This window comes from Mustela lutreola, chromosome 1 (assembly GCF_030435805.1).
Source record: "Mustela lutreola isolate mMusLut2 chromosome 1, mMusLut2.pri, whole genome shotgun sequence".
Classification (NCBI taxonomy): Eukaryota; Metazoa; Chordata; class Mammalia; order Carnivora; family Mustelidae; genus Mustela; species Mustela lutreola.
Window position 1 is genome coordinate 230418788 of NC_081290.1, and position 288358 is coordinate 230707145.

General features: G+C 43.5%; 6 protein-coding genes, 1 long non-coding RNA gene and 1 other non-coding gene across 29 annotated transcripts in view; 4 read left to right on the forward strand and 4 right to left on the reverse strand.

Annotated features, from left to right (window-relative positions):
- The window catches only part of NEU3 (neuraminidase 3), a 15833-nt gene extending 6955 nt beyond the window's left edge, over positions 1-8878 (reverse strand). The window contains exons 1-2 of one of the 4 annotated variants that reach the window (XM_059132462.1): positions 8320-8878; positions 3716-3921 (exon numbers count right to left, since the gene is read on the reverse strand). In XM_059132462.1, the coding sequence (XP_058988445.1) occupies positions 3716-3921; positions 8320-8344 (231 nt within the window). In that variant the 5' untranslated portion in view covers positions 8345-8878. The other 3 variants (XM_059132452.1, XM_059132471.1, XM_059132479.1) reach the window with 3 other exon arrangements.
- A 7638-nt stretch (positions 8879-16516) lies between these two features.
- Positions 16517-40539, reverse strand: SPCS2 (signal peptidase complex subunit 2). The gene is made up of 5 exons (XM_059132493.1): positions 40382-40539; positions 28003-28086; positions 25937-26097; positions 24214-24348; positions 16517-17288 (listed from the first exon to the last, which is right to left on the reverse strand). The coding sequence occupies exons 1-5, from the start codon at positions 40493-40495 to the stop codon at positions 17102-17104; spliced, it is 681 nt and encodes a 226-aa protein (XP_058988476.1). The 5' UTR covers positions 40496-40539; the 3' UTR covers positions 16517-17101.
- Positions 40540-40628: 89 nt separating this feature from the next.
- On the forward strand, positions 40629-113040 carry XRRA1 (X-ray radiation resistance associated 1). 19 transcript variants are annotated; one of them, XM_059132553.1, is made up of 19 exons: positions 40666-40855; positions 43269-43324; positions 46116-46213; positions 51207-51391; positions 55171-55242; positions 56379-56451; positions 59723-59820; positions 67096-67229; positions 79768-79896; positions 80559-80776; positions 84996-85036; positions 88560-88685; positions 98507-98600; positions 99392-99507; positions 101144-101488; positions 104159-104357; positions 105085-105200; positions 105370-105475; positions 105891-106378. In XM_059132553.1, exons 3-19 carry the CDS (start codon positions 46120-46122, stop codon positions 106142-106144), a joined length of 2400 nt encoding a protein of 799 aa, XP_058988536.1. In that variant the 5' UTR covers positions 40666-40855; positions 43269-43324; positions 46116-46119; the 3' UTR covers positions 106145-106378. The 19 variants fall into 19 exon arrangements, with proteins under 19 accessions (XP_058988546.1, XP_058988536.1, XP_058988588.1 ...); XM_059132524.1 differs by lacking the exon at positions 105891-106378 and adding an exon at positions 112859-113040 and having other exon boundaries at positions 40730-40855; XM_059132507.1 differs by lacking the exon at positions 43269-43324 and having other exon boundaries at positions 40728-40855.
- RNF169 (ring finger protein 169) lies at positions 112016-195653 on the reverse strand. Its single transcript, XM_059132657.1, has 6 exons — positions 195122-195653; positions 163622-163695; positions 139051-139197; positions 134792-134910; positions 117216-117315; positions 112016-116614 (listed from the first exon to the last, which is right to left on the reverse strand). Exons 1-6 carry the CDS (start codon positions 195621-195623, stop codon positions 115445-115447), a joined length of 2112 nt encoding a protein of 703 aa, XP_058988640.1. The 5' UTR covers positions 195624-195653; the 3' UTR covers positions 112016-115444.
- On the forward strand, positions 173020-173519 carry LOC131807384 (large ribosomal subunit protein eL30-like). Its single transcript, XM_059132669.1, has one exon. The coding sequence runs from the start codon at positions 173103-173105 to the stop codon at positions 173448-173450; it is 348 nt and encodes a 115-aa protein (XP_058988652.1). The 5' UTR covers positions 173020-173102; the 3' UTR covers positions 173451-173519.
- A 14764-nt stretch (positions 195654-210417) lies between the features above and the next one.
- Positions 210418-239942, forward strand: CHRDL2 (chordin like 2). Its single transcript, XM_059132682.1, has 11 exons — positions 210418-210525; positions 222606-222718; positions 226043-226136; positions 228069-228211; positions 230122-230215; positions 231157-231212; positions 233139-233307; positions 234189-234383; positions 234726-234899; positions 239034-239126; positions 239783-239942. Exons 1-11 carry the CDS (start codon positions 210444-210446, stop codon positions 239860-239862), a joined length of 1293 nt encoding a protein of 430 aa, XP_058988665.1. The 5' UTR covers positions 210418-210443; the 3' UTR covers positions 239863-239942.
- LOC131807404 (uncharacterized) lies at positions 211873-230914 on the reverse strand. The gene is made up of 6 exons (XR_009344438.1): positions 229567-230914; positions 228978-229198; positions 228421-228558; positions 216218-216284; positions 215295-215466; positions 211873-212727 (listed from the first exon to the last, which is right to left on the reverse strand). It is a non-coding gene; the product is annotated as an uncharacterized LOC131807404 (long non-coding RNA).
- Positions 239943-263545: 23603 nt separating the features above from the next.
- Positions 263546-263653, forward strand: LOC131822918 (U6 spliceosomal RNA). The gene has a single exon (XR_009350394.1). It is a non-coding gene; the product is annotated as a U6 spliceosomal RNA (small nuclear RNA).
- The last annotated feature ends 24705 nt before the right edge of the window (positions 263654-288358 follow it).

Genomic DNA, 288358 nt, shown 5'->3' on the forward strand with positions numbered 1-288358 from the left:
TGAAAAGTTATAGGCCAAGAACAGAGAGAAGTTCATTCAGACATATTGGCCTGATATTTCAAGTCCCTTTTCCTTTCAGCGTGTCTCTGCTGATTCTCAAAGAGAGAACTGAAAAGCTGAGAAGCTGAACAATTTGTTTGACAGCCATATGGGGCTAGGAGAACAAAAATTTGGGGACCCTGGTAAACCCCCATGCTTTATGACGGAACTTTAAAGAGCTAAATGCACAGAGTAAGGGTGAAACTGATGTAGACCAGTTCTCACGACCACCACTCTAGAAAACTAGATGGCATTATCTACTGAAGTGGAACATACACCTACCCTATGATCCAGTAACACCATTTCTAGACAGAAACCCAACAAAAATGCACATATGCCATAGCAAAAACACGTACAAGAATATTCAGAGCAGCCTGTACGCAACAGTTCAGATAAATCTCAAAAATACTGAACAAAAGAAGACAAACATAAAGAATATAGATTAAAAACAGGCAAAACTGGGGGACCCGGCTGGCTCAGTCAGTAGAGCAAGTGACTGTTGATAGGGTCATGAGTTCAAGCCCCACGTTGAGTGTAACGTCTACTTTAAAAAGCAACAACAAAGACAATCAAAACTAAGCTCTAGAGCTATAAATCAGGATAGTAATTACCTTTGAGAAAGAGAGGGAGGATAAGAAAAGTTTCTGAGGCGCTGGTAATATTCTATGTCTTGAGCTTAAGTGATGAGTCCACAAGTGTTGGCTTTCTCAATTCACAGGGATAACATTCATGTATTGTGCATGGACATTTATGTTTTATGTTTTCTATCTATGTGTTATCACTTCATGTTAAAAAGTTTCAAAGGGGAGCGTTAAGAATATATACTCGTATTTCTTTGTTTCTGTAAGAAGCAGCACTAGAAGGGTAGATAAGAAACAATCGTTGACAACCTATAGGAAGTAGGGCAGCAAGAATGGGATATATACCTTTTTATAGCATTTTATATCATATATGCCACATGAATGTATGTGAAATAAAACATTAATTTGTGCATAAGTAAATAAAATCTTTAAAAAAAATGAACAGCAAACATAATGGCCAACAAGCATAATGAAAAGATAGATACTCAGTATCACTAATAATTAGGGAAATGGAAATCAAAACCACGATGAGATATCACCTCATATCTACTAGGATGACTACTATCAAAAATAAATAATGGGGAGCCTAGGTTGCTCAGTGGGCTAAGCCTCTGCCTTTGGCTCAGGTCATGATCCCAGAGTCCTGGGTTCAAGCCCTGCATCAGGCTCTCTGCTCAGCACGGGAGCCTGTTTCCTCCTCTCTCTCTCTGCCTCCTGCTCTGCCTACTTGTGATCCCACTCTCTCTCTGTCAAGTAAATAAATAAAATCTTAAATAGAATAAAAAATAAATAATAATAAGTACTGGCAAGAATATGGAGAAATTGGCACCCTGTACAGCCTTGGTGGGAATATAATGTGGTCAAGTCATTGTGGCAAACAGCATGGAGGGTCCTCAAAATATTAAAAATGGAATCACCACACGACCCAATAATTCCACTTCTAGATATCTACCCAAAAGAATTAAAAGCAGGAGATATGTGCATTCCCACGTTCATAGCAGCATTACTCACAATAACTAAAAGGTGGGGAACACAAATGTCCATCAACAGATGAGTGGGTAAACAAAATTCAGTATACACACACAAGGGAATATTATTCGCCTTAAAAAAGAAAAAAATCCTGTCACATGCTACCACACAAATGAACTTTCAGGACATTATGCTAAGTGAAATAAACTGATCACTGGATGAGTCTACTTAAATGTGTTATCTAAAAACTCATAATAGCAAAGAAGAAAGGTGGTCATTAGGGGCTGGGGGAAGGGGAAATGAGGAGTTGTCCAAAGTGTATAAAGTAGCGGTCATGCATGATGGAAAAGCTCTAGAGATCTGGTGCATGACAGCGTGCCTCTAGTTAGCAATACTGCAACGAACACTTAAAATGGTTAAGATAGAAAATTTTATGTTAGGTGTATTTTACTATAATTAAAAATTGTTTTTAAAAAACAGCAAATGTGAAATGGATTCAGAGGTTTTAGCTGACCGTCTACTTGATGTTAGTCACCCTGTGTTGACTAAAGCAGATGCTTCTTTATATTAAAATTGCTTTAAAGAAAGGATACAAAATGGGATAGCAGCCTCACTGCTGAGCTGGTCAGGCTATCCTTGGAGCCCTAAATTCAGAGTACCATTCTTTGAAAAAGGACACCGACATCCCAGATCAAATCCCAAAGTCAATAATCATGGCTTTCATGGGACAAGAAACCAAATCAAGACTGTGGCCCAACAAGCCACTAAAATGACTAAAGCTGGTGAGCCCCCAAATCAGAAGACCCAGAGGGTATGAACATCAAAGAGCATTCTCTGGAAAAGAAATCTCAGGTTATATATAGATGAGATGTCCCAGAAGACCAATGGGTGATTTGAGAGAAGTATAGTTTGTCTCTCTCCCAAAACAAAAGTTAACAGTTGCCACAGGATCAAGTTCCTCACTTGAGGAGTTGTGTAAGCAGATCCTTTATGGAAGATGACTAATGTTGAGTTCCAACTATGTAACTGCTATTATTAATTACATTTTACAGATGATGAAACAGAGAAGAGTCAAATCCAAGGTCAAACGGCCATTAAATGGTTAGGTCTTGTCTGACTTCAAAGCCAGGGGCTTAACCCCTAACTAAGCTCTAATGTACAGGTCTGTGAATGCGAGACAGCTGGGCAGTGAGGTGATGGGACAGGCATGGTCTGGTAAGAAGTGCTCATATTTCTGTGGGTAGAAAATCAGGGCAGGTTAGGGGGATGAGAGGGCCTATTACAAAGACATCTATGTCTGTTTGTTTGTTTACAAAAGACTCTCAAATTCATTGTCTCATTGATCCACACTTGAGCCAGCTCTGCAGGAGAAAAGACAAATGGGAGTCCTAGAGTCCCAGAGGCAGCAATCACTCTCCTCTAAAAAATTCAGTGAAGATGAGCCCCTTAGAGGTGAGAACTCCAACACCAGCTCTGTTGCTTGGGATGCCTGTGCCTGAGGCAAACCACTTTAATCCCATTTCCGCCTGTACTATGGGGCTGCTGTGCGCCTCACATAGAACATGCAGGAAGATGAGGATCATTTTTTTCCTTACCCCGACCATCTTGCTAGCTGTGGTCTTGAACAAGCTACCTACCTCCTGGAGGACCAGGATCCCTCACCAGAAAACTGGACTAACAGTGCTTACTTCCCCGGGTGACTTATAAGAACAAAAGAGAATGTGAACGAAAAGCATACCGCGTGCCAGTTGCATCTGAATGAACCCTGGAGGCCTCTGGAATCTGGGATGGAGTTTAAAGCCTGCTTCTGCTGCTTCGTTATAGTTGTGTGACCTTGAACATGTGGGAATGTCTCTGTGCCTCAGTTTCCTTATCTGTAAAATGGGACTGACAACCGTTCCTATGTCACAGAGTAGCTACTGAGGATCCAAAATGGGTCTGGCACACAGATGTACTCAGCAAGTCAGAGCCATTGCTTTTACTGTTTTGGGGGGTTTGTTTTTCCTTCCTTCCACACAGGGCTTTTCCAGAGTGGACAAGAAAGGGCAGAGACCCTCAAGCAGTCTAAGCAATGTGGAGAGAGACTGAGGCTCAGAGCCAGATCTGGGATGAGGAGTCACCTGTACCGAGTGCCCAGTCCTCAACCCTCGCCTCAGCACCAGGTGGAGAGCATCCTCGTCCCTGCTCGTGGAGCGCTTCTCTGCAAAGGCCAGGAAGGTGTGGGTGGGGGGGATGTAGAGCAGGGCTGGGATCCGGTAGGTGACCCCTCTCTTGTCTTCCTGCTGGAACAGAGGGCTGTTGGAGGAGCACGATGTCACTTCTTCCATGACCTCTGTAAGGATAGGAGGCAGCTAAATGTGTGTCCGTCCCCCAAATGCTGCCCTGCATACAAGTTCCGCTCCATCACCCCATTTCTGGAGATCACATACAGGGAGGGAGAGACTTACTCAGATGTTTATTTTTGAATCCAAAGTCACATTCATGGTCTCAAAAGCATACAGCATGGAACAAATCTCCATGGAACATGCTCATGGAACAAATCTATCCTCCAGACTCTACGGAAATCCTACACAGCCTGTGCCCAGTATGTTTCTCCAGAGATTCATGCATATACTTCTGCCAGGCATCCAGGGGTAACACGGGCCTTGACTGTTTCTAATGTCAATTTCTTTGGAGTTCTTAGGCCATTTGGGTAATGTAAATATAAATCCAAATCCACATGTGGAAATGGCTGTGGTTAAGGATTCTCTGGGGAAACTTCCTCCCTCTACTAGAGCCTAGGACATGAGGCAATCTTCTTTATCATCTCTCCATGTCAGCAGTGAGAATCCTTTTTGCCTAGTCCACCCCATCAAAGGATGTGGACTTGCAAAGGACCTAGCCTCATGCAGGGATCTCAGTTCCTGAGAGCCTAACCCATGTCGGCTCATCGTAGCAATCACTGCAACAGCAGGTCTGTTCAAGCCCAAACTACTAGGTAGGGGAGACTAGCAAACATCCAGGGCAGCTGAGCTCGGGTTAAAGAGCTAATTACTCTGGTTTTCAGTTCACTCTTGGTTTCTAGCCCCCTGGGAATTTCTCTTTCCTTGCAATTTCAGCTGTAAGGGACTTTGTTATATTTTATCCACCATGGTACAGGTTAGCTAGCCAATAATGCTGAAATGGAAGTCTCCACGCACACTTCTCAAAGAAAATCAGGTACTCTACTTCTCAGAGGCCCAGAACAGGAGTTAAGCCAGACAAAACCAGGCTTAGAATTCTTTTTTCTTTTTCCCCCTCTCTCATCATCTGTCATCCCAGCCTTCTTTTTATAAATCACTTGTAAAAATGGTCAGGCTATAAAAACAAGGCTTTATTCATTTATTTAATAAATATTTTGGGGTGCCCACTCCAAGTCAGGCCATAAGGTAGGTGCTGAGGCGACAGAAAGAAATCAGAAGTCCCTGCTTTCAAGAAATCCGCATCCAAGTGAGGGAAAGAGACATAAATGACAATTACAACGTCATGCGGTGTGTGCCACATGAGAGGTAAACATGAGAGTATGCAAGAAAACGGAAAAAGAGCATTTGTCCAGATCAGGGCAGCCAAGTGAGCTCCCGTCTCATATCCTACACTCTGTGCCTTTCTGGTACATTCTCCTTTCAGATAACCTAGAGCTCACTCCCTCAACTCCTTCAGCTTTGTTCAAATGTCATCTAATGGAGGTGGCTTTCCCTGACAACTGCCATGCTCCTCCCTCTCCCCTCTCTCTGCTCTCTTGGCCATGCCACTAAACCTCCAGATCATACCTGTTTAATACAAACTACAGAAGCCCCATGAAGGGCAGGGATTGGTCTGTTCTATTCTCCGCTACATCTTTATACCCAGGACCATACCTGGTAATTGATAGGCACTTGATGAATATCTGTTGAATGACTGAATGAATGGGCAAGCTGGCTCCTAAAGGGTGGTCAGCCAGTTGGAGGGGGTGAAAAGGCAGAGGGAGTAGATGTAAAAAGCCTATAAAGGACAGAAAACAGAGTGAACTCTGGGGACTATCGGTCATGCGGTAGGACTAGAGTGGAGTGCAAAGGTGGGACTGATCAGGAGAGGCTGGATATCTTATTAAGGTGTTTATCCCACAGAGAGGGGGTCACTCGAGAGTTTTTGGCAGAGGAATGGCATGATCAATTATGCGTTTTAGACCAATCTCCCATATAGCCTGTAGGTAATAAACGGAAAGAAAAAGTTGTACTGCTTTTGGCTACAGCTGCCTAGTGTCAATCAAGACAAACTTACCCACAGCATAGGAATGATTCATGTGTTCACTTGTTCCTAACTTAAAAGAAAGAAGAACCATGGCTCATTATCATGAGGGGGACTGGTCTGGGGGCTGGCCTCCAAGGTCCAGAAGAAAAGCCTTTCCTCACTCCAATTCTAGGCACTCAGTAGCAGAATTGAAAAGCAAGTGAGAACTGTCTTCTTCCCACGGTGCTAGAGCACACCCCTTTCTCCTCAATTCAGGCTCTCCTCCACAGAGGATCCGGCTTTTTCTGAGTAAACATCTATCTTGGAGCCAAGCTGTTTTAATGATTAAGAACACAGGATTTGGGGGCACCTGGGTGGCTCAGTGGGTTGAGCCTCTGCCTTCAGCTTGGGTCATGATCCCATGGGATCCCTGGGATGGAGCCCCGAATTGGGCTCTCTGCTCAGAGGGGATCCTGCCTCCCCCTCCCTCTCTGCCTGCCTCTCTGCCTACTTGTGATCTCTGTCTGTCAAATAAATAAATAAATAATCTTTTAAAAAATCATATTAAGAACACAGGATTTGGGCAACACTAGGGACTACATGACCTTGGATCTGTTATTTAACTTTCCTAAGGCTTCAGGATCTTCATGTATAAAATTCAGTAAAGCTGCTGAGAGAATTAAATTAATAAGTTAAAGTGGCTGTTACAGAGCCCATGACATAGTATGAACTCAATATATGGTGGTTATTATTTTCAGACTGTCAAGCAATACACATTCTACACTTGACCTTTCAACAACACAGCGACCAGGGGTGCTGACCACCCCCACCCTGGCAGTCATAAATTCATGTATAACTTTTGACTCCCCCAAAACTTAACTATGAATATACTACGCTTGACTGGAAGCCTTACCAATAACATAAAGTCAATTAATACATAATTTATATGTTATATGTAATATATACTGTATTCTTATCATGTTAGAGGAAAAAAATCTTAAAATCACAAGTCAGAGAAAATGCATTTATAGTACTCTACTATATCTATGAAAAGAAATGCTTATATAAGTGAGACCATGAAGTTCAAACCTGTGTTGTTCAAGGGTCAACTGCAGTTTTATTCCTTGAAATCCGTGGGTGATGATGATGATAATAGTTAACAACTCTCCTTCTTAAAATCATTGAAATCCCTCTATGTCTCTGGGAAAGATCATAGTTTGAATTCTCATGAGCCAACTCTCTAATTATGAGTTACTACCAACACTGTTCATCGTCAATCAACACATGATTATTAGTTAACATGGAAAGAGAAATTCTCTGGGCGATAAGCATGGAGTGAGGAGATGGGACTAGGATAAAGGAAAGGGAGAGGAAGGGGGAGAGCACCAAAGCAGAAGCACAGCTTGTCAAAGAGGACCTCATTGGCGTCCCAGCTACACTTCTGTGTGACCTTGCTTGAGTCACTTAATCTCTCCCGGTCCTGGACTCCTTGTTTGTAAAATGCGGGTAATAGCTACCTAAGATGACCAATATGAAGAACCACTCAAAAGTGCCTTATCAACTTTAAAGCACTACATAAGTAAAAGTATTATAAATTTTGAGGTCTTCACAATTTCACTTATGGCTTTGCTATCCCTATAACAACTGGAATCACTATCATTACTTCTTATTATTTATTAATTTTATGAATTATGATTATGCTGAACATGATGATAGTGGCTCACACAAACTATATGCTGGAAACGAAGGATAGAGAAGAATCAGATAGAGTTCTGCTTTGGAGTTGGTCATTTTAGCCAAGAACACAAGTTATTAATTGCTGCTCCATATGATCACCTATCAATCAAGTCTGCCCTGCTCTCTTAATGGGAAAGAGTACAGTGGGGCCAGGACTTTGAAGTCTGACTTACTTCTGTACCTCTGTTTCCTCACTTGTAAAGGGGACAATGCCACCTATTTCTCGGCACTATAATGAACGATGTAATTCCAAAGACTCCAGTTAATTCAGTGCACCAGGCAGCTTCCAGTGAACCCCAGGAGGAGGACTTCCTAACTCATTTATTTACTCTTCACAGCTCACATTTAAACAGCACCCATCCTTTGTCAGGCCTTTGGAGATCTAGTACTCCAAACCCCTCTCACTGTACACATGGGAAAACTCAGGCCTGCAGTGGGGAACAGCAAACCTGGACCAAGATTCAGGTCCCTTAAGTTCCAGCTGGGGACTCTCCATGATCCCCACACCCCTCTCTAGAAAGAAGGGTTGCCCCAAGCTCAGTTCCCTTTCATCTCTAAATGGTAACTCTAAGGTTTAGGTCTGGCTTCACTGGAAGGAAAACAAAAATAGACCAACCAAGAATACTCTGGCTACGTCTGAGATCCTAGTCGATTGCATGACTCTGACTCAATATTCTCCCCCAGACTGGATTTCCTAAGCCCAGACGGTGCTGCCGAACCTGTCCCCACTTTTGGGGAATCTCTGCAGTGTCGCCGCCCAGCTCACCTTCGCGGGACCCCGGCTCCTCCATCTCTCCGGGCAGAGCTGGGCGCCGGGCAGCCCTCAGGTCTCGGACACCGAAGCACGGGAGAATGACCCAGGCTAGGGAGACGGAGGTGGGGGGTGGGAGAGGAGAGAGCGAGACTGCGGAGGACTCGGAAGCAAGCCACGAAAACTAAAGAAACAGGGCGACAAAACCCACGGGGAGGCGGGGAGACCGACAGACCCCAGACGCCCCGAAGAGCAGGCCGGGAAGCGGGGGCGGGAACCCGCGGAGGCCGCAGACAGCCGGCCGTTGGACCTGCCGTTGGCTCCTCCCCAGACTCAGCCCCGCCCCGTAGGACGGACGCCTCCTCGAGGCCCCGCCCCCTCCCCTCCCCCTCTCTGACCATCCGCGGCCGCGCTTTCCGTCTCTCGCCTCTAGCTGAAGCGATATAGAACCTGCCTCTATCTCTCCGGCCACCACCCGCTCCGGCATAGCCCTGAGTTGGTCCAGGCCCTGGGCCTATCGCGGGTCCCACAGGCCGCGGAGCTCCCTGGCTCCGCCCCGCACCCTTCTATTTCCTCCCCCTCCTTCCCTCCCTCCCATCAATCCCCTAGCCCCACGCTCTTATCTATTTGGTCGCCTGTCAGTTGATAGGTATCACCGCCTAAAATTTCCCCGGACAGCCTGAGAGCCAAAAAAAGGTTCCGGCCGCCAAGCGAGGACTCCGCAAAAAGGACGGGAGATCTAGAGCAATGGACACCCGCCCTTAAAAAAATAAAAATTATATAATTTTAAATGTGTGTGCATGATTATATATTGAGTGCGAAAAAAGTATTACAAGCCACTGAATAAAAACCCATGAGTTCATATTGATGTAATTGAATAAATGGAGGAGAGAGGACAGCCCTTTCTACACTAGAATTCCAATTAATCAGTGTAGACTGTGCACAGACTGAATACGATTTATTGTCTGTGCACAGACAATACGATTTATTCTGAACACCTGCTTTTCTTCTGGGAGTCTGGAATTTTGGTACATGCTAGGAGAGGGTGTCCACACACCAGCCCTCAATAAATCTGTGAGTACTGAGTCTCTAACAGATTCCCTAGACAAAAACAAGGTACACAAGCTGCATTTTCCTTGCTGGGGGGAAAGTGCGCTTAGTGCAACCCCTCAATAAGAGGGAGAAGCATAAGAAATACTACACATGGATTCTTTCAGACTCCGCTTGTGTATTTTTCTCTTATGATCCCATGTGTCCTTACTACATTGCTGTAATAAATCTTAGCTGTGAGTCCAACAATAATGCTGAGTCCTGTGAGTCCTTCTAGCAGGTCTGTGAACCTAGGGCTACTCTTGGGAATCCTTAACCAAATACCATGTATAGTTTTAAAACATATAAAACAATAACATATATTAATGGATGGGCATGAAGAAATTGCATAGGAATAATAAATAGCAAATTCAGGGTAGTAGTTACTTCTGGGAGTGCAGGGAGTAGGACCTCATGAAGGATAAGGACCTGATAAGGATAAGAAGTCCTGATTAAGGGGCACCTGGGTGGCTCAGCGGGTTAAAGCCTCTGCCTTCAGCTCAGGTCATGATCCCAGGGTCCTGGGATCGAGCCCCGCATCGGGGTCTCTGCTCAGCTGGGAGCCTGCTTCCCTCTCTCTCTCTGCCTGCTTCTCTGCCTACTTGTGATCTCTGTCAAATAAATAAAAATAAAATCTTTTAAAAAAAAAAAAAGTCCTGATTAAGGACTTCAATTGTATTGGTAATTTATCTTAAGGTGGTTCGCTTTATTCTTCTTTAAATCTTATTGTTGAAAATATTTAAGTTTTACTTAAAAATTTTTTTTCTAAATATCTTCGTTTTCAAAGATTGGCTCATAGGAAGTCCTAGGGTTCTTCACCCAGACTTCAAACTCACAATCACTAACTCTGTAAATCACTCAACTAGTCAATTTAAGAAAAATATCTAAAGCTAATGCCAAATTTTTCTCAATTCTTCTTTGACTGGTGGTCTCAGTCTTATGCCTGAAACAGTGAGTAGCAATCGCTATATCTGGAGGGGAAGAGATTTAAACCTTGACTTCCCACTCCTAAACTCAGTAACATTGGCAACTTATTTAACTTCTGTGCCTTAGGTTCCACATCTGTAAAATGGACACATGTGGCACTAGTTCTCATTCATGGCTCAGATCAAACAGGTTTCATTCCCTATATGAGAACCTCTCAGGCTTCCATTTAAGTTAACTCCTCTTCCAGCCCCCACAGCAACTTGTACAGATGACTTCTGATGAATTTTCTACTGGCCGCTGATTAATCTGACAGAAATGGGACCAAATCCCTTCTAATGGTTTCATACAGAATTTATTTAGCATTCTATCAACAGAACTTCAAGCAACAGGATGAGACCAATCTGCAGAATTGGTCAGAACTCGATCAAGGGCCAGAACTCAAATAGCTAGAAAAACGACATCCAAAAAAACCCCAACCATAAGCCATCAAGGTCTGCCTTAGAAATCCGGTGGCATTCTCTAATTCCTGTATTGGCTCTATACCGAGCCTGAGGGATTAATTCAGGTACAGCAGGATATACTTGTGATGGAGACCTACCTTGGCCCACAGAGAAGTTGAGGGCCATTCTATCATCCATAACCACATTGGCCAATGAGCTGAGGTTCCCCTGAATGTCTTCCAGGGCTGAGATGGTATCATTGATGGCTTCAGCTAAAGTCAGGGGCAAATTTCGTATCAACATTTCAGATAAGATGACTCTCAAGACAGGGATAACTTCTTGCAGAATGTGTATATATAAGCCACCCATCCAGAAAGCTCTTCCATATAACCAAAGGTAGCCTAATTTTGGCGCAATCTCCACAGTCATCTCAGGGATACGTGATCCAATGGTGGTGCTAATGGTCCTCCCTATGGTGCAAGGCACGTTTTCAGGGAGGGGGGCAAGCTAATGCCTGGCTTCCACACAGAAGGTATAGTCCTGAGGGCATATGTGCTACCTGTTTACAGCTGTTGGGGCCCCCCAAGGAGGACTTATATTATTCAGGGAACAGGTTGACAGTGTTACTAATGAGGCCACCGGGGCACCTGGAAGGCTTCAGAGTTCCCCTTAATTTAGAATAATTGAAACCAGTCCTTATTTTTGGAAAGACTGCCTGATGGCAGTTGGCCCAAACTCTCCCACAGGTCCACAGCACCAGCTGTGTGGCATTAGTCCACCCCACAGGAAAACAGAGGAACAACTACTAGAATGGGGATTAGGGAGACATCTACAGGTTGTGACGTGTTTTGCAGGAGAGGTATGGGAGCGGAAACGGCACCTGAAGCTTCTGATAGACTTCTCAGTAGGTTAAATACTAAATTATGGTGAGAGCCATCTAGGAGCAGATGTCAAAGCCAGCAGTCACTCAAGTTTAAGGAGTCTGTGATAGTTTGTGAGAGTTGTACTTGCCCATTTTCCTTTGAGACAAAGGCTCCAAGGGTGACTCTTTTTCCAAATGTCATGATATAGGATCATGTCAAACCAACATGAGAATCCACGTGCCTGAACCAGAACTGAATGAGAATATTCTAGCCTCCTTTGGCCAGACTGCCACCTCGAAGTCACAGCAACAAGGCAGGCCTGTGAATGTTGTTACGGCAAAGATAACATCACACCTAGCAATAGTCGGGGCAGAATACTGAATTTTCGGAATACATCTACACAATACTCTCCAGCCCTTCTCATTCTGATCACTGCACCATTGGCAGCTATGATAGTTAATTTTACATGTCAATATGACTGGGGCACAAGGTCCCCAGATACTTGGTTAAACATCATTTTGGGTCCATCGGAGGGTGTTCCTTGATGAGATTACTATTTGACTGAGTAGACTCAGTTAAGTAAACTGCCCTGTCCAATGTTGGAGACCCGAATAGAACAAAAGTTGGTTAAGGGAGAATTCATTCTGTCTGCCTGTCTTCAAGCTAGAACATGAGTCCTTGTTTCTGGACTGGAACTTATACCATCAGTTCCCTTGGTTCTTGGGACTTCGGATTTAGACTGGAATTAGACCACTGGCTCTCCTGGGTCTCCACCTTGCAAATGGCAGATTAGGGGACCTTCCAGCCTCCATATTCATGTGAGTCATTTTCTTATAATACATCTGTTTATATACACAGGAACTATTGGTTCTTCTTTTCTGGAGAATTCTAGTATGTAACGAGGAAGTGACTGCTTTCTGGGGACAGCCATATTCAGTGGCCAAACTGTCTTACAAAGGTTTATTGATCAGGATGAGATAGTAGAAATCTTTTAAGTACATTTTTTGAGTAGGCAGTCCCAACATACAACGACAGTCGATGCTTGTGGATGGAGAAGTGTAGGGTCCATCAAATACCTTAACTATCTGCCCTCTTTTGAGTGATTTTTGCAGTAAAAGATTCACCATTGTCAGGTTGTATGTAGTCAGGAAAAACATAAACATGAGGCAGATTAGGTTCAAAATCAAAACAGTGTGGTTGGAGTTGGCTGATTGACTAGAACAGCAACACTGTAAACTCTAACCTGAAAAAGTGTCAAATAACCCCAAGAGGGAACCAAATGTCTGACAGAGCAGTCAGTCAGGAGTGGGTGAAGGCCATGCCTGTGCTATGTGGTTTCACTCATGGTCAGACAAAGACTTTTAATAGGAGTCACAAGCCTGATCTGTAGTGGTGACTTCTGCATCAGAAGCATAAATATTTTACTCTGTGCCCAGGCTATGATGGTACATGTAAGGGCGTATCTGGTATGATGATGAATCCAGGCACTGATGGTGGCAATCAGGCTCCATCAGCAGCTTGATTCCCAGTTGGTCTCATCAAGAATGAACCCCCATGATGGGTATCTACATGTGGCCCACACAGTTCAATGACTGCAATTCATTTTTAGTTTGTGGCCCCCAAGAAGAGTATCTTGATTTAATCTGACAGTCTTCCAAGTGAAAGAGCAGATAGGCCATTGGCAATAGCCCGAGTTAGTAAAAATGTAACATGTCTGGTCCCTAGGGAATGTCTAGGACATGGTAAATTTTCAATTCAGCCCATTGTGCTTATCAGCCTTCACTGCAGTTTCCAGAATGATCACTTGACACCATCAGCTCTTAACTTAGCTGGACCATCAATGAACTGGGCCCAGGCATTTGATTAGGAAAGTCTCTGTGAATCCAGTGTCCTATTGAGCCAGTGGCTTTGCTTCAGGCAGCTGAGTGGGAAAAGAGTTCTTCCAAAGGAGTGACTATCACTTCTTCATGTGAAATTAAGATGGACAGCTGACTGTATCCCCAGAACACATAATTTCCATTTGACAAGGGAAGGCTGTTGCAATTTTTGTTAGTTTCACATCTAAGTTCACATAACCCCAAATGGGGGTGTAGGCCACTTACCAGGCTTCCACGGGTCGGATATTATTTCAGCAATAGCTCAGTAGTAGTCTTCTCCCGGCTGTCCAACTTTTGTTTTTGTTTTTTTGAGAGGGAATCTTAAGTAGGCTTCATGTCTCAGGTCATGATCTCAGGGTCCTGGGATTGAGTCCTGAGTCAGGATCTTTGCTCAGCAGGGAGCCTGCTTCCTCCTCTGTCTCTGCCTGCCTCTCTGCCTACTTGTGATCTTTCTCTGTGTATTAAATAAATAAATCCTTAAAAAAAAAAAAAAGAATATTCTACTAAATAAGAGGCTTCCAGTGGGGACACCGATACATTCTAGAAAATATATTGTGATTTAGCAGTTTTCTCAGATGATTTCCATCGGGGAGACAAAGTTTGGGGTAGGGAGAGGGGTGTCTAGCCAGGGGTGGACGAGAAGTAAACAGAGAGAGGGTTCTCAATGAAGGAGGAACCTAGGCCCAGAGAAAAATAAAACTGGTGTGTGTTCAAAGGAACTTTGCATTTTCGGCCATTCCCTTAGGCTGTTTTGAAGCAAAAAGACAGTTTCTAAAAATATATAAAAGCACCAAACATCAATACACATTAGCAACTGAAATTTGCAAATAGTGAACATTAGACATCTTTTCCCAGTTTCCTCTTAGTCTTAACTATTTTGGAAGACCCAAATCCATTCTAGGCAGGTGTGAAGAGCTGAGAGCCAGGAGGAGAATGTGCTGGATGTCAGGGTGTGCTAGTGGAGGGGTGCTGCAGACCTAACAGAGGGAAAGGAGCAGCCCCGGGGCACTAAATGGGGCTGGAATGACCACTGACCAATGGAGGTGCTGAGACCCAGCAGCGGTGCTCTGCAGCTCCACAAACCCACAAGCCCACAAACCGATGCTGAGGCTTGAGCCTGCTCAAGTGAAAGGAGTCCTAAAATACCACAAACGTGGCAGTGAGGTGGGTGACCAAGTGCAACACATGGCTGGGCTGCTAACCCAATTCTTTATTTAGAATATCATATTGCCTCAAATGGTTTCTGGAGTCAGGGAAAAACCTTAAGAGATCCATGCAGCCTAGGAAATCTCGAAGCAGAGTTTATGGGCAGACTAAAGGGATTACAGCACTCTTATCTTTATGCTCCTAAGAAGTATTTTCCATGTGGGCATTTCTGGGAGGTAAAGAGCTTTAATCATCTCAAAACATACATGATCTAAAACCTCTTGACATGTTCAGACACATTCCTGAGAAGGAATAAGATTTACCAGAGGTCTCTAGAATAAAGATGGAAACAACCCAGGTTTCTTGTGTCTGTCACCCTGAGGAGCTATTTTTTTCCCCTCTCTCTCCCAAAGCCACACCTCCCTTGGGATAGTGAAAAACTAGAAAGTAAATGTTATCTTTCAATAGGGAAATAGTTAAATTTAAAACGTTTATACTGATATGGTATATTATGCAGCTATTAAAAATGAGTTTGCTATATATACACTGACAGGGAAAGTACCTAAGAATATTAAGTTAGGGGCACCTGGGTGGCTCAGCTATGCCTTCAGCTCAGGGTCCTGGAATTGAGTCCTACACTGGAGTTCCTGGTCGGTAGGGAGCTACTTCTCCTTCCTCCTGCTCTTGTGTTCTCACTCACTCACTCTCTCCCTCTCAAATAATAAAATCTCACACAAACACACACAAAAGATAGAAACATTAAGTTTAAAATACAAATTACAGATGGTGGAAAGGAGCAAGAAAAAACAAAAACTACAAGACATATTTCAACATACCTGAGTTTTTGTAAACAAAACCAAAACCAAAAAACAGACTTGTGTTTGTGATGTAAAGAAAAAGGAACACCTGGTATGACAGAACTCAAAAGAATCATGGAGAGGGTTAGTCCCTACACCCACAAGCCCTGGGACTCCCCTGCCTAACAGTAACTCCTTCATTATAAAAATATGATTATCCAACTATATACTTTCGAAAGCTCCAAGCAGCTGACAGAACAGGATTATCACCTTTAAAAAAAAGGAAACTAGGAGCTCAAAGAATTACGTGACTTACCCAAGGTTTTTAAGAGTAAAGAGTAAATGGACTCCAAGGCTTCAACTCCCCATCCAGAGATGTTTCATAATCCCCCACTGTGTGGTACTAGATAGGGCAACATTCCCACAGGAAAATGTGATAAGCATTTATTTCTTATAAACTGAATATAGTTTTAGGTACTGGGCTCAGCTGGAATTGTACTTCTGTAAGCTAGAGGGCCAATATTTCCGAAGATTAGAGGATTTAGGCAAGTGCCCAGTCCTCCTCTGCTACAGTGGGAAAGTACTAAAAAAGATACCAACTCACAATCTGGAGCCAGACAAACCAAGGTTAAATCCAAATTCCAACACCAGCTGTGTGACAAATTATTCAACTTTTGTGCCTCACTTTCCTCATCTATAAAATGGGGATAATAACAGCACCTGCTTCTTGGGCTGTTATGAGCATCAGTGAGTTAAAATACCACAAACACATCAAGCACTCGGCACACTGGCTGGCACCAAGTACTGAGTGTCATAATTATTATCCCTGGAAAGCTAGCGGTTCCTCACCTATAGGTATGCACAGGTTTCTGACCAGTAAAACAGCCTTAAAAACAAAAGAAACCTATCATAGTAAGACTGTTAACACTTGCTGCTCTGTTTCTTCCATCAAGACTATGACTCCATTTTTTCACATCTTCTTTCCTTTTATTGAAAAAAATTTTAGAAAATGGCAGTTAATAAAGGGCACAAACAAATCAACAGGGATATACTAGTGGAAAACATAGACGATATAAAATTAAAAATGCCATTGGCTTCTTTAATTGGTTAAGAGCACAAAATGTAACAGAAGGTCTGTTTTAAACAAATTAAAAAGCTGTGTTTTTTTCCCAATTCCCCCCAAGTCAGATATATACACACCCACAAAAATGGTGTGTGAAGGAAAACTGTCATACACAAGAAGTTGTATCCTGAATTATGGGAAATAGCTGTTGAAATAGGAATTAACACAATAAAGTCAGCAACAGGTTAACAATTTTAAAAACTGAGTCTTTAAATGCTGCATGGCACAAAGCTATACAATATAAAGGACTACTAGGTATGAAGGACAAAGTCTGTATGGCTGCTAGCAAAAGTGCTTTTCCAGAAAAGCAAATCAAAACAATGCAATTAGCAGACCAAGGCTAAAGGCAGATATCAGAGCTACAACTTCTCATATCTGGACTAGAAAATCCCATTTATCCGGAATGGACTAAAATTTCAGGACAAAATAGGGACATTTTAAACATATCTTACTTTATCCATTTTAAGTTCTGTTTCCTTCTCCCTCACCATGAAATTCAGCATGATCCAGCAAAGATGGTTGCTTTTAGACCTGGCTATTTTATTTTTCTTTCTGTTGCAAGGCTGTCATGAAGCCTGGATATTTCCGGCTCGTATGCATCCATGACCAGTGTCCCACTGTGGTCAAAAAACTTAGCAATGGACTTGGTGAACTCGGCCTCTCGCTGCTGCTTTGTTCTTCCACTGATAAAGGTCAACTTCAAAGTGTATTTGTCATCGAACCTAAGCAAAGATAATAAATCAAAAACCAAACATAGAGATTCAACAAGTAACACTAGAGCATCAAGTGTTTTTGAAGAACAGAGCTGAGGTGGCTACTGGTGATAGAGGTAACATGCAGATTGATCCTTTAAAAAAAAAAAAAAATCCAGGGTTCCTAATTGCCTTCAAGATATTAGTTCTGGGGGCACCTGGGTGGCTCAGTGGGTTAAAGCCTGTCTTCAGCTCAGCTTCAGCCTAGAACCCTAGGATCGAGCCCCACATTGTGCTCAGGAGAGAGCCTGCTTCCTGCCCCCCCCCCCCACCTGCCTCTCTGCCTACTTGTGATCTCTGTCAAATAAGTAAGTAAAATCTTAAAAAAAAAAAGACATGAGTTCTGATTCATAGGTATTGCCATGTCTGCCTTACTTACTGTGTACCTCCTTTACCTTGTCATAGACCGTTAAATTATATGGCCCACCTCCTACCTCTGAACCTTAAACTTGTTATGCTAGAAGGGTCTTCCTAGTAGACACTTCTCTCTAATCTCACCTGACTAGTTCCCATTTGTTAATATTAAGGCATAAACTTTTCTGGGATACCTTTCCAAAAATGGGTCAGATGTCTCTCCTTTGTCATACACCATCAATTGTCACCATACCATCAACTGTCAACTCAGATACTGAACACCTAGCATATGCCAGGTCTAATGCTAGGCTTCCATGCTGTCAATCAAATTATCTACTGGAAGATGTTTAAGCATCTGTGTTCTTCATTAAATTCAGAGATTCTTAAGGATAAGAATTCCGTCTTATTTATTTTTCTATTCCTAGCGTGGCACTTGGCACCAAATCTTATGAAAAAATGAAGAACCTTTGTTTTCCAGAGATGTTCACCAATTCCAGGATGCTCAGTCCATGTTCCCTGTAATCAATTGAGTTTCAGGTTCTACCCATATTTCAGGCCGGAAATATCTTTTACTACATGAATTCCCGAGATTCCTTACCTATACCTTAAGGTATTTTCAAGGCCTTCGCTATCTCCACACATTCAAAAGGGTTTATAAAAATCAACCTCTGGCAGGATGACGTTCCTCCCCCTGACTGTGACCTGTTTGTTTCTGTCTCCATTTAATTAGGGCACATTCAGTGGACTGTCAAGCTGTTACTACCTTTAGAGAAAGCAACTGCTGAAGCCTCTGTTTCTGCATGTTTAAAACAGGAAAACTACCACCCAGTTTTCAGTATCACCGTCAATGTTAAAACAGTGCCTATTATTAACCAGCGCTCAAAAAATCATAGCTCAATAAATTATTGTCTAAGAAATAAAAGGTGTTGGTAAGGATGTGGAGCAAAAGAACACTTTGGATTGTTGGTAGGAATGTAAATTGGTGCAGCTAATTATAATGGAAAACAATATGGACGGTCCTCAAAAAATTAAAAATAGAAATACCATATGATCTAATAATTCCACTACTTGGTATTTACCCAAAGAAAATGAAAACACTAATTTGAAGATACATACACCCCTGTATTTACTGCAGCATTATTTACAACAGCCAAGATATGGAAGCAGTGTCAACTCAGATACTGTGTCCATCAATAAATGCATAAAGAAGGTGTGGTGTATATACACAATGGAATATTACACAGTCCCAAAGGACAAGATCTTGTCATTTGTGACAGAGAACATGGATGGACCTAGAAAGTATTATGCTAAATTAAATAAGCCAGAGAAAGAGAAATATAACATCATTTCACTTATATGTGGAATCAAAAAAAAAAAGGAATTAACAAACAAAAAGCAGAATCAGACCTGTAAATACATAGAACAAACTGACTGTTGCCTGAGGGAGGGTGGCTGGGGAGACGGGCAAAGTGGGTAAAGGGGAGTGGGAGATACAGGCTTCCAGGTATGGAATGAGTAAGTCACTCAGTGATAAAAAGTGATAAAAAGCACTGCATGGGGAGTATAGTCACTGTACTGTAACAGCACTACATTGCATAGTGTAGACAGTAGCTACACTAACGGTGAGCTAACTACAGAGCTGCTAAATCACTATGTTGTACAACTGAAATTACTGTAACATTGTGTGAACCATACTAAAAAACAACAACAACAACAAAACTGTTATCTAGCCAGTTATTCCCAACCTGGAAAGCTATGAGTGGAAGTCCTTAAACTATTTTCAACACCTCAAAATTTTTCTCAAACTCCAGCCAGCAGCTATTAATTGATTTTACAGTAATCTCAGAACTTTTAGGCCAAGTTCCACTGGCCGTTCCATGGCTTTGATGGTAGGACATGATCTGATGAGTTGTGATCTGATGCACTTTAGTTAGTATTTATTTTATATTATGTAGTACACAACTCACTATACAATTACACAACATATAATTACATCTAAAATATTCTCAGAAAAATCTAACAATATATTATAGAATAATTATATATTCATTCAGTCCTAACTTTACATGTCAGGTAGTTTCATATGCTAAGGCTATACAGCAGTGAACAAAGAGGCAAGACTCTGCCTTTTGGGACTTTTACTTTAGTGTATATGAAGAATCAGCAATAAAATAAAAAATATGATATTTTAAATATAGTAGGCAGGAAAGGCTTCACTAAGCAGTTATTTGAGCAGAGCCCTAAAGCAGAGAAGAACAAGCTATCTGAAAAAAGAATAATCCAAGTAGAGTTCACAGCAAATGCAATGGCCTAGGGCAAGAACATGCTTGGAACGTCTAAAGAACAGAATGAAATTAGAGAGGAGGAAGCCACGGAGATAAGGAAGGTATGTGCACTATGTGTGGGGGTTGCAGAGGAAAAGATGAGTATGGACTTCTAAGACAGGCTTAGGATTTAGATTTTTCTGAGTGACATGGTTTGGAGCAGAGGATATGCCTTCCATTCTAAAAAGTAAATAGACTATGAGCAGAGAGAGCAGCTGTGGAGGTCCATGAAGACATTGTTATAGTAACCTAATTGAGAGATGAGGTAGCAGAAGAAATGGAAGTGGTCAGACTGATACATTTAGAAAGCAGAGCTGATGGGATTTGCTGAAAGACTACTGGAAAGACTGAGAGAGAGAGAGCAGTCAAAATGACTGAGTTCTGGCCTGAGTAACTAGAAGGATGGAAGTACCATTTATTGAGATGGGGAAACCTGGGGGGAATGCAGGTTTGGATGAGGGATAGCAGAGTTAGATTTTTGAGTGTGTGGATTTTGAAATGCTTATTAGGATCCGACATCAAACAGGAAACTGGAATGTAGCTGGGAGTTGAGGACAGAGGTCTAGGATGAAAATACAAATTCAGAGATCTTCATCATATAGATGGTATTTTAAAGTCTTGAAATTCTTGAAATTCTAGATAAGATTACACCTAGCGAGTGTAATAGAGAAGAGGCACTAGTAACAAGCACTAGTGGCATTTCAAATTTAGAGGCGTCACAAAGAAGACTAAAAAGCAGACATTAAAAAGAAAATTAGAAGATTATGGTATCCTAGAAACCTAGTTTAAAAAAAAGACAAGTATAACAAGGAGAAAGTAATCCACTATCAAATGCTTGTTGAATAAGATGAGAAAAGAGAAATAAAGATAAGCAAATCCAAGAGATAGTGACAGGAGAAAAAAGGGATAGAGAAATAAGACCATCCGGGGCGCCTGGGTGGCTCAGTGGGTTAAAGCCTCTGCCTTCGGCTCAGGTCATGATCCCAGGGTCCTGGGATCGAGCCCCGCATCGGGATCTCTGCTCAGTGGGGAGCCTGCTTCCTCCTCTCTCTCCTGCCTCTCTGCCTACTTGTGATCTGTCAAATAAATAAAATCTTTAAAAAAAAGAAAGAAAGAAGACCATCTGAGGAGAAAAAGAGGAACAAAACGGATTTTCTTTAGTTGGGAGAAATGACAGCATGTTTGCATGCCGCAAGGAATGATCCAGCAGAAAGGCAAACATCAAGTAAATGAGAAGAGAGAGAATCTAGTAGACAAATCGACAAAAGGCAGCAGACAGAAATTCAGGAAGAAACAGACTCTGAAGAGCACTGCAAGCAGGTAATGACGGGAGATTTCTGACTGCTTCGATCTCAGCAACAAAAAGAGGCTGAGAGTAAAGACGGGAGAGGAGGGTAGGTTTGAGGACAGAGGAGAAGGTATCAAAGATGCTCTAGGACAGTGAGAGTAACTAAACTACAGAAATGTCATGGAATATAAATTGGGTAAGGGAGAACTGAGACAATGAAGGAGAAAAGGGACAATGAAAAAGTTGGGACTCTCAATGAATCAAGGATGGCACTGGGGCTGAAGAACCAATGGGACAAGAGAACCAGAAAAAGAGGAATCAGAAAGCGGGATACTCAAAACTGAAATTATTGAAGGTAATTAGTTATCAGCCAAGTCTAGGATATGTCCAGGAAATAAGTGTTAAAGACATCGTAGAAAACAAAACGATCAGAAGAGAAGCCAGAGAACTGGAACTCATCATCTATTTGGATAATAAAGTCACCAAGACTTCCAAAAGGAGCTCTGCTAGAGAGAGTGCCAAATGAGCCAGGAGCTATCTTCAAGGAAAGGGAAGTGAACCCGTATTTAACTGCAATGAGAAGGAACAGGGGTGGCATATTTCCTCACTACAGGAAATAACAACATGGCAGCTGGTAAAAAATCAGCAAGAATGAGGAAAAATCAGAATCCTTGTACACTGCTAGGGGACTGAAAATGGTGCAGCTGTTTTGGAAAACAGTCTGGCAATTCCTGAAACAATTAAAAAGAGTTACCATATGCGACGCTGAGATGGCTGAGTCAGTTAAGCAGCCAACTCTTGATCTGGGCTCAGATCGATCATGATCTCAGGGTCGTGAGACAGAACCCTGTGTCAGGCTCTACACTTGGCTCAGAGTCTGTCTGACATTCTCTCTCCCTCTCCCTCTGTCCCTGCCCCTCTCCCCCTGCTTGTGTGCATGCATGCTCTCTCCCTTTCTCAAATAAATAAATCTAAGGAAAAAACCAAGGGGGTTACCATATGACCCCCAATTCTTCTCCTAGGACATTACCTGAGAAATGAAAACATATGTCCACACAAAAACTTGTATGTGATTATTTATAGCAACATTATTCACAATAGCCAAAAGTGGAAATGACTCAAATGTCCATCAACTAATAAATGGCTAAACAAAATGTGGTATAGCCATGTAATGGAATATTTGGCATAAATACTGATACATGCCATAACGTGAATGAAACTTGGAAACATTATGTTAAGCCAAGGAAGCCAATCACAAAAGACCATATAGTCCAGGATTCCACTCACATGAAATGTCCAGAACAGAGAATCTATAGAGATGGAAAGCAGAACAATGGCGACTTTAAGACTAAAGGAATGGGGTGGGAGACCATGGATAGGGAGAAGATAGCTAAAGAATACAAGGTTTCTTTTTGAGATGATGAAAATCTTCTATGTTGGCTGTTGTGATGTCTGCATTATCTGTAAACACACTAGATTACTGACCTGTATACTTTAAGTGTATGTATAGTATGTGACTTGTATCTCAATAAGGCTGTTAAAAAATAATACACTGTGTAAGGGTGCCTCAGTGGCTCAGCCGGTTGAATGTTTGCCTTTGGCTCAGTTTGCAATCCCAGGGTCCTGGGATTAAGCCCATGTTGGGCTCCATGCTCAGTGGGGAGTTGCTTTTCCCTCTTCCTCTGCCTCTTCTCCCAGCTCATGCTCTCTCTCAAATGAATAAATAAAAATCTTTTAAAAAATACACTGTGTGTTTGAATGCACATATGAATGAAATGGAATGTATGAATGAAAATAAAGAAATCAAGATGTTGCTAGGGTCTAGAATTCTGCAACTCTATTTTTAGGAGCCTGGCACAAGGTATAGATTTATGACCTCTGAGGTCAAAAGGCAGGTGGGAGCCCTGCCAGAACTCAGCTGGAAGGACATTTTGCTCCTCCTCAAAGGCATCTCCACAAGCTGGTAATGAGAGAAGTTCTTTGGTGTTGATGCTATGCTTACCTTTGTATATGCATTAACTATACTTATAATTTAAGAGCCTACTATGTGCTAGGACCTATCCCATGTGTTTTCAGGATAGGAATGAAGAGTATGACGTCTGAACTCAGATGTGGGCTGGGACACCTACTAGATTTCCCTTTTGGGGTCTAGGACCCTGGAAGAATTAAGTAAACCTTTTGGGTCTGTGTTCTTATCTACAAAATGGGGTGTTCTAATGTTGAACGAGATAATGCACTTGGCATAATACCCAGTATATGGTTAATGCTCCACAGACATTTGCTATTTTTACACTTGGTATATATAAAAGCTGGCATCTTCCCAAAAACCCTCGGAGTCATTCTTGACCCAGTTTTGACTGAAGCTCAAACAGTTTCCATGATATACAGGAAGTCATACAGCTAGAGATAAGCTGAAAGATAAACCCAGCTCTGGATACCTAAAAAGACCTCAGGTGTCACCTGCATGAAGTTATACTCACAGCTGGTCAGAAACACTGAAATGTGCTCCTCTGAGTTGCCAAGTGCATTGCTGCAAATATTCCTGATTGCAGAGACTGCAGTCAAGATCACAGAAGACATAGAAGCAATAGGGTTCTTCAATGACAACTCACTTCACAACTTTGGCCTTCATAGTTCTGTATTCTAATTGGGTCCGTTTATTGGCCAGAGGGAAAGAGACCTATTCTTCTTCGTTCCACCAAAGTTCTTTCTCCCACAGTTTATCTTGAGGGCACTTCCGTGATAATACAATCTCAGAAGTATAATGCTAGGAAAAACATTCTGGACCATTCATACCCCTTAGTTAGTTTGACATGACTGGCACTATGATCTGCATGGAGTAAGCATAAAATTGTCTGTTGCTGAAAATGACTCGACTCTGAAAGAAAATCCAACAGTAGGATTTAAGGATCTATGAAGATAGTCATACCTCTTGAGACTGGAGGACAGTTGCCAAATATCATCAGGATCCATTCCTGTAGGATCTTTCCTGTGGGCCACAAGAAAGATGCTCTTCTCCTTATATGAGGTATAAATCGTCAGGATCCCCATCATCACAAAATAGGTTCAGATAAAGTTAAGGAGAAAACACATACACACACAAAAGAAATAACACAAACTGACAAGGGCTATGAAAACTTACATAATGATAATCCTGGAGAAGACAGTTTCATCTTGCTATAAAAACATGAAAATTTAGCTATTTCATTTTTCATCCTTAAGTGTGTGTGTGTATCTTTAGTGTCTAGCACAGAAGAGTCATTACCATTATATGTAAAACTAAGATGATTATAAAAATAGCAAGATCATGCATGTTTTGCTTTAAACACCAAACAAATGAAGTTTCATCATGGTAGTTCTCTTAGAAGCCATATATTTGTAATAATGTTGCCCTCACAGTTTAAACTTTTTGGAACTCCTTTGGTAACTGCCTCTAAAACCTACAGCATAGTCTTTGGAACTGCCTTAATGGTGAAAAAATTCATACTGGGATGATTTATCTGATTACCAAAGGGAGTGAAGGTGCCAATTCTGGGGCTATGATTTGGGATCAATTTGGATAATACCATTTTTAATCAGGACCTGCTTTATTAAATGGCTTGATAGAAGAAAAATCCCCAAAGCACATTTCTTAGAAATATTTCAGGTAGTGGCAGCATTGTTAAGAAAAGTAAACTGCCTACCAAAATGATTTGTTTTAAATTAGTACAGTGCTGGCACATAGCAGACACTCAAAAATACTGTGTGGATATTAATAAGGCAGCCCTATATATTCCAACATGAAAAGACATCCAATATATTTTAAGTTACAAAGAAAAATTCAGTATGTCCAGATTGACTTAGGGAGGAGGTGGTAGGCACCACAAGAAAACTGTTACTATGAACAAGTGGAATTTTTATAATTACGGTGACAGTGTAAGAAGTTCTTTGCATTTAGCTTTTTGAGAAATAATCAAGGTGGATAGGTAACAAACATGATTCTACTAATATTGTAAAAGGAGAGGGGAAAGGAAAGAATCTGACAGATTACAAAACCAAACATTATGAAATGTCTCATTTAATATTTTTAATTCTGAATGTGCATTGCCCCTATTTGTAACAGAGCAGCATTCAGTCTCCAGTAAGTTAAGTTATTATCATAAGATCACAAAAACAGCTTGGATTTCAAACCCAGAGCTCCAGAATAGGATTTAATTCCATGCTACACAAACCACACCTCTATCTCATACTCAGTAATTCTCAGTCTAGCCCTTCAGCTTCAGGGAACCCTGAATCTCCAAAATCTGATCCTTCCCTACTATCCTGCAATGAGTTTCTTGAAGCAGTAGGTCTAATGGGAATGTGGTAGGCTAGAAATGAGAACTGGGTCTCACTATAATGGGTGTTTTGCTCTTAGGCACTCACACTTGGATTATAATCATCTCTACAATAACTAAACAGAATTAAAGATAAAATAACCACATTAAATCTCAAATATCAATGATAATCACTAACTAAAGTTACAGAGGCTCATAGCTCATAATGTTAAATTCTAACACTAGCGGGCCCTAGAATCAAAGTTTATTTTTTTTTGTAGGGAGTGGGGAGAATTATCAGTAGAGATTTTAGTAAACAGTCACTAGAAAACAAACCTGAGCATAAATAAAGGATATGATATGACACACAAAGCCAAAACAGGCTTAGATTCTGGAAAGGGGTGCATATAATCCCAAATCAAAGCCACTATGGCAAAGAAACAGGAGATGGTACAGATGGTGAGGCGACCGTCAATCAGACCAAAATTCTCCACATACTTGTACTTTTCCAGAAGTACCTAGTAAAAAGAACAAGGAATCAAGCTCACAGGACTTCTTCCTTCCTAGTATGTGCTTTTATTCTTAACTTCCATGATAAAAGTTGTATTATCATACAATTACCAACAGCTCTCTCCAATCAGGATTTTACCACTTCAAGCAAAAGAAGACTCAAGCTATTCTCAGTGACCCCAGAGAAAAAGTTCATCAACTTCTCATCATTTTTTTAATCCTCAACTTTTTCCCTGGGAGGAAGCTAAAAGTTCCCCCTGCATTTTTCTTTTAAAGAGAGAAGGGGGGACGCCTGAGTGGCTCAGTGGTTAAGTGTCTGCCTTCGGCTCAGTTCATGATCCCAGGTCCTAGGATCATGTCCCGGGCTCCCTGCTTCTCCCTCTCCCTCTGCTTGTGCACTCTTTCTGTGAAATAAATAAAATTTTAAAAATAAATAAATTATATCAATTTGGTTTTAATTTGAATCTCCCTGATGGCTACTGATGATGAACATTTTTTTCATGTGTCTGAGAGCCATTTGTATGCCTTCATTGGAGAAGTGTCTGTTCATATCTTCGGCCCATTTTTTTTATATGATTGTCTGTTTTGTGTGTGTTGAGTTTGAGGAGTTCATCATCACTAGCCATCAGGGAGATTCAAATTAAAACCACATAGAGATACCACCTTACACAAGTCAGAATGGCCAAAATTAGCAAGACAGGAAACATGTGTTGGAGGGGATGTGGAGAAAGGGGAACCCTCTTACACTGTTGGTGGGAATGCAAGTTGGTGCAGCCACTTTGGAGAACAGTGTGGAGATTCCTCAAGAAATTAAAAATTGAGCTTCCCTATGACCCTGCAATTGCACTACTGGGTATTTACCCCAAAGATACAGATGTCGTGAAAAGATGGGCCATCTGTACCCCAATGTTTATAGCAGCAATGGCCACAGTCGCCAAACTGTGGAAAGAACCAAGATGCCCTTCAACGGACGAATGGATAAGGAAGATGTGGTCCATATACACTATGGAGTATTATGCCTCCATCAGAAAGGATGAATACCCAACTTTTGTAGCAACATGGACGGGACTAGAAGAGATTATGCTGAGTGAAATATGTCAAGCAGAGAGAGTCTATTATCATATGGTTTCACTTATTTGTGAAGCATAACAAATAGCATGGAGGACAAGGGGAGATGGAGAGGAGAAAGGAGTTGAGGGAAATTGGAAGGGGAGGTGAACCATGAGAGACTATGGACTCTGAAAAACAATCTAAGGGTTTTGAAGGGGTGGGGGTGGGAGGTTGGGGGAACCAGGTGGTGGGTATTGGAGAGGGCGCGGATTGCATGGAGCACTGGGTGTGGTGCAAAAACAATGAATACTGTTACGCTGAAAATAAATTTTTAAAATTTTAAATAAATAAATAAATAAATAAATAAATAAAATATAGAGAGAAAGGGGATGGGGCAGAGAGAAAGAGAGAATCTTAAGTAGGCTCAATGCCCAGTGTAGAGCCTGACCTGAGGCTCAATCTCACAATCCTGAGATCACAACCTAAGCCAAAATGAAGAGTCAGATGTTTAACAGAGTGAGCCACCCAGGTTCCCCTCTTCCCTTTTTAAATAGAGAGATGTCCAATCATGAATGAATTTCCTATATTCCCTCAACCCTCTTAGCTCTAGGCCAAGTAACCTTAAAAAACAATTTATTACCAGCTTTCTGGAATTCAAAAATTAAATTTGACAGAAGCTTGAGGTAGCTAATATTTTAACACATGTTCCTCACATTTACTGACTGTAAGGATTTCAGAAACTGCTTTATGGCTCAATTCCTTAAACTAACAACTACAGCCATTCCAAGTCTCAGAAAAAAAGATCTTGCAGACATGTCATAAGCTATATATACGCTAACAGACTCCCAACCTCAATAAAATACCTTTTTGGCAGAATCATCCAAAGAATTCTTCACAGCTGATCCATCCCACTTGTCAATTTTTACAGGTTTATCATCAATCTTCCACTGTAAAATAGAAAAGTTGTGAATCAAGAGGCATAGGAGCTTACTGAAAGTAAAACGAACTACTTCCTTAAGAGTGTTTAAATGCTTCCCCCCCATCCCAGGCACAAAATGGTGTCACTTAGGTTAAGACCTCACGTCAGTAAACTACGACCTAGTACCTAACCTAAGGGCAGTTTTAACCCCCAAGAAATATGCCTTTTAACCAGTCAACAGAAGAAATTCCTGGTCAGCACTAGGAAACCAATAGGCTCCTTCACCTTAAAACAATGGCTTCTTCACTAATAATTTCCTTTTTTCCACTCCCTCTCCAGCTTTAAAAATCTTTCCATTTCTGTAGCCTTTTGGAGCTTCCCTCTACCTGCTAGATGGGATGCTGCCCGATTCAGGAATCTATTATTAAAGCCAATTAGATTTTTTTTTTTTTTAAGATTTTATTTATTTATTTGACAGAGATCACAAGTAGGCAGAGAGGCAGGCAGAGAGACAGAGGAAGCAAGCTCCCCGCAGAGCAGAGAGCCCGATGCGGAGCTCGATCCCAGGACCACTGAGCCACCCAGGCGCCCCAAGCCAATTAGATCTTTAAAAACTACTTAGTTGGGGCACCTGGGTGGCTCAGTGGGTTAAAGCCTTCTGCCTTCAACTCAGGTCATGGTCCCAGGGTCCTGGGATCGAGCCCTGCATGGGGCTCTCTGCTCGGCGGGGGGCCTGCTTCCTCCTCTCTCTGCCTGCCTCTCTGCCTACTTGTGATCTCTTTCTCTGTCAAATAAATAAATAAAATCTTTAAAAAAAAAACTACTTGGTTGAATTTTTACTTAACAGAGTATCTTCAAGTATATGTACATTTACTCCTTGTCCTCTGATGCTAGACAGCTAAAAGACAAACACTTAAAAATGAAGTTGAAGGAGACTAAGTCACTAGAATCAGGTGGTACTCATATGATTTTGCCAGTATCCATGCCGGAAAGTTAAATCTACAAGCTCCAAACCAAACATTTACCTAGGCTACAGAGACGACAGTGTGAACTCACATATTCCATTCTCATTTTACCCAAATGTGGGAACAAGGAAAAAAGCTCCACTTGTTCATCCTTTCATTCTATGACCACAAAACTTAAGACAATTTACATCCATGAACTTTCAGACACTAACAAAATGTCAGCTAACAACTTTTGTATTTCACCAGCGTGTCTTAACCATAGGAAAACAGCAAATCCAGTGTAGTCTGTTGGAAAGAATATTCTGAATTAAAAATCAAGCCCCAGTCAGTTATATGACTTTGGACAAATCCCTTTCCAATTTCCATCATCTACAGAGGTACAGAATCAAGTGATTGTCTCACATATTGTTGGTAGAAATTCAAAATGGTACAACACATACGAAGACAATTCAGCACCTTGGATTCCACTTCTGGGAATTTTTCCATATCTGCATGCACACTGACTAATATACAAGCCTACTCACAACAGCAGTGCTTTTAATAGTAAAAAAGTAACTCAAATACTCAACTACAGAGGAATGGTTAAACAAACTGGTGCACCCAGGTATCCTGAGATGGTCCAGGTACATGGGTGGGACTGACTTATCAATGTATGGCTTTTTGGATTTTTATTTTCTTCAAACCACTTTCAATTTTATTTGATTAAAAAGAATGCCTTTTAAATTTTTAAACACGTGAATATTTTATACAGTAAAAATGTTCTCAAATGCAAATTACATGAACATAGTTTAAGTGACAGGGTACTACAAATACTCTAATAAACCTATCTTTTATAGATCATAATGCTCAACTCTTAATTTTTTATATCAAGTAAACAAATACCATATTTGATAAAAATTTCAAACCAGTAGGCAATCCATTTTGGGTGCGTGAAAAAACCTTTAGCCTATTTTAGAGGAAACAGCATCTCTGCTGTAGTATAGAGACTTCTGGAAAAGAGCAGGAGGGTGGACATCAGGCACTTATTTTTCTGATTTACTTTCTGTAATTCTTAAAACTGCTCATCAACTAAAATGTATGCTACTCTTCTATTTTCTCTCTACTGCTATTTGGGGCATTTCAGAAACTTTTTTCTCCCACTCTTAACTTCTTCAACCATAAGTGCAAATTGCTTTCCCTTAGTAATAAAAAGGCACAGCCAAGGTTGGCTTCTTTCATGTGGGACCTCACAGGATAAATTACGAAGAAAGGTTCTGTGCAAAAAAGAGGTAATTTAGGCATGAGACTACCATCCCTCCCGAGAGTTAGAAAGGCTGGTGAACAGTCTCCTACGATGATAAAAAAAACTTTCCCTAAGTGATCTAAACCGTTTGTATAAATAAAGTGGTTTATGCTAAACACCAGTTTTTTTTTTCTCTCTAGGAGTCTGGCATTTGGGCACAGGTTAGGCAGAAGGTGCATACTAAACCAGCTCCCAGTAAAAAAATCTGGGCACTGGGTTTCTAATGAGCTTCTTTGGCAGACAACACTCCACATGTACTGTCAGAGCACTGCTGCCAGAGGAATTAAGCACAACTTATGGGACTCCACTGGGAGAAGACTCTTGGAATCTTGCACTTGGTTTCTTCCAGACTTCCATCCTATGCATCTTTTTCCTTTGCTGAAATAAACCTTGTCCATGAGTACAACTATACACTGAGTCCTGTTGAGTCCTTCTAGTGAATCACTGAACATAGTCTTGGGGATCCCTGATACAGGCATATTGCCAATTAAGACAGAGCAGATGCTGTAACTTCACACAGTTCCTCTTTCCCACATTCCCGCCTGCATATTACAGATACGTGTATACTGGGCCTAATTAACAATCACAGATACTGACTTTAAGACCACTGCTATTGTCAATCCCATTCCCCAAAAGAGACACTACTTTTATCTCCTTCTGATTTTTTAAAATATATTCATCTTTATTAAAAAATGTTTACATTGCTATTTCTTAATTTTTCAGTTTTTGACATTAAATCTATGGACTTCTCACCATAAAAAAGGAAATGTATCCATTTCATCCCTGCCACACTCACATTAATTTTTCCTGTTCCTCCTCCACCACATTTTTAATACAGTCATAGCAGATCACTGGTGATTGTGTCTTCTATAATAGCTTAATTTTGGCTAGATCGTTATTCAAACGGTACATTGTGATTATAAATGCTATTCACAAATGAATCATGTAGTATACTTGGATTACTTTTTCTTTCCTGATAGCTTTTGTTTTCCTTGAAGCTACTGTTGTTTTGGTGGTTGTTTTTAATCAATGTATTTGTCACCAGTATAGTTTTGAATTCTCTTGCAATTGTTTAATTGCAATTAATTGAATTCTCTTGCAATTGTTTAATTGTTTAATCTCCTCTTAATATGTGCAAAAGTATTCAGCATTCTGTGATTTTCATCTTTTTAGAGAGATTGGTCTTGGAGCCTCCTGACCTGCTCTGACCTGCGTGGACTGCTTTCCAGGCCTGCTATACAGTTGTCACCCTGGAATTTCCCTTTACTATTAACTATTTACTATTTCCCTTTACCTTCTCGTGAGCTGGACCTACTTTTCTTAGACGCCATGTTTTACTCTTTTCTTGGTTTACTATTCCCTTGATCTTGTGAGCACATCCTCTAGGAGGTTCCTTGAAGAATGCACTTGGGAAATAAATTTTGGGACTGCACATCTGAGAATGTCTTTTTATTCTACCCTCACACTTAAATAAGAGAAGTAAGTTCTCTTCAAAAATTTTAAAGTTGTATTCCATTGTCTCAACAGTTTGTGGGATTCCTAAAGCCATTCTGATTCCTGATCCTTCATTCAATGCTTTTTCCCTTCTGGAAGAACTCACACGAAGTTCTTTATGTCATGTATCTAAAATTTCAAGATGCTGTCCCTTCTGCAGGTCAATTCTCATTCACTATTAAACTGCCACTATTACTGCTAGGCTGTAAGCAGATCCTCAATCTGGAAACCAATGTCTTTCAAATTAGAAAACTAGCATTCAGGGATATTAAGTGTCACACAGCCAGTTAGAGAAAGCAACAAAATTACTTAGGGCTAAGTTACAAATACAGGGCTCACCATAAAACTGTCCCTTCTTCAATGATAGAAATTTATTTTTAACTTGTCTTCATTTCTGAACTCAATCCCAAAGAAGATGGCTGACCAATTCATAGAACATACACATTTGATAGCTTTGACAGAACATGACAAAGACTCATTTCAGTTAAAGACTCATTTCAGTTACAAGTCTCTGCTGCAGATATGAATAGTAAGTTCTACGAAGACATTTCACTGCAGATGTGGTAGTAAGAACTCTATCTTCTAAGGACTTTGGAAGAATATTAAACACAACCCAGGTCTTGAGCTTATGTAAATAGTGCAGGAAGACATTTTCTGAGTTAAATGATTTGAAGATTACAGGCTTTTCCTGTTCCCCATGCATCTTCTGGCCTTAACGGCCAAAAAGGACAAAATACTTGGTCATTAAAGGCATGTCCAGTAATACAAAACTGCCCTGGGTATGAAATAACAGGATGAACACTTCTATTTTGTTATCTTTTTTTTAAAGATTTTATTTATTAATTTGACAGAGAGAAATCACAAGTAGACGGAGAGGCAGCCAGAGAGAAAGAGGGAAGCAGGCTCCCTGCTGTGCAGAGAGCCCGATGCGGGACTCGATCCCAGGACCCTGAGATCATGACCTGAGCCGAAGGCAGTGGCTTAACCCACTGAGCCATCCAGGCGCCCCTATTTTGTTATTTTAATGAATGTGAAAACAGAAGTTATGCAGTGATAAAGACTTCAATGAATTGCTTCATAAAGTTTCTTTGCTGACAAAGGGCAGTAAGACTCAAAAGATTCAATTTGAAACTGAAGAGATGAGCAGTGCCACCGGGACCCTGCTCTGACTCAGAAAGAGCCTTAAGTATAGCTCTAAGAAAAACTAACACACTTTCTCTCTCCCTTCTTTGAAAGGTCTCTCCTAGTTTAGAAAGGGGATATAAGCTGCAAAGAGGAAAAGTAATAAGAGATGAGGCACTTGACAGAGGAATATATCCTAGATAATCTTACTATGTTAAGGGGCTTGGACTTTATTCTGAGACAAGCAATAGAGAATATTTTAAGCTGACAGAAAAACAACACAATCAAATTTATGTTTTGTTTTTTAAAGTCATTTTTAGTGGCAACTTGGTAGATGGTCTAGAGGAGAGTAATGATGGAGAGAAATACATCGGATAGGGACCGATTTAGATGCACGGGCTGAATAAGAGCAGCAGCAAAGGGATAAAAAAAAATTCAGGCTTAGACAGCTGAGCCATCATGTCATTTTCCAAGAAAAGCCACATAGATGCACAAAGGAGAAATACACATTTGTATATGCTGAGTCTGAGACGTTTAAACTCTGTAGTTTTGAGATATTTCAGAATTTTCTAAACCAAAATAAGAATATAAAAACTGATGTTAGGGGCGCCTGGGTGGCTCAGTGGGTTAAGCCGCTGCCTTCGGCTCAGGTCATGATCTCAGGGTGCTGGGATCGAGTCCCACATCAGGCTCTCTGCTCAGCAGGGAGCCTGCTTCCTCCTCTCTCTGTCTGCCTCTCTGCCTACTTGTGATCTCTCTCTGTCAAATAAATAAAATCTTTTAAAAAAAAATAAAATAAAAAAATAAAAAATAAAAAATAAAAACTGATGTTAGACTCAAAAGGTAAGATTACTATTTGAGTTGGAAATATGGATCCCTAAAGCCATATGCACACATTCAAAATAAGAAAAAAATGTTCGACCTGGAGAGAAAATAGTATCTGTCTTAAGAATGGACACTATCACCAAATTTAGATCCCAACTCAGAAACACCACAATATCTCAAAAAGAGATTATATCTCTTGGTAACATACTTCATTTTCAATCTTTTTTTAAATTTATTTTTTATTTTTTTAAAGATTTTATTTAATTGGGGGAGAGAGAGTGAGAGAGAGCATGAGAGCAGAAAAGGTCAGGAGAAGCAGACTCCCCACAGAGTTGGGAGCCTGATGCAGGACTCGATCCCGGGATTCCGGGATCATGACCTGAGCTAAAGGAAGTCACCCAACCAACTGAGCCACCCAGGTTCCCCTCAACCTATTTTTTTAATAAAAATGACCAAGAAATACTGCAAAGAAAATTACTTACTAGTGGCTTATTAACAGCTTCATTTATCACTGGAGTTAAGCTGGAGGTTAATAATTACCATGTGTTAATTATAAGCATGAACATTAGTGGCAACACCAGAGAAACGAGGTTAAGTAGACTGGTTCTGGCTATTTAAGTCTAATATACCTACTATTAGATATCCATGTGGACATGGCAAGTAGGTGGTTGGACATATAAGTCTGAGGTTCAAAGGACAGAACCAGGTTGAAAGTTCAAGTATGGAAATCATCAATTTACAGATGATATTTAAGCCAGGACACTGGTATTTCCTAGGGATGAGTATAGAGGAAAGGGGCTTACCAGTATTTACAGGTCGTGAGAAAACAAAATAGTGACAGTAAAGGCAGAGGCCAATGAAGGAGGAAGAAAGCCAGAAGCAAATGATCTTCTTAGAAGACACACACACACACACACACACACACACACAAATTCAAGAAAGAAGTGATCAATGAGTCAAATACTACTGAAAGTTCAAGTAATACAAAAAACTATTACTGAAATTTGACAAAACAGAGATCAGAGCAGAGAAATGGAGCAGGAAACAGCTAAAAAGAGATGTGGCAGATGGACTGTTAACATCTGTGATATCACTGTTACATAATTGTGAATGACTGGTTAAGAAAATAGTAATAATAGTTTGAAACTTTAGAGGTTACTCCATAAACATAAGGAGTATGTTTAACTCATAAAGGAATGAGTTAAAACTGAGATGTAATTCACACACCATAAAATTTACCATTTAAAAATGTGTAACTCAGTGGTTTTTATTATGCTCACAAGGTGGTAAAACCATCACCATTAATTCTAGAATATTTTCATCACCCTAAAAACAAACCCCATAACCATAAGCAGTCATTCCCAATCCCCCTGGTTGCCCCAGCAACCACTAATTTACTTTGTGGGCACCTGGGCTGCTTCTACCTTTTGGTTATTGTGAATGATGTTGCTATGATCATTTGTGTACAAGTTTTTATGTATAGACATACACTTTCAATTCTCTTGTGTTTATATCCAAGAGTGAAATATACTAAGTCATATGGTAATTTTATGTTTAACCTTCCGAGGAACTAATAAACTATTTTTCCAAGGGGGCTGCATCATTTTACATTCCCACCAGAAATGCAGGAGGGTTCCAATATCTCTATTTCTCTACTTCCTCACCAACAATGGTTATTTCTCTTTTCTTTTTAAAATTATTATTATAGCCATCCCAGCGGTATCTCACTGTGGTTTTGATTTACATTTTTCCAATGACAAATGATGCTGATCATCTTTTCATGGGTCTATTGGTCATTTGTTTATCTTCGTATGGAAAAATGTCATTCAAATCCTTTATTCTTTTAAAAATTAGTTTGTCTTGGGGTACCTGGGTGACTCAATCGATTAAGCATCTGACTCTTGATCTCAACTCAGGTCTTGATCTTAGGGTTCTGAATTCAAGCCCCTGCACTGGGAGCTTTATGCTAAGCATAAAGCCTATTTAAAAAAAAAATTTTTTTTTTAGTTAGTCTTTTTATTATGGTTGTTAAGATTCTCTATATAGTCTAGAAATTAGACATTGATCAGAAATATGTTTTCAAATATTTTCTCAGTCTATGGACTATCTTTTCACTTTCTTAATAGTGTCCTTTGATATAAGAGTTTTTAATTTTGATGTAGCAAAACATGAGTTTTGAGATGTTATTAAAGTTTCGTTTGCAAAACAATGTTTAAAAGCAAGCACCTTGTTTCCTTAAACATGTACACACACACAAACCACAGCAATGCCATAAAACTGTTCATCTTTGGTCAAGGGTGGGTAAGGGTTCAGGCATATCATATCAGAAATCTGGCAAGCTAAATTACCACTGAAGAAGCCAAAAGGAGATACATGACTTGTCTAAGGACACATGGTTGATGGGTGATAAACCCAAGACTTGAATCTAGGTTTTCCAACCTCAAAACAGATGGTCTTTCCACTACTGCAGTATTTAGCACAGGGCCTGCTCCAGTATGAGAGGCAAGAGCACTGGATTAAAAACTGGGAAACCAGGTTCTGGAACTGCAACTAACTCAATGTCTCATCTTGAACAAGTTGCTTCGTCTTCCCCTCTTCAACTGTGTCATGTCTATAAAATGAGGAGGCTGGAACAGATCAATTTCAAAATCTCATTATAAACATTTTAGAGAAACCACTATTGATTAAGCAGAACAGTTATAAACCAAGTAAAAATAAACAAAAAACTCTTACTGTATTAGAACCAGAAGGGAGTGCTCACTTCGGCAGCACATATACTAGAAGCAGAAGGGATTTAAAAAGTAATCTAAGATAATTCTCAACCTGGAAGTAACTGTCAAAATGTAGAGGAAAGAAATAAATAAATAGCTATGTGTAAAAACATACACCTGTCCATGTCCCACCTCCAGAGAATTTGATTCAGGTCTGGGATGAGGTCCAGAAATCTGCATTTTTAACTAAAACCCCAACAGAGTCTGATATCTTTAAATGATGTCAGGAAAAAATATGTATCTAAGGAAGCTGAAGACCAGAGTAACCGGCTAGTTAGTAGTAGCTACATATATTTTTTGTTAAGTGCTTACTATGTGCTACTCATAGTGCTAGACACATTTTAAGGTAAATAATCCCACTTACAGATGAGGAAATCGAGACACAAAAAATTTATTAAATTGTCTAAGAATACATATCTGCTAAGTGGCACAGCCAGGATTCAAAGCCAAGCAGATAGGCTGGCTCCAGAGCCTGTGTCCTCAACTATTAAAATAAAAAACCTGTTTTACCATCAGGATGACAGTCCAGCCAGGAGACAGAAATGAAGTTAAACAGGTATGAAGTTAAAAGGGTCTGAATACAGCTTCTAAAAACACAGTTTAACACTGCATTTTCATAGCCAAACAATTTTAGTAGCCTAAACTAATCCAGCCAGGGGACAGAAATCCATGTACAAGGTTAAAAAGACTTGGATATAGTTCTGGAAAGCATGGTTTAATACCACCTGTCAATTATAATAGCTAAAACAATTAAGCAAGCAATTTTCTTTATAGCCTGTTAGGTAAAAGAAAATGCTTTGATGTATTCTGGGCAGAATAACTTACTGCAATGATCTAAGTTATTCTGTGATGGAGGTTGGAAGATTGCATTTGCATACCTATTTTTAAGATCAGGAAACTAGAACTGCTTTGTTCTCAAAGTCAGTTTCACAGGAGCAGAAATTCACATCTGCTTAGGGAAAGCTAGAAGCACAGTGAAGCACATTTACATCTTGTTATTACATTTCTTATGGCAAGTGAAATTACAGCTGCAGGAAACAAAGACCCTCCAAAAAATCAAGACAAATAAAATTAAAGAGATTATAAGGTAACAGGCTCTCAGTCCTGCAAAGCAAAAAAGCTTCTCTATTCATTCAGATCCTGCTCCCCTGAGAATAATATTTTCTCCATCTTCTCTTCCACCGTACCTTCCTTCAGTTTTCAGACAATTAAAAGCATCATTCTCTAAGGCAATTTCTGAAGACTGAGGAGGCAGATCTGAGGGGTTTTTTTGTCTGCTAAATTTAATGAAGCAAGTACTTATTCTGTGTTGTTTGTCTCAGAGAACTATAAGGACCTTTCAGGGGAAACTGGACAAATACAAATTGGTAGGAAAATATAAGACAGTATGTCATATTAAGTGACAGCTTAATTCCCACGTGCAATAAATGCTAGAGAATTCAGAGGAGGAACAACTTTATGTAAAGCTGAAATGAAATTTCCTGAGAAAAATAACCTAACAAGATCTTATTTTCTATCCTCTATGACCCTCACTTCTTGGTTAACTCTGTCAAGTGCTCTTTTTTAAGGCCTTTTATCTATTGCTGCTACTCAAATTAGGGTTCTCATGGCCTGGCCATTCTATTTTTATAGCAAAGAATGCTTACCCGATACTGTACAATGTTTACAACAAGTCCACAATACATACAGGAACCCACATTATTTACATAAGGAAATTTAAGTTCAGTAGTATCATGTAACCTATCCAAGGCCATGTGGATTTTAACAAGCTATATTAGAATTCAAACTTGTCTTTTTTTTTTTTTATAATAAATGCTACACACTAGTACGGTATAAGGTCTTATTCGAAAGCTTTTAATTTCTAGCTCTCCAAACTAATTTTCTGAAAACCACTTCATATAGCCTCAACAGCTTCCTACTCCAAGCAATCCATGCCCTCTTCAATCTGATTCCACTGTCATGTCACTACAGGTCTCTTACAGAGCAATCCAGTCAACTCACTACCTGAAACATCAAGCACCATCTGCTCAAGGACATTCTCAGCTAGTATACCATCCTTCTCTCCCAAAATAAGGTCCCAGGTCCACCCTCAGATGTGAGGTCTTCCCCTGGGCCCTCACCTCCTTATCAATTAGTTCTGAGGAATCACTCTCTTTCTCCTTTTTGTAAAAAGCACACATCTGAATACACCAAATACTTTTAATATTTGGGGTTCCTCTTCCTAGTCAGCTATACTGAGTACTTTCGGACAGTAGGATTATTGACTTTTTTCCTCTGCCATTGCGCATGTGTATGCAACATGTGTTACAGAGATCATTCTTGTATATAACCCCATTTGGTTCTCCCCAAAACCATACGATTTCAGATGGAAGGTAAGCTTAACTGACTTGCCAGTCTTCATACAGTTTGAAAGTAGCAAACCCTGCATCTTATGATCCTCAGATCCAAGTTCTTTCAATAATGTAATGATACCATATACTCTTCAGTAAAAAATGCCCCCGATAAATGTTTGCTGGTAATGATCCAAACGGAGAGAACAGCGAGAAGAGCCAATGGGACAGGATGAGCAAAGGCTGTGAGATGCTCACCAGCAGAAAGGCTGGGTTTTTGTATGAAAATAAACATCAGTTCCCAAAACTCTCACATGTCTTGGAGCAACTTAACCATTCCAATCCCCAGAACTCGTTCCTCTTAAAAATGGTTAGAGTGTGAGAACCATATGATTCAAAACCAGTGACACCTGAAAACAGAAGCACAAAGACCTGGATCTGAACCCCTCAATATGATCACATATTTGTTTCTTAGACCCTATCATGCGTTAGGCACAGGGTGTCTGAAAGCTGCTTTCCATTACAGCAAAAAATCCTACTTACTATATTAATGGTCCCATGCTTAACATTTCTCATGAAACTGGCCCAGAACCCTACAATGAGAGAACTGGAAGGGACTAAGTGTACTTTAGGCTAAGCCCCTCATTCACAGAAGAGCCCATAGACACAGGGAGAACAAGCATATTTCAAGGTCACACAGCTAATTAAAGGAAGAACCAGTACTAGGACCTACATCTCCATGCAACTGTTTCTTCCAAGATCCTCTGCAAAGGACAAGAAGGGCCAACCGAGGAGCACGGTTCCCCTTTTTGCCCTGTTACTAGGGTCACAGTTAAAAAAAAAAAAAAAATGAATGGGCAGAGAGGGAAACAGGGTACCCAGAGCAGGCAGCAAGCTCAGAATCCGAGTCACTTACTGCACTTGGTTGCAGGCAGAGAAGTAAAATGGGGGGGGGGGTGAAGAAGGAGAAAGAAATAAAGAAATCTTAAGAGGGTTCCTGTCAGCTCAGTAAGGTAAGTAAATACTCAGTAAACTTAGTATTCGGACTCTCGTGATAAAACGCCTAGAAACTTCCATAAGCAAAAGGTCAAGGAACACTTAGAATCTGTAGCAGCACCCACTGTGGTGGTCGTGGTGGAGAGTTTGGGGACTGCTGACTTCGAATAGCTGCGTTCATGCCTTCGGGCTTGGGCTTGTTTTCCCCGTGGGTGAAATGGGCACATTCACTGTGGCTCCAATCACCTCCGAGGAAGTGTCGGCTGCATTGAAATTGGGGATAAATTATCCTAAGTGTGGTGGCTAGCGTTAAGGACCATACACACTACCAAGGAAAAAAGAAGGCCTGAAGAGGAGATCTGGGGTGCGAGGTATGGAGACACCCGCCTACAAGCGCCGGTAGGGTTCCGAGGGTGGGCCAGATGAGGACTACCCGCTGAGAAGCCACAGAAGAAAAGGGGGGCGGGGATGGGAAGGTGGGCTGGCCGCCTCCCGGGCCTCCCAAGTTCTCGTCCGTCCCCAAGAACCGGCTCCTCACCTTGTCCAACAAGCCGCTGCGGCCACTGCCCGTCCCGCAGTTGGGACCACCGCCGGCCCCACTACTGCCTCCGCCACCACCACTCCTCCCGCCCTGTGCAGACGCCGCGGCCATCTTGTCTGCCTCTGTGTCTCCCTCCTTCCTACTTGTCCGAAGCCAATTGGCTGAAGCTGACGGCGTGACGCGCCCCCCGGAGTCCGTCGGGATCCGTAGTCCGGAGCTGGATGACGCGAGGCGGCCAGCGGAAGTGGCCGCGGGGCTTGCCGGGACTTATAGTAGTTAGAAGCTGCGTTCACCGGTTGCCGCCTACACGGTCAGCTGCCGCGTCGCGGTTACCAAGGGGTACAGAAGGTTGTGGTAGGCGCCACCGTGGAGCGGCTCCGAGGTCCCCGGGAGTCTCGCAGGCGCGCCTCCCGCGTTGCCGGGACGCAGCCCCTGCAGACGCCTCGGAGGCGGAAGCGACGACGGAGGCAGGTGAGGCTGGAAACTTAGTTTGCGTGAGGGATTAGAGTCTCCTTTGCCCTAGAAGAGTTTCCAAAGGGGCGACCAGAGCTCGTTCCTCATCCTTTTACAGCACTTACCGGTTATTCTCTCTGGTGACTGTCAACTAAGGTCTTAGTAGTGTTTTCGTGTTCTAGAGAACTCACATTTGCTGAGTGTCTTCCTCTGGAAGCTGTGTACCATGGGCGTTTATAGTCATCCTTTCAGGAGTCCCTTAACACCCCAGTCAGATGAGGAAACTAAGAAACTTACCCAAGGCCGAACAGCATGTCTCGGGACCTCGTTTAGAAGCCAGGGGGGTTTAGCCCCCTGGTATGTTCCCTTTGCCACTCTGCTTTTAATCGTTTTAGAATGTAATAGTAGGGGCTCCTGGCTGGCTCAGTTGGTGAGCGTGCAACTCTTGATCTCAGGGTTGTGAGTTCGAGCCCCACGTTGGGTATAAAGATTGCCTAAAAATAGAATGTAATAGTATTCTAGATTCTTATTAATTCATTTTTCCATTTTTTTTTTTTTTTTTTTTTGAGAGAGAGAGAGAGTACCCTGGGGAGCGGGGTGAGGGGCAGAGAAGAGGGAAAGGGAGAGAAATCTTGAGAAGGCTCCACACCCAGAGCCGAACCCAACTGGGGCCTCCCTCTCACGCGGGACTTGAACTTGGGGGCGTGATCTCACCACCCTGAGATCATGACCTGAGCTAAAATCAAGAGTCAACTGCTCAACCAACTGAGCCACTCAGGCACCCCTTTTCCATAGTATTTATTGAGCACCAACCAACATTGCTCCGAAGTGTACTAAGGGATACTGAAAGATCAAAGCAGACCTGTTCACTACTCTTTTGGAACATCTACTTTAGTGACCTAGAGTTACCACATAACGGGATTATATTATACTATGATTGTATTATACTATGATTTCTTACATTGCATCACTTGTTGGTGGTTTTTTTTTTTTTTAATCACCTCCTAAGTGTCAAAATGTTGAACAAATACTTATTGAGTGCTACTATATAGCAGTCGCTGTTCTGGTCACTGGGGATACATTCCTAAATAACGTAAAATATAGGCAAAATACGTCTTGGTGAAGCTACCATTCATGGGATAATAATTATCAGTAACTACTGTTCGTTGGGATTTCTTCACTTCTGTGAAGCAATCCAGTCAGATGCTCCTATAGCTTTTTGCTGTTTATCTTCTGTACTATCCTTCTCATTTTTCAAGACCCAGCTCTAATGTCACCTGCTCTGTGAAACCTTTCCTGATCCTTATTTTTTCCTTCTTTGCAGACAGACTGAAGAACTCCATAGCATTGTGTTTATGGTTCAGTTTAGTTCAGTAAACACTCATTGAACCTCTTCAATGGGCCAGACCCTGTATTGAAGTGCTGGGGATAAAGATATAGGTAGGCCTGGCCTTTGAGGGGCTCACAGCCTGGGATTGGGGGTGTGGGGAGTGGGGAACAGACAGGTAAACAGACCATTGTACTACAGCGTGTGGTAGAGTGTTTCCATTAAGAGGTGGGCTGAGATGGTAGCACAAAGAAAGGTCAACCTGAGGAGGGAAAGATATAGGAAAGCTGTCTGTATAAGCCAGGTAAAGAAATGGAGCAGCACTTATATGCAAATGAGCACCATTACTGTGTGTGTGTGTGTGTGTGTGTGTGTGTGTGTGTGTGTGTGTGTTTTGCAGCTGGGAGACATTACAATTAGACTGAGATTAGCTGCTTCAAGTTTGAGACAGAGACCTGAGATAGCTGAGGTTAACTAGGCAGGCAGCCTCTGAGTCCGGAACTTGGACTTTCTCTTTTCCACCATCCAGGTAAAGTTCATATTTTCCTTAGGGTTACTTTCTAGACAATGTAACATCAGGATTATGTGCCCTTCCTAGCCCATTAGTTGTATAGCCACACTTTCTCATCTGGTGTTCTTTGGGAACTGGAAGTTACCAGTGGATTAGTTGTGTCCAGATCTGTATGCCCTCCCCAAGTCTGAGTCTGATTGAGCCTTATATATGTATAGCAAATATCTTTTCCCAGATTGTGTCTTATCTTTCAACTCTGTCTTTGCTGTTTTTATTATTACATATTTATTTTGTATTAATGATTATATAAAATATTCTTCCTTCCTGATTTGTGATTTGTACATCATATTTAAGCACTCTAGCTCCACCCCATCATCACAAAATTACCCCCTTGTTTTACCTTCCTCCCATCCATGTTTCTGTCTCTATCTCTACATCTCTAGTTATCTGTTTCTGGGAGCTTTAATTTTGTGGGGTTTTTTTAGGCCCTAGCTGAGACAAATTTTAGAGGCAAGGGTCACAATAGGATGCAATAAGAAAGTTCAAGAGCTCTGAATGACAGGCTAAGAAGGAGTATAATATCTGTTTTACAGGTGAAGAAACACAAAAAAAAGCAAGTCAAGGGGTCTTTCCCAAGGTCAAAGATCAAGTAAGTACTATGCAGATCAGAAGCAAGGTCCTCATAGTCTGTAAGTTATTTCTCCCAACAGCCACCATCTCTAACATTTCCCAGCCAGCAATTTACTCATTCATTCATTCACCTGTGTAGCAGATAGGTGTGGTTGGTCACAAGATAGGTTTCCTGAAAGACAGATTAACTGAGTGACTGTTGATCTTTCCCCATCCATCCATCCTTCTGTTCATTCATCTTCTTTACACATTTTTAGTGAATTCTAGGTTCAATGCTAGGCTCTGGAATTACATACATGAACAAAGTATCATAGGACCTATGGCAGGTGAGAAGTTGATGAAGGGGAACAATTACCATAAAGTGATAAGCACTGTACTAGGAGAAGTACACTGTATTGTGGGAACACACCAGAAGGGCATTAACCCTTCTTGGGATGATAACAGATTAGGAAATTCATAGTGCCCTGTGTTGAACCAAAGGAGATACCAACATCACTCATTTATTCCACGGATAATTGTGCATCTGTTATGTGCTAGGTGCTGTGTTAGGTACTATGAATAAAGAAATGAACACCATAGCGTAGCATAGCATAGCGTAGCATAGGTGCTCTCCCTCCTTTAAAGGAGTTTAGAGTTTCATTAGGGAGATCAGAAATATATCCTTGGGCTCTGGGAATACATCATATCCTTCATTTGGCTCACACATGTTTAAGGGTTATTTCCTGTGAGCATTCCAGAGGTGGGAGAGAGATGGTGAATTGGATATGTTTCCAGACTTGGAGGTTCACAGACCACTGAAGGAGCCCCTTCACGATTATTAGTAATCTTATGAAGTAGAAAGGACTGCAGCCATGAAAGAGAGAAGAAATACTCTGGTATTTAGCCAAAGTAGCACTTATTTCCTTCTGGAAGTTTCAGTGAAAGCATTGAAGAGAGCGTGACATCTGGATTTTTTTTTTAATATTTTATTTATTTATTGGGGGGGTAGAGCGCAGCGGGGGAGTGCAGCAGGGTGGTGGTGGGACAGGCAGAGGGAGAAGGAGAAGCAGACTCTTGAACCCAGGACTCCAGGATCATGACCTAAGTTGAAGGCAGACACTTAACTGACTGAGCCAACCGGGCACCTCCTGGCTGGATCTCTTTATTTTATTTTTTTAATTTATTTTTATTTATTTGACAGATAAAGATCACAAGTAGGCAGAGACAAGCAGAGAGAGAGGAGGAAGCAGGCTCCTGTTGAGCAGAGAGCCTGATGTGGGGCTCGATTCCAGGATCCCGGGATCATGACCTGAGCCGAAGACAGAGGCTTTAATCCACTGAGACACCCAGGCACCCCTAGCTGGATCTCTTTAAAGAAAAATCTCAAATCCTTAAGAGCTCAAGTTTTAAGAAATTTAGATCTTTGATTTATTCCTAACAACAGTAACATTTGAATTGAAAAAAAAAAAAATTTTTTTTTTTAAAGAGAGGGAGAAGGTGGGGGGAGGGGCAGAGGGAGAGGGAAAGAAAGAGTCTTAAGTAGGCTCCATGCCCACATGGAGCCCAATGCAGGGCTCTGTCTCACAGCCTGAGATCATGACCTGAGCCAAAATCAAAGAGTTGGTTGCTTAACCAACTGACCTACCCAGATGCCCCTGAACTGAATCTTAAAGCATGAAATTAACCAGGTAGTGGTGGAGAAAACTATTTTAGGCCAAAGGAACAAAGGCAGGGAAGACTGAATATGTTTGGAGACTAGAAAATGATTGTGTGCGACTGATGGGCAGGGCTGACTAGAGCTAGAAAAGTTAGAACATGGGACTCCAAGAGCTCAGTGGGAAATCTGATCAGAAGGCCGTTGCAGTATTCTAGGTGAGAGATGGTAAAAGATTTAATGAAAACAGAGAGAGACAGAGAAAATTACATTGGAACAGTTTTCCTGAGCAGGAATTTTCTTGACTCAGTGACCAGTTGATGAAATCCCATTTCACCTAGCATTATTTTTGTCAGAGCTCTCTTTATAAAGCACAGCTGGGGTCATGGCTTTCACCAACTCAGATATAGTTCGTGGCTCTCAGTTACCTACAAGGGGAAGACTGAGCTCCTAGCCTGGCACTGAAAGCCTTCAAGAGCAGGCACCATCCTTTCTGTCCCGAATTAATTGTCCCAAACACAGATCCTTCTTCCTGGATCTGGTTGTTTCTTTACTACGCCAGATGTGCCCCCTACTATGCCCTTAGTCCTGTGGCCCTTTTTGTTTAGAATGCTTATCCTTTTCTCTATTAGCAAACTCAGTTCATCTCTCAAATTCTATTTATGCAGTTCTAATATTATTTTCACAACATCTTGCCTAAAATGTGAGCCCCCTCTTCCCTGAACTCTGTTAAAACAATGAACATTTCTAGTGAGCACTTAATATGTACTAGGCACTACCTTTCTAACTTGATCCTCTCATCTGTCTATTAAGGTAGGTGTTATTAATCCTGATTTGCAGATGAAGAAACTGAGGTTCAGAGTAGAGGAACACTACCAGTCATAGAGTGAGGAGAGACAATCAAAATTCAAATCAGGTCTTTCTGGATCCAAAGGTATTCTGTATAGTGTTACACTGAGTTAGGGTTGATTTGAACCAAAAAACCCAGGGTCTTGATCTCCCTCTTCATTCAAAGGGCCAGCCCATTTCTGAAACAGGGGAGGGCCTCCTAGGCCCCAGAGACAGGGTGGATTTAGGGTATGGTGGTACTGGTGGGCTCACAAGCCACATTGTGTGAGAGACTATGCTGCCCCTTCTCAGTGCTTCTACTTCCTCACTTTCCTTGCTTGACTCTCAGGGAGATGGCCTCTTCAGGAATATACAAGCTGGATAATGGGAAGTCTTACCTGAACAACTGCTTTCCAGCCAAAAATCTCCTTCGGATGCCAGACGAAGGTCAGCTGACTTCTCAAATTGATACCTTTGCTTCACACTCAGCTCCTACATCCATTTTTTCCCTTTCCAGCCCATTTATTACAGGTCCCTGCACTACCCAACCCCATCCCTTCCCATCCATCTTCCCTCAGCAGTCTTAGGGAGCTTTCAAAAGTGCATGTTGAACCATAGTGTTCCATTCTGTTCTGTGACTTCTCATTGCTGACTTCCTTACATGATATTTTGTGTCCACAGTCTGACCTCCATTTGTCCTTTGCTACACCCCCATTCCTTTACGTATGCCTTGTTCCATTGTACTCTCTTTTCACATAACTTGTTTTATTTGCCAGAATATTACAGCTGTCATTCCAGTTATCCAAACTCTTTCCATCCCACAAAGCCCAGCTCTTTTTCCAATAAGCCCTGTCTAGCTACTCCAGCCCTTAGTGACCATACTCTTGTGAGCTGTCTTCCTCTCTGTGTTTATTAGTTGTTGAAGAATCATATTCTGCCAGGCTCCTAAATAAAATGACTCTGCTAAGTAGTTTTTCAAACATTCATCTAGTTAAAAGCTCCCATGGGGCAGGGACTCCTCATAACTCTGAGCAGAGCCATACAGATAGAACACTGCTGAGAAGTATGAGTTCACTGGATTGGATTTGTTGATTTGAAAGGGTAGAACAAGAGGGAAGTACCCCTTGTTTACTCTATATGAAATGGCTTGCTGGTTACTCTGTATGTGGAATATTGAAAGAACTTTCTCCTTCAGTCCATTCTCCCCATTTCTCTAGAGCAATTTCTTTTTTTTTCATGCAGAGACCTCTGGCCACCTACCTATTTTAAACCCTCCCATGGAGCTCTCAGTATGAACTCATGATTTCATCCCTACACCCCAATACACATATACATGGACAATAGAGAAATAAATGCAGCCAGGTGCATCTGCATGTGTTAGTACAGATATGTATCTTTCCTAGTCCACTGAGAGCAATGACACCTCACTCACAAAGAGCATTCTTGGGCCCTAGATCTCGGTTTCTGGATACGATTCTCCAATAAAAAGAGCCAGGACTTCTCAGAGAAAAAGTTGTTTCCAGGGCTGGGGCCAGAAAAATAAAAATTGCACCTAGAATGTCGTATAGTGATAGGAAGTACAAAAGTGCTCAGAAAAATGATGAGTGCATATCAGAAGGACATAAGGGCTAACCTGAAGGAGCTCCCAAAGGTCAAAGCTGGGACCTAAACAACAAAAAAATTAAAGTAGAATTGGGTTGTAAACTATACAGTAAATATCCATGAGCCCATACTGATACAAATAAATATTTGAATATATAAAAAAGTGTAGGCGAAGGAGCAGCTCTTCCTACAGTAGAAGTTCAGTTAATAAATGTATAAGGAATGAAGGAAATAGAAAATCACTGCTAAAGCATCACAATAATAATTTTTACAGGTAAGAAGTTTCTTTTTTTTTTTTTTTTTTTTTTTAAATTTTATTTATTTATCAGAGAGAGAGGGGGAGAAAGCAAGCACAGGCAGACAGAGTGGCAGGCAGAGGCAGAGGGAGAAGCAGGCTCCCTGCCGAGCAAGGAGCCCGATGTGGGACTTGATCCCAGGACGCTGGGATCATGACCTGAGCCGAAGGCAGCTGCTTAACCAACTGAGCCACCCAGGCGTCCCAAGAAGTTTCTATAGATGTTGTATTAGGATTCTCCAGCAAAATAAAACCAATAGGATATGTATTTATATTCTATTTGTTCTGTTTCCATAGTCATATGTGTGAATTATCTGTTTTAAGGAATTGGCCTATGGAATGATGGGAGCTGGCAAGACTGAAATCTGTAGGGCAAGCAGGCTAAAAACTCAGGAGAGAAGAGCTGATGTTGTGGTCTTATAGCAAAATTTTTCCTCCTTTGGGAAGCATCAGTTTTTGCTTTTTTTTCAGCTGATTGTGAGGCCCATACACATTATAGGGGATAGTCTCCTTTACCTAAAATCAACTGATTACAGATGTTAGCCACATCCATAAAATACCTGCACAGCAACACCTAGATTAGTATCTGAGTAACTCCTTACCACAGCCTAGCCAAGTTGACACCTAAAATTAACCATCACAGATGCTAGAATTAGTGCATCAAAGTATGATGAAAATCAGATTGTTAGCATAGTCTCAAGGTATCTTTATCAATTACAAAGAGAAAAATCATGACTTCTCTGTAGGGAAAGTAGGCTGACACCACCTTAACCAGGTGATCAAAGTTAGCATCACCAGTCATCAGACATACGGACATCACCTGCCATCTGATTAGATGCACCGAGAAGGGCACCACAGACTTTTGTGGTAGTTTAGGCAAAGCACAGAGCCTTATTTTAATTATGGGAAAGCATCAAACAAATTCAAATTGAGGGACTTTCAATAAAGTAATTGACCAGTACTCTTCAAAAGTGCTAAGATCACACAAGAAAAAAGAAAGACTGAAGAGCTGTCACAGCTTGGGGGATTCTAAGAAGACATGATAACTAAAATATGAGATTCCCTTGGAACAGAAAGGAGACATTAGTGAAAAAGCTAGCAAAATTTAAAGAAGGGCTATGGATTAGTTACTGATATTGTACCAGTATTAACCTACTGCCTTCAATCATTCTATTATGATTCCATAAGATATTAATATTAGGAGAGGGAGGTAAGGGGATAAGGTAACTGGGTGATATACTATATGTTAATAAATAGAATTTAAATTTAACAAATTTTATAACAAAAATGTTAGCATTAGGGGAACTGGGTGAAAGCTGTACAGAAATTCAGTATTATTTTCATAACTTTTATGGAAGTCTTAACTTATCTCAAAATGAAAGTTATGGGGGCGGGGGAGAGGATGTTCCCATGGATACTTTTTGTGCTGAAAGCCTCCCCCAATAAACCCAGTACTGTTCTGTGTACTACCCAACCTCATCACTTCCCATCCATCTTCCCTCAGCAGCCTCACGGAGATTTCTTTCTTTTTTAAAGATTTTTTTTATTCATTTGACAGAGAGAGATCACAGTCAGACAGAGAGGGAGAATCAGGCTTCCCGCTGAGCAGAGAGCCCAACGTGGGACTTGATCCCAGGACCCTGAGATCATGACCTGAGCCGAAAGCAGGGGCTTAACCCACTGAGCCACCCAGGTGCCCCCTCACAGAGCTTTCTAAAGGACACATTGAACCACAGTGTTCCATTCTGTTCTGTGACTTCTCATTGCTGGCTTCTTTACATGATATTCTGTGTCCACAGTCTGACCTCCCTTTATCCTCTGCTATACCCCCATTCTTTTACCTTTGCCATATTCCATAGTACTCTCTTTTCATATAGCTTGTTTTATTTGCCAGAATAATCCAGCTATCATTCCAGTTATTCAAACAATCTCCATCACACAAAGCCCAGCTCTTTTCCTTTTCTTGTTCTGGTCCTCTAGACTTTTTCTGATCTGACTCTGCTGACCTCCCCAGGCTCATCTCTTTTGTCTCCTATTCAACTCTGGACACAGTCTGGGCCTTCCTTGCTCACTTTGTTGGGAGTTTGGACACCAGCGCACACTGGAATCTCTAGGAGTCAGAGCTTTTGGAATGACAAAGTTCCATGACCCAATTGGGGGCAACCCTGGAAAGTAGAATCCTGGCCACTCAGCCCCAGAGTGGGAATGGGAAATAACTCATGGCAGACATAGGATAGGAGTTGCATTCAGGAGTCAGGATTGGCAGCTGTAGTTAGGTGAGCCAGGGCAAGCCCCCAAAGCAGAGGCTGTGAGGGCAAGGAGCCAGTGATCAGAAGCACTGAGCTGGTTCCCGCAACTCTTTGCTGGTCTGTATTTTTCTGATCTTTAATGGGGCCCAGATACTTTTGGGGCCCTTCCTCTGCCCAGGCTGCCTGTTTTCTCCATCTCCATCTAGTCAATCTTAAACTTACTAGATCTAGCTCATGAACCTAGACTGGTAGCTCCCCTTTCTGTGCTTTCATAGCACCTCTTCTACTAGGCTTCTTTGTGTCAGGACCTCCATCTTAATTCATCTCTACAGCCCTAGTTCCTAGCACAATGTAGATGCTTAGAAAAGCTCTGTTTGGGCGATTGTGGCTAGGGGCTGTGGCTCAGCATTCATTCAGCTGTTCATTCAGTCATGCTTACAATATGGTAAGCTCTGTGAATATTCTTGGGAATACTGAGCTGGATCAGACAGACAAAATCTGTCTGGGGGACAAGGCAGACAATAAACAAGTGAACAACAACAACAACAAAAATTACAGATTGCAATGAATGCCTTGGAGTAAATAAACTGTTGTAAGAGCAAACAGATTCTAGAATGTTGTCATGATTTTTGTTAGGTGAGCTTACTAGTAAACCTCATATTCTTTTTTGCTTACATAAATTTTCAAGTTCTTTCTACAGTGAACATTATTGGATTTTTAAAAAAAGTTTCAACTGTCATATCATTTTCGTATTGAGCTCCTAATATAATCTTTACACTATAGTGATGGTATCCAGGGTAAGGTTTCTCAAGATGGAGCCCATTGAGTTGATGCCACTCATTTATTTTTACCCAAGAGATGACAAATGGGAGAGCTGGCATAGGAAAGAATAATCAGTTCTGCTTAGGAGAGTCAGAAAAGGCTTTGGAGAATAGGAAATACTTGGTCAAGGGTCTTGAAGGAAAATTAACATTTGGAGACAAAAGCGTCGAGGAGAGAACTGGGCAAGTCATTCCACATCTTTGAGTCTTAGCCTTTTCATCTGTAAAATGGGGACAGTAACGTGTCCTTCATTGGGGTTTGGGACCAGTTAAATGAGATAGCTATGCAGACATCCCCATCACCAGCTACCATCACCATTCCCAGCAACAGCAACAGCACAACAGTATCTGGTGCATATCAGGTCCTGAGGAGCTAGTTTTGGTTTTGGTATTATATGTAAATATTCTGTAAGCACACTAGTTGTGGCTTTAGAGGAGTTTGCTCCTCCTCACTGTTCTGATCTTCTCAACAGGCCGAGGACACTGGTTAGTGGCTCGGAAATGTAACCTCAAGAAGAAGCCCAAGAGTGTGCTTGAGGCACCCGCTGAAGTTCAGGAAAGCCAGAAGAAATTTTCTTCTGAGGTCAGGGGAAATAAAGGGTTTCAGCAGGAAAACCAAGCGGACGTTCTTGGACATGTGCTGGACCGGGCTTTTCTGGTGAGAGTAAATGTATCCTGGAATGACTGGCAGCATTAGCTGACGACAGTCTTGGTGGGAGACAAGGATTTGCTCTGTTCCACTCTGGTACCATGACCCCCAACCCACCCCAAACTATTAAAGTGATCTTGACTAACTGAGCACAGTCAAATTGATGAAGGGACCCAAAGCTTTCTTTACATTCTTTACATGTTTAGCTTTCTTTACATCCACCTTGTGAGATAGGTATTATGGTCCCTATTATGTTGTGCCATTGTGAAGATGGGAGAACTGAGGTCCCAAAGAGGTCATTTGCCTTGGCCATGGTCTCACAGCTAATAATTAGAACTTTGTCTATTCAGGATTAGAACTACTCAGGATGAGAGCTCTGGTCTACTAACTCCAAAGCCTGTGCCTTTTAGTATATTAGGTAAAAAAAACTTTCAATTGAGTTGAAGAGACAAAGGAGTACGGGAAGAGGAGTACAGGGAACAGTAAAGTGAAAATTCCATTCCTGCACCTGGTAGGGGTAGAGATTCCTGTTCTCTGGGGAGACTTTTCCAGGAATGGGGGAACTGGAGAGAGTCCACACTCCATAACTTTTGTCCTTTGGTTTTAGTATCTGGCTAAAGTCTGGGGGAGCCAATCAGATAGTACCCACTGTCTGGGGCAGGCTTTATGAAGAAGACTGGGGTGTCTGTATTGGAAACCAGCCAGTTAATTTCACATCTGCTCTTTGCAGTGCCTCAGTGGCTTGGCAAAGAGAGACATATTTTGTAAACCAATATTAATGTCCAGACCAGTTCTCACAGCTCCCTATGATGTATTCTCTGGCATCCTGCTTTGTTCCCAGATTCTGCTTATGGTTTCCAAGAGGTCACTTTCTACACAGGTCAGATGTTGAAAGAGAGCTTTGAGAAGATGGCTTTGAGGTTGCAACTTACCTCAAGTGGGTAGTGTAAGCTTTTTGTAGAGTCCCATGGTATATCCTTTGTTGTAATGTCCGCTTCTCACTGGGGATGCAGAGGACTGAAAGAGCAGTATTGAGGAAGGGCAGAAAGCACGTACCATAGTAGTCTTCTTTTGTTTTGTTTTCTACAACATACATTCCCACTTTAATGGAGATGGCTATTTACCCATGCTACGGCTTTGTATAGCAGAAGCAATGTTGTTTCTTACAGTAATGGGATACCTATTTACCTGATGGATAGTTCCACTTGAATGTTCATTGACACCTCCTATTGAACTACTGCACCAATCCCCTTACTCCAAATCCCAAGACATACCTCTTTTCTAGTGTTTACTATACTGCCTCAGTGATGGTGCTATATCCAGTCACCAAGCCAGTAATCTGGGGTTATCCTTAACACTTGCCTCTCCGTCACCACTCCACTACCACCACTAGTAAGTCTGACGCTTTTATTAAATAGTTGTCAAATCTGTATTCTTCTCATCTCAACTGCCTCTATCCTAATCTGGACTACCATCACCTTGTATTAGAGTAATTAAATAACTTCCTGACTAGTCTGAACCAATTAGGATGCTTTTATTTCATATAAAAAGAAGCCAGAGGCATTGTTATTCCAGGCTAGGTTAATTTACTATTAAAGGCCCTAATGTGCTTAGCATGTTAACTTGTTCTCTTCGGCTAATCGCCTTCACAATCCCAAGATGGCTGTAGCAAGTCCAGTAATCGTATATAAAGAATAACATCCAGAGGTACAAAAGGGATTGTCATTATTTTATATCTATATTTAAAATTAAGAAAGAGCTCCTCAGAACTGGCCTCCTACCCCCAGCATCCAGTGTCTGTCTGATTGGCCAGACCTATAACACAAGTCCTTACAGTCATTAGTTAGGGGATTGTGACCTCCAAGATTGGTTTAGACAGTCAGGACTTAACACTTGGAGCTGGGGCCCAAGGACACATCTACTCAGAAAAATGGAATAATGTTGGGGTTCTCTTTCTCTCTCTTTTTTAAAGATAAATTTATTACTTGAGAGAGAGGGAGATTGAGAGAATGAATACGAGGAGGGGCAGAGGGAGAAGCAGACTCCCCTCAGAGCAGGGAGGCCAGCATGGGACTCCATTCCAGGACTCTGGATCATGACCTGAGCTGAAGGCAGACACTTAACCGACTGAGCCATTCAAGCACCCAACATTGGAGTTCTTTAATAAGGAAGTAGAGAGGTTGCCCTAGGGAAGGTAATTAACAATGCCTAGTGTATTGGTCTCATCCTATGAGTATCAGACAAAGCAATTTTTATAAAATTGCTATCAGCTCTTGCAATAAAAAAAAGTCTGTTAGCTTTCCACTGACTATAGAACAAAATCCACACTCCCTTACATAGCCAGGGACCCAGTTGACTTAGTGGCTGCCTCCCTGGCCTTGTTCCTTTCCTTCCTCTCAGAAGCACCTGGCTTTTACCTGTCTTGATAGCTTTCACTTCCTGCCTCCCACTTTCTTGGGACCAACTCCTACTTAGCTTTTGGTTCTCACTTGAAATAGTACTTCCTCAACTAAATAGTTCCTCTCCTCCAGGCTGAGGTCAGGACCTCCTGTATTGTCTCCCATAGCTTCTTGAATTTCTCCTTTAAAATATTTATCACATTTAGGGGTGCCTGGCTGGCTCATTTTGTAGAGCTTTTGACTTTTAATCTCGGGGTCATCGGTTCAAGCTCCACATTAGATGTAGAGATTACTTAAATAAAAAATAAATATGCAAAAAATATTTTTCACATTTATAAATGCTTGCTTGCTACTTGGCTTCCATGTTGTGAGTTCTGAGACTAGAATATTATTATTGGTTTTTTTTTAGACAGATTGGACTCTGTGACTAGAATATTATAAACATCTAATTCCATGCCTAAACATGATACTATAGATAAATGATTAACAGAAAAAAAAAATGAGGCTTGGTTAAACAGAAATAGAAACTCCAACACTGAGATTTTCCTCTAACTTTTAACCTAAGGGGGCAACATATAGTAGTCAGAAAAGCAGAGGTTAGTGATTCCACATTTGGATTCAAATCATTTATCACTTACTAGCTGTGGGACCTTCAGCAAGGCATTTTATCTCTCTTAACCTTATTTTTCTTATTTAAAAAGGAAAATGGTCATACTTATGTTAAAGGGTTTAGTTGGGATTAGAAGAAAACATATTGATGTGATTAGCACAATATATGGCCTAAAGCAATACTTAGTAAATATTTAGTGAATGAAAGAACGAACAAATGAATGAACAAGCAAATTATTATAAGCATGAAGAGATTGGTAAGGTCCCAGAAACAAATATTTTTTTTTCAAAGATTTTATTTATTTATTTGACAGACAGAGATCACATGTAGGCAGAGAGGCAGGCAGAGAGAGAGGAAGGGAAGCAGACTCCCTGCTTTGCAGAGAGCCCGATGCAGAGCTGGATCCCAGGATCCTGGGATTATGATCTGAGCCGAAGGCAGAGGCTTTAACCCACTGAGCCACCCAAGTGCCCCGAAAGAAAGATTTTTTTTAAAGAGCCAGGTAGAAGTGGGGCTCAGAAAAGACAAAGAAGAAACAGAGAGGAAGGAATTCTCCTAAGAACCCTGTCAAGTCAGTGTTACTACGATCTCCATCTTGCAGATGGGAAGCTGAGAGGTGGAAGAGCTGAGGTGGCAGCTCTGGTCTAACAAACTCCCAAAGCCCATGTTCTTTGTGCTGTACGAGGCCCCCTTTCTCAACAGGGAGTCATTTGTTTTCTTGGCCAATGATATAAACTTTGTTGAGGCCTTGAGAGCTGACTCTCTGCACTGTGTTCCAGCTGAAGCACCATTGTGTGAGGAAGCCATCAGACCTGATCAACATCAATGTGAGCGGCCTGAAGTTCTCCAAGGTAGGGCCAGCCAGCAGAGATGTGATTAGGATGAGCCAGACCTGAGGTGGCTCCTGGCTGTTTGTCCATTGTACCTCCAGAGTCCCTAGGGACTGAGGGGTTGGGGTAGGGGACATCAGACAAAGCCTCACTGGGTAGAAACAACATTCAGACACAATATTTTGCTGTAAATTTGGTATTACCATTGGCTTATGTGCGGTGAATTAAAGGAAGTAGCATTATGGGAGTTGGTTTGAATTTGTTGTAGACCTCTGTTGGGGTGACACTGAGTTCCCGTTAGAAGAGCCTCTAGGAGAAATTTCTCTCAAGTCTCAGTGCCAGGATGCTGGCTTGTTCTTATATATACTGTGGCTCATATAATGAGTCATATTTTTCCTATATTGGCTAATTGGCAGCTTGAGCCACATTGTGCCACCCTCCCATTAGCCAATGTATATGCAGGATATCATGTCATATGTTTTTGGTTTATATGCCTACCATGGCATATGAAGAGAGATAAGTGGTATAAAATATACAGCAATTAAAATAGATATATCAGTACCATAAGTAACATAACCATAGTAAATCTCAAAAGATCTAGGTGTATCAACACAAATAAATCTCAGAAACATAGTGTTGAGTGAAAAAGGCGGGTTGCAGAATGACACAGTATCAATGCATCTAATATAGAGTTTTAGAACTTATAAATAATATTACATATAGTTCATAGATATACATATATAGAATACAAGTATAAAACAAGTATGAGAATGATAGTCACCAGTTCAAGATAGCTGTGAATAGTTGGGAAATGTGGGGATGGGGGGCACGGTTAACTCTTTAGTATTTTATTTCTTTAAGGAATTGAAAGGAAGCCAGCAAAATCTTCTTATTTATTAAAGGTGGATAGTGGTTACATGGGTCTTCAGAGTTATCATTCACTAAATTTTTCTGTACATTGGAACTATTTCATAATAGAGAAAAAGAAGCAGAAAAGCTGTTCTGGTCCTCAGCAAGTGGGTGTTCTTTGCTAAGAATATAGCTTATCCCTGTAGGTTGTTGTGCCTTCTGACGGCAGCTCTGGAGCTTTCTGGAGCTTTGGCATCGTCCCCTTTGCAGGGGCTAATCTTGTGTTCTTTTGAAATGCTTTCCCACAGGCTAAGGAAAAGGACTTCAAGCATTTTAATTCAGTGATTTACATCAATGCCTCAGAAAACCTGCTTCCTCTAGGTAAGCTTTTCTTCCTGAAAACTACCTTCTGCATCTTAGCAAGCACAATCAGTCACTCCTGTTAGAACTTGCCTAATTATTCAGTCATTCATGACTGGCAGCTCATCCCTTTTTTGGAGTGCTGTAGGCTAGATGCTGGAGATCACCCAGACCCGGATTTCAGCCCAGAGCTGGCACTACCTCCTTAGAGTGTTTCTGTCTGGGCTGCTGCTTCACTGTCTGTAAATGGAGACAGTTCCCTTCCTTTCTTCCTCCCCAAGGCAGGATGCCGTGTAGGCTGAGATGAGATAGGTACATCAAATTGTTTTTAAGCCTGTACGAGTTCCTATGGGAGCATAGAGACTTCTCATTTATTCAGCAAGTCTACAGCGACCCCTGCTGGGTGTCAGGACTATGTGAGTGCTTGGCTTTTGAAATGAATGCATTCAGTTTATAAGGTGAGCCTATAGTTTGGTGGGAAAGATGGGTTCAGATACAGATAATTATAGCAGAATATGGTAAGTGCAATGATAGAGGGAATCAGAAAATGCTGTGCAAGCATATAAGCAGAGCACCAATCCAGACCAGAGTGTCAGGAGAAATTTCTGAGGAAAGGGTAGCTAGCTGAGACCTAGAAAATGGACAGGAATGAGAAGGTATTTCAGTTCAGTGGAGCAGATGTGGGACAGCAGTGCCTGATAAGGACACGGAAGAGGCTCTGTATGTTTGCATGGGATGTGAATAGGGGAAAATGGAGACCAGAAAGGCTGGCAGGGACTGGAGTATCAAGGGCCCTGAGTTGTCACTAATCCTGCAGGCAAAAGAAAGCCTTGGAAGGCTTTTAAATAAAGAATTTCAGTGGGGGCCATGAGGAAAGTGAATAATGAAAGAAGAAGATGGGGACCAGGACACCTGGGAGGTGATTTCGTTTTTCTCAGGGGTAAGGTAGGGAAGTGTGAGCCAGGCAGTAGGGATAAGGGCAAGTGCAAGAGAGATTCAGCAGGAGGTAGAAATAACAGGATGTGATAGCTAATGGGCACATGGAAAGAAGAAAGAGCCAAGAGGGTTCACTGAGAATGGAGAGCACTAGAGGAGAGGCAAGTTTGGGGAGAAATAGGATGAGTTCGGTTTTTAGTGGTTGAGGTTGAGGGGCGTTTTTAAAGAAGCTTGTGACACAACCCCTGCCCTTAAGGGAACAGTGCAGTCTGTCAGGAAGGTGGGCTTGAAATACAAAGGCCAGTAGGCATATGAAAAGATGCTCAACCCCATTAATAATTAAAACAGCATCAAAATCCCATTTTTTGCCCATCAAATATTGGCTAATGTAAGAAGGACTGATTGATGACAGCCAGCATTGATGGGGAAATGGATACTCTCATTGAACCAGCAGAAGTATAATAAATTGAGGCAACATCTTTAGAAGACAGTTTGGCAATGACTCTTAAAATAGTCATTGCCTTTAATCTAGTAGTTTCCCTTCCAGGAATTTATTCTACAGAAACACACTCGTACAAGAACGTTCATTGGAAACATCCTGAAATACCTACTAAGCAGTCTTTTCCATGGGATCTACTGAACATTCTGACTCCCAAGACCACCATAGGCCCCACTTGACACCAGGGAGCTCTAAGTCATTCCATATAGTATACCTGTAGCACAGCACCTGCAGTTCCTCTTCAGTGGGATCTCACAGCAGTGCCTACTGTAGCAGTCCGTGCAGCCATCTGGGCCATTCTCTGCAGCCACCTGCTCAGGTCCAAGGCAGTAAGACTTGCATTTGGTGGATGTAGGAGCCATTCTGGCTTAGAAGCCTCATTACCCAAAGGAGCAAATAGCTATTGTAATGCTCCATAGACATAGCTCCTAGAGTTCCAGCAAAGGATGCGACTAATTATGGGATTCACCACACACAGGGAATCCAAATTTCTGGTGCCCCTTCAGATGTTTATAGTTACTTCTAGTCCAGATGTGAGATACCAGTCTGGCATCATTTTTACCATAATAATATTGTATAACTATGTTACCGTATCATCTGTTTAGATTATCAGGGAAAAGGGCTAGAAAGTTAACCCAAAGACCAGTTCTCATGCAGAAGGGAAAAAGGGTTCTTGCTTTTTATCCAGATAACCCAAAGGCTATCAGTAGGTGAGTCGTTCATAGATGTATACCCCTCAGGCTAATAATACATTATATGTTAATAACAAATAAAAAAATTTTTAAAAAATAGGGGAATGGTTAAGTAAATTAAGATACATCTATAATGTAGAACATAACTCAGACATTTTGCAGATCTATATGTTTTGACATGGAACAAGCTTTTTTTTATTTTTTAAGATATATTTATTAGAGAGAGACAGAAAATGCAGGGCGGAGGTGGGGAAGAACAGAGGGAGACAGAAACTAAAGCAAACTCTGCACTGAGTGTGGAGCCTGATGCAGGGCTTGGCACAGGGCTCAAAGTGGAGCTCAACATGGGGCTCAGTCTCACAACCCTAAGATCACAACCTGAGCTGAAAGCAAGAGTTGGACACTTTAACCAACTGTGCCACCCAGGCACTCTGGCATGGAACAATCTTTAAGTCATACTGTTAAGGGAAAAAGGCAAATCAGAGTACAATGTGTATGGTATGATTCCATTTGTGTAAAAAGGTGTGTGTGTGTGTGTTTCACTGTACACATGAGAAAAATTCTGGAGTATTATAAATGAAACTTTCATTGGTTATCTCTGGGCATTGAGATTAAAGGGAACTTTTTCTGTATTAACTTTTTTTGGTAGACATGTTTTACTTTTATAATAAGAAATAACAAAGATAATTTTTTTTAATTTTTTTTTTTTAATTTACTTATTTGACAGAGATCACAAGTAGGCAGAGAGGCAGGCAGAGAGAAAGGAGGAGGCAGGCTCCCTGCTGAGCAGAGCGCCTGATGTGGGGCTTGATCCCAGAACCCTGGGATCAGGACCTGAGCCAAAGGCAGAGGCTTTAACCCACTGAGCCACTCAGGTGCCCCAAAGATAATTTTTAAATAGGCTTTGGAGTTAGACATAGACTCAATTCTTGACCCTTTCACTTCCCAGCAATTCCATTTATAGCAAATCACTTAGCTTAGACAAGCTACAATTTCCTCAGCAGTAGAATGAGAGTAGTAACCCTTATTTCAGGGGTGTTAGAGATTTAGAGGCCGTGTGTATAAGACACCTGACCATAAGCTTAGTCAGTGGGAATCCAGTAAACAACCACTCTTAACAGCTTTCTCTTAAAAGTAGCTAATTCTCTTTCTCCTCTCCCTGTAGAGGCATTTCATACATTTCCAACCTTAAAAGAACTGGAGCTCGCATTTAATGGAATCAAAACAGTCTATGTGAAATACGGAGACTTTAAGTTCTTGGAAGTAAGTTGGAGGTAGGGAGTTTTTGGTGCCCACCTGTTTCTTTATAAAGAATGGGTATAAAGGTCCCTACTGATTATATCTGTTGGGAAGGAGCTCTCTGGGCCTTTATAGTCAGACTATTGCTTCACAGCAGTCTTCTGCAGAGAGTGGTGGGCTTGGTGGTGATCATGAGGGTAGTGGTAGTGGCAGCTGTGGCAAATAGGTGAGACTGTATCATATCTGTGGCCATTGTGTGTGGTCCTGAAAATAAATGCCAAATTTCATGCCAGAGGGGTCTGTGCAGAAAATTGAGTTTAAACAGAATAGGAAGGAGAGTTTGAGGGGATATCTGGATCCAGTGGGGGTTATGGAGCCTGAGAGGTTAAGTGCTTGGCACAGATCAGGCCAGCTGAACTAGAGGCATTATGGACTAATGCCAGAGACCCATCCTGGTCCAAATGAGCCAGACTGGCTCCAGTGGGCTCAGGTAAAGGAGGCTAAAGGCCTAGTCTGTAGGACAAGAGATGACTATGAGATTGAACGGGACTCCTATAAGTTCCGTAGCGCACACTTTTTTTTTTTTAATGTATTTATTTTTATTAATTATTTTTATTAACTATAATGTGTTATTTGTCCCAGGGGTACAGGTCTGTGAATCGTCAGGCTTACAGACTTCACAGCACTCACCATATCACATACCCTCCCCAGTGTGCATAACCCAACCACCCTCTCCCTACTCCCCTCCCCCTGGCAGCCCTCAGTCTGTTTTGTGATAATAAGAGTCTCTTATGGTTTGTCTCCCTCCCCATCACATCTTGTTTCATTTTTTTCCTTTCCTACACCCACACCCCCTACTCTGCCTCTCAAATTCTGTATATCAGGGAGATCATATGGTAATTGTCTTTCTCTGATTGACTTATTTCACTCAGCATAATACCCTCTAGTTCCATCCATGTCATTGCAAATGGCAAGATTTCATTTCTTTTGATGGCTGCATAGTATTCCGTTGTGTATATATACCACATCTTCTTTATCCATTCATCTGTTGATGGACATCTAAGCTCTTTCTATAGTTTGGCTATTGTGGACATTGCTGCTATAAACATTCAGGTGCACGTGCCCCTTCAGATCACTACATTTGTATCTTTAGGGTAAACACCCAGTAGTGTGATTGCTGAGTTGTATAGTATCTCTGTTTTCAACTTTTTGAGGAACCGCCATGCTGTTTTCCAGAGTGGCTGCATCAGCTTGTATTCCCGCCAACAGTGTTTCCTGACTTGTTAATTTTCGCCATTTTGACTGGTGTGAGGTGGTATCTCATTATGGTTTTGATTTGTATTTCCCTGATGCCAAGTCATGTGGAGCACTTTTTCATGTGCCTGTTGGCCATCTGTATGTCTTCTTTGCAGAAATGTCTGTTCATGTCCTCTGCCCATTTCTTAATTGGTTTATTTGTTCTTTGGGTGTTGAGATTGATAAGTTCTTTATAGATTTTGGAAACTAGCCCTTTATCTGATATGTCATTTGCAAATATCTTCTCCCATTCTGTCAGTTGTCTTTGGTTTTGTTGTCTGTTTCCTTTGCCATGCAAAAGCTTTTGATCTTGATGAAGTCCTAGTAGTTCATTTTTGCCCTTGCTTCCCTTGCTTTTGGTGATATTTCTAGGAAGAAGTGGCTGTGGCTAAGGTCAAAGAGGTTGCTGCCTATGTTCTCCTCAAGGATTTTGATGGATTCCTGTCTCACATTGAGGTCTTTCATCCATTTTGAGTTTATTTTTGTGTGTGATGTAAGGAAATGGTCCAGTTTCATTCTTCTGCATGTGGCTATCCAATTTTCCCAACAACATTTGCTGAAGAGACTGTCTTTTTTCCATTGGACATTCTTTCCTGCTTTGTCAAAGATTAGTTGGCCATAGAGTTGAGTTTCTATTTCTGGGCTCTCTGTTCTGTTCCATTGATCTATGTGTCTGTTTTTGTGCCAGTACCATACTGTCTTGATGATGACAGCTTTGTAATAGAGCTTGAAGTCTAGAATTGTGATGCCACCAACTTTGGCTTTCTTTTTCAACATTCTTCTGGCTATTCGGGGTCTTTTCTGGTTCCATATAAATTTTAGTATTATTTATTCCATTTCTTTGAAAAAAATTGATGGCATTTTGATAGGGATTGCATTAAATGTGTTGATTGCTCTAGGTAGCATAGACTTTTTCACAATATTTGTTCTTCCACTCCATGAGCATGGAACATTTTTCCATTTCTTTGTGTATTCCTCAATTTCTTTCATGAGTACTCCAAAGTTTTCTGAGTACAGATTCTTTGCCTCTTTGGTTAGGTCTCTTCCTAGGTATCTTGTGGTTTTGGATACAATTGTAAATGGGATTGATTCTTTAATCTTTCTTCTGTCTTGCTGTTGGTGTATAGAAATGCATGCAACTGATTTCTCTGCATTGATTTTATAACCTGACACTTTACTGAATTCCTGTATGAGTTCCAGCATTTTTTGGAGTGGAGTCTTTTGGGCTTTCCACATAAAGAATCATATCATCTGCAAAAGAGTGAGAGTTTGACTTCTTCTTTGCTAATTTGGATGCCTTTTATTTCTTTTTGTTGTCTGATTGCTGCGGCCAAGACTTCTAGTACTATGTTGAATAGCCATGGTGATAGTGGACATCCCTGCCGTGTTCCTGACCTTACAGAAAAAGCTCTCAGTTTTTCCCCATTGAGAATGATATTTTCTGTGGGTTTTTCATAGGTAGCTTTGATGATATTGAGGTATGTACCCTCTATCCCTACACTTAGAGGAGTTTTGATCAAGAAAGGATGCTGTACTTTGTCAAATGCTTTTTCAGCATCTATTGAGAGTATCATATGGTTCTTGTTCTTTCTTTTATTAATGTATTGTATCACACTGATTGGCTTGCGGAAGTTGAACCAACCTTGCAGCCCAGGAATAAATCCCACTTGGTCGAGGTGAATAATCCTTTTAATGTACTGTTGGATCCTATTGGCTAGTATCTTGATGAGAATTTTTGCATCCGTGTTCATCAAGGATACTGGTCTGTAATTCTCCTTTTTGTTGGGATCTTTGTCTGGTTTTGGGATCAAGGTACTGCTGGCCTCATAAAATGAGTTTGGAAGTTTTCCTTCCATTTCTATTTTTTGGAACAGTTTCAGGAGAATAGAGATTAATTGTCCTTTAAATGTTTGGTAGAATTCCCCTGGGAAGCCATCTGGCCCTGGGCTTGTTTGTTGGGAGATTTTTGATGACTGCTTCAATTTCCTTATTGGTTATGGGTCTATTCAGGTTTTCTATTTCTTCCTGGTTCAGTTTAGGTAGTTTATATGCTTTTAGGAATGCATCCATTTCTTCCAGATTGTCACATTTGCTGGTGTATAGTTGTGTAGCACACTCTTGACATTTGTACATCCATAGTTGCTCTTTCCTGCATGTTGGCCTTATAGTACAAGTGTTTTATATTCAGATCTCAGCAGAATGTCTGTGCATCATAAGCCTTGGCGTTGACCCCAAAGAGTTGATAACTTTAATTATTTAATCTGCCAGCATCAAGAGTCAACCACTCTTCACAAAAGCCTCACTTAACTTAGTCTTGCCAGAAGGAGAGAGAGAGTTCTTCCACAAGAGTGAATATTTCAGACTTGATGGCCTTTGTATGCCAGAGTTTTTAAAAGCTTTAACTGCTTGGGACGGCAGTCTTCTTAAATGGGTTATTTGTCCTTTTGTTCTTAAAACATGCTATACTAGATGTAATGGTACCTTTTCTCCATGGTTTCAAGCTATATTGAGGATGGGGTGATTTACTATGATTTGGAATAGGAGTTGTCCTCAGACTTGTCCAGGAAGCAGAGCTCTTGAAAGTCCAATGAAACAGAGAGTGTAAATTGATAACAACTGGTAATTTTTTGCTATGTTAAAAATAAAATTGAATACTAGAATTTAGTATAAACAGTGGGAAACAGATTCCAGATGCTAGAGAGAGAGGTAGCCATTTCCTTTATCGATAGGCTTGGGAGCTTCTTATGAACTTCCATTTTTTTGTTATTTTACCTTTTTAAAAAGTAGTCATTTTGTGTGTCATATATTGTCATGCATTGTGCTAGGCATCTTGTTTTCCTCTCCCCTACTATTTCAAATCCCTAATTCAAGTCCCTATGGGCCCTGGGGAGGAAACATGACTGTAGGCTCTGATCCCACAGCTGACTAGCTTGGATCTACTGATTGATCATGATTGACTTAGATGCCCTATTTCTTAGTTTGATAGCTTCTGATAAAGTTTATTTATCTGGCAGATCCAGCCTTACCCAAAGGAATTTATTTACATAAGAGAGCAGACCAAAGTCAAAATGCCGAATGTAAATGAGAAGGTGAAATCTCTTGGCTAATCATTTATTTCTATCTCTGTGATTTATAAGGTCTCTCTAAGAAAAAACATAAAATTGTCCAAAGTCCTGAATTTGCAGTTCACAGTAATGAATACTTTGATGTATAATAAAACTTGATGTGACTCAGCAGGTATAGTAGGTTAGGAATCTTCTGTTCTTGTTTGCCAGAAAGGCTGCCACCCGAGGAGTAGAATTCTTCAGCAGTCAATTTAGAAAAACTTAACTTTGCCATGATTTGATTTTCTGCATACCGGTCTGAAAAAGTCTCAGCTGGAGCCTGGCCCTGAGAGTCAGGAGACTGTTTCTTGTTTTGGTTCTGCCACTATTTTGATACAGCTCCTTGGCCAAACCACTTCTTTTCTCTGAGACTTAAGTATCCCCCTCTGCAAATTCTGGGTCAGCTGTGAAGTTCTGTGACCTGTAATTCTAAAACTATTCGTTTCTTTGAGCTGTCCTTGATTCTGTGGAGAGCAGATTTGGCCCCAACATTAAGTAACCAAATCAGCTAGGACAGGGGTCAGTAAACTTATTCTATAATGTGAATATTTTAAACTTTGTGGTCTATATGGTTATAACTAGTCACAACTGTGATAACTAGACAACTCTGCTGTTAGAGAAGGAAAGGAGCCATAGATACCACATAAAAAAATGAGTGTGGCTGTGTTTCAACAAAACTTTATGATGCTGAAATTTGAATTTCACATAATTTTCACACAGTATTCTTCATTTGATCTTTTTTCAACCATTTAAAGTGTAAAAATTATTCTTAGCCCACAGGCCTTACAAAAGAGGCAGCAGGATGGAAATGGCTGAGAGGTGTTAGTTTACCCACTCCAGAGCTAGCACACTGATGAAACAGCTCAGTGTGATTGGAATGGAAAGTGAAACACAGTGGAGTAGTGATAGGTGAGCCTGGAGAGGTAGCAGAAGAGAGACTGTGGGAAGCCTTGGAAGCCTCACTAAGGAGTTTGAAATATCCAGTGGGTGTTAGGTATGGCTGCTGGCATGAAGCATGAGTTGGGGGGAACAGTATGAAAGATATTGAGACAAAATCCATAGGTCTCATTGACTGCTATGAGGGAGAGGATTTTCCCACCTTTACCTATGATTATCTGAGTCCTCTTTCCAGGTCTTCCTCCTTAAAGGCTTCTATCTTTGCCCCTGCCAAATAGAATCACCCGTTAGTGTGAACTCTCAAAATTTGGAATTTGCTGATGGCAGCATGAACTCATCACTCCATTGGTGCTTGGCACCTCTCATAGTCTGCCCAGTCTTCTCAAACCCTCTTATACCATGGACTCTAGTCATACCCAAACTATTTGCAGTCCTTAGAACAAAGTACACTACCTCCTGTCTCCGGCTACAGTGCTTGTTTTTTTGCCTTTAACAATTTGGTGAATACTGACTAGTCTCTGAGGACAGCTCCAGCGACATGTGCTCTGTGAAGTCTCCTGGATCCTCTGATAGAGCTGACTGTTCCTTTCTTTGTGCTTCCACTGGTCTGTGTTCAGACCTCTATCCCAGCAGCATTTCTACTTAGTAGACATATATGTTTATCTACCTGAGCAGCTAGGTTGTGAGCTAGCAGAGGACAGGCTGGTACAGAGTAAGCCTTCAGCATATGGTCCTTGAATGAAGAGATGGTTATAATGATGACAGCCAACATTAACTATGCTTACTATGTAGCAGAGTCATGCTAAGGGTTTTATCTACAAAGTTTTTCGTAAGAACTCATTATTATTTCTATTTTATAGAAGCTCAGGTTAGGTAATTTGCCCAAATCCCAAATTTGGCCAGTATTTAAACTCAGGTCTATGGAATCCATCAATTGATTACTACAGTGGAGTCAGACCAAATCCAGTCCTCCTCTGTTAGTGGCCTACAGCCACTTGTTTATATGTCTGTTTGACTGTGCAACACTGATGTGGTCAACCAGCTGGGTAAGAGGCTGAAATGCCTCCATTCAGTAGGCTTCAATGAGTATGTGTGGAGAAAGAGGGAGGAAAGAAAGCAGACTTACACATGAGAGCTTAAGTGAGTGTGTAGAGGCCCAAAAGAGAAAAAACAAAGATTGGGTTGATACCATTTATCACAATTGTCTTTGTCTTTGCAGACAGAAACTCAGTTTCCTCACTGGACCCTGACCTAGTCAACTATTTCATGAATCTAGGTGGCCAGTTAGAAAGTGGTTGATAGTGACAGTTTGGATTATTGCCCTCATAAACCTGTTCATTTCAGATGATTTTTTATATGCACCTACTATGTACCAGGTCCTATCTAAGTTACAAGGATATAGTGATATAGTAACATGGCTATTGACCTGGAAGTTTATGGTCTAGCCTACCATCATGTGCCAAGGTTATGCTAGGCACATCCATGTACCAACATCCCTGTTCCTCAGATGTGTGTCTCCTTATCAGGTACCTGGCTGACCATGAGAAGTATCCCTAGATAAAGCACCCAAATTCAGGGGAGAATTCCCTGAGAGATTCCAATTGGCTGGTAAATTAAGAGAAGTTTTATAAGGAGGCAGCTTTTGAGTTGGCTTTCTGGGGCTTAAATTCAGATACATGGAGAGTGAAAAGCTCTCCAAGTTGAGTGAAAAGCTCAAGCAAACACCTCTAGGTGGGGTGGTGCAGGAAATAGGGAAGGAGTCACTTTGGTCAGCACCACAGGATAAATCAGGATTTGTAGTGAGAGCTAAAGCTAGCAAATAGGCTGGGAACAGACTATAGTAGGCCTTGAATGTTAATCCAGAGAGTCAAGAAGGTTTGAGGCTTATGAGTGATGGGGTTGCCTAGAAGGTTAAAAAAAATGGTGAGCCCCCACCTCATGTATGAGCATCATTGTCATGTGTAGTACTTCTGTTCTCCCATCTTTTATCTTTGTACCATAGTTCCTGGACCTTTCTTTCAACAGCCTGACTGCAGAGGCCATTTGTGATCTGGGGATTCTCCCGCACCTCCGTGTCCTGCTCCTCACAGGCAATGGGCTCACCTCCCTGCCACCCAATTTGGCTGTCAAAGAACAGTAAGTTCTACATCCTAGGGTCCATCCCATGTGTTCCCTCATGAACCTTTGGGTGCAAATATGCAAGGTAATAGCCCAGAGCAGCTCAAAAGTGCTATGAAGACGGCTGTGAGTGTTCAGAGCAGGGAAAAATGCTGCCTACCGAAGCTCCTATGAAAGGAAGTCATATGGGGAATGGGGCCCCAAAGAATGATTAGGGCTCAGATGGGTGTCTTCACACTCTCCTATGCTGTTAGGAGACCCTCAGGTATCTAGCAAGTCACTTTCCCTGTCTCTGATTGGTCACTGGTAAATTGTGGATATTGCTCTTGCCAGACTTATCCCTTCACAGACCTACTGAGCTTTGTATGTTCCCATTCTGCACCTTGGTTCAGGCTGTGCCTTCTGATCATGATATAATAATGGTCAATGCAATATACATCATAATAATAATGCTAATGCAATATACATGTGCTTACTATGTGCCAGACACTGTTTTCAGCATGTTATACATGTTAACACATTTAATCCTCAAAACAGCCCTATGAAGCAGGTGTCCTGTTATTATCTGTGTTTTATAGATGAGGAATTTGAGGCCCAGCTATGTTAAGTAACTGCTGATAATGACTAAGCCAGAATTTAATGAAGTCCATCTGATCCAAAGACCATGCTTATGACCATTACGTTCTCTTCTCATATGGATTTTGCATATCTTCCAAGGGCCTATTCAGACCCTCCTCCTCTCCCTATCAGAAGCCTTCCCTGATGGCTTTAGACTATACTTCTTCCCTTCTCTAAGCATCTGTTGAATTTAATGTTTTCCCTCTTACTTTAGAAGTTTATATATTCTGTTGTGACTTATGTCTTACAAATAGGTATATATATGTAAATAATAGATAAATGGGTGAAATACATAGAGTCTCCCAAAAGTATTGTGAGCACTATGAGGGCAGAGGCTCTGTCTTAGTCATCTTTGATCTGAAGCAGCTGGTTGAGGAGTCAGTATTTTGGCACAAGTACCTATTCAATGGATGTTAACCAGTTTAGAGATGGTGTAGGCAAAAGTCATGGTGATAATATTTGTTGTGATGATGGCAGTTGCGATGGAGTTTATAGTGATGATAGTGGTTGGTTAGTTACCCAAGAAGTTTGGATAATAGTAGTGATCATTGTATTAGGGATTTCATTAGGCTCCTTTTGTTTGCAAGTGACAGAAGTCAACTCAAACTAGCTGAAGCAAAAAGGGAATTTATGGGGCGCCTGGGTGGCTTAGTTGGTTGAGCATCCAACTCTTGGTTTTGGCTCAGGTCATTGTCTTGGGGTCATGGGATCGAACCCACACTGGGGTCTGCACTCAGTTGGGAGTCTGCTTGAGGATTCGCTTTCTCTCCCTCTGCCTCTCCCCTGATTTGCATGTGTGCACTCTCTCTAAAATAAATAATTTTTTTCCCCCAAAACCCCAATAAAGCCAAAAGGGAATTTTTGGCACATTTACCTGTAAAGTCCTAAGGTGAATGCTGGATACAGGTGCACAGCATGTTGTCAGGACTTTGCATGCATCTCAGTGTCTTTCTTCATCATGTGCGTAACTTCTCTCTCATCTTTCTCTCACTTACTTTCTCAGGCACATGCACACATCTTTTTTTTTCCTTGGTGTTGGCAGGCTTTCTCTATGACCAGACACATATCAGTCAGGGTCAAGTCAAGAATATGAAAACTACTTGAGGTATTGCAAATTGAGGGGACTTAAATGTTTGTCATGGGGAGAGATAATAGTTGGCATTTTATTATGAAAATTTCAGACACACATAGAAGTAGAGTCAATGGCAAAATGAACTTCCATGTACCCATCACCTAATGATTATTGCCTGACAGTTTTGAGGTCACAGACAATCCTGTTTAATCTATACCCCCACCACTTTTTTGAGCTTTTATTTATTTGTTTGACACAGTGAGCAAGAGCATACAAGCAGGGGAGCACCCAAGGGAGAGGGAGAAGAAGGCTCCCCCCTGAGCAGGGAGCCCAACATGGGGCTCAGTCCCAGGACCCTGGAATCCTGACCTGAGCCAAAGGCAGACGCTTACCCAACTGAGCCATTCAGGCACCCCACCTTAAATTAGTCTTAAGAAAAATCTCAGACGTATCTAGCTATCAATGAATACTGCAGATTCATGTAGTTTCATCTGTAATAATCCAGTGTATACCTCTAAAAGAGAAGGACTCTTGAAAAAAATCATAATCAGAGTACTTTTATTCCACCTAAATATTAGCAACAATAAATAGAGGGAATTGGTTTTATAGGTGGTGGAAGGGCTAGAAGAGCAAGAAGGAAAAAGATTGATGCCCAGAGATCAGATGCCTCCCAACTCCTGGACTTCAGGCCACAAGCCTGTCCCTGCTGCTGGGCTTTTAGAGAGGTTGTTGCCGCAGTTCTAGATCTGCTGCAGATGTGCTGCCCCAGTCAGGGCTGGAACCTCACCAGCAGGGATGCCGGTGCAGCACTGCTGCCGCCAGCAAGCTGTCAGAAACAAATGAGAGAGTTGCTTCTCCCCCTCTTCTGGCCTTCCAGTCTCACCAATCCCTCCCTTGGCAGTATCTCACTGGAAGCCAATTGGAAAGATGGTCTGGGAAGTGTAGGTTAGGGGTGACCGTGGCCCCTTAAAATACATGGCAGAACACAAAGGAAAGGAATAAAGTTCAAGAGCAAATAGGCAGATGACTGGTGCCTCCCAGCCCTTGGAAGCCCAACATCTACTCTCCTTCTCTCCATATTTAATCACAATATGCTTTCATCTTAAGTGAAGGATCTTTTCCTTTTCCATGAAGATACTTTCACCCTTTTCTATAAAGGGATATGAGACCGTTCCATAGGTCACTGTATCCATTTCTGAATGATATCATTTTCTCTTCTAAAGCAGTCACAGTGCCAAATAGATATTTTATAACCTAAAAACTAAGTTTCGAAGTCATTCACCATTAGTAATTTACACACAACAAGCAGAGAAGAAAATATATGTATTTGCTACAATAATCTTTTCTTAACTGGTCCAGAGGCCATAGTACACATTTATGAATCCTTCCTTCATCACATATTTAATGTTTCCTTCTCCCTTATCTAGCACCTTGGCAGTTTGGGCTCTTTAACTGGCATGATATCCTAAATGATCATTCCTGAAGAATCAGAGTTATGAATCCTTTTTTAATAGGCTGTGGTAGTTTTCTACGAATGCTTTTTAAAATTGTGGTAACATAACATATAACATAAAATTTACTATCTTAACCATTAAAAATTTTTTTAAAATAATCTCTATACCCAACATGGGGCTCAAAATCATGACCCTGAGATCAGGAGTCAGGTGTTCTACTGACTGAGCCAGCTAGGCACCCCGTCTTAACCATTTTTAAATGTACAGTGGCATTCATGTAAGTCCCTTCACATTGTTGTTGTACCATCACCACCATCCATCTTCAGAACTCTTTTCATCTTGCAGAAATTCCATTAACTTTGATTAATGGACATGACACTTCTAAGAGGAATACCTTATAATTCCCTGGATTCCAGTCATATTTCTCTTTGTCCTCAAGGTATAACAGCAATCATACCTACTTTGGATAATCAGTATCAATCACCCAGCCAATATAGTAAACTCCTTTTTTTTTTGGTCTAATGGTTTGTTGGATTGAGGAACCCAAGTGGCCAGTAGCAATCTCAGGTTCTAGTTAAGAGAAACTATTCTTTGTGTCCTCTGTAAAAGTATTCCTCCCTAGGCAACTAAGACCTCTACTTGTAGGAATGGAGGCAAAAATTCGGCAAGTGGATGATTGTAAGAGGATCTGTTCTTATTTCCTTTCATTAATTCCTAGATCCTATGTTCTGGTTATGAGGAAGACCGCATCAGTACTGGTTGCTCGTTTATGTGAAACCTTATCTTTTTAGTAGTCAGAACCCTGTCTTCACAGGGGTTAGTCTCCTAACTGGTATGATAAATAAGTTGTTAAAAAACTGCTCTACCTTTCTATTAGATCAGCTGCTTCTGATGGGGAATATGTGGTAAAAAAGTGAATTCCATTTTTATGGGCTCATCATTGCACTTATGTGCTATCAGAGGTGTTCCATGGTTAGAAGCAATGTTATGTGAGGTACCAGGATAAAGAATATGATATTCTGTAAGTCCCCTGATGCCGATGCTGGCAGAATATTAGGGAATGTAAATCTCTATCCAAAACACATGTTTATTCTGGTAAGCAACAAAACAAAACACTGTTCCTCTTATGAAGGAAGGTGCTTATTAAAGTCATCCTCCCACGAGGTGGTTGGCTAATCCTTGCAGAAATGGTGCCATGTTAGGGGCTCAACGTTGGCTTCTGCTCTTGGCAGTTTGGGTACTCAGCAGGGGGGTAGCCAGATCTCCTTGGTGACGGGATGTGTGTAGCCTCCATGCCTGTGCTAAAGGCCATTTTTCAAGTACTAGGGTATCTGAGGAGAGAGGCCATCTGACTTCATGGAATGGGTCATCTTATCCACTTAATCACTGAGAGTCTCCTCTAAAGTGGATAGCCTTTGGGAAGCATTCACATGGAATGCAAATAATCCTTGTACTCTGTCCATTCTGAGAGGTCCACTCACATAATTTCCCCCTTAGACCTTGCTCTCAGCAGTTTTACTTTTTTTTTTTTTTTTCCCCAAGCTTGGACTATTCTGCTAAACTGTTAGCCACTGCCCGTGAATCAGCGAAAACCAAAAAAAATAGACACATTGCTCTAAGTTTTACCTATTGGGAGGATTTTTCTTCCCTTGTCTTTCAGAGTCACCCCTGTATAAAGTTGTAATACTGTAATAGTCTTTTAGTGTCAGCATATCATGAACAATCATTTGTAAACCCAACTAGGGTGTTTTCTCCTACATCAACTGCTCACAGAACCTTAGTTGTGCTTTGATGGAGAGGTAACAGCGGGAGTAGGCATCATAGGAATCTGAGCCATATTCATTCACACATTTTTTCCAGACTTGCTTGAGCTGGATCTCACATACTGCTTTCACTTGCTGAGGGAATTCTGCCCATTTAGTTCATGTTGAGTCACTCAGGTCACATGGTCACTTCATGTTCCTGTGATCAGCTAGCTGTTCAGTCTTCACCAACATAGGGTAGTAAGCCAGAAACTATTTTTCAAAAGGAGAATAGTTATCCACAGAATAGGGCATATATAACTTTGGAGTGCCTGAGTGGCTCAGTTGGTTTAAGCATCTGACTTCAGTCCAAGTCATGATCTTGGGGTCCTGGGATGAAGCCCTGTGTCAGGCTTCCCACTTGGCTGGGGGTCTGCTTGTCCCTCCTCCTCTCTCTTTGCTTCTCCCCCTGCTCGTGCTCTCTCTCTCTCAAATGAAAAAAGAATAGGACATAACTTGGCTCAAAAATTATTCTGCGGGGTGTCTGTCTGATTCAGTTGGAAGAGTGTTTGACTTTAAATCTTGGGGTCGTGAGTTCAAGTCCCCTGTGGGGTATAGAGATTATTTAGAAAAAGAAAACAACTTAAAAAATAATTCTGCAATTGGGACCTATAAAAGGCTCTATTCTTAGAAATGATATAACCAGGACAAACTTGAGAGGGAAAAGGAACACTGTTAATTATTTTAGGGTAACAGGTGAAAACCCAGAGTGTCCTTGAAAACCAGGACGTTATGGTAACCCTGTACTATACAGCACACCCATTTGCCTTAGACATTTAGAACACTGTTGGACCTATTACAAAACCGCATCTTGCTCTGGGCCCGACACAAAACTGGCACCCCCTGGGATGTTCAGTAAATGGATTAGAATAGCACAAATGTTTTATGCATTGCTTCCCAAATCTAAAAAGACCAACAAAGCTTTGTGTCTTTTTCTTAAGTAAGAGGTGGTGCGAGGTGAAGGATTATGTCTTTCACATTGGAGGTATATCCCAGCATGCTCCCAGCTACCTGGACATCAAGAAAATCGATCAAGGTGGTAGTTCTTTGAATTTTTGTAGGGTTTCCCTCCATTCTCTGACATGCATGCATCTTACTAAATTGTCTAGAGTATTTGCAACTTCCTGCCCATCAGGTCCAGTCAACATGAGGTTCTGTGGAATACCAAACTGGATTAGCAATAGATGTGTAATAGATGATGTAGGCTGAAAGAGTTGATGTTGATGTGGCCCTAAGAAAAGAGAGCAAAGATGTACTGTTGTCCCCATCAGGCAAAAGCAAACTGCTCCTGGCAGTTCCTATTCACCAATAAAGAGAAAGAAACATTTGATGGGTCCTTAGCTGTATTGCAAGTGCCAGGGGCTGTGTTGATGTACTGTAGTAAGAAGAGTCCACATGTGGGGCAGCAGCTGAAATTGGAGTCACTACTTGATTAAGTCTGCGGTAATCTATAGTCATTCTTCATGACCTGTCTTCTTCTACACAAGCCGAATAAAACAAGTTAAGCAGGAATATCATAAGACCCAGTATCCTTTTACCTTTCTTGTCTTTAGTGATGGGAGTAGTCCCTGTAGTTACCTCAGGGATGCAGAATAACTTTCAGCTTACTGTTCTAGAAACGGATAAACTGGGGCTTCAGTTTGTCCCTTCCTGCTGTAATAGTTCTCACTTTGTTGGTCAGTAAACATATGTGGTTATTCTGTCAGTTGCTTAGTATGTCTGTTCTAACTATCCATTCAGTAGGCTGATGACTTCACTGGGTTCATTCACAGGCTAAATTTCCATTCTTCTGTAATCCCCTGCTTTGAGTGATAGACCACCATACCTTTCATATCCCCCGACATTAGCACTGATTTGCAGATAATTGTCTAGTAATCCTTGAAAGGCCTGGTTCAGGACTACCTGATAGAATTTTCCACAATGTTGCCAATGTTCTATATCTCCATTGTCCAATATGGTAGCCACTATTATTAAACACTTGAGATATGATCAGGGTGACTGAAGAACTGAATTTTTACTTTGATTTAAGCTTGTTTTTAATTAAATGGAAATAAGAAACTGATTAAGAGGCTGTGACTCTCCCTTTGGGCAACTCAAATCATTTTTATTCTCACCAGCTCTAGATTTTTTTTTTTTTAAATTGTATAGTTCACGCATAATTATTTGAAGCTAGTCTTCAGTCTCTGCAAGGACACACTATTTCTAGTTTACACCTTCCTGTAGGATTTAGTCCTGCAAAGCCCTAACTTAAAGCAGGGGCAGTTTATCAGGAATCCCCTTCTCTGGTGCACCCTGGACTCTTGGCCCCTAGACTAGCAAGGTTGTCAGAATCTCTGCTTAGCATCTCAGCCTGTCTGCCACTTCTGGCCCTAGGGGAAAAGAGACCCCAAATGTTGCAGAATCCCCTTTGATCTTAGCCCCCTAACTTCTCACAGCTTGTTAGTTCCCAGATACCTTAAAGAAAATTGTTTTTAATATATATATTTTATCTGGATTTGTTTATACTCAGAGAGGTGGCCCAATTATTTAGTCTGCAATACCATAAACCTTTCCATTTATTTTGGCCAGGTGCTTAGGGTCACTCAGTATGGAACCATTTTAAACTAAACCAAACTAGCTGGATATTCTCTGAGCCATTCCAATGATACAAATTTGGGCTACAGTTTTGCACAAGGGCAAATCTACTCTCTCCCTTCCCTTCTTTTCATTCCAAGGTAGTTTTACCCTAGCTGTGGGATGAGGAGTGTGGGTTTAGTGCTAGTTCTCGCTCTCCTGAGTGTGTATCTGTTTAGGATCCTACGTTCATGTAGGGGATCTCCAATTACATGCTATTTCAGCAAGATCAGCAAGTGTCTAAAAAGGCTTCTTGTGCTTGGTTTCTGTCTCTGGATTTTTAGATTTTGGCATATGACTGCTTTATTGTCTTCACATCTCTTACATGTTTTAAAATGATGAATCTTTTTTCTTTTTAGGTTTTATTCATCATTGTAGTTGTTTTCAGTGGGAAAGTCTTGTTGCATAATGCAAGGCAAGTCTTCACCACTAGGTATTTCTATTTCCTTATATATAAGATGGGGAGAATAAATGTACTCCTATTTACCTCAGAGTATCAATTGAAATAATTGTGCTTTGAAAGCTATGAGGCTCCAAACAAACTGTTATTTTCTTCCTGGTTGTCTGTCCACACAAGAATGTTCTGTGGATTCGCCTTCTTCTGCCAACTTCTTAAATGTTGATGGTCCTCAGTTGTCCATTCTCAACCCACTGTTTTTCTTAATTTTTTTTTTTAAAGATTTTATTTATTTATTTGACAGATAGAGATTACAAGTAGGCAGAGAGGCAGGCAGAGAGAGGAGGAAGCAGGTTCCCTGCTGATCAGAGAGCCCGATGTGGGGCTTGATCCCAGCTTGCTGAGCCGAAGGCAGAGGCCAAACCACTGAGCCACCCAGGCGCCCCTGTTTTTCTTAATTTTTATAATCTTCTTTGTGGTTTCATCCTTTCCCAAGTCGTCTTTATATCTCTACCTCACATCCATCTTCTGAGCTATAAGCCCATATATTTTACTTAATCATACCAAAGTCATCACACACATGCCCGTGCTGAGATCTTCTCCTCCTATGTCCCTGACCTCAGTGACGGGAGCTGCTGTCCATCAGCTGTGCAGTTGTCCAAGTGAGAAACGTGGGCATCAGTCTGCATTCTTCCATCCCTCATCCTGCACATCCATTCAGTCACTGGAGGCAATGAGTTGTGTTTCCTAAATGTTTCTCAAACATGGCCCTTTCTGTAGCCCATCAACACAGCCCCTGCTACTTGGGATACAGCTAACGACCTGTCACATTTTTCTTTCTCCTTATCACCTCCTAACCAACCCTCTTCATCATCAGCCGGAGGGATGTTTCTAAAAGCACCTCTGATTCTATCACTGCCCTGCTTGAAGTCCTTTGGCAGCTTCTCGGCATTCTAAAGATAAACACCATTAACATTGATCACAAGGCTTTTCGTGACCTGACTCTCTCTGCTTCTGCATTCTCCTTTCTCTTCACTTTTTTCCATTTCACCACATAGCTCATCTACTCTGAATTATTTGTGTCTCCATTTCCGGATCGATCATATGACTATGTCTGGGTAAGTTGGAATTGTATCGTTAGGGTCCATGATCAAAGGAACGAGACTGATACAAAGTGAAGGTCAAGCAAAACTTTATTTCGCGCCAAGCATCAAGAATCAAACTGACTGGTCAGGGCTATCTCTTATGAAAAGGTGATGACAATGATCCCGACAAGGTCACTCCCAAGAAGGCCGCTCCGGACGAGGCTGCTCTAGATGAGGCTGCTCCGCAGATGAGGCCGCTCCATGATTGGAGCCGCTCCCAAGAAGAGGCCACTTCCAAGATGAGGCCACTGCTTTCTCCCCAGACAAGGCTGCTCCCAAGAAGCCATTCTGGACAAGACCGCTTCCTGGATGAGGCTGCTCCCGACGACAAAGAGGCAACGATGACAGCGACGATGACAAGGAGGACAACCCGGATGACACAGACTCTGCTCCCCACGATGCCACTCTGACAAGGCTGCCACCCAGAGGAAGCCACCGCTGCAGACAAGGCCACTCGTGGCTCGGGGTGGCGAGGCATTTTGTGGCGAGGCTGCTGGCGGCTAGGGGCCGTTGGCATCTCAGGGCCGCTGGCGTCTCAGGACCGCTGACGGCTGGACTGCTGGACCGCTGGTGTCTCAGCTCCGCTGACGTCTAGGGGCTGCAGGCGTCGGGACCGCTGACCACTGGACCACTGGTATCTCAGGACCACTGGTGTCTAGGGGCTGCAGGCGTCGGGACTGCTGGCCTCTAGACACCTGGCATCTCGGGACCGCCATCAGCGCAACTGCCGGAGGCTGCAGCTCTGGGCTGCTGAAAGCGGGGCTGCTGGAAGCTGCAGGTGGCTGGAGGCTGCAGGCGGCTGGAGGCTGCAGGCGGCTGGAGGCTGCAGGCGGCTGGAGGCTGCAGGCTGTAGCTCTGGGCCACCGGAGCCGGGACCGCCAGAGGCTGGAGACTGCTGGCGCAGGGACCGCTGGCAGCGGTTATAGCTCTTACAAGAGCTGTTACAGCTCCTCCACTCCGCCGACTCTTCCGCTCCCGTCGACTCTTCCACTCCCACCGACTCTTCCTTCTGCTCCCGTCACAGCTCTCCTCTTCCCCTGCTAGCCTCGCACAGCAACCTTTATGTGGTTGGTTGAGCCCCACCTGTATACAGGTGGCCAGTCGGATCTCGGTTCACCCTAGTGGATATACACATGCCGCACTGTTTGGACATCTCCACCTGGCCTGCCCCACCCCTACATCCGGGGTCCACAAGCAAGTTCCTCTGGGAGGGGAAGGCCCTTACAGTATTTGACCTACTCCATCATCAGCCTACCCGTTACTTGTTTGGATAGGCATCTGAGACTTTGGGTCTCCCTTGTGGCCCATTTCCTGTCTCCCCTTGGACTGTACAAGTCTGCCACCCAGGCTTGACCAGCATGGAGTAGAGGGGGATGGTGACCTTCTGTTTTCTAACCACTGTTTTCCTCAAAATGCCTCCTAAAGGAGCGCCAGCTTTTTTAGCAGCCACATCATAAGTCCTCTTTTACACAAGTGAGTTGGGAAGCTACATCTCCCACATTCTGTGTTTGCATGGTGCATTTTCTATATCTCACCACAGAAGCTGACCTGACATTTTCATGGACATTACCACTTGCTCAGTTTCATCTGTTTTACTGCAGCTCTTTGTCCAGTTTGTTCAGCAATATTTTTAGCCTCATGCAAAGTCTTACAATGTGAAATAAAAGACATCCTCTTTCATCGTTTAGATAGAACTGACTGGGACCAGAGACGCTCAGCACCAGCTTGAAGTTACCCAGCAAGCCAAACAGCAGCAGCGCCAGAATGAGAGGCCAGGGCTGCTGACCCCCATTCCCAAGTTTCTTCTAATCCAGCACACCAGTTCCCATTCCTGAATCCAGTCACCAGGGCATACTCTTAGCTTCTAAAAAAAATTAGTCAAATCTATCATATTTTAAATGCTATTAATTCCTTTTGCCAAGAGAAGGTATAATAAAAATAGCATCACTCTGAACAGCCAGAAACCTCAACCTCTCCACACTAATAGACTCCCGCCACTTCAGAGAGCTTTTCTTCCAAAACTGCCATGGGAAGGACCCAGTAGAAGAGCCTGATGCTGTCCTCTGAAGCCTTGCATCTTGTCCTCCTTACCCACTCATTGACTCCCCCCTATTTTAAAACATCTGTCTTGGAGACAAAATGAAGCTTTTATATGTTATAATTAGGGTGAAACTTGTAAAAGGCAAAACACTATAACTTGTCATAAGAGACCGGATAGAGCTTCTCCATTATGGGGTGTAAGGGGAATTTTTTTAAAGGCTTATTTTTTAGCTCTTTCACATTTGACTGGAGTAAAAAAGAGATGGGTCAATTAATTATAAATAACAGAGCTGCTATGTACCCTCCTGTAATTGCTCTGTGGTAGAAATTAAAAATTTAGTGCATGAAAGTTGGTTCTTTCAGAAGAGGAAGAGAGTCATCTGTGTCCTTCAAATACCATCAACTAAAGGCTCCTTTCCTTCTTGGTTGAGTGTGTTGAGTGTTCATTTGGGTGTATGGAGGGGAGAGAGTTGGAGGGAGGAATGAAAACATGATTTGAGTCATCTGCCTTTGTATACTTAAAAAGAATTACGTAGGGGCACATGACTGGCTCGTTTGGTAGAGCATGACTCTTGATCTTAGGGTTGTAGGTTCAAGCCCCGTGTTGGGTGTAGAGATTACTTAAAAAACCAAAATCTTTAAAAAAAAAAAAAAAAAAAGTTGAAAAAAATAAAGTATTACCCAGGTCTCATCCACATGGGGACATAAGTCAGGCCACATTAATGGTAGTATCTAAAATACCAGAACTTCCTGCCCCACCAGTGTGATTCAGGATCTCAGCCCATGGAATTCCACTCTCAGGTATTTCTGGGACTCCTCAGAGAGTTTGAGTTTTGAGAGACTTTGCAGCTCCTTACTGATGTGTGCATTTTATTGGTCACTTTAGAGAAGAGCATCACTGTGGCCAGCCTGCCTTACCCACGTGAACCAAAGCTGTGGTCCATGCCAAGGGCTCTGTCTCCTGATGCTCCCATGGTTGCTGATACTTGGGGTGATGCAGCATACTCAGGAGTTTGACCTGACCTAAAAGTGTTCAGTATTCTTTCTGTGGAATGTTTTCCCTCAACTTGGCCATGCCTTAGTCACTCTGTTACTTTCCACGAGCATTCCTGGTGGCCCCATCCTGCTCCAACCCAGTCTCACTGAGTCCATCTGTGAATATGTGCAACCTTTCTCCATACAGAAGACTGATGTGTGAGTGGGATTTGGGGAAGAAGGTCAGTTGGGGAAGAACTTACACCTTCTGGTCCCTCTCTGCAGGGATGTCTCAGGGGCACTAGAGAAGTTCCCAACCTGGTTATGCCTCTTGATTGATTCCCTGTCCTCCATCTCTTCCTATCCCCACTCCTGCTTCCTGGGGATGGTAGAGTTTGTCCCCTGCCCTTGCTCATTACCCAGGATCCTTGCACTCACAGGGAAGCATCTGTAACATCACTGACAAGCAGGAGGTACATCCTGAGGTTCCCAGCACTGGAGACGCTGATGCTAGATGACAACAGGCTCACCAGCCCCAACTGCTTTGCCAGCCTGGCCGGGCTCAGAAGGTAAAGCCACAGTCCCCTCTCTGTAGGACCACCTGCACCCCCAGCCTGGCCCACACCCTGAGCTGCTCTGGAATCCGAAAGGCCTGGTCTTAAATCCTGGCTCCACCACTTATCTCTCCTGTGTGGCCAAGCTTTAGCTCAGTTATGAAAATGGGGCATCAGTAGGACATTTCTGATCAAGTGCCTGGATTATAAGTGGCAAAGAGAAAGGAGGGTAAAAGGAGATATGACCAGGGATAGGCTCCTGACCCTTGAGAGAGGGGACAGAAAAGAAAAAAAAAAAGGAATCAGAAAGATAAGGTTACCTGCTGAATTCTACGTATTTGATTAGATTACGGAAAATGCTGACATTTAAATGGTTAAGCTTTAGATTCAAGAAAATTTACTTTAGATTCAGGTACCCTTTACTGAATACTACTTTGTGCCTAGCCATTTACATTGCTTTATTCACCTTTACAGGAGCCTTGAAAGATTAATGAATATTATCCCCATTTTAGAGATAGGGATATTGAGGCCCAGAGAGGGTAAGTCACTGGCTCAAGGTCACAACAGAGGAATAAGTGTCCAAGCCTGAATCCATGTTCTTTCCCTCCAGTTGCTTAGTAAATGCCCCTGAAGTATCATTATTGCTGTGATTCTGTATTCACTTTCCTTAATTGAAGACTGAAGAAATTAAGCCTGGACCAAAACAGGATTTTCCGGATCCCGTACCTACAGCAGTTTCAGCTCCGTGACGGGTCAGGGGACTGGGTTGGAGGCAGGGGGTGTCCCCAGAAAGAGCTCCATTCCATGCGACAATCCAAGTCATGGATGTTTGAGGCCTCTGATGAGCAACCAGATTATACTGTACTGCCCATGAAAAAGGATGTTGACCGGACAGGTGAGTGATGCCCCTTGTTCAGAGATTCAAGCCCTGTGATGGGAATAATCTTCTAACAGCTTATTCTGAAAGTCTGTGACTCCCTGAGAAGCTACTGCCTGGGAAGGTGGAGGTCTCCCATGAATTATTCCAATGACTTCCTGACTTATTCTCTGTTAAGATCCTTTTAAAATCCAGGGGCCTGTGGGTGGCTCAGAGGTTTAAGCCTCTACCTTCCGCTCAGGTCAAGATCTCAGGGTCCTGGGATCAAGTCCCAAATGGGCTCTCTGCTCGGCTGGGAGCCTGCTTCCCCCTCTCTCTCTGTCAAATAAATAAATAAAAATCTTTTTAAAAATTTTAAAAGATTCTTAAAAAAAAAAAAAAAAGTTCCTTTTAAAATCCAGTTAAAAGTAGCTTTTTAAAAATCTCAAATAACCAGAAACTCAGAAGTGAGGCTTTCCAGAGATGGCTAATTCTGAGGTGCACTGATCTTCTCAAGGAATTCAGGTTCTTTCCGTCCTCTTCTGCCATCCTTGCCCTGCTTGCTTGTCTTTGTAGGCTGGTTCCCATTGAGGTCTCAAGATCACTACCATGGTGCCAAAAACTATATCCAAATGGCAACATTAGAGGCAGAAAAGGAAAGGAATGTTACCTTTATTATAAACCCAAATCTCTTTAATACATGAGTATTTCTGGATTATATACTCTGTTTTACTGATCTAGTTATCTGTTACTGTGCCAGTATTGCAGTGGGTTTTCTTAATATTTATTTTAAATTGAGAAATAACCAACTTAAACATATAAAAGTATTGTGTACAGCCTGAATTTTTACAAACATGCATCCTTTTAACCACCACCTGTATTACAATATAGAACATTTCCAGCATCCCATGTGATATTCTCCTGATCAGTCCCTCCTCCAAGAATAATCACCATTCTGACTTCTGTCACTAGCGATAGCTTTTGCCTGATTTGAAATTTATGAATATGGAATTATACAGCATGTGCTCTTTTGTGTCTCATTAATTTCACTCAACATTATGTCTGTCCAATTCATTCATGTTGTTGCATATATTGGTAGTTCACTATTTTTCATTTCCCTTTAGTATTCCAAGTTATTTACCATTCTTACAGAGTAAGAAGGATAGACATTTTGGTTATTTTTATTTTTGAGGCTATTATGAATAAAGCTACTATGGATATTCTTTTACATCTTTTGGTGGACATAAGCACTTGTTTCTGTTGGGTATATACCCAGGAATGGAATTGCTGGGTCATAGAGTATAAAGTTATGTTTAACATTAGTAAAAACTGCCAAGTATTTTTCCAGTGCAGTTGTAGAATTTTGATCCCTATATTAATGTAAGAGATTTCATTTCCGGGTGCTCCCCAGAGAGGGGGGGGTCCCCTTATGGGTGTCCCCAGATTATGGGATGTCCATAATCTCATTGCGGTTTTAATTTGCATTTCTTAAGTGACTAATGATCTTTTTTTTTTTTTTAAAGATTTTATTTATTTGTTTGACAGAGAGATCACAAGTAGGCAGGGAGGCAGGCAGAGAGAGAGGAAGGGAAGCAGGCTCCCTGCTGAGCAGAGAGCCCCATGTAGGGCTCTATGCAGGGCTCCATCCCAGGACCTGGAGAACAGGACCTGAGCCAAAGGCAGAGGCTCAACCCACTGAGCCATCCAGGTGTCCCAGGTGACTAATGATCTTAAGTGTCTTTCATATGTTTATTCCTTATTTTGATATGCTCTTTTGGAAGTACCTATTCAAATCTTTTGCCTCTATTTAAATTGAGTTATATGTCCTTTTCTTGTTGATTCGTTTGAGTTCTTTATATGTGCTAGGTACAAGTCCTTAGTAGATCTATATATTACAAAAATCTTTTCGCAGTCTGTAGCTTGTTTTCTCATGTTCTTGATGAATTTTGGTGAATAGAAGTTCAGTTCAATCTTTTATGCTTAGTGCTTTTTATTTCCTGTTCAAGATTTTTTGTCTACTTCAAGCCATGCAGATATCTTCCTATATTTTCTTCTGGAAGCTTGATTATTTTAGTTCTTAAATTTTGATCTATGACCTGTCTAAAAGTTTCATATATGATGTGAAGTAGAGTCAAAGCTTACTTTTTTATACGGATATCTAATTGCCTCAGTACCACTTGTTGAAAAGACGATATCCTTTTCCCCACTGAGTTATAAGAGAGGTATTATGATAAGGTGGTGTCTGTACGTGTCTACATTATTATAGCTTTAGGGGCTCTTGCGTGGTTCAGTTGTTGAGCATCTGACTTTTGATTTCTACTCAGGTTATGATCTCAGGGCCATGTGGGGCTCTGTGCTGGGCATAAGCCTGCCTGGGATTCTCTCTCTCCCTCTGCCCCTCCCACCACCCTGCTCCTGTGCATATGCTCACTGTCTCTTTAAAAAATAAAAATAGGGGCGCCTGGGTGGCTCAGTGGGTTGGGCCGCTGCCTTCGGCTCAGGTCATGATCTCAGGGTCCTGGGATCGAGTCCCGCATCGGGCTCTCTGCTCAGCAGGGAGCCTGCTCCCTCCTCTCTCTCTCTCTCTCTGCCTGCCTCTCTGCCTGCTTGTGATCTCTGTCTGTCAAATGAATAAATAAAATCTTTAAAAAAAAATAAAAATAAAAATAAAAATAAAAAGTTAGTGTAGCTTTGTAACACATTTTGAGAACTGATAGTGAAGTTTTCTAGCTGCGTTGTTGTGTAAAAACTGCTATAGCTATTATAAAGCCTTTGCTTTTGTATATAAATTTCAGAACAGCTTATCAATTTCCACACAAAATCCTGCTAGGATTTTGATTAGAATGGCATTGATCATGGCTCAGTCTGTTAGGCGTCCAATTCTTGATTTTGGCTCAGGTTATGACCTCAGGGTTGTGAGGTTGGGCCCCACACTGACTGTGGAATCTGCTTAAGATTGTCTCCCTTGTCCTCTGCCCCTCCTCCCTTCCTCTGCTCACTCTCACTCTCACAAAAAATAAAAAACAAAAGATAAAAGAATTATATTGATCCTATAGACCAATTTAGAGATAATTGACATCTTTACAATATTGAGTTTTCTAATTCATTAATATAATATATCCTACCATGTTTTAGGTCTTTTAAAATTGTTCTCATCAGTGCTTTGTAGTCTTCAGTGGTGAGTTCTTACATGTCTTTCATTAGATTTGTTCTTAAGTATTTGGTCTTTGTCAATGCTATTGTCAATGGGTACTGTTTTTTTTATATTACATTTCCACTTGTTTGTTATTGCTACATAGAAATTTTGTACTTGTATCCAATAACCTTTCTAACCCGAGATTATAGGGAGAAGATATGCATTCAGGCAGAGTATCCCATGGCTCATCTTTCTAGATGTGGGGGCTGTCTCCTCAGGGGATCACTCTTTAGCAGCCATACTTCAACCATGGCCTATCCTCTTGCTGACTCCTACTTTGTTTCTTGTACAAACCCGTCTTCCAGTCCGTTACAGGCACTTGTCATAGGAGAAGTTATTTGGGCCATGTGATGTTCCACCCCTATTATTATTTACTTCATTTTCATGTAACTTTTAGCAGTATAATATCATTAACATGTGCATGGGATCCTGTTAGCCAGGGCAGTGGTGAGTAGTGCCTGCACAGGATCCAGTCCAAGAAGATGTTTTCATGTATGGTTTAACTCAGATGTTTATTGGCCCATCTCATTCCGATGATGCCGAGAACAAAAATCACTCCACAGCCTTTTCCTTACTGCTGTGCTGCTAGTTATTCTTAGTATCTCTACTGAATTCACTGACTTAACATTCTGTTTCTACTAGCAAAACCAAGAGTACTTTCAAATCCTAAGACAGTTGGTCTGCCTTCTCTGATCAGTACTATCTGCCCGCCTAACAGTACTGATGCTAAAAGAGCTTGCATGTTGCAGAGTCAGAAGGAAGATCAGTGTGGCTGAAATGTAGTGAGTGAAGGACAGAGTGGCATGAGATAAGACTGGAGCAGTAGGTGGGAGCCAGATCAGGCAGGACCTGGCCAAGGAGTTTTGATTTTATTCTAAGTCTCACCACCTGACAAGTATCACAGCCAGCTCCTCTTCCCAGTTAGCGTTAGAGATGAGGACCAATGAGAACTCTGCTAGGGGTCACCCTCCTGTACACCAAGGTTGGGTGAGCCAGACCCCAGCCTCTCTGGGGGCAGTCAGTACACTCACCAACCTTCATTCTGTTTCTCTTTTGTTTCAGAGGTTGTATTCTCATCTTACCCTGGATTTTCAACGTCAGAGGTAGGAACTGCCTGTTTTATATTTGTGTCCTTAAGTTAGAACATTAATTTTAAAAAACAAAAGTAAGCTGATGAACCCATGAGCGGCATTTATATATATCACACTGAGGAAGCCCGTTCATTGGTGTTTACCAAGTACCTACCATGTGCCTGGCACTGCTCTGGCCTATGCACATACAGTGGTGAGGTTACCACCAATATGGAGCCTTGGGGGCTCCCTAGTAAATGCCCCCAAAAGCTAGACTCATCCTTGCCAAATACACTACCATCTAGGCTCTGATTCTTGGTTTGATTGGCTTAGATGCTTGATTTTTGTTTGGACAGAAAATTGGCTTTTCTCTCAGGGTTAGATGCTTACTAACCAAGCTCACGAGGACTGATCACTATTGATTTATTCATTTACAATAAGAAGTACAGTTTCATGTTCAGCCAACCCACATCCTTGAGAGGCACCTCAGTACACTCCCTCCCCATGGATAAAGCTGGGTGAGAAGTTATATCAATTAACTCTTGCCACATGACAAACCAACCCAACAATTGAGGACTTAAAACAATAGCAATTTATTATTTCTCACAATCATTTGGGCTGGTTAGATGTTCCATTGGTTTTGCCAGGGCTTATTCATCCAGCTGGCTAGGTCACTGGGGCCTGGTTTCTTGGACAGCTGGTGTGGCTTGGCATCTATACGGAGTCCTTTTAATTAATTAATTAATTAATTAACTAATTTTTAAAAAGGTTTTATTTATTTATTTGACAGAGATCACAAGTAGGTAGAAAGGCAGGCAGAGAGAGAGAGGAGGAAGCAGGCTCCCTGCTGAGCAGAGAGCTCGTCCCAGGACCCCGAGACCATGACCTGAGCTGAAGGCAGAGGTCCAACCCACTGAGCCACCCAGTCGCCCCTATATGCAGTCCCTTTTATTATGGACTTCTTTACAGCATGGTGGCCTTAGGCTTCCAAGAGGGCAAGAGTGAATTGCAAGGCTCTGAAATTCAAATGGTGGCACTTCTGCCACATTCTATTGGTCAAAGAAGTCATAAGTATAATAGGTACAATTCTGCATGTACAATTCTGTATGCTAGCCACCTTGAGATAGCCCAGACCCCACAAGTGCAGGGCACACTGCACAAGATTGCCCTCACTTAAGACACTAGCTGCAAATTTGGGGGTCCCCAAGCTATCCACACTTAAGACAAACTGGCTATAAATTCTGGAGTTCACACAACCTTCTCAGGCTCAGTAATTTACTAGAACAACTCATAGAACTCAGGAAAGCACAGTCCTTATGATCACAGTTTTACTACAAAGGGTACAAATCAGGACCAACCAAATGAATAGATACATAATGTGAGGTCCAGAAGGGTCCCAAATGCAGAGCTTCTGTGCCCTCTCTCTGTGGAATCTGGGTTTGTCACCCTCCCACGTCTGCTGTTCTCCAGTCAGGAAGTTCACTCAAGCCTCAGTGTCCAGAGATTTCTTTGGAGCTTCACTACATAAGCATGGATGATTGAACCACTGGCCACAGGACTGAGCTTAATCTCTAGCCCCTCCCCTTGCCAGAGGTGAAGCTGGCTCAAAAACCCCAACTCTGTAATTGAGAGGCTGTCTTTCAGGTACTCCGACCTCCATCCTGAGTCATTCATTAGCATAAGCTTAAGTGTGAACCCAGGGCTTACGAATAACAAAGGTATTCCTATCACTCAGGAAGTTTCAAAAGTTTTGAAAGCTCCCATGCTAAAAACCTGTGACAAAGACCAAGTTCTTTATTATACAATAGCCAGTCTAGTTTCAAGGGCATAGAGATACAGACTCCACCTCTGAATGAGAGGAGCACCAAGGTCACACTGCCCATGGGCATACATATGGCCTAGAGGGACTTGGGGCCGTTAAACAGTCTGCCACAAAAGTCAGAGATAATTGGTGGTTGTTCAGTGCTCAGATCCCAACTCCGTGGCATCTGAGTGTGTAGTCAAGTGTGTTAGATGGTTGAGACTCGTAGTGGCCCCTGTCTGTAAAAGTCAGGTTTGTATCCCTCATGCCCTCAGGTCAGGACACTCACGCCCCTGGATAGTGCAGTCTAACTGCAGGACCCACAGCCTTGCTTCGCATAGGGAATTGCAGGGTGGAGGAGTCTGCCTTACCACAGTGCCACCACTTTCCACTGTGGTGTCTGGCAGATTGCATTTGGATCGCCTGGAGGGGAGAATGCTAGACGTTCCCAAGTACCAACACTGGCTTTTGTTTACTCTTACCCATCACTCACCTGTCCCACTTGTGTGGGTGTACAAGTTGGATCCTAGGAGGGCACAAAATACTTCCTCCAAGTAGGTGCTCTGCTAATGTTCACTGAATGAACAATTGAAATTTAAGTGACTTGCTCAAGATTACACAGCAATTAATGTCGTTTAGAACAGAATCCAGTTCATTTGAACCCAGTGATTAGCCCAACATCTACCCTGTAATTTCCTCTGGTCCCATCTAACTCAAGGAATCAGTGAGTGAACTGAGCCAGGCACGGTTAATCCAGTAAGTTTTATTTTCTGTTTAATGAAACATGTTGATCCTGGCTGGGTTGTGCTGAAAAACCACGACTTGCAAGTGACCCGGGTGCACCAAGTCACATTCAGGCCCAGACTGCTTGAAGTCATCCAGGATTTAGCTATTGATTTATCCTGGAATGAAGAGCCTCCATGGTAGGGTGTGAGCTAACCCATCAGACCAGGTACTCAAAACTCAGATCCCTCATGCTCTCCTTCTCCCAACTAGGAAAAGTCCCCTTTAAAATGTAAGTAGCTGCTGAGTCAGGAAAGTGTGTAGCTCTTGATAAGGTGGTGAGTTCAAGCCCCGTTGGGTGTGGAGATGACTTAGAAATAAAAAAATCTTTAAAAAGAGAAGTAAGGGGGTGCCTGGGTGCTCAGTGGGTTAAAGCATCTGCCTTCGGCTCAGGTCATGATTCCAGGGTCCTGGGATCGAGCCCCACATCAGGCTCTCTGCTCGGCAGGAGCCTGCTTCCCCCTCTTTCTCTCTGCCTGCCTCTCTGCCTCCTTGTGATCTCTATCTGTCAAATAAATAAATAAAATCTTTAAAAAAATAAAATAAAATAAAAAGAGAAGTAAGATAAAATGCAAGCACTGTCCTTTTGACTTTTGGAGAAATTTTAGCCCAAATGTAGAGAAGAGCCATTTCATGATAAGCTGCTATAGGGCAGAAAGTGGGAGGTGGGGGCAAGGAACTTCTGATGTCTGCATCACTGCTCTGTTATCATTTGGTCTTAGAGCACTTGAAACCTGAACTTTGGATGCTGGAGAATTAGCTCACCATGTGACCTCAGAGAACTTGGAATCAGAACTCTGGGCCCTTGGTAACATCTCCCATTATGATCCTAGATGTCTCTTTTGGCCAAGACTCTCTAGAATGGTTATTCTTTCCATCACCTTCCATAGGAAGGTGCCACAATGGCCCTTGGCAGCATTCAGCCTCTTATCATCAGGATACTTTTGACAATAGACCTTTTTTCCTTCTAAGGCAACCAAGGTATGTGCACTTCCTCCCATATTTGAGATTCTTCCCGTGAAGTCACTGAAGGCCAGGAACCAGACGCTGGCCCCACCCTTTCCAGAGCTGAGGTACCTTAGCCTGGCCTACAACAAGGTGACTCTTCTGCTTCTCTACCTGTTTCCTCGGGGGCACAGATGGGAGGGCGGGATGCAGTCTGCTCTGGCCTGAAGGCTAGCCCTATAATTCCCCATTACAGATATGTGGGCTCGGAATTCTCAGGGTAGGGGAAGTGGAGAAAGTGCAGACCAAGGCAGGAGTCCATCCATTCAGTTATAGATGTTTACTTACTACCATGAGCCAGGCTCTATGCTGCATACTAGGCCCGCAGCTGTGCAAAGAGAGATTGTGCTTCTTGCTTTTTGGAGCTTGTCACCCATAGGGAAGACTGATAGAGGACAAATGGTCTCAATATAAGCATGCTTAGTGTTAGCAAGAAATTCACGATGCTATGAACTGTATGATAGGGGCAGTCTAACCTAGTATTTGGGAACAAGGAAGGTTCTCCAGAGAGTGGTTTCATGAGTTTAGGTAAAGTGTGAGGGAAGAGTGAAGTGAGAAATGTTCTAGTATGTGGGAACAGCAGATGTAGTCCATGGGACAGATTTAATATGTTTCTCCTTCATGTTTTATGTTAACATATTTTTCCAGTAGCCATATACTCTTTGACTTCTATAAACCCCACCAACTGAGCTCTACTCAAGTCTGAAATGTAGGCAACTTTTAAGGTTTACATTCCTTGTAAGGCAAACAGTTGGTACAGCCACATTCCTCAGGTGTTTTCTTCCTAGGAGTTTTATCATTTTAGCTTTGACATTCAGATCATTGATCCATTGTGAGTTTATCTTTATATATGGTGTGAGATAGGAGTTCAACTTCATTCTTTTATGTGTGAATATGCATTTTACTCAACACCATTGATCAAAAAGATTACTCTTTTCCCATTGAATGGTCTTATCGCCTTGTCAATAATCAGTGGACCCATAGATGTATGATGGATCCCTCTTTGATTCTTGAAATTGGTAACTCGTGTCTTTTTTTTTTTTTAAGATTTTATTTATTTGTTTATTAGACAGAGAGAGAGTTATCACAAGTAGGCAGAGAGGCAGTCAGAGAGAGGGGGAAACAGGCTCCTTGCTAAGCAGAGAGCCCAATGTGGGGCTCTGTCCCAGGACCCTGAGATCATGATCTGAGCTGAAGGCAGAGGCTTAACCCACTGAGCCACCCAGGTGTCCCCACTTGGGTCTTACTTAAAAAAACTAAACTGCTGGTTTCACTGGATTTTTCTACTCATCTCTTTTCCCATTTCTTTTTTTTTTTTTTTTTAAGATTTTATTTATTTATTTGACAGAGAGAAATCACAAGTAGATGGAGAGGCAGGCAGAGAGAGAGAGAGAGAGGGAAGCAGGCTCCCTGCTGAGCAGAGAGCCCAATACGGGACTCAGTCCCAGGACCCCAAGATCATGACCTGAGCCGAAGGCAGCGGCTTAACCCACTGAGCCACCCAGGCGCCCCTCTTTTCCCATTTCATTGATTTCTGCTCCTAACTTGATTTCTGTCCTACTCACATGAGTTTAATTTGTTCCTCTCTTTCTAGTTTCCTAAATAATCTAAATAGTGTAGTTTTAGATTATTGATATAGACCTTTTTCTTCTCTTTAATATAAATATGTAAAGCCATAAACTTTTTCTGTAGGCACTGTTTTAGCTGCATCCTACAAATTTGTGTTTTTATTTTCATTCTATTCAACTTTTTAAATTCTTGTTGTGATTTCTTCTTTTACCCATGGATTATTTAGATAAGTGAAATGCTTCATTTCCAAATATATGGAGATCTTCTAGATGTCTTATACTTACTATTTTACTTTAATCCTGTTGTGGTCAGATAACATAACTTGTAAGATTTCATTCTTCTGACATCTATTGAAACTTGTTTTATGTCCCATCCTATATTCTGTCTTGGTGAATGTTCTGTGTGCGCTTAGAAAAAATGTGTCTTGTGCAGTTTTAAGTAATAGTGTTCTATAAATACCAATTAAGGTGGTTGGTAGTATAACTCAGATCATTTCTGTATTATTGTTTGTCTCTTTGTTCTATCAATTATCAAGAGCAGCATGTTAACATCCCCAATCATGACTGTGGATCTCTTTATTTCCCCCTTTAAGTTCTGTCAGTTTTTGCTGCCTTTGTTTTGAAATTTTACCATCAGGCACATAAATATCTAGAATTTTTATATCTACCTGATGTGTTGATTCTTTTATTATTTTGACTTGTTTCCCTGTGCCTTGAACAAAATTTCTTGTCTTGATATCTGTCTTGTCTGATTTTAATGGATTATTTGTTCTTTGGGTGTTGAGATTGATAAGTTCTTTATAGATTTTGGAAACTAGCCCTTTATCTGATATATCATTTGCAAATATCTTCTCCCATCCTGTCAGAAGTCTTTTGGTTTTGTTGACTGTTTCCTTTGCCATGCAAAAGCTTTTGATTTTGATGAAGTCCCAGTAGTTCATTTTTGCCCTTGCTTCCCTTGCTTTTGGCGATATTTCTAGGAAGAAGTGGCTGTGGCTAAGGTCAAAGAGGTTGCTGCCTGTGTTCTCCTCAGGGATTTTGATGGATTCCTGTCTCACATTGAGGTCTTTCATCCATTTTGAGTCTATTTTTGTGTGTGATGTAAGGAAATGGTCCAGTTTCATTCTCCTGCACGTGGCTATCCAATTTTCCCAACACCGTTTGTTGAAGAGACTGTCTTTTTTCCATTGGACATTCTTTCCTGCTTTGTCGAAGATAGTTGGCCATAGAGTTGAGTGGTGTCCATTTCTGGGCTCTCTATTCTGTTACACTGATCTGTTTGTCTGTTTTTGTGCCAGTACCACACTGTCTTGATGATGACAGCTTTGTAATAGAGCTTGAAGTCTGGAATTGTGATGCCGCCAACTTTGGCTTTCTTTTTCAACATTCTTCTGGCTATTCGGGGTCTTTTCTGGTTCCATATAAATTTTAGTATTTATTCCATTTCTTTGAAAAAAATTGATGGCATTTTGATAGGGATTGCATTAAATGTGTTGATTGCTCTAGGTAGCATAGACATTTTCACAATATTTGTTCTTCCACTCCATGAGCATGGAACATTTTTCCATTTCTTTGTGTATTCCTCAATTTCTTTCATGAGTACTCCAAAGTTTTCTGAGTACAGATTCTTTGCCTCTTTGGTTAGGTCTCTTCCTAGGTATCTTGTGGTTTGGGGTGCAATTGTAAATGGGATTGACTCCTTAATTTCTCTTTCTTCTATCTTGCTGTTGGTGTATAGAAATGCATGCAACTGATTTCTCTGCATTGATTTTATAACCTTACATTTTACTGAATTCCTGTATGAGTTCCACCATTTTTTGGAGTGGAATCTTTGGGGTTTTCCACATAAAGAATCATATCATCTGCAAAAGAGTGAGAGTTTGACTTCTTCTTTGCTGATTCGGATGCCTTTTATTTCTTTTTGTTGTCTGATTGCTGCGGCCAGGACTTCTAGTACTATGTTGAATAGCCATGGTGATAGTGGACATCCCTGCTGTGTTCCTGACCTTACAGGAAAATCTCTCAGTTTTTCCCCATTGAAAATGATTTGCTGTGTGTTTTTCATAGGTAGCTTTTCATAGGTAGCTTTGATGATATTGAGGTATGTACCCTCTATCCCTATGCTTTGAGGAGTTTTGATCAAGAAAGGATGCTGTACTTTGTCAAATGTTTTTTCAGCATCTATTGAGAGTATCATATGGTTCTTGTTCTTTTATTAATGTATTGTGTCACACTGATTGATTTGCAGAAGTTGAACCAAGCTTGCAGCCCAGGAATAAATCCCACTTCGTCGTGGTGAATAATCCTTTTAATGTACTGTTGGATCCTGTTGGCTAGTATCTTGATGAGAATTTTTGCATCTGTGTTCATCAGGGATATTGGTCTGTAATTCTCTTTTTTGGTGGAGTCTTTGTCTGGTTTTGGGATCAAGGCAATGCTGGCTTCATAAAATGAGTTTGGAAGTTTTCCTTCTATTTCTATTTTTTGGAACAGTTTCAGGATAATGGAGATTAATTCTCCTTTAAATGTTTGGTAGAATTCCCCCTGGGAAGCTATCTGGCCCTGAGCTCTTGTTTGTTGGGAGATTTTTGATGACTGCTTCAATTTTCTTATTGGTTATGGGTCTATTCAGGTCTATTTCTTCCTGGTTTAGTTTTGGTAGCTTATACATCTCTAGGAATGCATCCATTTCTTCCAGATTGTCTAATTTGCTCGCATATAGTTGCTCATATATGTTCTTAGAATTGTTTGTATTTCTTTGGTGTTGGTTGTGATCTCTCCTCTTTCATTCATGATTTAATTAATTTGGGCCCTTTCTTTTTTCTTTTTTGATAAGTCTGGCCAGAGGTTTATCAATCTTATTAATTCTTTCAAAGAACTAGCTACTAGTTTCATTGATCTGTTCTATTGTTCTTTTGGTTTCTATTTCATTGATTTCTACTCTGATGATTTCTTTTCTCCTCCTTGGTTTAGGCTTTTTTTTGCTGTTTTTTTTCTCTTGCTCTTTTAGGCATAGGGTTAGGTTGCTGTTTGAGGCCTTTCTTATTTCTTGAGAAAGGCTTGTATTGCTATATACTTTCCTCTTAGGACCGCCTTTGCTGCATCCCAAAGATTTTGAACAGTTTTCTTTTCATTTCTTTTTTCCTTTTTTTTAAATTTCATTTGTTTCCATGAATTTTTTTTCAATTCTTCTTTAATTTCCTGGTTGACCCATTCATTCTTTAGTAGGATGCTCTTTAGCCTCCATGTATTTGAGTTCTTTCCAACTTTTCTCTTGTGATCAAAGCCTTGTGGTCTGTAAATATGCAGGGAATGATCCCAGTCTTTTGGTACTGGATGAGACCTAATTTATGACCCAGGATGTGATCTATTCTGGAGAATGTTCCATGTGCACTAGAGAAAAATGTGTGTTCTGTTGCTTTGGGATGGAATGTTCTGAATATATCTGTGATGTCCATCTCGTCCAGTGTGTCACTTAAAGCCTTTATTTCCTTGTTGATCTTTTGCTTAGATGATCTGTCCATTTCAGTGAAGGGGGGTGTTGGAGTCCTCTACTGTTATTATATTATTGTTGATGTGTTTCTTTGATTTTGTTATTAATCGGCTTTATATAATTGACTGCTCCCATATTAGGGGCATAGATATTTAAAACTGTTTGATCTTCTTATTGGACAGACCCTTTGAGTATGATATAGTGTCCATCCTCATCTCTTATTATCATCTTTGGTTTAAAATCTAATTTGTCTGATATAAGGATACCCCAGCTTTCTTTTGATCTCCAGGCTTCCTATCTTTCTGACAGTGGCAGGGGCTCTCCTCCTCCAGGCCTATGCCCCAGGGATGGCTTTCTCTTGTCTTGCTCCCTGGGTCCAGTCTTTTGTGTATAAGTGGCCATGAATTCTCCTTCTCTCTGCAGCTCTTGAGAATTCTCATCTCCTGCTCTAGTGCACACTTAACCTTCAGCAGCTCATTAAAATGGTAGCTCATTTCTTTCTAGTTGCTTGTATGGCACTTACCATCTCTTCCTCCCATTTTCTGCCACACCTGAGCCAGTGTCCATGTCTCATCATCCCTTGGAGGTACCCACCTTTCCTTACATTTCAGTCCACCTGATTGACCTGAGACCTTAGCTCTCTGATAGATGCAAGAAAAGTTATGATGTTATAGGTTATTCTGTCTTTTTTCCTATTGTTAGGAGGGTAGTAATACACTCCATTTTCCTTTTTCTTTTTTTAAGGATTTTATTTATTTCAGAGAGAGCATGAGTGGGGGAGACAGGCCAAGGGAGAGGGAGGAGCAGACTTCCCTCTGAGCAGGGAGACTGACATAGGGCTCCATACTAGGACCCTGGGATTATGACCTGAGGGAAAGGCAGAGACTTAACCAGCTGAACCACCCAGACACCCCTACTCTCCATTTTTCTACATGTTTACTTGAGTTTTTAAATTACATTTTTCTTTATGATGGTTATCACCTAACATATATATCTTTTTTCTTTATTATCAGTTGTCTACTGCCAGGATGTAGGTTTGAGAGTAGGATTTTGTTTTACTTATAACTATATCCTCATCGTCTGGAATAGAACCTGGTACATGATAGGTACCCAGTGAGTTTGTTTGATGAATGAATGATGTTTTGATCACATCAAGGAAAACTCATGCTACCTGTGTTGAAATTAACATTCCATTTATTAAAGTTACAAATTTTAAAACCTATTTTGTGTTCAAACAGAATTTAAATGTCTAGAATATCCTCTCAAATCTAATAAGTTTTGTGTCAAAAGTAAAGTAAATGAGGTGCCTGGGTGGCTATGTCAGTTGAGGGTCTGACTCTTGATTTTGGCTCAAGTTATGCTCTTATGGTCCTGAGATTGAGCCCATGTCAGGGCATGAAGCCTGCTTAGGATTCTCTATCTCAGGGCACCTGAGTGGCTCAGTTGGTTAGGTGTCTGACTTGTAATTTCAGCTCAGGTCATGCTCTGAGAGTCCTGGGATCAAGCCTTGCATTGGGATCTACACTTGGTGGGAAGTCTGCTTGAGGATTCTTCCTCCCCCGTCTCTCTGTCCCTTCCCCAGCTTGTACACATGCACATGCTCTCTTTCTCTCTCTCTCTCTCAAATAAATACATAAATCTCAAAAAGAAAACAAAAAAGAATATCTCCCTCTTCTTCTCCAACCCCCCTTGGCTGATAATGCTCATTCTCCCTCCCTCTCTCTTAAAAAAAAAAAAAAAAAAAAAACAGGCAAAGTAATCACTTTCAGTCAACCTTTAACTAATATTTTCTTAGTTCATAAATTTGGTAGGTTAAATTGTATTTGCCTTAACCCAATGAAATTGGACAGAAATAGTAAATTGACATTGGATCCTGAATTTATTTTCAAGGGCATTCAGTTCACCTTATGGGGATAGGCTAGCCCAATGGCCACATTTTCCTCACTATATCATCCAGAATCCCAAGCCCATATCTTTCAGCTGGGACTTAATTTCACAGAAAATGACATCCATGCCATGGATATCTTTCAACTTTCTATTAGTTTTAATTGTAACTTTCTTCAGCTTTTTAGTCACTTGATTTGGATGGATGGAATTTTGCATCCTGACAAATTTAATTTTCCCTCCCTCATTTTGTTGTCACTGCTTCTTGACCACCAGATTTGCATATGAGAGACTCTGCACTCTCTTTAACCACTCTCTTTAACCTCTCTTTAACCAAATATAGTTATTTACCATATTATACTTCTTTGTAGATTCTTCCTTCTTCCCTAGAGTCTAGATAAGAAGTCAGCAAGTGTTTTCTATAATGGGCCGGATAAATCCATTACTCCGTCACAGCTACTCAGCTTTGCCTTGTAGCACAAAGGGGAACATGTAAATGGATGAGCAGGGCAATGTTCTGACGAAGCTTTATTAAACAGATGGAGGGGTGGATTTGGCCCACAGACATTAGCAACTGACCTTGGGTTTTGTATAGCCTTCAAGCTAAGGCTTTGATTTGTAAGTGGTTGAAAAAATCAAAAGAAGGATACTACTTCATGACACTTTAAAATTATATGAAATCCAAATTTCAGACTCCATATCTAAAGTTTTGTTGGAAAAGAGCCATCACACTTAACAATATGAATTGTCTTGTGTTACAACACAGACCGTATGGCCAGTAAAGCCTTAAATATTTACTCCCTGGTCCTTGACAGAAAAGGTAGGCCAAGTCGTGGTCTCGATGACCAAATTTAGAGTTGCTCAGAGGCCAAGCCTGGTCCCTCTCCTCTCACTCTGGACTCTCCCAGTAGGGATGGCTTCATATACCCACTGTCCCATGAACTGTGGCTCACAAAGTTATAATTCCAACACAGAACCCTCCTGTGTACTCCAGACCAGTATATGCACTGCCTACCTGAATCTCTACTGGAAAGTACATGTATCCAAAGTGAATTAATGATCTCCCATATCTTAAAGAAGAGCACATGGTTTACTCACACCAAAATCTGGCTGTTGTCCTAAATGTTTCTCTCTCCTTTACATCTTTCCTCGCCATGCATATCTAATCTGTGACCAAATCTTGTCATATTTAGGTCCTCCTACTTCTACAAATTTATGTAATAGGTCCCCAGGGACCAAGATCTTTCTAGCTTTGATCTGCCCTCAACTTACATCTCTAGCCTCATTTTCTTTCTGCTGTTAATCAAAGTGGCCTTCCTTCGTCCTTCCAGCTGGCTTTCCTACTCCTCGCTGTGAGGGCCTTTACGCATGGTTCTCTGTGTCGGGCACTTCCTCTCTGCAGTAGGCAGAGCATGCACCGTTAGCTGCTGCCATACACCTTAAATTCCCCCACGACCTCCTGAGTAGGAGTCTATTTCTTGATTTCATAGAATCTACTATGAGAATTCCAGGTGGGCTGGTGGCCTCACACATGATCTCCCAGAGACCCAGGTCCCTTCTGGCTGTGTCTTTGTCATCCTTCATTCCTGAAGGAGATTTTATTGGCTCCTTTGTGTCTGGCAGACTGATTGCTGAGTAGGGGAGGGGGTAAGAAAGGTAGAGGGTCACACATGAGGTTTCAAATGGGCTGTGCCCAGAAATTATCCCTTCCACCCTGGTTGCTTATGACGTGAGTCATACCAGCACATCTAGCTGCATGGAGGCACGAAGATCATGTCGCTGTGTGCTCAGAAAGTAGAGGGAACGGTTTTGGTTAATATCGAGGTTTCTGTGGTGCATACTCTGTCCCTACCTCCTCCTTAGCATTCAAATCTCAGGGAAGCCTTCCCTCTCTCCCTGCCTGGACCAGATCACCCTGGGACTTGACACGTCCTCTCTTACAGCGCTCATCACAGCTGCTGAGCTCTTGTCCTTCCGGTTACTACTTTGGTGCCTGTTTCCCCACAGGCAGTGCTCCCTGAGGACAGGAGTTCTAGCTGTTTTGCTCATTTCATGTTGGCATTCACTAATACTTATTTATTGAATGAACACAAAGGAATAAGAATGGATAGATTCATTGCCCAGTGGACATCTAGTGCTACCCACTGGGGCTCCAGAGGAAGCCAAACTGAAGGGCCCTCCCTCTCACAGTCCTCAGGTCTTGTTGCCTTCCACGGGTCCAGAGTCTGACCCAGTGACTTTCAGGGTGCATCTGAAAGGCCACTGATCCACTCTTTGCCCCTCTTATTGTGTTCTGTTGCTAAAAGACACCCTTCCCAGGGATGTTCCAACCACTCTGCTCAGCAAGGATTAGGTATTTTTTACCCTTCAGAAGCTGGCCACAAGAGGGTAGAGCAGCCTCTGGGCCCCAGACAGCTGGGAGGTCTTATCATTGGCTCGGCTTTTCCCTTAGATGAATGGGTCCCCCCTGTCCTGCCCTCTGTCTTTCCCCAGCTTAGTGTCCAGGACAGGTCTTAAAAAAAGAGACCACCAGGAATGCTGTTGACAGACTGTTGGGGTGTGTAGAGGTTGCATTGAGGAAGGTAAAGTGTCAGACAAAGAGTATCCCGAAGTCAAAATCAATGCCTGGCCATACTTCCAGACTCCTTGTGCTTATTCTCATTTTGTCACCAACATCTCCATTCCTTGGTCTGGGCTACATTTCCAGTGTGGAGAAGAGAAAAGAATTCTTAACTTTTAAACGTGAAATAGTGATGTGGAATTTCAGACAGGATCCTGATCCTGTGGGTGTGAACAGGTGAAACCACAGGAGCAGACCATGCCCAGCCCTGAGGTCCGGCACAGCAGCCTCACGTCCCCGGCCCCACCCCTGCCCTAGCAAGCACGTAGCCCCACAGTATGGGGCCTGGCAGCCCTTGGGCAGAAGTGGGGCAGCTTTGACCCTAAGCTTTTCCCTGTCTTCCTTATAGATCGCCAAGGAGGATGCCATCCTGCCAGTAGCTCTTTTCCCGTCTCTCTGCGAGCTCATCTTTCATAATAACCCTCTGGTGTCCCATACACGAGGTATGGTGCCTGCAAACCTGCGCCCCCATCCCGGTGCCCAGGGGCAGTCTGGGCACCCTCAACCCCACCTCTTTGAGGCTGAGTCCTGGGCTTGTCTGTGCATCATGGGTGGACATGGTTCTTGGTGCATCTGGGAATGGAGAGAATCACAGACGTTGCTAAGCACTTCTGTACCAGCTTACCTGACAGCAACCCTGTGAGGCAGGTGTCATTGTCCCCGTGCCCAGTGAAGGATGCTGAAGTCCAGGAAGGTTCATGATCTACCCAAAGCCTCACAGCAAGAATGAGGCAAAGCTAGATCCTGCATGAGATCTTGGAGTAACACCTGGCTTTGTAGAACAGGTCTATTGTGACCTCATTTCCTACTTCCCATCTGGGGAGGGGCCTGCAGGGGAGGCATGGCTGAGCAGGGGAGGGGGTAAGAAAGTAGAGGGTCATGCAGGAGGTTTCAAGCAGCTGTGTCCAAAAGTAGGTGTTGCATCGTGGGTGCGGTGGGTGCTGCCACTAGCGCTATACCTTGGAGGCACCTTAGAATCCTGGGTCCTAGAGTGACACCAGCAGAGTTCTCACCCTTGCTTTGAACTATCCTTGTTGCCGTGGGCAAATTTCTTAACGTCTCTGTGCCTCGGTTTCCTCACTTATTGAATGGGAATAATACAGGTACCTACCTCCCAGGGTTGGTGTGAGAATGATGTAAGTTAATACAGGTCTGGCAGTTGGAACAGCGCTGGGCGCATAGTAAGCCCCCAGTAAATATCCACTAATAGTAATCTTCCCCGTCATGGCTCCAGGGGTCCCTCCACTGCTGAAAAGCTTCCTCCAGGAGCGGCTGGGGATCCACTTGATTCGCAAGAAGATAGTAAAGGCTAAGCATCATATTTTGATGCCTCGGAAGGTCTCGAGGAAGGTAAGGCCTCCAGGGCAGGACTGCCAAGGCCGGAGGAAGTGGAGCCCATTTTACTGCGTGTGAACTGATCTTTCCCACTCATCATGGATTCCTTCTGTTGGGTCTGTAGTACTGGCATTGTCTTCTGCTTTGTGTGTCTGTTACACACAGATACACGCAGAAGGAGGACAAGACAGTCAGAGGGACCCAGTTGTCAGAGTAGGGAGAAGCTGTGAAGGTCATGGAATCTTGCTTCCAATTTTGACAGAGAAACTGAGGCCCTGAGAAAGAGCTGTGGAGAAGTAGGGGAGAAATTGGTCTGAAGACCCAGGGATGAGCCTGGCTTCATCACTTTGCACAGCTGCCCAAACTTGGGCAAGAGCTTAACTCTCTGAGCTTCAGCTTCTCAACTCCAAGCCTCCCTGAGGTGCTGAGAGGACTGGATGAAGCAGCAGATGCAAAAATATGTTATAATCTCCCAAATCTGCCCCTATGCAAGTTCTAACCACCTGTGGGAATCGTGAATGGCTGCACCAGGCCTAGAATACATATCTCTTACACATAAAGAAGCATTTCCCTATGTTGAGAGCACTTTGCTCCCCCAAACCAAACCCAACCAGTGGTCTTAGCCTTCTGGGATGCTGTAAAGTAAGTCACATCTCTCCTTCATTAGAAGGATTGCAGAAATTTCTGTGAAATGCTTTTCCTTCCTGAACTTTAGCCTTTCCATGACTAAAAGCTAGACTGGGCATTGCTGATCACAAAAGTTATCAGTAAATACAGTTACTTCCTCTTGACTCCCTCTGCAGCCTGTCACTGTCTAGCCAAACTCTAGTTTTGGAGCCCTTAGAGGACCAGAGTAGAATTAAAAGCCGGAAATAGACAGGAGTTCAAAAGGTTTCCATCATCTTCCCCTTGTTTGTTGCCTCCTCTAAGGACTGGACTGTCTCTTTCCCATCAGCCAGCTTGAGAGGGGCACAATCAGAGTGAGGCAGATGCTAAGTACAGAATCCTCTCTCCCAGGATGGTGGGCTTTTGCTAGTTAAGCTGAGAATTTCAACAGGAAAGAAGTTATCGTCTTGGTTCTGAACCCTGAGAGAGATTTGCCATATGAAACTTCATTTAAGGTGTAGGCACCAGCATCCTGAAAGGGGCCTGGTGCTGCTTCCTTCCAGAAGGGACAGGACCATCTCCTCCAGGTCTTACTAGGAGTCTCTGAGGAAAGTCAAGGGCACCATGTTAAAACTCCAACAAAAGAAGACTGTTGAGAGCCAGAGTAATAGGACCGGGGATGTAGAATGAGGCAGAAATCAGATACCGGCTCTGCCACCAAATAATTCTGTGACCTTGGACAAGTCATCTCTCTGAGCCCTCGCTTCCACTTTGATAAAATAAAGAGAATTATTTATAATTATAAATATTTAATATTTTTTATAAAATAAGAATTATTTCCTGGGTAGTTTGAGGTGTAAATCAAGCAATATCTGCCATGTACAGGGCACATTGTAGATGCCCAGTTAGTGGGATTTGGCTCCCTCCCTCTCCTATGAGCCCTCGTCTAGTACCCTGGTCACAGTACCACTGCCTTAGTCTGGTGAGGTCCAGGAAGAGAGATTCTGATTAGGAAGCTAACAGTCCAACATTTCTCCCGTGACAGGTGAAAACCCAAGTCCCAAAGGTGCCAAAGCAGCCTTTACTTCTCCATCATCTCCCTGTGACCGCAGTCCCATCTCCCTCAAAGGAGATCCCAGAGTCTGAGGCAGGGCTGACTAAAGAGCTGTCTGCGGCCGGCAGTCCTCTGGAGTCACAGATACCTGTTGAGGCTGTGGAGGGCCTCTCCCTGTCCCACCGGACTTTCGTGCCCCTACCTCCCATCTGCTCCGATTCCACCGTGCACAGTGAAGAGACCATGTCCCACCACAGTGACAGACCCAGCCGCCTCAGCCCAGAGCACCTATCAGACGAGGACACCAAGAGCATGGAGTCCATATTCTTGACCCAGGTGCCTGGTTCTCCTTCCTCTGCCTTGTTCCTAGCTCCCGGAGGCTCCTGTATGACCTTGGCATAGCTGGCTTGCCGTAGGCAGCCAGAAGTGAGCCCAAGACAGGTCTGGAAACCAGAAGGAATCACCCCTGGCAGGCCTGCAAGCCCCTCTGGGAGCTCCACTGAGCCAAGGCTACTGGTGGGGGGTTACCCCCAGAGAGAGTTCATGGTCCTGTGGCACAGACAGCATCTGGGGCCTGGTTGGGGCACGGTTCCGACCAGTTTTTCAGAAGAGCTTGACACTGCCTCAACCTGTCTGTATAAGGTCACATCACTTCTCCCATCCAAGTACTAACCAGGCCCAACCCTGCTTAGCTTCCGAGATCAGACGAGATCGGGTGCGTTCAGGGTGGTATGGCCGTAGACAGGTCACATCACTTCTGATGCTGCCTCTGAATCCTGGGAATACAGATGGCTGAGATGAAGGTCCTGCCCTTGAGCTATCCTCAGCCTGCTGGGGGAGTGCAGGAATAATGCTTGCAGTCAGGGCTGAGACTAAGGGAAACCCAGGTGCTGGGAACCTGGAGTAAAGCAGGATCCTCTGCCCAGACCAGGAGGGCTCCTGAAAGAGGTTCTGATGAGCTGAGCTTTGCAGGCTGAGTAGACAGTGACAAGGTGAAAAGGTGGGCAGGAGGGCATCCTGGGCAGAGCAAATAGCATGAAGCAGGCTACAGAGGACAGAAAGTGGCAGGTGCAGAAACCACAAATGGTTCAGTGTCTGGGGAGCAGGGTGACACTTAGGAAAAGGGAAATAGGAAGCTGGAGGAGCTGGCAGGATCCCTTGAGTGTTACTATACCACTGCCTTTCCTCAGCTCCCTACCTGCCATCTCACCCCTCCAATCTGCCAGATCTTTCCAAGATACACACGCATACATCTACGTCTGACTCCATCCATCTGTTATTCCACAAGTGACTTACAGTGACATACATATTTATATGATATAAAACTATCTTTATGAACTATAGCTGAACCTTTTAGAACAAAGCAGAGTGTAAATAAATATTTTAAAACGAGCTTGAAAAAAATGAGCTTGCTAAAGTTGGATGAAAGGAAAATACGGACAGGAAAGGAAGTAAGGTCTCACTCACTCTGACCTGCTCATCTGCCCTGCTGCTCTGGGAACAGAGGTGTATTGCCAAAATGCAATTCTGGGCTTCCTAGGAGCCAAAGGAATACAGTCAACTGTGAATCACTGTGATGGGAAAAGTCTTTTCTCCCCTTGCTGAATTGCCAAGGCTATGACCTCCAGCACAGAGTGGAACAGAAGCAGAAAGAGCAGACATGTCTTACTCCTGACCACAGGGAGAAAGCTTTCAGTCTTTCACCATCAATTCTGATGTTAGTTGTGGGTTTTTCATAAATAACCTTTTTTGTGTTGAGGAAGTTTCTATTCCTAGTTTGTTGAGTGGGCTTTTTGTTTTTGTTTTTGTTTTGTTTTGTTTTTTTGGGTTTTGTCACAGAGATGTTAGATTTTGCCAAATGCTTTTTCTGTGTGTACTGAAACAATCATGTAGTTTTTGTCCTTTATCTGTTGAAATAGTATATCACATTGATTGATTTCCAGATGTTTAATCAAGCTTGTCTACCTACGGTAAGTCCCACTTGATCATGATATATAATCCTTCTTACAGGTTGTTGATTTGGTTTGCTAATATTTTTTGAGGATTTTTGTGCTTACATTCATAGGGATATTGGTCTGTATTGTCCTTTTGTGATGTATTTCCTTAGTTTTGGCTTCAGGATAGTAACTCAGAGAATGAGCTAGGAGTGTTCCCCTTTCTAATTTTTGGAAAAGTTCATGAAGGATTGGTGTTAATTCTATAGATACTTAATAGAATTCATTGGTGAAGCTAACTGGCCCTTGGCTTTTCCTTGGAAGAATTGTTGAAATCTCTACTTGGTACAGATCTGTTCAGACATTCTGTTTATTCTTAGCCACAAGCTTTCGTGTAGGGTATAAACAACATCCCTACATATGAAACCCAGTCTCAGCAGTATGTCTCTTATAAAACTATTAAGGTAAGCTAAAAATATGAGTGCAGACAGTGGTCACTCACCCCCTTAAAACTCCTCTGCTGATTTTGCCATCTCCATGAGAATAAAGAAGATTCAAAAACAACCCAAAACCCTCAGGTTGGCTTTTTAAAGTCCTTACTGATCTGCAGCCTGTTTATTGCTCCAGTGGCCCCTTTCTTCATAGTACACCCCAAAGATACCAATTTGAAGGTCCCCCAGATCCACCTTGCCGGGACTTACATGGGTGGCTTGGTCGCTGCTCTTCATGGCCTGCAGCAGGCCTCTCTCCTCAGCACTTGTTGCCCACCCCTCTCCCCACGCCTGCGTGGGGACGGCCATCCCACTGCTTCAAGACTTCATGCAGGTTAAGACCTCACTTCCTCCAGGAGGCTTCCAGGCTTCGCAGGAGGGGTGAGGGCTTCCTGGGCCCACCCAGAACCTTTGTGCTCCTTTCTCCTCCAGTGCTTACCAAGGTGCACGATCACTGTCTTTCATGACTGCATCCTCTTACCCCAGTCTTGGTTCTTTCCCTTAACAGGGCCCAGCATGGGAACCTGCACAGAGCTCATGCTCAGACGTATTAATGGAAGCTGGTTTTCATTTGGACACAGGTGGGTGAGCTGCCTTCCTCCATCCTCCAGAGGGATGATTCAGCCATGAAGGAGGAAGAGCAAAGACCACCCCACACAGCACCCAGAGAGGTAAAGAGGGCTTGTCGGAAGCCCCCGACTGCCTCCCTCCCCAGCAAGTACCATGGCTACGAGGAGCTGCTGACAGCCAAGCCTGATCCAGCCTTTGTTGAGCCAAAGGGTACGTGAGGAAAATGGTTCCAAGCAGGGTCCCTCTCCACAGCCCAGAGCAAGTCAGGGCAAAGCCTCATTTCTAGACCAGGATGCTGTCCTTTGTCAAAGGGCTCCTGAAGGTATCCTGGTTTGGAGCCTCCCATATCAGGTCCCCTGGCCTGGGCCTGCATTGGATTTTGAGGCACCACAGGTGTTCTGAGATTCTAGCCAGTCTAGCCCCAGCTGCTCGCTCTGGTTGGAAAAGTGTCTCCGGGAGGTTTTTGGGAACAGATACCTAGACTGGTCGGAATCCTGAGCTCCTTCCCAGCCCAGCTAAGGCCCAAATGGGACATTCCCAATCCTCTCTCTGTGGTTTGAGGCAAGGGAGGCAGTGCTTCCTCTGAGCCCTTTATTTTAGACTGATGTGTTACCAGTGTTTGTGCTTTCAAAGGAACTTGCTGGCACTCAGCTGTGGTGTCATGGGAGTCCATCCCTGTAGTGGAACCCACTGTGTTTAGTGGGGTTATACTGGGGTCAGTTCTTTTCCCCTAGTGCACCCAGGGGACGAGTATTCACCGAATGAGTGATGGAGGTTCAGGCACTGCAGCAAATCAGAGAGAGATGTGTGTTCGTCTTGGGGCCTCTGAAATCCTTGCACCCAGGGCTGCTGTGACAGCGGGGAATGATGAAACTGGAGGAGGCATCCAGCAGATGGAGGAGGAGTACCTTGCCCAACCCTCACCTTTTTGCCTTAGGAATCCAGAAGAACACACAGGCCCTGCAGCGCATGCTGAAGTACCCGCTGCTGTGCCACTCCTCCAAGCCCAGGCTGGACACACTTCAGAAACGTTACATGCCCAAGAAGAAGCGGGTATACAGGTCCCCCCCATGGTGGCTGTCACCTCCCCACCTTCTCAGGGCCATACTTTCCCAGTTTCCCCAAGTGCTCCCCTGCTTATTGCTGCGTCTGTATGAGGAGTGGAGGCTGTTGGAGGCTGAGCACCGACCTGTGGTGACCGGCTCCTCTTACCTTGTGTCAGGCCCAGAGGATCCCTGTTCCACCGCCACGGAAGACTCGAGCCCAGCTGCTGGATGACCTCTTCATTCGCATGCGGGATCCCCGGAACATTACAGAGGCTCCACTAGGTACAGCTCTACCCATCCCCCACCCCCATCCTCAGCAGCCAGAACCCGAGATCGAGACATTCGCTCACCTGCTGGGAGGAGGCCCAGGGCCCTTGGCTTCTGCCCCAGCCCTGTCTGGTGTGCAGATGGAGAAGAAGCTAAGGCCTGCCTGGAGGGAGGCAGAGTGTTGCCTAGACTCATACAGCACGTTACAGACCAGAACTAAGGCTTGAGGTAGCATCAGGAGGGGACACCACTGGCTTCTTACTGCCCTGAGCTGGGGAGGCCATTCTCAGTCCCCATAGCATCCTCTTTTCACTCCATCCCACTTTCACTGGGTTTGGGGGGGGGGGGTGCTCTGGACGCAGACCGCACTGCTTTGGGCTAGGGGGAAACCAGAGCAAGTTTGGTGCCCCTCGGGCCTCTTTCCCTGCAGGAGCTGTCCTGCGCCAGCAGACTGAGAGACGGCTGGTGAACCAGAAACAATACCTGGAGGCCAAGCGGCTGCTGAAGGAGTTCCAGGCCCGCTACAGGCAGCTGGTGCGCTGCTCACTGCGTACAGTGTTCAGGGCTGCAGCGCCACCCCCGGGCCGCCCAGCACTGAGTGAGGGCCAGCCTAGGTTCGGCCGCTTCCTTGAGTTCATGGATGAGTTCTGCCAGGGGCCCACGGCCAGCGACTCGAAAGGCTAAGGGCTGCGCACGGGGCCATGCGCACTCCCCGGCCTGTGCCTGACGCCCTCCCAGGGCTCTGTGCCCTGGACCACACCTTGGGGCTGGGTGTGCCAGGTGCAGGCCTCAGATCTTGGCCTGGCCTTGCTTGCTGGCCGCAAAGAGTGGGGAACTGGTCAGGACCTCCCCTCCCCGGGCTGGGCAGGACCCAGCACCTGGCCAAGCAGCAATAAAGAGTAGGTGCATATAGAGCAAGGTAGCCTGTGTGTTTTCTTGTAGCTTGGGCCTGGCTGCCAAGCTAGAGAAGGATCCCGGCTATGCGTATCCTTCGGGAAACCTGAGTCACACCTGCCCAACAGAGCTGTGATGAGCACTGGCATGAAAACAAGTGGGTTGATGGAACAGAAAAGCAGCACAGACTAAAGCTCAGAGAAGTGAACTAATCCATCCACAGCCAACAAAGCATACATGCTTTGGGGGCAGGGGGCAAAACTGAGGTCACCAGGTCCCTGAAAAGCAGCTTTATTTTGTTGGGCAGCCTTGTCCATGATGAGGGCAAATGGAGAGGAGGGAGAAGAGAGCATCAGGAATTCCCTTACCAGATGGCCATGGCCATGGCCAGAGTTGGGACAGGCCGAGGGGAAGGCTTGCATGGTTTCCTAAGGTCCTCTAATCCTGGACACCAGCTGGGTCCCATATGTGAACGCTGGGGCACGGGAACGGATCCTGGGGCTATGCAAGTCCAGCCTGGGCTCACAGGTAACCTGATTCCGGTCAACGCAGCCTGTGGGGTTGCCCCATTTTTGTGAGTCTCCCAAGAGTCCGCACCTGCTACAGAGCTGGATCTAGAGAAGCCAGTGGGACTGACCACAGCCAACTGTGGTCATAGCAGACACACTCATCTATGTACCTGTGAGTCACACACATAGCCACCTGTGGCACAGGCACCCGGACGGATAGATGTGGTACAGGCTCACCCCACAGTGGCATTCGCAGGCAGGGTGTGTTGCTGACTCGCCACTTGGATCTCCTGGGGCCCCAAACCACCCTTCCCCTATAGCCTTAGGAAGGAGAAATCACCCCAGGGGTGACCCTGCAAGCCCTGCTGGGCTCCAGTGCTAGAGAACTAGATTGCTCCTTTCAGCTAGAAATACTTACCAACCATAGGCTCTCCAGCCTGAAAGTCTCTTGGGAACATCCTATCCCAGCCTCAAGACCTGAAGCTTCCTGCAGTCCCTGGAATAGATCATTCAGCTCCAGCTTGCACCCCTGGACAGGGAACTTACTCCCTCCAAAGGCTGTCCCTTTTTTTTTTGGCAAAGCTACCAGACAGTTCTAGCTACTGGGCTGACCTGTCTGCCTAAGTCCCTCGGGATATCTAGCACTGCTACTGGCTTGGGAGTGTGTCAGCTCCCTCTGCCCAGCCAGGCCAGAGCCCTCACCAATGTGAGAACATCCTGGAGAGGCTACACCTGTCTGGGCTAAACGCTCTTCGACTCAGTTATTCCACATAGGATACCATGTAAGTAAGTTGGTTGCCTCTCCTAGTGCCTGTTTGAAGTATGCGAGGCGGGGTTTCCGTCTACTAGTCACCCTCCCACGCAGGCAAATTGCTGCATCTCTGGAAGCCGTATTATCGTTTACCAATTGTGTCCATTCTTTTCTGTCTCCAGAGTGATCTGGACTGAATCACATCACCAGGGTTCCATGTATTAACTCTCTTACTTGCTGTAGGATAAAGGGCAAGTTGCTGTCTCCTTACTGCGCACGGGAGAAGAATGAGGCACAAACAAATCAGCTGCAAGGGAGTGGGAGCAGGGCCGCTGGTAGAAAAGCCTATGTCGCTGCTCCCTTCTCTCATAATTGACCTGTGTCTGCCTCATTCTTCTGTGCGCCGTCAGGGGGCGGTCGCAGGTCATTTAACCTTACCTACAGTGACAGTGGGGTTTGCAATCTCTGTGGGTCCTTCTGGTGTTAAAAATGTACTTTGAGGGCTCTTGAGCGAGCAGTGAAATCTGCTTGTTTTCCTGAGTTTTGTCATTTTTTGAAGAGACCTGAATTGGTCCACATCTGACTAGAATTGTCAGCCTCTGACTAGAATTGTCAAAGGAGCAGGAATTAATAACTATTTGGGGAAGCCTTTCGGGCGGCATCCGCCCTCCCTGCTGCCAGCAGTTACTTACTCTCACAGAACATCTGCACTAGAAGCTTCGACGCCCTGGGCTGCTTTCACCCAGCACCCCCTTCCTCCTCCATAAGCAGATGGGAAGCTTGCTGCCACACTCTTCTGAGCCTTCCACAGCCCTCTAATAAGGGCAAACCAGAAGAAATAATTTCTCCCACCACTAATTCTCCAAAACTACTAGGTAGGGCCATCCTGTTCTCCTAGCCACTCATCCAAGATGCCGGTAACTCCTTGGGAGCTGGATGTGGCCACAGGAGAGGGAACAGAGAACTTAGACGCAGACTGTGTCTCACGATGCTTGATGCTGCAAGATACCTCCCACCCCTACGGTGGGTGCAGAGGGAAGATTCTGGTCTCTCTCCCCTTGGCAAGCCCAACCCAGAAAGCAATGCAACCTTAGAGTTAGTCGAGAACAGAGAGGGAGGGCACCACCCTGAATTGACTCAGTCCAGGCAACAGGAAAAGCAATCGGTGACTTGGAGTTGGAGGACCCAACTTTCAAGCTATGTCAGGGCCAGAGTTTCCCTCCCATCTGTAAATGAACCCCCCCCCCCCACCACCACCACCACCACACCAGGCTAGCATGAGTGAGCTGTGTAGAACACTTTCTGTTACTTTAGAGGTCAAGGGACAATCCTATTCTGTTCATATACCTCCAAGCAGCTGCCTTATTTCTTGCAAATCATTTTAAAAACTGTCTTTTGGAAGAGTCTTGGGCCAGATTTCAAAAGTCCCTTAAGTGCTGCTTCACCACATACAGCATGTCCTACATTAGTCCTTCAAACTGGTTTTACACGTTTAGATGGGACAGCAATACATTTGTTCTGTTTGATGATAAATGGACACCAAGGGGATTCTGATGAATTCCTGAGCATTACTTCCAAAGCTGGTATTTTTTAAATCAGACGTTCTGAGTATAATAGCCCCAATATGCAAGGACAGTCTCGCCCTGTACATCTGTTCTTTACTCAAGACTCTTGTGCCTTCATTAGGAGTAAGACTGGTTGAATAGACCATTCTTAACTTAGACCTCAGACACACAGCACACCATGGAAACCCAATCTCGCCTCCTAATTTCTCCCATCATTCTGAATGCCAAAGCAAGGCGTTCCAAAGTGGAGCATCTCCCAGAGCAAAGACAGCTCCAAAAATCAAACACACCTAGTCTAAGCTTAGCCCAGATTTGCCTGTGATTGCGCTCTATAGAAGTTAAGACTTTTGATGAGAAAGAGAATATTCACTTTCATGAGTTTCTTTTACTGTGTTCTCAACGTGGGCTTCTCCTTGAGCAGGCAACCATACACTGAAGTAAGCACTTTGGTACTGTTTAAATAACCACATCATCCTGTTTGATTCTGTGCCATTTCTTTGTTGGCAGCAGCATCCCTGACAGGGCCTGCCCTGTTCTGGGTCTTTCTTTGTCAAGATGCTATTTGTGATAAGTCCACAAGGGTCCAGGCCCCGTGTCCAATTCTAATGTACACAGTAGATTGGAAACCACATACATCCCATTTTCTGTTCCTAAGTGGGAAGAAGAAAGGCCCTACAACTGTGTGTGTACAGACTGAGAGTAAAACAGCACCTGGGGAGAAACAACAAAAACAAAACCATTAGGTGGCATTGAAGATAATTTCCCCTGGGTAGTTCTCCATTCTCTCCTTAGGAATTTAAGGCCAAGGACTAGACCTACTGACAGAGGGGCCCTGCTCCCACTGGTGGCATAGTTGGAGGGTAGACAGGGCCACCCAGGGAGACTCAGCTGCCCTCCAGACCCAGAACCCAAAAACTACTCTTGAGCTCTAACAGCTTCATCTTTGAGGAATGCATTGCCTGTTTTTACACTTATTAAATGAGAAAAAAAATGAACAAGCCTGGCCTTCACTCGGTTTTGTCCAACTAGTTGATAGAAGACCCCAGAAAGGATAGAGAGGAAGCCTGCCACTCTTATTAACAAGAATTAAGGAAGCATTTACTCACAAATCAAAGTGTGTAAATATTTTTCTTAGGAAGAATAAAAATACTGATAATACATCGAACAATGTGCACATTCAGTCTTGGCACTTTTTTTTTTTCAATTTAACCAATCTAAGCTGATCATGACCTCTGCTTATGTCCCTTTTCTCTGTAGAACAATCTTTTTCTGAAAATTACAGTGGATAACAATCATGTGTACAGATGCAACTTCTGTATCTTTGGTGGAAAAGCTATTCAGCAACAGCTTTCCCTAGAATCCTGACCCCCCCCCCCCATACCTGCTTTGTCACTGATTCACAAGAATTTATAAGCAACTATGCTTGCTTCTAAAAACCAGGCCAGGGACGCCTGGGTGGCTCAGTTGGTTAAGCAGCTGCCTTCGGCTCAGGTCATGATCCCAGCGTCCTGGGATCAAGTCCCACATCGGGCTCCTTGCTCCGCAGGGAGCCTGCTTCTCCCTCTGACTCTGCCTTCCACTCTGTCTGCCTGTGCTTGCTCTCACTCTCTCTCTCTCTCTTACAAATAAATAAATAAAATCTTAAAAAAAAAATAAAAATAAAAATAAAAACCAGGCCAAAAGACCACTCTATGGGAAAAGGCTGGTTGAGGAAGGTAAGTTCCTAAGGAGTTCTTGATTTTTCAAAGAAAAATGAAGGGCTGGCTGGGTTTTAACCCTTGGTTAAAATGAGGACTAGTCCAATCAAAATATATAACTTCCCAAGATTCCATATTCACATTAGTCACCTCGTGGGGTTTTCTCTATCTGGGTGTGTGTTCAGGAGATATAGGTATATTTTAATTCTAACTGAAAAATTTTAGAAGCAAAAGCTATTAAAAAGCCTGTATCATTTGGGTGTCCTCCTCATTAGCAAATTGTGTGTGTGTGTAATTTAAACGGACTATTTACTTAGATCCTAGGAAACTAAAATATAAAATAGGGCATAGCACAGTGGGCCTCATCTTCCGTATTTCTTAGGGAAAAGGGGCAGCAGGTGGGCAAGTTTGATCTGAATGACTTCCATGCCCTTTCCAGCCATAGCATTTTAGGATTATAATCCAGCTTTCAATTTTTCTTTCCTTCCTCCCCCACTGGTTTTCCATCTCAATGAAAAGTCAGGCAGGAAAAAGGAAAACGAATCCAAAGTTGCTGCCAGCTGTGGTGAGAGGTCTGGTTGGGAAAGAGGTGAGCAGGTCGGTGAGTTGGGATGTGGGCCTCCTCTGACCCTGTCAGTGATCCCTGCCCTGCCTCACTTCCTGGCACTTGTGCAAAAGAGATTACTGTCCTGTGTCACTGGAGAAGAAAATTCATTCTCCTCTGGTAAAATTACTTAGGAAATGGAAAGCAATGTTGCAATTAAATTCAGAAATATTGTTAGGGGCTGGGGGGCAGGTCTAAAATGTTCAAGGCAGTCTGCTGGATGCTAGACAGCATCTTAAATGGGGCCATCCAAGATGGTCACTATGAAGAAGTGCTCTTTCAATGACCATGAACAAACTCCAGCCACCTAGACATTCAAATACATTCCATTAGAGACTGAGCTCAAGAGCAGGGACTGTCCCTTCCATCCTGTATCTCCACGACCCAGTATAGGGTTGGCACAAGTTCGAAACTCAGGAACGTCTGTCAAACGGAATAGAAAGGGCGAACAGCACAGCCTTTGGTCATCAGCTTCACCAGTCAAGCGCAGTGGCAGCTTCCCATCTTAGTTTGTCACTTTATACTCAGACAGCAATTAATTAAGCAGCTTTAATCTCTTAAGGGCATTTTTCTTTTAGGGAAAATGAGCAAAAACAAAAACAAAACCCTAAAAAACAATAAAATCAGAAGGCATTCATCACCAGTTCTTCCTCCAAACAAAAATCTAAAAAATTTAAAAAATAAGAAATGGAACCACTCACAAAAGGTTTTCCTGGGAAGCTTCAGCCAAGACGAATTAACCTTTTAAAAAGAGGCAATTATATGAAAGGGTCCAAGGGCTGGATGCTTAATCCTCTGACATGGATCCAGCAGACCCAGATGACTCCTTCCAGTAGATACAATCAACACATCACGAATATGCTGCCCACGGTCTTCCCCACTCTATGGGAAAGGGCTGAGAGCCCCCTTCTCAGGGCACCGCATTTCTTGGATTTCCCATCAGAATGACCTTCATCCTCCAACCTCTCCTAACTTCCCTTTTAATAAAAACCAAACCACACCAAACAACACAGAATGCCTAAACACAAGGAGCAGAGCTTGTAGGACGTGGGAGATTTGTATGATGAATCCGATTCCAATGATTCGTGAGACATGTTTGGTTTGTGAAATAGTGTCTTTCTCGTTCTCCCTCACCAACCCTCCTCATCACTCTGTTTTCCCTTCTTGTCTTTCTACAAATAATTCATATCAACAAGCAAACAAGCAAGCAACAGGACACAGACATTTTTCATAAGGAGAAAGTGTTCAGATTTTAGTTAAGTAGGGGAAGCATCTTAAAATACAGATAATACCTTAGTGGTTTTTTCCTCCTCCAAAGCCGAGCAGATGAGAGGTTAAGCCCTGTAACTCCTTAACCTAAACTGCTTTCCCTCCACAGCAAGGACTCCAGCTCAGCCGGAAGTCTGGACAACTGTCAGGCCCCCTCTGGACACAGCAGGAGGTGCAAGGGGCAAAGTCTGGAAGCTGGATCTAGCATTTGGAATACTCACTTCACAGGAGGGAGCTTTGCACTCAGCACCTGAACCTAAAATTCCTTGCTACTGCTATGTTACTTCTTAAAACAAAAGTATGACTTTGGGGAAATATTTAAAATATATATATCTTTTTCTATTAAAAATATTTATCTTTTTTTCCAGAACCAAAAATCAGTTCCAACTGAAACGTGTTTTTCAAATGAGTGAAGACATACAAAAAAGGTGGTAAGTGGAAAAAGAAGTGTTTTTGCTACCACCGAGTGGACGAGCCCCCCAGGGGATGTTCGCTCAGGCCAATGAGCAGTTCTAGGAAATGGCAGGAGCTGAGGCTTTTTCTCTAAGGGTCTTTAGTGAGTCACCTCCCCCTTCCTCCGCAGACCAGCACCGGCTCTGCTATCCTGGGGACCGACCGTCCAGCAGCCTGTGGAGGCCTATGTTGCTGGCAGGGCCTGGAATCAAAGTGGTGCGCATATAGAGAAAGGCAGTGGACGCATGTTTTTTAAACACACATCTGCACGTGTGCACGCACACAGACACACACAGAACACATACATTCAAGTGAGGGACACTCCCACCTAAGTAGTCACCAAGGAGGTTCCACATATCTCAATGATGACCAAAACACTCACATCATCTCTGGAACTTCTCTCTGGAAACTATTCATGAGCCGCAGGAAGAAATGGCTCCAACTGCTTGATGGCTAGACCTCGTCTGTAACTCCAAACAATTCTGACCAACCTTCTCTTCTAGAGGCTTCAAACAGCTTCTGACTAGTTTCAGACTTAAAATTCTCCCTCCTGTCACCACATAGCTGCCCTGAGAAGAGGGGGCAAAAATCTCCTGAGAGGAATCAAATGAAGGTGATACAGGAAATCTCTAGTCACCAGGGGAGTCACCATTCTGGATCTCAGTTTCTGCCTTAGTAAGAGGAAGAGGGTGGAAAAGGTGACCATTAAGGTCCCTTCCAATTCTAACATCTTAGAAGTCTGTATTTCTAGATGTTTCTAGATGCTGAGGACGGTTCCAGAAATGTTTTTGCCAATGGCAACATCATTGGAAATCTGTGCAGTCTCCTGCTGGAGCCACTCAAGGGGGACAACACATACTGGGATACAGAAGCTCTAAAACCTTCGTTAAATTGCCAGTCACATGACTTTATAGGAACAGCTCGTACATGCACAGGGAATGCCAGCCCGAGATTCCCTAAAATCATCTCTTAATCCCAATGAGCCCAGACGGGCAGAAGCACCAAGCACCACCAGGGATGCAAAAGACACATGGTGTCAGCTCCTAAGGAAAGTAAACCCCAAAGGTCCATGGGACTGAATTTACCAGCTGCATCCAGCCAGATACCTCGTTTCCACAGTATGGAGTTTCAGCATCACTCTTGCCTGACTTCTGGGCAAATTTGGGGGGATTTTAGATCAACATTGCAGATAACCCTTGGACATGTGGAGAGTAGTAACGAAGTTCAACTGTAGTTTGTCTCACAAGGTGGAATCCCCTCTACCCCCCGACCCCCGCCCAGAAAACAGAAAGCTGTAAAGTGGGGGGCTGGGCGGGCAGAGAAGGGTGGATATCTGCACAGTACTTTATAGCTCCCATTGATCTCAATTCTCTGCCTGTGGATCTTGCACAATCAGTACTCAAATGCTCGGTCAGCTTTCCCTAGGCTCCCCTGGCAGGTCCCTGGGTTGCTGTCCATTATGGCAACCTATCGAACGTGTTAGTGTGAAAAAATCTCTGGGATCTGCTGACAGGAGCCCCAGCAGTCAGCTGGGCTATGCCACTGAGTGAAGGACAGGACCTGAACGTCCGCCCTGCAGTTCCACCCTCAAAAATGGCACTGATCCCACTTACAGGTGAGGCTCCCAGGAAGACCAGACTGAATGATAACCGTGAATGTGGTCTGTCAACTACAGAGCATTAATCCAATGTTAGTTTTTACACGGGAAAGGTAAACTTTTGTAGTAGGGTAAACTCAACTGATTTCATTAGGTGTATTTACTTGCAGCACAGGTAAGGAAAAGGGGGAACATGATTTTTTGGGATCTGCCAAACAGCGACTCTGCTCCACTTCTCTAAGAGGGAGGGAACTTTTTATCTGCAAGGCTGATTTAAAATAACACCCTGTTGGAAGAAGTCAGGAGATCTGTCCGTTTCAGAAGGTATCCCCTGCCTCCTCTACCATCTCTAACTCTGGCCCCTGTGCTCCCGCATCTCCTTGCAAGTGGGTGCTGCCAGACCTGGCCCAGAAGCCCTCAGGGCTGGGGGTCTCTTAGGGGTGAGGCGTGCTTCTGGCTTCCGTCACCGAGAGGCAGAGACACAGCATCCTTGGACAGAGACCACAAAGGCCCTGGGACCTCTCCAAACTGTAGCAGACAGCGTTTTGCCGTGAAAAGAAACCCAAAGTGAGAACGCCCAGCTCTTCAGAATAAAATGATCAGGCCCAGAGACCTCGTGAAAACAGTTCACATGTTCCTGGGGCACTACTTGGCCCCGGCCACGTGGCTGGACCTCAGGAGATACTGATCCACGCTCCCTTTCCTCCGGCTCACAGTCCGCCTCTCGCTGTCGAATATGCGTTGCAGCTGCAGGGCCAGCCGCCGGTCCTCCTCCTCCTGCCGCAGCTTCTGTTCCATCTCCCGCAGGGCTGGGCCTGCCTCCCCGCCGCTTGGCCGCAGTTTCTTCAGGGAGCCATTCTGTTCCAAGTGCTTGGTCTTACAATGTCTTTTCCGGCCCCGGCGCAAGGAAGGAAGGGGCTCCTCGCCGAGGTTGTCTGCCAGCACACCATTGGGCAGGTCAAAATGATTCGCAGTCTTCAGCTGCTTCTTTGTTTTGAGGACCGCCCTCAGAACGCTATTTTTGGGTAGCGCGGAATGAACCACCGGGTTTTTCACGGTTGTGCTCTGACAGGTGGTGTCTAACTTGGCCTCTGGGGTGGGCCCCGGCCCTTCCTCCTGCTCTCTCTCTGAGGAAGTCCCACTGGCGCCCACACGCAGTTCTGAAGAGCAGCGGGTTTCGGATGCAACCTCGGGGCTCCTTTTACTCTCGCTGCCGGCTTCCACTTTTGTTTGGCTCACAGAGGGGAAAGAATCAAGGCCAGTGGGGGTGGGTCCGGCACACGCAGAGAGGGCCTGCCCACCCGCCAGTCTCGTCTGGAAAGTCAGAGGTGGCTTTTCCTTGCTAGAATGGGTAACTTCGGACACTACTAAGTCTTCCCCTGTTTCTGGAGCCAGGGATGTGAGGGTGGCTTTTGAAAGGGTCTTTTTGATCTGCCGCTCCTGAAAGATCTGTTCCCACTTTTTGAGGATCCTTGGGCTAGCCTCATAAGAAGTCTGCTTCTGCAGGCTTCTGTTGAGGTTGCGGGGTGTTGATTTGATGATGAGGGGACTGAGCACCCGGCCATCGGGGAGTCTCTTGGGAGGAGTACAGGGTGAGCAGACAATGGGCTTGAAATGGTTTAGCTCCTCAGAGATGCTGTCGTTGCTCTCAGGACTGATGGAGCGCTCTGGCTTATGCAGAGAAGCCAAGGATGAGAGGGAACTGAAGGGGAGACGTTTTTCCACCGTTAAGTCCGGGGCGGAGAGGCAGCGGTTGTTCTGAGTGGACAGGAGGACGCCAATGATGGGGTTGGAGCCTGGGGCCATAGCTGTGACCTAAAAGAGGTTAAAAAGATTTTATAGACATGCATATAGACATACTGTCTCTCTTCACAGTTCCTTCATGATGGTAGAAAGAGGACAGCAGGGGAAGGCTAAGAAAAGGGATAAAGGGTGACATGAGAGTAAGAAAGGGGGAAAATCCCTACCCAGAACACACACCATTTGCAGAAATTCCTACACAACTGAAACAATTAATAAAATTGAAAACCTACGGGGAATAAGACTGATGAATCACTGAACTCTACTTCTGAAACTAGTAATACACTACGCATTAATTCATTGAATTTAAGTTTAAAAGAAAGAAAAAAAAGGGTAAGAGAAGGAAAGGAAAGGAAAAGAAAAGAAAAGAAAACCTACGGGGAAATAAACTCAACCAGAACTTTCAAAAAATTCTTCTACTGGCCTTCAATTCCACCCATCTGGCTACTAATTCAAACTCTCGTCCTTCACATTTATTTGCAAACTTCTTCAACATAATCAGTATGCCTGGGACCCACTGTGCCTCTGCTCATCTGGAATAGTGTCTTCTGTGGCCACGTGCAGGAAGCCACCAGATGGGAGCGGAGAACTCCAGAAGCCCGTGTCGGAGGTGTACCTTGGTTTTGCTGGTTGGGGCTGCTCGTAGTCGGCTCTTTGCTCTGTCTTGAGCAGTGTCACTGCAACTCTGACTCCTTTCCACCTTGGAATTTAAGTTCCTAAATAAATAAACACAAGACAGTCAAAAGGAGCCCATATGCTAACTAAGGAAAAAAAATGACAATCTCTTCTGTGCTTTAAAAGCCAAGTGCCAAGAAAGACATTCCCTTGGGAAGCTACAACAGGAAATCAGTTAGTTTACTAAATCAATTAGTTTACTAAAAAACATGCTGTAAGAACAAATCCTGTCAAAAGTACTTTTGGTTTAAGCCTTTGTTTCCAAACTAGACCTGGCTTAAATGATAAAAGGCTGTTCCAGGCTGTTCTGCTCCTGCTTAGAGAGATGCAGGGATACTCTGCCTTCTTTAATAGGGTGGATCCAGTGTTAAAACCACCAATACAAACAAATTTTTTTTAGGCCCAAACATCTCCTCAAGCAATCTGTTAGCCACAAAACAAATATTTAAGTACTTACAAAATACACAGCAGTGCACTAAACTTTTAAGTAAGGAGTCAAAATTAAATGCAGTCTCTTCCTTAACTCATTACCTTGGAGCTTCCGAAGGCCTAAATCCTGGTGATTTAAGGCATTTCAAGGACACATGGTTTTTTGGTCTTAGTCATGCAACATTATAACCCAATCCAACCCCACAGTACCCGTATGGTAACATTAATCTTACTGTGTAAGAATTATATGCAGATGACTGTTACCTACCCTGCTGAGAAGGGGGGACTGTAGGAATTTTTTTTTTTTTAAGTCAGGATTATCTTATTATTCACCTTTTTTTCCTACCCTCCAATCTGTGCCTCATATACGGTCTGTGAGAAAAATGCTTTTACCACCAATGTGTCCAGCTGTTACTTTACCCGTGCTGCAACTCTATGCAACAAGCATTTATCATACACTTCCTATATGCCAGTCCCTGAAAAGCACCATGTGGGCGCTGGGAATACTGAGAAAAATGACATAGTTTAAGGTCTTCACGGAACCAGAGTCCAGTGGGGCAGACAAATAAATAATTCAGTATACTACAGTGAAATGGTACAACAATAAAAGTATGTCTAGGAGACAGAATGGCATGAAAGAGTCATGAAGTACCTGGGATGGAGTGAAAGCCGGGCTGGAAAAGCCTCCCTGTGGCACATGTATTTTGAAGGATCAATAAGAATTTGCCAGAAGTCAAGGTGGATGCGGATGATCCCAAGCAGAAATGATTTCCTTGAATGATTTTATTTAGCTTTAGAATTAACTACATCATCATAGCTACTCTTTTGTAGCAAAAGATTTACTTTTTTAAAGTTTCAGTATGCTAGGATTAGCTCAGAAAACTTACAAAGGAGGAAATAAGGTACATTTCTAGGTGTCTCTCCTCTCCCCATATCTCTAGCAAAGGCCTGTCCTACCTGCCCTCAGTGGCTTCTATTCTAGCATTTCTGTGCTATTCCTCCCCTTCAAAAACCTCTCATCTTCTGTCTCATCACCTTGCTATATGGTTCCATCTGCTATACTCATCTAGGCCACGTTATCAATAAGAAAATATGGTGGCCAACCTGCATATGTCTAAACTTTGTCAAGAAAATTCAACACCGAACCTAAGCGAATAATGTGAGCATCGTACTGTCTAGTAGGAAATGTGTTCTGGAACAGGGAGGAAATTTCAACATCACCCTACAAAGGCAGCTGCTTAAAAATCAGCTTGGTTCATATTTTACCTAGAACAGTATTGAAATTCTTTTGCATTCCCACCACTCACAGAAATTGTCAGTGGTGTAAGCTGCCTGGAAGTTAAGTAGATGACAGATTACAATGCTGGAGTGAACAACATAGACTTTGAGTCAGGTGGAATCAACATAGGGCTGAAAGAGAATGCATTACTATTTCAAATATGTGACTTGTTTGACATCATTCCACTGGAGTAATAGTAGACATTAAGACAAAAAGGATTTTCTGACCAACATAAGAAAGAACAGAGTAACTTTTATTGGAACGGTTCACCAATAGCTGCCTTGGGAGATACTGAGCTCCATATCATTACAGGTGCTCAAACTGAGGCTGGACCCATACTTTAAGGTCCAAATATTCCATAATTAAAAATTAGCTTAGGGGCTCCTGGGTGGCTCAGTTGGTTAAGCATCTGCCTTCGGCTCAGGTCATGATCGCAGGGTCCTAGGATCGAGACCCGCATCAGGCTCCCTGCCCAGCGGGAAGCCTGCTTCTCCCTCCACCTGCTGCTCCCCCTGCTTGTGCTCTCTCTCTCTCAACCTCTTTCTCTGATAAATAAATAAATAAAATCTTTAAAATAAATAAATAAAAATTAGATTAATATGATTTTTAAAACGGGCCATGTATCCGTATTTTCAGCAGTAGCAGTCGAATTTGAAGACTCTTGGCTACATGCCCAAATTATCAGATGTACAAATCACAGCCACCTATCTGGGGAGAACCTCTTCACATGCCCCCTAAATTCCATTCTGGTGAAAGAAAAGGCCCAGAGAGGAAACCTGTAGTTACAGAGTTGAGCACACAACAAGGACACCCAACATAGTTTCTGATGATTTAAAATCTATTTCGTAAACCTCGGTATGGCTGACACTGCCATTGTCTCTCCCATTCGCCTGGTCAGCAGACTTTACTGAGCAACAGCTCTGTGCAAAGCAAGAGAGACAGACTGATGAGAGAGAATCTTGACCCACGGGAGCAGCCAGTCAGTTAAGTCCACCATAAATGTCACAGAAGTGCTATAAGAGAGCAGTAATTGTACAGCTAAACTCTTCAAGCATTTCCTTCTGAGAGTTTCATAGTTTCTGCCCTTACATTTAGGTATCTGATGCAATCTGACTTCTCTCTTGTATTTGGTGTCACCTCACATAATTACCATTTTTTTGTGGTGAGATCATTTAACTTCCAACTTCATTCCTTATTTAGCATGTGGCTATCCGGTTGTGGTCCCAGCACCTAAATGAAGACTATTCTTCCCCCCATAGAACAGTCTTGGTACCCTTACGGAAAATCAGCTGACATATGGGTTTATTTCTGGACTCCCAATTCTGTTCCGCTGATTGATATATCTACCCTTATTTCAGTACTACCCTCTTAATTACTGTAGTATGCCATAAATTCTGAAATCAGGCAGTGTGAGTCCTCTGCCCTTGATCTTTTTCAAGATTGTTTTGGCTATTTGGGATCCTCTGCAATTCCTTATGTGAATTTTCATTACAGCTTGTTCGTTGCTGCAAAAGAGGAGACTGTAATTTTAATAGGTATTACAATGAATCTATAAAACAAGTTGGGGGGTATTGCCATCTTAACAATGTTAAATCTAATCCATGAACATAGAAGGTCTTTCCCTTCATTTAAGTCTTCTTCAACTATTTCAACAATGTTTTGTAGTTTTCACTTTATAAGCCTTGTACCTCCTTGGTTAAATTTACTCATGACTATTCTATTCTTTTTGATGCTATTGTAAATGAATTGCTTTCCTAATTACATTTTCAGATTGTTCATTGCTAATAGTATAGAAATGCAACTGATTTTTATGTGGTGATCTTCTACCCTGCTACTGGTTAAATTTATTAGTGTTAATAGTTTTTCCAAAATTCTAATATTTTTTAGGATTTCCTAGGAATAATATCATGTCATCTGTGAACTGAGATAATTTTACTTCTCGCTCTGTAATCTGGATGCTTTTTCTTTTTTCCAGCTTTATGAGATATCATTGACATATAATACTGTATACATGTAAAGTGTACAATGGGTTGATCTGATACACTTATATATTGTGAGATGATTACCATAGTAGAGTTAACATCTCCATCACCTCACATAATTACCATTTTTTGTGGTGAGATCATTTAACTTCCAAGTATATTTGAAGGCAGCTTTCTTTCAAGTATAATACAGTATTGTTAACTCTAATTACCATGTTGCACATATGATGCCCAGAACTCACTATGGAGTGTACCCTTGACCAAGATTTCCCCATTTCCTCTATTCTCTGACAACCATGTTTCTGCCTTCTGTTTTTATGATTTGACTTTTTTAAGATTCCACATATAAGTGATATCATAGAGGCAGCATCTTTCTCTCTTATTTTACTTAGCATATTGTCCCCAAGGTCCACCCATGTTGTTGCAAATGGCAGAATTTCCTTCTTTCTCATAGCTGAATAATATTCCACTGTGTGTACGTGTGTGTGTGTGCATATACAGATACCACATTTTCTTTATCTATTCATCCATGGATGGACACTTCGAGAGTTTCCATAGCTTAGCTATTGTGCATAATGTTGCAATTAACATGGGAGTGCATATACCTCTTGGAGATCCTCATTTCATTCCTTTGGATGTATATCCAGAAGTGGGATTACTGGATCATATGGTAGCTCTGTTTTCATTTTTTGAGGAAACTCCAAACTGTTTCCACACTAGCTGTACCAGTTTGCATTCCCACCAGCAGTGCACAAGGGTTCCCTTTTCTCCACATCCTCACCAACACTCATCTCTTATTCTCTTGAGGAAAATGGCCTTTCTGACAGGTGTGAGGTAATAGCTCACTGCGGTTTTGATTTGCATTTCCCTGATGAATAATGATACTGAACATCTTTTCAAGTACCTGATGGCCATTTTTTTTTTTTAAGATTTATTTATTTGAGAGAGAAACAGAGAACAGGGGAGCAAAAGCAGGAGGAGTGGCAAAGGGAGAGGAAGAACCAGGCTCCCTTCTGAGCAGGGAGCCCGATGCAGGGCTCTAGCCTAGGACCCTGGGATCATGACCTGAGCTGAAGTCAGAGGCTTTAACCCACCGAGCCACCCAGGCACACCCCTGTTGGCCATATGTATATGTCTTTGAAAAAAATGCCTGTTTAGTTCCTCTGCTGATTTTTCATTTGGGTTGTTTGGGGGGTTTTGTTACTGTTGTTGTTGGGGTGTGTGTGTGTGTGTGTGTGTGTGGGTGCAGGTGTGTGCGATGTGCTATTGAATTGTATGAGTTCCTTAAATACTTTGGATATTAACTCCTTATCTGACAGATGATTGATAAATATTTTTTCCCATCCCTCAGGTTGCCTTTTCATTCTGTTGACTATTTCTTTTGCTGTAAAGAAGACTTAGCTTTAAAAAGACTAATAAGACTTTAGCCACTTATTTCCCTTTTTGCTTTTATTGCTTGTGGTTTGGGTGTCATATCCAAAAAAATTATTGCCAAGACCAATATCAAATAATTCTTCTCCTATATTTTCTTCTAGGAGTTTTACACTTTCAGGTCTCATGTTTAAGTCTTTAATCTATTACAAATTAGTTCTTGTGAGTGGTGTAAAAATAGGCATCCATTTCATTCTTCTGCATGTGATTATGCAGGTTTCCCACTACCATTTGTTGAAGAGACTGTCCTTTCTCCACTGACTATTTCTGGCTCCCCTGTCTAACATTAGCTGACCATGCATGCACTGGTTTATTTCAGGGCTCTCGCTTCTATTTCTTTGGACTATTTTTTATGGCAGTACCACACTGTTTTGATTAATATAGCTTTGTAATACAGTCTGAAGTCAGGAAGTGTGATACCTTCAACTTTATTCTTTCTCAAGAACAAAGGCTATTTTGGGTCTTTCATGGGTGCATACAAATTTTAGGGTTGTTTCTGCTACTTCTATGAAAAAGGTCATCAGAATATTGATATAGGTGGTTTGGTTGGTATAGAGTTTTTATCATTAATTCCTCTGATCCATAAACAGGGATAGCTCTCCATTTATTTGTGTCTTCAATTTCTTCCATCAATGTCTTCCAGTTTTCAATGTACAGATATTTCACCTTCTTGGTTAAATTTATTCCCAAGTTTTTTGTTTTTTGATGCTATTGGTGAATAGGGCTGTTTGCTTTTTTTTTTTTTTTTTAAGATTTTTAAAAAATTTATTCATTGGAGAGAGAGAGCAGCACAAAGTAGAGGGAAGGGCAGAGTGTGTGTGTGAGAGAGAGAGAGAGAAAAAGAGAGAGAAGCAGACTCCCTGCTGAGCAGGAAGCCTGACACAGGCCTCAATCCCAGGACCTGGAGATCATGACCCAAGCTAAAGGCAGATGTCTGAGCCACCTATTTCTTTTTCTTTTCTTTTCTTTCTTTCTTTCTTTCTTTATTTTTTTTTTTTAAAGACTTATTCATTAGAGAGAGAGTGTGTGTGTTGGGAGAGGGAGAAAGGGAGAGATTCTCAGGCAGACTCTGGGCTGAGTGCAAAAGCCCAATGCGGAGCTTGATCTCACAACCCTGAGATCATGACCTGAGCTAAAATCAAGAGTCAGATATCTAACTGACTGAGCCACCCAGGTGTCCCGGGGCTGTTTTCTTTCTTTTTCAGATATTCCATTGTTAAGTGTTAGAAACGTAAGTGACTGCTGTATGCTAATTTTGTAGTCAGCAACATTACTGAATTCATTGACTAGCTCTAACAGTTTTTTGGTGGTCTTTAGGATTTTCTGTATATAAGAACATATCATCTACAAACAAAGACAACTGTACTTCTTGCTTTCTAATTTGGTGAAGACTCTCCAAGTTTGTTTGGTGACCTGTGAGCTTCCCCAAAATAGACAGCCAAACCTCTCCCCAAATTTAGTTCTTACTTCTTCAAATAACTTTTCTACTCCCTCCTCCTGCTCTTCTCCTTCTGGAACTCTAATAATTTGCAAATTGTTTCTTTTGATGCTATCCCACAGGTCATACTGGCTTTCTTCACTTGTTTCTCATTCTCCTTTCTTCTGCTTGATCCACTCTGATGTTGATGTTCTCCGCTGTGTTTTTCTTTTCATTCACTGTATTCTCCAGCTCCAGAATTTTTGTTTGGTTCTTCCCTAAGATTTCTCTTTGTGAGATTTCTCTTTCTTTTTTTTATTGTACTGTTGTCCTGATTTAGTTGAACTGTCTTTCTGTATTTCTTGTAGCTCACTAAGCTTCCCAAAATAGCTATTTTGAAGTCTTTATTGGGTATATCACAGATCTTCATGTCTTTGGGATTCATTACTGGAAAATTATTATGATCTTTTAATGGTGTCATATTTCCTTGGTTTTTCATGCTTCTTGAAATGTTGCAGTACTGTCTTCACATCTGAAGTAGCAGTCACTTCCTCCATTCCTCTTCATTAACTGCCTTTGGGAGAGAAGTATCTTCCATCAGCCTTGGTAGGGATTCTGAGGCTTTCTTAGACCTTCTATGGGTACAGCTGCTCCTTGCTTCTTGCTTCCTCTTGTGGCAGAATTCTTAAGCTTGTATGACTTCTCTTGATCCTGGAACATACCAGGTCAAAGCATCCCTTCTGCTTTTCCAAGGGTGGCACTAAAGATCAAGTTTGTGGTCTCTCCCTCCTCCAGAGAGTCTGACTGGCTTTCTACAGTAGTCATCTACCAATACTCATTCTCACTACCACTGGGAGTATGTACTGGAAGCAGGCGACAGGGTGGAGGTGTGAATAACGTGTACAATGTGCTGGTAGTGCCTGTGAGTCAGGTGGGAAGATCCACAGATGAAGATCTGGTTATTTATTTGAGATTTTTCTTCATTTTAAATCTAGGCCTTTAAAGCTATAAATTTACCTCTAAGCGCTACTCTTAGTGCATTCCAACAGTTTTAGTATGGTGGGTTTCATTTTCATTCCTCTGAAGGTATTTTCTAATTTCTCTTGTGATTTCTCTTTTGATCCATTGCTTTTTTGAATGTATTGTTTTAATATCCATATATTTGTGAATTTTCCAATTTTTCTTCTGTTACTGACTTATAGCTTCATTCTGTTGTGGTCAAAAATGGTATTTTGCATTATTCCGATCTCTTAAAATTTATTGAGATTTGCTTTAGGCTGTAACATATGGTCTATTCTAGAGATTGTTCCACATGCACTATAGTAAAATGTGTGTTCTGCTGTTGTGTAGGAAAGTGCCTTATATATGATAAGTCTATCTGTTATATAGTGTTGTGAAAATCTTCTATATCCGTGTTTACCTTTCATCTGTATATTATATCTATTACTGAAAGTGGGTATTAAAGTCTCCAAGTATTATCATTAAAATTCCTACTGGCCCCTTCAATTCTGTCAATTTTTGCTTCACATATTTTGTGCCTTTATTATTACGTGTATATGTGTTTACAATGATTATATCTTCCTTTTTTTTTTTTTAAAGTAATCTCTACACCAAACATGGGGCTCAAATTCACGATCCAGAGATCAAGAGTCACATGTTCTACTGACGGAGTCAGTCAGGTGCCCCATATAATGGTTATATTTTATTAACAGATAGACATTTGTATCATTATACAATGCCTGTCCTGTCTCTTGTAGTAATTTTTGTCCTAAAGTCTACATTGTCTAATATTAGTTAAGCTACTCCAGCCAGTTCTCTTTTGGTCACTATTTACATAGAATATCTTCTTTTATCCTATTGTTTTCAACTTATTTCTGTCTTTGGATCTAAAGGGGTCTCAGCATATAGTTGGATTTTTTGGGGGGAGGGGGAGAGGCAGAGGGAGAGAGAGAATCTTAAGCAGACTTCACGCTCAGTGCAGAGCCCAACGCAGGGTTCAATCTCACAACCCTGAGGTCATGACCTGAACTGAAACCAAGTCAGACACTTAACCAACTGAGCCACCAGGCACACCTATTAGGATCATAATATATATATATATATATATATTTTTTTTTTTTTTTAAGATTTTATTTATTTATTTGACAGAGATCACAAGTAGGCCGGGGTGAGGGGAGCAGGCTCCCCACTGAGCAGAGAGCCCGATGCGGGGCTCGATCTAAGCACCCTGGGATCATGACCTGAGCTGAAGGCAGAGGCTTTAACCCACTGAGCCACCCAGGCGCCCCTAGGATCACATTGTTTTAAAAACCATTCTACCATCTCTTTTATTTGGAGAGTTTAAGTCCTTTACATTTAATGTAATTACTAATAAGGAAGGACTTACTTCCGCCATTTTGCTATTTGTTTTCCCTATGTCCTATACCTTTTTTGTTTCTAAATTCTCCATTAATGCCTTCTTTTCTATTAGATATTTTCTGTGTATTACTTTGAGTCTTTTCTTATTACTTTACTAAATATGTTGTAGTTATTTCCTAGTGATTGCTATGGGGACTATAATTAACATCTTAATTTACAAAATCTATTTCAAAATTAATAGCATAGCAGAATCTATTTTAAAATTAATAGCAATTCAATAGCATACAAAAACTTTGTTCTATATAACTCTATTCTTCCCCTTTTACATTGTTGTTACATGAAAAGCCACAAAAATCATGATGGTAAAAGCATCTTATAGCCATAAATGTATTATTATTGTAGTATTTGGTCACAGCAACAGGATTCAAGACTAAGAATAGTCAGGACTAGTGAACTTGATAATATTCTTAGGGTTGGAAGAACTCAAAAATAAAAGAAGTAACTACTCTTACTACTTTGTGCACATCCATTTTTGTACCCCCAAACCCTAACACAGTGGATATAATTTAAAAATTTTCTTATAAATGAACAAAAATTAAGTACAGAAACATCTCTCTCCTCCTTATGAAAACAAAACAAAACAAAACAAAACCAGAAAACTTCAACATTCATTAGGAATGTAGTATCTGTCAGGCACTGAGCTGCTTTAAATATATTTTATCACTTTTAATACATAGAGAAACCCTACAAGACAAGCATCATCATCCTCATTTTACAGACAAAGAACTGAGGGAAATGATCTTCCAAGGTCACACAGCTGAAGCCAAGGTTTAAACCCATTTCTCTATAGATACTAAGCCTGTGCTCTTTCTACCACAGCATATTGATCTTTCATTCTACTCTGCCACAGAACAGACCCAGCACATCTAGGGAAGCTCTCTTTTCCAAAAACATAATGGAGTCATAAACAAGAGAAAGCAGCATTGTCTGAAAGGCAACTGGCTTAAAATTTCCATTGCCAAGAGACCAGATGGTTTCTGGGATATAGAGTTAGGCTAAAAATACCAACAACCACAATGAATCTGACTTACAAAGAAAAGGAGGGGCAGCCAGTATAAACATGCAGCTGGAAAGCTAGAAGATTTAATGCTTATAAAACATGGCTTAAAGGGTATAAAACATTAGACAGCTCATGCTCTCAACTGTTCAATCATCACTCTCACATATCCAAACCACATTAATTTTTTAATTAAACTCTCAAGTCTGATAGAGCTGAGTTCAACCAAGAAGCTAAAGGCTGGAGAGGAGACTCCTTTGAGCCCCTAACCTGCATGTATGAGCCCTACTACCACCACATACACACGTACTTGAATGAAAGCAGCAGCTTCCTTAGGCTCAGAAATGGGTGAGATTTTGTTATAATCCTTCCTTTATATATTTATGATCTGGGTTATCTGCCTGGTGTACGCTAGTATTCTTTTTTTTAAGTGTACAGTTTAATAGTTTTTAATTCACAGTTATTTAACCATTACCACAATCAATTTTAGAATATTTCTATCACTTCAGACCCCTCAAATGGCAGGATAACTGGACAGGTTCTGTTTACCTCTGATAGAACTAGACAGAGTATAAATTAAACCAACAGAAAGCAGGCAGCTTTCCTTTGCAAAGGTAGATCATTTCAAAACCAGGTTCCAAGTGCAGAGTCTTTGGTCACAAGGGTTCTGACAATGGTTTGATGAGAAAGTGCATAAGTTTGATATAAAGAGAGACCTGAGTTCAGTTCCACCTCTGTCACTCTAATGAGGTGAGAAGCTCTTGGGTGATTGACTTAACGTCTTTGAGCGGCATGTTTCTTAGCTATAAATTGGAAACAGTACTATAAAACTTGTAGAATGATGTGAGAACTAAATGAAATGAGGAATGTAAAGTACTCAACGTGACAGGAAGCACGAAGAAAAACTAGCTCCCCTAATAGAGACCCCAACCACTGCCCATCCTGCCCTCTGAAAACTACCAAGTATTTCTGTGCTGGTGCAGCACAGATTACTGACACCTATAATCCTGCCTCTCTCCCTAAATTCCACATCACTTCTCCTTAAGCTAGCTTCCCTTTTCAACCAGATTCCACTACTTTTAACAAGATTTGTCCTCTTAATAACCAGCCCATCTGCTTGATTTGTTTCAATTCCTTTATCCCTCCCAAACACACACACACACACACACACATACACACGGGCACAGGACATGACCCATGCCATCACCAAGTCTGTGGCTTCTTGTAACTCACTATGTCATCTTTTCTCCCAGTCTCCACTCCCCATGGCTATTGTTGGGACTACTCCCCACATACAACTTGCTATGTCTAATCCTTAGATTTTTACAGAACTTTCCAACTACCATCACCCCCTTTATTTTCATGCCACAGCCTCATTCTCTCCACTCTTTAAAATTCTGCTTTAAGCCACTTCTAGATGCTTCCATTTTAGAGGTCGAAAGAATCTTAAACTATTCAGTAAAATCCCTGCCCAGCAGTAGGTCACCAAAACAACCTGAATTTTATATATATGACACAGAAGGGGGTCAATTGAGTTTACTAGGGCTCACACTCCTACTTCCCTACCATCTTCCTAGACCAGCCTCCCCATCCCCACCTCTCTGGCTTTGCCTTCTTTCATCCGTTCTAGAGCTATTCCTCCAATATCATAACACTCATATATGTATGGTATCTGTTACCAGAAATCATCTATATTTTCATTGTTCATTTTAAGGAAGAGGGACAAGTCTGCTTATTTTAATTTACTCCAACACTGACTGGGCACATTTAATACTGCTGAGTCTGTCAATCACTAACTATTTCTCCACCAACACACCTTATAGTAAGCACTTAAGGTCTCTTGATATGTCCCACTCTGAACCACAGACTCAGGCTTAAAGTATTTGGACATTAGAAAACAAAATAATGTGGTTCGTTTCTACTTAATTAAGGCTTAATTACTACTCAATGAGAAACAGATTTTTCTTTTATACAATCTATAAAAAGTATCACCATACACTGCTGTTAATGCATTAGAAGGCTAAAAGCAACTTTATACTCTATAAGCCTTATCAGTGTGGTCACTAGACTCCTCAAATCCCATATTAATCCTATGGAATCTAGTCTATAAAATAGCCACCAGCCCGTCTGTTCCTCAACAGCTCCCAGAGCCCTCCCTCCAATGCCACAAGTCTGGCAGTTGATTCTGACAAAATTCCGGTTTAACTAGCTGCAGGTACAAGACCTATCTTATTCGATTACTCCCCAAGTATTTCTTGAGCTTCCACTACAGGCCAGGCACTGTACCAAGCACTGCAACTATAAGATGTTGTCCCTGTTCACAAAAGATTTAAAGTCCAGTGTGAAGACGGGCAGAGGTGCAGAGGGGTCCACACGAAGGAATGGTGGACAATGGGGTAGAGTAGGAAGAGCCAAGAAACCTCAGTTCTCAGATCCCTACTGTTCTAGCTATCTACAATTTAGCAAACCATGTTGTCTCTCCAGGCTTTAGTTTTCTCATCAGTAAAACAAAAGAATTAGATAATATTTAAAATCTTTTCCAGCTCTAAGAGTCCACATTCTACAGATTTTATTTATTAATTTGACAGCGAGAAATCACAAGTAGATGGAGAGGCAGCCAGAGAGAGAGAGAGAGATAGGGAAGCAGGCTCCCTGCTGAGCAGAGAGCCCGATGTGGGGCTCGATCCCAGGACCCTGAGATCATGACCTGAGCCAAAGGCAGAGGCTTAACTCACTGAGCCACGCAGGTGCCCCCAAGAGTCCACATTCTAAAAGAATTTAACAGGCACACCTGGATGGCTCAGGGGGTTAAGCCACTGCCTTCGGCTCGGGTCATGATCCCAGGGTCCTGGGATCGAGCCCCGCATCGGGCTCTCTGCTCAGCAGGGAGCCTGCTTCCCCCCCCTTCTCTGCCTCTCTGCCTACTTGTGATCTCTGTCAATTAAATAAAAAATATGTATATTTAAAAGGATGTAACAAAAGAGTGGCAGTAATAGTCACTGAACTTATAATGTACCAGAAATCCTGCTAGGCGCTGTATACTTAAGATACAATTTTATATGGAATGGCAATACTGGCAGTGCTGGATTACTATCTTCTTTGTTGTTGCTCATTTTTTAAACTGGAAAGAGGATAGATGGTTGAATTATATTCCTTTTTATGATTATGCCTATTTCCAAGAAGAATCCAAAGTAACTTACTGCAAAAATACCTAAGACTGAGCCTTAACGGAGGACAGAGATCACATCAAGTAATAAATACAGAAAAAGTATTATACCAAAAGTGTTTTTGTTTTTTTTTTTTTAATAGGCCATGTTGGAAAGTCAGGATGACTGAATTAAAAACCCTGTCCTAATTCTAAACCTCCTGATAGCCAAAGCAAAGAGGAGAATGCAAGTAGATATGTAGCCTTTTGAAAAAAGATACTACCGCAACACAGAAAGTTTTTTCAGCCTGAGCTTTTGGAAGAATTTGCAATCAGGTTTTTTGTTTGATTCTAGTGAGGAAGAAGGGAATGAGGACTGAAGGGAAATAAGTATAAACAAACAAAAAAGTTTCTCAATATTTAAAACAAAAGTTTAACTTTACAATGATATATCTTATGCTTCAAGTTCATTTTTTTCAATTAACATATATTTTGTGATTAACTTAGAAATGATCTTGGATTAAGTATTACTCTATCTGCCTCCCATCAAGAAGTTTCATTTTCAATAGGACTGCAAAAGTTTACAAACAGTGCTTTAAAGCTCTCTTTGCTTTGAATTTTTCACATAGAAAGAGACTGAGCTGTTGGCAAGACTTATAACCAGAACCAAGTAATGGATTCCTTCCAAAATAACCATCCTATTAGGCCTACTCACTCCTACCTCCATGCCTTTGGGCTTAAGAAACAGTTATGAAGTAGATAAGTAAAACAAATGCAGATTGATTTGATTTAAATACAGTTTTTAAAACTTCCAAACCTTTTATATATGACCTCTCTTTAGGATAAGAACTTAACGGAGAAAACCTATTTTTTTTTTTTTAAGATTTTATTTATTTATTTGACAGTGATCACAAGTAGGCAGAGAGGCAGGCAAAGAAAGAGGGGGAAGCAGGCTCCCTACTGAGCAGAGAACCCAATGCGGGGCTCGATCCCAGGACCCTGGGATCATGACCTGAGCCGAAGGTAGAGGCTTAACCCACTGAGCCACTCAGGCGCTCCAAAAACCCATTCTTTTGTTGTTGCTTAACACATGGAAAAAACGTCACATGAAATATCCAAAAACTATTAAAAATGCCAATACTTTTTTAACACTTTTTTTACAGTGGTAAAATATATATAACATAAAAGTCACCATTTTAACCATTTAAGTTTACAGTCACACTGTTGTGCAACCATCGCCATGCTAATTATTTTTTAATATATCCAAAAGCTACATCCCATTTTGTTAGAGTAGGCAGTTAGTTAGGCTTTAACAGGATGCCTGGAGGCCAGCCAAGAGGGGGAGGCACATCATGGCTCACTACTGCTATCAGGGAAAGTTAGAGACCCATCCTGGCTGTGTTCCAAAAACAAAGCCACAGAAGCCAAATCAAACCAGACAGATCCAAAACAAAGAAGGCCAGAGACCTAGACCAAGTAGGGAGGACAGGTGTGAAACCCTGCTCCCAAGAGATAAATATCCCACACCTTAGTGAACAACTGTCAATAAGAGACAGACACCCAACCCCAGGGCACTCTCCCAGAGCTTGCCCATCCTCACATCTCAACAGTGGACTCTCGCTTTCATAAATTCTCCTACTTGCACCGCTCAACTGTTCTGTCTGATCGATCCTTGAATTCTTTCTTGCAAGGAGACCCCGAGCCTTCAGCAACATCTTTGGGATGGGATGGGCTGGGTCCAGGCCTCAGGGCCGAGGATCTCACCAGCTCACCTGGCAACAATTTCAGCACTAACAAGTCCATATCGTTTTTCTAAGTATCCTTTGGAACTGAAATTTAAATATTTTCTTATCTAAGGAAGAAAAGCATGTTGACTACATAAAAGAGGCAATTCACAGTATTACCATAATTGATCTTCCAACCTAAGTTTTCCATGACATCAGCGAACTATATCCTAAAAAGATAACATGCCTACCAACCAAAACCAATGAATTGTTTTAATCATTGTACTAATAACTGAACTCACTCCACAACCTTGGATATTTGGAAATGAATGCTGAAATGTGTAAGACAAATTGCAAACACTCCTTAATAGTAAAATGTTAAGTGACTCTTTTCCTATAAAGTAGTCCCATTGTGGCTCAACAGAGTAAGGGCAAGCGTGGGCCAAGGAGAAGGAAAAGAAGATATGTTACAGAGATTCCAGAGCCACACATAATCAAAAGCAAACCCTGGGCACCTGGGTGGTACACTAGGTTGGGCATCTGACTCTTGGTTTTGGCTTAGGTCGTGATATCAGGATCATGGAATTGAGCCCCGATTCAGGCTCTGTGCTTAGTACAGAGATTGCTTGAGATTCTCCCCCTCTCCCTGTGTCCCTCCCACTGGTGCGCTCTCTCTCTCTCTCCCCCAAATAAATAATAAATCTTTTTAAACATTTAAATTTAAATTTAAAAAAAGCAAACCCCTTCATAAGAGCTTTACATTTTATCCCTTAGAAAGAATTTTCTAAGTTCCTTGCAAGGCGGTTCTAAGTAATGACATATTAATCTGCCACTCCCTTTACAAGAACGAACTGTAAGAGTACAGACTGGAATTGGTGATAACCAATTGGGGCAATTTGGCCTTGGCATCATACTTGGATTTTAATAAAGAGTTCTCTTTTTTCTCAGTCATTTCAAATTATGAGATATTAATTAGCTAGTCATAACTGCCTAAAAGCAATATTTACTTGTTTTCAGGAGTATTTATAATGACTTAACTGGAATGAATGATATAATCTTTTTCTCTTTTCAGTAGATCTCTCTTATAATCATTAAAATATGCCTGCTGTAAACGGGGAACTCCATATATACAATCAGCAGCTGAAAAATTCTTAGGTAATCTTGAATTTTTTAACTTTAGAGGGCATCTGCAGTTCAAGCTCATATGCACAATGTAAGAGTTTCATCTTTACCATAAATGGAAAATATGCTGGCTTACATCTTTCCTTTTTTTTTCTTTTAAGATTTTATATGTTTATTTGACAGACAGTGATCACAAGCAGGCAGAGAGGCAGGTAGAGAGAAAAGGAAGCAGGCTCCCCACCAAGCAGAGAGCCCGACGCGGGACTCGATCCCAGGACTCTGGGATCATGACCCAAGCCGAAGGCAGAGGCTTTAGCCCACTGAGCCACCCAGGCGCCCCTGGCTTACATCTTTCTTATTGGGTTCTGATTACATCAATCAGACCTAAGTGGCTACAATATAGTGACCATTAAACAAATGTCAAATGAATGAATAAATACTCTAGGAAAGTGCCTTCCTGGAAAAAGGAGTTACCATTACCTAGCGAAGGGAAGGCATTTAAGGGAGCGGGGCGGGGGTGGGGTGGGGTAGTGAATTTTACTCTCAGAAATAACAGGAAAATCAGACTGCTCCAAAAGAACACATACAAAAAAGATTCAGAGATTCAGATATAAAAACTACATCAAGGGTCACAATAGTTTGTAATTTATAAAATTTGTAAACTTGGAAGCTTTTTGGGGTCACATTTATTAGTGATTAGAAATAAACAGCCTCAGAATAAAAGAATAAATAGGTGCATCTCCACAGGGACAGCAAGAAGGAGAGATCTACCTTATGGGGCTGCTGGGAAGGAGGAGAGGAACCCCAGACATAAGGGTGCGCAATGCCAGTCTTAACCAGAAACAGACAACAAAATGGCATAAGATGATGTCTTTTCATTTTAAACTAAAACAGAGAGCATGGCACATAGTTGCTGTTCACAAAATGCCTCCTGAGTGAATGATTCTCTTCTCTTTGTCCTATTTATGTATCCCGCCCCCCCAACCTCCCTTCCTGCTCTTTTTCCTTCCATCCTTCCTCCTTCTTTCCTTTTTCCTTCCATCTAGTCCTTCATTATTCCTCCATCATCAACATCCATCTGTTTCTTCCTCCTTTTCCTCCCCACAGCCTGCAAAGTCTAAAGGATCAAGAGATTCCTTGAGGAAGGCCTTAGAAACTTTTCAGTTTCCCCTCTTGAAATCTATTCAAGATATATTTTAGTTCTAGGCATTGAAAATAAAATGAACTCTGGCCTCACTTCCTACGAAGAGAAAAAAGTCCACTGAGAGAATGGTTGGATATTGTTAAAAGAAGCTATCTTTGTGGTTCCCTCCTAGGATAGAAAGGCCACACTTCACAGCACAGAAATTAGCATAATCCTACCCTGAGGATCCCAGAAATATGTTAAACTTCCTTTTAGATCAGCTCCATGTTCCAAATGGATATCCAAAAACCAATTCCCACATCATTCCCCCCTTCCCATCTCCCACAAAGTGGCTGCAACAAATACTTTTGCTCCCTCCTGCCCCGGTCCCCTTCAGTCTCATACTGTAAAACGAAAGAACCGCAACTGAATTCAGTACCAGTCTCTTACCCTGCCAGGAAAGCTAAGGAGTAGGAGTTGTTCTTGGAAACAAATGCGGAACGATGGGTCTGTGTCATCTTGCCTCGGGAAGGTTCTTCGTTCTCCGAATCTGAGAGGCGTGCAGGACACTGGCAAGAGACAAGGGAGATAACACAATTTGGTGGGTCCACGGACTCTCCCAAAGCTACTGTTTCTCAGCTGGTGTAGGTCATGTCTCTCTGAGCACCTGTGTTTCCAACTGCCTGTTAAAGATCCCAATCTGGATATCCCAAATGTGGCTCAAACTTAATACAGCCAAAATTCAGTTCACTCTTTTCTTCTCTAAGCCCCACTACTAACTCAGCTAGAAGCCTCAATGCCATCTCTTACTCTCTCCTTTCCCTTTCTTCAAAGTCATAATAACAGCGTATGGAGGTTCTGAATACACCCAGTACTTCTTGATAGTTTATTTCATTTGTGTTTAATATCAGCCCCATTAAGAAGAGATGACCCGCCTTCTCTAGGTGGCAAACTGAGGCTTAGAACAGTTAATGTAGAGGACTGTAGAGTTAGTAAGTAGCTAACACAAGGACTTCAGAATGTCCGTTTCCAAGCTGCTTCCATGCCGGTTCCACTCTACTCCACTCCACTCCCAAAAATGCCGGTCAGATCTAACTCTTCCCAGGTATAGTCACTGTCACTGTCTTTCTTTAGATTCTCATCCTCTTCTGCCTGGACTGTTGCAAAAATCTCGTTACTGGTCTTGCTCAGCTGGCCTCTCATCCCTCTGATCCTACCATACCATCAAGCACGCGGATAGAATCCCATCACTCTACTCTCCGTGTACCATCATAGCATTTCAAAGCCTCCCTTCTGGGCATGCTATTATTCCCTTTGCTTAAAACTCTTTGTGCCACATTACCTGCCTAAAAAATATTCATTAGCTCTTCAGGGCTATCTCAAATGCCACTTTCTCCGCAAGGGCTTCTAAATACCCCTAGAGTCAGCTTTTTCCATTTTCTTGATACTCATTCAGTTACCTTCATTTTATTTTAGACTCCTTTTTTGAGTTTTTCAATTTACATTTGAAGTTTCTTTATATGCACTTAGAAAAGAAGTCTGGAAGGATGGTTACCAAAAATGTTCATAAGGATTATCTCTTAAGTTGCTGGGTGATGAGCAAGTTTTCACTTTTTCTTTGCTGTAACTAAAATTGTTATACCACATTGTTTTCCAACAATTCACAGTTATTGGTATTAACTGTACCATAACAAATCATAAATTGCCATGTCCATTGTATTTCCACTCCAAACTGATAACAACAGATGGTAAATCTTCTTCTAGGAAAAGCACTTTCCTCCATTTCAATTCAACTTGACAAACATGAATCAAACACTTCGTGATGTATAAGACACTGTAGGAGATTTTCAAATAGCGAGGATACATTTCTCTTACTCAACAAACTTAAAAACCTAGTAGAGAAACACAGATACAAAAGCATAATGTAAAGGAGAATGAAACTGGTCCTGTAAATTTACGAAGCTGGGAGGGGCGAGAGTAAATAATAGGAGGGAGAAACAAATGAGGAATCCCTCGAAGTTCCAGGAGGGTGACAGGTTTTGCACTGGGTATGGGCAGATGAATAGTCTTTCAACAGGTAAGCAGGGAAGCATTTCAATTAGATGAAAATGTAAGAGCAAAGACTAAGGAGGAAAAGAAAAAGTTATATATTTGGGGGCACTCAAACAGCTCTGTTTTCTAGTACTTGGGGGTATGAACAACGATGGGAAGAGCAGTTCAAACCATACTAAGGACCTGAACACTGGGGTAAAGAATTCTCGTTTAATTCCAGAGGAGGGGCGCCTGGGTGGCTCAGTGAGTTAAGCCTCTGCCTTCAGCTCGGGTCGTGATCTCAGGGTCCTGGGATCGAGTCCCTCATCGGGCTCTCTGCTCAGCAGGGAGCCTGCTTCCTCCTCTCTCTCTCTGCCTGTCTCTCTGCCTACCCGTGATCTCTGTCAAGTAAATAAATAATTCCAGAGGAAATGGGGTGTCTTTTGGTGCAGAAAAGTAAAACAATCAGTTCAACTCTAATCATACTGTTCTTTGTATAAAATACAATCCCTTCAGCTGGCTTTCCACTGAGCCTCTCTTGGAGCCTCTCTTCGGTCCCAATTTTAATGCAGTCTTGGCAGACGAAATTATTTTTCCAATACTGAAGACTCTTAAGAGACATTTAAAGCAAAATCAGAACTATTTAAAAATCAAAAAGACAAAAGCAAACAGAAAAAGAGGTAAAATCACAGAAGTCTAAAATTTCAAGTGTTCATAAGTCAGTTTTTATTCCATGTGTTTTTGCATATAAAATTTTGTGAAACTGGCTATTACCAACAAAAACAAAAACAAACAAACAAATAAAAAACCACCAAGTCTGAGGATTTATATACTTCCTGATTACTTTTAAGATTACAATTGGGTTACAATTCTTTTTAAGATTACAAAATGCAGTTGATTTCTATTTCAAAGCCAGTAGTGCAAAAGAAAAATTAATTAGAGCCATTTCCTCGCCTTGACATGAATTAATACTAGAGATCATTTCCTGGAGGAAACTTGGATCTGGCAAGGCCAAAAACAGCAGGTTCTTTATATCAAAGGACTGCAGTGGAGGGTAAGCTCTCTTTGTCAAGATCCGTTTGTCCTAAAGATAAAGGTCCTTCTGGGTCATTTTGCTTAAGGGATCTAAAGGATGGCCCTGTTGGGGTGAGGAGGCAGAGCTGTAGTCTAGAGATCACAGACCGCAGTTGGGGCTGGCTGGGGCTATTAGTCAGAAAACACACTGTATGCACAAGGCTATCATATTTCATTCTCACCTTCCTAGCTAAATTGCATCCTCTCCAGTCTTTTTCCTTTTGTAGCTCCCAATGAACAGAGGATTAAGAGAATGCAAACATTTCAGGTTTGTTAAACTGAAACTTTTAGAAGGGTGAAACCCTCCAAAATCTAAGTGACTACTTTTAGTAAGTAAGTAAGTAATAATTATTATTGTTATAACTGGGATAAAAGATGCACAGTTAACAGCAAATACCACTGATTCAAGAAAGCTTAAATAATTTCATTTCCTAAAGTTCAGGAAAAATGCCTTTGCAAAGAGTAAAGCAAAAGCACAGTGAAATTAAGCTGGCCAAAGTTGTACAGTCTGTTACAATGCTGGGACATGTTTAAAAGGCTAACTTCTGGTGCAGAGATTTTTTTCCTCTATTCTCTATTATCTATCTTATATACAATAAAGCTTTATTAATTCCAGCTAATTAGAAAGTTAACCTGAAATACTAACAAGTTTAAATGACAAACTCTTTTAATCTTTTTTTTTTTAAGATTTTACCCATCTGTTTGACAGAGAGACATCACAAGTAGACAGAGAGGCAGGCAGAGAGAGAGAGAGAGAGAGAGAAAAGCAGGCTCCCCGCTGAGCAGAGAGCCCAATGCGGGACTCGATCCCAGGACCCTGAGATCATGACCTGAGCCGAAGGCAGCAGCTTAACCCACTGAGCCACCCAGGTGCCCCAATGAAAAACTATTTTAAAAGATTACAACTCTAAGTCTATCTTAAGTACACACAGCAAGCCACAGAAAATGTCTGATGCAGTATGATATACTAAAGAAAAAAACTCAATTATAATTATCCATTTGAGCATCCAGTGAGCCTTCCAAAAATGCTTTCTTACATACATTAAATATACCACCTACAACCTTTTCCAGGAATTTGCTTGGTAAATAAGTAACGAAAAAAATTCAGGCAAGATTTGGCAAGATTAGAGGTCTAATTAGGGTTAGTTTAAACTAAGTAATCTAATATTGAAGATCTACCTTATATCTAGCACTATGTTGCTTAACGCATTAAAAAGAATAGCAGGAAATCAAATCCAAGTTTTACGGAAACCTAGCTTAGGATGTAAGATGTACAAAACTCAAACATCAAATAACAATACGTAGGTCAAAATGACAACATACATATAAAATTTGCACAAGTAATATTCTATACTATGTCCCTCCCCTCACTCATTTTTTTTCTCTGACTATTCCCTTACTCTTTCTACCCAAGTCTGTTGTCCCACTCATGAATTATTCTCTCTAGCTCTCATCTGGACACTAAGTTCTCCACTACTTGTATACTACATGGTCAGCAACTGTTACCACCCTCATAGGTCAACAACCCAGGTTTTCAGACCCAAGTGACCTGGGCTAACGACTGATTTTGAGACAGCTGTCCATCAAGATGGTGATCTACTTACATGCTCCAGATCTGTCTTCAGTGCTAATGGCTCATCTCTCTTCTTCTGGTCATCCATTTTCCTTTTCCCCGTTTCCATATCCTCTGATAACAGCTTGTGGATTTGATCTTCAGAGGTTTTCTCCTCTTGTAACTTTTCCTCTCTCAGCTAAAAATACAAATCACACCGTGAAGGAGAGTTTTAGGCAACGGCAGACTTCAAAACATCTACTCAGTAGTATATCAGAACGAACAGAACAGATCACATGGCAGTCTGGGACTATTTTTCTTACTAGATGTAAAGCCCTCTTAATTTTTAAGTAAGTCTGCTTTTATTTGATTCTTGTCGAACTTACACTGCATGGCTTAAGATTTAAATGCTCTGCATTCTTGAGCAATCTGAAATGAGAAAAGCCAAGATAATACATCATCAAAAAATAAGATTGATTCACTTAGCCAAAAAAGGTTGAACCTAAAAACGTTCCTTATTCCCATAAACCTGATTTAACTGCGTTAAGTGTAAAGAGCCCAGATAGAAGCTACAGAAGGCCAGAGAAGCGGGCGAGGCAAGGCAGTTCTTCAGTCCTAGAGGCAACAGAAAAAATTATCACAGTTTCAATGTTCTGCAATTTATGCTATTATCTTGTGGTCCACAGGGTAGGTCAAACTATATGATTTACAAAGAAACTTAAGGTAGAGGCCTATGCTCCTAATATAGAGGAGACAGCAAGGCATTATGAAAATAAGATGAGCTTTGGAATAAAAACCTGGGTTCTGGTGGTTTTGTCACTTAGTTACCAGCTATATGATCTTGGGCAGATGAAGCATCAGAAAGGATCATATTCTCACCTACAGAATAGGGATAATGCTACTTACTTTGCAGATACTGTTGTAAGAAATAAATGAGATAATATGAAGTACTTAATGTAGTGTCTTGCTGTGTCCTTATAGTACATTAAAAGTTTCCTTTCCAAATCTCCTTTTATTTTCTTCACTGCCTGGGGTTTTAATAAAACTTAAATGCCATAATGAATAGCAAAGCAATTATAGGCTACTAATATTTTCAATCATATTTATAAAAAATAAATAAACCTAAAGAACAAATATTTTTCATTGGCTGTTGCCTCAGGGTTATAAAGCAAAATCAACAATAACAATAAACAACAATAAGACTTAGTCTTATCTTTCCAATTTCTATAGGTCTGATTGCTACAGGCCTGAACTAGTCTTTAACACACTGAGTCTAATTCAAGAGGTTACCAATATACAAAGAACACCACACACAATGTTATGTCAGGAAGGGGCTCAAAAGAAACAACGTACTCCCAACTTGCCCCAAGTCAAACAAGAACACAAAGAGGAAAAAAGCAAATCCACAACCAGGGAGAAAGTAAGCCTAACATCAATGCTAACTGCCCACATGAAAGCTCAATGCCTTTTGATGATATTAGATGAGAAATTCTCGTTCAACAAGTTGGCCAACAGCTACACAAACGGGTATTTCATTTTCACAATATGAACAGGCAGTGTGGCAAAAAATAGAACTAGTTTTAGCATTGCAAGAATTGCTATCATTTACCCAAGTCCTAGGTATAAGGTGTCATACATATGTACATTATCTCATGTGAGAAAACGAAGTTCTAGGAATTAGGTAATATGTTCAAATTCACAGAGCCATAGTCCTGGAGCTAGAATTCAAATCTAGGCTTATCTCAGTGGTTCTCATCTGAAGATGATTTTACTTCCCAGGGTACATCTAACAATGCCTCGTTGTCACCACTGAGGCTGTGGGGTGTGCATACTACTGCTAGACAGTGGGTGGAAGCCAGGGATTGCTACTAAAACTCTTAAATGCACTGGAGAGCCCCCAATAACATACACAAACATTGTCATTTTCTTGAAACTATTAAATTTCCTATTTTATATATTTTAGCGTTTTGTTTAGTGGTTATCAGAGTTTGCATACTATGTCCTCTGGTTTTACCAGTGTTTTAAAGTATATCCTTTTGCTTCCTAATAATGTTTATTGTTGCTTTCAAAGTTTTTGCCAATGAACTTTGACAACCACTATGGCTGGTGAAACCACCTTTCCATTGCAATGTTGAGTCTCTAACACTATCATGTTAACACAGCTAAAAATTTAAAACTTGAAAAACCCACATATGGATTTAAATCTTCACTCGAATCGTGTTTGTGTCTTCTCCATACCGGGTTCTTTTTGTTTTGTTTTGTTTTTGTTTTTATTTCTTTTCAGTGTAACAGTATTCATTGTTTTTGCACCATACCCAGTGCTCCATGCAATATGTGCCCTCCCCAATACCCACCACCTGGTTCCTCCAACCTCCCACCCCGCACCCCTTCAAAACCCTTAGGTTGTTTTTCAGGGTCAATAGTCTCTCATGGTTCACCTCCCCTTCCAATTTCCCTCAGCTCCCTTCTCCTCTCCATCTCCCGATGTCCTCCATGTTATTTGTTATGCTCCACAAATAAGTGCTCCACAAATAATGTGCTCCACAAATAAGCTCCAATAATATGGAGCATACTGGGTTCTGTAGAAGTTATTTTCTTGTCCCTTCTGATAGTTTTTCATAAGGACTTAAGAACTTGGGTCTCTAGGAAAGAGTTTTCATATTCTGGGAAAATGCCTCAGGGACTGTCAGAAAGTAGCATATACACTTGAGAAAGAATTATCAATAGCTGCCCTGTACTGAACTTTTTTTTGTCCAGGCATTAGGTTTATAGAGCTATCCTCATTCAAACATTAAGGGCTCTGTGTGTATATCCATCATTATCATTTTACAGACCCAAATATTAACACTCAGCAGTTAAAAGTTGCAGAGACTGAATACTGCAGAGCTTGGATTTTAAAGCAAACCACTGGCTTCAGAGATCAGGGTTTCCCAACCTCAGTACTTGGGGCCACATAGGTACTTTTTTGGGGGAGCTATACAGAGTCTGAGAAGAAGGCTCATGCATAATAAATACCTTATTTGGGAGCAGGAGTTAAGGACAGAGTAACATAACACGGAAAGAAAGCCAATAAAAGTGGTGTGACAGTTGGTCCAGTAACTGGCTACAAAGGACAATATGAGAAACCACATGAAACACATCTCAAGACTATCAGTGTGAAGTGAGAAAAAGGGAAACAGATCAATTGACTCCAACCTCCCACGGACCGAAGTTCGCTCCGCAGTGTGTTAACCCCCCCTGACACTTGGCTTGTACAACTTGAGCAAGTTCCCATGGTGGGCACTGCCACAGCGATAACAGAGAAGCCCAATGCTAACAGCAAGAGGCAGGCAGTAGGAGCTAAATGAGATCTCAAGCTGCGCCAAAGTGAAGCTGCCTACAACTGTAAAAGCAATGATTTTTACTGCCACTTTTAGATGCTAATTATTAGAGAAAAACTACTGACTTCTGTACATTCATCTCATACTCAGTCACATTACCACGAAATACCATGTAATTTTTTCCTGAAAATATCTTTACTTGGCCTTCACTAGTTTTTTTAAGATTTCATTTATTGATTTGAGAGAGAGAAAGAGAGCATGCACAAGCAGGGGGAAGAACACAGGGATGAAGACACTCCCCGATGAGCAGAGAGCCCGGCGCCTGCCTGGCTTGATGCCAGGACCCTGAGATCATGACCTGAGCCCAAGGCAGACATTTAACTGACTGAACCACTAAGGTGCCCCTTTCATGTGTCTAAACTGGTATACCTGAGAGCACCAAAATTCGTTTATCCATTCAAGTGCTGGACATTCGGGTTGTATTTAGTTTGGGGGTATTATAAATAAAGCTGCTAAAAAAACAAGTCTTTTTGTGGACAGATGTTTTATTTTGCCTGGCTACATAGCTACAAGTGGAACTGCTGGGTTACATAGTAAGTATATGGATTTTTTTATTTTTGTTTTTTAAAGATTTATTTATTTATTTGTCAGAGAGAGAGCATAAGCAGAGGGAGCAGCAGGCAGAGGCAGAAGCAGACTCCCCGCTGACCAAGGAGTCTGACGTGGGACTCAATCCCAGGACCCCCAAATCATGACCCCAAATCAAAGTCAGCACTTAACTGACCGAGCCACCCAGGCGTCCCTAGTAAGTATATGTTTAAAATTAAAACATAATTGTCAAAATGTTTCCCATCGTGGTCATACTATTTTATACTCCCACTAGCAATGCATGAGAGTTTCAGATGATTCATAGTTTCATATTCATTCTCACTCTTGGAATGGTTAGCCTTTTAATTTTAGCCATTTTAGAGGATGTAAGGGGACATTCCACTGTGGCTTTAATAACTATTTCCCTGTAGGCTAATTCCACTGAGCATCTTTCCATGTGTATAGAAGCATATTTTCTTTTGTAAAGTATCTGGTCAAATCTTTCACTCTTATTATTATTATTACTATTAACCTTATTGTTTGCTAGGTGCAAGAGTTCTTTACAAATTCTGGATACAAATCACACATTTTAAGAATATTTTCTCCTGATATTTGCTTTGCCTTTTTATTTCCTTAACAAGTAAAAAAAAAAAAAAAAAAAAAAAAAAACTTTTTTTAAAAGATTTTCTTTATTTGACAGAGAGAGATCACAAGTAGGCAGAGAGGCAGGCAGAGAAGCAGGCTCCCTGCTGAGCAGAGAGCCTGATGTGGGGCTCGATCCCAGGACCTGAGATCATGACCTGAGCCAAAGGCAGCGGCTTAACCCACTGAGCCATCCAGGTTCCCCAACAAGTAAAAATTTTTACTTTGATAAAGTCCAGTATGTCAATTTTTTTCTTTTGTGATTAGGATTTTTTGTGTTCCTGTCTAGAAAATCTTTGCCTATCCCAAGGTCAACATTTTTTTCTTCTGTGTTTTCTTCTGCATAATTTTAGCTTGTAAGTTTAGTCTATGACCATTTTGAACCAACTTTTGTATATTGTATAGAGATCAAGATTCACTTTTACATATTCATAGGATATTCAGTTTGTTCCAGCACGACTGTGGACAAGACTATTCTTTTGCCACTGAATTACTTTTGTGCTTTGATGAACATTAGTTGACTATATATGAGTGGGTCTATTCCAGCACTATATTCCATTCTATTCCATTTATCTATATGTCTTTTCCTTATGCCAATACCATACTGTCTCAGTGACGAACATCATAGCAATTCTTGAAATCTGGTAGTAAAGCCCCCCAGAACAACATTCATTATTCACAGACAAATAATGCTCCATCTAGAACATCCACTAGAACCTACAAAAAGGCTACTAGAAATATTGAAGAAATTTTAGCAAGGTAATAGGATAGAATAGCAAAATATAAAAATCAATTGTGTTTTCATTGACTCACATGAACAACTAGAAAATGAAAATTCAAAAATACCATTTACAGTAACATCAAAAATATCAAATACTTAAGATAAATCTGACAAAAGATGTGGAAACTGAAAGCCACAAACACTGCTGACGTATTAAAAAAAAACAAAACAGGATATATCATGTTGATGGGTCTGAAGACTCAATATTATTGAGATGTCAATTCTGCCTCAATTGATCTACAGGTTCAATGCAATCCCAGTCAAAATCCTAGAAGGTGGTGGTGTTGTGTTGGAGGAGGAACTGGCAGGCTGATACTAAAATATATAGAGAAGGAAGAACAAAGATAACTTTGAAAAAGAACAATCTGGATAATTAACACTATGAGATTTCAATAATTGTTGTAAAGCTACAACATTCAATCAAAACAGCATGATAATGGTATAAAAATAAATAGGTCAATGGTACAGATAGAATATACAGTTTAGAACCTAACCCACAAATATATAGATAACTCATTTTTGACAAAGGTATGAAAGCAATCCAGTGGAGAAGGGATAGTCTTTTCAACACAGTACTGGAACAATCGAATATCCATATGCACAAAAAGGACCTTGGATCTATACTCACATCAGGTATAAAAATTAACTCAAAATGGATCATAGACCTAAATGTAAAGCCTAAAACTATAAAGCTCCTGGAGAAAATCTCTGTGAACTTAGGCTGTGCAAAGAATTCTTAAATATAACCCCAAAAGTACAATCTACAAAGAAAAAAAAAACTATAAACTATCTTTCATGAAAGTTAAAAGTTTCTGCTCTTCAAAAGACTCTAGGAGAATGAAAACACTGACATGGACTGAGAGGAAAACATCTGCAAAGCACATACCTGATAAAAGATTTGTATCCAGAACATACAAAGATCACTCAAAATTCAAAAGCAAGAAAGCATGTGACCAACTTTAGAAATAAGGCAAAAGATGTGAACAGACATTAAGCCAAAGAAAATATATGGAAAGCAACTAAACACACGAAAAGATGTTCAAGATCATTAGTCGTTAGGGAAATGCAATTTTTTTTTTAAGATTTTATTCATTTATTTGACAGAAATCACAAGTAGACGGAGAGGCAGGCAGAGAGAGAGAGAGGGAAGCAGGCTCCCTGCTGAGCAGAGAACCCGATGCGGGACTCGATCCCAGGACTCTGAGATCATGACCTGAGCCGAAGGCAGCGGCTTAACCCACTAAGCCACCGAGGCACCCCGGGAAATGCAAATTTTAAAACCAAAATAAGATACCATTATATAACAATTGAAACTGCTAAAATGAAAAAGACTAACCATACCAAATGTTGGCGAACATCGAGAGAAACCAGAACTTTCATACACTGTTGGTAGGAATTAAAATAGTAAAATCACTTTGTAAAAGTTTGGCAGTTTCTTAAAAAACAAAACACACATCTACCATATGATCCAGCCATTTCAGACCTACACATTCACCCTTCTAAGAAAAAAAAGACTTGTCTATACAAAGACATACATGAATGTTCATAGCAGCTTTCTTCATAACAGCCAAGAACTAGAAATAACCCAAATGTCTATCAATGGGCATATAAAGTAAACAGATTGTGCATATGCATACAATGAAATACTACTCAGCAATAAAAAAATAAAATACTGATACAGGCAACACAGTGAATGAATCTCAATATAATTTTGCTGAGTTTTTTTAAAAAGCCAAACAAAAAGAAAAAAGAGACACACTAGACTTCATCCAAATTAAAAACGTTGTGCATAGGACACATTATCAATAAAGTAAAAAGATGACCTAAGAGTTATCTACACTAAGAGTGTGGGAGAAGATATTTGCAAATCATATAACTTATAAGGATTTCATTAAAGAGCTCTTACGACACAACCCAGTTCAAAATTAAGCAAAGGACTTGAATAGATATTTCTCCAAAGAAGAGACACAGGTGGTCAATAAGGTACTCAACATCATTATTAATAAGGGAAATGCAAATCGAAATCATTATGAGATAACCATTAAAATGACTATCACAAAAACATTTTTTAAAAAGATTTTATTTATTTATTTGACAGACAGAGATCACAAGTAGGCAGAGAGGTAGGCAGAGGGCGGTGGCGGGCGGTGGGGTAAGGGTGCGTGTCGCAGGCTCCCCGCTGAGCAGAGAGCCCGATGTGGGGCTTGATCCCAGGACTCTTGGATCATGACCTGAGCTGAAGGCAGAGGCTTTAACCCACTGAGCCACCCAGGTGCCCCTATCACAAAAACATTTTTTTAAAGATTTTATTTATTTATTTGACAGAGATCACAAATAGGCAGAGAGGCAGGCAGAGAGCGAAGGAAGCAGGCTCCCTGCCGAGCAGAGAGCCTGAGGTGGGCTCAATCTCAGGATCCTGAGATCATGACCTGAGCCAAAGGCAGAGGCTTTAACCCACTAAGCCACTCAGGCGCCCCTCACAAGAACATTTTTTTAAAAAGTAACAAGTACCAACAGGAATGTGGAGAAACTGGAGCCCTCAGACATGGTTGGTAGGAATGTAAAATGGTGTAGCTGTTGTGGAAAAGTTTGACGATTTCTCCAAAAACTGAACATATCATCACCCATATGACCCAGTAATTCTACTCCTAGGTATATACCCAAAAAACCTGAAAACCAAAACTCAAAACAAATACTGGTACACTAGGGTGTATTGCAGCATTAATCACAACTGCTGAAAAGTGGGAATAACCCAAGTGTTCAAGAGATGAATGGATAAACAAGATATGATCTGTCCATACAATGGTATGTTATTCAGCCACAAGAAGAAATGAAATACTAAGACATGCAATAGTGTAGACAAACCTCCAAAACATTATGCTATGTGAAATAAGCAGACCAAAAGTAGAAATACTGTATGATTCCATTAATATACCTAAAATAGGCAAATCTGTAGAAATAGGAAGTTAGGTTAGAGGTTACCGGGGGCTAGGGGAATGGAGAAATGGGGAGATATTGATTAATGGATACAGGGTTTCTGTTTGGAGTGATGAAAAAAAGAGAGCAGTGACAACTGCACAACACTGTGAATGTACTTAAGGACACTGAACTATACAACTTAAAATGGCTAAAACGGCAAATTTTACATTATATATATTTAATAGCACTTTAAAAAAATGTTAAGTGTTGGGGTGCCTGGGTGGCTCAGTGGGTTAAAGCCTCTGCCTTCAGCTCAGGTCATGATCCCAGGGTCCTGGGACTGAGCCCTGCATTGGGCTCTCTGCTCAGCAGGGAGCCTGCTTCCCTTCCTCCCTCTCTCTGCCTGCCTCTCTGTCTACTTGTGATTTCTGTCTGTCAAATAAATAAACAAAATCTTTAAAAAAAATGTTAAGTGGCATATAAACTATTCTGTAAGTATCATTAAGTTCCAGCTAGCTTTCTATCCTCTTAGATACTACAATAAATACCTTACATGACAGGTTCACTCTAGGCAATATTTTAGAGACACGATTCAACTAATCTCCTGGTCAGAACCAGGTAAGTGAATTTTCCACTAACAGCTAAACACAAAGCCAAACAAAATTCCTAGCCACAGGGCAACGTTCCAGAGATAGAACAGGCTACTGAGCTCACTGGATTCTTAAATCCTACTCATGGGAGTTCAGAAATGCCTGTACAGTATTTGTAGCTAATTCATCTGTCTTGAACAGGTAATACTCGTTTCACCATGAAAAATTATCTTCAAAATTGTAGAATCTAGCTATCAATATCCAGGCATTCATTTTATTGTTCTCTCCACTTTTATATTTGTTTGAATATTACAAAAATTTGAAATTTTGAAATCATTTCTAACATCTGTTACGCTAGTTAACAAACCTCAGGCACTAGATGACTATAGAAATAAAAGGGCTTATCAGAGCCTATGAAGTGAAGGTTCTGATCATAGTATTTCGAGGGCTATATAACTACTCCAAAGCGTGTATTATCTAGGAGTACTTTGAATGTTAACTAGCCATGCTTAGAGATTAAAATAAAACAGATACATATACCACACTATTTCATATGAAATATTTTCAAGTCTCTTTTATAACATCCAGAAAGTACTTCTATTGTGGATTTTCTAAAATAAATTACCGGCATCTAGCTACTTGTTTTCAAATCTCTTGGCCCCTAGACACTATGAGCTTCTTTTGAAGGGGAACATAGAACTGTGTCCTATTGATTCTTTTTTTTTTTTAAGATTTTTTAAAAATTTATTTATTTGACAGATCACAAGGCAGAAAGAGAGAAGGAAGCAGGCTCCCCGCTGAGCAGAGAGCCCGATGCTGCAGGATCCTGGGATCATGACCTGAGCTGAAGGCAAAGGCTTTAACCCACTGAGCCAACCAGGCGCCCCGTGTCCTACTGATTCTTGATTTCCTCTCTCCTGCTTGGAGTTCTAAACTAGTATCTGTGTTCAGAAAGTTCAGTTACACAAATAATTACAGAGTACTAGAGGCTACGTGTCAGGCATATTTTTAGTGCTGAGGATATAGCTCTGATCAACAATGACAAAGTGGTTCGCACTGGGCTTACATTCTTGTAGAATGCAAGTGAAGTGAGTAATAAGGTTGGACCAAACAATTCTGAAAGGTCCTTCCAACAAATACTCTCTGTGATACAAATTGTACTGCTGTGGTGACCAACTAGTCCCCATGCTTTGGGGAAGCTTCTCTCAATTGCACAACAAAAGGTAACCAACCAACCTGCGGAGCAAACACAGAGCTGGTGGGAGGAGGGGTGCCCGACACTTTTTAAAGACAAGCGGCTCATTCATCCGTAATTTCCTCATTTTCTTATCTGAATTAGTATAATGGTCTACTGTCCAATGACAGACTACAGAAATAGTTTGTGACAACTGTAGGACCATAAAGCTTCCTTCATGGTGTTTCATTTATCTGCCTCCTACCAACAAGTGATAACAAATTTTTCCTATAAATGAAGATGATGATATAAGAAAACATTCAGTAAATTATAAGAGTTACACACATGTAACTCATTTCCTACATTTTCTAGTTATCTCCAGGCCAAAGGGTCTCAAACTGGGATCCTAGACCCCTAAGATATCCACAAAGGTGGTAATGGGAATCTTTAAGTTAATTTTCAACAAAAAGATTAACAATCTTACAGATCATACACTTATAGCCCATAAAGTTGTACCCACTAAATACCACCATCTCAATAAATGGGTCGAATACATTTTTGTTGATGTCTAGGGCTTATTCTTTAATCGATGGTATTGAAAAAATTTTCAATTCTTAAGGAGCTTATGAAAGGAATATAAGCTGATAAAGTAGTATAGTACCACTGCTTCAGAACCATTACTCCAAGCATAATGAACCTGTTAATCAAATTAGTGTCAGAACATTTTAATTTACTTTGGTATCTAGAGAAGTCAGTGCTTTACATCTTCTATCTGGTTCCTAGAGTCTCATTTGATACTAATGGCTACCACTTCTATAGGGTCTAACCGGTGATTATTGCTGATGCTGGCACCAAAAAAAAAAGCATTTGGGGTAAACTAGAACTATGCGCAGTTTCCGTTTCAAAGCATCCTATATCATAACAAATGATCTCTTGCATACAAGGCTAAAGCCTTGATTTCTACTTGAGCAATCACATAAATAGCACCAAAGCAACTGACTTGCTCTTATGATTCTTCCCTAATTTTAAAGGTATCATATGGATGACACTATGCTCCCTTCACTTTAAATTCTCAAACACCTTTCAATTTAAATGTTATGTTTAGAATTAAGCACCTATAAATATTTATGCCTAGATAACATTTTACAAATTTTCTCCTTTATGTAATAAGGTATTTAAAATTACTCCGAATAGGTTTTAAATTACATGCATTATGCAGAAATGCATATAAAAGTAATTGCAGGCATTCAAGTTTACATGTAAATTCAGCCAGCAGATACTGTAGAAGGCAGATGTTTAGTTGCCAAGCTAAAAGGCCAAATGAATTACAGGGAACTCACCTATGAGAAGTAGAAAGAAAGGTCACTAAGTAATCAATTATGAAAAGGCAAAGACAGACTTCTTCATTGTCCAAAGTTCAAGAAAATTTGAATTCATTTGATTCATACCACTAACTTTCCAACCTCCAACTATGACTTTTCCATGGTCAGTCACTGCTTACTCAAATGAACAAATGGTAGCAATGGAGGGGGTTACTTGTGCTAGATATTTCAGAATTCCAAATTTTGAAGAATAATGATAATCCTTATATATGAATTACTACGTGCCAGGCATTATTTCACAGTAACCCTACAAGCTAGGTACTATGGTGTACATTTTACAGCTTAAGAACTAAGACACAGGGGCGCCTGGGTGGCTCAGTGGGTTAAGCCGCTGCCTTGGGCTCAGGTCATGATCTCAGAGTCCTGGGATCGAGCCCCACATCGGGCTCTCTGCTCAGCAGGGAGCCTGCTTCCTCCTCTCTCTCTGCCTGCCTCTCTGCCTGCTTGTGATCTCTGTCAAATAAATAAATAAAATCTTTAAAAAAAAAAAAAAAAAAGAACTAAGACACAGAGAGACAAACTAACCTGCCCAAATTCACACACAGAGCCAGTATCTGAACTCAGTTGGCTCTTACTCATTTTAATATAATGTCACTCGGCGTAGTATAAATTATTCACACTGCATCTATATTGTTACCTGTAGAATACATGCATTTTTTTTTTTTCAGTTTAAGATAAACAGAAATGTTGAGTCTCAGATATAAGAAGCAGCAAAGGAGATTTTATTTTATTTTTTTTTAAGATTTTATTTATCTATTTGACAGAGATCTCAGAAAAGGCAGAGAGGGAGGCAGAGAGAAAGGATGAAGCAGGCTCCCTGCTGAGCAGAGATTTTCCTGATGTGATGCGGGGCTCGATCCCAAGACCCTGGGACCAAGACCTGAGCCGAAGGCAGAGGCCTTAACCCACTGAGCCACCCAGGTGCCCCACAAAGGAGATTTTAAACTCTCATTTGTATCCAGAAAAATATAACAATGCTTACAATTCCATTGAAAGCAAATTACTTGTGAATTTTCACACAAATCTGGCTAAAGATGAAGAAATTTTTTAAAATTATCTTGTGAAATCTTTTTGAAATATCATTTTTAAAAGTTATTTCTCATTCTTGAATGGTTTTTGGCTTTAAGGAAAATGTTAGTATATATATATGTGATATATTACGGTAATATTTTCTGTTATTCAATATAATCATAAAAATGTTGGCATGTTTCTAAATTTATTGATACAGAAAGTTTCACATGATATGCGGAATAAAAATATCAGTAAAAATGACTTGTACAGGGGCGCCTGGGTGGCTCAGTGGGTTAAAGCCTCTGCCTTCAGCTCAGGTCATGATCCCAGGGTCCTGGGATCAGGAGCCTGCTTCCTCCTCTCTCTCTCTTCCTGCCTCTCTGCCTACTTGTGATCTCTGTCTGTTAAATAAATAAATAAAATCTTTAAAAAAAAAAAAATGACTTGTACAGGTTGCCTGGGTCGCTCAGTTGGTTAAGCATCTGCCTTTGGCTCAGGTCATAATCCCAGGGTCCTGGGATCGAGTCCCACACAGTCTCCCTGCTCAGCAGAGAGTCTGCTTCTCCCTCTGCCCTTCCCCCTGCTCATTCTCTCTCTCTCTCTCTCTCTCACAAAAATAAATGAGTAAAACTACTTTAAGAAAATGGCTTGTATAATATGATTCCAAATCTATTTTGTGAAAAGTCTTAGGCTTTATGATAAACATTTAAATGTCATTATTAAAGGTGGCAAGATTACTGGTAATATTTCCTTTCTTCTTTTTTTTTTAAAGATTTTATTTATTTGACAGAGAGAGATCACAAGCAGGCAGAGAGGCAGGCAGAGAGAGAGGAGGAAGCAGGCTCCCTGCTGAGCAGAGAGCCGGATGCGGGCCTCGATCCCAGGACCCTGAGATCATGACCTGAGCCCAAGGCAGCGGCTTAACCCACTGAGCCACCCAGGCACCCTATTTCCTTTCTTCTTTAAATCTTTTCATTACCTGAACTTCTTCCCTTTTTATAATTCTGTTTACTTTTATAAGCAGGAAAAAAATTTAATTTATTAAAATCTTCATTCATCCATATTTTTTATTTTGTAAGAGTTTTATAAACAAGAGTTGCAACTGCTCTACAAAATTCCCTAGTTTGGCTTTCATAGGTGGTATTGAAATGACTTTATAAAAACTATTATACTAATACAGTAATCTTATAACTACTGATCCTCTCCTCTCACAAATCAAAAAGATAAGGAAAGATAGCACATCACAGAAATCACTTGAATAGCCTGTTAGTATAATTACATTTGATCAGGCTTTGCATTTCCTGAATGTTATTTTCTTTGAAAAGCTATTAGGTGATAAAGTTGCTCCTGATCTTGTCTGAATAGTTGCAAATAGCAAAAAAAAAAAAAAAAAAGAAAGAAAGAAAGAAAACAACCAGGTTTAACATTTTTAGATTTTTCAGCAACAGCTGTTCTTCCCTCAGGCAGTCAAAATACAATTTATTGTTTTGAGTTTTTCCTTCTTAATACCACCTAGCTTACCTTCCCTTAAGGTACTATGTACTATGAGATGTACTATGAGATACTGTACCTATTTTCTGGCTCTAGAAATAGGCACATCAGCACCTGCCAAAAGCAGGCACTTCCTCAAAGATTACACAATAATATTTCAGAGGAATAAGAATAACAAATATTGCAGCAAAAAGAATTCTAGAAATTTTAAAAACATATCTAGTTCTATTGTGAGCCAGCTCTATATCCCTACACAAGCCATTTATTTATTTATTTATTTATTTATTTATTTTAGATTTTTTTATTTATTTGACAGGGAGAGAGAGATCACAAGTAGGCAGAAAGGCAGGCAGGGGGCGGGGGGAGGAAGCAGGCTCCCTGCAGAGCAGAGAGACGTGGAGCTTGATCCTAGAACCCTGGGATCCTGACCTGAGGCGAAGGCAGTCTTTAGCCCACTGAGCCACCCAGGTGCCCCACACAAGCCATTATCTTAAAAGAAGGAGCTTTGAAACTAGATGATCAACCAATGGATTCAATCATCGTTCAGTGAATACCTCTGTGCAAGATCCTACAGTAAACTGCTCCCACTGCCTTCTCACCCATGATTTCACTGCCAGCAGTTTCAGTCAACCATGGTCTGGAAGCAAACGATCCTCCTTCTGACATACCATCAGGTCAACAGTAGCCTAACTCTACCTCACAGTCAGTGCCTACTCACTTCACTTTATCTCATCACACGGGTATTTCATCACCTACATTACCAGGAGAAGGGTAAATACAGTACATGAAGATATTCTGAGAGAGAGAGGGAGAGACCACATTCACAGAACTTTTATTACAATATACTGTTATAATAACTATTTTATTATTAGTTATCATTGTTAACCACTTTACTATGCCTAATTTATAAGTTAAGCTTTATCCTAAGTATGTATATGCAGGAAAAACCACAGTATATACAGCGGTTGGTACCATCCACAATTTCGGGCACCCACTGGGAAGTCATGGACCGTATTCCCCATGGATCAGTGGGATGACTTTATCTTACACGCAGTGGAGAGTTAAAGAGACTAAACAGATCCACCTTGAAAAATTTTACAATCTAATAGGAAAGAAAAATTTAAATGAGCATTTTGCTGCTTCGACAGTATGCCAGAACATATTTTAAACTTTCTAGGTAAATACAAGCTCCTTTTAAAATAAATGGAATTTTTAAAAAGGCGTGGGGGGGTGGGGCTGCTGAAGGCCAGCTCAACATTCAGCTCGTGATGCACTGAATAGCCAAATAAACTTAAATGTTCTAGAGAGAGGAAAAAGAGAGACAGAGAGCATGAGCAGGGGGATGGACAGAGGGAGAACCAGGCTCCTCGATGAGCGCAAAGCCTGATCAGGACTCTGGGATTATGACCTGAGGGAAAGGTAGAAGCTTAACCTACTGAGCCACCCAGGTGCGCATGAAATGTGCTAGTTTTAATAGAGTGCATTATATTTTAAGTTCATGGCATAAAAATAATAAAAGAGACTTTAAAGATACATAATTTCAAAATCAATTAGCTTCTACAAGTTTACTTACCTTGAAAAAATTCTTTCACAAAAGTTAGGATCTGCCTTATAGAGACAGTATTCACTTTGGTAACCCATTGACCATATCTGATTACCCTGTGCTCTGGCTGAGGACTAAGAACTGCATACTTACTACTTGAATAATTCAGCCAGCAATGGGGAGAAAATACTCCTCAAAAATGAAACCAGTAGGGAGGGAGAAAAAAGAAAATGGATAGGTCAGTAAACCAATTCAGAGAAAGCCTAAACCACTCATGTGACCCACAGAATTACCGAGAGCAGTTCATCTTTCCCACTACAAAAACCAGGGAGATAAGCAGTCTAGAAGCAGAGGCTGTTTTTTTCCCCTACTTTCAACCTTTCAGAGTCCAATGATTCAAAGAAGACAAACAAGAGCATGTGGATTATAGGTTTCCTAACTCTAACATAAAGCAACTATTTAAACATGTAGTCTAAAAACTATATGGACAGAAGAAATAATGGTGTAAAAATAAGCTTAATCCAATAAATAAATAGAACTTACAGAGAGGAATCAATTATTTCAAAAGACAAAAATCACTAACAGTCTTACATAGAATAGAAACATGAAGATATCAATATTGAAATAATTTGCTATAATTTATTTTTTGATTTCAACATTATAGATAAGAATGTAACAATATATATATATACACACACTATATACACACACAAACAAAACACACACCTATATATACACATGTACATACACATACGTATTCAAGAATGAATACAACAAAACTATTAAAAAAAAAAGAAACTATTTCCTTAAGCAATGTAACAAGACAGAGGACTGAGCACATGTTAATTTTCTCTTTCCACTTAAAAACCCCATAAAATGTCAAGGAAAAAAAGAAGCCAGGAACTTTTTTCAATCAATATAATACATCTATAAAAGCATGGGGGGTGGAGGGGGAGGAAGCATGCCATTAGTAATCAAGTTTACAAATGCTCAAAAGATAGAACTGGTTTTCACGTTCAAAGACTGTGAACAAGTGATGTGCAGAAAACGTATAAATGACCAGCAAATATACGATGCTCCTCCTAGCTAGTAATCAGGGAAATGTAAACTAAAACAATGAGATATCATTTTTATCTAGCAGATTAAGAAAATACTAAAAATAATGATAAAAGTGGGGTGCCTGGGTGGCTCAGTGGGTTAAAGCCTCTGCCTTCGGCTCAGGTCATGATCATAGGGTCCTGGGATCGAGTCCCACATGGGGGGGTGTCACTGCTCAGCAGGGAGCCTGCTTCCTTTTCTCTCTCTCTCTCTCTCTCCCCGTCTGCCTCTCTGCCTACTTGTGAGCTCCATCTGTCAAATAAATAAATAAAATCTTTTTTAAAAAATGATAAAAGTTTGGCAAAGATTTAAAGAAAGGGGAATCTCTTTTACTGATGGTGAGAGCATTAGTTGAAAAAACGTCTTTCTAAAAGGCAATTTTTTAGGGGCGCCTGGGTGGCTCAGTGGGTTAATCCTCTGCCTTCGGCTCAGGTCATGATCCCAGGGTCCTGGGATAGAGGCCTGCATCAGGCTCTCTGCTCAGCAGGGAGCCTGCTTCCACCTCTCTCTCTCTGCTTGCCTCTCTGCCTGCTTGTGATCTCACTCTCTCTGTCAAATAAATAAAATCCTTAAATAAATAAATAAATAAATAAATAAATAAATAAATAAAAGGCGATTTGTTGGAGCCCTTGGGTGGCTCAATTGGTTGAGCAGCTTCCCAGGGTCCTGGGATCAAGAGCTGAATGTCAGACTCCCAGCTCAGTGGGGAGTCTGCTTCTCCCTCTCCCTCTGTCCCTCCCCCGACTTGTGATGGCTCTCTCTCTAATAAATAAAATCTTTTTTTTTTAATTTTTTAACTTTTTTATAAACATATAATGTATTATTAGCCCCGGGGGTAGAGGTCTGTGAATCACCAGGTTTACACACTTCACAGCACTCATCATAGCACATACCCTCCCCAATGTCCATAACCCTACCACCCTCTCCCAATGCCCCTCCCCCCAGCAACCCTCAGTTTGTTTTGTGAGATTAAGAGTCTCTTATGGTTTGTCTCCCTCCCGATCCCATCTTGTTTCATTTATTCTTTTCCGACCCCCCAAACTCCCCACGTTGCATCTCCACTTCCTCATATCAGGGAGATCATATGATAGTTGTCTTTCTCCAATTGACTTATTTCGCCAAGCATAATACCCTCTAGTTCCATCCATGTTGTCGCAAATAGCAAGATTTCATTTCTTTTGATGGCTGCATAGTATTCCATTGTGTATATATATACCACATCTTCTTTATCCATTCATCTGTTGATGGACATCCAGGTTCTTTCCATAGTTTGGCTATTGTGGACATTGCTGCTATAAACATTCAGGTGCATATGCCCCTTCGAATCACTACGTTTGTATCTTTAGGGTAAATACCCAGTAGTGCAATTGCTGGGTCTTAGGGTAGCTCTATTTTCAACTTTTTGAGGAACCTCCATGCTGTTTTCCAGAGTGGTTGCACCAGCTTGCATTCCCACCAACAGTGTAGGAGGGCTCCCCTTTCTCCGCATCCTCGCCAGCATCTGTCATTTCCTGACTTGTTAATTTTAGCCATTCTGACTGGTGTGAGGTGGTACCTCATTGTGGTTTTGATTTGTATCTAATAAATAAAATCTTAATTAAAAAAATAAAAGGCAATTTGTTAATATCCACCAAAATACAAACTGCACATCCCATTTGCCCTGGAACTTTCACTTCTAGGAATCTAAATTAAGAAAGTACTAGCTTGCATATGTTCCTGTGTATTCAGCATAACATCTCTTTAAAACTGGGAGAAATTGGGGGTGCCTGGGTGGCTCAGTGGGTTAAAGCCTCTGCCTTGGGCTCAGGTCATGATCCCAGAGTCCTGGGATCAAGCCCCGCATTGGGCTCTCTGCTCAGCAGGGAGCCTGCTTGCTCCTCTCTCTCTGCCTGCCTCTCTGCCTACTTGTGATCTCTGTCAAATAAATAAATAAAATCTTTTAAAAAAAAAAGAGAGACAAATTGAAAAGAATTTAAATGACTAACCAATGGAATAGTTAAGTGAATTATACCTCATCCATACTATGAAATACCGTTCAGGATGAAAAAAGTGTCTAATTTGAAAGCATTCCTCCCACAAAAAAAAACATATATTGGGGTGCCTCAGTGCGTTAAAGCCTCAGTGGGTTAAAGCCTCTGCCTTCGGCTCAGGTCATGATCTCAGGGTCCTGGGATCGGATCAAGCCCTGCATTGGACTCTCTGCTCAGCATGGAACTGCTTCTTGCTCCTCTCTCTCTGCCTGCCTTTCTGCCTACTTGTGATCTCTCTCTCTCTGTCAAATGAATAAATAAAATCTTTAAAAAAATAGTAATAAAAGCTTAAAGATTTGAGAATCCCTATCTTCCCCTTATGCTACGGAGCTAATCATTAAGTTTGTTAAATCCCGGGACTTAAGGAATCTTGCCTTCTCAAGTACTATTCTAACATAGCACTTTGTGAAAGGATATTTCTACCATCTCACCAGCATTTTTAGCTGTAATGATTTTTCTCTTGTCTCTACTTCTGTGGAAAAAGAAATTTTGACCTGTATCCCTGGAGTTAATAATACATTATATGTTAATGAAAAATAAAAATATTTTTTAAAAAGAGAAGCAGAGAGCCTGCTTCCCTTCTTCTCTCTGCCTGCCTCTCTGCCTACTTGTGATCTCTGTCAAATAAATAAATAAATATTTTTTAAAAAACACATAGTGGAAAAAAGAGCAAGTTACAGAAAAGATCATACTATTCCTCAAAAAACCTAGCTTCTCTGAAATATTTACCATCAGACTATAACACCCACAACCGCTCTTTGTGGTAGACACCCACCAATCTTTGTCAATCCCCTTATTCACAGAAAAACTTAGCACCTACATTTCTCTCCAACTACTCTAATGATCATTCCTAAAGAATTCAGCCTTAGTATACTCTCAGTTCCTTTACTTCCTCCTAAATAAGTCTTTTCTTCCATCCTACTTCAGTGTCTACTCTCTGATCATACTCTGAACATTCTCCTGTCTAGTAACTAAACTACCTCCCAGTCTCAGTTTTGAGACTCTCACATTTAGACCACAACTTCCTAGCTTTCCAGCTTGACTGGTATGCCAGTGACCCTATTTTTACAATTCTCTATCGCCATCAAAACCTCGATCCATTGACCCTACTGCGCAACCACTGTCTATCACGTAGTCATCTCAATTCCCTCCTTAAATAACCTCCTCAAAAACCATGGTCCAAAACGAAACAACCTCCTTGTATACACTTTCCTATCCATTGCATCTCTCCTTCCATCATCTTCTAAGCAAAACCCTAACTCTGCTTAAACCCAACATACTGCTGAATCCAAAAGTGCCCTAATTGGTCTTATTTCCATTCTTGTCCCATGAGTCATAGACTGCTAGCCACCTAACCCATTATCTGTTCTTTACTTCCTTTCCAAGAAAACCCAGATTTTATGTGGAAAGTTAATGTACCCAGCTAAAACACTGCCTCCCAGACTCCCTGGCAGCTAGCGACAGTCTATGACACTGGACTATGAAGCACACATGAAGTCACTTAGTTGGGTTCTGGAGAAAACTCTTTTAAAAAAAAAAGGAAACCAGGAAAAAAAATAAAAAAATAATAATAAAAAAAAAGAACTCAAGGACATCAGGTGCCTCAGTCGGTTAGGCATCTGCCTTCGGCTCAGATCATGATCCCAGGGTCCTGGGACTGAGTCCACATTAGGCTCCTTGCCCATTTGGGAGCCTGCTTCTCCCCCTGCCTCTGCCTGTTGCTTCCCCTGCTTGTGCTCTCTCTCTTTCTGACAAATAAATAAGATCCTAATAAATAAATAAATATTTTAAAATTATTTTTTAATTAAAAAAAAATTCAGCTGACATGTACCTTTCTTCCCCTACCTTCTGTCTAGATGTGATTCTAGAGAAGGATCAGCCATCCCACAGTACAAGGAAACAGGCACACTTGAAGATGTCTAAACAGAAAAACAAAAGGAACCTGACTTCCTGATGTCATGAAGCTGCTGTATCAGCTCTGGGCTGCCTACATCTGGTTTTTGTTAATTGAGAAAAATAAAACTCCTAATTTGCTTGGGTTGTTATTTTTGGGTCTCTACTATTCACAGTAAATACATTTCCTAACTCCTAGGTGCATTACTGTTTATTCCCTACAGCACAACCAGAGACCTTTAAAAGTATGAGTTGGATCATATTACTGATTTCACATCACACTTAAAATAAATTTAGGTTCCTTAAAAGGTCAACTAGGCCTTCTTTGATGTGGCCCTTCTATTTCTCCCAACTCATCTCCTACCAAATCCCCATACCACCCTGCCCACCACTTGCACACCCACACTGTTCCTTGAACAAGCCAAACTTGTTTCTGTCTCAGGATCTTTGCATTTGCTGCTCCTTTGCCTAAAATCCTCTCTCCTCATACTTTTACTTGGTTTGCTACCTCATTTCTTCGAGGCAGCAACTCAAACGTTGCCTTCTCTGAGAGACCTTCCTGATTACTCTATTTAAAACAGTCTTTTTGTGTCTCCTCACGTTTCCTCTCCATTCTCCCATAACTCTTCTGATCCTATCTGATCCTACCTTATTAATATATAGTAATTATTTGTTTGCTTATTTACTGTCTTTTGCACTAGAATGGAATCTCCCTGGGCAAGGGCCTTGGGTGTCTTCTTCAGCACTATTTCTTCAGTGCCTGGCACATAGGACACAAAAAATATCTAATGTATAAGTCAATATACATCATCATTTCATTAGTACTGAAAAAGACTAAAGCGTGTGTGTGTGTGTGTATGTGTTTAAGTATATAAAGGACCTAAGATAATACACTAACTGCTGATACTCGTTAACCATGGTGAAGAGAATGAGAAATGAGGAACTTTCACATTTTGCTCTACATATTCCTCTATTTTTAAGAAAAATTTTTAAAGATTTTATTTATTTATTTGACAGAGAGAGAGAGATCACAAGTAGGCAGAGAAGCAGGCAGAGATAGAGGGGGAAGCAGGCTCCCACTGAGCAGAGAGCCCGATGCGGGGCTTGATCCCAGGACCCTGAGATCAAGACCTGAGCAGAAGGCAGAGGCTTAACCCACTGAGCCACCCAGGCACCCCTCTTGTTTTTCTTATTACGAAAACAAAATTACCTATGATATATGGCAAGAAGAAAGCTTTAAACATATTCAGAAATATAAATCCACTCATAGAATCATACAACTTAGAAACTCAGTAACCTTAGTAAGTGTAACAGTACCTACAGGTAGGAGGATCTATGATTACTAAGGAAATATCTTTTAAAAGAACTAGAATTAGGGGGCGCCTGGGTGGCTCAGTGGATTAAAGCCTCTGCCTTCAGCTCAGGTCATGGTTCCAGGGTCCTGGGATCGAGCCCCACATCGGGCTCTCTGCTCAGTGGGGAGCCTGCTTCCTCCTCTCTCTCTGCCTGCTTCTCTGCCTACTTGTGATCTCTGTCGTCAAATAAATAAATAAAATCTTTTTTAAAAAAATAACTAGAATTAGAAGAATAAAAATTTCTTATTAACTTTTTGTAGCCCTTATAAAAGTTTTTACTCTCACTTAAACAAAATAAAATATACCAAACAAAAAGTATGTTAGTAGCATGTTATACATCAAAATAGTAATGATAAGTTGCATAGAACTAATTTCCACTCACCATCCCTTGCTTGTAGCAACTTTTTTTAAAAGATTTTATTCATTTATTTGAGAGAGAGAGAGAGAGAGAAACACCATGAGTAGGGGGGAGGAGGCAGAGGAAGAGGGAGACCTGAGCAGAGCACTACTGTATGGCTCCAATCGCAGGACCCTGGGATCATGACCTGAGCCAAAGGCACCCAAGGATCCCACTTATAGAAACTTTTAAGGATTTTCCTTCCCTGGATATTCATCCAATAATCTAGATATTTACTTTGTTTTGTTTTAGAAAATATGTACTCTACGAGAAACCTTTTCTCTATCAAGTTCTCCATCTGAATGTCTAGTGCTTTTTAATTCTTCTTTATAACTTTATTGAGACACATTTTACATGTTATATATATAATCTATCCACCTCAAATGTACAGTTCAATGACTTTTAGGAAATTTACCAAGTTGTGGAACACACCAGATTTCAGTTTTAAAAATCTTCACCACTGCAATTAAATCACTCATGCCCTTTTATTGTTAATCCCCATTCCCACCCACTAATTCAACGAGCCACTGGTCTCCTGTCTCCATGACATCTGTCTATTCTGTACAGTTCCTACAAATGGAATCATAGAATATGTGGTCCCTTGTATCCGGTTCTTTTCACTTAGCATCTTTTTGAGGTTCATCCAAGAGGCAGCATGTACTAATAGTTCATTCTATTTTACTGCTGAATATTATTTCACTGTATAGATATGACACATTAGGGTCTTTCGATTCTCTGACTTGAATTTCCATTTTCCAGGTTGTACCATGGGTGCCAGCAACTTGGGAATTGTGGGCAAGGAGCTATATATGTCATTTATTTAACCCAAATGACACAGGTGAATGTTTTTCAAACCCAATCCAGTTTATATAGGATAAGATTGTCCTAGCTTCACTTAACATCATTTCTGCCATTTAAAATGCTTTTAAAACCATTTTTCTGTCCTCCCTTTTGAAATGAGTAAAAGTACAGTTCCCCAAGGTTTCTTTCTCTCTCCCAAAGCTTATAAAAACCTCTACTCTTACTATGCAATCTGTTTTAATCATTTTTCTACCTTCAATTCCTTGTTTTCTCTTTATCTTCAAGCTGATAGCTTTCCATATTCTCCAAGTTTGTAAAAAGGTATATTAGAATTAAGTATCTGCAGATTCTGGAATTTTATTTAAGAGAAATCTGTGGTTTTTTTTGAAGTGGTCCCTATAAAGAATTTCTTCCTATGTAGAAAAAAGCTTTGTAAGTCATTTAAAAACCAAAAAACCCTCACAATACCATTATGAAAGGAGCATGAGGACCCAAGTTAACATATGACACTCTCATCTAAAAGAGAAAGTCAAAGAATGTATAGTAATTAAACAAAGTTCTCTATTTTCTCTTTAATATGGCCTTTTTAAACATTTTTTTCATTCACTGTAAAATGCCACAATAATGTTACTATCTCACCTGTTTTATGATGATGTCTGATTCAGATTAAATGGATTATTTACCTTTATAAAATATTAAATATCCATATGTAGAATCATTTACAAAGGTAGATAACAGGGAAAGTGCTAGGGAATGATGACACAAATCTTATAACATACCTATCACCAGCCTTTTTGACACCTTAATTCTCTAAGTGATTTTGCAGACAATTAGCTTGAAAACCTTGCAAATAAGATGACGGGGACATAGCTAAAAGCTTTCCTAGAGGTAAACATTCTCTACCTAGGAAATTATTTTACTACCCCCCTTACTATCCTAAGTTATAGTTCTTCTGCAGTATATAACAGAGTAAAGGCAACAAAAGATAACACCAGTTTCATGTAATTAGAGGAACCTTGCAAGATAAGGAAAAATAATACAATCTATTATTTTTAGAGCTTAAACGTTGGTTTTTAACCAAGATTTAAATGCCAAGAATAAAGGCACTTGGGTTGCTCACTGGGTTAAAAATTTGACTCTTGGTTTGGGCTCAGGTCAGGTCATGATCTCACAGACTGTGGGACTGGAGCCCCACAGAAAGCCCCATCCCCCCAACCCTGTGGCAGGCTCCAGGCTCAGCAGGGAGTCTGCTTGAGTTCTCTCCCTCTGCCCCTCCCTACACTGTAGCCTGTGCTTGCTCTCTCTCTCTCTCTAATAAATTGAAATAAGTAAGTAACTAACTAAATGCCAAGACTACTCCTGTTAGTGGTCAGTTATTGTGTTAGGTGTAATACAGGCCAGGTGAGCTACAGTTTCATCTGTAAAAGGACAGCCAAAAAGGGGTTCTTAGTTAAGGTATACTCTATGTCTATTATAGCTACAGTATAAGGTGATATGGAGAAAGACAGGCTCTACATTGTAAACTTGAAAAAACTCTAAATATTCTTTAATGTCATCATTTTAATTTACTTTAAGAAAACGAGTGGTGTGATCATGCATACACTGTACCTTTCTCAGGCTTTCATATTCCTCACGAAGTTCCCCAGGCTTGCTTAATTTGATTGGTGCTCTGAATATAAACTCTGGAGGAAAGGGAAAAGAAAACACTTTTTAACAGGAGTTTCTAAGAAAGAACCCAAAACCCCACCTACTGCTGTCCCACCTTATAAACCACATAAAAAAAATTACGGTCATCTTAGTTTAAATATTCATTCACTCATTAACGAATATTTATTAAAGGGTATAAACAAGGCACAATTCTAAGTACTGGGAAGAAGCATTGAACAAATAAAGCCCTTGTTCTCAGGGAGTTTACAATCTTACAAACAATAAGTAAACAAGTGTGTGCATATAATAGAACTGGTAGGATAAAGTATTATGGAGAAAAATAAATGTAGGATGAAAGAAAAAGATTATCTTATAAAGAATGGAGCCTCACTGATAAAGTCACATGTTAAAGGACCTTAAGGAAAAAACATATTTAATGTTACCAAGTAACATTTTAAATGAGTTAAAGTTTTATTCATAGCACTGTATTTTTCTATCTCTTTTTCAATATCGCCAGCAGAGTATTTTCCTGCATATAACCTGTAGATATTTTTGGCATATAACCTGATTTTTTTTTAAAGATTTTTATTTATTTAACACACACAGAGAGAGATCACAAGTAGGCAGAGAAGCAGGCAGAAAGAGAGGGGGAAGCAAGCTCCCTGCTGAGCAGAGAGCCTGATGCGGGATGTGGGGCTCCATCTCAGGACCCAGAGACCATGACCCAAGCTGAAGGCAGAGGCTTAACCCTCACCTGAGCCATCCAGGCACCCGAACCTGATTTTTTTTTTAATCCTTAAAGCCTTTGTGGTTTTTATTGGCCTAGAGAATAAAGTCAAAACTCTTCAACCTGTCATTCAATGCTCTCCAAAGATGGATCACAACTTCATCACAATTTCTTCTTTCTCCAGCATTAGATCTCTTAAACCTTGACTATCAAATTACAATAGATACATGCCATATATTTTTAAACCTTCTGCTCTGTTTTCTTAGCTGACATTGTTTTTTCACCTTATCTCTACATATTTTTAAATCCAAGATATTCAGGACTGCAGGAGGCACACAACACAGGTTAGTAATATAAATAGACGATTAAAACCCAAATTAAGAACAGGAATAAGAGAGAAGTTCTAAATGCTATCAAAAAGGAGGGGGGAAGTACACACCTCTGCCTCCTTAAATGTACATGACACTTCTATAAAATTCTATGTACCTGCAGTGATCAAAATATAGTATTAATTTTAGGACTTACTAAGAACTCTATACCCCATTGAAGATGATAAATATTTGTTGTAGAAAAGCAGGCTCCTTAGAAAGTTGACTTTTGTCCCTTTTCAGTTGTCTCAACTATTCTCAAAGACTCTTATTTAATACACCTGAGAAATGTGGAAGAGACTTAGAAACACTGGATCTAATGCAAAGGCAGGGAACAGCAACTTAAAGGCCTACAAGTACAAGGGAATTGTCAGACTGTTGGTGTGGGAGGCAAACATTCCACCACCTTCACTCACTTATTAAAAAAAAGTCCTGACGACTATTTTAATCACATCCCTTAAGCACATTTCCAATTATAGGCAAATAGTATTTAAAATCTGATACTTTAATAGAGAAGGAGAAGGAGAGAGGGAAAAGAATCCTTAAGGCAAAAAAAAAAAAGTACTTTCAATCCATTTATGGAGAAACTATCAGATGTAAAATACTTCATATATATTTCCTTAGTAAATCTTCACAGAAACTTTATAAGGTAGGTCTCAAACCCATTTTACAATAAGGAAAAGGAGAGGATAATGACTTGCCTAAGGCCACAAAACCAGTACATGGCAAAACCAAAAGCATTAATAGGAATAAAGAGGGAAATTACATAATGATTAGAAAGGCAACCCAAAAAGGAGATATAATAATCATGAACTTGTATGAACATATACCACAGCAAAAACTAATTAAGATTATAAGGAGGTATTAAGAAATCCAAAATAATGCAAGAAATTTTAATACACCCCAATTAAAAACAGATCAGGCAGACCAAAAGGTAGTAAAAATGTAGAAAAACTGAACAAAATTAACAAATTTGATCCTAATGTATTTATATATATATATATATATATATATATATATATGTATAGAGTGTGTGTGTGTGTATAATAAACAGAATATATATTCCTTAAAGTAAACAAGGAACAATTAAAAACACATCAGGTAACAAAGAACCTTTAAAGAATTCATATTATACAGACTTTGCTCTTGGATCCTAGCTACTATTTTCCAAGCCAAGTTTTCTGGCTACCTGGCTGATAATTCTGCACTTGATCTTAGCCAAAAGGCCGAGAAGCGATGTTGGCTGATAATTCTGGATTACCCAATATTCTTTCTCAATAAATTCTTCTGCTGCTTAAATTTGCGAGTAGATTTCTGCTGATTAAAATGAATAATCTGGCTGATTCCATCTTTTATACAGAACTATGAAATGACCATAAACCAACCTCTAAGAAAAAAAAGACAGACAACAAAGGAATACTAAGAATAAAGAGGACCAAAATACAGATATCAAGGGGAGTTCAAATCTCCAAAGACTACTCAAACAATGTTCTCATGAATAATCTTACAGGTATAATATTTTACAAGTAGATTCACAGATTAAATTGCTGGAATCAGAATTACTGTGTCAAAGAATATGTGCATACATGCTTTTGTAATTCTGATAGACAATACCAAGCCGCCCTTCCTTCCTATAGCCTGTGCAGACTTAGGTCCCACCAGCAATGCAAGAGAGTGTCATCTCCTTGTATCCTGTTATATCACACAATGAGTGTGATTTTTTTTTTTTAAGCTTTGTCAATCTAACAGGTGAAATTCTGTACCTTATTTACATACTTTGAGTAAAACTGAGTACTTTTCATGTTTGAGTAATTTGCGTTTACTTTGATATGAAACGTCTATGCATTTCCTTTACTCTTTACATTAACTTTTTCTTCTTGATTTGTTAAAGCTCTCTATAAGGCAAATTAGCCTTATGTCATATGACTAGCAATACTTTTCCTAGTTTATCATTTGTCTTGACTTTGCTTGTAGTGGTTATTTTTATGTAGTTATATTAATCAAACTTCTTTTTCACAGCTTCAGTATTTTATATATTTGGAAAGACCTTCCCCAGGCCAACATATCATAGTTTATTCTGGTACAAAGTATAAGGTACTTCTCCTACCTACTTCAAAAAATTCTATACCTGGAGCACCCACGTGGCTCAGTTGTTAGGCATGTGCCTTCAGCTCAGGTCACGATCCCAGGGTCCTGGGATTGAGCCCCATATCAGGCTCCCTGCTCGGTGAGAAGCCTGCTTCTCCCTCTCCCACTGCCCCTGCTAGTCTTCCCTCTTTCGCTGTCTCTGTCAAGTAAATAAAATATTTTTTTAAAAATTCTGTATCTTTATTTTTATTTGGGGAGCAACATAAGGAGCATAATCTTATAAATTTACTATCCAACACAAGGGACCAAAATCTTTTAGTGATGGCCTGATGGAAATTATGAAAAACATTTTCTTAAAGATTTATGTATTTATTTGAGAGAGAAAGGGGGGGGTCAGGGCAGGGAGAGAGAATCTTCAAGCAGACTCCCCATTGAGTGTGGAGTGTGACATGGGGGCTTGATTGTACAACCCACGAGATAATGACCTGAACCAAAACCAAGAGTCAGCTTCTTAACTGATTGAGTTACCCAAGCACCCCATGAAAATTTTTACTTACTGTTGGGTAACTGGCTTTCTCTATAATGGTTCTTGCTAACATTTAGAACAAAAATGTCCAAATAACTTAACATCTTCATTATATCATGTAAAATAATGCAAAAAGCCTGATCCCCAACTTAGAAGTTTCCAGAGCCTTGGATAAGTCAGTCTTAACTTCCTCTCCTATAAAACTAGAATAATACCCGTCATGACAGGCCATTATGGCCAATAAATGAGTGTATTGAGAGTGAATATACTACAAACTATTTTAGTCAATAGAGTGGCATACAACAGAATCTAAGAACTACAAAATTGTCTCTGGTGTTGGAGAGAGAAAGAAACTGTGGTTTGGTCTGATTTACTTGCAAGTATAACTTCCAAGAAACAGAGATAAATGATCCAATTGCTTTGACACGTGTATTACATGAAAAGTTAAAGTCACTTTAGGATACCTATTAAGAAATCTCAAAGTTCATATATAAGGCCAAGTAGAACTCAGTATAGTGACTGAAATCTTACTATGCCTTGACTTATTTGAGAGTAAAAGGTAACAGTAGGGTAGAGGTAAAGGAGCAATTTACATTCAACAAGATCAGTACTGATATAGATTAGTTTAATCGTGGATTAAGATTAATAAAGTTTAATTCATTAAGAATATAAAATGTTAAATAGTCAAGATCACTTTTTACCTCAACAGAGCTGTGCTACATTAAATGACATTGTATCCAAAAATTCAAAAATTACATAGCTAAATATAAAACATGAATTGGTCTAACATGGCATTAACTTAAATATTTAATCCTATTTCCTATTTTACTAATGCCCTTCAGAAATGTCAACAAGGCAAAAAAATAAAAAATCCCATCTTTTTCCTATGGATTTACAAAAAGAACATATTAGATTCTGATACCTGCTCTGTCAATTAAGTGCCAAGGCTTCTCTTTGCCTTGGTCTCCTCATCGATCAAATGAAGTTCAAAATACTGGCCAACCTACCTCCTAGGAATGCAGAAGATCACAATTAATAGAAATAGTAGTAATCAATGAAGAATCCCTATAATAAGAACATTTAATAAAAGCACACTACATGCTAAGTGTGACACACACACACACACACACACACACACACCATACACTAAAATTAAAATATCTTTAGATCTCAGTTTCTACCCAAGACACAAAGGCAACACACTGGATAACTTCTGAAATTAATGATTCAGTAATAATATTTTTATTTCATTTTAATTTACCATTCAGTAGCTTTCTCTAAATTCTTAAATACTCTATAATAAAGTCTAAACTGATGGGTAAAAATGTTATTAGGATTTTAAACTTACATAGAGTAGCTATAATATCAAAATAATTTCTTTGAAACTTTATGAAACATGGTGTTTCATTCCACTTGGATGACTGACAAATGGAACAGAAAAAGGCTAGAAAAATGAAAATTCCCCATTTATTTATTTATTTATTAGAGCAAGAGCTGGGGTGGGGGGGATACAGAAGGAGAGGGAGAGAGAAAATCTTAAGCAGGCTCCATGTCCAGCACAGAGCCTGAGGCAGGGATCAATCTCACAACCCTGAGCCAAAATCAAGAGGCAGACACTTAACTGACTGAGCCACTGAGATGCTCCAAAATCTCCCCTTTTAAATCAGAGTCTTCTATGGGGTTTCTTAAAACTGATTGGAGAACATGTATATAACCAACATTTAATTTTATATTTATCAAACATTATTAACCTTTCAGTTTCCCTGTTTTTTTTTTAATTAAAAAAAAGCAATCATTTGTAATAAAATAGTTGGTGTCTGCTGATGTAGGACTCTCTTAATTTCCTTCTGCCTTTCTAGGGTCATATGTCAGATTCCTCCTCTCCAAAAGATGAAATTGTGGTTGAAACACATGCAATACTACTGCTAAAGCAGAGAAACAGGAAAAAAACCCAGATGACCTTGGTATGGAGATGCCTTTTTATTTTATTTTTTTAAGATTTTATTTATTTATTAGACAGAGAGAAATCACAAGTACACTGAGAGGCAGGCAGAGAGAGAGGGAAGCAGGCTCCCCACTGAACAGAGAGCCCCTTGTGGGACTCGATCCCAAGACCCTGAGATCATGACCTGAGCCGAAGGCAGTGGCTTAACCCACTGAGCCACCCAGGTGCCCCGGAGATGCCTTTTTAGATACACTTTCTTACTTTCATTTTTTTTTTTTTTTAAGATTTTATTTATCTATTTGACAGAGATCACAAGCATGCAGAGAGGCAGACAGAGAGAGTTGGAGGGAAGCAGGCTCTCCACTGAGCAGAGAGCCCAATGCGGGGCTCGATCCCAGGACGCTGGGATCATGACCAGAGCTGAAGGCAGAGGCTTTAACCCACTGAGCCACCCAGGCGCCCCCTAGATACACTTTCAAAAACATAATCCGTGTACATCATTAAAATTAAAAATTTCTGCTCAGCAAAAGACAATGTCAAGAGAATGAGAAAGTAAACTACAGACTGGAGAAAATACATGCAATAGATATAGCTGATTTAAGATTGTTATCTCAAATATATAAAGAACTAGTGGTGCCTGGCTGGCTCAATTGGTAGAGCATGCAACTCTTAATAGGGTGGAGAGTTCGAGCCCCTCGTTGGGTGTGGAGATTACACACAAAAAAAAAAAAAAAAAAAAGAAAGAAAGAAAGAGAAAGAGAAAGAAAGAAAAGGTAAATAAAATAAAATATACCAATAACTATTAAAATTCAAAAGTAAGAAAAAACCTGATTTTTTTTTAAGTAGGCAAAAGACCTTAAGAGACACCTCACCAAAAATATTCACATGGCAAATAAGTACATAAAAAGACACTCCATATTGTATGTCATTAAAGAATTACAGATTGAAACAAGGTACTACTGCTCCACACCTCTTAGAATTGTCAAAATCCAAAACACTGACAACACCAAATGCTGGGGAAGATGTGGAACAAAAGGAACTCATTCATTGCTGGTGGGAATGCAAAATGGTACAGCCGCTTTGGAAGACATATCTGGCAGTGTCTTAGAAAACTAAACATAGTCCTACATATGATCCAGCAACTGCACTCCTTAATATTTACCCAAGTGAGATAAAAACTTATGTCCATACAAAACCCTGCACAAAGATATTTTTATCTGCTTTATTCATAATTGCCAAAACTTGGACACAACCAAAATATCCTTTAGTAGGTAAATGGATAAATTGTAGTACAGACAGAAAATGGAATATTATTTAGTGTTACAAAGAAATAAGCTATTAAAGATATGACATGACATGGAGGAAACTTAAATGTGTATTACTTAGTCAAAGAAGCCCTTCTGAAAAAGCTACATACTGAATGATTCCAACCATAGGACATTCTAGAAAAGACAAAATTATGGAAACAATAAAAAGATCAGTGGTTGCCAGGAATGGAGGGTAGTGGGGATGAAGCGGCAGAATTCAGAGAATTCTTAGAGCAATAAAAAAAACTCTGTATGATATTACAGATGGATATATGTCATTATGTGTTTTTTCTCCCAAACCCACAGCATGTACAACAAGAGTGAAACCTAAAAGTAAACTATAGACTTTGGGTGGTTATAATGTGTCATTTTAAGTTTATCCTTAGTAACAAATCTATCTGGTGAATGTTATCAATAATGCGGAGACTAAAAACACCATCACCCTCCTTAGTCCAGAGGAGTTAGTCCCAAACCCAATTCCTCCACCACCTTCTATAGGGATTTTCAAATTTTATCAGTACAGAAACAACTCCTCACACTTCCTTCACTGCACAGAAAGACATGCTAGAAACTACTTCAGGTGTCACCGAGGTGCTGGATATCTTGGTATTTGTAAATGAATCCAATGGTTGTAGGAATTCTTAATGCCTTTCCTCCAACAATGACTATGTTTTTTTTTTTTTTTTTTTAAAGATTTTATTTATTTATTTATTTGACAGAGAGAAATCACAAGTAGATGGAGAGGCAGGCAGAGAGAGAGAGAGAGAGGGAAGCAGGCTCCCTGCTGAGCAGAGAGCCCGATGCGGGACTCGATCCCAGGACCCTGAGATCATGACCTGAGCCGAAGGCAGCGGCCCAACCCACTGAGCCACCCAGGCGCCCCAACAATGACTATGTTTAACAGGAAGAGAAACTCTCTAAGGATATGATGCCTTAAGAATGACACCACCTATGGCTGGTGACGTAAGCTGAGCACTGCACTCAGTCTAATGTGAACTGTAGGAGCAGCTCTACTTCCTTGAAGGTCCTTCCTGAAAAGGATTTTCTCTGTGGTAGGGTGACTGGTTACTAATAAAAGCAAACAAACAAAACTAAATATAAAACAGGCATTTTTCTAATTGTACCAAACCTCAGGAATGAAGTATCATTGTCAAACCATACTCAATACAAAATTAGAAAGAGAAACTCACTCAACTCTACTGGAAAGATGTTAACCCTAACAACTCCAAAGCCAAAGTTAATCATGTCTTGGTACTTGACGGTGCTTGAGTTTTCACCCCCATAGGTTCAGTATCTTATCAGTACATCAGGATGAATAAGAACTTTGGAGTCAGATCCGAAGACCTAGATCCTAATCTGAATACTCCTACTTACTAGCTATTTGTCCTTGGGCAAATTTTAAAAAAAAAAAAAATCTCTTTGGATGTAGTGCCTGGTGGGCTCAGTCGGTAGAACACACAACTCTTGATCTCAGGGTTCTGAGTTCAAGCCCCACATTGGGTGTGGAGCCTACTTAAAAAAAAATTAAAAATAAATAAAAAAAGAGAGAGAGAGAGAAAAGCAAAGCAAGGGAAAGAAAAAAGAAAAAAAATCTCTTTGGGTAATTTCCATCTCAATCAGCATCACAGCATGGCTATGATGGCTGGCAGTTATGTAGCACTTAAACTATATGCCAGGCTCATTTCTAAGCACTTTGCATTTATTAACTTATCTAATTTTCATAATGACCCAAAGGGAAGGCACTATCATCCTCATTTTAGGTAAGGAAACTGAAGCACAGAGCATTTATTTTGCCCAAGGCTATACTGCTATCAATGAAGGAGCTATGACTTGAACCCAAGCAATCTGACTCCAGAATCTGTGCTCTTACCTACTATGCCTTATTACTTAATAATTTTTTAAAGATTTTATTTATTTATTTGACAGACAGAGATCACAAGCAGGCAGAGGGGCAGGCAGGGAAAGAAAAGGAAGCAGGCTCCCCACCAAGCAGAGAGCCTGATGCAGGCCTCGATCCCAGGACCCTGGGATCATGACCTGAGCTGAAGGCAGAGGCTTTAACCCACTGAGCCACCCAGGTGCCCCTAATTTTTTAAAAAGGAAAAAAAAGCCTAACAACCCTATAAAACAATGGGCAAATGCCATGAATAGGCAGTTTTGGGAAAAAGTAAGCTCAGATGACTTAAAAATCTATTAAAATGTGTTCAATGTCACTCAGATTTTAAGATATTAAAAACTTAAAACAAAATACTTCTTTATATCAGATTAGTAAAGACCAAATAATTTGATAAAGACAAGAGTTAGTAAGGGTATCCTTTATCTTAAAGATAAATCATACACCGACCTAGTACAAAAACGTAGTACAAAGACATAGTATAAAAATGTTCACTATGGAGCATTGTGGGAGCTCTTTCCTTTCTCTCTCCCGGCCATTTTGGCGGCTGCTCTTGGTTGGGGCCGTCCCGCACCTAAGACAGGAAGATGGTGGCCGCAAAGAAGACGAAAAAGTCGCTGGAGTCCATCAACTCCAGGCTCCAGCTCGTTATGAAAAGTGGAAAATACGTGCTGGCGTACAAGCAGACTCTGAAAATGATCAGACACGGCAAAGCGAAGCTGGTCATCCTCGCCAACAACTGCCCGGCCTTGAGGAAATCTGAAATCGAATACTATGCCATGTTGGCCAAAACTGGTGTCCATCACTACAGTGGCAATAATATTGAATTGGGCACAGCATGTGGGAAATACTACAGAGTATGCACGCTGGCTATCATTGATCCAGGTGATTCTGATATCATTAGAAGCATGCCAGAACAGACTGGTGAAAAGTAAATCACACGCAATTTTTCTTTAATAAAACTGGCCACAGCTTGTTTTAAAAACAAAACAAAACAAAAAAAAAATGTTCACTATGGATCATCACAATACTAAAGACTGGAAACAACCTAAATATCCTTCAGTCAGAAACTGACTGAATAAATTTTCAGATGACTGGAATACCACGAATCTTTTTCTATACTGTCTGTTTTTATTCCTGGTCTGGTGTCTGGGTTTACCCAGTAACTTTTGTTAGAATGTCATTCATTGTGTATGAAAAGCTGTAGAGGCTCTGGATGCTATTATATTCCCACAGAGCATTCATCATTCTCCACACGCAGAGAGAATGCGGGCAGATCACCTCACAATCCAATCAGGACATGAGCTGATTCAAGGCTGGCAGTGATCTTTGTTAACACTAGTGAAGCCTAGCCTAGTTTATAGTCCAAATACCAAACCTTAAGGCTACTTACTTAAGTACCATAACTAACACCACATATTATTCCTGCAAGAACTTACCCTGCTTTTATTTTAAAACTATCCTTTAAAAAATAACTAATCTAATCAAAATGTCATAGCCCACATACTAAGAACATATACAATGCTTATAATTTTTGACCTAATAATTAATTTCCAGGAATCTATTAAATAAAATAACCTAAAATACAGAACAACTTTTATATAAAAAGATTTTCATTGTGGGGCTTCTAGGTGGTTCAGTCAGCTAAGTGTTTGACTCTGGCTCAGGTCATGATCTCAGGGTCCTAGAACTGGGCCCAGCATTGGCCTCCACATTTAGTGGGGAGTCTCTTTCTCCCCCTCTCTCTGCTCACCCACCCCCCTTGTGCATGCGCCTTTTCTCTCTCTTGTTTTCAAATAAATAAATAAATGATCTTTTAAAAAAAGATCTTCATTGCAACCCTACTCATAATTGTAAAACAAAAACTGAGAATAACCTAAAAATCCAATTTTGAGGGAATGGTTAGGCCAATTATGGGTAGTCTATATAATGTCTGATCATCCTACCATGAAAATTATATAGAAAGACTTTTTAATAATGAGAGCTATTGCATTAATAAGACAGGAAACCATTTGTATGAGAGATGCAAGTTGCCAGACTGAATGGCTTATAATTTCAAACATAAAAAACAAAACAAAACAAAAAAACTATTAAACAGGGGTGCCTATCTGGCTCAGTCGGTAGGGTATATGACTCTCAATCTTGGGGTGGTAAGTTAGAGCCCCACAATGGGCATAGAGCCTGCTTAAAAAAAAAAAAAAATTAAACACAGAAATGGCAATAACAAAGGGACAAAGAACAGCAATATAATTGTAGAAATCACAAAAGAAAAAAAATAGTGATTAGATATCAAGTTATCCTGCAAAATTATGTAAGAATAAGGAAAAAGGTTTCCAGAAATTAAGAAATTAAAGCAGGAATGATCATTAAAGAAAAAGGGAGTTGCTGTGGAAAAAGAAAATACACACAAAATAAGGCACAAGACCCTTTCGCCAAGCTTATAAGTGAAGATGGGCTTATAGTTTTTCAAAATATTTAAATAACAGAGACAATGACAGAATATCACAAGTAAACAATTGCTAAATGAAGTTTACAAGCAAACACTGCAATCAACAGCCCCCACATCCCCATTCCACAGGAGGAAGAGAACCAGGAAAGAGAGGCAGGCTTTTAAAGATGGACCAAGCAGAAACTAACTGGTAAAACTTAGGTAAGTCCAGAGATGGAGAAAGAGCAATGCATGTGAATAACGAAGCACAAAGTATGAAGGCTGGACAGTGAATGAATATGATTTGCTAGAGCAGAAAGGTTGTTTGGAAGAGATGTACAGGTCAGATAGGTAGGCTGGGGAATAGGGTTTTCTTTACTTTTATGTGAAAACAATGCCAAATTTGGGGAGAATCTCCCCTGCATAGAATATGAAGGGTCTACTTTTGGGACTCTATCGTAGTGTCTACCTGTGTCGGTCACTCAGTTAAATATGTTTGTCTGTCTGCTTTTTTAATATAGCATATTACCAGCCACATGAGTATGCCTGATTCCACAAATACAAACATCCTGGGCTGAGGAGAACACTTAGACACTATCACTTACCAGTGTGACACTGGGCACACTACAACTTCTCTGGCCCTCAGTTTCCCTATTCCCAAAAGGATAACAGTGCTTCCCTCAACAGAACCATTATGAGTGGCTAAACATGATTTAATGTAATGTGTCTGGTACAGTGTTGGCTATATAACTAATACTCATTAAATGTCAGAAACTTCCCCATAAGGAGAAAGAAATATTGTACTTAACATTTTTCAGGGACAGAAATTTCTTAGAATTGTAGGGAAGTATAAGGAATTCAGTGGGAAAAAAAAAGATTTTTTTTTTCTATATATTAGTGGGGCAACTCAAAAGTACTTACTAAATTAATTGCTTAAAAAAATGAACGATAATACTCAAATTTCAAGTTATATCTTGCTCCCTTTGCTTAAAAAATTAATCTGATTTGTACCTTGATCTGGAAAGAATAATGAGCAGCCTGGGGCTATAGACTCACGGCCAGAAATTAAATGTTTTTGGTTTGGCAGACCATAAGGTCTCTGTCACAACTGTCTACTCTGCTATTGTAGCATGAAAGCAGTCATAGACAATATGAATGAGTATGGCTATGTTCCAAAAAAACTTTAATTACAAAAATGAGCAGCAGTCTGGATCTGACCTGTTGACTCTAGTTACCAACCCCTGGAACTAAATGTTTGCATCCCCCCAAAATGCATATGCTGAAACTTAATCGCCAGTGTGATGGAATTTCAAGGTGGGGCCCTGGAAAGGCGATTAGGTAATGAGAGCAAAGCCCTCATGAATGGGATTAGTGTTCTTATGAAAGAGACCCTAGAGAGCTCCCACTTCCCTCTATCAAATGAGAACATAGCAAGATGAACTAGGAGGTGGACTCCAGTGTGACACTAAACTATATGCACCTTATCTTTCACTTTCCAGCCTCTGGGAACATGAAAAACCAATTTCTGCTGTTTTGGTGTTTTTTTGTTTTTTTTTTAAGATTTATTTATTTGAGGGGCAAGTGGGTGGCTCAGTAGTTAAGCATCTGCCCTAGGCTTGGTCATGATCCCAGGATCCTGGGATCCAGTTCCACATCCGGCTCCCTGCTCAGTGGGAGGCCTGCTTCTCCCCCTCCCACTCCTGTTTGTGTTCCTCTCTTGCTGTGTCTCTATCGAATAAATAAATAAAATCTCTAAAAGAAAAAGATTTTATTTATTTGAGAGAGAGAGACAGAGACAGAGATAGCAAGAGAGATAGCACAAGTAGGGAGGAGAAGCAGGCTCCTCACTGAGCAGGGAGCCCAATGCGGGGCTCAATCCCAGGACCCTGAGATCAAAACCTAAGCCAAAGGCAGACACTTAACCGACTGAGCCACCCAGGCACCCAAATTTCTGTTGTTTGTAAATCCCTCAGTCCATGATATTCTGTTATAGGAGCCCAAATTGACTAAGACACATGGATGGGAGAAAGACAGAGTAAGAGTAGAAACCCACAGGATTTGCAAAAGCAGGTATTAAATAAGAGCAAAGTGAAAGCAGTAAGTTTCCTTGTTGAATCCAGAAAAGGCCCAAATAATAAGACACAGTTAGGGAGCACCTGGGTTGCTCAGTGGGTTAAGCCTCTGCTATTGGCTCAGGTCATGATCCCTGGGATAGAGTCCTGCATCAGGCTCTCTGCTCACCCGGGAGCCTGCCTCTCTGCCTACTTGTGATCTTGATATCTCTCTCTCTCTCTCTCAAATAAATAAATAAAATCTTTAAAAAAAAAAAGACAGTTAGGCAGCCTGCACTGGATCAGCCCAGTCAAAGCAACATGAGACACACAGTAAAAGAGGTCGCAGAAGCAAACACAGGTATAGGAACACTACAGAGATGAAGGCCCTGTAGATCTAAGCAGAAAAAGACCGCCATATGATTGCCCCCACCACATCCTTTGGATTTACTTTCTGTTCTGTTGGAAGCAAAGAATCATTCACACTACTCCATAAGGTGAAATGATACCAAAATTAGAAAGAGTACAGGATTTGGAACCATACCACATACATTCAAATCTACCACCCACCAGATAAATACTGTCTTTACGAAGTCTATGTTTCTTCATCTGTAAAATGGGGAGTCATATCTAGCTTAACAGGGTTGTTCTTCTCATCTAATCTTCCAATATCTACTCTAAAAATTCTGTGTGTATTAAATGGTAGCCTAACTGGCCTGTTGACTCTTTTTGTCTTTACATCTATCATCAACACTCCTTCCTTGGTTCTTCATAATATAAACAGACTCCTGACCCTATCATTCTCCTGCTTACTTTTATTGGCTTCTCTCTGCCTCCAAGATTTATAACCAGGACCCAATCTACCATTCCAGTCACATTCTTCCATTCCTGCAATACTGATCCCCTCTCTAGCCTTAACACATCTCACTATAACGAGATATGCCATACCTGTCTCCTCTATGAGAGGAAGATGATTACTTCAAAACCCTGCCTACTGCCCTCTCCTTTGTGAGGCTTTTCTCACTAACCCAGAGAGAATGACATTAGCTTCCTGCAGGCTCTCATAACATTCTGGACTTAACTCAATGGTAGTAGCATTTATTATCTGTGTTATAATTACTTATCTCTGCCTCTGCCTCCCCAAACTAGAAGATTTCCTTGAAAACAGGTATCTGTCCTAGTGTAAGATAGTGGCTTAAAAACTTTTTGTTGAATGAACCAATGAGAACGATCTTTAATACCGTTAGCACTATTAGGGCACCAGGGTGGCTCAGTCAGTTAACTGCCTTTGGCTCAGATCATGATCCCAGGGTCCTGTGATCAAGCCCCACATCAAGCAGCTCCCTGCTCAGCAGAGAGCCTGCTTCTTCCTCTCCTTCTGCCTGCTACTCCCCTGCTTGTGCTCTCTCCCTCTCAAATAAATAAATAAAATCTTCAGAAATAATACTATTAGCACCATTTCGTACTAAAGTCTTTCAAAGAATGTACTGTCTGAAGGGAATTGTAGTAAAGCTTTTCTTTACAGTTAAGGCAAAGGTAAACTTCAGAGTCCAATCTTTTGAGGTTTTTATTTTAATAGTTCTACAGAACCAAACACTGGACAAAACACAAGTGAAATAGCAAAATAGAAGTAAAGGGAAAATAAGTTCACTGCTACTCAGAAAATAAAAACCAAACCCAAACTGGAAATAAGTTATCTTCAAGCCTAAAAATCTTGTGGTAAATACATGTGACGAGGAAGACCGTCTGATAGCAGCTCACGCCAATAACAAACAAGCCAGTTTTGTTGCTGATAAATTCAGTTGAGTAAGGCTAATGCTACCTTTAGCAGTATTAGGAATCTAGCATCCAGATGGAGAGACAGTCCATCCCATTACACTCTGCACTAGTCGGGCATTATTTTAAGTATAAGGGTCTACTTTCCTCTGAAAGGGTAAAGGAAACATCACATATAATCAAAAACTTTTAGGGATTTTTTTCTAAGGAATCGTTTTCCTTCATTAAGCATTGTCTATGTATCCAATACATTCCAAGTACTATACTAAGTGTTGAAAACAAAGAAACATCTTCTCTGACTTCAGAGAGTTCACTGTAGTGCCAGACACACAAAATGAGGAACTGAAGTCCAGTGACATGAGTGACAGGCATGCTTATGTGGTGGCACAAAGGAAGGTAGCTGACTCCTATGTGGGTGAGAAAAAATTTCACAAAGCACTTATGCTTCACCTGGGCCTTAAAAGATGAGTATAATTTAGCAGGAAGACAGTGCCTTCTAAGGCAGAGTAAGCATAGGTGACAAAAGGTCAAAAAGGATCCAAAAAGCATATCCATTAACTAGATCACTAAGTAATGTCTTATGGCCAGAACCTTTGGAAAGGGAGGAAGAGAACCAAAGAGATTAATTTAAGAAGTTCAACCTAAAAATTCAGATAGAAATAATCATTTTCTTTAAATACCTGAATATTAGAACTAGGCAAGCAGATTTTAATTCACTAGAAAACTTAACTTTCAAACCATTAAAACTCTCCAAATATAGAGAGCAATGAGTAGAGTCACCAGAATGGTAGAAGTATCCCTATTCACGTGTAAGATCAATCTCCCCCTGGTGTTCCAAATCACATCTTCTCTTCCTTCTTCATGACCTGAGCTCATCAGTTAACTCTCTCCAGCACTATCGATTTCTCCCTAATATGAAAATACACAAATCTAATACACAAACATGACTTAATATCATCTTAACAAGAAAAACACTCCTGAGCTCTTGTCCCAGATACTGGCCTTTTTCCTGCCCCCACCTTTACAGCAAAGCCCTCCAAAGAGTAGAGAGTATATTCAGTTTCTCCTTTCACACTTTAACCCATGCTAATAGGACCTTTTTGTTTGTTTGTTTCACCACTCTCTAAACTGTTTTTAATAAAGTCACCAAGAAGGACCTCCAAGGTTCCCCAGGGTCAGTTTATAATATAGGCATATTATAAAAGAGTTCAATCAATGGGTATAATCTGATAAAAAGAACTAAGGATCTTTCCAATCAAAACAGCTAATACCAGCCTCACAGAAAGTATAAATCTGGGATAAACCAGCTCAGATTCTGCACACAACTATCTTCATAGTAATACTATCCATTTCCTTTGGAAAACCAGAAAGGATAATGAGGTGTTGAAATTAGACAGTCTTGCATCATCTTTATCAGTATGAATATCAGCAAACACTCTTCTTCCCTTACATAGCTTCATTACAATTGTCTAACACTTATTTTAATCTAATCTTCTAAATTAGACTGAGGCACAGTTACTAAGTATGAAAGATAATCCTTCTTCCTTCAGTGTTCCTCCTCTAGACATTCTTGTTCTCTTCAAGTCCATCCTTTCTAAGTATCTAGTTCAATGACTTACACAGATGAGGTACTCTGTAAATGTCTAGTAAATAAACTGTAAAACCTAACATATGGGACCTAGTACAAAGTAAATTCCATAAATGCTAACTCCCTCTCCAAAACCATCCTAATTTGAAGAATGCAGAAGTCTGATAAAAACCTCCCTAAGGTACATGAACAAGTTGATCTATTTCTCTCTCAGAAGTACCTGCATTGTTAAAGAACGACAAGAATAAGGGACCTAAAGAGAACTTCCAATACCACAGGATATATGAGTGATATCCTGAGGCAACAGAATCTTCCCTCATCACCATAAGTGGTTAATCATCAACATGACCCTATATATCAAAAGAAAGTTAAACCATTTCTTTTACTAATTCTTATCATTAAAAAGCCATATACACTTGGCAATCACTGGAAACAAGCTAGTAAAGTCTGGCAGGAAATGTATAATTATTAACATTGGATTTCTCTGGAAAGACAGACAATAATTCTCTTAACTGTTATTCATCCCCTTCTCTTTTCCCACCAAGGACAGCTGTTATTATTTTTTCCAGTACTATACTTAGTATCATTTTTAAAAATCTTGTCATGTGTATAGGTATATATACATATGAATATATATGTCATACACATATTTCTGTATAGGGCAGACACCTATTAATGGAATTACCACATGGTAAGAAATGTAGCTCTTCAACCTTACTAAGTGTGGCCAAACTGCTCTCCAAAATGGCTGTACCAGCTTATACTCTTCCAGCAGCATATAGTTCTCCATTATTAATTATCAATAACTGATCATAAATCATGCCAATCTGATGGCCTCTCATCATTGGTTTAATTTGTATTTCCCAAATTACCAACGATAGTGAGCATCGTTCCAGATGTTTGTGGCCTTTCAGTTTTCCTCCTCTATGAAATGTCTATATCCCCTCACCATTTTTCTAGTGAGGTGTCTGTCATAGCGATTTGTGGTTCCTCATATATTTTGCCAAATTCATTTTCAAGGAAATAACTGGTAAAATATTGTCAGTTATTTCATTGAAAATATTTTCTTCCACCCCATGGTGTATCTTCTTACTTTATAATATCTTTTATCATACAAAAGTGTTTTACCAAAAAAAAAAAAGTGTTTTACCTTTGTGTCAAATTATCAATCTTTCCTTTATGCTGTTTGTTTGTATGAAGAATACTTCTCTACTAGAAATACTTCTAGTATTTCTTAAGCTTTATAGTCTGACCTTTAATTCATCTGGAATTAATTTTTTGTATATGCTATAAGGTAAAGATCTATTTTTTTTCCCCTGCTTTCTCTAAGGTTGGCTACCTAACCACAACACCTGAATATGGTGTCTTTGCCCCACTGATCTATAATGCCACCTGTCATCTACCAAATTCAAATATATGAGAGCATGTTACTGGACTCTTTATTTTTTTTTTTTTTTTGGAATTTTTAATTATTTAACATTGGTTATCCAACTATCTTGACACCAATACCTCACTGTTTTAATTAATATAGCTTTATAATAGCTTAATTAATTTGATAAAGTAATGTGCTCCAAAATGGTCTTGACTGTTCTTGGCCACTAAACATCCTTATTGACAAGTTCCACCTTAAAAAGTTTCCTCCTGGGGCATCTGGGTGGCTCAGTCATTGGGTGTCTGCCTTCAACTCAGGTCATGAGCCGAGGTCCTGGGATTGAGCCCCACATCAGGCTCCCTACTCTGCGGGAAGCCTGCTTCTCCCTCTCCCACCCCCCACCCCCCGATTGTGTTCCCTCTCTCACTGTCAAATAAATAAATAAATATATATATTTTTAAAAGTTTCCTTCTGTTCCAAGTGTTCTTGCTTTGTAAATAATGAGTGGCAAATTCCATCAAATACTCTTTTAAGAATCTGTTGAGATGATCTAGGATTTTATTTTCCTTGAGTTCATTAATATAGTGAATAACATTTTTTTTAAAGATTTTATTTATATGAAAGATAGAGCATGAGCAAGGGGGAGGAGGCAGAGGGAGAGGGAGAAGCAGACTCCCCACTGAGCAGGGAGTCCAATGCGGGGCTTGATCCCAGGACCCACGGATCATGACCTGAAGGCAGAAACTTAAATGAGCCACCAGGCGCCCCACATTAGATTCTTAATGTTACATTGAACTTGCATTCCTAGAATAAATGCTACTTGTTTATGATTTTTTTTAAATGTACTAACTTAGCATGTATCTCACTTGGGATTTTTTAAATATACATTTAGGAGATTGGCCAGTATTTTTCCTTTCTTATCCTGTCCTAGTATGATTTTGATATCAAGTTGTAAGAGCCCTCCAAAATGAATCTGGGAACACTTTTATTCCCCGGAATAGTTTGCATAAGGATCACCCATCCTGCAATATTTAGATAACCTGTAAAACTCTGTGCTTGGTGCTTCTTTAATGGACAGAATTTTCCTTCCACTTTTTATTACGGAAAAGTCTCAAATATTTTTTAGAGAGACTTGCATATAATGAACCCCAACCTATCCATTCCCCCAGCTTCAACAATTCATTGCCAATCATATTTCATATAATCCCCATCATTACCTTCCCCCCCCCCTTGAAGGAATGATTTCTGAAACAAATCCCACAGACCATATCATCCTAGTATCTCTCCTAAAGGACTCTTTCAAAACATGGAACTAGAAAACTACTGTCACATTAAAAATTCCATAATCTTTAATACCAACAAACATCTACTCAGTATTCAATTTCCTGTCAAATGTTTTTATAGTTTTTCAAGCCAGGATACAAATAAGTTCATACACTTAAATTTGTTGTATCTTTTAATCTACAGGTTTCCTTTCTATTGCTCTTCTTCTTCTTCCTCTTCCTTCCCACCTCTCCTCTTTTTCTTCTTCACCTTATTTGCGGGAAAAAAATGGGCCGTGTATCCTGCAGCTCCCAACATTCTGGATTTTGCTTATTACATCCCCATATTACTTATAATATTTATACTATAAACATAAATATAATATTTATATTACCCATATTAAAAATAGATTTTACTATTTAAGTTCTTTTTTAGTTATACTTTTATTCATATTTTCTATTTATTCTTGAGTAAGCTCTGACAGTTTGCATTTTCCAGGAAGTTGACTATTTATACTTTTCAAACTCATGGCATAAAATTCCATATTCTATATTTATGGCATTTTTATATATTTATCATATCTATAGCTGTGTTCCCTATTTCATTCCTAACATTTATGACTTCTTGTTTTTTTCTTTAGCCAATCTTGCCAGAGATCTGTCTATAATATAAATCTTATATTAGTACCTTCTGTGAAATTCCCATTTTGGCTTTATTAATCCTCTTCACTGTTTGTTTTCTATTCCATTAATTCCTGTTATCTTTATTCTTTCTGATCTTTACTTCCTTTGGATTTAATCTGCTGTTACCTTCCTACCTTCTTCAGCTGGCCACTTAACTCAATAATTTCCAGTCTTGGGGCGCCTGGGTTGCACAGTCTTGGTTTCGGCTCAAGTAGTGATCTCCAAAACCATGAGATCAAGCCCACATTGGGCTCTGTGCGCAGTGCAGAGTCTGAGACTTTCTCTCCCTCTGCCTCACCCCCTGCAGTCTCTCTCTCTCTAATATATACATAAATCTTTAAAAGATAATTTTCAGGGGTACCTGGGTGGCTCAGTCGCTAAGCAGCTGCCTTCAGCTCAGGTCATAATCCCAGGGTCCTGGGATTGGGCCTGCACTGGGCTCCCTGCTCAGCAGGAAGCCTGCTCCCTCTGTTTGTGTTCCCTCTCTCGCTGTGTCTCTGTCAAATCAATAAATAAAATCTTCAAAAAATAATAATTAATAATAATTTTCAGTCTTTCAATTCAAATACCTTGAAGATTCGGGCTCTGGCTCAGGTCATGATCCCAGGGTCCTGGGATCGAGCCCCCCATCGGGCTCCTTGCTCAGCAGGAAGCCTGCTTCTCCCTCTGCCTCTACCTGCTACTCCGTCTGCTTATACTCTCTCTCTGACAAATAAATAAATAAAATCTTTAAAAAAAAGAAATACCTTCAGATTCTAGGACGTATATTTCTTCACGTTAACATCTCTGAAATTGGGATGTTTCTTACAACTTAAGTTCTATTATTCAAGCAGCAGTGACGATCCCCCTGTCCTTGCTTATGCATAAATGTAGATAATTACAGAATAAACTTGCAAAAAAAATGTAGTGATTTGGTGGCTATGCCTGGTGGCATGATTGGACAACTGTAATCTCTCAATATTAGCCAACAAACCTATTTAGACCATCTGACAAAGAACTATGAGTCTCATCTGAAAAGCTTTTGTTGAAGCCATTTGGCAAGCTCAAGAAAGCATCAGCATCAAAACTTGCTGGGTGCCAGCAGTGTCAAAGAAAATGATAAGGATAGCTATAGGGCACTCTTTTAAGAAATGCTGTATCACCAATGATCTCTCTGACACAGTAAGCAATACTAGGTAGAAAAACACAAACCTCTATGATTCAGTTGAAACCTGATTTAGAAGAATCATGAACAGGAATATCCTAATCTATTACCTCACTTCCTTTTATAAATACATGCTCTAGTCATATGTTAAATCTATAAATAAATTTATAAGAGCTCTTGCAGGAAGCATAAAGTTAAAAGGTATAAGTGATAGGAAAGCATTGTTTGGTAAATGATAGTGCATCTTACAAAAGATGGCAACCTAAGATTCAATGAAATATAATATAGGCACTTAAATTTTCCTTAGTTTTGCTTTAGCTGTATTCTACAGATTCTGAATGAGTTGTTTCCACTGTTACTCAATTCCAATTATATTCCAATTTCCATGATTTTGTTTTTTACCATACATATATAAGTCTGTTTTTGCACTTTTAATTTCCAAACAGACTAGGAGGGATATTGGTTATATTTGTCAGTAATTTCTAATTTTACTGTATTGGGGTCAGATAACATGGTTTATATAGCAATCTTTGGTATTTGTTGAAACTTTATGAGCCTAATGCATATTCTCTAATTAGGGAAAGGTATGTTTCTCTATAAATGCAGCAGATCAAGTTATTCATAGTATTTCTTTTGCGGTTACCCTTAAATTTTTAATATATGCATCCAAGAGCCTAAAGTTAATCAATATCTCTATCTCCCTGAACTATATATGGAAACTTAGAACTTTTTAATACTGACTACTTTCCCTCCCAGTTTACATTTTATCCTTGTCCAATATTTTAGTTCCGCTTTGGTTTTGGCCCCCACAAAATAATGATCATTATTTTTGTTTTATATGGTCAATCTTGGCTTAGTTTACACACCAATTTCTCTATTCACCATGATTTCTTGTATCCTACTTTCTCCCATTACATTTCTTTCTTCCTGAAATACATTCTTTAGCATAAGAGTTCTTTCAGAAATAGCATGGTAAATACTCCGTATTTTTGTTTATCTGAAAATATTTTTATTTTTCCCTCACTCTTGAATGATAATTTAGCTGAATACAAAATTCAGATCTCTGTCAACACTTAGAAGACATTATTCTATTTTCTTCTGGCCTCTTTTGTTGATTACAAGGTGTCTGATCTCGGTCTGTTGCTCCTCTTTTCTTTCTGGTTGCTTTTTAAATTGCCTTTGTCGTTCTACAGTTTCACTGCAATGTGTGTGGTTGTGGGGGTTTTTTGTTGTGGTTGTTCATTTAATTATTTCTAGAGCCTCTTAAGTCTAAAACCTAAGGATTCACATCTTTCTATTAATTCTGAAATATTCTCAAGTCATCATCTCTTTCAATTCCATGTCTCCTCATTCTACTCTTCTCCTTCTGTAATTATTATTACATGTTGGGTCTTCTTGATCTTTCATTTTTCTTCCCCACTTTCAGATTTTCCTTCATTGTTTACTGTTTTGTTCTTAGGATTTCCATATATGTAATTACCAGTTTACTGATTTTCTCTTCATCTGTGTAAGCTATTGCTTATTTACTGAACTTTTTTTTTTAACCTAACGGACTATATTTTTCATTATGTTTAGCTCTTTTTCAAATGTACCTGTTTCATAACATCTTACTCATTTTCTGGGATGTCAATTAATTCTTTAATGTCTTTAGTCACTTAAAATATGTTAATTTAAATTATCATTCAAGCTGCTATTCTACTATGCTGGTTCCCAGAGATATAATCCTCTTGCTTGTTGTATCTACTAACTCTCATTTATGTTAGAAAATGGTTTCCAGGATGCCTGGGTGGCTCAGTGGGTTAAGCCGCTGCCTTCGGCTCAGGTCATGATCTCAGGGTCCTGGGATCGAGTCCCGCATCGGGCTCTCTGCTCAGCAGGGAGCCTGCTTCCTCCTCTCTCTCTGCCTGCCTCTCTGCCTACTTGTGATCTCTCTCTGTCAAATAAATAAATAAAATCTTAAAAAAAAAAAAAAAAGAAGAAAAGAAAATGGTTTCCACATGTGTCACATTTAATTATAAGTTCATCTTCAGCTGGGATTCTTTCTTAGAGAATCTCTTCTGGCCCAAGCTGGGAGTACCCCTTGGAGTCTTGTTTTTCCTTTCTCCAGGTGACCCAGGGGTATTACTAGTTTGGAGACAGCTTTTATATTAATTTCTCAGCCTGGTGATACTTAAACCATATAATATAAACTCAGATCCCAAATATAAGCAAGGCATGTATCTTGCGCTTCAATTCCTCAGAGAAGCCAGGATCCTGGGATCGAGCCCCTCATCGGGCTCCTTGCTCAATGGGGAGTCTTCTTCTCCTTCTCCCTCTGCTTGCCTCTCTCTCTGCCTCCGCCTGCCTCTCTGCCTGCTTGTGTGCTTTCTCCCTCTCTCCTTCTGACAAATAAATAAATAAAATCTTTAAAAAAAAAGAATCCCAGTTTTGTGCAGAAGTTTTAGTTTTGGTTCCTTTTTCTACATGGTTAAAACTTAGTCCATTAGGAATAGAAACCAGAGGGGCGCCTGGGTGGCTCAGTGGGTTAAGCCGCTGCTTTCGGCTCAGGTCATGATCTCAGGGTCCTGGGATGGAGTCCCGCATCGGGCTCTCTGCTCAGCAGGGAGCCTGCTTCCTTCTCTCTCTCTCTGCCTGCCTCTCAGTGTACTTGTAATTTCTCTCTGTCAAATAAATAAATAAAATCTTTAAAAAAAAAAAAAAAAAGGAATAGAAACCAGAAATAACCCCTCACCCCGCCCCATCACCCTACTCCAGGACAGCACAGCATGAGCTCAAGGCTTACTAAAGTTCTGGTTTTTAGTTTCATTTGTATTTCTAGAACCCGGAGATTTTCCTCTATTTCCTGCAAGCTCAGGAATGCACTTTAAAAAAATGTTAGTTCAGGGGCTCCTGGGTGGCTCAGCGGTTAGGTGTCTGCCTTCAGCTCAGGTCATGATCCCAGGGTCCTGGGATCAAGCCCCACATCAAGCTCCCTGCTTGGGGGGAAGCCTGCTTCTCCTTCTCCCGCTCCCCCTGCTTGTGTTCCTGCTCTTGCTGTCAAATAAATAAATAAAATCTTAAAAAAAAAAAAAACTGTTAGTTCTATATCATCCAGCTTTTCTGGATATTTGTAGCAGAGGAGTCTTCTTAACTCAGTTATCCATCTTGCTAAAAGAGCATCTGGGTTCTCCAATCTATTTCCTACATTAACCCCATAGGAGTAATCACTCTAAAATGCAAAGATGGAACTCCTCTTTAAAACTCTTCAGTGGATCCTTACTCCTGAGCACAGCATTCAAAGTCCACTATTATCCAGTAACTGCTTATTTCTGGAATTCCATCTCCTTCCACTCTCCCACACACACTTTTTGCTCCAACAACTCCTACTTACAATCCCTAGAGGTCTCCTTGTTACTTCATACTCCTGTGCTTCTAAATATACTGATTTCCCTCATCTTTATCCTGCCCTCATCCACCTACTGAATACTCAGGGTCAAGTGTCTAACTTTTACTGCAGCCATTCCTGACCCATCCAAGTTTGATCCTCTTCATTGTGAAATGGCTAACATTCCTTGAGCTCTTTATATGCCATGCATTCTAATAATTCACTTAGTCTTAACAACAACCTTCTGATTTTGCTATTACTATGCCCATTTTCTAAATGAGGAAACTAAGGCAAGGTCAAGCAATGTACCCAAGGACACACAGCTATAAATGGCAGAGCTGGAATTCAAATACAGGCAATCTGTCTCCAGATCCTGCTCTGTTAACTGGCTCTCATAATATATACTTTATTGTCTTCTACAATTATATCTTGGATTATGGTTATAAGTGCATTTATTACACATTTCAGTGGCATGTTTATATACTAATCTTCCCAACTATACCACCTTGAAGAGAAAGAACCATGTTTTTATTCTTTTTGTAGTTCCAGTGCCCAGCATATAGAAGACCCTCAAATGGTTACTAAATTAATGCATGACTGAGGGAAACATCCTCATAGTCACTGCTTTAGTCCAGCCTCTCTTCATCTCTTGCCTGAACTACTAAAATAACCCTCTGGCTGGACTCCCTTCCTTGTTTTTATTCACCTCTTCCCTCCATACTCCAACCAAGCACATTATGATGATGTCATTCCACTTACTTAAAAATCTTTAAGGGCAGGAATGCCTGAGTGTCTCAGTCAGTTAAGCATCTGTCTCTTGGGGTGCCTGGGTAGCTCAGTCGTTAAGTGTCTGCCTTCAGCTCAGGTCATTATCCCAAGGTCCTGGGATAGAGCCCCGCATCAGGCTCCCTGCTTAGTGGGGACCCTGCTTCTCCCTCTCCCACTCCCTCTGCTGTGTTCCCTCTCTCAGTGTGTCTCTCTGTCAAATAAGTGAATAAAATCTTTAAAATTAAAAAAAAAAAAAAAAAGCATCTGCCTCGATTTCAGCTCAGGTCATGGTCTCAGGGTGGTGAGACTGAGCCCCGTGTTGGGCTCCATACTGGGCATGGAGCCTGCTTAAGATTCTCTCCCCCTCTCCCTCAAAAAAATCTTTAAGGGCTCTGCATTATCTACGGGATAAAGTTCCAAATTCTTTAAAGATTTTATTTATTTATTTATTTATTTATTTATTTGTCAGAGAGAGAAAGAGAGAAAGAACACAAGTAGGCAGAGTGGCAGGCAGAGGCAGAGAGAGAAGCAGGCTCCCCACCGAGGAGGGAGCCCGATGTGGGACTCGATCCCAGAACCCTGGGATCATGACCTGAGCTGAAGGCAGTGGCTTAACCGACTAAGCCACCCTGGCATCCCAAGTTCCAAATTCTTTAATCACAACTTTATGATCTAACTTCCACAGTCCCTTCTCTTCTCCCTCCCACTCCAGTCCAAATTTCCATCAATATTTAACCCCTGTCAGTCCCTGAATATGCCAAGAGTCTTCATGCTTTTGTACATACAGGTTCTTCTTCCTGAATGGCCATTCCCTCCTCCCTCATCTGATGAATTCCTATTCTTTTCAACATATAGTTCAAATGCCTCAGCTCTCCTCACTTGCACCTCACTTACCACTTTGTAATGTTATTTGGTGAGGTGTTTGTCCAACCAGGTTATGGAATCTCAGAGACATAAGACAGGGACCAGGTCTTATCCATCTTTTTTATTGTATTATCTTACAGAGCACATGCTCCAAAAATGCTCATTGAATTAGTGGAATGCTATTTGACAAACATATCCTATATCCTACACTCAAAAAAACTCAGCTATAAATGAATTCAAGGGTAATAAGCAACTCATCCAGATTAACTGGAAGTTAGGCAGGAGTGGAAATATGAATGGACAAAAACAAATACCTCCTAAATTCCTGCTGCTCAATCCTGAATTCTATAGAATAGAGATGGTCCTCCAATGGCAATTAATGTTTAGTTGGTGAGGTTATCTCATTCTGAGTTGTTTCCTGCATTAGTATAACACATAAAGACACTCTCAAACTCTGGACTATATCTCATTAAGGATAAAAAGTTGACTCATTTTACACATTTTAAAACAAATCCTTAAAAATGAGGGGAATTCTTGTCCTTTTATACTACAATCACATGATTTCATTATTCATTAGTCCTAAATGCAATTTAGGCTGCACACATAGCAAACATTGTCTGCCAACTGAGTAATAAATCAGAACTACTTGTCTGTCACAGAAAGAGGAAATTTTTAAAATGTATAATGTTAACCCTAAGTGAACAGGAAGGTTGGGTAGGATTACAATGAAGGGATAAATGAGGTACTATTCAATTTCTGCAATGCACTTTTTTTTTTAAAAGATTTTATTTATTTGACAGAGGGAGAGATCACAAGTAGGCAGAGAAGCAGGCAGAGAAAGGGGGGAAGCAGGCTCCCTGTGACCCGGGGCTCAATCCCAGGATCCTGAGATCATGACCTGAGCTGAAAGCAGAGGCTTAATCCACTGAGCCACCCAGACGCCCCTCTGCAATGCACTTTTAACACTAAAAATTTTTTGAAAGTTCTACTGCCAGTTTAAAACATTCATTGGCCTTTGTCTAACTTTTCAATTGTTACCCATGGTAGAAGAAAAAGAACTGTCCTAAAAGGTCTTGGCTCCTCTTTCTTTCTTACTAATATTTTATTTATTTATTTATTTATTTATTTGAGAGATTGAGAACACAAGCAGTGGGGAGGGGCAGTGGGAGAGGGAGAAGCAGACTCCCTGCTGAGCAGGGAGCCCACCATGGGGCTTGATCCCAGAACTCTGGGATCATGACCCAAGCGGAAGGCAGACACTTAATCCACTGTGCCACCCACAGGCACCCCAAGGTCTTGGTTTCAAGTTCAAAGGCAGTGTAATTTAGAATGATCACTCTTGATTTCAAATGAATTCTTAAAATTCATTATTATGTAATATATATACTTAAGTCTCATTGGTAATAATTATATTTTATAATATTTAATATGCTATATTACATATTATATAAAATATTATGTATACTATTTTACATATTATATAAATATATATTACATATTATATATATTATAAAAATATAATTATTACCAATGAGACTTAAGTATTGCTGTTGTATATACAACTGACCATTGAACAATACAGGGGTGAGGGGCACTGACCCCTGGTACAGTCAAAAATCCACAGTAACTTCTGATTCCCCCAAAACATTACTCATAGCCCACCGCTGACCGGATGCCTTACTAATAACATAAACTGCTGATTAGCATATATTTTGTATGTTATGTGCATTATATACTATATTCTTACAATAAAGCTAAAGAAAAGAAAATGTTAGGAAAATCCTAAGAAAGAGAAAATACATTTACGGCACTGTAATGTCTTTGAAAAAAAATCCACTTATAGGTGGAACACAGAATTCAAACTCCTGTTATTCAAGGATCTACGGCAGCTGCAAAGGTAGCTATCTATGTCTGTGTGTTCCTTTATTATTATTTTTTTTAATCAATGGACCAAGACTGTCTCTACATTTAGAATAAAAGCTCCACAAGAAAGAAATCTTTGAATATTTGATTCACTAATGTCTCCCAAAGTCCTAGAACAGTGCCTGGCTGGCAGAGCAAAGGCATTCATTACATACTTGTGAATATTGCTCAAAATGGTCCAAATACTATAACAGTATATACAACGAGCTACAGCTCCTTGAGAAACATGAAGTAGCCTTCACACAATGTTGCACAAATCAACTGATACTGTATCCAAAAGCAAACTGACAATGCATATAATAAAACAAAACATTTTACACAAGAGTCCTTAAGGTCCTGAAATTTAAAGCTTGCCAAGAAGCTGGCAAAAAACAAAAATGTCACCAACACAACCAAATTTTTCAACAAGCACAAACTCTTACACTTATTTCATAGACAATTCAATTCTAAAAGAGCCATGAGGCTTCAACAACTAAATTTTAAGAATTTCACTTAAAAACCAGTGCATTTACTACAAAATTTAATTTCAAGTATTATAAAGCAGGCTTGACCTTTATCAATTGGCCTAACTAGGCCAAAAGAATATTGCTAAGCAATATACCTCTGAATATACCTAAAATTGCTAATTCTATTGCTGTTTCCCACTCAAAAACACAATGTAAATACTTATAAAACTGGTCTTTAGTTTTCCCTATTAAAAGCCATATGAGACTTAAGTATTGCTTAACTGTATGAGCATTTAACTGGGAATCAGACTATGTTTATTGGGTTATTTAGGGGGTACCCTTTTGGTACTTGATTATCTGCTATTCACTCATGATGACGACTAGCTGGTTACATTTTTTTTTTTTTTTTTTTTTTTTTTTGAGCGAGAGAGCACAAGCGGGGGAGCAGTAGAAGGAAGGGAGAGACAGGCATGATCCGAGGACCCTGGGATCATAACTTGAGCCTACCCAACTGAGCCACCCAGGTGCCTGTGGTCACTTTCTACTCTGTTTTGGGCCTCAGTTCTCCCTTCTGTAGAATGAGGAACCTGTGTTAAAACAATGGTTCCTCGCTTTCTTTTTCAACCCTTTGAGAATCTGGTGAAAGCTATAGGTGACCTCTCCTTAACAGTGCACATACATGTGTATGTAACAATTTTATGAACAGCTATTTACAATAGTAAAAGATTGGAAACAACCTAAATGTCTACCAACTGATGGTTAAGTAAATCGTTACAGCCATTCAACAAACTCCTTGCAGCTGTAAGTAGGATAAAGAAACCTTTCATATACTGATATGAAAAGATTTCCATCATGTATTGTTACATGAACAAAAGCAAGTTACAGTGTATACAATATGCAAACTTTTGTGTAAAAAGATCAAAAACTATACCTGAATTTTTATATATAAACATAAACTGGAAAAAACGAGAATTTTGATGTTCATGGAAAATAAGTAAAGGGATAGGAGGAAACTTTCCATTGCATACTTTGTTATATTTTTGTTTGCATTATGTCAATACACTGCATACTAAAATTTTAAAGTAAAAAAATTGTATATAACTTCAAGAAGTCCAGGCGACCCACTGAAGCTAGAAGATAAATCCCAAACCCTGCTCAGCAATATTCTTCTATAATGACTTGACTTAATAAGCCTGTAATTATATACACTCACACAAGAACATTTAAGGAAAAACATTTTTCATCACAGTCCTCATAAACATATAAAGTAATTGGTGAATACTCAGTGATTCAATAGATCCTAATTTGGAATCTCATTTTATATAATTTTCCTTAATTATGATACACTTCATGACAAATTTCTTCAAGGGAAAAAGTTTGCACATATTCCCTCTCATGGATCAAATTTCAGACTATTTCACTGAGAAGTCCAGACTTTAGAAATAATACAAATTTCTATCCTATTTGACCATAAAATCAATAGTACTAATAGGGAAACATGAGAAATGCTTTTCTTTCCCATAATCTCAGAATGTGAAGCAAATTAAAGAGCATATGAGAACATCATACAGCACCCATAAATTAGATGACATCTGAGGAGACCTTCTTGCCTGAATTGAGCAGCAATCAGATGGAACTGGGTTTTCATCCTTAAGGCAAATTATTTAACCTCTCTGGGTCTCAGTTTCATCTGTAAAATGGAAATAAAAGTACCTATCTCATAAGGATGTTGTGGAGCTTAAAAGGAGTAACAAGGAACACAGAAAATAAGACAGAAATAAAAAGTAAAGTATCCTGGACAGTGGCAGGTGTCCGCTCAAATCACAACAGACTGCATTCTGGAACCTGTAGTTTCTGGGGACTGCACTTTCATACACAAGCAACGCCTTCTTTTCCCTACAGAATTCCCCACACAGAATTCCCAACACAGAAAGTGCAAATATCTGGCCTTTCCTAATTATGCTTCTTGAAAATCTCCTCCTAGGCAAACATTTCTTATCAAATAGCTGTAGATGTTGTATCAATTGGATGTGTCAGAGAGAGTCTGAAGTTACAAGAGTTTTGTTTTGTGGTTTTTACAGGACACTTCCCATGTCAAGTTCAGCACCAAAGAGTGGCAAGCTATGCAATGTAAAGAAAGGCAAGAAGTTTAAAGCAACAGTCCTGCAACAGACTTTTAACTCCCAGGATGATAGCAGGAAACCTACACTGCCATAGAGGTAGAAGCAGCCCCTGCCAACCAATCTCCATTTACGAAACTTTTATACCCCATCCAGTTTTGTTTTGTTTTGTCTCCAACACTACTGGAGCTTATTAACTTCTGGAATTATTATAAATATAATTAACCCTGATTTACTGCTTCCTCACTCTGTTCTACGCATGCATTTTTCAAGACTTTGTGAAAACTGCACATGTGAGTTCATTCTCTCAACCTACTTTACACTCAAGTAGGAAAAGCTCCCTTCACATCCTCAAGTGCAACCCGTCCCCTTAATTCCAGATACTCCATACCTCTCACTGATCCATTCAGGCCCAGGAGCCACTTCTTTACACGCAGCTCGCGCCCCAACTCCTCACCCAACACTAAACCGAGCACTTCTCCCATCCTCCAGGGCCCCTGCAAAGTTCGGAACCCTTCACCCACACACCATTCCAACCTGGCCCTAACTTGTTCCAAGAATGCTGTTTCCCTCCAAACTTCTGACTTCCGTAAGGCGCGGGATCCCCTCACCGCCGTTCCAGATCCATTCCACCCGTACTTTATTCTGAAGTTCAGAATTCACAAACAGATGCACCTGGACAGAGCCCAGTTCCAACCCCACGAGAACTCTATACGGCCGCTCGAGTACTGCCTGGGACCCCCCACCCCCTAACCAGGCCAGGCCGGGCGCGCTCGGCCTCGCTCCGGACCCCAAGGGGAGGAGGGGAAGCTCCACCTGGCTCTGCGGCCCCAGCGCGCGGCTCCTGCTCCGGCCTGGGCCCCGCGGCGGCCGCGCCCCCGTCCCGGCGCGGGCGGCAGCGCTCCGGCTGGCCGCGGCGGGCGCGCTCGCCCTGCACCTCCGCGTCGGCCTGGCCGTCGTCGCGGGCCCGACGGCGGGCCCAAGTAGGGCCGCGGGCTCTGCAGCGGGGGCAACCCGGGCCCGCCGCGTCGGCGGCGCGCTGGGCGCAGCCTCGGCACAGCGAGTGGCCGCACGGCAGGGCCGCCGCTTCCCCCGGGGTCTCCAAGCACCCGGCGCAGCCCGACTCCTCCGGCCGCGGCGGTGGCGGCGGCTGCAGCAGCGGTGATGGCAACACCAGCAGCGCGGGGCCAGAGGCTGCGCCCGGGGCCCCAGTCTTGACTGCCGCCATCTCGTCACAGCGGCCCCGTCGGCCCCGCCGACTGAGAGCCGCCGCTGCCGCCGCGGAAGAGGCCCGCGTACTCGGACCTGCCGCCGCCATCTTGTTTCCCGTTTGAAGGGAGAGTCCGTTGCGAGGGAGAAGAGTAGAGGGCGGGGCAGCGCGGCGGGCGGTGCTGGCTACATATTTATGAGGGGGCGGGGCTCCAGGGACCCCGGGGCTGGTTTTCTCCGGGTCTGATTGGCGAAAAGCGGAGGCTCATTGATATTTATGAGTTACCCTATATGCCTTCTTCAGCCTCGCCCTCCAGTCTGCAATTTCCTCTTATTGAACCAGATGAAGTTGAGGATTGAGGGGATTTGGAAATTCTGAGCGATATTAAACTTTATGAAGTAATTACACGTATTTATCCTGCAATACCCTGATAACTAAAGCTAAAGTGAGTGGGGAATATGTGACTTATCCAGAACCTTCCCTCAGTGCTTCATTTGATGTGAAGGTAGATGTTGTGACTAGGCCTACTGTGACCAGCAACTACCAAAAATAACAGCTTCTTGTCAGTCCTCATCTCCATATCCTCCCTCTCCACATCCTTCCCGGAACTCCCTTCCCTTGTCTGGCAAAACCATACTTTCCTGGTTTTTTCTCAACGCCTCAGCTCTTTCTTACTCTTTTGAGCCCTCCACCTTAAGTGTGGGTATTCCTCTAGGCTCAGGCCTCAGTTCCTCTTCTCTCTTTGGATGCCACCTCACCCTCACCTCACACTTTCTTCCAGCTGAAACCCCCAAATCGATATCTGCAGTCCAGACCTCTTGACTTTAGCACCGTATATTCAACTACTTGATGGAAACATAATCTTGGATGTCTGGATTCCTCGTGTAAAAAACTGAAGTCACGGGGCGCCTGGGTGGCTCAGTGGGTTAAGCCACTGCCTTCGGCTCGGGTCGTGATCTCAGGGTCCTGGGATCGAGTCCCGCATCGGGCACTCTGCTCAGCGGGGAGCCTGCTTCCTCCTCTCTCTCTCTCTGCCTGCTTCTATGCCTACTTGTGATCTCTCTCTGTCAAGCAAATGAATAAAATCTTAAAAAAAAAAAAAATTAAAAAAAAAAAAAACTGAAGTCACAGTCTTCCACCCTACTCCCAAAACAGCTTATTTCTTGCTCCCCATATCCTATTAAAGGTACTATCCTCCCAGTTCCTCAAGCTCTAGACCTAGTGTTCTTTACTTTTCCCTCATCTCCCACATCTGTCAGTTTCTTATTCTCCCAACAAAATGACTATTTTCCCACCTATCTTCTCCTCTTCATCGCACTCCCACTGCCCAGTTCATGTCTCCTCATCTCTCACCTAGATTATTAGTGCAGTAGCTCCCATAGGTTGTCTCCCTGCTCACAGCCTCTCTTCCTCCAATCCATCCTCTACAGCTTCCTAAATGACAGCTGTGACCGTGCCATCCCTGCTGGGGCTAGTTACCAAATGAGGTGCTCAGACTTTGATGCCAGCCCCCTTTCTAGATGCAAAGGGGATGGAGGGGGAAAAAATGGCTCCCCTCTGACAGACGGTTCTACTGTAGTAATTCTCCTGCCCTTTGCTTTCTTTGCACAAGGTAGATCCAGAACAGTAGGACATTAAGCAAATGGCATTTCCTGTTGGGAATCTTTATAGGAAAGCATACATTCTATAAGGAGAGTAAAATCCAAAAAGCAAGATGATGGAATGGAAAGCCTCAGAGGCCCTGGCTTTTGATGAGACAGCCTGGAAACAGTGTCAGAACTGGTGGTAAGCCAAAGTGATTGGTGGAAGTCAGAGAGCAGGAAAAAGAAAGTCAACTCCCAGGATGAGAACCAGATGGCTAAAGCACATTCAAGAATTGAAGAAGAGTCTTTGGGTAATTGAAACAAGGTCTTGTGTGCACAGAGAGCCAGTCTTGCCAGAATTCTGGCAAGCACAGGAAGTATGGCTTCAGCTGGACTGTCCTTTATCTAGGGATCCTCCTCATTTCACTCCCCAGTTGAGATCCTTGAATATGCTTTGCCCACATTCTGACAAGGAGGCCTGTGATCCAGAGATCAAGCCAACTACAGTTAGAAATGGGGCCCTTTGTGGGGGGGCGGGGTACATGGGTGACTCAGTTGGTCAAGCAGCCAACTCTTAATTTTAGCTTGGGGCATGATCTCCACATCCTGGGATCAAGCCCTGCTCAGGCTCTGTGCTCACTGGAGAGTCTGCTTCAGGATACTCTCTTTCTCCTTGTGCCCCTCCCCAGCTTGCTTGAGCATGCGCATGTGAACAAATGCTCTCATTCTCTCTCTCTCTCTCTCTTTAAAAAATAAGGAAAGGGGGCGCCTGGGTGGCTCAGTGGGTTAAAGCCTCTGCCTTCAGCTCAGGTCATGATCTCAGGGTCCTGGGATCGAGCCCCGCATTGGGCTCTCTGCTCAGCAGGGAGCCTGCTTCCTCCTCTCTCTGTCTGCCTCTCTGCCTACTTGTAATTTCTGTCTGTCAAATAAATAAAATCTTAAAAAAAATAAATAAGGAAAGATAGGGTTATGGACATTGGGGAGGGTATGTGCTATGGTGAGTGCTGTAAAGTGTGTAAACCTGGCGACTCACAGACCTGTACTCCTGGGGCTAGTAATATATTATATGTTTATTAAAAAACAAAAAATAAAAAAGGAAAGAAAGAAATAGGGCTCTTGGTCTGGGCTCACTCTTGACAGCTTGGGGCTCTTAATCTGAAGCCTATTTACTGTTGGAAGAACTGAACCATAGGCATGCACTATGCTTTCTTGGATACAAATAAAGACAGGAAACTTCCTTTTACAAAAGGAAAAAATAAGCGATCTGAGTAGCACTGGACCAACAGCCAGGAGATCAAGGATCAGTCCTGACCCGTTACGCCTCCCATTAACTCATTATGTGATTTCAAACAGGTAACTTCTCTGTAGGCCTCAGTCTCCTCGTTTATTGGAATTCAACAGTTCTCAACCCAGGATGCACCTCAGAAAGGCACACACACACACACAACAACAACAAAGTCCCACCTCAGATCTACTGAACCCCAAAACTGAAGATGGAATACCAGCAGGTATATTTCCTTAATGCCATAGGAATTCTTATGAACACTCCCAGATAAAACCACTACAACAGATCAATTCAAAGGTCTCTTTTAGCTCTTCCATTCTAGAAGTCTGACTCCCAATTTCTCCCAGTCTGTTCTTTCCTCTATGCCGTTGCCAGAGTAATCTTACTAAAGCAGTAGCAGGCACAGAAGGCAAAGCAAACCTAAGAAATCTGGAGAGTTGTTCACTGTGTGGGAATATGAGGGCGATACGGATGATTCTAATGTTCTAAGTCTAGGAGCCTGAGATTATGATCACAATTGACAACTGACAAAAACAGAGTAAGTGGAAAGGAATAGGAAAGATGAGGGCATGGTAGACATTTTGCTTTATTTTCATTTACCACCAGTGTTTCAAGTCCTTACTTCGAGGAGTGCCCCATTCTATACAGTATCTACAATATAACTAAAACGAGGGAAGCTGAAGCAGGGAGATAGTCTCCCTGCCCCCCCCCCGCCCCCAGTGGCTAGAACCCGATATATGACCCAGGCTCAGCCACCTAGCCACACCTCTCTAAACTTTGAATCTTCAGGGAATGACACGAGATCTACTGGCAAGTTTAGAATTATTCAGAGCAACAGAGACAGTAGGTGTCTACCACAGTGGGTCCCTCATAGAGGTTGGGAGTGTGGGGGTCCCTACCGTAGTGATGATGGCCATTATGGAATGGAATGTTTGTTCCATTCCAATGGAAAGTTTGTTCCTGAGGCACAAACTTGGTTGTGGTGCCTGCTGCCTGGCCTTCCTAGGTTACAACCCATTTTCCATATCCAACTCTCCAGCCTTCCTGTCAACTCTGTATCCTTCCAGTAAATTCTCTTTTTTCTTGAACTTCTCACAATTTCAGGGGTTTGCATCCAAGTACTCTGACAGAGATACTGGTCTGTTGTTTTTTAAGTGTCACCGAAAATGGTTGACAAGGGTGCTTTCTAAGTTACAAAACCATGTAAAAGCTTAGGCTGACAGCCTAGAGTAGAGTGCGCCAGAGCTGCCTGTGTTCTTGTTTCTAAGCTCCCACCTGTACCACGGAGCACCAAGGGAAGAGGGACTCACAGACTCAATCTGGTGCAGTCATCAAAGATGCCAATTGGAACAGTAGCAGTGCAACCTCCATACCAAGGCTCTCCAGTTGCTTTTGCTCTGCCACTCCTACCATATTTTCTGGGGATTGCATTGCTGCCCAAATTCCCTGCTTTCCTTCTCATAATGCGCCCACAGTTTCACCTCCCCTCTAACCCTCCAGCACTCCTCATACACATCACTGTCCCAGCAACCAGAGGCTCCAGCTTCCTCCAGCTGGACTGAAAGACTCAGATGTGAAGCAAGGCCATTCAGCCTCCTTCGGGGGGGGACAGGCTCTTTCTCCCTGCAGGCCCAAGAACCCCTTCTTGCCAGCCCAGGTGCTGAGCCCATCCTGAGACCTCACACATCTAGGGAGGAAGAAGGATCAGACCATGCCAATGTCACCTCCCTCCTACCCTCCTCATCTCTTGGGATGACATCTTCTTCCTGTTTTCTTCCTCCCTCAAACCAGATTTCCCCTTGAGATGTGGAATCTTCCCCTTTCCTTTAAAGATTCTTGCCACATTCTTACTATTATTCATCTTCTGTTAGTTCCCTTTTGTTTTGGAGAAAGAAGTGGTTCTTTTTTTGTAAAGCTAGCTCTCCTGTTATCTTTCCCGCCTCCTCCAGACTCTTAGTAAACACTCTACAAATACAAACAAGCCTTGGTCCCTGTACTCCTGAGGTCACAGCCTAACACAGAAGCAAAAGTATAAGTAAATAATTACAACGGAAAAAAAAATTGTAACAGAATTGCATGCTCTGTAACTGAAACACATATAGGGTAATGAAGAAGCAGAAAGCAAGAGGGGGTGGGAGGAAGGTTTCACAAAAGAGGGGGACATTCGAGCTCTGTTCTAGAGGATGAGAAGTTCACCAGGTAGACAGAGAGGGTGGCCTTCCTGGCATTCCTGTGTGGGACTCATAAAGAATTAAATGTGTCTAGTATACTGGATTGGACATTAGGCTAGAAAATTAGAGAATAATAGGAACTAGAATTTACTGAACAACTACACACTAGGAACATGCTAGGCAATGATATTCTATCTCATTGAGACCTAAAATAACCCTGTGAGGTGTGTATGACAGTCTCTCCATTTTACAGGTCAGGCTATTGGGGGACTGTTGAAAGATTTAACATTTGGACCAAAGGAGTAATGTGGATGTATATTTTATAAGAATAATTCTCAACCCCATCCTTATCGGTGAGGGATAAAAATAATCTAAGCAGCCTTTCTTCTACCCCCACGGAGTTGGGACATCACTGGACAAATTACAGGGCAGGTACCATTCATTTATTCAACAAATCTCTTTTGAGCACCTGTTATGTAGCAGATAATACAGATGCTGAGAATTCAACAGTGAACAAGGCAGGCGAGGTATGGATGCTGAGCCCGTTTGGCTGGGCCAGCTTTAAGCACAGTATTTGGCACGTTCCAGATAATGTGGAAGGAATGAATGTTATCCCCTTAGTCACACCTTTAATGTTTAGCAAGGTTCAAGACACAGTGCATTGTCAGAAAAAATTCTCTTTGACAAACAAGCACATTTGTGGAAAACAAAAATAAAAACCTATAAGTCCACCTGGAATCAGCAACTGCTTTTACTCTGCCTCTCTCTGCCCCTCCCTCCCCTCTTCCTCTCTTCCCTACCCTCAGAGTCCCTCTTCTTTTTCCTCTAGGCTCTGGCCCAAGAGTCCAAGCAACCAGCATCAACTTTGATTTAGTTATGAGGTTTGTTTTTTTGGTTTTTTTGTTTTTTGGTTTTTGGTTTTTGGAGGTGGGGAGTAGAGGTGGCTTTAAGAAGTCCTTTTAGGGGGCGCCTGGGTGGCTCAGTGGGTTGGGCCGCTGCCTTCGGCTCAGGTCATGATCTCAGGGTCCTGGGATCGAGCCCCGCATCGGGCTCTCTGCTCAGCGGGGAGCCTGCTTCCTCCTCTCTCTCTGCCTGCCTCTCTGCCTGCTTGTCATCTCTCTCTGTCAAATAAATAAAGAAAGAAAGGAAGAAAGAAAGAAAGAAAAAAAAAAAGAAAAAAGAAGTCCTTTTAGGTTCAACATGTAGAGAATAGGAAATAGGCAAATGGCCCTCCCCACCCTCACTTTGAATGAAACACCTAAAAGACAGCCCTTTCTCTGCTAGTGCGGATCACCTATCACAGTGTAAATCACATGTCTTATTCTAGCACAGTCTGTCTCTTCCCCTCATCCCACCAAAGAAATTCTTCTATTACCTTCACTTTGGCTCATGGCTCTACTCCAGGAAAAGAGTGAGAGGGAGAAAACAAACAAATAAACAAACAAACAAAACCATTTTGTCATAAATAAATGAATAGGTAGTTATACTGACCAGAATGAAGAATTTGCCTCAGAAAAGAGCACTGTGATGGGAGCAGAAGTCAGGGGACTACAAAGCAGCCTCCCAAAGATTGGCTGGTTTGTAAAGAAACAGATAATGAAGTGGGTTCAGCTGGAGACTGAGATCAGAGAGCGTGATCTCCCTTGTTCCCCTATATTGAAGAAGGATAGGATTCTATACCAATCTACCAGTGACCAGTGAGAAACCTGACTGGCTCTCTTCTAGAATGATCATTGTTCCACAGTTCTTTGTTTACTAGGCTCTGAGCTCGGCCATGTCTCTCCCACGGAAAAGCCTACTGCTGTCTCCCCAACTGTGATGTTGCTGAGTGACCACCAGGGGGCAAACCGAGACTACTTGAGCTCTGGCCACATCGCTTCATCTAGTTTCCATGGAGCCAAATTCAGAATGTCAGAGCTAGAATCTGGCTTTAGATATCATCCAAGGCTTCTGATCAAATAAATTAGTTTACAGAGAAGAAAACCAAGGTCTAAAGAAGAGAAATAATGTGTCAAGGCCACATGATGAGTTCACAGTAGAGTCGGAACCAGAAAAGAAGTCCAGTCCTATTACTGCTCCACCACACAAAGCTTTCTCCTGTCTCATATTTAATTCTAGAATACACTGGTTTTTAATATTTTTTCCTATAAGAAGGACTTGTATCTCCAATGAGACTGTAAGCTTTCGGGGCAAGGGACTTTGTTTTAGACCAGTCTGAACATCTCCTCCAGCACCTAGCACGTGGCTGTGCAGGTAGCCTACACCCACGGACGGATTTCAACAAATACTGTGAAACTGCTGTGTGATAGGCCAGGCCCAGCAATGATGCCTGAGAATACAGAGAGGAAAATTTACTGTCCCTGCCCTCAAGGAGCTCTCTACGTAAGGGAGAAGGCAGCTATGTCAATACACAACTGTAACTCAGGGGATGAGTTTTTAACAGTGGTGCAGGCAAAGCAACAGGGAAGCACAGAAGAGAGAGCAACTATCTGAATGGGATGCAAAATTGGGTCCTAAAGAAGAATGAGAACTCATCAAAAAGGAATGGGAGTTCCAAATAGAAGGAACAGCAGAATACGCCAACACACGGAATGTGAAGACATGGTGTGCTAAGTGAAAATGATTGCTTCTGAGTAGCAGGAGGAGTGTAAGAAGTTAGAACAGGGGGAGTGGAAATAGTAAATAAGACTAGAAAGTTAGTTTAAGACTAGCTATAGCATTGATGTCTACTCATTCATTCATTCATTCATTCGATAAACGGTAAGAACCCACATGTGCCACGCAGCACTGTTGTAGATAATAATGGTGGTGGGATGATGATAATAAATGAAGTAATAATAATAATGACAAAAATATTTATGTGGTTAAATTCCAAGGACTTGGAGTCTTAAGTCTAGGACATGAATCAGATAATCTAGGCTAGTATTCTATCTTCCATTTATTTTCATTTATTTAAAAAAAAAACATTCAGCAGGGGGTGCCTGGGTGGCTCAGTCATTAAGCATTTGCCTTCTGCTAGGGTCATGATCCCAGGGTCCTGGGTTCGAGCCCTGCATCGGGCTCCCTGCTCAGTGAGAAGCCTGCTTCTCCCTCTCCCACTTTCCCTGCCTGTGTTACCTCTCTTACTATGTCTCTCTCTGTCAAATAAATAATTAAAATTTTTTTAAAACAAACAACAATTTGGGCGCCTGGGTGGCTCAGTGGGTTAAGCCGCTGCTTTCGGCTCAGGTCATGATCTCAGAGTCCTGGGATCGAGTCCCGCATCAGGCTCTCAGCAGGGAGCCTGCTTCCCTCTCTCTCTCTCTGCCTGCCTCTCTATCTACTTGTGATTTCTCTCTGTCAAATAAATAAATAAAATCTTTAAAAAAAAAAAAACAAAACAAAAAAAACAACAATTTAAAAAACCATTCAGGGGCACCTCACCTGGCTGGCTTAGTGGGTGGAGCATGCTGACTCTTGATCTTGGGGTCATGAGTTTAAGCCCCACGTTGAGTGTAGAGCTTACTTTTAATTAATTAATTAATTAATTAATTAATTTTAAATTCAGTAAGACTCTAATATGTGTGGGCACTATCCTGAGGAGCTAGGAATTATAGCAGTGGCCAAGAATTAAAGCCTTGACTGTCGGCAGAGCTTTCATGCTCGTGGAGGAGGCAGACACAGACAAGTGAAGAAATACATCTTAGGGGCACTTAGGTGGCTCAGTTGTTAAGCGTCTGCCTTTGGCTCTAGTCATGATCCCAGAGGTCCTGGGATCGAGCGCTACACTGGGCCCCCCACTCTGTGGGAAGCCTGCTCTCCCTCTCCCACTGCCCATGCTTGTGTTCCCTCTCTTGCTGTGTCTCTCTGTCAAATAAATACATAAAATCTTTTAAAGAAAGAAAGAAATACATTTCAGATAATGATAAGCGACACAAAGGAAATAAAACCAGACTGTAGAATAGAAAATGACTGACTGGTAGGAGCCAGCCGTAGATAGGGCAGACCAGGGAAACCTCACTGATTTTTGAGCTGAATGAAGTGTCAGAGAAAAAGCTGAGGGAAAAGCATTTGGAGCAGGAGAAACTTCAAGCTGAAAGTTCAAGCAGACCCCCTTCAGGTGTCCAGGCAGCCAAGTGTATCCCAGGAAGCAAAAGAAGTCCAGCGTGCTTGAGCATAGCTCACACATTCCGGTCTTGGGGTGGACACAAGGCCTGCCACCATCTGGCTGTAAGAGCCAGTTAGATGGCACTGTCCTCGGGCACCCTAGTCACATCATCACAGACCCACGGGGAGAAGTCTCTGAGGACAAACTGCTTTGCAAATGTCCACCTGTGCATGGAGAAGGCAGTAGCATAAGTCCCATAGTCCTCCATGCTAGGTTAGTGAGGGCGCCTACCAGATAGGAGGCTTCCATTCGGTATCAGTTTAGGATCTAGACGAAGGTTGATCCCACTTGTGGCTTCCGAAGACACTTGTCCACACTATTTCCCTCATGAGAGCCCTGTGAAATTAAAGGCTATGTCTTCCCCCCATCCTGGTTTCCCAGCGCTCCCCTCCATCAGAATCTCTGTTTGCAGGCTGTTCTGGGAAGAGAAGAGCCACTGAGATGGAAAAAAAGACTTAGAAATGTTCACAAAGCCACACTAAAAGCCCATACAAATAAATACAGGTGAACCTCACATTCATTCTGCAAACATTTATTTAGGCCAACTGTATGCACAATATCTGGAGATCCAAAGGAATGTGTCCTAAAGTAATAGCAGGTTTTAAGTAAATATTTGTTATATGGATAAGTAACTCCAACCTGGCTGAAAAGTGGGAGCACAATGGGGATTGTTCAGTTCATAAGAAAATTAACTTTGGCAGCTTCTTTAAACAAGACTTTCTTCCCAGTGTCCGCAAACTGGACCAGGCTTCAAAGACTCAAATCTGTTCACACCGTTCAGGGCATCATCAAGTAAAAGCTGTGTCCTCCAGCTGGCTCCAAGGGCTCGGGGGAGCTGAGTGTTAAGTTCTCGGGAATTTTGCAAGCTGGTTGTTAAACATGATCATTCTGAACATTAAATTACATAAACGCGCCAATAAGTTATATTCAAAACATTCAAACTCTTCAACTCTTAGCTGAATCTGCTTTTAGAATCTTACCTACAGAATTAAGTGGACTGGGTTAATAAGTCTTTCCTTGACACTAATCTCTCTGATCTTTATCACTACACTAATTTTACATAATCAAGCAGACTGGGCCCAAAAGGAGGCCTGAGCCACAAATAACCTGTGGCAAGAGGACTATTTGAAGGAAGAAGGATCTTCTTCAACAAACCTTTATTTAGCAGGTAGTGTGGGCAAAGCTGGGTGAAGGCTACGGAAGACAGGAACTCCCTTTAGAGGAGGTGACCGGAAAACGTTGATGATGCAGTGTGGTAAGTGGTTACTGCTCTAATGGAGATACAGAAGCATGGAGGAGACAGCTAACTCAGACACCACAAAAGAGACTTCAGTAAGAACTTGGCCCACAAGCACCAGTGTCTGTCTTGTTCTCTACTGTGTCCCTAGCACTTAGCACAGTGCCTGGCACAAGGCTGGATGAATGAAGGAGGTAACGATTTTGATCCTGGGAAAATAAAGCTGCCAGATAAGAGTGGGTGGAGGGGGGGCATTAGTGAAGTACATGTGGAAGTATGGGGGCAAGAGGGCCAAAGAGCTCAGTGCATTTGAAGAAAGACAAAGTTTAATGTGGTGCGAGGAGTCCAGGGGCTGGAACAGGTAAGGATGCGAGTATGGAAGAGGGTTTCTCTGTCTCAAGTCTCTGCAGAGCTCTGAAGAGACAAAAAGAGTTGGCTCGTTCTGCCCAGCCCTGGGGGGGTGGGAGGGGGAGATGGGTGCGATGTGGGGAGTCACAGAGAATCAGATAATCAGTTAAAGAACTTTGTAAAAGAGATGTCCAATAATGCAATAATGCAATAATGCCTTGGCAGGCAACGAGCAAGTTCCTAAGAGGGAAGTAACAGGTACCAAACTTGGTGCAACAAATTATTATGGGTAGATACCTTTTTTTTTTATTAGATTTTGGAAGAATCTATCAAGTCTCCTTTCTAAAAGGACAACCATCTTGGAGTATTTGGGTGGCTCAGTGGGTTAAAGCCTCTCTGCCTTTGGCTCAGGTCATGGTCCCAGGGTCCTGGGATCAAGCCCCTTGTCGGGCTCTCTGCTCAGTGAGGAGCCTGCCTCCCCCCACCTCTGTCTGCCTCTCTGCCTACTTGTGATCTCTGTCTGTCAAATAAATAGATACAAATCTTCAAAAAAATAAAATAAAATAAAAGGACAACCATCTTAATGAACAACCATTTCAACAACAGTTCCACAGAAGATGCAGAGATTTCCCTCAAGGGCTTGTTTCTTATGTCAATCATTGATTAAAACCGACAGCAGTAGGCACTTGGAAGGCTCCCCCATTGAAGAATAATATCTTTTCAAACCACTGAGGTCTCTACTCATTCATGAAGCAATTATTTCTTTGTGTGTCAGGGACCTTGCTAAGTGCTAGAAGTACAGATATGAAGGGAAAAAAGACCCTGCTCCCCACAGTACTGAGTAGAAACACAAAAGAAATATTTACTCCAAAATGCAAATACATATTTACACCCCAGTAGTTGCTATACAAAGTGCTCTGGGAAACACAAGACAAAAAATCTGTTTTGATTCGAGGGACTCTGGGAAGGCCTCAGAGAGAAAATCACTCAGAGCTGACTTTTGAAGAGTTAAAAGGAATTCACTAGCTAGAGGAGGAAGGAGATGGTGCAGGCAGAAGGAAAACACATACAAACATATGAAGGTGCAAAAATGCACAGACGGTTTGGGGAAGTGAGCGAGTGGAGTGCAGGGAGGATGGGACTGAGAAGTAGGAAGCAAAATGTGCAGCCTTGAATCCAATGCTACCAATTTGGGATTTTAGTTTGTAAATGATAGGAAGCCTATCTTTTTTTCTGTTATTTATTCAATAAACTTTTGGGTTTTTTTTTCCATTTTGGAAATCTTTTAGATTGATAGAAAAGTGACAGAGTACTGAGTTCTTATCTAAGAAGCCTATATCCTCCACCCTGCTTTCCCCAATGCTAACATCTTACATAGCCAAGGAACCTCTTCCCAGACGAAGAAACCAAGATTGGTACATAACTATCAACTAAACTATAGACTTGGTTCACCAGTTTTTCCGCTAATGTCCTTTTTGTCCCAGAATCTGGTCTAGGATACCACATCGCATTTAATGTGATTTATGTATTTATTTATTTGCTTCCAATAATGGATTTTTTAAAAAGATATTTATTTATTTGAGAGAGTGCTTATGCTTGCACACACAAGAGCAAGAGTGGGGGCAGAGGGAGAGGAAGAGAAGCCGACTCCCTACTGAGCACGGAGCCGGACACTACACGGGGCTAGATCTCAAGACCCTGAGATCATGACCTGAACCAAAACCAAAAGTCTATTGCTTAACCAACTGAGCCTCCCAGGGGCCCCTCCAATGATGGATTTTAAGGAGAAAGTGATGTGATCAGATTTGTCAGTAGAAACATTCAGCAGAATTCTTAGGGCACATGTGAGGAAAATACATTGGAGGGATCCAGTTTAGTGGAAGCCTCGCTTAGAAGCTGCTGGCAAAGCCCAGGTAAGGGATGACAATGGCCCCAACTCTGACAGCAGTGAGGATGGAGAGAAGGACTGAGGTGTGTCTGGGTTTCAGGGTAGACATATTTCCTTATGTAGAACGGCCAGGACATAGGACAGGCCAATCTTAATTCACCTCGCCCATCTAAGACATGAATATATGTGAACAGAAGACTTAAACCAAAGATGGAGAAAGGAAAGATCTCTGTCCCAGATCCTTGGGATGAGATTATCTCTGCAATGAAGCCTTACACTCAAGTCAGAGCTCCCTGAAATCCAAGGCAAAAAAGGGAAGCATGATGACATGCTTCCTTATAGCTGTCATTATTGGTTAGAATCAAGTATACTCAGGAAAGACAAAGAGACTGGCCAGACTGAAGTGGGAGAAATTAAGTCTGGAGGGCCCCTGGGGGTAGATCATGGTTGTCCCTGATTCTGAGAGCCCTGGGGAAGCTCCATCTCTGGGGACCCCTGGTTCTTCCCAGTGCCCTTTGTTCTGGGGGGGCTAGCCTGGCAGCACAGGGGAGTGGCAAGCCCAGCCTTATTGTAAGAAGATATCTTTACAACCAGCCAGCCAGAAGTGTGAGAAGCTGGAAAGGATGGGGGGAGGGCATGTGGCTCAGTATCCCATGGTACCTCTTCTTCTATCCTCTCCCCTCCCCTGCAAGAGAAGCTGGTCCAAAGCCAGATGGATGAACTTAATCAAAATGGCCCAGCAAGTTAGGGAGAGAGCTGAGAGAAGGACCCTGCCGTTTTGACTTCAGAGCCTGGGTGTTTCTTATCAGGAAGGCTCAGGAGTCCTACTAATTCATGCACTCATTCAACACAAGGAATAGAGCACTAATCATGGGGTTGTGGGGCTGTACCACAGGGAGCTCACCTTCTGGTGATGACACTTTGACAAGCAGCTCTCAGGGGAGAGGACTGAACTTGGCCATCGCTCTCAGGGAGGTGCAGACCTTACATGCAGAGACCAAGGAGAGATCATATCCTGCTTCAGGAGTGAGAGGGGGAATAGCAGAGGAAGACTTCCAGAGGAAGGGCCAAGAATCCCGCTGGACTGGATTTCATCGTAGGCACGGAGCGCATAAAAGGGTATCAAGGGGAACTGGTAAGGTCATTCCAGCTGCCTGAAATTATGACCCCCTCTTTCTTGAGATGCGAGTACTTTGACGTTCATTATCTCATTTCATCTTCGGAAAAAATGTGGAACGTATTAAGATCCCCATTTTAGATTCCGAGGTGGCATGTCCAAGACCACAGAGTTAAGAATGGCAAGTGTCCTGATTTCATCCCCAGTTATGTGCACGCACCGCCCAGCCCTGAGCGCCTTGCGGTTCCCGCAGCCCGATTCCCCTCTCCCACCACGACACCTCATCCTTCCCCACCCGAAAGTTCCACCTGAAGCCTAACTGGGTTGCGCCCTCCTGCGCCCTGGGCGCCGCGGAGAGTCAGGGGTTAAAGCCCGTGGTCCGGGTGGCCCCTTCCCCCTCCCCAGCCCTCTCGCCTCCTCTCGGCGCCGCGCCTGGAGCGTGCGTCCCGGAGACCCGCACGAGAGAGGAGGGGAAAAGTGGGCCTGATTCTCGGGTGGCCAATCCACCGAGCCCGCGGTGCCCCAGAGGAGGCGCCAGTGCTAGGCCAGCGCCAGGCCGGGGCTGCCTGCTTCCCGCGGCAAAGTACAAATGCTCCCGAGCGCGGCGCCTGGCGCCCTTGGCGTGCACAGCCGGCCCGTGCTCAGCCAGCCCCCGCGGCCGCCGCGCCGTCGCCGCCGCCGGTACCGCCGCCCAGCCGGGCCCCCGAACCCCGCAGCCTTACCCCGAGCCCACCGAGCAGAGGGCGCCGGGCGCTTGTAGCCGGCGCGCCCGGATCCGCCCGCTGGTCCCGCGCGCCTCGCCCAAAGCTGCGCGCTCTGCAGACCCCTGTCCTCCCCGTCTTTCTCCACCTCCCCTCCATCTCACCTTCTTTGCTTTTATTGTTTTCCCTTCTTGCCGCACCTTCCTCCATCTCTCCATCTCTCTCTCTCCTCTTCCCTTGTTCTCTTTCCACCTTCCTCTTATTCCCACCTTGGACCTCCCTTTCTGTCCTCACCACCTACTCCACCCTTCTCTGACTCTCCAGTATAGAGGCAGCCCTCCCTGGGTCTGCGGGCTGCTTTGTGCCCCAGTGCCTCAGTGTCTTCATCTCACTTTCTCCCAACGCCCCTCCTGGCTCAGTGCCTGGCGGCCTGGCCCTGGGAGAAGGAAGGATGGTTCCCGAGGTAAGGGTCCTCTCCTCCTTGCTGGGACTCGCGCTACTCTGGTTCCCCTTGGACTCCCACGCTCGAGCTCGTAAGTAGGGGTGGTGGTGGGGCTGGGTAGGCAGAGGAGGGATTTGAGCCCCTGGGATGTGCGGGGAAAGTGCCAGGCCTGGAGACCCGAAACTGTTCTGATAGCCATGCGGGCAGCACCTGTGTGGGGAGAGTGGCGACTCCTCTGCCGACCAGTATGGGCTGATGAGTGTGGGATACTGGGGGGCCTGGGGGGGGGGGGCTTGGCAAAACTCAGAGTGGGGGACTGCTGCCCTGGACCTGAGGATGGGGGTACTGAGGGCGGTGGGAGAGAGGACAGGACACTGGGTGTGTGTGTGTGTTGGCTGCTGGTGGTGCTTCACATTCTCAAGAGAGAGCTGGGCATGTCTGCCTACACGGGTGTGATGGAAGTGATGGAGATGTAGACTACTGCTTTCAAAAGAAGCCCATGGAAAGACAGAAGAGTTAACTAGATAACCTCATTCTGTTACCCCCTGTGATCCTCGAAACACTCCCATGAGGTGGGTACTGTCATTTGCATGTTACAGATGAGAAAACAGGTTGATAGAAGAAACTTGCTGAAGTTTTCAGAGCCAGTAAGCCATCCAAAGCCTGAGCTCTCCAATTCCAAATCTTCTGCTTTTTCCCCCTGCCCCTCAGCATCTGGAAGGAACCCTGATTTGGAGTTGTAAGACTCCGGGAGGCAACAAAGGCACAGGGAGATAGACCAGTCTTCACAATCCCTGATCTTTTTTTATTGTTTTTTAAGATCTTATTTATGTATTTGACAGAGAGGGAGCACAAGTAGGCAGAGGCAGGCAGAGAGGAGGGGGGATGCAGGCTCCCTGCTGAGCAGAGAGCCTGATGCAGGGCTCCATCCCAGGACCCTGAGATCATGACCTGAGCCGAAAGCAGATGCTTAACCCACTGAGCCACCCAGTCGCCCTATCCCTCATCTTTGTAATACCACCAGCAAGTGCAGGGTACCTCTCTAAGCCTCAGTTTCCTAATCTTTAAAATGGGAGTTAAAATCCCAGGACTGTTGTAAGAATTAAATTGGAGAAAATAAGTCAAGCAACTAGCACCAGCAACTAGCTGGTTCATGGTAGTGTCATTAAAAATACCAGTCTCCGGGGCGCCTGGGTGGCTCAGTGGGTTAAGCCGCTGCCTTCGGCTCAGGTCATGATCTCAGGGTCCTGGGATCGAGTCCCGCGTCGGGCTCTCTGCTCAGCGGGGAGCCTGCTTCCTCCTCTCTCTCTCTCTCTCTCTGCCTGCCTCTCAGTGTACTTGTAATTTCTCTCTGTCAAATAAATAAATAAAATCTTTAAAAAAAAAAAATAAAATAAAATAAAAATAAAAAAAAAAAATAAAAATAAAAATACCAGTCTCCTAATTCACACTCCTCCACTTAGACGCCCTGTAACCTCAAACAGTTTAAATCATCTCTCTGAACCTCAGTTTCCCCCGCCCCTGCAAAAGGCTGGTGGATGCCCTCCCCATCCCCAGTCTCTTGGAATGCTGTGAGGATGGAAAACAAAACCAAAAACTCACTTAATGAGAAGGAAGGAGCTAAGTTCAAATCTTAAAATACCTGATAAAGAAACGGAGGACAAGGAGGGGTAGGGGTCTGCTCTAGGTTACACAGCACGGGGCCTGGGATGAAGACCCTGGTTTCCCAAGTTCCAGCCTAGCGCTCTGTCCTCTCCACAGCCCACCTCCCCCTTTCTTTTGCTGCCTTTCTTTTGCACATGACTTTCTGGAGCTGGCGGGGCTGGATTCTGTTTCATTCCTGTCTCTGCTTGTGAGGGCAGGCTGCGTGTCTGGTCGCCTCTGGGCTGCCAGCAGCATGAGACTCATAGAAGTCCTTAGTAACGAGTAATGGAAAGAACTCAGTGTTGGGTTCAAGTCCTGCCTCTGGCCCTCAGCAGCTGTGTGACTTTTCATACATCACAACTTCTCTGAGCCTCAATTTCTTCATCTGAGACACAGATGCACCTGGAACCCAAAGGGTTCTTGGGAGGATTCAAGGAGGTGACTGTGTTAAATTAGCCAGCACAATGCCTAGTACTCAGTAAATGTCTCCTCCCCTTCCTTGGGCCCTGAAGGTTTCCTCCTAACACTTACCCGTTGTTTCTTGAAAGGGACTTACCACAGAATGCCCTCCACACCTGCCTCCCTTCCTCTTGGCACAGCCTTCTTAGACCCCAAGGCTTTTCTCCAGGCATTGTTGCCCTGGCTGCATCTGTGAAAGATGTCCCAGAATCAGATCATTGTGCATGATTGCTGATGTCCTACCCACACCCGTCTTGTCAACCTCCCACATCTTGCCAGCCCTTCATCACCCTGCTGGGTCACACTTCTTCCAGCTAACTCTCCCTGACCACTCACGCCCCTTCCATCTCCTTCCTCTGCGCCTCCACTGGCCTTCAGGCCACCTTTCACCAGGTGCTGCCAGAATTCTATCTCCCCTCCAGCCTGGAGCTTAGCTCCATACATGTGAGAAAACAACTCAGAGCAGACTTGGATTAAGGGGAGGTGGACTGGCATTCAGAGGGGCATGTTCAGATTCTGGGATGTCCGTGCTGAAAGAGCCTTTGAAAATCATCTGCTTCTATCTGCAATTTTGCTATCCTTAGAGTTAAACTCAAGCCCAGGAAGTGGGAGAGACTTGCCCAAGTTCATACTGCAGATTTATTAATGAAAAGAATCAAGAGATGTGTCACTTACTGGTTGTGCCCATTGGGACAAATCACTTCCCTCTCTGAGCTTCACTTTGTCTAGTGCTAACTCTCCATGAATCTAGGAACAACCCTATTCTAGCATCACTTGCCAGGGTCCTATTAGGGGGTCTCTTAGGAAGGTCCTTGTCTTAGTTCAAGTAAGATCCCAGGCCTGTCTTGCCTAAGAAATCTCCTGGTGAAACCTCAGGTGCTTTCAGAAGTGGTGCCCCAAGATGGGAGTTCGCAGGTCTATATCTTGTCAGACTCCCGAGGGCTCAGCCCTGCAGGATTTGAAGGCCTGCGAGCACACAGAGCCGTCTGCTCCTCGGTTACAGCGAGAAGCTGTTCCAGCAAAGGTTATTCTGTCCTTGTCTCCATTTCCAGCCACAGACTGAGTTCAACCTGGACAGAGTCTCAACTCTGGCCATAGACTGAGTCCCGATCCTCAAAACTCTGACCATAGATCCAACCCTGATTCCAGGTCCATGACCTGGTCACTGACTGATACTGATCCCAGCCCCAGGCGGAGCCACGGACATGCGTGATGTTCATCAGTCTGGGCACCCATCCCTCTGGAATGAGAACCTGCGGAGTATCTTGACTCCCTCTCCAGTGCTCTGCCCCTATGTCAGTGCCCTCTATTGTGCGCTTCCCTTACTAATTGGTCCCTCCCACCCCCATCCTTAAAGTGTCCGACATGCTTCAGCTTTCTCTTCCCTCTGGTTGTCCGTTCCTGCTTTCAGGAGACAGTTATCAAGTAAAAACATCAATCTCTCTGTTCTCTCCAAGGATCATGTGTATGGTAGGAATCGAAGATTCTGTCCTCAGGTGACAGGATGCCAGACTGCAGAAGTAGAGATGGGGCAGGAAGGGAACTCCCATTGTGTGAGGTGGCACAGATGGTGGACAAACTGGAATCAGAAGGTCCGGGCTTCAGTCTGGCTCTGCTACTCATTCCAACTGTGACACCAGACAAGTTGTCATGCTCTGCCTCTCAGTTTTCCCAGCTGTTAATAGAGCTGGTTGACCCAAACAGATCACTGTTGAGGACCGGTCTGGCTTTAACATCTTGTGCTTCTAAGACTCTAAGATCCAGAGATGCTGTTGCCTTGATTCTGAGTCTGCTATGGACTTTGGAAAAGGAATTTGGGGGCGTTTTGATCTAGAGCCTTGTCCTCCTCTCCTCAGACACCAGAGAGCATACCTAGAAGGCCTAGAATAGTGAGTGTGGAGGGAGACCCACCAGTAGGGACCCTTGCACTCATTAGTCAAGCACCCAACGCTGTGTGGGATCTGTACAGAGCCCTCAGAGATAACACAGATTCATGAGATACAATCCCTGTTCTCAAGACGTTCACAGTTTAGTAAGAAAGAAGAATGCAGTTGATCAGTACTTCTAATCCAGTGGCAAGAGTTGTCAGAGAGGGTTGAACTCAGTTCTGTGGGACCCCCGAGGAAGGACTGGCTGCTGGCCTGGCAGGGTGGGGCGGCTTCCCAGAGAAGGGTGGTATCTGGACAGGCGTTTATAGAACGAGACTGAGCGGCCCAACACAGAGATGGAGAATCACATTCCAAGTGGAGGAAACAGCCTGGGAAGGCACGGGAGTGTGAAAGAGCCCAGTGGGGTTCAGCTTAGTTGCATCCGCATCTACCTGTCCAGATGTACATTGTGGGTAGGGGGGCACCTGGGTAAAGTCTTGGCATCTGGCTCCAGGCAGGCCCCTCCCTGGGTGGGTCTAGGTGGTTCTGCACCTCCTCTCTCCCACCAGTAGAGGTCTCTGTCTCACTCACTCGCCGAGCTGGAGCCGGGCAACAGCTGCACAGTTGTTCCAGCCGTTGCACCTGTTCCAGGACTGCCCTCTCAAGTTCCCCCAGCCACTAGCCACGGCGCCGGCCTCTGGGAGAGGGATCCTGAATCCTTTGGACTCCCAAAGAGAAGGACTGGCGTGAGCGCGGTGCCCCTGGGAGGTGCAGTGCCGAGATCATTTCAGACAAGCCCCTAGACAGGATCCTATCTCATACCAGGGAAGGCCGTTCCAGTCTCTTCTGATACCCATTCTTATAGTCAGGATTCTTCCTTAGGGCTCACCTGGATCCTTCCGTTTGCAATTTAAAGGCTTTTCTTCCAGTCCTGCCCCTTTAGGGAAAAGATAATCCCATAAGCAGCCCCCCAAAGATCCAAAGACTGCCATTGGAGTTTGTGCTGGCATAAATCAATGTCTTAGGCGACTCCTGACCCTCTTCTAGGACTGTTTCCACATCTGTAAAATAAAGGATTGGACATCATCTCTCAGTCCCTAACTTTCTAAGATACTCTGAATCTAAATGCATGTGTCCAAGGCATAAAAGAATGTAAATAGTCTCGTCTCTGTGCTCCCCCCACCCCCCGACCCTTGCCAGTAACAGAACTGCCTTTCCTGGTTTGAAAGTGCTCTCCTTTGAGGTACTGCTGTGCTCCTGAACATTTGTCATGTGCCAGAGAAGAGGAGTCAGGTTCAGAGAAGTGAGGGCTTTTTCCCTTGGTCGCCCAGCTTCGCCGCTGAAGACCCGAGGTTTCACTTCTGATTCCCTTCCCCACTGAGTGCCAGAGCCCAGAGCAAAGCTTATGTCTGAGAGGGAAGCAAGTTTGTTTGTGTGAGAGGGAGCTATAAATAAATAAAGTATGGTTGTGTGGATGCAAGGGAAAGATGGGAACGTTCTCAAGTTCCTGCATAGCTGGCTCGCTCCGGTCCTTGCTGGCTGGGGACAAGCCAGCCACAGTCCCGGGGCTCTTTTCTCACACCCCACACCCCCTGGTCCCCTCCAGCTTCCCCTGTATCCCAGTTTCTTTCTGGGTGTCTTTTCTGCTTCCGGTTGGAAGAATTCTCAATCACGTTACCCACTCCTAACTATCCCCTCAGAAGCCTTTAGCATAAATGAGGGTTTCAAGGCAGAACATGGGATGGCCTTGGATGGGAAAGATTGGAACTTTTTACTTACATATGAAGATCATGGAATTGTTCATCCCCTTACCTGCCCAGGCACCTGACCTTTTTGTACATGGTGTATGGTTTGTGAGTTCAGATGCAGATGGTGAGACCTGGAAAGGGAAGGTCAAAGGTTAATTCCTGGTAGGTAGCAAGGTCGTAGTGCTAAGAGGGATTTGGCTATCTTATCAGAGGATGAAGTGTTCTTTTTGTGAAAAAGAGGTTTCCAGGATTAAGGACCATCAATCACCTCTTTTTCCAGAACCTTCCCTCTCCATCGACTCCATGCTTTCATGATGCACTCATTAGTCGAGCACCCAACGCAGTGTGGGGTCTGTACAGAGCCCTCAGAGATAACACAGATTCATGAGATACAATCCCTGTTCTCAAGACGTTCACAGTTTAGTAAGAAAGAAGAATGCAGTTGATCAGTACTTCTAATCCAGTGGCAAGAGCTGTCAGAGAGGGCTGAACTCAGTTCTGTGGGACCCCCGAGGAAGGACTGGCTGCTGGCCTGGCAGGGTGGGGCGGCTTCCCAGAGAAGGATGGTATCTGGACAGGTGTTTATAGAACAAGACTGAGCAGCCCAACACAGAGATGGAGAATCACATTCCAAGTCGAGGAAACAGCCTGGGAAGGCACGGGAGTGTGAAAGAGCCCAGTGGGGTGGTGGAGGAGTGAGAAATTCAGCAAGAGAAATTCAGCACGAGGCCACCGCTGTGAACACTGTCGGAAAAGCAGACAAGAACCAGCTCACGATGGGCTAGAGGGACCCAAGAACATGGAGAGTACGCCTAGTAATCTGATCTAATCTGCCCTCTCAGATTAGATCAGCTAAACCCAACCACTTTCAGTCCAACCAGTATAAAGCTAGGGAAGAGCTTTGGCTGCAGCCTATCCAAGTGGATGCTTTAGGCAAGAAGGGAAGCTAGCCCCCAGCCCATGTCAGCCACCTGTAGTGGGTGGGCTCCTCGCATGAATCACGGTCACTCCACCTGTGGGCTGACAGCCCTTCCCCTGTGTCTGGTCCGCACCTTGTTAACTCCTGCAACAGCCAGCTCCGGCATCTTCTCGGGGATGCCTTCCCTAAAAGCCTCTGGGCTTCCACTGTCATAGAACTTGTCCCACTGTAGGCACAGCTCACCCCTGAACAAGGTGGGGGTTGGGGCAGTCAAACATCTGCATAGAACTTTTGGCTCCCCCAACACTTTACAGATAGCAGATAGCCCACTCTAACTTGAAGCCTTAGTAGTAACATAAACAGTCGACGAATCCATCTCTTGTATGTTATATGTATTCTACAGCGTAAACTTACAATCAAAGAAGCTAGAGAAAACGTTACTAAGAAAATCATAAGGAAGAGAAAATACACATACTGTACTGTAAAAAATCCACTAGTAAGAGGACCTGGACAGTTCAGACCCACGTTGTTTGGGGTCAAATGTATTTCCTCTATCCATCTTCTGCATTAGGCTGGGAGCTCCTCGAGGACAGGGATTGTGTCTTGCCTACTCATGCCCCCGGCCCACTGGGCAGAAGACCTGATACACAGAAGCTCACTAACTGAGTGGAGAGCAGGCAGTGACATCGCTATTCCAAATAATAATAAGAAGTCATAATGAATGATAATAACAGTCCCTACTTCGTGGGTCAGGTGCCCCACGTCCACCTGTTGTTCAGGCCTGAAGCCGCAATCCTGCCATGGACTACTCCTTTTCCCTCCCCACCCATATCCATCCTGCCCTACAGCCCACCCACTGTATTCCCCAGATATTCCCCAAATCTGCCCTTGTGCCTGTGGGCACTGCTTCTGTCTTGGTCCAGGCCAGCATGCTCTCAAAACCAGCAACTGCAACAGCCTCTCCTGGCCTCTACCTCCAGTTTTACCCTCCAACCCCTCTGACCCATTCTCTACTCCCATGGCCACAGTGATAATGGTAAAGTGCAAACCTGACCACAGGCATGCCCCGGTTTAAAGGTTTAAAACTTTTCCAGGGCTTTTTTTTTGCCCTCTGGGCTCTCAAGGACCCTCGTGAGCCTCTCCCTCCCTCTGGGGACTGATCTCCAGGCTCTTGCCTGTCCTGACCAGTTTGATCTCTGTATCCCAGCCTTGAGGTCTATGTAAGCAGAGTAGGTATTGGGGAGTCTGGCTTGTGAGTGGCTAGAAGAGGGTGGGGAACCATAGGGAACAGGGTTGGTAAGGTTGGAAATGATACCTGGGAGGTTTGACCTCGGTGGCAGGTACCATGACGTTCATGCCCTAATGGGTGCCTGAGGGCTACCCACAGAGTTGTGGGAGTAAAAGGAATACTGTGAGAAAGAGACTGCTAGGGAGGTATGGGGTCAGCACCTAGATCTGCTTTTTGTTTATGACCTACCATGTAATTGAGCATCTAATATGTGTCAAGCACCAGGCATACTACATATATTGTCTGATCTAATTCTACAATAACCCTGAGCGGTAAGATTATTATGAATCCCATTTAACAGCTATGGAAACTGGGGCCTAGAGTGATTAAGTCACTTGTCTAAACTCAGGCTGCAGATAAAAGCCAAATCCAGGGCATCTGGGTGGCTCAGTTGGTTAAGTATCTCACTCTTTTTTTTTTTTTTTTTTTAAAGATTTTATTTATTTATTTTACAGAGAGAGATCACAGTAGGAGAGAGGAAGGGAAGCAGGCCCCCTGCTGAGCAGAGTGCCCGATGTGGGACTCGATCCCAGGACCCTGAGATCATGACCTGAGCCGAAGGCAGCGGCTTAACCCACTGAGCCACCCAGGCGCCCCATTGTCTCACTCTTGATTTCAGGACTCCAGTCATGAGCTCGGGGTCATGATCTCAGGGTCATGATCTCAGGGTTGTGAGACAGAGCCCTTGTTGGGCTCCCCACTGGGTGTGGACCCTGCTTAAGAGTCTCTGTCTCCCTTTCCTCGGCCCCTCCCCCCCAAAAAGGCCAAATCTAATTTGAACCCCCACTTATCTGATTCCAAAGCCAGGGTCTTTGGATGATACACACACTGTCACTGAGGGAGGGGTTTTGAAGGGTATGAGACCCGTCCAACTTTAATTTTTCTCTATCTCAAGCCTGGATGAGGGCCAATTGTTCTTTTCAAATGAAAACTTCCTCTACTCCTGTCTTTTTTTCCTGGATTAATCATCACTGCTGGGGGCCATTAACTCCTAAAGATCCCTGAGAGAAGGCCTAGTGCCCCCCTGAGTTGGGCAGAGGGAGGCTGGGATGACCCGTGGTGGTGGATGGAGAGGGAAACATGTCAGGATCAAGGCTAAGGTAGGTATGGGAAGGTCACAGAAGACCAAAAGGAATAGATAGGAAAGGAGTGGATGTGAGAAGCAAACTTTGGCCCCTGCATTGTGCTATCCAGGATCAGCCCCACTAGCTCCCTGAATCTTATCCTAGCCCATGTCAGAACCCCTGAGCACCTGGGTGTATGAGACCATCAATACATCCTAAACCATGGAAGCTTCAAATGATCAGATCTTAGAGCCACAAAATTGTACAATTCTAGAAGCTTCATGTTCTCATGAAACGTAGACTCTTGGAAGCACAGAACTCTCAAATCTTGAATCTTTGACACCTAGAGCCTTGGGGTCTTTAACTGTGAAATCATGCATTCATAAGCAGTACCTGGGCAGAAATCTTTGCAGATCAAAGTTCACCTTCCCCCTTATTTGCAGAGGAGAAACTGAGGCTCAGAGAAGGAAGAGTCTTCCTCATTGTCACACAGTGAATCTGTGGCATAAGGAGCTACAGCTCCTTCCACCAGCCATTAGCAAGGATCAGAGCTAATGCCAGGACTGCCGGGATGGAGGTGGCTGTGGCCTGGCCATTCCTCCCTCTGCCTGGCTTTGGCATGGACTTGGTCACTCACCTCACTAGTATAAGGGGGAGCTCCAGGCAATGCCTCTCACCTTGGAGGGTGCGGTGGGGTGGGGTTGTGGCCACAGGAAGCCTCCTGGGGTGCAGGACAGGCCTGCCAGGTCCCCCATGTTCTTAGCTGCTGCCAGGTCTGTTGGTGGGGCGGCCTAGGCACAGGCTGAGACATTTTCTCTGTCTCCATGCTCTGAGCAGGCAGTGAGGGGGTGGGGTGCCAACTGGCACAGGAGCCAGGCTGCAGGGCTGCCCCAAGAAAGGTGGGAGAGGGTTTCTTCAGCAACAAGGCTGAGACCTAAAGCTGCGCGGTAGTGTCGCAATCGGCCCCTCCCTGGTGGGGGGAGGGGACTGAGGAAGAAAGACATTATTCAGTCCTTGGAGAGTTGGGCTGGCTCTGACAAGCACCCCAGCCGGGGCTGTGTCCCGCCCTCTCTGCCAGCGGAGGCCCGAGAGATAAACACAGCTCATTTGATACGGGCCAGCCGGCCAGCCCCACTCGGGGCCTTGCTGGGGCCTTGCTGGGAAAGGGATCTGCTGTCTGATTCCCCCCTCTACTTTGGGGAGCTGGGAAGGGGGCAGGGAGGAAGCTAAGCCATGCACTCTTAGGGTCCCCAGCAGCCACAGAAGCTCAGACTCTGGAGGTATCATGACTGTGGCCTCAAATCTTTGTTCTGGGAGTCCAAGAGGCTGAGCAGGAGGAGCTGTGCAAGGAGCCAGGGGCAGGCCAGTTCCAGCTTCTTACAAGGGAAGCTTTCTAAAGGTTAGGACTAGCCCTGGAGCTCCTCTCCTTGAGAGGGAATTCCTGCCCAGCTGTCCAGCTAGTATGCTGCTTTCAGCCCTCTGCGACTCTATGAGTTCAAACTTAGAGAAAAGATCTAAGAGAAAGATCTAGAAAGTGGGCAGGAGGAGGTGAGAAAGGCAAACTGTAGATTCTAGACTGCTAGGGGATGAGGAAAGAAAATAGGGAATAGGGTATGGTGGTCTCTGAGGCAGACAGAGGAGCCTCCGGGCCCTGGGATGGGGAGCAAAGCCAAGAAGGGAGGTAAACTGCAGGAGTTCTGCCTGGGGGTGGAGTTCTGGGTTCCAATCGCTAGCTGGTTGGCCCAGGCAAGTCACTCAGGCTCTGCATCCTCAGTTTTCCATCTGGTTTTCTCATAAGGATGGTAACAATCCCAATAACCCAGCTGAGAGGGACTGGCTCATCTATTCAAGATGACCCATCTAGCCAGGTCATTGTAACCACAATTGTCATAACAATAACATTCAACAAGTGTCAGGAACTGGGCTAAGTAGGCACTTGACAAGCATTATCCAATTTAACGCTCAAAACAATAATGTCAATGGAGTAATTAAGTAATTTATATAAAGGGAAGAGAGTCAGTAAATGTTGGCTCCTTTTTTCATACCTTGATCTCATTTAATTCCACAAAACTCTTGGCCAGCTTGTGCTGGGCAGCCCACTTCCACCCTAAAAGAGCTCAGATTATCCTTTAGGTAATGGAGAGTTTTCCTGTAGCACTGGTAGCATCCCTTCCAGCTTGCAAAAGTCACCCTACCTGTGAGGAGGAGGGGCGGCAGGGTGGGGCGTGGGGCTGGAAGCCCGACCTGGAGCCAGGCTGGGTGTTGATGGGTAAGGGGGGGTGCTGGACGGCAGATGGGCTGTGAGAAGTTAGAGAGAGGTGGTTTCTGGAAAGCAGCCTTGCAGGAGAGGTATCTAACCTAATGAGACAATCTTTCCTCAATCGTCCTTGGAAGCAATCCCTTGCAGACTAACAACTGAGATGCAGATCACAAAAATAACCAATTGACGTGCAGTCATAGAAGTAACAATGACTATTTTTTAAGGATATTTAAAAGTCGGCTTTCTAAGAATCTTGCCCTAGGCAGCCTTTGTTTTCCCAATTCAAACCCTTTAATCACAGTCAATAAGGACACAGTAGACTGTAAAAACAGGAAAGCTGCTGTGAGGGGCTTTATTGAAAAGGTGGGTCACAGGACCCAGAGAGAAGGGGTGCGTGTGTGTGCGCGCGTGCACACACACACACACATGCAGAGATGTAGTAAATAAATAAGCAACATGGGGCCAAGGGAGAGGAAGCCAAAGTGATTATGAGGGCAGAAGGAGCACTGAGCTGAGATTCAGGAGGCGTGGGCTACCATCCTGCTCAGTGACGGACTTCCTTTGTGACCTTAAAGGTGTAATTTACCCTCTCTGGGCCTTAGATCATTCATCTAATAACATTTATACCACAATTTAAATCTGTAAGTACTTTCGCAGTTTGACCTTCCTAACTGCCCTATGAGAGAAGTGTTAAGGTTCAGAAAGGGGCAGTGACATACCCAAAGTCACACAGCAAGTGTGTAATCAAGTTGATGAACTCAGCTATTCTGGGCCCCTGACTGGGAGAGCATGTCTGGTGGGTTCTCTTTTGCCTATCTGGTCCAGATGACAGCCTTTCCAGAGCCAGAGACAAGGAGGCACGAAGCGGGGTCTTTGGGCTGGAGCCTCCCGGGACTGACAAAGCACGGGTTGGTCTGCCAGGTCCAGACATGTTCTGCCTTTTCCATGGGAAAAGATACGCCCCCGGTGAGAGCTGGCACCCCTACCTGGAGCCACAGGGCCTGATGTACTGCCTGCGCTGTACCTGTTCTGAGGTAAGTTCCTCTGGCCCCTCGGCCCCCTGTGACGGGTATGCCGGCCCAGAGGGAGGGGGGCCATGCCGCTTCACCAGCAAGGGTGTCTTCTTCTGGGATGCCACAGAAGTTTTTCAGTCCCTTCCTCCTGATCACTATTGGCAGTTATCCGTGCCTGTCAGTCACCGACCCTCCTACATGGAGTCCCTGAGGGCAGACCTTCCTTGGTGCTCACTCAGGCCCACTTTGCTGCCAGAGGCTGAATGAACTGGGACAGAGACCAGATCCTCTAGCTCACCTCCCCTCAGCCCCCCCACCCCCCATGATCCCATTCCAGCACCCTCCATAGAGCCTTGTACTACCAACTAGGCAGAATAAGTAAGACCCCCATGTGGTCCAGAATTCTCAGGCCAGGTATGAGGGTGGAGGAGTAAGGATGGAGGGGGAGTGATTTGGGGGGCTTGCAACACCCATAGCTCTAGTCCAGCTGCCCGGGGCCCAACCTGGCTGGTGTGAGATCCTCAGCTCTCTCTGTCTGGATGCTGGTACTGGGGGTGGGGAGGGAGGGACAGGGTACCTACCTGGAGCCAGCCCCTTGGTGCCTGTCTTTCCCTGCACAAAGCCAAGAGAGGACTGCAGGAGGTTTCTTAAGATTGTTAAGACAACCCTCAAAGTGAGAGCAGAGAAGAGCTTCTGAGAAGACACTAGGAAATGGAGGTGGGCGGACCAGCCCCTCTCCTGCTTCTGATCACTGGGGTCTCATTCCTCCTGGGATCTGTCCCACAGATTCTCCACTCCTTCTCCTGTGTTGGCCTGAGGCAGAACACTGGTTCCAGCGTGGACACAACCCCCCCACAACTGCCTCCCCTTGGTTCTCCTTAGCACATATGAGGCCAATCAGCCTTTACAAAAAGAACTTTATGAAATATAGCCAGAGAGCAGAAAGAAAACCATAACAGAAAATTCCAGACATATCATGTGGTCCAGTTGACAAAGTCCAAGTTCTGTGATCCATTGGCGTTAATTCATTTCTCCCTCTGTGGAATTCATACACACACCATTTCTCCAACCCAAGGGGCTCTGTGGGTATCTCCAAGATATACCCTGAGTCCCTCCACTTCTCTCCACCATCACTGCTCCCCTTGGGCTGCTACATCAGCCTTCATCTCTCCTTGGGCTGCTACACCAGCCTCCCAAGGGCTCTCCCTGTTCCCTCTCTAAGTCTGTCCTCCACACAGCAGCTAGGATGATTTTTTTCTGCACATAAAACTGACCACGTTCTTCTACTCTTAAAACCCTCTAATAGCTTCTCATTGCTCCTAAAATAAAATTTTAAATTTCCTGCTTTGGGCACTGCAGGAGCTACCTTCTGCCCTTTTCTCAGACCACGTCTCCCACCTGCACCAACACTTCAACCTCAGTCCTACCTGGTTGATCCTCCCCCTCGATGTTTCTCCCATGAGATCTTCTCAGGAACGGTCCCTTCCACTTGCCATCCGTCACATACACGTGACCCCTTATGAGGCTTTCTTTGAGAGCTGTTATTGAAAGAGTCTAACTTTGTTAACTCAATCCCACCACCCTGTTTTTATTATTACCATAAATTTGACATCTGAAATGATCTTGTTCCTACTTGTTTATTTTTTTAGAGACTGTCTCCTACTCCTAGGAATGCAAGTTCTGGGAGAGCAGAAACTGTGTTGGTCTCATTGCTATGTCCCCAGAGCTTAGAAGAGGGCCTGGCACCCAGCAGTCACACTGTAGATACTGAGCCAACAAGTGCCACTCCCCACCCCTCGCCCTGCCCAGCCATCAGAGGTAGCTCAGCATCATGGAAAGGACCCAGATCCTGGAGAGAGTGCTCATCAGTTGTGGGGTCTTAGGCAACTTAACCTCTAGGACAGAGGCTCTTCTCTCATTGTGGAAGTGTGGAGAGCTGTTCCTACCCTGAGGATTGCTGAGAAGATAAAGAGAGGTCATATATTTATATATAAGACAAAGCCTCTACTTAGTGCCCACTCAGTACATGGTAGTTATGACTTCTCTGAGAGTTGATCTAGCTGCAAGGCCTCCTGGCTGGTCCCCTGCCCGTTCAACCTTTTGCCTGTCTCTGCCTTATTTCCGGCTGTACGTTCCTGATTGTCTCTACCCCTTGGCTCCTCTAAGACCATAATCAAGAGAGAGATTCTAACTCTTCAGGTCACACAGTTCCTTGAATTCCACTCTAGTTACTCAATTGAGGGGCTCAGACTCTAGAAGGCCTCTTTTGGGGCTCAGACTAATTCTACAAACTCTGAGATGCCCCTTAGTGCTGATGAGTCCTTGCGATCTGGCCATCTTGAGTAGCAGTGACTCCAGAGGGCCTGGCGACTGGTCCAGGGTTTTCCATGGGGCAAGAGGTGCTGGGAAACTCGGTGGGCAGGGGGCCTGGAAGCAAACCTGTCAACTTCACAGTTGGACAAAGCTGGCACCCTCCATCTAACAAAGAGGCCCTCTACCACTCCTCTCCTGGCTCTCATTTATTCACTCCCTCCTTCATCCAGACTGTAACAGGCACTGGTTTGGAACAAGGCCCTGAGCTGACGATTCAGAGATGAACAGACCAGGACTGACCCTTGTTCTTGGGAGTCCGCAGTTGAATAGACAAGACTGATGAAAATGATTCATTGCAACACAGAGGGGAGAGTCAGGTGGTTGGGCTGACAGACCCTGGCTATCAGGGGCAGTAGCCTCTCTCTCTTCAGCTCTTCTCTTTCTGCTCATCCCTCTCTCTCTCTAGCTCTCTGTTTCTCTGCCCCAGTCTCTTCTGTTTGTTGTATGTGAAAAATCATAATAACTTTGGGCCCCTCCTTCGCTGGTGCCAGCTCTGAAGCTTCGCATAAAGTTACCCAAACTTCCCAGAGATTCAGGGAGATTCTTCAGAGATTCACGAAGCCCTGAGTCTTCTCCACATCAGGTTTCTAATCATGTCCCCATCCCTGTCACCTGCCCTCTCTTAACCATGAAGCTCAGGCCAGAGGGAAGAGAATGAAGTCCCCGAGCTAAAACAACAACAGTCAAGATCAAAGTCAAACTAACTCCAGCCTTTTACTCATACTTCTCAAACACCAGGAAGGGGACACAGATTCTGTGCAAATCCATGCACACTGAAGTCCCCTCCATGGTGGGGCATGTGAGTAGGGGAAGGGGAGGGACTGGACAAATCGAGTTGATTGCTTTTCTCCTGTCACAGGTTTAAAATGAGCATAGTGTTCCACAGCTGGGATGGGGTTTGGGGAGAGGATGGGTTCATGTGGGAGGCCACGGTTCTTTGGAATCAGGACCACCCCCCTGTGTCCCCTTCAGAGTGCCCATGTGAGCTGTTACCGCCTCCACTGCCCACCTGTCCACTGTCCCCAGCCTGTGACCGAGCCACAGCAGTGCTGTCCCCGGTGTGTGGGTAAGTAGCCTCCTTCCTCCCCCTTGCTCACTGACCCTTATCTCTATCCCAGTGTGGGCTTCTGGCTGAGGGGGGCTCCTGGAATGACTGGGGGCAGACTGTAGCCATCAGAGGTCTGGAGGCTACAAAGGTACTCCAGGGAAGAAACATCCTGGATCCCCAAGGAGGGCTGGGGTAGCAGCAAACTTCTCATTCCTAAGTAACTGGGCTTAGCAGGAGGAGGGAGAAAATGTAGAAAGTGACTGAAGGCAACAGGGGTGTGGTTGGCCCAAGGATGGCACGCTTGGGCCCCAACCCTCTCTGGCTGACCAGAGCTAGAGGGAGTGGATGTGTCCTGTGTCAGTGCACGAGGGAGCCGGGGCTGGCAGGCCCTGTAGGGAGATGCCAGGATTTCCACCCTGGGGTTGGGAATGACCCAAGGAGTTTGGAGCGCATGTCCCCGGACAACCCCCGCAGTGCTGAGGTTCAAGTACTCTACACATCTTCATGCTAAATGTCTATGATTTTAAGATTCTAAGAGCATCTGAGACTGGAATTCTAGGAAACAGAGGTAAAAGAGAGGAGAAGAGAGGCAGTCTGAGAAGGAATTGGCATAACCAAGTGTATATGTAACCAAATGGCCAACGAGGGGCACCCAGTGGGGACCATGTCAAGAGGAAAATCAGTGCTTAGAAGCATCAGGAAGGTGATCAAACATGGCTCCAGACTATGGTCTCCAGGCTCTGCAACCAGGGCTCTCCTGGTGAGCTAGGGACCTGCGTGGATTATGTGTGTAAAGGGACTCATTTTCCATGCGGGAGCCCAGTAGGGATCTCACCATGGCTCTGACTTGGGTCTGGCTTCCCTCAGGGAGCAGGGGCTCTGAGCTTCATCCTGGCTGGTGAGGGGGGTATCATGTTTCCTCTCTGGTAGAGGCTCACTCCAGGAATCCTTACCTCCCCTTGCTTACTTTGTGCCTTGGCCCCTTTCCTCTTCCATGCTCCTCTCTCCTTCTCCCTGTCCCTACCCTGTCCCTTCGCCTGCCTGGCTCAATGCTTCTTCAGGACTCAGCTCAGCCATCGGCTCCTTCAGGAAGCCTTCCCTGACCAGCCCCCAGCCCCTGCTCCCAGCTCCTGAGTTAAGAGCTCCTTGTCTGTGCTGACAACTGATGCTTCCATCTGCCCTAGCCCTTACCATACCAGTGTCACTGCCTGTAGAGCGTCTCTCTACCCAATTACATTGTGAGTTTCTGGGTGGGAGGGCCTGGGTCTTACTCTGCACTCCATTCCCAATGCCTAGCCTGGTGTCTGGTACACAGAAGGCACTTAGTAAAGGTGTCTCGAGAGAATGAGTGGGTTCTCTCAGGACTGGAAACTTAAACACCACAACCTGGCAGGATGAGTACAGGCTAAATGGCAGGTGCTGAGGAGTGGAGCTGTGGCAGCCAGTGAATGATGGAGCTTACACCAAGCACAGGGCCAGTCCAGATCATTCCAGCTGAATCCACTAGGCTCTAACTCAGCATGGGACCTTATTTTGCTCACTGCTGTATCCCCACCACCTAGAACAGTGCCTGGCACTACAGGGGATTCCTGGATATGCTCCCTGAAAAGGCAATGAACTAACAACAAAGGTCCCCACCAAGTTGGGCTCGGTGGAGCTGAGGCTTCTGGCCTTGCCTTCTTGCTCTTGTCAGGGCCAGCTCAGACACTGAGGGGCTGAAAGGCCATGGTGGGGACCCATGAGAGGGAGTGACATGGTCAGATGTAGGTATCAGCGAGACCTCTCGATTGGTTAATATGAAGACTGGCTGGGAAGGCTGAGGCCAGAACTTGGTTGAAGTGCCAAGATAGAATAAGATGCTGAATCTTCAGAGAAGTGGCCCGGTGAATTTTGACAAAGCGTTTGGAGCAATGTGAAACTTCATTTTCTTCTCCCCTCTCCTAACTGCAGAACCTCACACCCCATCTGGGCTCCAGGCCCCCCCAAAATCCTGCCAGCACAATGGGACCCTGTACCAACACGGAGAGATCTTCAGTGCCCACGAGCTGCTCCCGTCCCGCCTGCCCAACCAGTGTGTCCTCTGCAGCTGTACCGTAAGTCCTTCTGCGTTCTCTTAAGCACAGGCCGGCACAGAGAGGCCTGAAAGACACGGTGGTGTGGTATGGGGGCAATAGCATTCCTCCTAGTCAAAGCCAAGTGAGAGTAGATGGGCTCCGGGGGAAGGGAACATCTGGGCTTCAGAATGTCCTGCCCGTCTCTGGCCTTCTGCATCCCCATGAGCTGCCTGATACCGCACGCTTACCTTGTATACTCACATTTGCCCATCTCTGTGTTCCCCGCTAGACTGCACTCCTCGAATGGAGGGACCATGCCCAGTTCATTTTTGTATCTTCTGCTGCTACCGGCTCAGGGCCTGGCACACAGATGTCTATAATAACTGCTGAATGAATAAGTGAATGAGTGAATGATCAGTGCTAGGGTACAGAGACAGGTTCAGACTGCTCGTTGCAAATGGATTTAATCTGAACTCGCTTAAGCTCCTCCTTCTGTGGTCAGAGTTGGGCCTAGGCACAGGAAGAACAGACCCTGCAGTGTTCCCAGGGGACAGAGACTGAAACCAAGCAGGGCCTGATCTGGAAATTCTCCACCCTCCTCCTTGGTGGGCTCAAGTGTGGCCCTGCTTTAGGCTGACAGGTGGCTTTCAGCCATCCTATTCGTCTGAGATTCTGAATCTTCAGGTATCTATGCAGCAGAGCAAACAACTTCCAAATACTAAAAAGTGGCCACTTACAAATCAACGTAGAGAGCAATTATTTTTTATAGGGCTTGAGCCTCTTCCAGCAGTCTAATATATCGTACCTGTTCGTTCGTGGAGATGCCTTGTACTTCCATACAGCACCCCAAGGCCCTAGGAGCGGGCAATCACCTTTCTTATTTTTCAGATGTGGAAACTGAGGTACAGATCAGTTAAGTAACTTGCCTAAGGTCACACAGTTAGTTAAGTGGCAGAGCCAGAGTTCAGAGGTGGGCCGCAAGACTCCAAAATTCACATTCCCTTCTTCCCTGTATTGTGCTGCTTCCTGTAAAGGACAAGGGCCTGGATGAGGAGGAGTCTGTGGGAGGAGACAGAATGATGGCATGGCGGTGGCGTAGTGAGAACATTCTTATGATTCTTTGTCCCTTCTCCTTGGACACTGGGGTCTCCCCTTCTTTCTTCTCTTCCTTGTTTAAATGGAACTGGCTTGACTCCTGGCCTACTTCTGAGCCTCACTGCAAAAGGCATAGGGAAAGGACTCGAGGTGATATCACTTCCTGCCAGGGACATCATGCCTTCCAGTTTGAAAAGGGTTTTCACAACTACCCGCCCAGCTGCTCTTTACAAACCAGATGGGAGGGCTCCCGTTCCACTGAGCAGAAAAGTGAGGCCCAGAGAAGAGAAGTGACTCACCAAAGGATTCCCAGAAGGCCTTTTCCTCAGCAGTGTTGCCTCTCCAGGCTGGGTCCTGAAGCTGGGAACCTAGGGTTTTCAGTAAGAGCAAGATCAGCTCGACGGGTGTCCCATGGATCTCCCTCCTCTCTCTGGATCCCCTGTCCCAGGTCGGGGGAGGAGGGTGTTGACTTCAGCAGAAAGTCAACAGGCTGGGCTCTTCTGGGCTGCGTCTCTGATTTCTGGTTTCAGGCAGTTCGGGCCCCTCTTCGGGCCCTCCTTATCTGTAGGATGGAAGAATCCCACCTCACCAGGTTGCTGTAAGAGCTGTGGGAGAGACAGGATCTGAAAACCCTTTAGAAGCTGAAGGATGAATGTTACCTCAGGGCCGGGGACCATCTGGGGAGGGTACAGGGGACCCTCCTCTGAGCTGGCTGGGCCTTGCCCAGGAGGCTCTGCTGCTCCTTTCTTCACCCACTTCAAAGGACACCTCAAGGCCATTTGCCCCCAGGGCAGGGTCTCTCCTAACCCTGAGGCTATTCCTCATTGGAGCTCATCTCCCCTTTGCTCTGTCAGGAAGGCCAGATCTACTGTGGTCTCATGACCTGCCCAGAACCAGGCTGCCCTGCACCTCTACCACTGCCCGCCTCCTGTTGCCAGGCCTGCAAAGGTGAGTCTGTCCCTAGATCTGAGTGTCCACCCAGCCCACCCCAGGGCCCTAGCCATGGACTGTCAGAGGCGGAGGAACCTCAGCTAGTGAAGGGCAAATGGCTTGCGCAGAAACAAGTGCACAGATGGTCACACTGTACCCTGTGGGTTGAGGTAGTTCAGAAAATCTTCCTGGAGGAGGCAGCACTGGGGGAAGGGAGGGCTTCATATTAGAACGCTTCTCCAGATGTTGGCATTGTGGAAGGGCACTGGACCAGGAATCAGGTGACTCCAGTTTAGTCCTGGTTCCTCCAGCTAATTCCTGCCAATTCTTTCCCCTCTTTGGGCCTCAGCAGTGTCACATATGCACTGAGAGGCTGACCTCGGTGACTCCTAATGGACTGTCTGATTCCAGTGTTCTTGGTCTTTGAACCAAGAATACCAGACTGTATGTGAGGCTGGGGCTGGATAGAGAGAATCCCTCTCAGGGCCCTGTGTGTTGAGACCCCACAGAGTGGAAGATAAAGTCCTAGGGTGTTCCAACTGAAAGGACAGAGGGGCTGGAGGCCAGTGCCTGAGAGTGGATAGTATACCAAGGCCTGGTGACTTCAAGCATGGCTGGATAGGGTGGCTTCCCAGGGGGCTGCACGAAGCAAGGCTGTGGGGATGTGATGCTGGGCCCGTGGGCCATCCACGATGGACACTGAATAAGATGCGCCAGCCCAGCCAACAAGTTCAGTCCTAATGGTGACCAGGAGGTCAGTGTGGGGAAACTGAGGCAGTAACTCAGTTGTGGGGAATGGGTCAACCCGAGGGTGAGGAGAGGTTGTAATGGGAAGTGGGAATGAGGCCCCAGAGGGACTGCAGAAGTGGCATGAGGCCTGGGGGGCTGAAGGCCTGCAGGGCTCTGGTCTGCAAGGCTGAGAAGGTAGAGGCTGACCCAACTTCCCTTTGGGTTTCCAGATGGGTCAGGTGAGCGATCAGCTGAAGAGGACACTACGCAGTCGCAGCATGGGGTGGTGAGTGCACAAGGTGGGGAGAGGGGGTGAGAGCGGCTGGTAGCCACGGCCTAAAGCCCAGGACTCTGGGGCAGGCGGTACCATTACTGTCCTCATTTTACTTTTTTTTTTTTTTTTTTTAAGATTTTATTTATTTATTTGACAGAGAGAGAGATCACAAGTAGGCAGAGAGGCAGGCAGAGAGAGAGAGAGAGGGAAGCAGGCTCTCTGCTGAGCAGAGAGCCCGATATGGGACTCGATCCCAGGATCCCGAGATCATGACCTGAGCCGAAGGCAGCGGCTTAACCCACTGAGCCACCCAGGCGCCCTACTGTCCTCAGTTTTCATTTGTCCCCTAGGTCAGCAACATGAGGTCCACCATGTTCCAGCCCCTCTCCCCAGTCTCCCATCATGGCTGCTGGGAGAAAGTACATGGGAGGGGCCTGGGAGAAAGTACCATGCCGTACAAGAGCAGGCCCCAAACTGCCCGATTTCCCTCCTGAGAAACACTGTGTCACTGTTCTTTCGGAGGCTAGATAACCTTGTGTCTGTCCTTAGTTCAGGCTGCCTCTAGGCAGCACATTCCCCAAGGAAATGGCCTCTCCAGCCTTCCCCACCCAGCCCCTGAGGTACTGGTTCTTTGTTTGGTGGCTACCTCTCTGTCCTCCCTTCTGTCTTGGCCCCTCTCCATCTCTGTCTGGAGTTAGGATGAGCTAAACTGGCCCGCTTTCTCTGGTCAGAGAGGAAAGGGGTAGGAGGATGGGTTTCTACACTGACTGAAGTCCCCAGCCGCCCTCTGCACTGTGTCTACAAGGGGAACAACTCCACCTCCTCTCTCAGCCCGGGTCACCTGGACCCTGGGGGACTGGAGGCTGGCCTTCCATGCTCGGGGACTCCCCAGGGGTCTGAACTAACGAGCTCCCCCTTTACCTCTGCCATTCCATCCTCTCCCTAGGAGGCAGCATGCTAAGAGAAGCCTACCTAGGCTTGGTTCCAGGCCCTGATTAGCTACTTACTGCATGACGTTGAGCAAGTCCCATTAGAGGGCTGGGCTCCTCGATTCCATCTTGCCACTATTCCACTTGACAAGCATTTCCTGGGAGCCTCCTATGTACCTGTGCCTGTTCTGGGGCCTGAGACAGTTTCCTGGGAACTCCTGTAGGCTGTCTGGCCAGTCTCTGACTCAGAGATCATGTGGGCAGAAAGGGGCTGTAGAAGGAGGAATATGAATGACTCGGTATCAGTGAGGGGGGGGGTAGTAAGCCCACTTGGTCCTCTGCCTTGGCCTGGAGCTGCCCAGTCCTCTAACCATGAGCTGTGCTGCTCCTGCCTCATTACACGGTCCTCACCACAGACCCTTTGCTATCACTGCCAGTCTGCCCAAGACCTGGTCTGGAGGGGCGGGGTCTCAGGATCTTAGGTTCCAGGGGCTCAAGAAATCAGGCTCTGGGGACCAAGGGTCTCCAGGTGGGGCCTGCTTTAAGTCTTCCACCCTGTGGGATTCTGGGGCCTGGTGTGAGATCTTCAGAGGCCCATCCTTTCCCCAATCAACAAAATCTCCTCAAAGAATTCCCCGACTCTTGACTCACCACAGCCTCACCTTCCATTTCTTAAATATGAAGCTTCCCAGGTCCCTGATCGAGGTGTCTCCCAGATCAAGACCTCAGCACACGTGTTCACTCCAGCCCCAAGGCCCTGGCTCTGACAGGCCTGAGAAGGGCTTGGTGGAGGCTGGATTTCCAAACCACCATCCTCTGAGAGTTTTCAAAGATTCACCGTCTGAGAACATCTTGGGCCACATCCAGATCTTTTCATCCCTAGTGTGTGCCTCTCTTTACTAGGAAGTGATGGTGGTGTCCACTATAGTAGGCCTCACCACAGCCTGTCTTGCTGCTCCTCTGCGGGCACAGGCCCGGCAGTGATCCTTATCCCTCCTGCCATTTGCAGAGACATTCCCAGGATCCGTGTTCAGGGGAGAGTGGGAGAAAGAGAGGCCTGGGCACCCCAGCCCCCACTGGTCTCAGCTCTCCTCTGGGCTTCATCTCTCGCCACTTCCGACCGAATGGGGCAGGCAGCACGACAGTCAAGATTGTCCTGAAGGAGAAACATAAGAAAGGTGGGGATGGGAACTTCCTCTGATCCCTAAGGTGGGAAAAGGGGGCCCCAACTGTTCCTGCCTTCCATCCCTGCAACCCCCCGACCCTAGCTCAGTGCTTCCCTGATCTCAACTTGGCGAGGAGCTTGTAGATTCCTAAAATATCAAAACTGGAGTGTCCTGAAAGGGCACTGAGGTTCAGAGTACTGAGTGAGACACAGAACCATCCCTAGAACCAAGACCATGGGGGCAGCACAACAGTATTTTCTGAGCCTCTGCCATGTCTTTGCTGGGAATTGAGGGCACAGAAGAGAGAAATGAAAAGTGGTCCTTGTCCTGGAGGGGCTTCAGACATGGAAATAAATATAGTAGAAGGAAGCTGTGAGAGAAAGACATAGGGAGCGGAGGGAAGCTGCAGGCAGATGGGCAGAATGGTGTAGAGAAGGAGCAGCAGAAGGGGAGGAAAGCAGGCTCGGTGCAGGGCTCCCACTGGGGCAGCGGGCACAGCTGTGGAGCTACCTGTCACAGCCCCGGACTCATGGGACACTGAAGCTAAGAAATTAAAAGGGACCTGCCCGAGCTCACACTGCCAGGTAGGAACAGAACTGGGTCTAAGAACTCCCCCTGCCAGAGGTGCCCCGGAAGGGCAGGGGGAGAACTCTCCATCTTTAGCAAGAACACACTGGACCCATACTGGGCTGGGGTCAGCCCTGAGTGCTGCAACAGGGGAGAAGGCAGGGACCGGGGACCAGTTTTATACCCGGCCTCCACTTGGCAGGCAGTGTGGCTGGGCCAGTCCGGTGGAGCAGGGGCTCCCCAAGTTCCTGGCCCCATCCATTCCTGGGACTCTGGCCCAGGTCCGTGGCACTGACCCTCCTCCCTTCCCGCCCTCCTTGGCCCAGCCTGTGTGCACAGTGGGAAGACATACTCCCATGGGGAGGTGTGGCACCCAGCTTTCCGCTCCTTTGGACCCCTGCCCTGCATCTTGTGCACCTGTCAGGATGGCCGCCAGGACTGCCAACGGGTGACTTGTCCCACGGAGTACCCCTGCCATCGCCCTGAGAAAGTGGCCGGGAAGTGTTGCAAGATTTGCCCAGGTACAAAGAGATGCTGGGGACAGGGAAGGCAGTGGGAGCAGAGTCCCTCTCCCCAGGGCACAGGTACTTGGAATATCTCCAACACAGGGGGTCAGGCTGCAAGGGCTTTAGACATACAGGAGTGGAAAATGCCTGGCTCACAAAATACTGGCCTTAGAGAACCAATTCAGAGACTCTAGCACGTATACACAGAATCAGTCAATCTGGTGCCAGAGGCACCAGAACTTTCCCAGGGACTTTAAAGACCTGAAGGGGAAGTGAGACCAGTGGCCTGGCTTCCTGGGCTCACCAGGCAGGGGTGGGGAGGGGGCAGAGTATTCATGATCTCCTTGTCTTCCCCAGAGGACAAGGCAGACCCTGGCCCCAGTGACATCAGTGCCACCAGGTGTCCGAAGGTGCCAGGCCATGTCCTCGTCCACACATCAATAGCTCCAAGCCCAGACAACCTATATCGCTTTGCCCTCGAGCATGAGGCCTCTGAGCAGGTGGAGATCTACCTCTGGAAGCTGGTAAAAGGTGAGCATTGGCCCCCTCCCAGCTGGGCTTACCTCTGGCCTGTCCCCCTTACCAGGCACCTTAGGAGCATTTTGTGGATCAAGGGCCCTCCAGCCCAGGAAGACCCGCCTCTGGCTACCCTTCTAGATTTAAGTCTCCAATTCCAAGAGAGAGAGAGAGACAGAGATTGGGCCTGGGATTCTCTGACAGTTCTGATAAGCTCATCCACTTGCCAACGCCAGGGACTCGAAGTGCTCCCTCTCCTGGGTGGAAGGGGTTGTTGCACTTGCAAGGAAGCCAGGAAAAGGGTGATGCCTATGGCGGGGTGGGGGAGCAAAGAGGCACATTTCCTGGTAGAGGGTTAGCACACAGTGAGGGGAGAGCTTTTCAGGCAGAAAGGCCTTCACACTGTCCGCAAGGCAAGAGGGCCTGCCTGAAGGCTAGTCTCATTCAGCCTTTTCCGTATGGGAGATTCTAGCCTTCCAATAAGTTGACGTCAAAACATAGCTCTCGTTCTGTGAGAAACTCACCAGCGGCACTGGGATGCTCAGATCACCAGCTGAAGGTCAAGAGGTGTTGTCATTGAGAAGAAAATTGCTGAGAGTTGGGCTTTTAGGTTCCTCTTGCCAAACATAGATCCCCTGGGTGGAGTAAAACAAACCAAACTCTTTAAGTGTGAGTTAGCTATAAGGTCACCTCTCTCTCCCGCTGGGTCTGGCTGGAGTGGGTGGGGGTGTGCGAGGGGATGGTCATACTGATGGTCAGGAGGATAACCGATGTGTGGAGCACTTCAGAGTTTACAAAGTGCTTCACATTCATGATCTCATTTGATCCTCAACGATCCTGAGAGTTAGGTATTATTATCCCCATTTTACAGATGAGGAAACTGAGGCTCAGAGAGGTGAAGTACCTGGCCCAAGGCCACACAGCCAGTAAGTGGAGGACGGGAGCTAGAGCCCGTGTCTTGTGGCGTCAGATGCGGCTCTTTCCCTGCTCTACTCTGCCTCCTGTCCTAGGAGGAATGGACGAAGAAAGCGGAGCCGTTCAGCCTGGAGAAGAGAAGACTCAGGGGGACAGGACCATTGGCTTCCAGGCTCTGAAGGATTGACCCAGGCAGGGGGAGCAGTTGGGTTCTGAGTGACTGCAAGGGTCAGAACAACAAGCAGGGGCTTTGAGAATCAGACAGCCTTGAGTTTGAATCCCGGCTCTGCTCTTTCTTAGCTGTGTGGCCTTGGGTAATCACTTGACCTCCCTGGGCCTCAATTTTTCTTCTGTTAATTGGGAAGGAGGGTTTTTGGAGAATTAAATGAAATAACATGGGTACAGCCCTGACCTATAGTAGGTGCTAACAACATTAGTACCTTCATCCCACCTACTCAGAATTACAGAGAAGCATATTTCTACCGATGAGGGGAAGCACTTTCTCATACTTAGACCCTTTCTGTCAAAGAAGGGAGGGAGCAAGCTCAATTCACAGGCGTGTGCAAGCAGCAGCTGGTGGGGGCTTTGCCACAGCCGAGGAGTTAGATTCAGGAACACTTATCATTGTTTTGTGCCTTGAGGTCCCCTCAATCCCTGGATAGGTGCAGGTTTACTTCAGACCTTCCCCCAACCCCACAAGGTACTGGGACCACAAAGAGCAACAGACCCCAGTCTCTGTCCGTAGGAACCCAGGACTTAGTGATTTGGATGCAGCAGGAACTCCCCGGGAGCTGGGCTGGTCAGGCTGGAAGGCTTCGTGGAGAAGGAGGCATTAGGAAGGCAAGAGGAGCACAATGCAGGCAAGGGTGGCAGCGAGAGCCTCAGGCCCCAGAGCCTCGGGTTCCATGCGCTCTGCTCTCCCCTGCAGTGTAGTAGGGTGTAGTAGGCCCTTTGCTAATGTGTTTCATTTTCATCCATCTAAGAAACCTGAGGGATATGTATGAATGTACCATCCTGCAGATAAAACTGAGTCTGAAAGGTAAAACCACTTGCTCAAAGTCACACAGTTTAAGCGGTCAAGCAAAGATTCAAACCCAGGTCTGACTCTCCACAGAGGTGACATAATGCTTTCAGAGAGGTGCCTAAGGAAGGTCAAGATGTGCCCAGGATGGTGCAGACTAGAGCGTTGTAGCTCAAGGCCAATCTCACTACCACCAGACCCAGCAGAAAAGGAGTAGGGGGCAGGAACTCCTGAGCTTCACCGTGCCAGGCTCTACCCTCCTGTCACTGGCAAACATGCCCAACCGCCATCTCCTGGGGGCCTAAGTGCCTCACCAGTCACCTCTCTACCCCACACTGTGGGGGTCAAAGCAAACACTCCTGCGGCCCGTCAGTGGGAAACCCTGTTTCTTCACCCAGAGGTGAACTGGCCTGGAGATGTCGACACCCAGACTCAGGGAGGCCAGGCCACCATGGGGCCAGCCTCAGGCCCCAGAAACTGGCTTATTGTGAAGAGCCTTTCGATTCTGGAGTTTCAGAGTAGAGGGACCTCAGGGATCCTGATTCCAACCCCTGTCTAGGAAGGAAGCCCCCTACGGCCTCCCGGATGGTCTCCAGCCCCTGTCCCCACCTATAAAGGGTTTGTCTTTACATTGAGCTGAGCCTCACCTGCCGGTACCATCTCTGCCCTGGGCGTTCAGAGTCCAGCTGCCCTCAGACCTGGCCCACCCTCCAATGGCATGGCCATGCTCCTCAGGACAGCTCTCGATTCCAGATCCAAGAGCTCAGTTCTTACACTCATGCTTTATAGGCTACAGTGTGAAGACTTCCCCTCATCCCAATCACCTCCTCTCCAATCTGTGTTCCGGGGTGTGTGCAGCAGCAGGCCTGGGCAGAAGGACCTATTGCTATCTCGGGCTTGTGATGTAGCCTGGGCCTCTGGAGCAAGTCTCTCCCATAGCCTGGTCCTTGGCATCTGGACTAGGGGTCCTGAGAATGACGCTAGACATTCCCAGCCTCCTGGACCTTAGTGCTGAACGTTCTCCTCAGTGGCATCCTACTCAGATTTCCATAAGCAAGGCCAGTTCTTAGTTTTCTTGAGAGCTGTGCTGGCCTAGCAGAGGCCTTGCTGTCACATCTGTTCTTTCTGGCCACAGACCCTGGCAGTCACAGCTGGTGCAACTTCATAGCCCATGTGCTCGGGACCTCAGGGCCAGGTGTGGTGCCTGTGGTCAGCTTCCCATGGGACACAAACATCAGGAGATCCAGCTAATGCCTCATTCCCTTTAGGGCCCGGGCTAGACAGGGTACTCCTATGTTTCCTTACCCATCCATTCATTGAGGGATCATTCACTCATTTGTTCATTCACTCACTTGTCCCACATGATTAATGTGGGTCAGGCTCAGGGGAGCCAGAGAGGAAAACCCTGCAGGAGTAACCAGAAGAGGCAAGGACAGACACGATGAGAGCACACTGGAAATAGGTCTAATCACCAACAGAAGCTAAGAACTGTGGGTGCCGCAGGGAGGGGAGATCAAGGAAGACTTCCCAGCCAAAGCTTAGAGGATGCATAGGAGTTCATCTGGTGGCAGCAGGAGAAACAGAAGTCAACGGGAGAAGGAGTTGGAGCAGCGGGGGTGGCCTATGTAAAGGCTGGGGACCTCAGGGTACTTTAAGTAATCCGTTAGGGCTGGAGCACAGGAAAACCACTAGGGGCTGGGTGAAGAGCCTCGTTCTGAAACGGGTCCTACCACTCTGACACTTGACGTTCCTTGGGAGTCTGATAAGCACACCTACCGATTTTTATCATATACTCTATAACCAGAAAAAAAGCACAACCAGTCCATATGGGCTTCCTCCCCCACCCCCACACTGTGGACAGGTGAGTAGTGTGAGAGGGTCAGCAGAGAGGGGATGAGAGATCAGGGAAAGAGAGTGACAGGTTATGTATGGTTTCAAATGACTGCAGTTAGGATCACAGACTGCAGGGGGCATAAGAGGGGTCAGAAGTCTAGTGTAGTGACCCTGGCAAGATGTGACCAGGCAAGAATGGAGAAAGTGGCAGTGGAGATGGGAGGGTAGGTTCAAAATACTGAGGAAATTTAGTCCACAGGGTTTGGTGTCTGGTTGGAACAGGGGAGGGGAGGGGTGACTAGGTCGCATCTCTAAGTTATCCTGTTCCGTTGACTGCATGGCCCCACCTTTCCTGCTCATGCCCTTGCCTCTGCCTTCAGGAATCTTCCACTTGATTCAGATCAAGAAAGTCAGGAAGCAAGACTTCCAGAAAGAGGCACAGAACTTCCGGCTCCTCACCGGCACCCATGAAGGTGGGACATTAGGCTGAGGACTGGGGCCTGGGAAGAAAGCCGGGCCAGAGGCCAGGCCCTCTCGGGGAGCTCCCGGCTGCTGGTGCTGGGAGGGGGGCAGGGTGGCTGTCGGCCACAGACGTCAGTTCCCGGCACAGGAATCCAGTGGGCGTCTGGGCCAGAGATTTCTCAATTTAGGGCACTTGGAAGTGGGAAGGTGAAGCAGAACCATCTGGATTTGGTCCTGGGAGTGGGGGAGACAGGGCTGTGGAGGAGGGAAGCCTGAGCCCCCAAACCCTCATGCTGCCTACCCCCTCTCTATTGGAACATTTCCTACTGAAACCCTCCTAACCACTTTCCTTCGGATGCCCCTTATTTGAGGAAGATGGACCCAGGTGGGGTTTCAGATGGGGAAGGAAGTCACAGATGGGAGTGTCATCAACAGGTGTTAGGAAACCAGCCTAGGCCCAAATGCTGGTTGGTTGAAGGTGGGGTCATGTGCCAAGAAGTGACTGGGATGGGGTATGATGGAAATACCCATCTCCTACCTCCTGTGGACTCCAAACCCAGGCTCTCACCATCTTTCTTAAGTTTTTCCTACCCCAGTCACTGCCTCACTGTGCACACGCATGCACACACGCACACCCCACACCCCTCTTTTGCTTTCCTCTATGCAGGTCACTGGAATGTTTTCCTAGCCCAGACCCCGGAGCTGAAGGTCACAGCCAGTCCAGACAAAGCAACCAAGACCTTATAACAAAGACCTAAACAGTTGCAGATATGAGCAATATATAATTTTTGTTGTTATATATTAATAAATGATAAGTTGCATTACCCCTCAACCCTGTCTGCTGAGTTCCTGTCCAGTCTCCGCGTGTTCCCACAGGGACTGCAAGGCAGGCCTGGTTATGCCCATTTTACAGGGCTAGAGACTGAGGTGCAGCAGAGGTAGAGACTGGCCCCTGTCCTTGAGAGTAATTGTTACCAGAGTCAGGGCTAGTTCCCCCAGCCTCCCTGCCCAGCTCCTTGTCTGCCTTGGGGGGGGGGGGCTCTCCCCTGCACTGCACTGCTTTTGTCCCTGCCCTGCCCCACTGCTATGGCTCCTCCTGCTTTTATGCGCCCCCCACCTCCTGGAGCTCACTGGCACTGAGCCTAGGAAAGGGACTGACTCCAGTTAGCCAGTGGAGGGGTAAAGAGAGCCTCAAGGCACTTCCCCCAGCAAATCTTCCAGGGATCCTTACAAATGTCAGGCAAGCTCTACAATAAGGACACTGAATTTTGTGAGGAGCGGTAATTTGCTGGGAGCTGGGGGGCAGGGCAGGAGCGGAGGCTGAGCTGGGGGCAGGTCTCCTGTTCCAGGCTAGCACTCCTCCCCCTGGTCTGCCCAGACCCGTGACCCATGGCATAAGCCCAAAGAGTCTCACCTCTGAGGATTTCCAAGACTTGGCAGTCACATTGCCAACCCCAGCACCACAATCTGGGAAGAGAGCCTAACAGTTACAATTAAAGACAACATTAATAATTTGTCCTGCCCTACATGTACAATTACGTGCAATTTCAAAGATGTTTTAATGCTCACGATTCCATGTAAGATGAATAGTGTAGGAATTACCCAAACTTTAGAGAAGATGAAACAGAAGATCAGGATGGGCCACTGTCTTCCCCAAAGCCTCACAGTGACAGTGAGGGAGGCCCAGGCTAGAACTCAGGCCCACCACCTCCCAGACCAATGGTTCCCCTCCAGTGCAGCACTGCCCTCCTCCCCAAGCTGGAGCGGAAGTTGTGGAGAGGTGGTGTAAGATGGCCTAAGGGCTCTAGTTCTGCCACCTCCAGCCACTTACGGGCTCTGATGACTGTCCCCTGAGCCTTGGTCTCTTGTACCTGGGTGTCTGAGGTCTGGGAAGTCTGTGAAGCTGCCTACCAGTGCCACCCTCCCTGAGCAGGGATGAGTGCCACTCTCCCCAAACGCCCCCCACCCCACGCCCCCACTAACTCCCAGGGGCCTGGTATGAGAGGCTGGGGTTTGAGGAATGTGGCTAGAACCCCCCCTTCCTCCCCTGAGGCAGAAGACATCAGCTCTTCACAGCTACTACCTGTGGCTGTGAGAGAAGACACAACACTCTGGTCTGGCTTGCTCACCATGTAGGGTTAAGCATGAGCTAACCCTACTAAGTGAATGAGTTCTGAGCATCTCACATTCAAAGCACAGGAATCTGAACACTCGCCATTCACATGGGGAACTCCGGTCATCGTCCAACTTAGCTCTGATGTCCCTTCTCAGTAAAGCTTTCCTGGACACCCCCAGCCCTGTCCCTGCCCGACAGCTCCTCCCCTCTGCTGGAGAACGGGGTTGGAGGCAGGACTAGGTAATCAGAAATGGCGTTGAGGCCTCAGGATGGGAGTGGACTTCCCTGTATCCTTCTCCTGGTGTCGAGGGCCAGCTGCCTTCCTTGTCTTTATAGATGGACTTATCTGAAGCTGTGATGTTCACCCCGAACTTCTCCATCATGGGAGGCACCTCTGGTGTATCAGCACCCCCTCCTTTTGATCTGGACATTTCTGAGGATGTACACATAAGGCTTGCCTTGGGAACCTCTCAGCAGCTTTCCCATTGGCTTATACCACTTAGACTCGTCTTCCCCTTTCATGTATTCCCTCATAAAACACTTTCTCAGCTGCTCTGGGACAGGCCTTATGCTAGATGACCAACACAGTGTAAGCACCCAATACGGCTCTGCCTGTCCTCAAGGAGCCAAAGTCTGGAGGGGGAGAAAGGGCATCACAACGCCATGAGTGCCAGGGGCTGTGACAGCAGGGCTATGCGGAGCACGGGCCTGCCCAGATGGAGGACAACTTCAGCAGGATCTGAAGGGTGAGAAGGATCACAAGAAAAGGGGGGGACAGAGATGGCACAGGAAGAGATGGTACATGGGAGATGAAACAGAGCATGTTCTAGGGGGAATCACAAATACCTCACTGTTGCCGGCTGGTATAATCCGAGGCAAAGAGCAAAGGGAGGTGAGGCTGAATGCCCAGCTGAGAAGCTCTGGCCTCATCCCGACGGCAGCCTCGAGCCATGGAAGGGTTTCAGTGCTTTGGTCAGATCTGTGGGTCAGGGAGCTAGCCCTGCCTGCTGGGTGAAGAATGGCCTGGTAGCTTGTGACAATGGCTGGGGCAGGAGAGAGGCAATGGGGCCCGGAGGGAAGGCAGCACAGATGACGGACAGCATACAGGGCTGAGGGAAAGTGTGTAGTGTCTCACGTGGTGACTACAGAGAGAACCCAGAAGTTTCAGTTGAGTACGTTTAGTCTCAGGAGATACCCCTGGCTCTTGGGGTTATATTATGGGTCTGGGGAGAAGGCCGGGCTGGAGGTAGGGGTTTGGAGGCTGTTGGCCTACAGATGGTTACTGAAGCCAGGAGATGGGTGACACTGCCTGGGAGAGACTGTACAGCGAACCCCAGAGCCTCAGCAAATGACTCCCTGTGGAGGCAAGAGATAAGCCAGGAGGGTGTGGCGGCTGAGGGTCCTGTAACACACAGCCTGGGAAGGGTCCTCCCCAGGGACCAGGGGGCTTCCGTTGCCTGTGGCAATGGGCAATGTCAGGGAAGCGGGGAGGCAGGAAGAGGTTTTGGGGGGCTGAGGTGGTATCAAAGACGTGAGGAAACAGACAAGTCTTTGAAGAACTTTGTTGGTCAAGGAGAGGGGAGAGACAGGATAGTGACTGGTGGCGGAGCTGGATGGAAGAAGAGGGCTTTTCAGATGGGAGAGATGTAAGCAAGTCCTAGTGATGAGGATGAGGAGACCTCACAGGCCAAGGAAAGTAGAACAGGAGTGTGGGTGGAAGAGGCGAAGTTTAAGGACAAGTTGAAATCCATTCTTCCTCAGCCACTAACTCCCTGTGTAAGCCTGCTGTTCTCCCCATGAGTGTGATGAGGGAGAAGGAAGGGGTGGTCTCCCAAGGCTGCCCTGTTCTTCCACTCACAGGGCTCCCCAAGACTCCAGCAGGGAGTCCTACGTGGTGGCCAGGAAGCACAGGCTGGAGTAGGAGTGGCGGCATCCCCTCACACAGGCTGGCCATTAGCTAACAAGGCACATCCAAGTCTTTTGTCTTGTCTGATCCAATAGGATAATATGTGAGATGGGGATTGTCCACCACATTAAGAAATGAGGAAACTGAGGCACAGGAAGAGATCAAGATCAAGTACTGGTAACTGGAGGGGTTGGATTCCACCTAAGGTTGGCGATTCCGTACCCTGATGGGTCCTAGAACACTGAAGGTGCCAGGTCCCGGGCTGGGGCAGGTGCAACCAACCTGGGCTCATAGCCTCCCCCTCCCCAGGTAGCTTCCTGGCCCCCAAACATGAGATTCCTATTATGATGCCAAGCCTGCCCTCCGGGTTTCCTGGGGAGGCTTCTTCCTCCTCCTTCAGCAGCTAAGAAGCCACCTCCCCCTGTCCCTCCACGAACCCTGGGCTCTGGGAAATGTCAGTATTTCTGAGAAACAGGACGTGGCCTGTGGTTTGGGGCTGTCCTGGGGGTAAGGGAAGGCCTGGGGCCCCATCAGGCACACTGGCATCTCTCTGCAAGGCAGGCCCACCCCCTTCCCCTCACCCTGGTCCCTGGAAGACACCCTGCCTGCCTTCCCCTGCCACAAGGCCATCGTGGAAGGTGAACAGGAGGTGCTGCACAACGCTAACTGAGGTTGGAAGGGGGTGGGGTGGCCTGCATTTCTGCAGACAGGGAGTTATCTCCGACCTTCTAGAGTGGGAATTAGGACCTGGATCTCTGCTCCAGCTCAGGGCTGCTTGAAGGACCATATGACATCTGATGTCTCTCCCCAGTCCTACCTTTTCACCTCCAGCACAAAACAGAGCCACAAGATTTGCCCAAGGTCCAACATGATCTAGAGTTGAGCCCTTACAGAGCCTGCAGGGTCTGACTTCCACGTCCATGCCCTCTCTGTGCCCTAAGATGTCTGGGCTAGGGATGAGATCAGCCTTCTCACCGCTCCTCTGCTGTCACCCCCGCCCCCTGCCCCTCCACTTCCCAGTAAGTCTTGTCTGTCAACTCAGAGTGATCTTTCAGAAATACAAATCTTACCCTGCTTCCCCTCATCAAGCCCTTTCCTCGATGCTTTCCCTCCTGGCCTCTCAGGATCTGGCTCCTCCTGCCTCTTTGGTCCAACTCCCCCATCGTCTTTCCCAGCAGCACTCTGGGATCCAGTTTGCTGCTCTGCCTCACCAAGTGGGATGGACCAGGCTCTGGGAAGACCTTGATCATGGGATCCGACTCCATCAAGACATTCTCTGTTGTACCCTGCATACCAGTCTGTTCTTCCCAACCAACTCTTCCAGGTCTCAACTGCTCGGGCTCCTAACAGCTCTAGTCAGACAGGGCACAAAGGAGCTGCCCTTCTGGCCCTTCTAATTCCCATGGAAAGATTCTGGGGCATGACACTGGTTGGTCCATCTTGGGTACATAATCCATCCTAGGCGGTCAGGAACAAGGTATTAGAACCAAGATTGAAGTGGGAGGAGCAGATTCCTCAAATAAGGAGGCAGACAGCACACACATGGTCAGTAACGGGACCCCCCCCCCTTCCTAGCTACCATCGCTACAACTTCAGACAGCTTCTGAAACCAGTGTCCTCCCTTCCACACCCTAAACATGCTGCTCCCTCTTTTTGGAATCTTTCCCTCGCCTCTTCCTGTAGTACTCCGGTTTATGCTCCAAGTCCTCCTCAGAAAAATCCCTCCCCGAGCCTCTATGCTGCCCCAGCGTTATTTGCTTTTCTGTAACCAAACACATGCTTTTGGATTTCAATGATCTTTCTCCCACTGGACAGTAAGCTTCTTGGGCCAGAGACCAAATGGTGGTCATCTTCGCATTCCCAGCCCCTCGCCCACAGGCAGTATTCACTGCATGCTTATTGAAGAAGGACATGACGGAAGGAGGTACGATGTGGATGGTGAAGACAACAGTGGTGAGATGTGGTTGGTTGCTGACACAGAGTAGATGCTCAGTAAGTAGTTACTGAGCCTTGAATGATCACTGCTACTCCCCTCCCCACCATTGCCACTACCATCCTCCACTACCAGGACCACCCCTCACACTGCAGGGCCCAGGCTAGAAAACCAATGGAGCCTGCACATCATAACCTAAATATTTAAAAGTTATGAATCAAACTAACAAACTATTAAATAAACATGTTCTATCTTCCTACCTTGACAGATGTACCTTCTTAATGACTCAGAAGGCCAAGTTCAAACTTAAAATTTTCTGACTTCTTCTTTGCCAGAACATGGAAACATACAGACAGCTAAACCGGTGGCTCCTGACTTCCTGTTCTCGGTCCACCTCTCTTCTCATTTCAGCTATGTACTAGAATGTGAAGGGTCTCAGTACACACACAAGTAGACACCCCAATCTGCATGTCTTTGGTGGTTTTTAAAACATGTCCAAAATAGGGATGCCCAGTTAAGTGTCTGCCTTTGGCTTAGGTCATGATCCCAGGGTCCTGGGATGGAGCCCTGCATCAGGTTCCTTGCTCGGTAGGAAACCTGCTTCTCCCTCTGCCTGCCACCCACCCTGCTTGGGGTCTCTCTCTTTCTGACAAATAAATAAATAAAATATTTTTTTTACATGTCCAGGATGCTTTTATACTCCTCACATTGAAAACTCTGGCCCCTATCCTCTCTCCCTAAATCTGGGTGGGCTGTGATTCATTTTAGCCAGTAGAATGAAGCAGAAATTACACTGGGTGATTTCCAAGGCTAGAGCACAAAGGGTAATAAAGCTACTGCTCTGCTTAATCAGCTACTTGCCCTTGGCATCTAAACCAGTATGTAAGAGGGCTAAGGAACTCTGTGGTGGCCATGCCATGAGGAAGCCCATGCACCCAGAGAGGCCACGGAGAGATATACCAGTGGACAGCCACAGAGTTGAGCTCCCAGCCAGCTACTGGCATCATCCATCTGATCACCCTTCCAGATGATTCCAGCCCCCGACACTGAGTCTTCCCAGTGGAGGCCCAGACACGGTGGAGCAGAGATGGACCATTCCCATTGTGCCCTGCTCCAGTTCCTGACCCACACAACTCATGAGCATTAAAAAACAGCTGTCATAAGCTGCTCGGCTTGGAGGTAATTTGTTACCTAGTGATACCAGCTGAAACAACGTCCAAGCTGCATCCAAGCCCACCACACTCCTCCCCCCTGGATAAACTATCCCTTCTGGCTTAATGGACAGACCTAGAGAAGAGGACTATGCTGTCCCGGACACAGACTTGGGCTGTTGGGGCAGAGAATTCCAGGATCCTGGGTTTACAGAATGTGGGGAAAGAGGGTGGGGGCACACATCTCCTTGAAGCCCATGGACTCCTTGTGCTGTGGGTCAGGGAGCAGCTGAAAGAAGGTCAGAGTGGGGTGTGGGTCTGAGAGTGGTCCCGCCCTCCACTGTCACTACCATCACTCCCACCACCTACTACTACCAGCACAGGGGATGCAGCTGTCCTGTGCATCCCACTGGGCCCTCAGGAAGATCCCCTTCCGGTGAGGGAGAAAGAGAGATCCACAATGACAACGGACTGACAAGCGCTCTGCCAGAAGAAAGCACAGTGGCCATGAGGCCACGCGAGAGGAGAGTCAGAGAAAGCCTCCTGGACGAGTGGGCATCCAAATAGAGGCTTGAAAGAAGTATCCAGGAGATGCGGAGAAGTCATGTTCTGGTCCTGGGAAACAGCACGTTCAGAAGCCTGGAGACAAGTGGTACATTTGGGGAAGGGCAAGCAGATGAGGCCAGCAGGAGGGCTGTGCTGGCCCAGTGCAGGCAGGGAGGTGGGGGGTGGGAAAGACAGTCTCCAGAGAAGCCAAGAGAAGTAGGCAGAGGCCAGCTCTCCTAGGGCCCTTCAAACAGGACTGATGCTCAGGGTGGATGTGCCGACATGGCTGTCAATGCTGGTGCCTATTCTGACTGCCCAGGGCCTGTTCCAAGTCAGTATTTACAAAGAGTTATCACTACTGGCCCATATCCGCCCTTTTTCTTGAGCCTGGAAGGATTTTCAGCAGGAATATAACTCAGTCGGATTTGTGTTTTACAAAGATCTGTCAGGCTTCTGTGGGAGAAAGCCCTTAGAGGGAGCCAAGAACGGAAGCTGAGCGGTCCATGAGTAAGCCGTCCCAGCTACCCGTGAGAGAGGTGGTGGCAGTCCATACCAGGGTGTGGCAACACAGGGAGAGAAACAGATAGGGTTACTATTTAGAGGGTAGAATCAACAGAAGCAAGGGTGAGCCAGAGATGGCCCCTGCCTTCAGCGAGCTCAGTGCAACAGAGAAAAAACAGTGTGGACAAATGCAGCAATCAAAATCCGTTCATTTCATCCTCACCCTGAATCTCAGAGGCAGGTACCAATATTTCCCTTTTGCAAATGAGGAAAAGTGATGACCTGTGGCAGATACTCTTGGTGCCCTTCCAGCAGCCATTTTCCTACCTTCTTCTTACTCACAGGACCCCATCTGGATGGGGGCTCAGCAGCCGGGGTGAACCACTGACCAATCTAAACCAGCCTTAGCAACCCAACTCTCCTCTGCTGATGACTGGTCTAAGACTGGGCATGTAATCCAGTTCTGATGTGGTGTTGAATGGAGGATTTTCCTCCTCAAAAGAGAAAGTCACATGAGGAGAAAGCCTTTAAGCTTGCCCTCTTTTGCTTCCTAGTTCAGATGCTATCAGCTAAGGATATGAGATATGGGGCTGCTGCAGCCATACTGTGACCATGGGGCTGAGGGTATGAAAGCCAGCAGTGCTGAGGAAGACTGTAAGGAGCTGAGTCCTCCATGACATCAATGACTCACACTGAGCCAAGCTGGGGACCACCTACGTTTCTTGTTAAGCAAACAACAGATGTCCTTATAGCTTATGCCACCACAGCAGCGCTGCCAATGACCCTCTCATCCCTTCAACATTTTCATACACACCGGCTCCCACTGTGCTTTCCCTCCCAACATCCAGCACCTGCTACTCCTTGTCACAGGATGGCCTTCAAGCTTCTGGAGCCCACTTTACGAGCATGGAAAGGCAGAAGAGCCTGGGAATTTACACCCCTGCCCTACCCGAAGAGAGGCCCTTAACCAATGACAAATGGGTATGGAGGTGTTAGTCCTCCAGCTGCGTTGCACTCACTCATCTGGCCAGCTCTGAGGAGCTCTGCATTGTCCCCAGAGCTCCTCAGTAGGATGGAATCAAAGTTCCTCTTTGCGGGACTTGGCCTGATACCACGTTCCCCTCCAGTCCCACTTCTCTACTTCCCTACTACTGGTTTGTCTTGGAAACACTTCCTAATACATTATTTTCACATGATTCCTTGCCTTAAGTTCTGCTTCTAAGAATCCCAAGCCAAGACCGCCACTATTAGTCAGGTCTGGTACTTGCAGCCAGAGCATCCTAACAGACTTAACCCAGCAAGGGGAAGGTCTCCTAGAAAGTTTGCTCAAATGGTAGTTTTCTGGCTTGCAAATCCTATGGTTATTTTTTTTTTTTTTGTAAACACACTAATTAAAATTAGTATGATTAAAATTTTTCATTATTGTAATTTATTATTGTAAAGTGCTGTATTGTAAATATAACAATGGCACCTAATTACCACTGAGTCTCTCCCATGACCCAGAACCAAGCCCTTAGCTTTGCCTCAGTGAACTCATTTAATCTTTACCAGAACCCTATTAGGGGGGTACTATTTGTGTTTGTTTTCTAAGCTGGGTAACAAACTAGCACAAATGTATCTGCTTAAAACACATTTATTATCTCAGTTTTTACAGGTCAGAAGTCTGGGCACAACTTAGCTGGGTTCTCTGCTAGGGTCTCAACAGTCCATGATCTAGGTATCCATAGGGGTGTGGTCTCATCTGAGACCCAACTGGGGAAAAGACCCACTTCCGAGCTTCCTCGGGTTTTTGGCAAAATCATCTCCTTGTGGTTATGGGACTAAAGTCCCTGTTTTCTCACTGGCTGCCAGCCAGGGGCCACTTTCAGTTCCTAGACCCCACCAGCTGGTCTTACAAGAGCAGTTTACTTCTTCAAAGTAAGGGCTAGAGTCTCTGACTCCAGGGAGGGTCCAGTTCCTCTTTTAAGGGTTGTACTTGATTAAATCAGGCCACCCAAGATCATCTCCCTTTTGAGTGACTCAAAATCAACTGATTTGGGACCCTGATTCTGCAAAAACCCTTTACCTTTGTCCTATTCTACAGCCAGAAGCAAGTAACGGGTTCCACCCACACTCAAAGAGAAGGATTATACAAGGTGTGAACATCACGGGGGGGGGGTGGTGGGGGGGGGTGGGGGGGTGGTGGCTAGGGACTGTCTGCCACACTATTATTCCAAATTACATAGCTGGGGAAACAGGCAAAGAGTTTCGCAATCCTACCTAGTCATACTGCCAATGACTAGACGTAGAATGTGGTTTCAAGGAGCACCTGGGTGGCTCAGTGGGTTAAAGCCTCTGCCTTCAGCTCAGGCCATGATCCCAAGGTCCTGGTATTGAGCCCCGCATCAGGCTCTCTGCTCAGCGGGGAGCCTGTTTCCCCCTCCCTCTCTCTGCCTGCCTCTCTGCCTACTTGTGATCTGTCAAATAAATAAATAAAATATTTAAAAGAAAAAAAAAAGAATGTGGTTTCAAACCTGTGCACTCCAGTTCAGAGCCTGTACTCTTCACCATGACCTTGCACTGATCAGCCTCTTCCCCAAGTACCTTCCCTATCCTTATGTCCCCGAATCCCCTCAATTATTGCTAGAAGGAAAAAGAGGCTCAGAGAGATTAAGAGACCCACGCAAAGTCACACAGTGGTGGAGTCGGAGTAACAAACCAGGTACATCAAACTTCCAAGTCCAAGCTTATCAGAGGAGTAGGGTGCTGAAAAAGTTCATGGGAGATGAAGAACACTCTGCTGGGGCAGGGGTGGAGCAGGAATAGAAGAGGTAGCTTTTCAACAGGGTCATAAGGAAATGACAAAATTTGGCTATTTGAAATGGCAGGGTAGTAGGGAGGAGGTATATTTCCAAGGACGGGACAGCTTGGGCAAACTCAAGGAAGCAAGAAAGTGCAGGTGTCTGAGATGAGGTGGGAATGGGGGGCAGCTTCAGACCAAGACAGGTACCCTTGAGAAAGCAGGCAGGAGGTGTGGCCAGGACCCACTTTGCAACACAACCGAGTCCTTATCGAACTCGGATAAGGAGTCCGAGTGTTAGTTTGAAGGCAACTGGGAACCACAGCAGGGTGTTCAGCAGCAGCAGTCCTGCACCAAAATGCCTTGAGAGGTATTAATGGTAGAGTGTGGGACAGGGGGCTGTTAGGAGTTTTCCTGCTTCTAATGGCCTTTTTCACTCAAGGACATCTTTGATTCTCCCAAACCCCAAGGAAGGAGGGTGGATGAGTGAGATTATACTCATTTTGGGAGCAAGGACACTGAGGTTCTGGAGGACTCTCTGTGAGCAGAATGAGGCTAAGTGGTGGGCTCAAATGTCCCACTTCAGTTGTGTTGCTGAGGAGATGGGAAGGATTTTTTTCTTACAGGAGATGGCTCCTTCATCCTTTGCACATCCCACATTAATGTACCAGAAGCAACACAGGGATTATTCAAATTGTGGGCTTTGAGGCTTCAAGCCCCAAAATTCTGATTCTGTGGAGTGTGGCTGAGTTTTGGCATTTTAAATAGGCACCTTATTTAAATAAGGCAGAACGGAAGGTCTGACCGGACTATCCCTTTAAGAAGCCCTGAAGAGGGGCGCCTGGGTGGCTCAATGGGTTAAGCCGCTGCCTTCGGCTCAGGTCATGATCTCAGGGTCCTGGGATCAAGTCCCACATCGGGCTCTCTGCTCAGCAGGGAGCCTGCTTCCTCCTCTCTCTCTGCCTGCCTCTCTGCCTAACTTGTGATCTCTCTCTCTGTCAAATAAATAAATAAATCTTTTAAAAAAAAAAAAAAAAAAAAAAAAAAGAAGCCCTGAAGAGCATATGGGTCAAAAATTCGGACTTGGAGCGCTGTCCACGTGCAGCCTTCCCTCTCAAGGCCTTCTTCTCCCCATGCCTCCGGTGGCTGCTCCGCAGAGTCAGACCTTATCAGCCCTCCCAACAACATTCTAGGTGCCAGCTGCGGGAGACAAGGGCTATGATTACGGGGGAAACTGAGGGCGCCCACAACGTGCCCCACGCGCGTGCGCTGTAGAAGGCGCGATTCGAACTCGAGGCGGTGGCTCCGGGAGGGCTCCACTTCCCGCGGCTGCCAGCAGGGGTACGCGGAGTCTGGGAATCCGCTGGCCGGAGGCGGGGGTAGGGGCTGGGGCGCTGGAAGAACGGGGGCTTTGATTTCCATCTCCCGGCGCAGACCCAGACACTAATTAAAATCGCCTGGGCCGCGGGGGCGGCGGGGCGGGCACAAAGCCGGCTTTGACCGGGCGGCGGCGGCGCTGGCGGGCGCGGGGCCGCGCCGCACAGGGGCCGCTTGTGGGACGTGTTTGTTTTTGCTCGTAAAGCGCGGCAGCCGAACGGTGCCCGGACGGCGAGGGGGGCCGGAGCCGGGAGAGGGCCCCTGAGGCCACGGCCGTTCGCCACCGCTCGGCCCGGCTGCGCGCTGCTCCCCACTCGGCTGCCCTCGCCCCCGTGGAGCCACCCCTGCCCACGGGTCCCGTCCCGTACCGGGCCTCAGTGTCCCCGTGGATCACGTGGTCATGATGCTACCCTAGTAATTCCTGAGAATTAAGGTTTATTGAGCGCTTACTGTGTCCCAAGCCCCCAGCTGAGGCTCCCCCCCCCCCCTTCGTTGTATTTAGTCCTCCCAACTTAATTAATATCCCCATTTTACAGATGAAGCCTGGGGAGGTTAAGCGCCTTGCCCACAGTCACACAGCTCTAAATGTGCAAGCAAATGATCCAAGCCTGTGACTCCAGAAGTTATAGGAGGCTGTCTCCCAGCAGAGCAAGGCTAGGGCCAGCTGGGAACTCACAGGTAAGGAGGAATTTTCCTAATCGGAGCTTGCTCACCCTCTTATGAAGTCTATGAGAATGAGATCTCCAGCACGGGGGTATTCAAGCAGAGTGCTAACACAACCACTGGTGGCTCTCTCAGGTCCATTCCAGTCCTGGTCCTAAAGGCTAGCCACAGTGGCCCCTTCCATACTGGGCTGTCTGGGGCACTGGGGATGGGGTGGGGTTCAGGTCTATGTGGATGGGAGAGGACCAGGAAAAGAGGGGAGCCTCCTTCTTGGAAGTACTATGTGGTTGAAGGGATGCCCTGCCTCCATGGTCACAGAATCACTGAACCTGAGGTTCCCGCTCTGGGCAGGTACACTCCAGCCTCCTGTGAAAAGAGTCTGCTCTGGCCACAGGGATCTCTCTTCCACCCACTTTTCACCTGACTGCTGCTCATACTTCCGCTGTCAGTTCAGAGCAAGTTCTACTCTCTCAGTGCCCACCCAATTAGTCCTTCAGAATACCCATCACAGGGGTAATAATGGGCTTGATGTCCTTGCCATCCTGGTCAGATCATGGCCTCTCCGGGGGGGGGGGGGGTGCTCTATGGGCCTCCCTTCCCTCTTTGCCACCTGCCAGTCCCCTTCCTTGATGGAGTGGGCCAGGAAGATGCACTGGGATCAGAGCTCAGCCTAGGTCAGAACAGGCTCAGTTTAGTCCTGTCTGGAGAACATGGGGTGATGGTGGGTGTCGTCAGAGAGATACAGAACCCTGGTGGGGGCTCAAGTTCACTTCTTAACAGTGAACTGACAGACCAGGCAATTGACAGTGCCCATCTAGGGACGTGGGCACTGACAGAGGTGACCTGTGGCCGGATATCCTGCCACCCCTCTAAGACTGGACCCTAGCAACCTGAGTTCTAAGCCTGCGTCTTCTTTCACCCCTACCCCAGCCCTCCCACCATGTGCACGGGTCTACACACAGATGGCTATCCCCTCCTAATCCCAGCCACCTGTGAGGAGGAGAGCAAGAAAGGCGGGGGGGGGGGGGTGGGGGACAAGGAGGGAAGGTTTCTCTAAGACTCTCTCCCTCTCTAAGTCCTGGGAGCCAGAGCTTGGACAGAGACACTATTAACACAAAATTTGCAAACATGTCTTCTAAAAATAGCTCTGGCTGGCAAGGCCCACCTGGCACTGGCTGCACCTTTGCGGCTTTTGGCCTGCTCTCCTCAGAGCACCGCCTCAGTCTGTCAGCAAGCATGTCACTCTGCCCTCCCCAACCCATCGTGAGGGTGGCTGTGGCTCTGGGTCCAGTCCTAGGGAGAGAGACCCAGAGAGAAGATGAGGCCCGTCCCAATCTAAATGGGGTGGGACGTGCAGGCAGAGGAGGAAGACAGTCTTACCTAAGGTGGGTGGGGGAGACAGTACTGCCCATAGTTAGATTCCCCCAACTGGGGATGGAGGTGGTAGGGTACATACGCACAAAAGGCCAAAGAAGCATTTAAACTCTTATGAGTAAAGATAGCCCCATCAGAGTAAAAAATACCAAGAGGAAGAAAGGAAACACAAGGGGAGAAGGGCGGGGCCAGGGGAGTGGTCCTATGGTCACCTTGAATCCAGACTGGTGAGTACGTGGTTACCCCCAGCAAATCCTCAGGACTAGAGCACCAAGAACCTACCTGAGAACTCCTCTTATCCAACCCTTTCACTGAGCAAATGAGGAGGCTGAGGCCTGGCCTGGTGACATGACTTGTTCTGGATTCCTCAGCAAGTCAGTGGCAAGACTGGGCTGAAACTTGGGTCTACTGACCTCCTGCCCTTTTCAGAGGCCTGCCTTTCTGCTGGCTGATGGAATGACTGTCATTAATAATGAGGCTCAAAATGCTCCTTTTCCATTGCTGGTTTATTTAGAAAAGATTTTCTGAGTACTTCTTTTGTGCCAGACACTGGGTATGCAATGATAAACTGGACAGGCAGGCCCTGATTTTTGGTAACCTCTATTCCAGTCTAATGGCAAGAACTGCTCAGGTATGCACAGAACTTTGCTGCATTCAGGGTGCTTTCACGTGAACTCACAAAACAACACATATTGTGTTCTCCAGGCTGTAGCTGAGGAAACTGAGGCTCAGGCGGTAATAACTTTCCTGAGGTCACCCGTAGATTTGGGACTGGAGCTTCCCTATGTTGCCTCAGGAGAACTTGGATTCTTTCTAAATCAGTGGGGATGGCTTGAAGGAGGCCAGTCACTCACTCCTGGAAACCTCCTCTTCTGGATGCCCCCATGGATGAGAGCTAAGAGGGCACCAGGAGGCCCCATGACCAGAATCACCACATTACCCTGCTGTGTTTTGTTTCTGAAGAGACTCAGTGGCATCCCCTGGAACACATGACATAGGTAGATCCTGGAGGGTATGGGAAGGCTGGCTACTCCCTACTGGGTAGCTTCTACCCTGTTCTCCATAGCTCTCCCCATGGATGCATCAAGCTGCATACAAATGCTTATTCCTGGAATGGGAAGGTAAGGCCAGAGCTGTCATCTTCCTGGCCTTCACACAGGCCCCATTCAGGTTTCATAGTGGGGAGGGGTCATGGTGCTCAGCAGATGTGAAGACACGTGACCTCCTTCCGAGGAGTCTGGCTGTGCTGAGTCACTCACAACAGCCCCTGGGCATTGTCCCCCTACGATCTAGATCCCTAAGCTCACCCTGGGTATGGACCTGGCTACCATTTCTTCCTCTTTTGATGCCCCAGTGACTTCTACTCTGCAGTGGGCTCATTCCAGATGAGTTTATCTGGGGCCTGCCCATTCACTCCAGCCATTTCCCCCACACCCACAGTGCTGCCTCACCACATCTACATCTTTCCACTTGCTGCCCAGAACTTTCCATGATGCAATGCTTGCCTGAGTCCCCATTTATCACACACCTTGTGCACTGACAGGGCTCTGACCGTGGGCCCAGGGAAAAACTGGCTGTTCCATTCTGCCCACAGACTCTGAGATCCATCTGCAAAAGAGAGGCATCCCCTGCCTCAGAGAACTGCTACCTGCACAGTGCCTTCTGATGAAAATGGCCACTTTGGACCCATAACGTGCCAGTCTTGAATTATATGCCCCTTCCATCCTAGCCACACTTAAGACAAAGGCACCCAACTCTAGGCTAGACCTAAGGGAGACTAATTGCCCTAAGAGGTGGCCTGGCTCAGGAATACTGCCCCCAAGGGGGACTCCATGGTCAGTAGAGGCAAACCCAATCTGAAGGCACTAAGGATATTCACAGCCCTACCTTCTCTGCCCAACATTTCCTTCTGGTGAAACAATTATGTTACCCCACCCCCCTTCAAAGACTCACTGCTGGGCAAGTGTTTGCACTGGGGAGGCCACCGATGAGACTAGAGGTAGGAAGAGCACCAGCTCACGGCTTCCCTGGAGCCCTGAGGTGGCCTCTGGAAAGAGTCTGTATATGAGGTGATCAGCTCACCAGTGGTGAATAGCTCAGTCTGTCTGAATGCTCCCTCCAGGGGTCTGGCTTGGGCCCCATCATGGTAATGAATGGATGAAAGTGGAGGAGGACAGGCCGTGTGGAGTGACCTTGGTGTCTGAGCCCTTCCCAGTTCCAGGCCATGCATTTCTCCTCTGGCCCACCCCCGCACCCCAGAGAAGGACTCCTAAGATGGCCTGAGAGAGAGCCCGTGGTCCCTGCAACCAAAATGCTTGTTGATGTAATTGATTTTGTTTTGTGGGGGCTTACGTGGGAGGCCCAGAGGGTGGGCAGAAAAGAGTACAGATGAGCAGAAGGCTGAGTCATGGGACTAGGAGGGCCTGAGCTGGGAGCTGGGGATGCGCCTGGAGAGGGCTCCAGAGGGCCTGCCAGGCCAGCAGACGTGCAGTTTAGACCCTGACATCAAAATCCTCTTGCCGTCTCCCATCTCCCCACAGTACCTCAGTGGATCGCTATTCCTTGCAACCCAAGCAGCCCAGACTTAACCACCAGACTGCAGCAGAAACCCTGGGGCTGGAAGTGAAAAGCCCAACCCTGCCATTAATGGCCAGGTGACCCAGATAAGTCACTCGCTCTCTCCCAAACTCAGTTTTCCCATCTGGAAATTGGGGAGACCAGTCCCAGTTTCTCCAAATCCTCCCACAAGACATGAGGTTGGCAGGGGGCAGGCGTTGTGTGAATACAATGAGATCACAAATTGGAAACCACACCGAGACGTGGCATCCAATTACACGTGATTCATCATTTATGACCTCACCCGCGTGAAAACACCAAATGGCAAATCCTCGCCTTCTTCCCTCACTCAGGTTAGCAGATGATTCAATCATTTGGTCAATAGATACAGAAAAAGCCCCACTTGGGTGCCTGGTACCATTCCGGTCTTGAGAGGCGTGTGCGCCCGCGCGCATACACACACGACCCTGGCGTAGCCCTCCGAGGGCTCACAGTCTGTCTAGAACGTGAGGTCCACACAAAACCTAATCACCATTTTGGGGAGCCCTCTCTGCCCACGCTGGGCAGTTTGTTCCATACATGATGTCTCATTGAAAAGTTCACCCCATCAAGTGGGTGGTATGAACCTCTGTCCACAAAAGGGGAACCTGAGATTCAGGGCTGCTGCAGGGGAGGCTGGTCCAACTCCAAATCATCAGGGGAGGGGAGGCATTGGCACTGAGGTCCTGACAGTCTCCCTGGCTGCCTGGGGGCTGCTGCTGAGAGGGGTCTGTGAGCAGGGGGAGGTGTTGCCTATGGTCACTCCCTGAAGCCTGCTCTGGCCTGGCCCAGGGCTGGGTCCTGGCATCTGTGACAGAATTTTGAGCTTTTACTGAAAAACACATGGTCTGGCCAGAGCTGTGTGTCAACCTCCCAGGGTACCCACCCCTACCCTGGCACATGTGACTCCCTCACCAGTAAGAACTGCAGCAGCTCCTGGGTGTGTGTGCGGCTAGCTCCCCAGAAAGACTGGGAGCTCTTTGGCCCATTACAGAGAACGAATCCCCCTCACCTTTGACCCTCTGTGGAGTCAAGCTCCCAGGTCCAAGGGGTGGGGTGCAGCTCAGGGTCTTGCCTAGTATATCTGCAGGAGTCACACAGCTGCCATTTACTGTGGTTAAATGTGTGTGCCAAACGCTGTGCTGGGTCCTTGCCCCCCACTGTCTTCAATCTGCACGTGAAATGCTCTTACAGTCCAGTTGTACAGATGAGGAAATGGAGGCTTACAGAAGTTTAGGGACTTGCCCAAGATCACACTACTAACTAGTAAATGACAGAGCCAGGCCTCGATCTTGTCACCTGACTCTGTAAGTCCAACAGCAGCCTTTTGGGTAAAGATCAAATTTTCCCTCTGGCATTTAAAACTTTGAGCAGGATGACCTCAAAACCATCAACAAGAAGGGTCCCCCCCTCACTGTACCCATGCAGGCCTGCTCCTTCCCCCTCAACACATGTTCATACCCGTCACCCCCAGAGCCCTCCCCTTCCCAAGGACATAAAGATAGGGGGGTGGAGACTGAGGAGAGTTAGGAGGGGAGGGAAGGGAGGGAAGGGACCAAAACCAAGAAAGATGGGACACACAGACACAGGAAAAGAGGCCAGCATCTCCTCAGGACCCAGTGGGTTTCTTTCTCCCCTTCTGCATGCCACTTGGGCAGACAGACAGTCAGTACCATCAGTTGACCGAGTGCCACAGACTAAATGTCATACCCTGGGCAAAGAGCACAGTCCCTCGGAACCACTCCCTGCCTCACCCCTCACTAGAAGGAGTGGGCTCAGGAGGCCTCGCCAGTTCCCACGCTCTGCCCCTGAATGGCTGTTGCAGGGCCGTCACCCATCCTGCTCATGCTCCTGCCAGGAACGCTCTCTCGCAGTGGCACTGACCACCACTCCCGTCACCCACACAACAAACAGTTCTCTGGAATGGGAAGGGGTCCAGCCTAGTGGGTGCACTGCTGTGGGAAGGGTCTCAAGAGCAGTGGAATGCGAGGCGGGCCCCCCCGGTTCTGGTTCCACTCTGTCGTCCACTCTGCCTGGTGATGTCGGGCAGACCAGCTCTCTTCTCCGCCTGTCTCCTCAGGTGGGGGTGGGGGTGCCTAGTCTCTAAGCACGCTTCCAGTCCTGACAATGAAAGAGGTAGCGGCTGCAGAGGAATTCCAGGCATGGACAGGGGATGCTGGGGGGCAGGCCTTACAGTCCTTGGGCAGCAGGGCCTCTGGCACTGGCTGCTCTCTTCCCCGGGGCAGCTGCTGGGCCTGGCTGAGTAACACAGAGACGAGGGCCAGGGGCCTCGATGAGGAGAGGTGCCCCACAGGGGAGATGGGGGTGACAAGGGAAGAGACGGACAGGAGAAGACTGAGTGGGAGAAAAGGGAGAGGTGGAGGCAGAGAGGGAGGTTGGAGAACACGCTGGTCCTACCGGTGGGGAAGGCTGTGGGAGAAGGGCCAAGTCAGGTCCCCAGCTGCACATCCAGGGCAGGAAGCACCAAGGGTGGAGTGCAGGTGGGGCCGGGGCAAAGGTCGTTGCTATTTTTCATAAGAAAAAACTGGGGAAGCTCCAAGTGTGGGAGCGTTAGGAGCCCCTTGATGTCTCTCCTGAACTCTTCTGGTACAAGACTGTAAAAGCACACTGACATCTACAAGTTCAAGCGATATGCACCCAGGAAAGTCTGGAAGGACCTCTTGTCAGGGAGGGAGGGAACAATGGGGAAAAGGTATGCCAGGCACCAGTTACATAGGCGACCACATATTAAGCCAGAGAGTAGGTACACAGGTGTTGATAATATTATTCCTATTCTGTTCCTTATTTGACATAGTTTATTAAGAAAAAAACCCCCAGGGGCACGTGGGTGGCTCAATGGGTTAAGGCCTCTGCCTTCAGCTCAGGTCATGGTCTCAGGGTCCTGGGATGGAGGATCGGGCTCCATGCTCAGCACAGAGCCTGCTGCCACCTCTCTGCGCATCTCTCTGCCTACTTGTGATCTCTGTCTCTGTCAAATAAATAAATAAAATCTTTAAAAAAAAAAAAAAAATCCCTGAGGGGCGCCTGGGTGGCTCAGTGGGTTAAGGCCTCTGCCTTTGGCTCGGGTCATGATCACAGGGTCCTGGGATGGAGCCCTGCAACGGGCTCTCTGCTCAGCAGGGAGCCTGCTTCCCCCTCTCTCTCTGCCTGCTTGTGATCTCTGTCAAATAAATAAATAAAATCTTAAAAAAAAATCCCTGAGATGCCTGGGTGGTTAAACATCTGCCTTTGGCTCAGGTCATGATCCCAGGGTCCTGGGATCAAGCCTCGAACCGGGCTCCCTGCTCTGCAGGAAGCCTGTTTCTCACTCTCCCACTCCTCCTGTTTGTGTTCCCTCTCTCACTGTGTCTTTCTCTCTGACCAATAGATAAATAAAATCTTTAAAAAAAAAAAAAAGAAAGAAAGAAAAGAAAAAACTCCCTATAGAGGAACTTGCCGAAAGTCTCCAAGGTGGTTCTTTGGGAAAATGGAATTATCTCAATCGTTACTATCTTCTTTTCAGTTCTGGTACTTTCCAAATGTTCTACATGGAGCAGATATGTAAAAAAAATACTAAACCCTCCCCTCTAAAATGAACTCTTCCTGCTATGACCATAGTTTTAGTCTTCTTTTTTTTAAAAAATATTTTATTTATTTATTTGACAGAAATCAGAAGTAGGCAGAGAGGGGGGGGGGGAAGCAGGCTCCCAGGACCCAGGGATCATCACCTGAGCCGAAGGCAGAGGCTTTAACCCACTGAGTCACCCAGGTGCCCCAACCATAGTTTTAGTCTTGAATGGAAATTAAATACAACTGTTTCAGCCACCTCAGCCTCAAATCCTTTCTTTCATCAGTGCGAAGCCTCTATAAGCCAGCAGCACCTCCACATTCTCCCTCCCCACCCTGCAACCCATGCCTCTCCAAGGCATGGCTTCCAGCCCTCTTAGTTCCTCAAGCCCAGTAACACTCTAGGGAGAGAGGAAAGATTATCAGGTTTATAATAGGAAAAGGGCTTGAGACTTTACTGGTTTGGGCTCCTGATCACTCTAAATCTTAGTTTCGCTATTTGTGAAATGACCCAAGATTTTTGTGAGGACCCAAAGAGATAATACATATAAAGCATCAGCATTAATTAACAGTGCCTTGGAGCATAGGAAGTATTTAATAAATTCATTTTCATCATCATAGATGACTGTCTACTGCTTCCTCTAGGAAGCCTTCTTGGCTTGATGAAAGAAATATTTCAGTTTGACCTGAGCACCAAGCTGACCTCCTCTTCCTGGCAAAAAATCTCGATCCTGGGGCACCTGGGTGGCTCAGTTGGTTAAGCCAGTCATGATCCTGGCTTTGGCTCCAGTCATGATCCTGGAGTCCTGGGATAGAGCTCCACATTGGGCTTTCCCTGCTTTGCAGCGAGCCTGCTTCTCCCTTTCCTTCTGCCTCTCCCCCTGCTGTGCTCTTTCTCTTTCTCTGTCAAATAAATAAATAAAATCTTAAAAAAAATTTTTTTAAAAAATCTGGATCCTAGTCTCAGCTCTGTCAGTAGCTATGTGACACTGTGCAAGTTCCTCCCCTTCACGATGCCTCAGTTTCCTCATCTGCAAAATGGTAAGCTTGGATTTCCTATTCCAATAGTCTATGACTAGGGTAACCATAAAAACCAGAATGTTTGGGGGAGAGAAAAGGGCACTATCAGTAATCATTTTAGGATGATAGCTTTAAGGCAGGACAATCCCTGGCACACTGGGAAGTCTGGTCACTCCACCCTTAACAGATCCACTATCTCCTTGCCCATCAGTAGGGTAGGCAAAACAATGCTCCCCCTCCCAAAGATGGCCACTTCCTAACCCCTGGGAACCCAAGGATATGTTAGATCACATAGCAAAAGGAATTAAGGTTGTAGATCAACTGACCTTGAAATGGGTCATCTGGATGGTCTGGGTGAGCCCTCTAATAAAGAGGGAAGGGAAAGAGGAAGTGCCAGGATGATACAATGTAAGAACGGCTTGACCAGCCATTGCTTGCTCTGAAGAAGGATGCAAGCAATCCGGACAGCCTCAAGATGCTCGAAACAGTAAGAAAATGGATTTTCCCCTAGAGCCTCCAGAAAGGGATACAGACATGCTGATACCTTGATTTTAGCCCAGTGAGACCCATTTTGAACTTTTGATATCCAGAACTGTGAGACAATAAGTGAGGCGCTCTTAGCCACCAAGTTCATGGTAATCTGTTACAGCAGCAATAGGAAACTAATACACCTAGTATGGCTCAGTGGGTCCCTCTGCTGGCTGTTCCTCGAATGCTGTCCTTGAATGCTAATTGAAGCCCAGGGAGAGCTGGATTCTAGTCCCTGCTCTGTTATTAACTCATCCTGGGCCCTTTAACAGGTCAGATAACTCCTCTGGGGCCTCGGTTTTCTCTGTAAAGTGGGAGATCCCAATCCCCATGTCATCTATCTTTGTGGCGGCAGGTGGGGTGGGGGAGGCCATCCCACATTCAGTGACTTATTCTATGCTCTGCCCTGTGTTGCGGCACCAAGATGAACCAGACCTAGTCCCAACCCCATCCCTGCTCTTGAGATGGGTAAAGAGACAGACGTGACAGTGTGACGAACGTTGAGAACAATGTAATAAAGAGAGATTATTAGGAGTGAACACTGAGAACCACAACGGCCCAGCTGCTGGGAGTGGGGGTGGGAGGACAGTGAGGGCAGGCTTCCTAAAAAAGATGATGCCAGAGCTGTTCTTAAAGGATGAGGAGGAGAAGCTAGGCAAAGCTGCAGAGGGTAGGGGAAAAGGAAGAAAGAACAATCTGGACAGAGAAAACAACAGAGAAGCAAGCGCCTGGAGATGTGAGTCAGCACGGCATGGGGGAACAGAGGTATGAGCAACTTGTTGGTGTTGACCTGGAAAGCCTAAGTGTAAATACGATGCTACGAGGGATGGTTAAGTGGAATGACGGGGGAAGGCATGACGTGAGCACAAGGTTGCGTTATCAGTCTGTGTGTCCCCCAGACCGGTGCTGGGTCAGGAGACGATCTGTAACGTATAATTCCTCTTGACCTGGCTTGAGTGATCTCTTCTGGTTCTCATCCTCACATTCCCCCCAGGCATGGGCCAAAGGCCTGGCAGCTGCCCCAGCCTACTGGGTCAGAGGGGAGGGGTGGGGGGAAGAATGGGGCCATGCAAAATTACAGCCACTGAAAGAGGCCGGCGTGACCTCAGGAGCTGGGTTTCATCATTCTGAAATCATGCTCCGGGCCTTAGTCAGAGGCAAAGAGGTGGGGAGGAGAGGGTGGGAAAGTAGAGCGGGCAGCAGCAGGTTTGGGCAAGGTGCCAGGGCTGAAGGAGAAAGCAGCTGGAACCATTGAGGGCCGGGGGGGCGGGGGGGCGGGACGGTGAGACTCCATCTTGGCTTGTATCCACCATGCTGTGTGACCTCAGGTCAGATTCTTGCCCATGCTGGGTCTCTCTGGGCAGGATAGATCTTTGGTGCTATTCCCAAGGCCTGGCCCCATTGGAGCCTCCTTGTGGAGGTAAGCAGGATGGGTAGGAAGGAGCCTGTACCAGGCCTGTTGGGGTTTGGGGGAAGGCTCAATGAAATCAGGGAGTGGGTCTAATCCAATATGCCTAGTGTTCTTATACGAGGGGATCAGGACACAGACATAGAGGAGAGACCATGTAAAGCCACACCAAGAAGGTGGCCATGTACAAGCCAAAGAGATGCCTCAAAAGAAACCAACCCTGCCAACACTTTGATCCTGGAGTTCTACCCCCCAGATTTGTGAGAAAACACATTTCTGTTGTTGGAGCTATTCAGTCTGGCATACTTAGAAATGGTAGCCCTAGCAAACTCAGATAGTCAGCCTCGCCCAGGAACTACAGCTTAAAGCACTGGACAAGGATACAGAAGGCAAACGAGAGGCACATCTGGGTAGTGTGAGCTAGGTAACCCAAAGCTCAGAGACATCTCTATAGGTTTGGCCCTGATGGAAGCGGGTTAGCTCCCTCTGTTTCACGAAGGCATGGCTCTGAGGGAAATGTGGGTGCTACTCACCTCTTTAAAGACCCTATCTCCAAACACAATCACATTCTGAGGTACTGAGGGGTAGGACTTCAACACATGAATTTTGAGGGGGACACAATTCAGCCTCTAATGCTGGGCTTTGGAATTGCTAGTGGAGCTTTTCTAAATACAGATGTCTGGGCCTGTCTCCAGAGATTCTGAGTGGAAACTCCATGAAGGTGGCCCAGGGTCTTTGCCCCTTGCTGTACACCTACTGCCTAGAACCGTGTCCAGCACGTTGTATATGCACAAAAATATTTGTGGAATGAAAGGATGATTTAATAAACTTGGGATGGGGTCCACGTGTTTGTCTTGTACAAAGTTCCATAGCTGCTTCTGATTCATCTAGGAGTGAAAGCCCCTGAGAGATGACTGGGCTTCATCTGTCCTGTTGCTGATGGGGAGACTAAGGTTCCGTCAGGGAGTGATCGCTTTGGCAGCACAAATTTTAAGATTGGAATGATACAGAGAAGATTAGCATGGGCCCTGCCCAAGGATGACATGCTAAGGTTCAGTAAGGAAAAGAAATACCAGGCCTGGCACTCTATAAAGAATATGGGCTCACTGGTGGGCTGCCCCAGCACCTCTCCAGAATGCCCAGGACATGAGGGAAAAGGGACGGCTGGACCTGATACTGCCTTTTGTACCTGTTTATCTAGCTATTCATATATATTCTTTATAGTATCCTTTATAATAAACTCATCAACAGAAATCTTCCTCCGAGTTCTGTGAGCTGCTCTACCCAAAGTAATTGAACCCAAGGAAGAGGCTGTGGGAACCTCCAATTTAGAACCAACTGGCCAGAAGCACAGGTGAGGGCAGTCTTGTGGGATGGAACCCTTCACCCATGGGATCTGATGCTATCTCCAGATAGGCAGCATCAGAACTGACCTAATGGCTTGTTGGTGTTGGAAAATATACACTGGACCTGCCTTCAGCCCCCTTCACATACGGCCCCTGGCAACCCCCAGCCTCACCCACACTCACCCCTGCCCAGCCTATGGTTTAAACCACATGAAATCCAGCACCGTTCCCCAGTGCTGTCACGCTGCTTACCTTCTGGTCTTATTGTGGCCTTTCTCCACCTACTTGCCTAGGAAAAGTCTCCCAGAGCTGCATTGGAATTCGAGGCCTTCTCTGACTGCCCAGGCTGGGAGTAGAGGGGGCATCTCCTGGGCTTCTAGAGTCTTCCATGCTGCACTCATATCCTATGCTGATCATCCTGGGGGCAAATGCCACCGCCACCAGACTGGGGGCACCTGAGGGCAGGGGTGAGTTGGTAAGTAGTAGCTGTGTCCTGATGCCTTGCACAAGGCAGCGCTCTGAGTTCAAGTTTATCTATGAGAAGTTTATCTATGAGAAGCTCCAAAGCAGGGTCTCAGTGCCCCCATATAACCATTAGTAGCTGCCCTGGACCGGCTTTTGCAGCTCCTGACCTTACCTCTCCCCCGCCCATGCCCCAGGCCCACCACCAGGGACCATCTCTGAGCTGGCAAGTGCACAGCAGAGGCGGGGAAGCAGAATCTTAACCTCAGGTGGACACCTCGGACTGGTAGGCCTGGCCAGGAAGTTCAGAGAGGTGAGAGGGCAGCAGCCCCAAGGAGAAGAGACTGGAAAATACCGGTAATGGGAAAAGGAGGAGGGGAGAGGGGAGGCGGACAGCTGGGAGGCCAGAGACTTGATTTCTGTTCTCAGCACTGTTGTTCGGCCTCAGAGAAGCTCCCCTGATCTGACCTTTCAGCAAGTTCCCGCCTCTCTGGGCCTCAGGTTCTTCAGCTGAAAACGGGGGCAGGCAGACTGGACTAGATGGTCATTAATGTCTTCTCTCGCCCTGGCTAAGGAGATTTGAGAAAAGCGTGGCTGCCTTAAAGGTACTAGTTGAGAGGACTGTCTCTGGGCCAGCACACAAACTTCAGGGGCTCGCCTCTAGCCAGGCATTGGGGGAACGTGTCTCTGGGCCTGAAAAGAACTGAAAGCAGCCTCCCCACACCTCCCGCGCTGGGCTTGGCCCGCAGTTCTGGCAGGCCCAATGCGGCCCTGAGCTCTAATGAGGCTGGCCACCTGGGGAGCTATAGCAACTCAGCCTGGCCTATTTTGTGGTGAAGCCATGGTCACTTCTCTGCCTAACCCTGAGGTGATGCTCCCGAATGTGGCCTGGGATCTGGCAGTCCCTTCATGGGCCACCTGGGACTCTAAGGAATACATATGGTTGGGCGGGGACCGAAGGAAGCTCCAAGCCACAGGGGCCCAGGGCCCGGGTCTCCGGCCATGTGGACAACCTTTGTTGGCCCCACACCCCCTGGGTCCCGCCCCGCCAGGACAGGGCCTGCTGTCCTGGGCCCTTGCCTGCAACTATTCCCTGAGCCGTGATTTCTGATTCAATTGGTGAAGACAGGCCTCCTGGGATGAGCCAGTTGGCCCCTCTCTGTTATTTGCTTCTCAAAGTTGGAAAAACTACGTTGTGCACCTGGCAGTACTTGCTGCTGCTGGTTTTTCTTTCCTTTTTTCTTTTTTTTAAGAAACAGAAAGTAACCCCTGTGCTTACTACAACCCAATCCATTTTATTGGCCTTCTGCATCTCCCACTGCAGCAATAGTAACTCCTTACATCTGATGAGTCTTTTACGGTTTACAAAGCACTTTCTTATGCATTCTCCCTTTTGGTCCATGCAATAGTGTTGGGAAAGAGGGCTGGGATTATTATCCCTGATTACAGGTGAAGAAAGAGCCTCAGACAGGAGGATCAGCTACTCAAGGTCATACAGCAAGGCAGAGCTAAAGAACCTGGATCCTCTGACTCAAGTCCTCGGTTCTTTCCCCAGCACCACACACCCCTCATGCTACTTGAATGCCCAGGATCTCAGACATCTTCTTCCAGAAACAAGGGCAGAGGGCTCAGCTGTCCCCACTCTGCTCTTATTTCCGAACTTCTTTCCTTGTGAATTTAAACATCGTCCCTGCTTAACCTATCACCTCTAAGCCAAGGACTCTCACAACTGTGCTCTCCTCTGGGATCTGAGTTTCAGATCCTACCCTGCCTCTCCTGATCTCTTTAATGTTCCTGCCCCTCACTCGGGCAGCTTAGCAAACTCATCTTTACCGCAGTTTCATGTCTCTTTCACCTTCTAAATCCAGTTGGCATGGGTATTTTACTTAATTATTAATTCATTTATGCATCCAGGAAGTACTAAGATATGCAGCTACTCTGTATTCCATTGTTACATTATATTTAGCCTGTGCCTCTGGCTTCTATCTCTTAGTATAATGTTTATAAGGTCCATCCATGTTGTAGCATGTATTGGTGCTTTGTCCTTTTTAATGGCTGAATAGTATTCCATTGGGCAGATATTACCACTTTTACCTAACTGTTCATCAGTTGATGGATATTTGAGCTGTTTATACTCTTTATCTATGATGAATAATGTTGCCATGAACATTTGTATACAACTTTTTATGTGGATGTATGCTTTATTTCCTTGGGGTATATACCTAAGAGTAGAATTTCTGGGTCATATGGTGACTATAAACTGCCAAATAGCCTTCCAAAATGGCTGTGCCATTTTACATTCCCACCAGCAAGGTATGAGGGTTGCAATGTATCCATGTCCTCACTGACACATGCTATTGTCAATCTTTATTATAGACATCCCAGCAAGCATAAAGTGGTTTCTCATAATTTTCATTTGCATTTCTCTGATGACTGAGGATCCTGAACATTTTTTGTGAGTTTTTTGGACATTTGTATGTTTTCTCTGGAGAACTGTCCGTTCAGATCCTTTGCCTGTTTTTCAGTTGGATTACTGTCTTTCTACTGTCGAGTTGTAGTAGTTCTTTATGTATTCTGGATACAACTCCCTTATCAGATAAATCATTTGCAAATATTTTCTCCTATTCAGTAGGAGGTCTTTTCATTTCCTGAAGGTATCCTTTATTTATTATTTTTTAAAGATTTTATTTATTCATTTGACACAGAGAGATCACAAGTAGGCAGAGAGGCAGGCAGAGAGAGAGAGAGGAGGAAGCAGGCTCCCCGCGGAGCAGAGAACCCGATGCGGGACTCGATCCCAGGACCCTGAGATCATGACCCGAGCTGAAGGCAGCGGCTTAACCCACTGAGCCACCCAGGCGCCCCTCCTGAAGGTATCCTTTAAATTCCAATTTACCTACTTTTTCTTTTGTCACTTATAGTTTTGGTGTTTAAGAAGGCCTGATCTAACCCATGATCACAAAGCTTTATTCCTGTCTTCTTGAAAGAGTTTTATAGCTTTTAGTTATTATATTTAGGTCTGTGGTCCATTTTGAGTTAAATGTTTTTATTTTTTTAAGATTATTCATTTATTTATTTGACAGACAGAGATGACAAGTAGGCAGAGTGGCAGGTAGGGCGGGGGTGGGGGGGTAGGGAAAGCAGACTCCCTGCTGAGCAGAGAGCCTGAAGCCGGGCTCTATTCCAGGACCCTGAGTTCATGACCTGAGCTGAAGGCAGAGGCTTAAGCCACTGAGCCACCCAGGTGTCCCGAGTTAAACATTTTTATTGAAAAATTTTTTTGATTGTGCTAAAGTATCCATAACATAAAATGTACCATCCTAACCATTTTAAAGCGTACAGTTCAATAGTGTTAAGTACATTCATGTTGTGCAACCAACCTCCAGAACTCTTCATCTTGTGAAACTGAAAGTCTATGGTCACTAAAGAATTCCCCTTTCTCCCTACCTTTAGCCCCTGTGGTGTTGAATTGTTTTTTTTTTTTTTTTTTTTTAAAGATTTTATTTATTTATTTATTTGACAGACAGAGATCACAAATAGGCAGAGAGGCAGGCATAGAGAGAGGGAGAAGCAGGCTCCCCACTGAGCAGAGACCCCAATGCAGGGCTCGATCCCAGGACCCTGGGATCATGACCTGAGCTAAAGGCAGAGACTTAACCCACTGAGCCACCCAGGTGCCCCCTTTTAGTTTTTTTTTTTTTTTTTTAAGATTTTATTTATTTATTTGACAGACAGAGATCACAAGTAGGCCGAGAGGCAGGCAGAGAGAGAGAGAGAGAGGGAAGCAGGCTTCCTGCGGAGCAGGGAGCCCGATGCGGGGCTCGATCCCAGGACCCTGAGATCATGACCCGAGCCGAAGGCAGCAGCCCAAACCACTGAGCCACCCAGGCGCCCCCCCCTTTTAGTTTTTTAAACCAAGAAACAGTACTGGACTTTCTCAAATGCTTTTTCTGACTCTGTTGAAATGATCATGTAGTTTATGTCTCTTCTTGATAAGGTATGTTACAGTAACTGATTTTCAGATGTTAAATGAATCTTACATTTCTAGGCTGAATCTTGCTTGGTCAGAGTGAATAATTCTATATGTTGCTGGATTCAGTCTGGTAATATTCTGTTGAGGATTTTTACATCTATATTCATGAGAGATATTTGTCATCTTCTTGTAATGCCTTTGTCTGGTTTCTAGTATCAGAGTAACAATGACCTCACAGAATGAGTTGAGAAGTGTTTTCTCCGATTTTTGAAAGAGTGTGAAGAATTGGTATTAAATTTTCTTTAAATGTTCAGTAGAGTTTGTTCCTTTTCATTGCTGAATTGTATTCTATTATATGGATATCAATTTGCTTATCCCATTACCTGTTGGTAGATATCTGGGTTGTTTCCAGTTTTGAAATGAAGCTCCTATGGATATTACTGTACAAATCTTTCTACATTTGTTTTCATTTTCTTGGGTAAATATTGACAAGTGGAATCGCTGGGTCATTTGGTAGGTGCATGTTAACTTTATGAGAAAGTTCCAGACTAATTTTCAAAGTGGTTGCATTACTACACTTTACACTCCCACCAGCATGTATTTTGCTTACTTCACTATCCTTAGTGCACTAGACGTGACCTGTCCTTTTGATTTTAGCCATTCTAGTGGGCATGTTGTGCATCTCAACATTTTGCTGATGAATAATATTAAACACACGTTCATATCTTTTGCCCATTTTTTAAAAAATGCATTTTAATTGTGTCGTACTATTGAGCTATAGGCGTTATTTACATATTCTAGATAGAAGTCCTTTGTCAAACATACAGACACAGATAAGGAAATTTACTTTCCTACTCATTTTTTTAATGATGCCTTTTGAGATGCAGAAGCTTCAAACTTTAAGTTTTGATGAATTCCATTTTATTGATTTTTCTTTCATGGTTCTGGGTTCTAAGAAATCTTTCGCTATCCAAAGATCATGAAAATAATCTTCTAGAAAAAATTTCATAGCAATTTTTTTAGCACTGTGTGTTGAACATACTTTTCTTTCTACATTGAATTGCTTTTGCTTTTTGGATGAAATCAATTCAATACCATTTCTAGACTTAGCATTCTGTCCCAATGATTTATCTTTCCTATCTTTATGCCAGCACCACAATGTCTTAACTAGTGTAGCGTTTCTGTAAGCCCAGACAGAAATCAGGTAATGTAAATTCTTCACCTCTATCTTATTTCAAGACTGCTTATTCTAGAGCTTTTATATTTCCGTATAAATATTTGTACCAACCTGTCAGTTTCTAAAAAAAAAAAGTATGACTAGAAATTGCTTTGAATGTATTGATCAATTTGAGGAACAGTATTGTGGGGTGCCTGGGTGCTCAGTCATTAAGTGTCTGACTTCAGCTCAGGTCATGATCCGAGAGTCCTGGGATCAAGCCCCATATCAGGCTCTCTGATCACAGGGAAACCTGCTTCTCCTTCTCCCACTCCCCCTGCTTGTGTTCCCTCTCTTGCTGTGTCTCTGTCAAACAAACAAATAAAATCTTTAAAAAAAATTTAACAGTATTGTGTTCTTCCAACCCATGAGCATGGTATATTTTTCCATTAATTCTGAATTTCTTTGATTTCTCTATTCAGTATTTGTAGGTTCTATTTATCCCTAAATACTTTGTTTTCTTTTTTTAGAAAATATTTTATTTATTCATTTGAGAGAGAGACAGAGAGAGAGACCATGAGAGGAGAGATGTTAGCAGGAGAAGTAGACTCCTGCTAGCAGGAAGCCTGGTAAGGGACTCAATCCCAGGACTCCAGGATCATGACCTGAGCCAAAGGTAGTCACTTAACAAACTGAGCCATCCAGATGCCCCTACTTTATGTTTTCAATGCTATTATAGATAGTATTTTTAAAATTTTCCAATTGTTTATTGTTAGTATATATAAATACAATTGATTCTTTTTTTTTTTTTAAGATTTTATTTATTTGACAGATCACAAGTAGGCAGAGCAGCAGTCAGAGAGAGAGGAAGAAGCAGGCTCCCTGCCCAGGAGAGCGCCTGATCCGGGACTAGATCCCAGGACCCTGAGATCATGACCTGAGCCGAAGGCATAGGCTTAACCCACTGAGACACCCAGGCGCCCTGCAAGTGATCATATATGTTGACCTGATATTCTGTCACTTTACTAAATTCACTATTGCCTTAAGTCGGATTTTTTTGGTTATATTTCTTAGATTTTTCTATTTATTTGATCATGCTCTTTGAAAATAAAAGTTTACTTCCTTTTTAATTTTAATGTCTTTTAGCTACTTTTCTCATCCTATTACATTGGCCAGAACCTCCAAGAATATAGTATTGAGTGAATTGATGATAGCTGATATCATTGCCTTGCTCCTAAACTTGGTGGGAAAGTGTTCAATATTTCACTACGAAGTATCACTTAGCCATAGAATTCTTATAGATCCAGCTTTATAGATTATGTTTTGTTCTGTTTCAGTTTGGGGAAAGTTTCTTTCTTCTCATCAACAACAATAGGTGTTAAGGGGTGCCTGGTGACTTGGGTGGAAGAGGGTGCAGCTCTTGATCTTGGGGCTGAGTCTGAGCCCCACCTTAGGTGTAGAGATTACTTAAATAAACTTTTTAAGAAAACAATAGGTGTTAAATTTTGTAAAAATACAAATGATTATCTTCCACTTGCACTTCAAAAGAATAAGCCTTCTGCAGTTGAGTGTCCTGTTTTGCAAATGTCAGTGAAGTCAAATTAGTTAAGTTTTTTTAAAGTCTTATATATTATTGTTCTGAGTGCATTTTTCCCCAAATATGGGCCATAGTTTCCCATTTCTTTGTGTATCTCATTTTTTGGTTTGTTTGATAATATGTTCTGGACATTCTGAAATCTGATATTTTCTCCCTACAGACTGTTGTTGCTTTTGGTTGCTTAGTAACTGGCCACGACTAGATCTGTGGAAGCTGCATTGTGCAGTCATTGTTGTCTTTCTAATTTAAAAAAAAAAATTCCTGTTATGGGGGTGCCTGGGTGGCTCAGTGGGTTAAAGCCTCTGCCTTTGGCTCAGGTCATGATCCCAGAGTCCTGGGATTGAGCCCTACATCGGGCTCTCTGCTCAGCAGGGGGCCTGCTTCTCCCTTTCCCTCAGCCTGTCTCTCTGCCTACTTGTGATCTCTGTCAAATAAATAAATAAAACCTTTAAAAATAAGTAAATAAATAAAATTCCTGTTATATTTACATCTTGCTTCCTTGCCTCTGTATCTGCATTGCTAAGTAGTCAGCCAATGACTGGTCAGAGGATGTGCTCAAATACTTTGAGCCCATAAGACTTACACCTTCTTCAATGGCTCTGTGATAAATCTAATGTGTGTGTGTGAGAGTACATTCAAAATTCAGGGAGTTTATAAGTCTGCGACAGCTTTTACTTTCTGTTAGGAACTACTGTATTCCTTTGCCTGTCTACGTGGTCTCAAGCTCCACCAGGAATATGTGGACAGCCACAGCACTCTGCCCTCCTGTTCATGTATGTGCTTTGTCAGAAATACGTGGGAACTTATCAAGACCCACTATGACTGTATCATTCCATGTATAACTCTGCTAAATTTCTGTCCTCTTGCCCTAACCAGGACCTGAACCTCAAGCTAGCTGAATTGTTGTCCTTCCTTGTTTTGTTTTTTGTTTTGCCATTGAGATTGCTCTGTTTCTTGCAATGCCCCCGGGCATAGGGTTTTTCAAATCAAGGGAGCATCTTGCCAAAGCAAAGACGCAGTTTTCCATGACTTGCCTCTCTCTGTAGAACACTTACAGAGGTAGGTGAGCTAGGGTGGTAGTGTGGGGGCAGGGGGAAAGGGTTAGGAACAGCCACAGGCTAAGACGTCATAGACGGCCACTGTTCTTACCAAAGGTTCAGTAGTTTTTCATGAATAAGTGCTTCTCAATTTGTTGTAAGCCCTTGATCCCTTTTGTTTTTGACAATTTTGTTCAGTTTTAATGTTCTGGGTTTTTTATAGGATTTTTTGAGCTCCTTACTCTGCCACTCCAGAGGTCGTGCCTTCATTTTTCTGTATCCACCTAAACTGTGGATTTATCTACTTTTTTCGGTTCTGCTAGTTCTTAATTTATGTATGAATAATGCTGCCCTAAACATCCAGGTACAGGTTTTTGTGTAGACATAAAATTTTTGTGTGGATATAAGTTTCACTTCATTTGGGTAAATATCAAAGAGCACAATTGCTGGATCATACGGTAAGACTGTTTTGTAAGAAACTTCCTATCTTCCAAGTGACTGTACCATTGTGCATTTCTACTAGCAACGAATGAAAGTTCCTAATGCTCCACATCCTTGCCAACATTTGGTGTTGTCAGTGTTGTGGATTTTGGCCTAATACGTGTATAGTGGTATCTCATTATTATTTTTTTCATTATTATTTTAATCTATAATTCCCTAATGACAAATGATGTAGAACATCTTTTCATATGTTTATTTGTCATGAGTATTTTCTTCTTTGGTCATATGTCTGTTTAAGTATTTTTCCTATTTTTAAAAAAATTTGGTTGTTTCCTTGGTGAGTTTTAGGAGTTCTTTATATATTTTGAATAATAGTCTTATATCAGATTTATCTGTTGCAAATATTTTCTCTAAGTCTGTGACTTATTTTCTCTCTCTCTTAAGAGTAACCTTCACAGAGCAAAAGCTTTTCTTTTTTTTTAAAGCCTTTAATTTTTAATGAAGTCTATCTTATCAATTCTTTCTTTGATTGTGTTTTTGATATTTTGACGTTAAAAAGTAATTACCATACTCAAGGTCATCTAGGTTTTCTCCTATGTTATCTTCTAGGAGTTTTAAGGTTTTGTGTTTCATATTTAGGTCTATGATCCATCTTGAGTTAATTTTTGTGAAGGGTAGAATTTCTGTGTCTAGGGCGCCTGGGTGGCTCAGTGGGTTAAGCCGCTGCCTTCGGCTCAGGTCATGATCTCAGAGTCCTGGGATCGAGTCCCGCATCGGGCTCTCTGTTCAGCAGAGAGCCTGCTTCCTCCTCTCTCTCTGCCTGCCTCTCTACCTACTTGTGATCTCTCTCTGTCAAATAAATAAATAAAATCTTTAAAAAAAAAAAAAAAAAGAATTTCTGTGTCTAGATCTTTTCTCCCATGTGAAAGTCCAGCTGTGTCGGGGTCACGCCCCCAAGATGGCGCCGGAGCAGTACAGACAGCCTAAAAACATCCGCCCTGGCCACACGTGACCTCGTGCTTGTCACATGAACACCACATGCCACCACTGCCTAGGAGCTCCAGATACCTCCTGTTCACGTAAACACCTCTGTGATTGGCTGTATCCCTTCTGTTCACGTGAACACCTCTGTAATTGGCTGTTATGCCCTATATAAGGCAAGGGAACTTCCCCACAGAGGAAGGAGAAAGAAAGGGAGGAGAAAGATCGACCAGGGAATAAACAAGAGCTTGTGCATCGACCTGTGTGTTGGTATTGCGTCATCTCTGCAGGCAGGGAGAGCGCGACACAGTTGTTTCATCACCATTTGTTGAAAAGACTATCTTTGCTCCATATATTGCCTGTGCTCCTGTATCAATAATCAATGGACTATATAGTTATATGGGTCTACTTTGGGACTCTCTATGCTGTTTCATTGATCTGTCTATTCTTTTACCAACATCACACTGTCTTGATTACTACAGCTTTATAATAAGTCTTCAAGTCAGGGAGTGACTCTGAACTTTGTTCTTCTTCTTCAATATTGTGTTAGCTATTCTGGAGATCTTCTACCTCTCCATATAAACTTTAGAATTGGTTTATCCATGTTCACAAAATAACTTGCTGTGATTGTGATTGTGATTGCAGATCAGGCAGTGAATTTTTTAAAAATATGTATTTTAGATAGAGATTGGGTGTGAGTGTGGGGAATGGGCAAAGGGAGAGGCAGACAAGCAGAAAGAGGAAGAAAGAGTGGGGAGCCCAATGCGGGGGCTCTATCCAGGACTTTGAGATCATGACCTGAGCTGAAATCAAGAGTAGGAGGCTTAACCAACTGAGCCACCTAGGTGCCTCACGCACTGAATTTTTCAAAACTTATTTTCCAGTTCTATTTCTATTTAACTCTTTTTGGATAATTTTTGGTTCCCCATTGAGATTCCTTATTCTTCTTCATTATGTTTATACTTTTCTCTAATGCCCCGAACATGTTTATAACTAATTTAAGCTGTCTGTTAACTGCAAACATTAATGTTACATATGGCTGTATTTCTACTAAATTATTTTTCAGATTATGAGTCACATTTTTCTGCTTCTTTGCATGTTTATTAGTATATTTTGTGCTAGACACTATGGATGCTACATTGTTGGGTGGGGATTTTGTTGTCTTCCTTAATGGGATGCTGAGTTTTGCTCTGGCAGGCAGATCATTTAGTTGTGGATGAACCTGATCCTTTTGAGGACAATTTTAAAGCCTGTTAGGGTACTCCTAGAGTAGCCTTTACTCCAGGGCTAGATTAGACCTGCCTTTAAGGCTTGGAATTTCTGAGAGCTCTACTGGATGCTTGGAATACTCAAAGAGATCTCCACACTCCAGGTGGTTATAACTCAAACATACCCCAGTTTTCTGCATATAGTAGTAGTTGTTTAGCTCATGGTTCTCCAGTAGTTGTTCTCTGTTTGGCCTTGTGGATTATCTACCTATCTATGTATAGGGGACACCTATGCATATTTCGGAGCTCCTTTTCTATACCAGCTTTTGAAACCCTGCCCTGCAAATTTCACCTGCCTCAATAATCCTGAACTCTGATTTGTTTCCTCATCCTAGCAAATCCCTGCATCAGGACCTAGAAAATGCTTCCAAATTCATTGATAATGAGGTACATCACTTGTTTTATTTCTATTAGGGATGATATTCCTACTCTGTCTGTTGTCCAACATCTGAAGACAATTATTTCATACGTTGTATCCAATTTTACAGTTGTTTGTGGCATAAGAGCTAATTTAGTATCATTTACTCTGCATGACCCTCTCATCATTTTTTAACTGTGTGATCTTGGACAAGTCACTTAACCTCTTTTGGCCTTAATTTTTTTCATGTCAAAATCATGTTAATTATAGCTACCTTCAAAATATTGTTTTTAAGATGAAAAAAAAATATATATATATATATGAATTCCTGATAGTGCCTGCACTTTGCAGAAGCTCCACAAATGACTGCTGTGTTAATACTATGGTTATGGTATAATGTGCTAAAATCTGTATGGGGCAGATATGATTGAACACAGACAGGTGAAGAATCATACTTGAAGCGACAAGTTCTCACCATCGTATAAATTCAGCAGCAGTGGCATAATGTGTAGGCTTTGGATTGTCCTAACCAGCTACTCACATGCCTAGCTAAAGGTTGGTGTTCTTGGAGTCAAGGACCAGGGGAAGGCATTTTCACAAGAAATGAAAGTGAGACTATCAAGCAGTAGGGAGGCAGTGGGATCTAGTGGAAAGAATACACAAGCCTTGATTTCAATCCCAGATGTGCTATTCGACTTTAGGTAGGCCACATTATCTCATCTATAGAATAGAGGATTACATATACCTTGCAGGGTTGTTCTGAAATAAGAGATATTATATATAAAGTCTCTAGCATATGGCTGACATGTAATAACTAACTACTGTTAGCTCTGTCATCTGATTATATCACTTCCTTGCTCAATAACTTACCTTGGTTTCTTGTTTCTTACAAAAAAATCCAAAGTCCCTTACAGACCTTAGAAGATCCTCCTTAGCCTGACTTCCTTTGACCTCTTCACCCTTGAATCTTGTTTCTCTGTGTTCCCTTGACTTTGCTTCAGCTTCATCAACCTACTTTCTTAATCTATCCAGTCCTTTACCTTGCCTTTATCTCTGTATGAAACATTATTCCCATCCTCCACTGGGCTTACCAATTTAGACAGCACATCATTCATTCATTCCTTTGTTGATTCATTCATCAAATGTTTATGGGGCACCCCTCATATAGCAGGTACTGGGATACAACAATGAATAAGGTATATACAGCCCTGTCTTCATTGAAATTACCCTATATCCTACTATAGCCACTAAGGCTAGACATGGGGGACCCCTGCTATATACTTTCATGGTACCCTGTACTTCTCCTCTCCTATCCCTCCTCTTAGTATTTTGTAATTGCTTATAACTTTTGGTTAACCATCACTAGATTGGAAGATCTGTGGGGACATGAACCATGCCTTAATCTTCATTTCCATTGCTTTGCATATCAAATATCTGAATTAATAGCAAATTACTGTTAACTAAGCTTGGCTCTGAAACACTCCCAGAGCCCCTACTCTGTGCAAGGCACTGTAGGGAGATAAAGTTCCAGGCCCATCATGCCACCAAGATCTCTGATTCTTAGGTCTGCATCCCCACTTGCAGAGCTAACAAAGCCCATGCTGATACTCTCTTGATTCTTCTGGTAGTCGTAACTCATTGTTGCTCTTTCCACCAACTCAGCTTATGCTGGAAAAGAGCTTCTTCTTTCTCGGTGTTTTTAAGAGATCTTTCAGCTTTAGAGTCCCTACTTATGTCCCCAGGAACCACACCAAGTTGTGAACAGCACCAACTGTACATACAAAAGAGTGCCTCGTGTCAGTGAATGACCAGACTTCACAGGAGGTACTTTCTGGCTCCTAGGCCTCTGGGAGTTTCCTGCTTCCCTTGGGTGCTATCTCTCTAGCTTAACTTTCTTCCCCCAATTAATACTGTGAAAGCCTAGTTGAATTTCCTGTCTCCAAATGAACAAAACAATTGGAAACTCAGCTTTATTTAGCTTTGCTTAAGAAATTAAGATTGGCTTAAAGCAGTGAGAGTCATAATTTGAAGCACTGAGAAAGTCATTTTTATATACTGATGATGAGCATCAAAATTGGTACAACCTTGGCGGGGGGGTGGGGTGGGGCAACCAGGCAGTATGTGTCAAGAGTTCTTTAAGAACATACGTCCTTTGACACAACCCTTTGACACAATTCCTAGAAATCCTTCCTAAGGACAACTAAAAATGCATCAAAAATTTGGTTGTAGTTCCCCAAAATGTAAGCAGGAGAAATTGCTCAGGAGAAATTTGTCTCTATCAGACTTGCTTAAAAGTTGTTTACAATTTTCAGATGAGAGTTATTATTACAAGATATTTAGGTCTAAAATTTAGCCATTTGGAGGATTTGAGAGGGGGGAAAAAGCTCTCAATTCTCTAAACATGGAAGAGTATTGAGAGATGTGGACAAAAATTTTAACAAATCAGGAAATGACAGATGCTGGCGAGGATGCGGAGAAAGGGGAACCCTCCTACACTGTTGGTGGGAATGCAAGCTGGTGCAGCCACTCTGGAAAACAGCATGGAGGTTCCTCAAAATGTTGAAAATAGAACTGCCCTATGACCCAGCAATTGCACTATTGGGTATTTACCCTAAAGATACAAATGTAGTGATCCAAAGGGACACATGCACCCGAATGTTTATAGCAGCAATGTCCACAATAGCCAAACTATGGAAAGAACCTAGATGTCCATCAACAGATGAATGGATCAAGAAGATGTGGTATATATACACAATGGAATACTATGCAGCCATCAAAAGAAATGAAATCTTGCCATTTGCAACAACATGGATGGAACTAGAGCGTATCATGCTTAGCGAAATAAGTCAAGCAGAGAAAGACAACTATCATATGATCTCCCTGATATGAGGAAGTGGTGATGCAACATGGAGGCTTAAGTGGGTAGAAGAAGAATAAATGAAACAAGATGGGATTGGGAGGGAGACAAACCATAAGTGACTCTTTTTTTTTATTTTTTTTATTTTTTTTTAAAAGATTTTATTTATTTATTTGACAGAGAGAAATTACAAGTACACTGAGAGGCAGGCAGAGAGAGAGAGAAGGAAGCAGGCTCCCTGCCTAGCAGAGAGCCCGATGTGGGACTCGATCCCAGGACCCTGAGACCATGACCTGAGCCGAAGGCAGCAGCCCAACCCACTGAGCCACCCAGGCGCCCCCATAAGTGACTCTTAATCTCACGAAACAAACTGAGGGTTGCCGGGGGGAGGGGGTTTGGGAGAAGGGGGTGGGATTATGGACATTGGGGAGGGTATGTGATTTGGTGAGTGCTGTGAAGTGTGTAAACCTGGTGATTCACAGACCTGTACCCCTGGGGATAAAAATATATGTTTATAAAAAATAAAAAATTAAAAAAAAAAAAAAAGACTAAGCTCTACCTGTGACTTGCAAAATCACTTAATTTCCCTTTCTTCATCTACAAAATGGAGTACTATCTATCTGCCCTATCACACTGGACATACACATAAGGAGGAGATCCAACTTTCCTTTTTGTCTGTACTAGTGAGCGCTCCATACTGATAGGAATTATTTTTACTGGCTTCCCTTTGCCTTTAGAATGACAAAATCCTTACCACCTCCAACAAAGGTCCCAATAGTCTAGCCCAGCCTACCTCTCTAGCCTCATCTTGGGCACAACCTCCTTATTGGTCATTGTTCCAGCAACACTTTTCCCCAGGGTTTTCACATAAGCCCTTCCTTCTGGCTGAAATCCCATACTCCTTTTTCCTATTGAGCTGTAGAACCAGAGCTTAAATGTCACTTTCATCAGGTCATCTTCCCAGACTACCCCCCAGCATGAATAGGTTCTCCCTATTAATTAAATCCTCTTGCAGCCCTCTGCAGATCCTTTGTAAGTCTTATCACAATGGTCCTTAAATACATGTTTACCCCATTGCTTACTTGGTAGCCAGCCTCTCCCTTTCAAAACCCCATGAGTGCAGTTCTGTTTATGACGTGTTCGTGACTATATTTTCAGGGCTTAGCAGAGTGCCCAGAATAGAGGCCCGAAATAATTTGTTAAATGAGCAAATCCTTATTATCTTAGAGCACGAGGAACAGAGATCTGATGCCTTCATTTTACAGCTGACAAAACTAAGGCCCAGAGAAGATAAGACTTTTCAAGGATCATAGTAGGGAGACAAGGTAGTTTCAGAGTTCACCAATAAATATTATTATTTATATTCAGAGTTCATTCAATAAATATTATTATTTAAAGATTTTATTTATTTATTTGACAAGGAGAGAAAGAGAGCAAGAGAGTGCACAAGTAGAAGAGGCAGGCAGAGGGAGAAGGAGAAGAAGACTCCCCATTGAGCAGGGAGCCCCATGTGGGGCTTGATCCCAGGATCCCGGGATCATGACCTGAGCCAAAGGCAGACGCTTAACCAACTGAACCATCCGGGCACCCCAATAAGTATTATTTTTCAAGATTTATTTACTTATTTGAGAGAGAGAGTGCACATACACAAGGGGTCAGGCAAAGGGAAGGAGAGAAAAAAAAATACTCAAGCTGACCCCCTGCTGAGCATGGAGACAGAGCAGGGCTTGATCCCACCACCAAGATCACCACTCCAAGATCACAATCTGAGCCAAAACCAAGAGTTGAATGCTTAACCAACTGCGCCACCCTGGTGCCCCTCAATAAATATTTTCTAAGAACCTACTATGTTCTAGGCACTGTCCTAGGTGCTGGAGTTAGAATGATGGCCAAGACAGCCCCTGACTCACTGAAATTTACATCGTGGTAGAAGAGATGGCCAATAAGCAGATAAACAAATAGCACTTATCACCATCTCAGACACTATAAATCTACAGAGAAAGAGGTGCTCTGAAGACAAAATCACATAACCAGTGAGGACTCAAACCCATGTTTTCTGCTTCAAAGTGCAGGGCTCTTTCCACTACACCACGCTGCTTGCCCTGAGTAAACAAACAAAACCATAATTTATGAGGCTCCCTCAGCTGCCTGTGTGTGTGCTTGGTGGGGTGAAACCCTGATGCTGTCCATGAAAAAGGGCCAACAACATCAGAAGCAGCAGCTGACTGGCTTGCCTGCTAAAGCAGGTGTCACAGCATTAGCCAGCCTGGCCTCTGCTGCCTTGAAACTTAACATCTGGCACCCAAAGAGAAGGAGTGTGTTTAAATAAGACAGCTATTGACCAAGTGGCTAGAGGAGGGTTGGAGTTGGCTGGTCTCTGGGAATGATGCAAACCACAAGGGGACAGTACTCAGGAGGTGAACAGAGAAAACAGATGGGCTCAAACTCCAGGCGTGACTACTGCCTGAGCACCCCATACATCATTGGCAGAGGCAGAGGGAGGCCTCTTTCCTGTTGGAGATCTGTTTATTTTTTCATTTATAAAGGCGCCCCCTGATGTCTGTACTTGGGGAAATAGAACACACACTCAGAACACTGGCTTTCCTCTAAACTGTCTCAAGTAGAAATGTGGTTGAAATGAAGAGTCCAGGATGTACAGCATGACGCAGCAGCCCACCTGAAAGGTAGGGGTACTGGAGATCACAAAGGAACTTGGGACAGGTGAGCAGAATCATGGGGAAGCCCACCAAAACACTGGGTTCATTAGCACCTCCTCCTTGCTTTGTCATTAGTTTTGATAGTTCAAATGTGTTGACTAGAACATAAAGTGGACACGCTGATAAAAGACAACTGAAAATAAATGACAACTTATTTTTCCCATGTAGGTTAAAGCCCAAAGCACTGCTTTGAAAAAAATAATCATTATCATTTATTTACTGACCAAACACTATAAACTGGGTACTTCATTACAATCTCTACTCCTCACAACAATCTTGAGGTAGCGATTACCTTCATCTTCTAGACGAGCAAAGTGAGGCCAGAGAAGTTAAATGACTTTGTAGATGTCACACAAGTCGTCAACAGGAACTGAGCTCCAGTCTGTTCAACTTTATTTTTATGTATGTATGTACGTATGTATGTATGTATCCATGCTCGCTCACTCTATGCCCAGCATGGAGCCCAGTGAGGGGCCTGAACTCACAATCCTGAAATCAAGACCTAAGCTGCGATCAACAGTCGGATGCTTAATAGACTGAGCCACGCGGGTGCCCCTAGTATGTCCAATTTTAAAGTCAAGTACTTCCTACAAAACCAGTAAGTGATAACCACTTGCCTGATAGCAAAAAAGCAAATGTCTCCAGTTACCCCGCTGCTTCTATAAGCTGGGAAACCATATAACTCATATTGTGAGCTAGCACAATTCTAAATAAGGGTAAGGGGGCTTCATGTAGCTTCATTCAGGATAGCTGTTCCCTTACTTTAGGGTTGAGCTTTGGAGTTTGCAGCAAAAAAACTCACCACTAGAAGTAAAAGCATATTACTGACCAGTCCCAAGTATAATGGCTGTTCAGTGAATGACTGATATGCACTCTAATTGTGATACATATGTAATACTGCTTACTGTGCTCTAAACCACTGGAAAAGAACTCAGGTCAAGAATGGACAGTGATAGGCCCACCAGTCTGACCCTGGGGTAGACCCAGCTCTACCATGCACTAGGTGGGCAGCCTCTCTGCCACTCAAATTTCCTAATTCACAAAATTGGGCTGCTATCTACATCTCACAAAATTATCAGCATTAAATAACATAAAGTATTGGAAGCACTTGAAATGGAATAAATGTATAATAAATATGACTTGGGATGAATTTAGTTGACCATTCTGGAACTTTGGGTCATTTTTGCCCAAAGAATTCCAGGGAGATGCAGTAAGTTCCAGGTCTAAATCAGAGTTTGTGTTTGTGCGTCAGAGAATGGCCTACATGTATCCTTAGTATAACCGTGGAACCAATCCCATCTCCATGGTTTAACTAGGACCATGGCTCAGGCAAGAGCCAGAGGATTTCCAAGCATGAGATGACCCAGCAAAAGGCTAATCATTCCAAATATGAAGCTACTCCCGATTCCTGTCCTGAGTTTCCGTGGAAATCAAGAAGTCATTTGCCTAGGAGCACTTGGGTGGCTCAGTGGGTTAAAGCCTCTGCCTTCGGCTCAGGTCATGATCCCAGGGTCCTGGGATTGAGCCCCGCATCGGGCTTTCTGCTCAGCAGGGAGCCTGCTTCCTCCTCTCTCTCTGACTGCCTCTCTGCCTACTCGTGATCTGGGTCTGCCAAATCAATCAATCAATCAATCAGTCTTAAAAAAAAAAAAAAGTCATTTGCCTAAAACTGAACTAAATCCAACTCCCTATTATTTTCTTCTGCTTGCTTTATTTCAAGATGCAGGTGCAACTTCGCTCTGACTAATGACCTCCTTCATACAGGTAATTCTTTCTTCAAGCTACAAAAGGTGATTTTTCTAATGTACAATTCAGAAAAGTTAAAATTCTTCAGTGGCTTCCTATTGTCTATAGAGTGACCCTAAACTATTTAGCAAGGACCTCTGTGATCTGGCTTCCGCTCACTTATTTGACCTCATAGCCTACTATACAACCTCTCCTTAAGCCACTTATAATCTCTAAACACTCCATGCTTTCCTTATGCCTGCGTGCCTACATGTCCTGTTCCTTCTGCCTGGGATGTGCTTCACTTTCCCATCTGGCAAACTCCTATTCTCAAAAACCTCAGATTAAGCACTTTGTCCTCTGAATCCTTAATCCCTAAGGCAGTCACAAACAGCCCACACCAAGTTGTGGGCACACACCCCCTTTACAAGGAGGATGGACAGGCTGCAAGTCAAAAAGTCTAAGCATTCAAATTCTGGCTCTCCAGGCCAACCAGAGGAGAGAGAGCCTGTCTCTAGCCTAGTGTATAGTCCAAAGGCATGGTATTCCTAATATAAAGATAGAACCAGGATATCGTAGCCAAGAGTCAGTGTGGCAAAATCATCCCTATCTGGGATCAATGATTTTCAAGGTGCAATTCATTTTATTCCTTTTGTTCACTCCCACACCTATATGACCGGGAGTCAGCTTCCCAGATAGCTTTGCTAATCACAGTCATTCAAGTATTTCAGTTCCTCCAATTTTTCGTTATAAATTTATTACTAACAGCCCATCATGGGATACCTGGCTGGTTTAGTTGGTGGAGCATTCAACTCCTGATCTGAGGGTTGTAAGCTTGAGCCCCATGTTAGGTGTAGAGATTACTTTAAAATAAAATCTTTAAAAGAAGAAAAAAGAGGGGCACCTCAGCTCAGCTGGCTAAGCGTCTGACTCAGTTTCATCTCAGGTCATGATCTCAGGGTTGTGGGACTGAGTCTCCCACTGGGCTCCATGCTCAGCGCAGTCTACTGGAAATTGTCTCTCCCTCTGCCCATTCCCAGGCTCATGGGCATAGTCTCTCTCCCTAAATGAATACATAAAATGTTTGAAAAAGAAGACACATCTCACCTCTGCCACTTATTGGGCAAATCATGTAACTCTCTAAGACTCCCTAACTTCATTTGTAAATGAAAGTGTTGTAAGGATTAGAGAAAGTGGATTTAGATGCCTTGCACAAATTTTGCACCCTGGTAAGCACTCTTGAAAGTATTATATTAGTATTATTCTTATTATATTAGTATCATTAGTAGTATTAATAAAGTATTATATTAGTATCATAGCACATTTTAATTACTTGTCTACATCTCTCCCTCCACTACACAGTAAATTCCTCGAGGGCAAAAAATTTACCTTTGGGGGCGCCTGGGTGGCTCAGTGGGTTAAGCCGCTGCCTTCGGCTCAGGTCATGATCTCAGGGTCCTGGGATCGAGTCCCGCATCGGGCTCTCTGCTCAGCAGGGAGCCTGCTTCCTCCTCTCTCTCTCTCTCTCTGCCTGCCTCTCTGCCTACTTGTGATCTCTCTCTGTCAAATAAATAAATAAAATCTTTAAAAAAAAATTTACCTTTGTATCCCCAGCATCTAGCACAACAGTGCTGGGCACATAGTAAACTTTTAACAAAAGTATATGAAATGCACAAACATGCACATGTTTGCCCTTCCAGTGATGGTCTGTCCCAGGAAGGCAAAGAACTTGTCATGGGCTTCTCTTCTTTCACAGCAGCCACCATGGTTATTGTGCAAATCCGTAGCATTTTCAATGTACACTTATGAGTGGACCAATACATTCTTCTTATTGGGGTGGAAAAGTCACACAATGTGAAGTCTGAAGACCTAGGTTCTAGCCCCCCTTCACTCCCTTACTGAGAGATGCTGGGCATACTACCTAAGCAAACTAGGCTTGTTTTCTGCAAAATGAGGAAGAAAAAAACTCTGCAGGTTATCATAAGGATGAAACAAGATAGAGTCCCCATATATGGGTAGAATATAACTAAGAGATATAATTGGAAACACACTCATATCAGGTTTTATGGTTTGCAGGAAAATGGTTCAGCTTCCTGTACATCCCACTCCCGGATAGAATAAAACAATACCATGATTATGCTGTCTTTATATGTACTTCACAAATCTTTTGGAAAAACCTGTTTGTTTGTTTGTTTGTTTTTAAGTAATCTCTACACCCAATGCGGGGCTTGAACTGACGATTCCAAGATCAAGAGTTCCATGCTCTTCCAATTGAGCCAGCCAGGGGCCCCAAACCTGGTTTTGATATTCAAAATGGAAAACACTGCCTTCTCCTACCCCAGTGCAATCAGTGAGTAGCCAGTGAGGGGCTACTTCTCTACCTGTGAACCCGCAGCATGGCTTCACTGGGATAAAAAGTGCCATATTATCTTGATTTTCTTACAAGGTTAAGTCAAAGATGAGGCCACAAATTGGACAATATTTTTTCAAAGGAAAACAGTGTTCTTAATTTAAACCAAGACCAACTAAATGCATTGCTTAGAGAACTATGTTCTATTTAGAAGAGTTTCCTGGTGATCTTAAATTAATCAGAAAACTTTACTTTATTCCAGTCTCTCTTTAAATTCTTCAACATTTATTAGTATACTTATCTAACTTGGTAATTTACTAAGCATGGTATACTGAGCATAATGGAATCTTTGTTTATAGATTCAAGACCACTTGGCAGCAATACTGGAGAGAGGACTTGAGCAGCAGATGAGTAGTTGAGTTAGATAAACATTAAGATCGCCTTCACATCTCACAATCTGGGAACTGAACAACTAGTTGTACTTTCATTTATGAAAGCGAACATCAATCATCACTGGCCAGTATCTAAGTGTGAACTAATATAGAGCCAAGAGCAAGAGAGAATATTGTTTAAGACTAGAGGCACTGAAGCCAAATTGTCAAGATTTATAGCTTATCTGTGTCATGTGCTAACTCTGTGACTTTGAACAAGTTACTTAACTTTTCTGCCTCAGTTTTCTCATGTATAAAAGTGGAATAAAAGTACCTATTTCATAGGGTTGTATGAGCATTAAGAGTTAATACTTCTTGGGGTGCCTGGGTGGCTCAATGGGTTAAGCCTCTGCCTTCAGCTCAGGTCATGATCTCAGGATCCTGAGATCGAGTCCCATACCGGGCTCTCTGCTGAGCGGGGAGCCTGCTTCCCCCCTTCTCTCTTCGCCTGCCTTTCTGCCTACTTGTGGTCTCTATCAAATAAATAAATAAAATCTTAAAAAAAAAAGTCAATACTAGTACTTCTTACACTTGAACAGTGCCTGACACATAGTAGGTACTCAAAAGTGTGAGTTATTCTGTATGTTTAACATATGTCCAAATACTGGGAGCTGCCTGTGGAGTATTGCATTAAAGACTTAAAACCTTTTAAGGTAGGTCGTAGCTCACTGTAAAGGAGTAGGGGCACGTGGGTGGTTCAGTCAGTTGAATGTCCAACTCTTGATTTCAGTTCAGGTCATGATCTCAGGGTCATGAGATCAAGTCCCACATTGGGATCCATACCCAATATGGAGTCCATTTGAGAGTCTTTCTCTCCCTCTTCCCCTGGCCCCACTTCCTACCCCTTAAGTGCTCCCTCTAAAATAAGTAATAAAATCTTCCTAAAAATAAATAAAGATGAGGGGCACCTGGGTGGCTCAGAGGGTTATGTCTCTGCCTTCAGCTCAGGTCATGGTCTTGGGGTCCTGAGATCAAGCCCCACATCAGGCTCTCTGCTCAGCAGGGAGCCTGCTTCCCCCTCTCTCTGCCTGCTTCTCTGCCTACTTGTGATCTCTCTCTGTGTGTTAAATAAATGAAAATCTTAAAAAAAAAAAAAAAGTAAAAAATGAAGACAAGGAAACAAGTTCTTGGAGGATGAGTACCTTACCTAAAGTCAGTGCCTTACGGAGTTTGAATCCAGACCCCTCTGCCTCCCAACTTGTTTGGCTTTCATCAAAGAACCCTGCTTCCTCCATATGCCAAAATTGAGCATATACAAAACTGAGTTGAATTTACACTAATCCAAAATATATCCCATAAACTGCCTTTGGGAACAATTCTTGATACCTGTTCCTTTCTCATTCTTGGGGCATCTGGGTAGCTCAGTCAGTGAAGCATCTACCTTCAGCTCAGGTCATGATCCCAGAGTCCCAGGATCGAGTCCCATGTTGGGCTCCCTGCTCAGCAAGGAGTCTGCTTCTCCCTCTCCCTCTGCCCCTACCCCTGGCTCCTTCTCTCTCTTGCTCACTCTCTCTGCCAAATAAATAAATAAAATCTTAAAAAAAAAATCTTCATTTTTTTAAAAACTTATTTATTTGGCAGACAGATCACAAGTAGGCAGGCAGACAGGCAGGCAGAGAGAAAGGAGGAAGCAGGCTTCCTGCTGAGCAGAGAGTCCGATGCGGGGCTCGATCCCAGGACCCTGGGATCATGACTTGAGCCAAAGGCAGAGGCTTTAACCCACTGAGCCACCCAGGCACTCCAAAAATCCTCATTCTTAAGATAGGACAGAAATAACTCCACTAAATGTTCATTTAATTATGGATTACTTGTACCATGACCATGCAAATGATGAGTGACATTCAAACAGCTAAATAAAATCCTCTAAAATGGTGAAACTTCCTTAGCCTGTGTCTTGAGTTAAATCCTGCTGTTCTTACAAAGGACTATGAAATGTTGCCCATTATGATTATCCTGGTTCTTTTCTGAGTTATTAAGCTCCTTGTCTACTAATCCTCTAAGTGTCATCTTTACTGCTACACAATGCTACTTAGTGTGCATGTCTTGCCATTCCAAAACAGTAACCTCTGAGCTCCTGCAATCTCAAAAGTATCTTACCCAGGAGTAAACATAACTAGCATTCAACAGCTGTTTAACACTTTGGGTTTGAATGATCCAAAGCAGCTATTAAACAACGTGGTTTTTCCATTCTTCAAGAGCAGTCCAGTAAAAGATGTGAAAGAACCTGAGGAGGCCTGAAAGACCAAAAGAAGGAAGTCAAAGGACTAACTATGAGGAACTGTTGAGTATTTAAGGAAAAAAAAAAAAAAAAAAAGAGGGGGAGAAGCCAAAGTGAAGCCTAAGAAACAAGGGGTCTGGCAAGAGCAAATCAGAATTAAGAGAGGGAATGGTGTGGGGGAGCCAGACAATATTTAGAGTTTGAAATGAAAGGGCAATTCTAGAATTAAGGTGGGTTTGGATCCAAAGTCTTACCAAGTTTCTCTGGCTAAAGAGCCTGGGTGGCAATTTGTGGGTGGCCCACTTAAGAACACACACACACACACACACAAAACTGGACACAGATACAAGTGGTGAGAAGTGTCATGCAGCAGGGAGTGGCAAGAGTCAATCCTAAATGCAGTCATTTGGGTACAATGTGCCCTTCAGAGAGGGCATGGTGACAGCATGGGCTAATTTACAGAGCCGCCAGGGCAATAACTCAGAAAGCAATACTGTCTTCTCACAACAAAACGAGGCAGCCCCAGAATGTTTCATGGTGGTAAAAAGCTGCATTACAGCACACTGAGATCCCGGAACGAATGAAAGGAGACCAGTTTACCAAAACGAGTCTTGACAGAGTACGTTTCTGGCAAATACATTATTATGCACTCATTCTACTCTTGTCCTGGAGAAACTATTTAGTTTCCTTATATGGCCCTTCTCTTCAGCACTCTCCTGTAAAATAACTAATGTCTTCTTAGAGAAACAAAGATAGAAAAGAAATAGAACTGTTCCACTCGCCCCCTCCCACCCTGCCCCTCCCTTTTCAGGGAACTGCGTAGAGGCAGAGATCCTTGAGAGTGTCAGAAAACTACCCTGTT

Coding starts and splice junctions, on each gene's coding strand:
- RNF169 (XM_059132657.1), bottom strand. CDS start 195,623: ATGGCGGCGGCAGGTCCGAGTACGCGGGCCTCTTCCGCGGCGGCAGCG. Junction 163,696..195,121: donor CGCTGGGGCCGCAGAGCCAG/GTGGAGCTTCCC, acceptor CCTTTCCTCCAG/AGTTTATATTCAGAGCACCA. Junction 116,615..117,215: donor CCCCAACCAGCAAAACCAAG/GTACACCTCCGA, acceptor AACCTCTTTTAG/GTCACAGCTATGGCCCCAGG.
- CHRDL2 (XM_059132682.1), top strand. CDS start 210,444: ATGGTTCCCGAGGTAAGGGTCCTCTCCTCCTTGCTGGGACTCGCGCTA. Junction 222,719..226,042: donor TGCGCTGTACCTGTTCTGAG/GTAAGTTCCTCT, acceptor TGTCCCCTTCAG/AGTGCCCATGTGAGCTGTTA. Junction 233,308..234,188: donor GAAGGAGAAACATAAGAAAG/GTGGGGATGGGA, acceptor TCCTTGGCCCAG/CCTGTGTGCACAGTGGGAAG.
- SPCS2 (XM_059132493.1), bottom strand. CDS start 40,495: ATGGCCGCGGCGTCTGCACAGGGCGGGAGGAGTGGTGGTGGCGGAGGC. Junction 28,087..40,381: donor GCAGCGGCTTGTTGGACAAG/GTGAGGAGCCGG, acceptor TCTATTTTACAG/TGGAAGATTGATGATAAACC. Junction 17,289..24,213: donor CTGTCCTCCAGTCTCAAGAG/GTATGACTATCT, acceptor ATCTTTGCTTAG/GTTCGATGACAAATACACTT.
- XRRA1 (XM_059132553.1), top strand. CDS start 46,120: ATGGCCTCTTCAGGAATATACAAGCTGGATAATGGGAAGTCTTACCTG. Junction 51,392..55,170: donor TGCTGGACCGGGCTTTTCTG/GTGAGAGTAAAT, acceptor ACTGTGTTCCAG/CTGAAGCACCATTGTGTGAG. Junction 105,476..105,890: donor CATTACAGAGGCTCCACTAG/GTACAGCTCTAC, acceptor CTTTCCCTGCAG/GAGCTGTCCTGCGCCAGCAG.
- LOC131807384 (XM_059132669.1), top strand. CDS start 173,103: ATGGTGGCCGCAAAGAAGACGAAAAAGTCGCTGGAGTCCATCAACTCC.